Source organism: Bufo bufo, chromosome 6 (genome assembly GCF_905171765.1).
Source record: "Bufo bufo chromosome 6, aBufBuf1.1, whole genome shotgun sequence".
NCBI classification, from domain to species: domain Eukaryota; kingdom Metazoa; phylum Chordata; class Amphibia; order Anura; family Bufonidae; genus Bufo; species Bufo bufo.
The window spans coordinates 54,604,735-54,893,092 of NC_053394.1; the positions used below are offsets into that span (position 1 = coordinate 54,604,735).

At 45.5% G+C, this 288,358-nt stretch overlaps 2 protein-coding genes and 1 long non-coding RNA gene across 3 annotated transcripts in view; all 3 read left to right on the plus strand.

Moving 5' to 3' along the window:
* Nucleotides 1–30,464: 30,464 nt before the first annotated feature.
* LOC121004850 (alpha-2-macroglobulin-like protein 1) lies at nt 30,465–181,564 on the plus strand. The gene is made up of 37 exons (XM_040437241.1): nt 30,465–30,494; nt 30,564–30,667; nt 33,999–34,182; nt 34,331–34,490; nt 34,596–34,648; nt 36,783–36,803; nt 56,583–56,739; nt 57,900–57,984; nt 66,700–66,835; nt 67,744–67,858; nt 69,951–70,057; nt 74,032–74,193; nt 87,567–87,785; nt 89,343–89,415; nt 92,929–93,074; nt 93,941–94,096; nt 107,249–107,413; nt 111,169–111,292; nt 113,963–114,032; nt 125,173–125,398; nt 129,479–129,596; nt 143,573–143,694; nt 146,105–146,156; nt 148,005–148,088; nt 149,119–149,295; nt 149,877–149,952; nt 158,041–158,197; nt 159,349–159,423; nt 160,513–160,675; nt 161,771–161,952; nt 162,708–162,923; nt 166,170–166,294; nt 167,813–167,903; nt 171,215–171,283; nt 173,492–173,594; nt 179,158–179,199; nt 181,396–181,564. Exons 2-37 carry the CDS (start codon nt 30,600–30,602, stop codon nt 181,422–181,424), a joined length of 4,308 nt encoding a protein of 1,435 aa, XP_040293175.1. The 5' UTR covers nt 30,465–30,494; nt 30,564–30,599; the 3' UTR covers nt 181,425–181,564.
* A 79,488-nt stretch (nt 181,565–261,052) lies between these two features.
* On the plus strand, nt 261,053–266,834 carry LOC121004654. Its single transcript, XR_005779801.1, has 3 exons — nt 261,053–261,162; nt 262,807–262,916; nt 266,766–266,834. It is a non-coding gene; the product is annotated as an uncharacterized LOC121004654 (long non-coding RNA).
* Nucleotides 266,835–278,351: 11,517 nt separating this feature from the next.
* Nucleotides 278,352–288,358, plus strand: part of LOC121005493 (alpha-2-macroglobulin-like) — a 70,505-nt gene continuing 60,498 nt past the window's right edge. Inside the window, exons 1-8 of the mRNA XM_040438262.1 lie at nt 278,352–278,414; nt 278,890–279,039; nt 279,163–279,297; nt 279,954–280,050; nt 283,983–284,079; nt 286,151–286,376; nt 286,465–286,591; nt 287,644–287,765. Coding sequence (XP_040294196.1) covers nt 278,352–278,414; nt 278,890–279,039; nt 279,163–279,297; nt 279,954–280,050; nt 283,983–284,079; nt 286,151–286,376; nt 286,465–286,591; nt 287,644–287,765 — 1,017 coding nt within the window. The remainder of the gene's footprint in view (nt 278,415–278,889; nt 279,040–279,162; nt 279,298–279,953; nt 280,051–283,982; nt 284,080–286,150; nt 286,377–286,464; nt 286,592–287,643; nt 287,766–288,358) is intronic.

The following is a 288,358-nucleotide window of genomic DNA, read 5'->3' on the forward strand; positions in this document are numbered from 1 at the left end:
CAAGGCTTGGCAAGACTGAGGTTACATAATAGGTTTCAGGGAGTAATGTCCAGAGAGGACGGTAGCCTAGTAAGCAGGGCTACCGCCTAGGATGTGGCTGGTCACGGGTTCGAATCCCGACAGTACTCCCCCCCTTCCAAGGTGACCTCCGGGCACCGCAGGGGCAGGCTTACCGGGGTGCCGTTGGTGGAACTCTTTTACCAGTCTGGGGGCGTGGACATTTTCTTCTGGCTCCCAAGAGTTGTCCTCAGGAGGGTAACCCTCCCACCCAATTAGGTATTGTAGTCTTCCCCGGTGGATCCTGGAGTCGAGGATCTTTGCGACAACGTATTCTTCTTCACCCTGTACCCTCACGGGTGGTGGAGGGGGCGAGTGGCGGCCTATGAAGGTGTTCTCCACATATGGCTTGAGGAGTGAGCAATGGAAGACAGGGTGCACCCTAACGGAGTCCGGAAGGTCGAGCCGGAACGTGACCTCGTTGATTTGTGCGGTGATCCGAAACGGACCCATGTATCTTTGGGCCAACTTTTTGGAGGGGACCTTCAATCTGAGGTTCCTGGTGGACAGCCACACCTTGTCTCCCACATGGAAGCCCGGGGTGGGTTTGCGACGTCTGTCTGCTCCCTGTTTAAAACGCCTCTGGGTGAGCTGGAGGTTGTCTATAATGTTCTTTTGTGCCTCCTGTAGGGTTGTTAGGCGTTCGGCCACTGCTGGGAGGGTGGTGGCGACGGGCAGGTGGGGAATGTACACCAGGTGCAAGCCTGTGTTAGCAAAGAAGGGGCTGTGCTTGGTTGAGCTATGCTCAGCATTGTTGTAGGCGAACTCGGCCGTGGGGAGATGGTCAAGCCAGTCATCCTGCAGGTGGGAGCTGAAACAGCGTAGGTACTGCTCTAGGGTCTGATTAGTTCTCTCAGTCTGCCCGTTTGACTGAGGGTGGAAAGCGGAGGATAGGTTCACTTTAACCCCGAGCGCCAGGCAGAGGTTCTTCCAGAACTTTGAGGCAAATTGTATGCCTCGGTCGGAGACCACGTCGTCCGGGATCCCATGCAGCCTGAAGACCTCTCTGAGAATTAGATCGGCCGTCTGTTTGGCGGTGGGTATGCCTTTGTAGGGGATGAAATGGGCCATCTTGGTGAGACGGTCGAACACGACCAGGATAGTGTTCATCCCTTTTGAAGGAGGAAGGTCTACCACAAAGTCCATGGAGATCGAGCCCCAGGGGCGGGAGGGAATAGGGAGTGGCTGTAACAGACCCACGGGGGAGGAACGAGGAGTCTTATTGCGGGCACAGACCGCGCACGAGGAGATGTACCTCTTGATGTCCTCCTTGTATGTTGGCCACCAGAAGGAGCGGGAGAGAAGCTCCTGGGTCTTTCTTGTGCCAAAATGGCCGGCCAGCTTGGAGTCATGGTTGAGTTTGAGAACTTCGAGCCGTGCGATTTCTGGTACATATAGTTGTAGGTCCTGATGAAACCAATGACCGTTCTTAAACGTAAGGCTGACATTCCCTGTGGGGTGGGTGAGGAAGGGGTCATTTTCGTATCCTTCTTTGATTGTGCCCAGGAGTTCTTTAGAGTAGGTGGCCCCTACAACCCTTCTCTCGGGTAAGATGTTATTTTGGCCCTTGTTACTCTGTGAGGGCTCGGAAAACATTCTGGAGAGGGCGTCAGCCTTGCCGTTTTTTGATCCAGGGCGATAGGTGATGAGATAGTTGAAGCGGGAAAAGAATAGGTTCCATCTGGCCTGTCTGGCTGAGAGTCTCTTAGCGCTGCGGATGAACTCGAGGTTCTTGTGGTCAGTTAGTACGATTATGGGGTTGGTGGCTCCCTCCAGCAGGTGTCTCCACTCGGAGAAGGCATCCTTGATCGCCAGTAGTTCTTTGTTCCCGATGTCATAGTTCTTCTCGGAGGGGGACATCTGGCGGGAGAAATATGCGCACGGGTGTAATAGCATCCTCTCCCCTGTCCGTTGTGACAAAACTGCCCCCACCGCAGAGTCTGATGCATCCACTTCGACTGTAAATGGGAGCTCAGGGTTCGGGTGGATTAGGATTGGGGCAGAAGTGAAGAGGAGTTTCAACTTGGTGAAGGCCTCCTGGGCCTCGGGTGTCCAGGAGAAGGGGACTGCCTTCTTGGTGAGTTGGGTGATTGGTGCTATGACCTTGGAGAAGTTCCGGATAAACTTCCGATAGAAGTTGGCGAAGCCAATGAATCTTTGTATCTCCTTCTCGTTTTTCGGAACGGGCCAGTTCATCACAGCTTGGACCTTCCCCGGGTCCATACTTAGGCCCTCTGGGGAGATGATGTATCCGAGGAACTGAGTGGTGTTTCGCTCAAACTCGCATTTCTCTAGCTTGATATAGAGAGAGTTCTGTCTGAGTCTCTGCAGTACCCTGCGGACGTGTTCGCGGTGCTACTCGAGGTCTTCAGAGAAGATCAAGATGTCGTCCAGGTAAATGACTACAAACAGATCCAGCATGTCCCTGAGGACGTCGTTAATGAAGTGCTGGAAGGTGGCGGGAGCATTGCAGAGTCCGAAAGGCATGACCAGGTACTCGAAATGACCATAACGTGTCCGGAAGGCGGTCTTCCATTCGTCCCCAGGGCGGATTCGGACGAGGTTGTAGGCCCCTCGAAGGTCGAGTTTGGCGAAGATCTTCGCTTCCCGGAGTCTCTCAAGGAGTTCGGAAATCAGTGGGAGTGGGTACCGGTTTTTTACGGTTATGTCATTAAGCTTTCTGTAGTCTATGCAGGGACGCAGGGAGGAGTCTTTTTTCTCTACGAAGAAAAAGGCGGCTCCCGCGGGGGAGGTGGAGGGCCGGATGAACCCCTTCCTCAGGTCCTCGTCCAGGTACTCTTTCAGAGCCTTGAGTTCAGGCTCTGAGAGGGAGTAGATACTGCCAAAGGGTATTTCGCCCCTGGGCAACAGTTCTATAGGGCAGTCGTAGGGTCGGTGTGGTGGCAGCTTGTCTGCGTTTTTCTTGTCGCAGACATCCTGGAACTCGCGGTATTGAGGGAGTAGCAGATCCTTGACGGATAGTTTTGAGATGGTGGTGTCTTCGGGTGGAAGGACGGGTTTGTGGGAGCAATTTAGCGTACAGAACTCGGATGGGAATCGTATGCAGCGGGTTTCCCAGTCCACCAAGGGGTTGTGGGTGGCCAACCATGGGATGCCCAAGATCACTGGGAACTTCGGGGAGGCGATCAGAGAGAAGTGGATCTTTTCACGGTGATCTGGTTCTATGAGGAGTTGTAGTTCGGTGGTCTCGTGAGTGGCCGGCCCCGAGGAGAGTGGGGATCCGTCGACGGTTTCCAGGTCAACGGGGGCTGCCTTGATTGTCAGTGGAATGTTCTTTTCGCGGGCGAAGGTTAGGTCCATGAAGTTGCCTCCCGCCCCGGAGTCTAACATCGCTGAACAGGGGAGTTGTCGTCAATGTCGATGAGGATGGGGACGATGAAGTGGGATCCATGAGCCGCCGTGTTGTTATTTTCAGGGGCTGCTGGCGGGGTTGGAGTCTGTGGTTGCTCCTTTAGCTCCGTGATGGCAATAGTCTTTCGGATCTTATGAGGACATTTGATGGCAAAATGACCCGGCTCCCCACAGAAGAGGCAGAGGTTTTCGGCCAGCCTTCTCTCCTTCTCAGCTGTGGATAGAGACCTACGTAGAGCGTCGACCTGTATAGGTTCAGTTACTGACTGGGGATCGCGCTGGGCGGTGGAAGAGGAGTAAGTGGGTCTGTGGTCCGAGGACCAGAGTCTTTCTTTCTTCCTCTCGGAGAGTCTTTGATCTATCCGGATGCATAACTGAATGAAGTCATCCAGATCGTCCGGGGCCTCAACTCTGGCGAGTTCGTCCTTTATTAATTCTGACAGGCCTCGCCGGAATTGGCTTCTCTGTGCCGCTGGGTTCCAGGTGGTGTCCGTGACCCAACGGCGAAACTCGGCAGTGTATTCGGCGACGGAGCGTCTCCCTTGCCGCAGACCATGTAGTCGCGCCTCGGCTGTCGCACAGCGGTTGGGGTCATCGAAGACTTGGCTCATGGCGGTGATGAAGTTGTTTAGGTTGTCCAGGAAGTGACTGTTAGTCTCCACGTAAGGTGATGCCCATGCTAATGCTTCATCCGTCAGGAGATTGACCACGAATAGCACCTTCTTTTTCTCGGTGGTGAAGGGGGCCGGGTACATCTGAAAATAGATGCGGCATTGGTTTAGAAACCCCCGATACTGGCGTCTGTCGCCGCTGAATCTTGATGGGAGTGGCATGCGGGTGTCTGCGGGCACGCCGCGGACGTCCAGGAGTTGCCTCTGTAGTTCAATAATCTCCCTCTGTTGGCTTTGGACTACGCCTTGGAGCTGGGCAAATTTCTCCTGATATGTAGTACCAAATTCTTGAAGTTCGGAGACCTGCTTACGCAGAGTGGCCATTGCGGACTCCATAGTGGGGCTGATTATTCTGTAACAATCCTACAGGCTCACCTGAGTCAGAGGACCGCTGGCTGGAGGTAGGAGTGGAGCCCAGTGGCAAGGACCGCAGGCAGGTAGTAGGTAGGGACAAGCAGAAGAGTAGTCGGTAGGCAGGCGGTGGGTCAGGGCAGGCGGCAGTAAGCGTGGTCAGACAATCCGGATGGCAACGGTGGTAGCAGTTCAGTAGGTAGGGACAAGCAGAAGAGTAGTCGGTAGGCAATTCCTGGTCAGCAGTGGACTTTCAGTAGTAGCAGGAGCAGCAGATGAGGAGAAGCTTGATCAAGGCTCAGGAGCTCAATAATCAGCAAGCTAGAGTGCAAGGGGCTGGACTTATATAGGGAAGTACCAGGTGTGGGGAATCAAGGGTGATGAGCAAGGCTTGGCAAGACTGAGGTTACATAATAGGTTTCAGGGAGTAATGTCCAGAGAGGACGGTAGCCTAGTAAGCAGGGCTACCGCCTAGGATGTGGCTGGTCACGGGTTCGAATCCCGACAAGCACACTTTTTGTTCTGGGTTGAAAAACTATTCCCAAATTTGCCATTCTCAAAATTGTGGTGAACGGGAACAATGAGGAAAACATCTAATAAGGGACGCGGACGTGGACATGGTCGTGGTGGTGTTAGTGGACCCTCTGGTGCTGGGAGAGGACGTGGCCGTTCTGCCACAGCCACACGTCCTAGTGTACCAACTACCTCAGGTCCCAGTAGCCGCCAGAATTTACAGCCATATTTGGTGGGACCCAATGCCGTTCTAAGGATGGTAAGGCCTGAGCAGGTACAGGCATTAGTCAATTGGGTGGCCGAAAGTGCATCCAGCACGTTCACATTATCTCCCACTCAGTCTTCTGCAGAAAGCGCACAGATGGCGCATGAAAACCAAGCCCATCAGTCTGTCACATCACCCCCATGCATATCAGGGAAACTGTCTGAGCCTCAAGTTATGCAGCAGTCTCTTATGCTGTTTGAAGACTCTGCTGCCAGGGTTTCCCAAGGTCATCCACCTAGCCCTTCACCAGGGGTGGAAGAGATAGAATGCACTAACGCACAACCACTTATGTTTCCTGATGATGAGGACATGGGAATACCACCTCAGCACGTCTCTGATGATGACGAAACACAGGTGCCAACTGCTGCGTCTTTCTGCAGTGTGCAGACTGAACAGGAGGTCAGGGGTCAAGACTGGGTGGAAGACGATGCAGGGGACGATGAGGTCCTAGACCCCACATGGAATGAAGGTCGTGCCACTGACTTTCAGAGTTCGGAGGAAGAGGCAGTGGTGAGACCGAGCCAACAGCGTAGCAAAAGAGGGAGCAGTGGGCAAAATCAGAACACCCGCCGCCAAGAGACTCCGCCTGCTACTGACCGCCGCCATCTGGGACCGAGCACCCCAAAGGCAGCTTCAAGGAGTTCCCTGGCATGGCACTTCTTCAAACAATGTGCTGACGACAAGACCCGAGTGGTTTGCACGCTGTGCCATCAGAGCCTGAAGCGAGGCATTAACGTTCTGAACCTTAGCACAACCTGCATGACCAGGCACCTGCATGCAAAGCATGAACTGCAGTGGAGTAAACACCTTAAAAACAAGGAAGTCACTCAGGCTCCCCCTGCTGCCTCTTCTGCTGCTGCCGCCTCGGCCTCTTCTGCTGCTGCCGCCGCCTCGGCCTCTTTTGCTGCTGCTGCCGCCGCCTCGGCCTCTTCCTCTGCCTCTGGAGGAACGTTGGCACCTGCCGCCCAGCAAACATGGGATGTACCACCAACACCACCACCTGCGTCACCAAGCATCTCAACCATGTCACACGGCAGCGTTCAGCTCTCCATCTCACAAACATTTGAGAGAAAGCGTAAATTCCCACCTAGCCACCCTCGATCCCTGGCCCTGAATGCCAGCATTTCTAAACTACTGGCCTATGAAATGCTGTCATTTAGGCTGGTGGACACACACAGCTTCAAACAGCTCATGTCACTTGCTGTCCCACAGTATGTTGTTCCCAGCCGCCACTACTTCTCCAAGAGAGCCGTGCCTTCCCTGCACAAACAAGTGTCCGATAAAATCAAGTGTGCACTGCGCAACGCCATCTGTGGCAAGGTCCACCTAACCACAGATACGTGGACCAGTAAGCACGGCCAGGGACGCTATATCTCCCTAACTGCACACTGGGTAAATGTAGTGGCGGCTGGGCCCCAGGCGGAGAGCTGTTTGGCGCACGTCCTTCCGCCGCCAAGGATCGCAGGGCAACATTCTTTGCCTCCTGTCTCCTCCTCCTCCTACTCAGCTTCCTCCTCCTCTTCTTCCACCTGCTCATCCAGTCAGCCACACACCTTCACCACCAACTTCAGCACAGCACAGGGTAAACGTCAGCAGGCCATTCTGAAACTCATATGTTTGGGGGACAGGCCCCACACCGCACAGGAGTTGTGGCGGGGTATAGAACAACAGACCGACGAGTGGTTGCTGCCGGTGAGCCTCAAGCCCGGCCTGGTGGTGTCCGATAATGGGCGAAATCTCGTTGCAGCTCTGGGACTAGCCGGTTTGACGCACATCCCTTGCCTGGCGCATGTGGTGAATTTGGTGGTGCAGAAGTTCATTCGCAACTACCCCGACATGTCAGAGCTGCTGCATAAAGTGCGGGCCGTCTGTTCGCGCTTCCGGCGTTCACACCCTGCCGCTGCTCGCCTGTCTGCGCTACAGCGTAACTTCGGCCTTCCCGCTCACCGCCTCATATGCGACGTACCCACCAGGTGGAACTCCACCTTGCATATGCTGGACAGACTGTGCGAGCAGCAGCAGGCCATAGTGGAGTTTCAACTGCAGCACGCACGGGTCAGTCGCACTGTGGATCAGACACACTTCACCACCAATGACTGGGCCTCCATGCGAGACCTGTGTGCCCTGTTGCGCTGTTTCGAGTACTCCACCAACATGGCCAGTGGCGATGACGCCGTTATCAGCGTTACAATACCACTTCTATGTCTCCTTGAGAAAACACTTAGGGCGATGATGGAAGAGGAGGTGGCCCAGGAGGAAGAGGAGGAAGAGGGGTCATTTTTAGCACTTTCAGGCCAGTCGCTTCAAAGTGACTCAGAGGGAGTTTTTTTGCAACGCCAAAGGCCAGGTACAAATGTGGCCAGACAGGGCCCACTACTGGAGGACGAGGAGGACGAGGATGAGGAGGAGGTGGAGGAGGATGAGGATGAAGCATGTTCACAGCGGGGTGGCACCCAAAGCAGCTCGGGCCCATCACTGGTGCGTGGCTGGGGGGAAACACAGGACGATGACGATACGCCTCCCACAGAGGACAGCTTGTCCTTACCTCTGGGCAGCCTGGCACACATGAGCGACTACATGCTGCAGTGCCTGCGCAACGACAGCAGAGTTGCCCACATTTTAACGTGTGCGAACTACTGGGTTGCCACCCTGCTGGATCCCCGGTACAAAGACAATGTTCCCACCGTACTTCCTACACTGGAGCGTGATAGGAAGATGCGTACAAGCGCACGTTGGTAGACGCGCTACTGAGAGCATTCCCAAATGTCACAGGGGAACAAGTGGAAGACCAAGGCGAAGGCAGAGGAGGAGCAAGAGGTCGCCAACGCAGCTGTGTCACGCCCAGCTCCTCTGAGGGCAGGGTTAGCATGGCAGAGATGTGGAAAAGTTTTGTCACCACGCCACAGCTAACTGCACCACCACCTGATACGGAACGTGTTAGCAGGAGGCAACATTTCACTAACATGGTGGAACAGTACCTGTGCACACCCCTCCACGTACTGACTGATGGTTCGGCCCCATTCAACTTCTGGGTCTCCAAATTGTCCACGTGGCCAGAGCTAGCCTTTTATGCCTTGGAGGTGCTGGCCTGCCCGGCGGCCAGCGTTTTGTCTGAACGTGTATTAAGCACGGCAGGGGGCGTCATTACAGACAAACGCAGCCGCCTGTCTACAGCCAATGTGGACAAGCTGACGTTCATAAAAATGAACCAGGCATGGATCCCACAGGACCTGTCCATCCCTTGTGCAGATTAGATATTAACTACCTCCCCTTAACAATATATTATTCTACTCCAGGGCACTTCCTCATTCAATCCTATTTTTATTTTCATTTTACCATTATATTGCGGGGCAACCCAAAGTTGAATGAACCTCTCCTCTGTCTGGGTGTCGGGGCCTAAATGTGTGACAGTGGCCTGTTCCAGTGGTGGGTGACGTGAAGCCTGATTCTCTGCTATGACATGAAGACTTATTCTGTGCTGACATGAAGCCAGATTCTCTGTTACGCGACCTCTCTCCTCTGCCTGGGTGCCTGGGCCTAAATATGTGACAGTGGCCTGTTCCAGTGGTGGGTGACGTGAAGCCTGATTCTCTGCTATGACATGAAGACTTATTCTGTGCTGACATGAAGCCAGATTCTCTGTTACGCGACCTCTCTCCTCTGCCTGGGTGCCTGGGCCTAAATATGTGACAGTGGCCTGTTCCAGTGGTGGGTGACGTGAAGCCTGATTCTCTGCTATGACATGAAGACAGATTCTGCACTGATATAAGGCCAGATTCTCTGTTACGGGACCACTCTCCTCTGTCTGGGTGCCTGGGCCTAAATGTGTGACAGTGGCCTGTTCCAGTGGTGGGTGACGTGAAGCCTGATTCTCTGCTATGACATGAAGGCTGATTCTGCGCTGACATAAGGCCAGATTCTCTGTTACGGGACCTCTCTCCTCTGCCTGGGTGCCTGGGCCTAAATATGTGACAGTGGCCTGTTCCAGTGGTGGGTGACGTGAAGCCTGATTCTCTGCTATGACATGAAGACAGATTCTGCGCTGACATCAGGCCAGATTCTCTGTTACGGGAACTCTCTCCTCTGCCTGGGTGCCTGGGCCTAAATGTGTGACAGTGGCCTGTTCCAGTGGTGGGTGACGTGAAGCCTGATTCTCTGCTATGACATGAAGACAGATTCTGCGCTGACATAAGGCCAGATTCTCTGTTACGGGACCTCTCTCCTCTGCCTGGGTGCCTGGGCTTAAATGTGTGACAGTGGCCTGTTCCAGTGGTGGGTGACGTGAAGCCTGATTCTCTGCTATGACATGAAGACTGATTCTGCGCTGACATAAGGCCAGATTCCCTGTTACGGGACCTCTCTCCTCTGCCTGGGTGCCTGGGCCTAAATGTGTGACAGTGGCCTGTTCCAGTGGTGGGTGACGTGAAGCCTGATTCTCTGCTATGACATGAAGACTTATTCTGTGCTGACATGAAGCCAGATTCTCTGTTACGCGACCTCTCTCCTCTGCCTGGGTGCCTGGGCCTAAATATGTGACAGTGGCCTGTTCCAGTGGTGGGTGACGTGAAGCCTGATTCTCTGCTATGACATGAAGACAGATTCTGCACTGATATAAGGCCAGATTCTCTGTTACGGGACCACTCTCCTCTGTCTGGGTGCCTGGGCCTAAATGTGTGACAGTGGCCTGTTCCAGTGGTGGGTGACGTGAAGCCTGATTCTCTGCTATGACATGAAGGCTGATTCTGCGCTGACATAAGGCCAGATTCTCTGTTACGGGACCTCTCTCCTCTGCCTGGGTGCCTGGGCCTAAATATGTGACAGTGGCCTGTTCCAGTGGTGGGTGACGTGAAGCCTGATTCTCTGCTATGACATGAAGACAGATTCTGCGCTGACATCAGGCCAGATTCTCTGTTACGGGAACTCTCTCCTCTGCCTGGGTGCCTGGGCCTAAATGTGTGACAGTGGCCTGTTCCAGTGGTGGGTGACGTGAAGCCTGATTCTCTGCTATGACATGAAGACAGATTCTGCGCTGACATAAGGCCAGATTCTCTGTTACGGGACCTCTCTCCTCTGCCTGGGTGCCTGGGCTTAAATGTGTGACAGTGGCCTGTTCCAGTGGTGGGTGACGTGAAGCCTGATTCTCTGCTATGACATGAAGACTGATTCTGCGCTGACATAAGGCCAGATTCCCTGTTACGGGACCTCTCTCCTCTGCCTGGGTGCCTGGGCCTAAATGTGTGACAGTGGCCTGTTCCAGTGGTGGGTGACGTGAAGCCTGATTCTCTGCTATGACATGAAGACTGATTCTGCGCTGACATGAAGCCAGATTCTCTGTTACGGGACCTCTCTCCTCTGCCTGGGTGCCTGGGCCTAAATGTGTGACAGTGGCCTGTTCCAGTGGTGGGTGACGTGAAGCCTGATTCTCTGCTATGACATGAAGACTGATTCTGCGCTGACATAAGGCCAGATTCTCTGTTACGGGACCTCTCTCCTCTGCCTGGGTGCCTGGGCTTAAATGTGTGACAGTGGCCTGTTCCAGTGGTGGGTGACGTGAAGCCTGATTCTCTGCTATGACATGAAGACTGATTCTGCGCTGACATCAGGCCAGATTCTCTGTTACGGGACCTCTCTCCTCTGCCTGGATGCCTGGGCCTAAATGTGTGACAGTGGCCTGTTCCAGTGGTGGGTGACGTGAAGCCTGATTCTCTGCTATGACATGAAGACTGATTCTCTGCTGACATGAAGCCAGATTCTCTGCTATGGCATGAAGAGACTGATTCTGTGCTGACATGAAGCCAGATTCTTTGCTATGGCATGAAGAGACTGATTCTCTGCTGACGTGAAGCCAGATTCTCTGCTATGGGACCTCTGTCCAATTGATATTGGGTCATTTTTTTTTTTTTTTTTAAATTCATTTCCCTATCCACATTTGTTTGCAGGGGATTTACCTACATGTTGCTGCCTTTTGCAGCCCTCTAGCTCTTTCCTGGGCTGTTTTACAGCCTTTTTAGTGCCCAAAAGTTCGGGTCCCCATTGACTTCAATGGGGTTCGGGTTCAGGACGAAGTTCGGTTCGGGTTCGGATCCCGAACCCGAACATTTCCGTGAAGTTCGGCCGAACTTCTCGAACCCGAACATCCAGGTGTTCGCTCAACTCTAGTAGACAGTGGTAAGGTGCAACTCACAACTTTTACTGTTGATGACTTTGGCTGCAGCAGTACAAAATACAGTCTCTTGTTGGTATTAGAGTTAATTCTGCAAGTCCACTGTTTCTAGGCTTTCTTAGGCTTGATTTGAGCTTAGCCGGATATTTTCTGTATCAGTGTAATTTGGTGAGGTGGCCGGAGGCTATGGTATCCTTCACCTGAATATCCCAAAGGTCCTTGATGCCTGATTTGTGGCTTTTTATCCTTTGGATGTATAAGTCTTTTCTTTTGTCCCTTTCTGGACTATATACGCCACCACCCAGAACAAATAATGGTCTCTGTCTTAGGTAAATACAGCGGCATAAAAGGTCTTTTCTGTCCGTTGAATGTATAATGTTTTGGGCCTTGGAGGAAATCAACACCTGTGACGACCACGTGTTTCAACTATTATCATTAGGTTTTTTTTCAAGAGGGGGGATTTCTTTAGCCATGTTTTTAATCCAATTTTATATTTTTAGTTCTTTTAAACATATGTATTTGACCTATATTTGTACTGGTCTTCAGTAAAATTTATATCCATTGACCATCTAATAGACCTCCAGCCAAATACTTACTTGTTCTTTTATGTACGCTGAATGCATAATTTTGGAGGCCTATAGTACACTGGCCTGCTGTAAAATTGATATCCAATAATCATGTAATCTACCTCCAGCCACATACTTACTTGTTCTTTTATGTATGCTGAAAGCATACTTTTTGGGGCCTGTAGTACACCGGCCTGCTGTAAAATTGATATCCAATGACCGTGTAATCTACCTCCAGCCACATACTTATTTGTTATTGTATGTAAAATTAATATCCATTGACCATCTAATAGACCTCAAGCTACATACTTACTTGTTCTTTTCTGTACACTGAATGCATAATATTTGGGGCCTGTAGTACACTGGACTGCTGTAAAATTTATATCCAATGACCATGTAATCTATCTCCAGTCACATACTTACTTGTTCTTTTCTGTCCGCTGAATGCATAGTTTTTGGGGCCTGTAGTCCACTGGCCTGCTGTAAAATTGATATCCAATGACCGTGTAATGTACCTCAAGCTACATACTTACTTGTTCTTTTCTGCGAACTAAATGCATAATTTTTGGGGCCTGTAGTCCACTAGCATGTTGTAAAATTGATATCCAATGTCTGTGTAATCTACCTCCAGCCACATACGTACTTGTTCTTTTCTGTCCGCTGAATGCATAATTTTTGGGGCCTGTAGTCCACTGGCCTGCTGTAAAATTGATGCCCAATGACTGTGTAATCTACCTCCAGCCACATACGTACTTGTTCTTTTCTGTACGGTGAATGAATAATTGTTGCGGCCTTGGAGGAATTCAACACCAGTGACGACCACATGTTATCGAATTTCAACTATTATTATTAGGGTTTTTTTCAATAGGGGGATTTCGTTAGCCATGTTTTTAATTCAATTTTATATTTTTAGTTCTTTTAAACATATGTATTTGACCTGTATTTGTACTGGCCTGCAGTAAAATTTATATCCATTGACCGTGTAATATACCTCCGGCCACATAATCACTTGATCTTTTCTGTACGGTAAATGCCTAATGTTTGGGGCCTGTAGTCCAATGGCCTACAGTAAAAATGTTATCCATTGACAGCATAATGTACCTCGAGCCACATAATCAGAATTTCTTTTATGTCCGGTGAATGCCTAATTTTTAAGGCCCATACTCCCGTGGCCTAAAATAATTTTTTTCTAGGCTCCAACAGGGCACATTTCAAAGAATTTCCCTTTAAGACGCATAAAAATGTCCCATGATTAAGATACATATTTTTTGTTGGAATTTTTGTCATTGATCCCCCTCTAGTATGTCACTGTCTATGTTGTGGGACTATTTGTACACTTTTGCTAAGTATTTGGTGGCTGCAAATATGAGCTGAAGGTATTTCAGGGTTTGCCTGCCATTAAAGTGAACGGGGCCTGCCGCGAAATAGCGGTTCGCGAACATTTGATGTTTGTCCATCACTAATTGTTAGCTGTTGTGTGGTAGAGTGAGAAAATTACAGGCATTTTTGGCATATATTAACTTCTTTTTTATTTACTTATTTGATCTAACAGTATTTCAGACAGAGAAGTAACAGGCCCTGCACAGGGGAGGGGCACAGGCCTAAATGTTTCTGGCACAGGCACAGGTAGCAGCAGAGTAAGTGGGCGTGGCATCAGGGGTCACTTCGAGAGGCCTGACTTCCCAGTGTCAGCTAGCGGTCGTGTCTTAACCAGCAACCCAGCAGTTCTTGAATGGTTGACTCGATCTTCGACTTTATTGCAAGATACATCAGACACCCCCAGCCAAGAGTTAGTGGGTTTGTCAGACACAACCCTTAGTTGGCATGGCCCGGGAGAAGGCCCTGTGCCATCACCTGTCCTCAACCTATCTCTGTCCTTTATTGTTCCCTCAGCCAGAGAAGTACTATATACTGTGGGCTCAGCTCCACTATACAGTTAGGACGAGCTACTAGAGGATAGCAGCTACTGCCCAGCCAAGATCCGGAGGAGACATCCGCCACTTCCTCCGGTAGGCGGGCAAGTAGTGATGAGGAGAGTGTCATGGGAGCTGGTGTTGCAAGCTGTCAAGCTCCTGGCTCAGAGACCGTTGAGGAGGACATCAGTGACGTGCAGATAGTACTCAATGATGATGTAGTCAATCGCAATTGGGAGCCGGGTGACTAAAGGGCTTCATTGTCATCAGGAGAAGAGGGTGGCAGCTTGCACGTGAGGCAGCGGCGGAGACAGCAAGTCCGTAGCGTGGCCAGGAATCATCAGGGTGGCAGCAGTGGGAGGTCGGGAGCCAAACACACTCGAGGTAGACCACCTGCTACGAAGGAGCCTACCAGCATGGAAAGTAGCAGTGCAGGGGTTCAAGGAGGAATCAGTAGCAGGCAATCAGCCCATGGTTTCGGGGGCAAAATGCCATACTCGGCGGTGTGGCAATTTTTTATTAGGCCGCCGGAGGAGTTCAACATGGCCATTTGCCGAATTTGTGGGAAGAAGGTAAAGCTTGGCCAGGATGCCAATGTTTGCACCACGGCCCTGAGTAAACACATGCAGCATCAACATCAAGTGGCCTGGGAGAACCGTGGCTCTGATGTGGTGATCCAGCCTGCCGCAGCAACCTCTGCATCACCCAGGGGCACGTACCCAATTTCATGCAGTCAAGGCTCCACCACCTCAGCCAAAGAGAGCTGTCTGTACTTCCAATCATCTGCTGGTCCTGATGCTCCTTCTCCTCCTCCTCCTACTCCTCGTTAGTCATTCCGTCAGGAATCGATCACCAAATCGATTGCCAAGAGACAACAGTATGCATGCACTCATCCAACGACGCAGACGCTGAACGTGCTCCAGGCCAAGTTGCTGGTGCTGCAGTCCCTCACTTTTCAAGTGGTGGACTCTGCCCCTTTCAGAGAACTTATGGCTTGTGCCGAGCCGAGGTGGAGAGCCCAAAGCCATCATTGCTTTGCCAAAAAGGCAGTACCAGCCCTGCACACATACTGTATGTAGAACAGAAGGTGGGCCAGTCCTTGAGCCCGTCGGTGTCTGCCAAAGTGCACGGCAGCGCTGACATGTGGACCTGCAACTACGGTCAAGTACAATATATGTCCTTTACGGCCCACTGGTAAATGTGGTTCCTGCCCAGCCACACAAGCAACTTGGCCAGGTGACGCCGCTTCCGCCTCCACATTCTCACGCTATTGGTCCTGCGACAATGTCCGCCTCTGTCTCCTCATCCTCCACTGTTTCCTCAGCCTCCACTGCAAGGACAATTCACAGTGCCCCTCCAGCATACCACATGTGCAGGGCACAGCGGTGTCACGCTGTTCTGCACCTAGTTTGCAGAAGAAATCGAATCCTGGCTTTCTCCTCGACAACTGAAAATCGGAACCATGGTGACCGACAACGGGAAGAACATGGTGTCGGCGCTGCCTCAAGGAGGGCTGAGCCATGTGCCCTGCATGGTGCACGTGTTCAATCTGGTTGAAAAGCGGTTCCTGAAGTCTTCACCCCATCTGCAAGATATCCTGAAAATGGCCAGGAAACTTTGCATGCACTTTAGCCACTCATACACCGCAAAGCACACCCTCCTTGAGCTGCAGAGGCAGAACGGCGTCCCCCAACATAGGCTGATATGCGACGTTTCCACCCGTTGGAATTCCACCCTCCATATGTTGGACAGATTATAAGAACAAAGAAAGGCCATAAACGATTTCTTGATGATCAAAGCAGACAGGAGGCCACTTTATTTTTCAGTTGCCAGAACTACGGGATGAACAACGTCATTCCACTAATTCATGTCCTGGAACAGATGCTGCTAAATCTGGCTGGCCAAGGGACAGAAGACGTGGCAACTACATCTCACGGCCACATAAGCCCTGTGAGGGCTGAACTACAGGAGGAGGAGGAGGACAATCGAACACAAGCAATGTCTAAAGAAATGGGTGGTTTTTCTACACAGGTGACAGGAGAGGAGGAACGGGACCAGCCAGAGGAGCTACAGGGCGATGAGGGAGACGAGGCAGAGGACCCAGACACACCGTGGCAGTGTGCAGTGGAGATGGAGGCAGGGAGTCCCTCCGAGTCACTTGCACAATTGGGCCGATGCATGCTCACTTGCTTGCGTAGTGACAGCCAAATTGTCACCATTCAGCAGAGGGATGACTACTGGCTCTCCACCATGTTAGACCCTCACTACAGGTGCAAAATTGGGGCTTTTTTTACACCCTGAGAGGGAGGATAAACTGAACTACTATTGAGACATCCTATGTAGTCAGTTGGCCGCTGCCTATGTGTGCCATTGCCCATCCTCATGCAGGTATGACCGGTGGGGCCCCCTGCACTCAAGTTCCACTGCCGTGGCTGCTTGGGAATGTGGGGGGGCAGGATCAGTACCAGCTCCATCAGCAGCAACTTAAGTCTAGAGTCGCTGATGAGCAGTTTTCTTCACCCGCCTAGTGAAGAAACTACTCACCAGCAGCAGCATCTAGACATAGATCAGAACCTGAACCAGCAGGTTGTGGCATACTTGGAGTGCACCCTGCCAGCCCACATCAATAGATCCCCTGGACTACTGGGCAGCCAAACTTGATTTGTGGCCGCACCTGGCCGAGTTTGTCCTGGACAAGCTTTCCTGCCCTGCCAACAGTGTGGCATCAGAGCGGGTGTATAGTGAGGCGGGGGCTGTAGTTATCCGAAGGACAGCTCAACTTTCCACCCAAAATGTGGAGAAACTGAACTTTGTGAAGATGAATCAGGCGTGGATCAGCCAGGATTTTCAAACACCAGTGCCTGATGCATCAGACTAGATCATCCATGGCGCCACACCAACACTTCGAAAAAAGACACCTGTTTCTTCTGGCTACCTGCTTCAGCTACTATTCTGATGCTGCCACCCGCCTGATGCCACACCTGCTGCCAGGTGCTCCTACTGACAGCCACCATCTTCAGCTAATACTGGTATTGCCTCCCACCTCCCCACTCTGTCACTGGGCCACTCTCTGGTCCCCTCATGCTGCTACCACTTCAACATTATGTCACTGGGCCACTTTGTGGTCTCCTCATGCTGCTGCCACTTCACCACTCTGTAGTCTCCTCATGCTTCTGCCACTTCACCACTCTGTGGTCTTCAAATGCTACTGCCACATCACCACTCTGTGGTCTCCTCATGCTACTGCTACCTCAACTAGGGATTCGTACCGTATTTTGGGGTGTCCGCAAAGCAGCCAATCAACAAGCGTCATACTACTTGCCCCAAGAGGCCATCACAGCCATGCCTACTATTGGCATGGCTGTGATTGGCCAGTGCAGCATGTGACCCAGCCTCTATTTAAGCTGGAGTCACGTAGCGTCGCACGTCACTCTGCTCTGATCAGTGTAGGGAGAGGTTGCAGCTGCTGTTAGGGCGAGATTAGGCAGTGATTAACTCAGCAAAAACACTTAATTCAGTGATCGATCTACAGCTGTGGATCATTGAACTGCTGCTATTTAATTGCTCACTGTTTTTAGGCTGCCCAGAGCGTTTTTATGTCACTTTTTTCTTGGGTGATCGGCGGCCATTTTGTGTCTTTTTGTGCGCCAGCACAAGCTGCCACCAAGTCCATTTAACCATCAATAGTGTGGTTATTTTTTTGCTATATCCTACATCAGGGGCTTGGCTGTGCTTGCTATATTATTGAGGGGTAAAATACAATTGCCAAAATAGCAGTACCCTAAATCTGGTGTTTCAGCTGTGGCTAGCCAATTGTAATACTGTCTGCTGTCTGCCGAAGCACAGTTTTTGTTCTGGGTTGAATACAATTCCCAACTTAGCAATTCCCTAAATAATTTTTTTCTGCTGTATCAGGCCAAGTTTAAATCGATCCATAAAAGGGTATATTAGATTTAAGGTGCGGATAGTGTCATCCTCAATAACTTCACACGCTACCGTGCATTTCCAAGTCTAATTCTGTCCGTAAACGTATACCTGTCACCCAGTGCCTAAATAATAGGCCTAAAATTTATATTCAGCTAAATCTGTGTTTATTGCTGAGGCTGGTCAATTCATTTAGTGTCCGCCAAAGCACAGTTTTTGTTCTGGGTTGAAATACAATTCCCAACTTAGCAATTCCCTAAATCAGTGCTTTCTGCTGTATCAGGCCAACTTTAAATCTATCCATAAAAGGGTATATTAGATTTAAGGTAGGGATAGGGTCATTCTCAATAACTTCACACGCTACCGTGCATTTCCAAGTCTAATTCTGTCCATAAAAGGGATACCTGTCATCCAGGGCCTAAATACTAGGCCTACAATTTATATTCAGCTAAATCTGTCGTTACTGCTGTGCCTGTTTTAGTGTAATACGGTACCTTAATAGATAGCCAGATAGTGTTAGGTGCCTGTAAAAAAAGGCCTGAATTGGAATTCAATACATTGGGCCAAATAATTTTTTTCTTAGTAAGGGACGCGGACATGGTCGTGGTGGTGTTAGTGGACCCTCTGGTGCTGGGAGAGGACGTGGCCGTTCTGCCACAGCGACACGTCCTAGTGAACCAACTACCTCAGGTCCCAGTAGCCACCAGAATTTAGAGCGATATTTGGTGGGGCCCAATGCCGTTCTAAGGATGGTAAGGCCTGAGCAGGTACAGGCATTAGTCAATTGGGTGGCCGACAGTGGATCCAGCACGTTCACATTATCTCCCACCCAGTCTCCTGCAGAAAGCGCACAGATGGCGCCTGAAAACCAAGCCCATCAGTCTGTCACATCACCCCCATGCATATCAGGGAAACTGTCTGAGCCTCAAGTTATGCAGCAGTCTCTTATGCTGTTTGAAGACTCTGCTGGCAGGGTTTCCCAAGGGCATCCACCTAGCCCTTCCCCAGGGGTGGAAGAGATAGAATGCACTAACGCACAACCACTTATGTTTCCTGATGAGGACATGGGAATACCACCTCAGCACGTCTCTGATGATGACGAAACACAGGTGCCAACTGCTGAGTCTTTCTGCAGTGTGCAGACTGAACAGGAGGTCAGGGAGGAAGACTGGGTGGAAGACGATGCAGGGGACGATGAGGTCCTAGACCCCACATGGAATGAAGGTCGTGCCACTGACTTTCAGAATTCGGAGGAAGAGGCAGTGGTGAGACCGAGCCAACAGCGTAGCAAAAGAGGGAGCAGTGGGCAAAAGCAGAACACCCGCCACCAAAAGAGTCCGTCTGCTACTGGCCACCGCCATCTGGGACAGAGCACCCCAAAGGCAGCTTCAAGGAGTTCCCTGGCGTGGCAGTTCTTCAAACAATGTGCTGACGACAAGACCCGAGTGGTTTGCACACTGTGCCATCAGAGCCTGAAGCGAGGCATTAACGTTCAGAACCTTAGCACAACCTGCATGACCAGGCACCTGCATGCAAAGCATGAACTGCAGTGGAGTGAACACCTTAAAAACAATGAACTCACTCAGGCTCCCCCTGCTACCTCTTCTGCTGCTGCCGCCGCCTCGGCCTCTTCCTCCGCCTCTGGAGGAACGTTGGCACCTGCCGCCCAGCAAACAGAGGATGTACCACCAACACCACCACCTCCGTCACCAAGCATCTCAATCATGTCACACGGCAGCGTTCAGCTCTCCATCTCACAAACATCGTAAATTCCCACCTAGCCACCCTCGATCCCTGGCCCTGAATGCCAGCATTTCTAAACTACTGGCCTATGAAATGCTGTCATTCAGGCTGGTGGACACAGACAGCTTCAAACAGCTCATGTTGCTTGCTGTCCCACAGTATGTTGTTCCCAGCCGCCACTACTTCTCCAAGAGAGCCGTGCCTTCCCTGCACAACCAAGTAGCCGATAAAATCAAGTGTGCACTGCGCAACGCCATCTGTGGCAAGGTCCACCTAACCACAGATACGTGGACCAGTAAGCACGGCCAGGGACGCTATATCTCCCTAACTGCACACTGGGTAAATGTAGTGGCGGCTGGGCCTCAGGCGAAGAGCTGTTTGGCGCACGTCCTTCCGCCGCCAAGGATCGCAGGGCAACATTCTTTGCCTCCTGTTGCCTCCTCCTCCTACTCGGCTTCCTCCTCCTCTTCTTCCACCTGCTCATCCAGTCAGCCACACACCTTCACCACCAACTTCAGCACAGCCCGGGGTAAACGTCAGCAGGCCATTCTGAAATTCATATGTTTGGGGGACAGGCCCCACACCGCACAGGAGTTGTGGCGGGGTATAGAACAACAGACCGACGAGTGGTTGCTGCCGGTGAGCCTCAAGCCCGGCCTGGTGGTGTGCGATAATGGGCGAAATCTCGTTGCAGCTCTGGGACTAGCCGGTTTGACGCACATCCATTGGCTGGCGCATGTGCTGAATTTGGTGGTGCAGAAGTTCATTCACAACTACCCCGACATGTCAGAGCTGCTGCATAAAGTGCGGGCCGTCTGTGCGCGCTTCCGGCGTTCACACCCTGCCGCTGCTCGTCTGTCTGCGCTACAGCGTAACTTCGGCCTTCCCGCTCACTGCCTCATATGCGACGTGCCCACCAGGTGGAACTCCACCTTGCACATGCTGGACAGACTGTGCGAGCAGCAGCAGGCCATAGTGGAGTTTCAGCTGCAGCACGCACGGGTCAGTCGAACTGCGGAACAGCACCACTTCACCACCAATGACTGGGCCTCCATGCGAGACCTGTGTGCCCTGTTGCGCTGTTTCGAGTACTCCACCAACATGGCCAGTGGCGATGACGCCGTTATCAGCGTTACAATACCAATTCTATGTCTCCTTGAGAAAACACTTAGGGCGAGGATGGAAGAGGAGGTGGCCCAGGAGGAGGAGGAGGAGGAAGAGGGGTCATTTTTAGCACTTTCAGGCCAGTCTCTTAGAAGTGACTCAGAGGGAGGTTTTTTGCAACAGCAGAGGCCAGGTACAAATGTGGCCAGACAGGGCCCACTACTGGAGGACGAGGAGGACGAGGATGAGGAGGAGGTGGAGGAGGATGAGGATGAAGCATGTTCACAGCGGGGTGGCACCCAAAGCAGCTCGGGCCCATCACTGGTGCGTGGCTGGGGGGAAACGCAGGACGATGATGATACGCCTCCCACAGAGGACAGCTTGTCCTTACCTCTGGGCAGCCTGGCACACATGAGCAACTACATGCTGCAGTGCCTGCGCAACGACAGCAGAGTTGCCCACATTTTAACATGTGCGGACTACTGGGTTGCCACCCTGCTGGATCCCCAGTACAAAGACAATGTGCCCACCTTACTTCCTTCACTGGAACGTGATAGGAAGATGCGCGAGTACAAGCGCACGTTGGTAGACGCGCTACTGAGAGCATTCCCAAATGTCACAGGGGAACAAGTGGAAGCCCAAGGCGAAGGCAGAGGAGGAGAAGAGGTCGCCAACGCAGCTGTGTCACGGCCAGCTCCTCTGAGGGCAGGGTTAGCATGGCAGAGATGTGGAAAAGTTTTGTCACCACGCCACAGCTAACTGCACCACCACCTGATACGGAACGTGTTAGCAGGAGGCAACATTTCACTAACATGGTGGAACAGTACCTGTGCACACCCCTCCACGTACTGACTGATGGTTCGGCCCCATTCAACTTCTGGGTCTCCAAATTGTCCACGTGGCCAGAGCTAGCCTTTTATGCCTTGGAGGTGCTGGCCTGCCCGGCGGCCAGTGTTTTGTCTGAACGTGTATTCAGCACGCCTGTCTACAGCCAACATAAATATGAACCAGGCATGGATCCCACAGGACCTGTCCATCCCTTGTGCAGATTGGACATTAACTACCTCCCCTTAACCATATATTATTGTACTCCAGGGCACTTCCTCATTCAATCCTATTTTTATTTTCATTTTACCATTATATTGCGGGGCAACCCAAAGTTGAATGAACCTCTCCTCTGTCTGGGTGCCGGGGCCTAAAAATATCTGACAGTGGCCTGTTCCAGTGTTGGGTGACGTGAAGCATGATTCTCTGCTATGACATGAAGCCTGAATCTCTGCTATGGGACCTCTCTCCTCTGTCTGGGTGCCGGGGTCAAAATATCTGACAATGGACTGTTCCAGTTTTGGGTGACGTGAAGCATGATTCTCTGCTATGACATGAAGCCTGAATCTCTGCTATGGGACCTCTCTCCTCTGTCTGGGTGCCGGGGTCAAAATATCTGACAATGGACTGTTCCAGTTTTGGGTGACGTGAAGCATGATTCTCTGCTATGACATGAAGCCTGAATCTCTGCTATGGGACCTCTCTCCTCTTTCTGGGTGCCGGGGCCTAAATATCTGACAATGGACTGTTCCAGTTTTGGCTGACGTGAAGCCTGATTCTCAGCTATGACATGAAGACTGATTCTCTGCTGACATGAAGCCTGAATCTCTGCTATGGGACCTCTCTCCTCTGTCTGGGTGCCAGGGCCTAAATATCTGACAATGGACTGTTCCAGTTTTGGCTGACGTGAAGTCTGATTCTCTGCTATGACATGAATACTGATTCTCTGCTGACATGAAGCCTGAATCTCTGTTATGGGACCTCTCTCCTCTGTCTGGGTGCCGGGGCCTAAATATATGACAATGGACTGTTCCAGTTTTGGCTGACGTGAAGCCTGATTCTCTGCTATGACATGAAGACTGATTCTCTGCTGACATGAAGCCTGAATCTCTGTTATGGGACCTCTCTCCTCTGTCTGGGTGCCGGGGCCTAAATATATGACAATGGACTGTTCCAGTTTTGGCTGACGTGAAGCCTGATTCTCTGCTATGACATGAAGACTGATTCTCTGCTGACATGAAGCCTGAATCTCTGTTATGGGACCTCTCTCCTCTGTCTGGGTGCCGGGGCCTAAATATATGACAATGGACTGTTCCAGTTTTGGCTGACGTGAAGCCTGATTCTCTGCTATGACATGAAGACTGATTCACTGCTGACATGAAGCCTGATTCTCTGCTATGGGACCTCTCTCCAATTGATATTGGTTAATTTTTATTTATTTTATTTTTATTTTTATTCATTTCCCTATCCACATTTGTTTGCAGGGGATTTAACTACATTTTGCTGCCTTTTGCAGCCCTCTAGCCCTTTCCTGGGCTGTTTTACAGCCTTTTTAGTGCCGAAAAGTTTGGTTCCCCATTGACTTCAATGGGGTTCGGGTTCGGGACGAAGTTCGGGTCGTGTTCGAATCCCGAACCCGAACATTTCCGGGAAGTTCGGCCGAACTTCTCGAACCCGAACATCCAGGTGTTCGCTCAACTCTAACCTCAACACTATGTCACTGGGCCACTTTGTGGTCTTCTTATGCTACTGCCACATTACCACTCTGTGGTCTCTTCATGCTACTGCTACCTCAACACTATGTCACTGGGCCACTTTGTGGTCTCCTCATGCTGCTGCCACTTCACCACTCTGTGGTCTCCTCATACTGCTGCCACACCACCACTCTGTGGTCTCCTCATGCTGCTGCCACCTCACCACTGTGTCACTGGGCCACTTTTTTGGTCTCCTCATGCTGCTGTCCCTACACCACTCTGTGGATTCCGCATGCTACTGCCACATCACCACTCTGTGGTCTCCTCATGCTACTGCTACCTCAACACTATGTCACTGGGCCACTTTGTGGTCTCCTCATGCTGCTGCCACTTCACCACTCTGTGGTCTCCTCATGCTGCTGACACTTTACCACTCTGTGGTCTCCTCATGCTGCTGCCACATCACCACTCTGTGGTCTCCTCATGCTGCTGTCACATCACCACTCTGTGGTCTCCTCATGCTGCTGCTACCTCAACACTATGTCACTGGGCCACTTTGTGGTCTCCTCGTGCTGCTGCCACTTCGCCACTCTGTGGTCTCCTCATGCTGCTGTCACATCACCACTTTGTGGTCTCCTCATGCTGCTGCTACATCAACATTATGTCACTGTGCAACTTTGTAGTCTCCTCATGCTGCTGCCACATCACCACTCTGTGGTCTCCTCATGCTGCTGCTACCTCAACACTATGTCACTGGGCCACTTTGTGGTCTCCTCATGCTGCTGCCACTTCGCCACTCTGTGGTATCCTTTTGCTGCTGCCACATCACTACTCTGTGATCTCCTCATGCTGCTGCTATCTCAACACTATGTCACTGGGCCACTTTGTGGTCTCCTAATGCTGTTGCCACTTCACCACTTTGTGGTCTCCTCATGCAGCTGCCACATCACCACTGTGTGGTCTCCTCATGCTGCTGCCACCTCACCACTCTTTCATTGGGCCACTCTGTGTACTTCTCATGCTGCCCCTTACCACACACACACACTCATTGACTGGGCCACTATTTTGTCTTTTTGGCCTGGTTGACATCATCATTTATTTGACCCGTCTTCTGATCTGTCAGAAGGAAGGAAAAATGAGACACACAAGGGACCCTGTCTATGTAGCAGCTGTAAGGCCTGTATGACATGGTCCCTATTTTGCATCAGAATTGGCTTATGATATGCTAGCCAAAAGCAGGAGTGGGTACAAAACACAGAAGACATGCAAATATTCCAGTCTCTGTTTTGGGTCCACTCCTGACCGAGTGAAGACAGATGCTCAACAGGCAGGATCCATTTTTTGGGGGTTATGTTCAGAGGAAGGGCAAAATAATCAGTGACTTCAACTCAAACTTACTGCTGACACCCTCTGTGGGCTCTACTTGTATAAGCGTTTAATAGAAGAGGTTCCATGGGCGTCCGCAGGGGGGGCAAGGGGGGGCAAGGGGGGGCAAGGGGGGGCAAGTGCCCCCCCCCCCTGGAAATCTGTGAACTGAGTTCTGCCTCTGCTCTGCAACACTGGCGGATCCAGGGGGGGGCAACGGGGCAATTGCCCCCCCCCCCCGGAGCTGCTCAGAAGTGGGGGGGCGGCAACGGGGCACAGGGAGATGAACACTTCGATTGTTCATCTCTATAGTCATCTGTATCGCCGTCCTCAGGACAGCGATACAGATGACTGTGCTGAGGCAGGGGAGGAAGAGGCGTGTCCCCTTCCCTTCCTCTGATAGGCTGCAGGCACTAGGCCGGCAGCCTATCAGAGGCCGACGCAGGCGGCGCGATGATGTCACCGCGCCACCTGAGCCGTACAGCACGGGACACAGGCCGGAAGAGGCCTGCATCGCATCGTTGCCAAGGAGGTAAGTATAAGTGTTTATTTTTTTTTGTGTACAATACTGGTGGCTACTGGCAAATAATGGGGGTCTCTGGCTACTGGCACATAATGGGGGTCTCTGGCTACTGGCACATAATGGGGGTCTTTGGCTACTGGCACATAATGGGGGTCTCTGGCTACTGGCACATAATGGGGGTCTCTGGCTACTGGCACATAATGGGGGTCTTTGGCTACTGGCACATAATGGGGGGCTCTGGCTACTGGCACATAATGGGGAGCTCTGGCTACTGGCACATAATGGGGGGCTCTGGCTACTGGCACATAATGGGGGCTCTGGCTACTGGCTGGCACAAAATGGGGGTCTCTGGCTACTGGCACATAATGGGGGGCTCTGGCTACTGGCACATAATGGGGGGGCTGTAATTACTGGCACATAATAGGGGAGCTGTCATTACTGGCACATAATGGGGGGCTGTCATTACTGGCACATAATGGGGGCTGTCATTACTGGCACATAATGGGGGCTTCATTATTGGCACATAATGGGGGCTGTCATTACTGGCACATGATAGGGGCTGTCATTACTGGCACATGATGGGGGACTGTTATTACTGGCACATGATGGGGGGGCTTTTATTACTGGCACATGATGGGGGGCTGTTATTACTGGCACATGATGGGGGGGCTGTTATTACTGGCACATGATGGGGGGCTGTTATTACTGGGACATGATGGGGGGCAGTTATTACTGGCACATTATTGGGGGCACTATAGGGGCATCTACTGAGGCCACAAAGAACGGGTGTTTTATATGGGGGGCTCTGTAGAGTAGAATTTTATACTGGGACACATTATGGTGCGTACTATGAGGAAGGGGGGCGAGGAGTACTATGGGGTCATCTACGGGGGGCACTAAGAAGGGGTATTTTATACTTGCAAATTATGGGGGACACTGAGGGCATCTACTGGGGTATTTTATACTGGTACATTATGGGGGGCACTAGGAGGAAGGGGGGAGAGGAGCACTATGGAGGCATTTACTGGGGGCACTATATAGGGGTATTTTATACTGGCACATTATGGGGGCACTATGGGGACATTAGCTGAACTGGGGGCATTACAAGGGAGTATTTTTTGCACTGTCACATTATAAGGAGAATTATTTCTACTGGGGGGCATTATGGTAGACTATATTACTCCCACATGGTATGACCCCCTAGTAGCAGCACCAGCCTCTCCCTGCTCTGCTATTCCTCTGCCCCTTCTTCAAATCCTTATTATGAAATCTTTCTCATTAGGATAAAACACAACATTAGCTCCGCCGAGCCCCCCAGCCAAAGAGTTGAAGTGGTGTCCGAGATCCCCAAGGGCCAAGCCAAGTAATTGTAAGTTTTCATGTGAAATATGTTTATGTTATACACATATAGCCTACACTGTGCCACACAATGTACAGTATACCGCTACACTGTGCCACACAATATACAGTATATCGCTACACTGTGCCACACAATGTACAGTATACCGCTACACTGTGCCACACAATATACAGTATATCGCTACACTGTGCCACACAATGTACAGTATACCTCTACACTGTACCACACAATATACAGTATACCTCTACACTGTGTAGTCTGTTCTATAAGCACCATTGTTTTGTGGCGGCGGACAGAAAATAATCTGGAAGTGCCCTTCCTAGACCAGGCTCTGGATCCGCCAATTGCACAGCTCATGCGTTATTATACTTTGTGATAATGAATATGCCCCTCCCCTTCATTACATTCTCAGAAACAAGCAGAGTATGGATGTCAATAAAATTATGGCCCCCCTCAGGAAAAATTTCTGCTGACGCCTATGAGAGGTTCTGTAGACATCTATGTCGAATCAGCTGACAGCGGTGTAAAAGGAGTGCGCTTCTTGGCGCTAACATCGACCTGTAAGGCTGAGTTCACACTTGAGTTATTTGGTCAGTTTTGGCCCCGTGACTGCCCAAATAAGTGAAGTGTGCATTGATTCTAAGAGCTATCTCACTTTACATATAGCTCCCTAACACGTGTTGGGACTTTTACATACTTTTATTTACAATTGGTCACTAGGACCATAGGTGTCCCTAGATTAACATGTGTTACTAAATATAAAATTTAACATTTATTTTGTGTCCATAAAATAACTAGAACTCTATAGTTAAAAATATCAGCTTTGCCTGCTTGACATATGTAGATAATAACAATGGGTCTGATTATTATGTAAATCCACTAGAGGGCACTCTTCACTAGTAACTGTTAGACTCTCTATCTTTATCTTATAGCATCATCTGTGCTCAAATAGTGCGCTCTGTTATTTCCACAGGGCGCTAGCTGCTAACAGTGATGTCCTTGTGGGATACATTACTTGTGCTAATATATCTACCAGACCCCTATCATGGCTAGGCATACGCTGGCTAAAACACACTGTTAACACTTGCTGCCCCCCGACATGTTTCGCCACTAATAAATTCAGATCAAATTGAATCTTTTTGGAAAATTCAGCGAACTGACTAAATCAAATTTTTGAGAAATTTGCTCATCTCTAATAAGGATCAAACATGAACCAAAGTCCAGAATCCAAGCACAGGTCAGGAATGCAGGAACACAGGCTGTACAGGATGGCTGTGATTGGCTGCACAGGTCACAGCATAATATGGAACAGAAAATTGGCTGTTTAGGGGTAATAGCTGTGGTGGCAACTGTGTAGCATTAATAGTGGTGCCAATAGGGGATTATCAGCAAGGAGTAGCAGTTGCCTGGGTGGCGGCAGCAAAAGCCATATGGTGCAGAACATGTCAGGCAGGTAGACAGTGGCAGTGACATTATGGCAACAGCATTAGCCAAACGGTATGGAATATAATGTTAAGAAGGCAAATTGCGCCAATGGCATGATGGCGTGAAAATCCTCCTGGATCCATACCTTGTTCATCAATGCAGTATATGCACAAAGCACATGACATTAGAAATAAGTGTGGAACTGTGTACATATGTTTCTCTTACAGTAATAAACACAATATTCTGGGTAAAGAGGTATAAGATTTACTACCTTGCAGGCACCTTCTATCCCACTACTGGGGCCAGCAGGATGACACATTCGTTTTTCTAAGGAAGGTGCAAAAAAATGGAGAAAATGGAGATGTCTATGTAGCATATGCTGCAAAGAGTAGCGTCTGAGCGATGTCTTCGGATTACTATTTATATGGGTAGTATCTACACTGCTCACCTCTGGGTCCCCCAGCCATGTGTGATTTTCTCTCTTTTAAGTCACTGGCTCAGTTGTTTTCATAACTCACATAAATTTCCATGGAGAGAGCCATACATATGCCCACCTTTACAATATACAATATACATGCTAAAAAGAGGTGCAGTCTGTTCTCAGCTCCACACATGGAATGAAGTTCCCACCAACAGTAATCCTATCTGAGCTCCACACATTTATACTGGGAGAGGGGGGCATTAAATTCTATAATAAAGGGGTATTGCCATCTGGGATGCTGATGGCATATGTAATGACCCGCAGTGCCATTACCACTTCTTTTGGCGCCTTGCTACCATTTCCTATGTGCTAATAAATAATATCTAATGTGTTATATGTCATCGCCTGATAATGTGCATATTTATTCCTGAAACTGTTGAGTTCAAGTATAATAACCTGGCCCACCAGCAGATGGCGGCAACATTTTGCTTCCTTCCAGCCCTCTGTAGCTAGAGGGAGAAGTTAGTTAGTTAGAAGTGAGTGTCTAGCCACCCTCCTTAGGGAGAGGTTGTGTGCTGGCTAGCAGAGCACTGCCTGCTCTGCTAGGCCCAGAGGTCCTGCCTCTGAAGTCTACATGGTTGCTTGTCCCCTCCTGGGCTTGCATTGCCTCCATCCAAGCTGAGCCGAAGTTTGAGGTACTCTAAAGCCAGGACAAGAAGTTCCTAGGATTACAAGTAAGAGACAGACTACAGACTACAGCTAACATAAGTTCTAGCAAAAGAGGAAGAATTTCCTATTTATCCAGCCAAGCATAGCAGAGCTGAAAGAGCTACCGCATGGCAGAGCTGAGATTGTTGCAGAGAAGTATTTGCCTGCTAAAGTTAAGTCAATACCTGCTGATGACCAAGATATCATTCGGAAGCTGTTTGGATTACCAATTTATGGCAAGTATAAGCAACTGTTCAATGTTACTACAAAGTATGGACTCCATTTATTCCACTTGTTCATCATCCAAGTTCAACTACCCCTTTTGCAGTGCTTCGGACCACATCACGTCTGGGATCCACGGATATCCAGGTAGGAACACCGTGACATGTGTATATAACATCTACAGAGACTGTAGGCCATCCTGCACCACTCTGACAATCCTACCCCTGGGTACCAACATTACCATCTACAAAGGCAGCCTTGAGCTTCCGCTGCTTAAACGCAGCTGGCGTCAGGTTCACTTGCTCTATAAGAGGGACATATTTCATAGAAACCTCCTAAGGGGTGAGGGATACCCCAGACGCTGAACCCGTGGGTCGTTGCACATATCGCTAGGATATGCCATCAATGTCAGATAGGTGCAGGTCCCACCTCTGGGACCCACCCATATCTCCAGAACAGGGACCCCAAAGTGAAGGGAGAACAGCTGCATAGCCACCTTCTGTTAACTGCTCCATTCACTGCTATGGGGTTCCCAAAAATAGCCAAATGTGCTCACTCTTTCACTTCAGGTGCCCAGCAGTGTGATCTGCACCTGACATAAATGACATATACTGTCAATATGACATAAATGTCCCAAAAGGAAATACCCCTTTAAAGGTATAGCATTCTTTACAAGGCCTTGCATTCTGGCGGAATTCCCTGGTGTTCACTGCCTGCCAGCTCCCTCACTGCGCCTGCGCCGAATACTGAACGGCACCACATTTACACTGCAGACAGGGTCGGAGGTAGGAGACCAACGATGCCTGCTCCTGTCAATCTAGTGTACCAGGGCGTGGCCAGAGGTGGGAGAACGGAGCCTCTAGGAGCAGGGGCAACGACCCCCCCCCCCCTGCTCCTAGAGGCTAATTAGCATATTATAAAAGTTTGTTTTTCTCAATAACGGCAGCAGCCAGTGAGATGGCACTAATATAGTTTTGTTCAGCTGACACTAGCACATTGCTAATGTCAGCCAGCTTAATACCCATTTTTCAGGTGACGGAAACCCTTTAAAATGGCCTTACCCAAAGTTATCTGCTTATTGACAGATGCATATCTGAGTATGATGAAAGGTCCACACTGGCACCGTCACACAAGGAATGCAGAAATAATACAGATCAGTTCAGGTATATTTGTTTCCTCTGTCAGCATAGCAGATAAACGGTCATGAACTTGTGTTGCAATGTAAGAGTTAAGCCCAAACTCCGCCAGATAAAATTTCCTCTACTGCACACAAAAACATATTCTGCAAAGCCCAAATGTACTGGTGTTTACATAGTAACATAGTACATAAGGCCGAAAAAAGACATTTGTCCACCCAGTTCGGCCTGTCATCCTGCAAGTTAGACATTCTCACAAAAAGGTCTCTTAATCAAAAATGCGGCTTCTCATCTGGTCCTTATGTCTTTCTATTCTCTCCCTGGAAGTAGCCTCAGCTTCAGAACCGTAAGTTGATTGATATTTTTTACTGGGCTACCTTAGTGAAGGTGGTCATAAATTTATCCACATAATCTTGTTAGTTAAAAGACTGCGAGACAACACGTCCAGTGCACTGTTCTCAGGCTGCTTTCATACATTTGTTTCTGTATACTTTTTTATTTGCAGCTGATCTAAATTCTGTTTAGTTGCCTATTTGCCATGCCATGTCTGTGCATCAGACTCATTGTTAAAAGGCAATCTAACATATAGGCGCATTTATCTAGTTCATCTGCTGCGTCATTTATACTTAATCTGTTCTATCATACATAGAATTACTGTGCATCAGACTTAGGCCTCTTTCACACGACCGTATGGCTTTTTCAGTGTTTTGCGGGCCGTTTTTTCCGGATCCATTTTTTCATTTTTTGTTTCCGCTGTGTTTCCTTTTTGGTTCCGTTTCTCCATTCCGTTTTTCCGTATGGCCAATACAGTATACAGTAATTACATAGAAAAAATTGGGCTGGGCATAACATTTTCAATAGATGGTTCCGCAAAAACGGAATGGATACGGAAGACATACGGATGCATTTCCGTATGTGTTTAGTTTTTTTTGCGGACCCATTGACTTGAATGGAGCCACGGAACGTGATTTGCGGACAATATTAGGACAAGACTCAAAATGTAGCGGAACGGAAATGCGGACATACGGAAACGGAATGCTCACGGAGTACATTCCGTTTTTTTTTTGCGGACCCATTGAAATGAATGGTTCCGTATACGGACCGTATACGGAACACAATAAATGGCCCGTATACGGAACGCAAAAAACGTTCGTGTGAACGAGCCCTTAGTCTCAACAGGCGGGCTAATATATAGACTTAAAATACAAAATACAAATGTGATAGCACTCTGCAACCAGCATTCTGCCCTGCCTCTATGCTGGATGAGGCATTGGTGTACATTTTGGCCAAAGCGTAATAAGCCACTCCCCACGTCAAGGTTGCCTCTATGGAGTGGTCCCTAACACTAGTTCCTACCTGTTCATGGGCCATGACAGCCACACAAAGTCCAGGGAATGCAGGTCAGCATGCACGCCAAGCACACTCTGCTTTTAACCCCGTCCGATGCCATTACAGCTTTCATCGGATCCAGGGATGCAAGCACCAACATGCATGCTGAGCCCACCATATACTTCTCCTGGAGCCAAATGGCTACTGGTAGGTTCTATATAAGCAGACTCAGTTTTATACTGACTTTAAAACCAGCCTCCAGGACAGATCTGTCCTGGAGGCTGGTTTTAAAGTCAGTATAAAACTGAGTCTGCTTATATAGAACCTACCAGTAGCCATTTGGCTCCAGGAGAAGTATATGGTGGGCTCAGCATGCATGTTGGTACTTGCATCCCTGGATCCGATGAAAGCTGTAATGGCACCGGGCGGGGTTAAAAGCAGAGTGTGCTTGGCGTGCATGCTGCACCTGCATTCCCTGGACTTTGTGTGGCTGTCATGGCCCATAAACAGGTAGGAACTAGTGTTAGGGACCACTCCATAGAGGCGACCTTGACGTGGTGAGTGGCTTATTACGCTTTGGCCAAAATGTACACCAATGCCTCATCCAGCATAGAGTCAGGGCAGAATGCTGGTTGCAGAGTGCTATCACATTTGTATTTTGCGTTTGTATATGTATTTCGCCATAGCGATGTGCACCACATACAGGGTTGTGCTGACTCAATCACCCACATTTTTTCTTTGTAATATATAGACTTGTTTATCTAGTTCACCTACTGCCCCTTTAATAATTAATCTGTTCAGTTATACATAGACTTACTGTGCATCAGAATCATCGTAAACAGGTGGTCTAATATATAGGTGTGTTTATCTAGTTCATCTGCTGCGCCGTTTATACGGAATCTGTTCTGTTATACATAGATTTACTGTGCATCAGTCTCTACAAGGGGTCTAATACTGTATAAAAGTACCTAGTCATTAATATGTTTATCTAGTTCACCTGTTTTAGATCACCTGCTGTGTCATTCATACTTAAAGGAAGTCTGTCAGCTAGTTTGAGCCTATAGAGCTGAGGACATGTGCTGCTAGATCGCCGCTAGCACGTCCACAATATACATTTCCCATAGCTCTGAATGCTTTTATTCAATCAAAAAATGATTTTATCTATATGCAAATGAGGCTAGTAAGGAGCCCAAGGGGCTGTTAACAACGTTTCAGGAACCCAGCCACGCCCACTGTGAAGGAGCCCAGCACCGCCCACATCCTCCGAATCTCCTCCTTGCTCCCCTGATGTCACATAGTTGAAGCGCCATAATCTCGCTCGTGCCAGCTATCGCATGCACAGTTCGTTCCCTGAGGCTGATGCCAGCACAGGGAAGGAACACCATGCCGTCACTCACATGGACATACTCGCACATGCGCAAGATAACAGCGTTTAAACTTTGTGACGTTGGGGGAGCAAGGAGGAGATTCGGAGGGTGCTGGGCTCCTTTACAGTGGGCATGGCTGGGCTCCTGAAACGTTGGTAACAGCACCTTGGGCTCCTTACTAGCCTCATTTGCATATATATATAAAATAGTTTTATTTTTTTATTGACTAAAAGCATACTGTCACCCATAATGCAGTGCAGCCAGCCAATCTGCAGATAGCCATCTCCTGTGATGTCACAGCCCTATAAAACCCTCATCCTGCGCTGTCTCCGCCATTGTCCTGTGACCTGAGCATAGAAGAAATAGAAGAATACTGGACAAGGAGCATGCAGGAAGCATGCAGGGAGAGTGCAGGGAGAGTGTGAGGAGTCTGCAGAGAGGATGCAGGGAGGGTATATCGCCATGTGCATCACATTCTAGTGCACCAACAGAGTTGGTCTGTTATTTTAGTGATACAGTTAATGTGCCTCAGTATTAAAGGCAGGTGTGATATATCTCCATTTGCATCACTATGCAGTGCACCAAAATTCATAGTTCCAAGTTCCTTCACACTGAGATTGGGCCACCAAATGGGAAGAATATGATTTGGCAGAGTGGCCTGGGCATACCTGATTTATCAGGATGTTCTTGTTTTCAATTTCGCACATCTTTATTCAAGATACTAACCAATGTTTTGGGTTGTGGCTAGCATCCTTAAACAATCCCTTCTATGCAAAATGTTGATGTCAGCAGGCTGTTACTGAATCTAGAACAGTCTGTGAATATAATTGCTATAAATGCAAAGTGAGCAAAAATATTAAATAAATTGAAAATTGTAAATATAAAGTTTAATCTATAATGTGCATTAAAAAGAAATATATGGCAGAAATAACATTATCATGCAAAGACTAATTGAGTTTTGTGTCTTGATCTTTTTTTGAGGTATTATGCAATTACAATACCTGCTCAGATGGTCTACCCCTCACTGGAGAGAGCATGTGTTACTATCTTGAAACTGAAGGGGGCGCTGCAGCTCAAAATGACGTTAAAGAGAGAACAGAAAAGTATTTTGGTGACAGAGGACACAGTCAACACCCCCACGTATTTTCACTGTTATTCTTTTCAGGTTAGTACAGTATGGAACTGTTCTATTGTATATACTGTAGACATTCATGGGAAATCTATGGACACTGGTGCTAGGTAGGAAACAAAGAGGTAAATGAACCTAAAAATAAAGATTTATAATCTTCCAATAACACTTTTCCTTTGATCAGCTCCCCACCGTAGTGGATGAAGAAGAGGTCTGGTTTTTTCATGTTTCTGCTCATGGAGACAACATTAACGTCAATCAGACCAAGAAGATCTTGCTCATGAAAGGAACTCATTTGACTTTCATTCAGACTAATAAACCCATCTATAAGCCTGGCCAGGCAGGTAGGTAACTATATTCATATTTTAGCTCTCTTAGATGGTATCAGAAATGTTAAGCCAATTACCAAAGCTTATTGCATCACATTCATCACATGTTCATCATTCCAGTGAATTTCCGAATTGTAACCCTGGACACGAATTTCAATTCTAAAAATGACAAGGTGAGATGTTTATTGTTATCTTTTGCGTACATCTTTATGACTGTAAATGCTCACTGCCATATTATGGCTATATTTTGGGCAAAACCATAATATGTCCTCCACAGAGGTTCATTAGCCCTCTACAGTACCTCTATATGCCTCCAAAGCACAAGGATGCATACGGAGGTTTGTTTTTTTTTAAGTTTTTTTTTTAGAACCCAATAAAATTGTAGCCTAATCCATCAGACTCCATAGTTATGAAGACAATGCTTCTAGGGGTCAATTTCTCCACATATACAGAGTCTAACAAAAATTGTACAGATACTACTGAAGGTAGTAATAGTGTTTATACTGCATATGTTGTAGTATATACACTATATGTATGTTTCTAAATAAACTACTATTAACCTGTTAGATATCTGGTGAGTTAACCGAATGTCAGGAGTCCCATGAGTGACCCCATGTGACCTTATTAGGGATTATGCATTACAGGGCTGATTGGTCCAAGGGCTATACCATTCTATATAGGAGTCAACTGCACTGATAAATAAAGATACTGTATATCATCAGAATTTTAAATACGTGTATATTAGAACATTATGTGATTTCTTATTCTGTAAAGTAATTTAAAAAATCTAAGAATTGGAATGCCCATTTAAGATTGAAGGCATCTCATTAGCTATTATCAGTAGATAGGTGACTGAACATTAGTGGTCAGTCTTCACAACTCATTCATGGCCATCTCTCCCCTGAGGGCAAGTAACAAGAACTCCTCAGCCTGACCTTGCACATGAGATCTACACATGATAATCTGCTCTACTCCTTGGAAGCACCACATTGAAAATATCAGAGAAAGAAATATTGCACATCAGGAATTAGTTTTCTTGGATAAGACCACCCTTCAAAATGCAAGGAAGATGTAGTTAGAGCTGAATTTAATATGGATGAAGGGGAGGAAAGGTGCCAGTTGTCCAGCACATGCAGTCCAAAGGCTCAGTGGTTACTACTGTGACCTTTTAGCATTGGAGTCCTGACTTTTCTTAGCATTGTTTCTTACAAGAGGAACCTCAACTTAGAACTTAAATGTTCTCCCCGTACTAGCATAGGTTTTCTTCAGGCTCTACAGTTCCTTCCTGCTACAGTTCTGTCACAAAAATTACTCCCATTGTGAGATTTTCTATTTACATTGGTGGTTCCTCTATATAATAATGTACATGACCATCTATCAAAGTGGTCGCACATGCTGAGTTTCATCCTTCAACTGCCACCAGTCGTATCTACTGTTAGAAACTGTGAGAGTTACAGGGAGAGAGCTGCAGCAGAAAGGACATGTCTCCTGAGCTGTGATAGAAAAAGAGCTGCAGCAGAAAGGGCATACCACCTGACACTCCTTAAGAAAGGACATGCCCACTTAAGATAGGACATGCCAGTCTGAAAAAATCTAGCCGCACAACTGGAACAACTGAAGCAAGAAAAGGGGGTCCATGAGAGGTACAGGGCTGGTTCTAGATTCGTTAGAAAGAGCTTGTCATGTACTATAGGATGTCTGTTATTTATACCAGTCATGGCATAACACCTTTATAAACAAATTATTGCAAATTGAATTGGCTCCCTATAAAATATGCAGAAAATGTGAGATATCTACCAACCCTAGATAAAGGGACCCTCCAATCAACATACCTAGTGCCCTACACTCCTCCCATTCTGCGACTGTTTCTTCATTATGTTCACCCGGTTATTATTTCTCAATCATCCCCATGCAGAATGCTATAGTAGAAAGTCAAGAAACGCAACCCCCTCCCACCCACCCACGCACACCCTCCCACTATTCTACTGCCCATGGATGGACCCAGCACCAAGCCATTGGCACTGGCACATTTGAAGAGAGTGGAGGAGGAATACATGTATTAGCCTTCCCTACAGCGCTCTGCATGGTAAAGTCTCAGACAATGGTGGCCATTTAGAAATGAATTCAACAAGTGACCCCAATGGGGGAATGGAGACACCTGGCATAATAACTATTCATGTGTCATATATAGTCACATGCTAGGTTTGGCTTAGACAGTTGCTGTTTAGTAAATCAGTAAATATGTTGTATATTGAGGAGATGCAATAAGTATGTATTATTGTAACCATGTAATCATTTATTTTACAGTATCCATTGGTGGAACTGATTGTGAGTATTAACTGTTCCTCTTCTACCTCTCAGGCTCTCTGGTATTATATATGCTTTGTATAACTGGTTTTCTACATATCTTGCCAGATACACGTATGTTTATACTGTATTTAGTGGATTTTGAAAAGTTATGCTTTGAATGTTTTCTGCTCTGCCTAGAAATTCATAATTTAGTAGTTTTAAATGGATAGTTTCACCACAACAACCCCTGATTGTATGCACTATCAGGACATTAGGAAGACATAGATGGTGGTCCTCACTCAGGATCCTCCTCTATGCACCAGAATGGAGAACCACCCTGAGGGACCCAACATGTAATGGCTACATCTGCTGCTGGAGACGTGTGTGCTGGCTGCAGCCTCCTCCGACGCCACAAGTTAGATAAACTTCTTCCACTATCATTTCCATTTTTATTTTTTAATAAAAGTGGGTTGTCTTCATGAGATATCCCTTCAAAGGGCATTTACAAAATAAACTACAGATGCTATATGATCATATGGTGAGACCAGATATGAAATATCACAGGCATACAGAAGTAAAAATGTCCTTTCCTAACTCCTTACCTTTCGTCTTAGCTGTACATATCCAGATATATTTGTCGATATGATGAACAGCTTTTCAAAATAACATGATTTTGTGATATTGTATCACAAGGTGCCTGTTCTCTATATGTCTATATGTGGCCACCCACCTCTCAAGGGTCTTGCTACACATCATCCAAAATTGTAATGAATCTATTTAATGAGAAATTGGAGTGCGTTACTAAATTAGGCAAATGCCCATAAACTGGGTGTTGTTTAATGGCTAGGTACAACTTAGAGGTTATAAACAACTTTAATGCAGGGGCGTAGCTGTAGGGGGTGCAGAGGTAGCACTGGCTACCTGGCCCAGGAGCGTGAGGAGGCCCAAAGACCCTTGTGCCACATAAGAAGACACTGGTATAATAGAAAGTGCATGCTGGTCAAGTTACACCTCTGGCTGGAGGGAAGGGGTTAGGTCAAGAATTTGGCATGGTGGGTGCAGTTTTAATTTTTGCCTCAGGCAGCACGAAGGCTATGTGCTTCCCTGCCCCTGGCGATAAAGCACTGAGGGAATTGGGGCCCAAGCTGAACTCTTGCACCAGGGCCCATGAGCCTTTAGCTATGCCCCTGCTGCAATATGTTCATGTGCATGAAACTTAGTTCAATAATGGGTGTAGGATCCACATGCCAGAAATGAGAATTCTAATGTCCAGACACCACAGGAAGTCTTGCGAAGCATCAACAGTAGCTACTGGATGTGCATGTCTGGAGGCTATGGGCACAGAACCACTAGGACATTAGGCTCTGTATATGTAAAGCGACACTGTACTTTGATCAAAGCACTGATATGTTGTAGGGACGAGTGATGGACGAACATTGGCCGGGACGTTTCACGAATGCGCGTTCGCGATCAAATGTTCGCGAACCGCGCGTTCGTGGCGGGCCCCATTGACTTTAATGGCATGCAAACCTGAAAAACCTTCAGGTCATATTTGCAGCCACCAAATATCTACTAGAAATGCACAAGAAATGCACAAATAGTCCCACAACATGGGCAGTGACATACCAGAGGGGGATCATTGGCAAAAAATTCCCACATAAAATATGTATTTTAATCAGGGGCCATTTTTATGCGTCTTAAAGGGAAATTCTCAGAAATGTGCCCTGCTGGAGCCTAGAAATTTTTATTTTAGGCCACGGCAGTACAGGCCCCAAAAATTTGGCCTTCACCTGACAGAAAAGAACCAGGTTCATGTGGACCCTTGGGCAATAAATCCCAGTGGGCCCCCTTGAGCCATTTTTATACATTTACATGTCCCTCTGTGGCTCCCACACAGTATAATGATAACCAGTGGCCCCTATACAGTATAATGACCACTAGTGGCCCTTCACACAGTATAATGACCCCCCCCCCAATGCCCCCAAACACAGTATAATGATCCCCAGTGGCCCCACGCACAGTATAATGACTCCACAGTGGCCCTCCATTCAGAATAATAACCCCCAGTCGCCCCCCCCATTCAGAATAATGACCCCCATTTGCCCCCACACTGGGGGTTATACTGTATGGAGGGGGCACTGGGGGTCATTATACTGTATGGTGGTCACTGGGGGTCATTATATTGAATGGGGGCTCTGGTGGTCATCATACTGAATGGAGGCTCATTGGGATTATATACTAAATGGGGGGGCACTGGGGGTCAATATACTGTGTAAGGGGCCCTCACAGTGTAATGACCTTCCCCCAGTTACCCCCTCACATACCTATCATTGCTGGAGCGCAGGGGAGCTGGCGGTCCTGTGATTCATTAACCACAGCTCCCTGCGCTCCTTCTCTCCTCTGGCCCGCTGCAGCAGTGAGACACACATCATGACGTCACTGAAGGCCGGGCCTGGAGGAGAGAAGGAGCAGTGCAGTGATGTAGCTGGAACTGACTGGGCCCCACAGAAAATTTTTAACGCATATGTTAATGTATATAGTTTTTTTGCAATGGAACTGTATGGTGAACGGATGCCACTGTACGGCATCAGTCTGACGCATCTGTTAACGTATACATTTTTGGTATGCATTAAATGGATGTCAAAAAGGGGATGTGAGCCCAGCCCTAGTGTCAGAATAAGCACCAGTACTCAGCGGAGAAGCGGGGCAGAGAGGGGAGGCTCCATGTACTGACAGAGCGCTACCTGGTCCTGGTGGTCAGGGGTGAGGACTGTGTTTCCCAAGGATCATTTTCTACTGGGAAATACAGGGAACAGTATAATACACTAGAATCTATATACTATAAAGATATTAGCCCTACCCCCGAATAATAATAATACAATTAGGGGGTCATTTATTATATAGAAATACGTCTATATTAGGCGCATTTCTGACACCGATTGTAGCGCATAGGTCCTTAGCACCGCAATCTGTATCCTTTTCCCGCTCATGCCAGGTCTAAAAAAGGTGCTGTGGGCAGGGAAAGGGATACAGTTATGGCCATACAGTGACCTGATAACACCTCTGTACAGTGACCGGATAACACCACCATACAGTGACTGGATAAAAGGGTATAAGAGGGCACAGTACAGGGAATGACTAGGGGCACTGTACATGCTGTGGTAAGATGGCACAATGCAGGGTATAAGGGGGCACAGTAGAGGGTGAGGGGTACAGTACGGGGTGGGTGGCACAGTCACATGACCCTGTGACGTTAGAAGGTCCTTATGGTGAATGCGGTTTAGACGCCACCATAATGAGAGGCAGAGGAGTGAGACAGGGGCCCGGGGAGGGCCCTGGATGTACAGGAGGGGTGAACACAGCAAGTAGGTGGAAGGGGCTCTGAGGGGGATTCATACAAGAAGTACTGGCAGGAGGTCTGTGCAGGGCAGCAACAGGAGATAGGAGGGTGGAACAGGAGCTCTGGATACATGAGGGAGTAAAGGAGACAGAAGGGTATCCATGAGGAGGAGATAGGACAGGATATGGGGGGGCAGGTGTTATGGAGGCAAACTGCTTAATAAAGCAGTAAAACAACTGAATAGCATGAAGCAGCATCCAGCAGCAGTTAAAAGAGTCCCCCCCCCTCCTGTCCCACAGAGAAGAGACAGTCACAGTGCAGACTCACTGACAAACTATGCGTGTCTGAAGCTGGTAAGGTAAACTGCTGCCCTGCTGAATGGAGTGAAGAGGGGGCGTGTCTGAAGCTCTGCAGCAGCTGGCCTCATGTGACTCAGAGGGCCCACCAGAGGGGTACTGCGTAAGTGAAATGCCAGCAATGAGTGCTTCCATCTGTATTGATGGAAGTGCTTATAGCAGCTCAGTGGGCCCCCTCAGGAGCAGTGGGCCCCGGCATTTGCTCGGGTTTGCTGGGTGCTGACACGGGTTCTGGCTGGAGGTACATTAGGCGGTCAATGGATAAAATTCTTACTGTAGGCCACTGGAGTAAAGGCCCCAAAAATTAGACATTCACCCGACAGAAAAGAACTTTTGCTTATGTGGCTGGAGGTACATTAGGCGGTCACTGGCTAAAAATTTTACTGTAGGCCAGTATAGGTCCCAAAAATTAGGCTGGCATGAGGAAATTCAATTACATGTGGTCGTCACAGGTGTTGAGTTCCTCCGAGATCCATGCCTCATTAATTTTTAGAAATGTGAGGTAGTCCACACTGTCGTGAGCTAGGCAAGTGCGCTTATCGGTCATGATCCCCCTGCTGAGCTGAACGTCCTTTCGGACAGGACACTCGACGAGTGGCAAGCCTAGGGGGTTGTTATCTGTGATGGCCATGAAGGGTGTTGCGGCAAGATAATCTTTTTCTGTAAAAGCCCACACGAATGCGAGGAATTCCAATTTGAAGGAACTGTAGTTTTGGTCGTTTCTTTCAGTACCTCTAAGAGATCTACTAGCGTAGGAAATGACTCTTTCCTTACCTTCTTGTACTTGTGACAAGACAGCTCCCAGGCCTTTCTTACTAGCATGTGTGTAAAGATGAAATGGCTGTTGATAATCCGGATATCCTAAGATTGGTGGTTCTGTTAACTTCTTTTTCAGGAGCTGGAAGGCAATTTCTCTTTCAGTGTTCCATTCAACTGGTATTGGAGATTTCTGATATCTTTTAGGCTGTCCTCTCAGAAGTTCTAATATTGGTTCTGCAATTTGGGCAAAATGATGAATGAAACGTGTGTAATATCCGGCGAAACTGAGGAAACTTTTTACTTCCTTCACTGTAGTAGGAGTAGGCCAATTTCAGACGGCAGCTGTCTTCTCTGGATCTGGTTTAACACCTTCAGAGCTGACGATATGCCCTAAGTATTTGACTTCTGGCTTCAGTAGATAACACTTGCATGGTTTGACTTTAATGAGAACTTGAAAAACTTCGGCCAGATGTTTCAAATGATTTTTATAAGACTTGGAGTAGATGATGACATTGTCTTAGTACAACAAGACAGTCTCAAAATTTTTGTGGCCCAGACAATGCTCCATTAATCTCTGAAAAGTTCCAGGCGCATTGCAAAGTCCAAAGGGCATGCAGTTGAACTCAAATAGGCCCATAGAGGTGGTAAATGCAGTCTTTTCACGATCTTCTGGTGCCATTGGTACTTGCCAGTATCCACTGGTTAAATCAAGAGTAGAGAAGTAGGCTGAAGATCCTAAAGCTGTCAAGGATTCCTCTATACGTGGTAAAGGGTAAGCATCTTTGTGAGTAATTTGATTGATTTTTCTGTAGTCCACACAGAATCTGATGTTGCCGTCTTTTTTTCAGACAAGGACTAGTGGTGCAGCCCATGGGCTATGGCTGTCTTTGATGATATTGGAGTCTTTCATCTCTTGAATAATTTGCTTTATGGATTGGTACATAGTAAGTGGCATAGGCCGATAACTTTCCTTGATCGGTGGGTGTGAACCTGTAGGGATGGAATGTTTTATGATATCTACTTCTCCATAGTCTGTAGAATGCTTACTGAAGGCACGGTGATGCTCCTTCACGATTTTCAGTACTCCTTCCACTTGGTGTTCTGGTGTGGAAGCATCTCCCACATGGATTTTTTTCTACCAGGGGGTGTTTAAATTTTGGCCCTGTGGGTGTTGTTTCTTGGGATCTGTAGTCACGCTGATGACATCTTGAAATGTAATTTGGATCAGCTGTGCAATGGGACGGTATTTTGTTAAAGTTACATTGTGAGCACTCAAGTTGAGGAGACGAATAGGCACTTTACCTTCAGAGACGGTTACCAGGCTTCTTGCAGCTCTAACTAGAGGATAGTCTTCCAATACAAATGGTTCTACCAAGTCTTGATAGTCTTGACCTTGAATTCCGACTACAGCTCGGCACCACAAGAAAGTTTCGGTGTTGGGTTTGAGAATCACAGGTTGATTATCTCGGATGCGGACAAGGCAGATTTCTCCTTTTTCATTGGCGAATCTCTGTTGTGCATTTAGTACACGGATGGTTTGTTGGATTACCTTCTTAGAAGCAGAAGAAGCAGTAGGCACTGACTGGTGTAAGGCTTCCAGCATTTCAACATTACAGTTCCTGAGGAGTACTACAATAATGCCTTGTTGGGATAGGATAGTTCCTCCTACTTGAATGGTAGGTTCCCAGTAACCCAATATTGGTACAGGTTTGCCGTTACTGGCTATGAGACTCTGAGCCAGGATTCTGGGGGCTGGGTAAGCTGATTTTGGTCCCAGTATTTTTCAAATGCAGTTTGTTGGATGGTAGTGACTTGGGATCCTGTGTCAACTAGCGCAACAAAAGGAACTCCATTTATTTGAAGTGTCACTTCTGGACGGGATCCTACATATCTTGGCATCCAATAAGGATCCTCTGGACCTATTGATTTACCTCCCGAGGGGTGGTCCTTGACCTCGGGGGTCGCCCGTTTAACTGCCAGCAGGTTGCTTCGGTATGGCCTGGCTTGTGACAGTATGTGCAAATAGGCCGCTTGGGGGTACTAGTGCGGTCAGGTAGGCATCCGCCTGAATTTCTAGAATAAATCTCTTTATAATCAGGAGAGAAGAGTCTTCTGGACACAGGTTTCTCATCTTCCAATAATAATTGTTTTTCCCATTGTTCCAATTTTTTGTGAACTTTCTCCAGACTTTTAGTCAGGAATTGGACTTGCTCAGTAAGGGCAGCAACTGCGTCAGAAATTGGGGCTTGAGTTGCCTGACTGAGGACAGGTAAAGGTTTTACAGGGGTGACCGGCTGTGTTGCTGGCACTACAGCGGATCTAACAGGTTCTGTTGGTGGACTTTTTCCCAGTATGCTGATAGCTAATTCTTTGAAGTCTAAGAAGGCAGCACTTGGGTGCTGGGCGGCTAACATTCTTAGTTGGCTCTTTAAATTGTCTGTATTGACACCTTCAATAAATTGCTCTTTCAGGGTTTATCCTGATTCTCTGCCTCACGGGGGTCTACTTGAACAACAGCTCTAAGGGCTTCCTGCAAAGATAATGCAAAGTCTCTGAGTGACTCACCCAATTGCTGTTTCTTGCTGAAGAACCCCATCTTGACCTCTGACACGGTTCTGGGTTCAAAGGTGGTGTAGAGAGGTTCAAATATCTGCTCCAGTGTCCTCCTTTCTGAGCTTGGCCAGGATTTCACTTCTCTGAGAGCAGCTCCTTCCAATTGCGCAAGGAGAATCTCCATCTGCTGTTCTGGGGATACAGGGTACAATCTGAACACAGCAAGAATTTTCTCTTTAAAGTCCCTTAAAGTATGAACCTCTCCAGAATACCGTGGGAACCAGGGGGCCCCAAAATAATAAGTCATGGTTAAAGGCATTAAACTTGGCGCTGCAGCAGTTGGTATTGCGCTGGGACCGGCTGCGGCTGCCAAAGGGGGTCCGCGGAGGTCAGGTTGCACGTTATCTTCTTGTATAAACATACTGACAATAGGTAGATTACAGTTAAGTAGGTCAATTGTGGCTGTAGATACTTTTTAGGTGGCGTTGCTATGGGTGACCGCTATCTTGCGGTGTATGGCCCTTTAAATACTTGATACCGGCTGAATGCAATACTCAGGCAGCGCTTACTTAACCCTTTAGCTTAGTGGGGCAAATCGGAGTACTCACAGACTGTATGCTCTATTTGGGGGACGGCAGGCAATGCCATCCGCTCTGTTAGCTCGCCCGTATAAGATCTTGCGATACTTTGGGATACACGCACGTCACACTCTCCTCCCGTGCGCGGCGTCTCCCTTTGATGTGGCCACAGGCAGAGGAGGAGGCGCTGCGTTTGCATACAGGGCTGGCCTCTTCAGAACCAACACAGTAAAGGTAGGATGGGCTTGACCAGACAGTTTGCATAAGTGGGAGGCACTACTTTTTCCCGCTCTTCAGGGGGTGTCGCTAACTTGTACACAGTGATGGCACAGTATTTTTTTTCAAACAAGAGCTCTGGCGGCCATCTTAAGTGCATATAAACAGTCTATTCACTGACAGAAAGCAGTTTTAGTGACACACAAATGTCGGATTTTCCCACTTTTAACACTGTGATTTTTATGCTGGGGAATAGTATAGCACCTCCATATACTTTCCAAGCAGTTTAAACAGTTTTGTAGCCCAAAACAGCGCACAATAAGCAAAAGTCTCTCAATAAAGCAAAGGGGCTTAATCACATGCGACAGTCTCTCAAATATGGCGCAAGGGTTAATTTCCTGTTCGTGACGCCAAGAAAAGATATGCAGCTAGCCAGTAGCGCAGGGGCAACACGTGAGGTACGCGGTGGACCGATGAGGGGTTAAGTAATAAAACACAGTTCATCAGTTTACTCCCGGTTAGCAGAAAGCCTCCCTGGGGTGGCAGCACAGTGTTGAGGTGGACAGCACGAAATCCTCTGGCACACGCTCTGTGGTAGGAAAGCATCAGCCAAGATGGTGGTTGAGGTGCCCTTGATGTTAGGGGTGCTTAGGGTGCTTGTTGCGGCTGAGTCCCTTGATGGTTTTTGTCGACTCGCGACGCCAGTACCGTTAATGCTGGTACAACCAAGAGTAGTAATAATGAGGTAGACGGTGGTAAGGTGCAACTCACAACTTTTACTGTGGTTGACTTTGGTTGCAGCAGTTCAGAATACAGTCTCTTGCTGGTATTAATGTTTATCTGCAAATCCACTGTTTCTAGGCTCTCTTAGGCTTGATTTGAGCTTAGCCGGATATTTTCTGTATCAGTGTAATTTGGTGAGCTTGCCGGAGGCTATGGTATCCTTCACCTGAATATTCCAAAGGTCCTTGATGCCTGACTTGTGGCTTTTATCCTTTGGATGTTTAAGTCTTTTCTCTTGTCCCTTTCTGGACTAAACTTTCATCAGAGCAGAAGTGCTAGATCTGCACTCTCTCACTCTCAGCAGCCTGACTAAACAATCAACAACCACTGACCTGTCCCCGTCCTGTCTCACTAAGCCTGAACTAGGTACAGTCAGGTCCATAAATATTGGAACATCGAGACAATTGTAACATTTGTGGCTTTATACACCACCACAATGGATTTGAAATGAAACGAACAAGATGTGCTTTAACTGGAGACTGTCAGCTTTAATTTGAGGGTATTTACATCCAAATCAGGTGAACGGTGAAGGAATTACAACAGTTTGCATATGTGCCTCCCACTTATTAAGGGACCAAAAGTAATGGGACTTAATAATAATCATAAATCGAACTTTCACTTTTTAATACTTAGTTGCAAATCCTTTGCAGTCAATTACAGCCTGAAGTATGGAACGCATAGACATCACCAGACGCTGCGTTTCATCCCTGGTGATGCTCTGGCAGGCCTCTAGTGCAACTGTCTTCAGTTCCTGCTTGTTCTTGGGGCAATTTCCCTTCAGTTTTGTCTTCAGCAAGTGAAATGCATGCTCAATCGGACTCAGGTCAGGTGATTGACTTGGCCATTGCATAACATTCCACTTTTTTCCCTTAAAAAACTCTTTGGTTGCTTTTGCAGTATGCTTTGGGTTATTGTCTACCTGCACTGTGAAGCGCCGTACAATGAGTTCTGAAGCATTTGGCTGAATATGAGCAGATAATATTGCCCGAAACACTTCAGAATTCTTCCTGCTGCTTTTGTCAGCAGTCACATCATCAATAAATACAAGAGAACCAGTTCCATTGGCAGCCATACATGCCTACGCCATGACACTACCACCACCATGCTTCACTGATGAGGTGGTATGCTTAGGATCATGAGCAGTTCCTTTCCTTCTCCATACTCTTCTCTTCCCATCACTCTGGTACAAGTTGATATTGGTCTCATCTGTCCATAGGCTGTTGTTCCAGAACTGTGAAGGCTTTTTTAGATGTCGTTTTGCAAACTCTAATCTCGCCTTCCTGTTTTTGAGGCTTACCAATGGTTTACATCTTGTGGTGAACCCTCTGTATTCACTCTGGTGAACACTTCTCTTGATTGTTGACTTTGACACACTTACACCTACCTCCTGGAGAGTGTTCTTGATCTGGCCAACTGTTGTGAAGGTTGTTTTCTTCACCAGGGAAAGAATTCTTCGGTCATCCACCACAGTTGTTTTCCGTAGTCTTCCGGGTCTTTTCGTGTTGCTGAGCTCACCGGAGCGTTCCTAATTTTTAAGAATGTGCCAATCAGTTGTTTTGGCCACGCCTAATGTTTTTGCTAGCTCTCTGATGGGTTTGTTTTGTTTTTTTCAGCCTAATGATGGCTTGCTTCACTGATAGTGACAGCTCTTTGGATCTCATCTTGAGAGTTGACAGCAACAGATTCCAAATGCAAATAGCACACTTGAAATGAACTCTGGACCTTTTATCTGCTCATTGTAATTGGGATAATGAGGGAATAACACATACCTGGCCATGGAACAGCTGAGAAGCCAATTGTCCCATTACTTTTGGTCCCTTAACACGTGGGAGGCACATATGCAAACTGTTGCAATTCCTACACCATTCACCTGATGTCGATGTAAATACCCTCAAATTAAAGCTGACAGTCTGCAGTTAAAGCACATCTTGTTAGTTTAATTTCAAATTTTAGAATTGTGTCAATGTCCCAATATTTATGGACCTGACTGTATATATAGAACCTAAGTTTTATCCCCATCTAGTGGTGGGATGTATAAATTACACCTAATCTGCCTGGTAACAGGGATTTTGCAGATAAATTAGTACAAAGTCACATAATACAGCATAATACAATTTTTAAGGTACAAAGTGCTTTTAAGCAGTGCCCACACACACGTAGTGGGACGCTGCATAGGTGGTGGACGATGGGGTCACTGACCCAACCTGGGAAGGTGGAAAGCCGAGCGAGGACATCAGTACAGAGTGGGAAGGATCTGCAGCACTGCAACAGGCTGGAAGAGGCAGTGGGGTGGCAAAAGGGAGTAGGCGGGCCACACCAAACAGGCCCGCAACTGTTCCCCTGAGCACCCCCTTGCGTAAATCTCCCTTGCCAAGAGGTAGGTGTTACGCAGTATGGCACTTTTTTTAAGAAAGTGCGGACGACAAAAGAATAGCAGTTTTTAACCTGTGCCACACCAAAATGAGTCAGGGCGTGAACACTAGCAACCTCACCACCACCACCAGCATGATCCGCCACATGGCATCAAAGCACCCTAATAGGTAGGCTGAATGCTTGGGTCCACAATCAGTGTCTGCTGGTCACACCACTGCCTCCTCTTCCACTGTGTTACGTGCTGGCCAATCCCCTGTCCTCCCACCCTGCACCTGGATCTTCACAAGAACCATCAGCTAGCACATCCACTTCTGTGTCCCAGCGCAGTGTACAGATGTCCATACCCCAGGCCTTTGAACGATGGTGCAAATACCCAGCCCTTTTATAATTACTGGCCCTGGAAATGTTGCCATTTAGGCTTGTGGACACTGAGGCCTTCCACAGCCTGATGTCGGCGGCCATCCCGCAGTACTCTGTCCCCACCCGCCACTATTTGTCGAGGTGTGCCGTGCCTGCCTTAAACCAACATGTGTCCCGAAATGTCACACGTGCCCTGACCAATGCAGTTACTGGGAAGGTCCACTTAACCACGGACAAGTGCATTTGGCCACGGATGCTACATTTCCCTGACGGCACACTAGGTGGAAATTGTGGTGGCCGGATGAGAGTCGAACCCTGGGATGGCACAGGTGCTACCGGTGCCGAGGATTGCGGGCCCTAATTCCATCAGGGTTTCCGCCAGCACCAACGCTAGTGGCTCCAACCCCCACTTCTTCTCCTCCGCCTCCTCCTCCACTTACACCTCTGAATTATCTGCGTGCAGCACCAGTCAGCCATCAGCCAGTAGCTGGAAGCAGTGTAGCACTGCAGTGGGGAAGCGTCAACAGGCCGTGATTAAGCTGATAAGCTTAGGGGACAAACAGCACACCGCCGCAGAGCTGTTGCAGGGGATAAGAGACCAGACTGAGCTGTGGCTCTCGCCACTAAATCTACAACCAGGCATGGTTGTGTGTGATAATGGCCGTAACTTGATGGCGGCTTTGGAGCTCGGCAAGCTCACACACACATCCCATGCCTATCCCATGTCTAAAACTTAGTGGTTCAGCGGTTTCTCAAAACCTACCCCAATTTGCCTGAGCTACTGGTGAAGGTGCGCCGCGTGTGTGCACATTTCCGCAATCGACAGCTTCAGCCGGTCTATCAACGCTGCAGCAGCCCTTGAAATTGCCAGCTCACCTGCTGTTGTGCGACGTGAGCATATACGCTGGAACTCCACGTTCCACATGTTGGCCAGGCTTTGTGAACAGCAGAGGGCAGTAGTGGACTACCAGCTGCAAAATGGTCATCGCCTTTCCAGTCAGCTTCCGCTAATCAGAAGCGAGGAGTGGGCATGGATGTCTGACCTCTGTGAGGTTTTAAGAAACTTTAAGGAATCAATACAGAGGGTGAACGGCGATAACGCTATTATCAGCGTAACCATCCCACTTCTGTGTCTACTCAAATGCTTAAGGACAACGCTTTGCATGTGGAAGAGGTGGAAATGAGGGAAGAAGACATTACACAGGGTGATAGCCAGACCACCCTCTGTCCATCTTCTCAGCGCGTATTGGACGATGAAGAGGAGGAGGAGGAGGAGAAGGAGCAGAAGACAGTTGCCTCCGCTACAGAGGGTAGTACCCATGGAAGTTTAATTCCATCTGTTCAGCGTGGGTGGGCAGAAGAGGAGGAAGAGGATGTGGAGATTGAGAGTGATCCTCCTGATGATGACAGCGAAGTCTTGCCTGTTGGTACTCTTGAACACATTGCTGACTTTCCCACGACCGGCGCGATATATGCATTTTAGACAACACGGAATACTGGGTGTTCACCCTTCTCAACCCCCACTACAATGAGAACTTCTCATCTCTCATTCCTCAGGTGGAGAGGACGAGAAAACTGTGCAATACCAGAAGGTCCTTGTTGAAAAATTGCTCCAAAAATTTCCATCTGACAACGCTGGCGGCAGAGTCCGTAGTTCCATGGGCAACCAAGGAGGGGAGACAAGGGGAACACACAGCAGTTCCAACATAGGCAGGGCAACTGTCTCCAAAGCCTGGGACAGTTTAATGACACCCCAACAGCACCCTCACCCTGATGTGCGGCCTACTATGACATGGAGTGAAAATTTTTGGAAGATGGTGAAGGAGTACCGTGTCAGCATCCTCAATGATCCCTCAGTGCCTTACAACTACTGGGTGTCAGCTGGAAACGTGGCACAAACTGGCGCTCTATGCCTTGGAAGTGCTAGACTGCCCTGCCAGCAGCATTTTGTCTGAGCGGGTATTTAGTGCTGCTGGTGGCATTAAAACTAGAGTTGAGCGGACACCTGGATGTTCGGGTTCGGCCAAACTTGAAAAAAAAATTCGGGTTCGGGACCCGAACTTGACCCCGAACCCCATTGAAGTCAATGGGGACCCGAACTTTTGAGCACTAAAATGGCTGTAAAAATGTCATAGAAAGAGCTAGAGGGCTGCAAAAGGCAGAAAAATGTGCTTAAGAGCATGGCAAATGCTCTGCAAACAAATGTGGATAGGGAAATGAATAAAAAAAACATAAAAGACCTTAAAAAAATAAAAATTAGGAATAATGTAGGAGGAAGAGGTTAAGGAGGCGGTGAATGGGTGGATGTGGCTGTGTAGGCTCACCTGGCGGTCTAGGTGGAAGCGGCGGCGAAGGAGGAATAGGTAGCCAACACAGATGTGTGTTATTTTGCATTTTTACATAGGGGTATCCCCCAAAATATTGGGACATATAAAAAAAAAAAGGAATAAGTGCACTTCAGTACAAGGATGGATGGTTGAGGCTGTTCATCTGTCTATTCTGCACAAGGTACAGACAAGTCTTGTGGGATCGAAGCCCGGTTCATTTTAATGAACGTGAGCTTGTCCACGTTGGCTGTGGACAGACGGCTGCGTCTGTCTGTAATGACGCCTCCTGCTAAATACACATTCAGAGAGTACACTGGCTGCAGAGCAGGCCAGCACCTCCAAGGCATACAGGGCAAGCTCTGGCCATGTGGACAATTTGGAGACCAAGAAGTTGAATGGGGCAGAACCATCAGTCAGTACGTGTAGGCGTGTGCACAGGTACTGTTCCACCATGTTGTTCAAATGCTGCCTCCTGCTAACACGCTCCATATCAGCAGTTGGGGCCGGTTGTTGCAGCGAGGTGACAAAGCTTTTCCACATGTCGGCCATGCAAACCCTGCCTTCTGAGGTGCTGGCGCTGACACAGCTGCGTTGGCGACCTCTTCCTCCTCCCCTGCCTTCGCCTTGTGCTTCCACTTTTCCCCCGGGGTCAGTCGGGAATGATGTCAGGAGCGCGTCTACCAGTGAGGGAATTAAGGACGGCACATTGTCTTTGTAACGGGGATCCAGCAGGGTGGCCACCCAGTAGTCAGCACACGTTAAAATGTGGGCAACTCTGCAGTCGTTGCGCAGGCACTGCAGCATGTAGTCGCTCATGTGTGCCAGGCTGCCCAGAGGTAATGACAAGCTGTCCTCTGTGGGAGGCGTATCGTCTGTGTCCTCCATATCCCCCCAGCCACACACCAGTGATGGGCCCGAGCTGCGTTGGGTGCCACCCCGCTGTGAACATGCTTCATCCCCATCCTCCTCCTCCTCCTCCAGTAGTGGGCCCTGGCTGGCCAAATTTGTACCTGGCCTCTGCTGTTGCAAAAATCCTCTTTCTGAGCCACTTCTAAAAGACTGGCCTGAAAGTGTTAGAGATGACCCCTCTTCCTCCTCCTCGTCCTGGGCCACATCCTCGCCCCAAGTGTTTTCTCAAGGAGACATAGAAGTGGTATTGTAACGCTGATAACGGCGTCATCGCCACTGGCCATGTTGGTGGAGTACTCGAAACAGTGCAACAGGGCACACAGGTCTCGCATGGAGGCCCAGTCATTGGTGGTGAAGTGGTGCTGTTCCGCAGTGCGACTCACCCGTGCATGCTGCAGCTGAAACTCCACTATGGCCTGCTGCTGCTCGCACAGTCTCTCCAGCATGTGCAAGGTGGAGTTCCACCTGGTGGGCACGTCGCATATAAGTCGGTAAGTGGGAAGGCCGAAGTTACGCTGTAGCGCAGACAGCCGAGCGGCGGCAGGATGAGAACACTGGAAGCGCGCACAGACGGCCCGCACTTTATGCAGCAGCTCTGACATGTCGGGGTAGTTGTGAATGAATTTATGCACCACCCAATTCAGCACATGCGCCAGGCAAGGGATGTGCGTCAAACCGGCTAGTCCCAGAGCTGCAATGAGATTTCGCTCATTATCGCACACCACCAGGCCGGGCTTAAGGCTCACTGGCAGCAACCACTCGTCGGTCTGTTGTTCTATACCCCGCCACAACTCCTGCGCGGTGTAGGGCCTGTCCCCCCAAACACATCAGTTTCAGAATGGCCTGCTGACGTTTACCCCTGGCTGTGCTGAAGTTGGTGGTGAAGGTCTGTCGCTGACCAGATGAGGAGGTGGTAGAAGAGGAGGAGGAAGCCGAGTAGGAAGAGGAGGCAACAGGAGGCAAAGAATGATGCCCTGCAATCCTTGGTGGCGGAATGACGTGCGCCAAACAGCTCTCCGCTTGGGGCCCAGCAGCCACTACATTTACCCAGTGTGCAGTTAGGGAGATATAGCGTCCCTGGCCGTGCTTACTGGTCCACGTATCTGTGGTTAGGGGGACCTTGCCACAGATAGCGTTGCGCAGTGCACACTTGATTTTATCCGATACTTGGTTGTGCAGGGAGGGCACGGCTCTCCTGGAGAAGTAGTGGCGACTGGGAACGACGTACTGTGAGACAGCAAGCGACATGAGCTGTTTGAAGCTGTCCGTCTCCACCAGCCTGAATGACAGCATTTCAGGCCTAAATGTGACACTCACTTATGCACGTCTAATCACAGATGTGCAATATATGAAACAGATGTATTTTTTTCACCCCAGTAAGCAGAAAGCCGTATTTCTGGCCTAAATGTGACACTCACTTATGCACGTGTGAGATTGTGAAACAGCTATTTCTGCATAATGTCTTTACTTAAACTGTCATTTGGCATTCTGGGCGCTAGAGGCCACTGTTTTGCAGCTACAGCAGCACACTCTGAGATTTAAATATGCAAAACAGATGATGACTCATGCTGCTGCCTGTGAGTGAACCAGGAAGTGTGTTGATCTGGCATGGTGGAAGGATTGTGCTGTGAGGGACTGAATCCGATTCCATCCTGGCTTGCAGATGTCTGGCAGTTAATGGACACTCAGAAGAAGGAGAGTAGCTGTAATATCCTTTCTGTATCAAGCTCTTTTGAAAGAGAGGTTGTCCCAGGAAGACCAGTCCAATGTGTGGACAGAAGGCCTCACTATCAAGCAAGGCCGCATGGTTGCTGAGAAGTTAGTGGCCATCTCTGGTAGGCTGCATCCTCGGGCCCAGAACGGACACAGGTCAGTACACCTGGTTACTGATTGCAATATATTGTGTGGCGCCTGAAGTTACAGAGACTAGCCTAGGCCTAGCATTAGTTAGTCAGTAAGGATTTATATCGTTTTTGCTAGGCTGTACTGTACTGGATTGCAGCGCAGTTATTGACTTGCAGGCTCTGCTGCGTTTGCCACCGGCTAGGGGTGTCCTCTGTAGCGGCACAGCACGACTTGCAGGCTCTGCTGTGTCCGTCATCGGCTAGGCCTGTCCATTGGGCAGGGACATTTACTGTGGGTCCGGGATATAGCGTTTCTATGCATGTTTGTATTGCTTTGGTGATGCTTATGTTATTACTTGTCGTTTAAGTAAAGTTTTCTGTTCTTGCATATTAAGCTGGTGTCAGTGTCGCTTTCCTTGTCTGTGACTTCGCTGTACACACGTCTAATCCCAGATGTGCAGTATATCAGAGTTTTTTCACCCCAGTAAGCACAAAGCCATATTTATGGCCTAAATGTGACACTCACTTATGCACGTCTAATCCCAGATGCGCACTATATGAAACAGTTTTTGTTTTTCACCCCAGTAAGCACAAAGCCGTATTTCTGGCCAAAATGTGACACTCACTTATGCACTTCTAATCCCAGATGTGCAGTATATCAGAGGGTTTTTTCACCCCAGTAAGCAAAAAGCTGTATTTCTGGCCTAAATGTGACACTCACTTATGCACGTCTAATCCTAGATGTGCACTATATGGAACAGATGGTTTTTTTTCACCCCAGTATGCCCCAGTATGAGAAAGCCGTATTTGTGGCCTAAATTTCACAGTCACTTATGCATGTCTAATCCCAGATGTGCAGTATTTTAGAGGGTTTTTTCACCCCAGTAAGCAAAAAGCTGTATTTCTGGCCTAAATGTGACACTCACTTATGCACGTCTAATCCTAGATGTGCACTATATGAAACCATGGGCGTAGGAATCGGGGGGGACAGATCCCCCCCAGGAAATAATGCGGGGTGGGGCAGGTATGGTGAAATCCCCCCCAGCGGCAGCGGGGCAATGTGTGCGACGGCTGCGGGACACTGAGATGAGCGCTTCCATTGTGGAAGCGCTCATCTCCATAGTAATCTGTTTGTATCGCCGTCCTCAGGACAACGATGCAAACAGAAGGCTGTGCGGAGGAGCAGGGGAGTGGTGTCCCTTTCCTTGCCGCCCGGCTCATCGCGCCGCCTGGGCCATACACCGTGGGACACAGGCCGGAAGAGGCCTGCAACGGCATTGCTCCAAAGAGGTAAATATAAGTGTGAATTTTTTTTTAAATATATACAATACTTAGTTTTACTGGAACATGATTGGGGGGGCCGGGCCCTGTTATTACTGGCACATAATGGGGGGGTGGCCCTGCTATTACTGGCACATAATGGGGGGGGCCCTGTTATTACTGACACATAATGGGGGGGGCTGTTATTACTGGCACATGATGGGGGGGTCCTGTTATTACTGGAACATAATGGGGGGGCCCTGTTATTACTGGCACATGATTGGGGGGGCTGTTATTACTGGCACATGATTGGGGGGGCTGTTATTACTGGCACATGATTGGGGGGCTGTTATTACTAGCACATGATTGGGGGGCTGTTATTACTGGCACATGATTGGGGGGGGGCTGTTATTACTGGCACATGATTGGGGGGGGCTGTTATTACTGGCACATGATTGGGGGGGCTGTTATTACTGGCACATGATTGGGGGGGCTGTTATTACTGGCTGATGAGAGGAGCTGGGGGGCTGATGAGAGGCGCTGGGGGGGCTGATGAGAGGCACTGGGGGGCTGATGAGAGGCATGGGGCTCTTATCTGAGGTCTGATTGGGGTTCATTCATATTGGGGTCTGAGCTGAGGTGTGATCTGAGGTCTTATTAATATTGGGGATCTTATTGGCGCTGTTAGCTGAGGTCTGATTAACATTGGGGGTCTGATTGGGGGTCTGACCTGAGGTGTAATGAAAAATATTTTTTTCTTATTGTGCCCACTTCCAGCCCGGAGCCCAGCTGCCCAGAGCACTGATCTGGAGCAGCTTGGAGAAAAAGGCCTCACAGTCTCCCACACTCCTTCTGCCCGGCCAAGCCAGCCAGCACCCCTGAGGCCAAGCCAGCCAGCACCCCTGAGTCTTCAGAACTGTAAGTAAATTATATATAAGGGGAGATTATTGTTTCGGCGGGAAGGGGGGGAGGGGGGTGCCAGAGAAAGTACCCGGAATAACTGAAATATATGCCAAATGTTTGGTTAATTTCTGTGACTTGATAAACAAAGAACTGTTACTTTTGCATATTTTTTTGTTGTGAGATTTTTCACACACACACACACTTAAAATTTAACGATATAAACAACTCGCAGTTTACTGAATAAGAATATACCCGGCGAGCAAAAATGCTGTCCCCCCCAGATTTTTGGGGGTTCCTACACCCATGTATGAAACAGATGGGTTTTTTTTCACCCCAGTAAGCAAAAAGCTGTATTTCTGGCCTAAATGTGACACTCACTTATGCACGTCTAATCCCAGATGTGCACTATATGAAACATATGGGTTTTTTTTTAACCCCAGTAAGCAAAAAGCTGTATTTCTGGCCTAAATGTGACACTCACTTATGCACGTCTAATCCTAGATGTGCACTATATGAAAAAAAGTTTTTTTGTAACCCCAGTAAGCAAAAAGCTGTATTTCTGGACTTGCAGACATGCAGATATTCTGTGCTGGTGCACTATCGTTGCATAAAATGGCTGCCGATTATGTATTGATATTGACAAACTGAAGTAAAAAAAAGTTCGTTTTCAGCAGTAGTTGGCTCAGGGCAGGCTTAAAAAAATTGTGCACTGCACCCACAAAACACATTTGCTGTAGAGTAAAAAAGCAGTTCTTCATAAGATTTCTCCCTGATCTCTCCCTCACAGCAGCTGCAGTCTATCCCTACACTAATCCGAGCAGAGTGACGGGCGGCGCTACGTGACTCCATCTTAAATAGAACCTGGGTCACATGCTGCAGTTGGCCAACCACAGCCATGCCAATAGTAGGCATGGCTGTGATGGCCTTTTGGGGCAAGTAGTATGACGCTTGTTGATTGGCTGCTGTGCAGCCTTTCAAAAAGCGCCAAGAAAGCGCCGAACACCGAACCCGAACACAAACTTTTACGTAAATGTTCGGGTCCGGGTGCCGAAAAACCTAAAGTTTGGTACGAACCCGAACTTTACAGTTCGGGTTCGCTCAACTCTACTCTTCATCACTATTTATCTAAGTAAGGCACTGGAATTAATGAGAAACCTGAAAAATGAGCTCACTTTACCTTCTATGAAGTACAGCACACTAACATGCCTTAATACTGTACATGGCTTTATTCATTCAAAATGTGACCATTTACTACAGGATCCAAATAATAATCGGATTGGGCAATGGTTGGATGTCTCCCCATACCAAGGGATTGCAGATTTAACTTTTCCTTTGGCAAATGAGCTACCACTAGGAGAATACACCATAAATGTACCCAACAGACACACAACTACATTTCATGTATCTGAATATGGTAAGTATCTGCTTAATTTGTGTAGAGTGTAGTTTTTACTTTCATTGAATAGAGAATGGTGTAACTAGCTAATTTCTAAATCATTTCATTTAAAAAACAATGTCTGTATCCACCTGAGAAAAATGCTGTAAAGTCATAGCCACCTAAATTGGAGTCCACTGCCCTTTGTCAGGCAAAATCTGTCCCTAGTAGAGACATAGTAGACAGTTAAAAGAAAGTGAGGCATGTCAGAGCTGGCTGAGATCTTGAGTCTGATTAAATAACTACGTCTACACTGCTTCTGAACATCATAGGAGGGTCCTGCATTTCTGTAAGTGTGATTTTACCCTCCTTATCTGTTCTATGAGCTCCCGGAGCTAAAAAAAAAAGAAAAAAAAACATCAGTCAGAAGTAAGGGAAAGAACGTCATAGCGGTACAGTGCTGGAAGATTTCACAGAAGGGAGAAACCCTCTGCTTCTGAGAGAAATGCATCTTGCTATGCAGCTGCAGAGGGCAATAATTAACCAGATCATGCAGTATAAAGGTTCAGATGAATTATAGTTACAGCAAAGTTATCACAGATTGTATGTCTTGTAATGTGTTGTGCACCTGTGTAATGATCACTTGGTTAGGATGGATTTTTAGAGTACATGCTATTTATCAGCACAGCTAAAAGTGTTATCCCATGAACTGCTTTCCAGTATATTTTTCACTCTTTTTAACTTCTTTATGACGTCACTGCAGCTCTAGCATCCTCACTTTCTGTGGGTGGCAGCAGCTCCTCCCATGCAACCACCAATTACCTGCAACCACCAATTACCTGCATCTCTCAGGAGTGCTTTTGCAGTCAGCTCCTAATAACCTCTTCTCCTCTCTTTATGCCCTGTGTAAAAAATAGTCCCTCACACACAGCCCCAGTGAGTCTACTAATTAATAGCATTATGGTACATAACCCCCCCTTCCACCCCCAATTTCCTTCTCCTCTGTTAATAGAGATATATAGTTATATATATCTATGTAATTAGATTAGAAGTAGACATTTTGGGGTGGGAAGGAGGTGGGGTGAAGACTCACAGAGCCAAGTTGCAGTTCCATTGATCATTATGCCTCTTTGTAATTTGGATATGTTTGACTTTGCATGTAAATTATATGCAATGATGCTCCATTTTTTTCCTTTTAGTTCTTAAAAGATTCAGTGTTAAGACTGACTTTCCAGGCAGTGTATCTCTGATGGATACATCCTTTAACGTGAAAGCATGTGGAAGGTAGTTGTCCAATGTTCATATATTATTGTAGCTATATTGGAAATATAGTTAAAAAAAAAAAAAAGGCACACAGGTCGGCACTAACAATGCAAATAAAATATAAAAAACAGCCTTTAGTACGTTGCCTTTCTTTTGGTGCGTCGCGAGTTCCAGTAGTGAAGTGGGTAATGTTCACATCTATAGATGCGTTTTCTTTAAATGGACCGCGCTGCTCCAGGACAAAGCTGAAAAATCCTCCCTTCCAGATCTCACAGGGATTTCATGGACATGGGTAAGCAGTCAGTTCACTCGGATTCACCTTTCCTCTAGGGAACCTTTTGAGAAATCAAGGTGCCGCCAATAGTGAAGTACAATCACAAAAGTTCCAACTGCAAGGTTTTATTATACTCACAAGATGGATATGGTAACAAGCAGTATACACAAATCATTCACCCGACCCAGGTTTCGCTTTAGGAAGCTTCGTCTACCCCTGACGAAGCTTCCTAAAGCGAAACCCGGGTCGGGTGAATGATTTGTGTATACTGCTTGTTACCATATCCATCTTGTGAGTATAATAAAACCTTGCAGTTGGAACTTTTGTGATTGTACTTCACTATTGGCGGCACCTTGATTTCTCAAAAGGTTCCCTAGAGGAAAGGTGAATCCGAGTGAACTGACTGCTTACCCATGTCCATGAAATCCCTGTGAGATCTGGAAGGGAGGATTTTTCAGCTTTGTCCTGGAGCAGCGCGGTCCATTTAAAGAAAACACAGGTCGGCACTACTCACTTGTCCGTAAGGAGAAGCCTTGAGAAAGTGTTGAGAGATGCGAAACAGCCGTAGGCCGCATGTTGGCTGTTCTATCCATCCCTATGTGCACTGTATGTGATGGAATGAATAAAAGACAAGCCTTTATCGGATAATGCCACTGGATTTCTTCTCTTTGTTATTACTTATATCTGAATTATAGCTCCAAAAGTTGGTGTACATAGAAGAGAGGGGGCCCCTATTATGATGCCAGGTTTTGCTCTTCCAGGACAGAGGGCTATATCAAACACGATATAAATAAGGGTGCGTTCATCTGAAAACCAAGTGGAGATTCTGCATGGTAATAAACAGTTGTCATAAGGCCCCTTTACACTGCTCAATAGAGCAGATGAATGTCAGGAAGAAGGCCATCCTTCCTGTCAATTGCTTGCCCGTCAGTGCAGGAGACTGCTATAGTCAGTGGAGGAGACTGCTACAGTATGAGGAGGTATGATCTCTAATGCCATCTTTCCTCCTCATACAGAATCATTTTTTGCCGGCAGCAGAGTGGGTTTAGAAAGTACAATCTGCTGCCGGCAAACTATGATGAGGTGTCTGCACCAATGATCCTACTACATGATGAATGAGCATTTCGCTTATTCATCAGGTAATTGGCAGCACTTTATATCAGCAGATTATCGCTAAATAGTGTTCTAACACAGTTTTATGGGGTTTTTTCCACATCGTTTGCTATGCGATAAAACTGACCTGTTACTTTCATTCTCTGGGTCAGTACAATTACAATGATGCAACATAGGTAAAGTTTTTCTTGTGTTTAAATTCTGATTTTTTTTTTTTTACTTTTGTACGGATCTGTGTGAGGACTCATTTTTGGTGGGGTGATCTGTACTTTCTGGTGTTTATAACTTTTTCACCAATTTTTATTAAAAAAAAATTGTGGGAGGTGAAGCGACTAAAAACCGGTAAATTGTTTGTTTGTTTTTTTTCCATCTCACTGTTTGTCGTATGGGATAAATATTTTTATATTTTAATAGTATGGGCATTTTTTGTATTTTTTTTTATTGTTTATGTATTTAAATTTTTATTTCGGGCAAAACCTTATTTTTTTCTTTTTTCTTTTTTTTTTTTACACTTTTTATTAGTTCACATAAGGGACTATTAAAGGGTTTCTATCACTTGGTATGACATAATTAGCTGTCAGACACTAGCGATCTGCTAGTGTCTGCTCTGGCCAACCATCCTACTATAATCACTTGTGGGGCAGCGGTTTTGCTAAAAAACTAACTTTTATAAATATGCTAATGAGCCTCTAGGTGCTATGTGGGCGTCATTAGCACCTAGAGGCTCCGTCTACCTTCATACACAGCCGCCGCCCAGCGCGTCCCTCCAGCCCGCCCATGTCCTCCTCCATGTGACGCAGCGGATGAGTTCTCGCGCATGCGCCGTGCGCGGCTGTATTCGGCGCATTTGAGATCTCAGCTCGGAGCGGTCAGACATTCAATGCGCATGCGCCGAATACAGCCGCGCATGCGCATTGAATGTCTGACCGCTCCGAGCTGAGATCTCAAATGCGCCGAATACAGCCGCGCACGGCGCATGCGCGAGAACTCATCCGCTGCGTCACACGGAGGAGGACATGGGCGGGCTGGAGGGACGCGCTGGGCGGCGGCTGTGTATGAAGGTAGACGGAGCCTCTAGGTGCTAATGACGCCCACATAGCACCTAGAGGCTCATTAGCATATTTATAAAAGTTAGTTTTTTAGCAAAACCGCTGCCCCACAAGTGATTATAGTAGGATGGTTGGCCAGAGCAGACACTAGCAGATCGCTAGTGTCTGACAGCTAATTATGTCATACCAAGTGATAGAAACCCTTTAAATAGTTTTTATTTTTAATATTGCTTTTCTCATAGACCCCAATGCATTAGGGGTTAAGGAATTGTTGCAGAGGAACCTGTAGAGGACACTGCAAATATGTAATATGCTCTTCACATTAAAAAGACAATAAAACTATAAATTATTTATGGGGAAAAAAATCTTACTGACACCAAGATATGCAGATGGCCATATGAAAAAAATTAAAGGGGTTTTGTAACTTCAACAAGTGGAATTTATTATGTAGAGGAAGTTAATACAAGGCACTTACTAATATATTGTGATTCTCCATATTGCCGTCTTTGCTGTCTGGATCCGTTTTTCAATCAAATTATACACTGCTCATTTCCATGGTTACGACCACCCTGTAATCCATCAGTGGTGGTCGTACTTGCATACTATAGGAAAAAATGCATTTTTTTCTGGTGACCAGGACCAGCTCACATAGGCTACTACTTTTTTTACAGTATGCAAGCACGGCCACCGCTGATAGACTCCCCTGCTTAACGGAAACGGGACGGATCCGTTATGCAGCCCATAGACTTCTAATATGATGGAATGAATAACCTCTAAAGGCATTCTGTTATGCATTCCGTCATAAAATTGCGTTATGGTCCGTAGTAACGGAATCCATAATGCAATTCTGCTTTTACCAGTGAACGAATTTGCAAACGAATTTCATAAGCGGAAATTCGCTCATCTCTAGTCATAACCATGGAAATGAGCAGTGTATAATGTGATGGAAAATTAATACAGCCAGCAAAGGAGGCAATATGGAGAATAACAATACATTAGTAAGTGCCTTGTATTAAATGTCTCTACATAATAAATGCTATTTGCTGAAGTGACAAACCCCCTTTAAGCTAAAATAACAAATGGATTGAAAGGTTGAATAAAAAAAAAAGTATAAAAATAGATATCAAGCTATGTCTTATGGTTGCATAAAAAATCCAAACAATATCTCAATAATTGATGAATGCATGCACATTGTGTTTATGAGACTACTAGCTGAAGGACCCGACTTCGCTCGGGTATATTTAATCTATTTAATTTAATGTTTGTGTGTGTCGTTAAAAGATATCAACACTATCCACTATAACAGTGACATCTACAGCACCCCGCCCCCAAAACAGTGACCTCCACAGCTCCCCACCCCTTAACACTGACCCCCACAGTGCCCTGTCTCCTTAAAATGGGACCTCCACAGCAGCCCACCCCTTTAACTTTGACTATTAAAGCAGCCTGCCTCTTTAACAGAGAGTTCCACAGCACCCCACCCCCTTGACAGTGACCTCCACAGGGGCCCGCCCCTTTAACAGAGACCTCCACAGTGACTGCCCCTTTAACAGTGACTGCCACCATACCCCGCTCCCTTAACAGTGACCTCACAGTACCCCGCTGCCCCTTTAATAGTGGCCTCCACAGTCCTCTCCTCCCTTACCAGTGACCTCCACAGCGGCCTGCCCCCTTAACAGTAACATCCACAGTGCCCTCCCCTTTAACAGTGACCTCCACAGCGGCCGCCCCTTTATTAGTGAACTCCACAATACCCCGTCTCGTTAACATTGATTTCCACAATAACCCGCCCCTTTAACAGTGACCTCCACAGAGCTCCGTTCCCTTAAAATGTGACTTCCACAACACCCCACCCCCTTAACAGTGACCTCTACAGCACTCGCCCCTTAACACTGACCTCCATAGCGGACCGTCCCCTTAACTGTGACCACCACCGTTCCCTGCCCTTTAACAGTGACCTCCACAGCATCCCGCCCCCTTAACAGTAACCTCCACAGCGGCCACCCCTTTATTAGTGACCTCCACAGTCCCCCATCTCCTTAACAGTGATATCCATAACACCCCGCCCCCTTAACAGTGGCCTCTACAGCAATCTGCCCCTTAACACTGACCTCCATAGCGGACCATCCCCTTAACTGTGACCTTGACAGCAGCCTGCCCCTAGGGTGGCCAGAGGTTCAGTTTTAGGCCGGACAGTCCGGCTTTCAGACTCCCTGTCTTCCGTCCGGCACAGGGCCTGGACGGACGCAGGGATGTCCTTTTGAGCAGATCACTCTCAGACAGCAGCACTGTTGGATCGGGGGCATGGCTTAGCGGGACCTGGGGGCGGGGTTTTTAAGTCCATCTTTTGAGGGTGGCCTGAATGGCCACCCTACCTGCCCCCTGAACTGTGACCTCCACAGCACTCCACTCCCTTAACAGTGTCATTCACAACCCCCTGCCCCTTTAAAGCTGACCTACAACAGTGAAGAAAAATGGCTGGGTTGTTATGGAAACCTGGTGTAAAACTGTGTGTATGTGGAGACTAAGGACCTGCGAGCTTCTATTGGCTGATAAGGGACATGTGACCATGTGTATGTGCAGCGAACGGGGGTTGTGGCCGGGGGTCCTTTAAAGTGAAAGTTTTTGTTGTGATGCTAGTTGCATTAAAGCAATAGGGGTGAAGGGCCACTTTTTAATGATGGTGGTTGGTACCCAGGGTAGGAAAGCCAGAGTGGTGTAGGGGGGCCTAATGTCCCTTAGTGGTGTAGCACTTGTCACAGTGCTCCTACCTGGATATCCGGGAAGCCCAAGCGTGGCCATCCGCTGCATAAAAAGGAGTAGTTAGTTGGTTGGTGGGATGAAGAAATAAATTGAGTCCAGACCTTGTGATGAACTTGATAACAGCTTTACTTGAATTAACTTTCATCAGGCAACAATCTTCCAACTTTATCTTGGTCACCAGCATGCTTTGGCGTAAATTCTGGCAGGCATAATCACTCGGCTCTGCTACATCAGTTACTCTCAGGCTCTGCTGTGCTGTCAGGATTAAATAGGAACTTTTCCTTTGCTGTATGCTGCAACTTAACTTTGTCATCTGGTCTGTCTCTAGCTTTCTTTATCCAGGGAGCTTTTTTCCTACTGGCTTCTTAGGCTTCAGGCTTTGGCCTCTGTGTCCAGCAGAACTGAAGGTGCTCTGCTGGCTGGAACACAGCCTTACCCCAGCAGGGGGAAGCTAGACATGACCTCTCCCCTAGAAGGGGTAAGCTAGACTGTCCCTGTAGCTCTTCCATTGTTGCCGCCATCTGCTGGTGAACCAGGCACATTACATATAATATAAATAGTTGCATAGAAAAGAACATGCACATTATACAGGACCTGGGAATCAATGCATAGGATGACTTCATATTAACCATAAGAGATGGTTGAGAGGTGTAAAAGGTACTAATGCACCTCTGGGGAGTTACATATGGCAGTTGGGATATGAAGAGAAAGACCTGCAGGCTTCTATTGACTAATGTAGGTCATATGATGTGACATATTTGCATTTTTTTGGAATATCTCAGGAACGATATGTGCTAGAGAGCTGAGACCTGGCCTCCAGGACACCTGATGTACCTGTGTGCCAAATTTCGTGATTGTAAATGCGACGGTGCGGATTCCTTTAGCGGACATACACACACACATACACTCAGCTTTATACATTAGATTTGTACTGTATGCAACCATCATATGCATTATGTAGATTTATGCATTTTTTTCTTTATACACTTTATAGTTATTTGTGTTTTTGATCTGCGTGTTATAGTAGTTTATGAGAGGCAATCAATAACTCATAATTTACAGCATAAGGCTACATTCACACGACTGTATAAATAAGTCCGCATCCGGTCTGCAATTCATTTCACTGGGGCCGCAAAAGATGTAGACAGCACACAGTGTGCTGTCCGCATTCGTAGTTCTGTTCCGCAGCCCCGTAAAAAAGGATAGAGCATGTCCTATTCTTAGGAAACAAAGAGAGGATTTGCACCAACAAGAAATGCTACTGACTAAACAGGGGAGTCATACATGCAGGTATTAAAAGCTGAGACTTCCGCCAATATGTTCCAGTCAGGAAGATATCAGAGCCCATCACTGCACCACGTCACGGTCACTCAGCACGGCAGAGGGTCCTAGCCGCTGCTCTAACTATGGTGTGAACACGGTCTGGGGGTGTTGTAATTCAGCTCACAGCCAAGCTTCCACACAAAGGCCCAGCATGAATACTGTGGCAGTGCAATGTGAATGAGGCCAGGCTGTGAGCCACACCTATACCAGACCATGTGATGGAGGTTACCAGGTGCAACAGAGTGTCCAAACACACCCAAATCTAACAAGACAAAAACACAGAAATGAAGTGGCAATTCTGGAGGAGCTGCTCAGCCCCTGACACTGTGGCGTGTCTATTTAATGGAGGAGCAGCCCCACCGCATGTGGACCGCAATAATCGACTAACCCCAGCAAAATATGCATACAATGGAGGACGTCGACGCGGTCCACATGCACCACAAGAGCAAACTACACAGAATGTAGTAAATAAACATAGGAAACAAAGAGAGGATTTGCACCAACAAGAAATGCTACTGACTAAACAGGGGAGTCATACATGCAGGTATTAAAAGCTGAGACTTCCGCCAATATGTTCCAGTCAGGAAGATATCAGAGCCCATCACTGCACCACGTCACGGTCACTCAGCACGGCAGAGGGTCCTAGCCGCTGCTCTAACTATGGTGTGAACACGGTCTGGGGGTGTTGTAATTCAGCTCACAGCCAAGCTTCCACACAAAGGCCCAGCATGAATACTGTGGCAGTGCAATGTGAATGAGGCCAGGCTGTGAGCATAAAAAGGAGTAGTTAGTTGGTTGGTGGGATGAAGAAATAAATTGAGTCCAGACCTTGTGATGAACTTGATAACAGCTTTACTTGAATTAACTTTCATCAGGCAACAATCTTCCAACTTTATCTTGGTCACCAGCATGCTTTGGCGTAAATTCTGGCAGGCATAATCACTCGGCTCTGCTACATCAGTTACTCTCCGGCTCTGCTGTGCTGTCAGGATTAAATAGGAACTTTTCCTTTGCTGTATGCTGCAACTTAACTTTGTCATCTGGTCTGTCTCTAGCTTTCTTTATCCAGGGAGCTTTTTTCCTACTGGCTTCTTAGGCTTCAGGCTTTGGCCTCTGTGTCCAGCAGAACTGAAGGTGCTCTGCTGGCTGGAACACAGCCTTACCCCAGCAGGGGGAAGCTAGACATGACCTCTCCCCTAGAAGGGGTAAGCTAGACTGTCCCTGTAGCTCTTCCATTGTTGCCGCCATCTGCTGGTGAACCAGGCACATTACATATAATATAAATAGTTGCATAGAAAAGAACATGCACATTATACAGGACCTGGGAATCAATGCATAGGATGACTTCATATTAACCATAAGAGATGGTTGAGAGGTGTAAAAGGTACTAATGCACCTCTGGGGAGTTACATATGGCAGTTGGGATATGAAGAGAAAGACCTGCAGGCTTCTATTGACTAATGTAGGTCATATGATGTGACATATTTGCATTTTTTTGGAATATCTCAGGAACGATATGTGCTAGAGAGCTGAGACCTGGCCTCCAGGACACCTGATGTACCTGTGTGCCAAATTTCGTGATTGTAAATGCGACGGTGCGGATTCCTTTAGCGGACATACACACACACATACACTCAGCTTTATACATTAGATTTGTACTGTATGCAACCATCATATGCATTATGTAGATTTATGCATTTTTTTCTTTATACACTTTATAGTTATTTGTGTTTTTGATCTGCGTGTTATAGTAGTTTATGAGAGGCAATCAATAACTCATAATTTACAGCATAAGGCTACATTCACACGACTGTATAAATAAGTCCGCATCCGGTCTGCAATTCATTTCACTGGGGCCGCAAAAGATGTAGACAGCACACAGTGTGCTGTCCGCATTCGTAGTTCTGTTCCGCAGCCCCGTAAAAAAGGATAGAGCATGTCCTATTCTTGTCCGCAATTCTATGGTAGCGGCGGCCATATGCGGTCCGCAAATTGCAGAATGCATACGGGCATGTATCTCTGTTTTGCAGATCCACAAAACACTACGGTCTTGTGATTGTAGCCTAAAGAAGTCTGATGAGACAGTTTTATTGCCATTTTTGCATTATAAGAGTCTTTGACTGTTGAGGGCACTCGACTCCTTTCACATTATGGTACATCACAGCTGAGCCAGCGACATACTTAATATTCTTCATGTTATCCTCTGTATTTCAGTTATTCGTATGGAAAGCCAGTTTCAGGTTCTTTTTCGGTCATTGTCTGTAAAAGAGGCATAGAAGCATTATATATGAATCTCCATGACGAAGACATTAAAGATGTGAGCAATTGCCAACAGATAATAGGAGTGCATGTAAGTTGGAATAAAAATTAAAATAATCTAACCTCACTGGCAGAGAAACATTTTAATACTTTTATTATGCATTCAACACTCAGACGCCTCCCAAAGTTTTGTAGACCACCACAGGGTGAAGAGAAGATTGAAAAAGTAGGCTAAGCAAGTGTTCTACTCTCTCTTTTAACATCTATGGGAGTTAGAATAGTAATGTGAGTGCAAGTGAATGGGCCCTCTGTTCTCCCAATAGCGGGGACCCCAACTATCAAAATATACGACATTAAGATTCCAGCAAAGTCCACTCCAGTATTTGAGCATCCCTTATTCATCTCCAAACAAATCTCAACTTTAACTTGTTACTCCCTCTGTTAGGCCTCCTGCACACGACCGTTTTTTCCCCCCCGTTTACTGGACGTTTTTTGCGTTCCGTATACAGAACCATTCATTTCAATGGTTCCCGCAAAAAAAGGAATGTACTCCGTATGCATTCCGTTTCCGTTTTTCCGTTCCGTTTAAAGATAGAACATGTCCTATTATTGCCCGCAAATCATGTTCCGTGGCTCCATTTAAGTCAATGGGTCCGCAAAAAAAAAAAAACACATACGGAAATGCATCCGTATGTCTTCCGTTTCCGTTCCGTTTTTTGCTGAACCATCTATTGAAAATGTTATGCCCAGCCCAATTTTATCTATGTAATTACTGTATACTGTATATGCCATACGGAAAAACGGAACGGAAAAACAGAACAGAAACGGAAACACAACGGAAACAAAAAACGGAACAACGGATCCGTGAAAAACGGACCGCAAAACACTGAAAAAGCCATACGGTCGTGTGCAATAGGCCTTAAAAAGGACTATTACCCTTCCATTTTGGCCTGTGCCTTTTTGCACCCTTTTCTTAATATTTGTTTGTTTCCTTGCCAGCCGGATGCCAAAGGGTGTTTATCAAGAGAGATTGACCTTACTTCTTTGAATATCTCAAAACTAAGTCCACATGAGCTTTTACATGTCAGGATTTCACTGACAGATGACGTTTCAGGTGAGTTGTGCTGTGTATAAGCAATTGCTGTCCTTGAAATATCATGGAGAACACCAACTTCAGGCAATAAACACCTTCAGGGCAATTTTGTATCTATGATTACATTTTACTCATTTGGGGCTAAACATAATTGCTTCAGGTGGTCTTTATAAAAAAAAAAAATTCGGTCAAATTTTAGATACTGGGATTGAAAAAAAATCAGTCTTGCTCCTTATAGTTGTCTTAGGGCTCATTCAGACGGCCGTATGCTGCCCTCAAAAATACTGAATGCTATCCGTTTTTTTGCGGATCCGCAAAAAAAACGGAAAGCATTCAGTATTTTTGCGGACCCATAGACTTCAATGGGGCCATGTCCCGATTTTCACGGCTAAGTATAGGACATGTTTCATTTGTTTTGCGGAACCCTGGAATAGAAAAGGGCCTCATAGAAGTGAATGGGTCAGCATCTAATCCGCAAAAAAATGGATCCGCATTTTTGCAGATAGCTTACGGCCGTCTGAATGAGTCCTTGCAGTCAGATACAGGTTTGTGTGAAGAAAGATGCAGTGACGTGCACAGAGACATGAAAATACACAGTTCTTGGCCAAGGCAGCCAATCACTGAGTTAGACCACTGAGGACATCAATTGGCTGCAGCAGTCACATGCCGTATACCGACACATCACTGCTGCAATTTGTACAGGCATTTGGAGTGTTAGTTCAGTAACAGTTATCTCAAAAATCCCCTTTAAAGCAGCGCAAAGGTAGAATTAATTTGATTATTTTTAATTTTTTTATGTGTTTCTATAGTTTGTGTTCTTTTATTGTTGAAGGGAATTTCTGTAGACTATTGCTGTCTCCAGGCAGAGGCAAACTATCCCCAAAGAACAGAGAATGCTAAAATAAGAGCCTTCTCTATGTGTTTTGGGTTGCTATCCTGCCTTATGGACTCCAGTAAGACTATAGAGTTGTAATCTGTCATTAAATCCTCTGCCTTCTAATGTTAATGAGATGACTCTGTTGACTCAGTCCTAGGCTATAGTGTAAAGCCAAAAAATAAGCTGCAGAAAACAGACTATGGTCTATGCTCTAGTGGTTACTGCAAAAACAATAAGATTTTCCATTAGTCCCTATAATTGATTTAAATTCAGAGAAGAAACAAGAAACATATTGAGGCTAAGAAATATTAGGTGAAAATGACTGAATTGCAGTATAAATATTTAATATGCAGGAAATTCTCGTTACTAATATTTGCAAGCATTGTTGTATGAAGCTCATCATAATTTACCTTATCTTGCATTTTTTGTTTTGTTTATTTGGAAACATTGAGGTAACATCACACAGCACTAAACCAAATATAAAGCAACTTGCAAGCAACCCCTTGAAAGGAATCTGTCAGCTCCAAAACATCCTCCAAGCTAGAGCAAGAGGTGTACAGCGTAAGTGACGCCGAGTTTGTTTATGTCATTTTTATCTTCATACTCCCTTGCATTCTGACTCTGTGCTCTGACAAAACAACATTAAAATGCACTAAGAGGACTCCCAGGCTCACGCACATAATGGAGAAGACTCATAGAGGAGGAGTCCTCCCAATGCATTTTACTGCTGGTTTGTTGGAGCACAGGGTTGGAATGCAAGGGTGTATGAAGATAAAAATTACATTGCAAGACCCACAGCAATTCCAAAAACAATGCCGGCACATAAACGAGTCCAGCAGGAAGGTTGTTTGCTATGGCAGATTTTGACCAGATCTACTGCAGAATATCCACTGTGGACGCTTCAATGTATCTGCACCCTTGCTTTTTTTTTGTTACCCATTCTCTGCAGGTTAGGAGATGACACCTCTGATAAACATGTGCCTTATTTATCATACCATTATTCATCCAGCTTCTTAATCTTTACTTTAAAAAAAAAAAATAATTAAAGAAAGAAAAAAAACACACACTGCTCATATTGGTTCTGTAAATGAGTATTACAATGTATAGCTGTCAATTTCATCATTGGGGTGCAATAAAAGTGCAAGTACTATAAGTCGATTATGAATTACATGATGCCCTGCTCAAATTTCTATCTTATTTTAATAATCCTAATTTGCTCTATGCTTCCATTAACAGGCCACACTGAAAAAACTGAAGGTTTTGCCTTAATTGCAGCTAATCTACAAATGAAGTTTGAGGATATTCCTCAGTTCTACCAAAAAGGAATTCCATTCACTGCCAAGGTGATGAGATAAGTATAGGCGGGACTGTTTATTGTTTTTTTTTTGTTTTTTTTTTAAAGAGGGCCCTGGACAAAAAACTAATTAAGGTTTTTTATACAAAATTGGGATGCACTATAAGGCATCATGCACGAGACACGGAGTCTGTGCTGCCATGCGATACCTTGTTGGATACCATATATACAGTACAGACCAAAAGTTTGGACACACCTTCCCATTCAAAGAGTTTTCTTTATTTTCATGACTATGAAGGCATCAAAACTATGAATTAACACATGTGGAATTATATACATAACAAACAAGTGTGAAACAACTGAAAATATGTCATATTCTAGGTTCTTCAAAGTAGCCACCTTTTGCTTTGATTACTGCTTTGCACACTCTTGGCATTCTCTTGATGAGCTTCAAGAGGTAGTCCCCTGAAATGGTCTTCCAACAGTCTTGAAGGAGTTCCAAGAGATGCTTAGCACTTGTTGGCCCTTTTGCCTTCACTCTGCGGTCCAGCTCACCCCAAACCATCTCGATTGGGTTCAGGTCCGGTGACTGTGGAGGCCAGGTCATCTGGCGCAGCACCCCATCACTCTCCTTCATGGTCAAATAGCCCTTACTTTCAAAGTTTTCCCAATTTTTCGGCTGACTGACTGACCTTCATTTCTTAAAGTAATGATGGCCACTCGTTTTTTTATTTACTTAGCTGCTTTTTTCTTGCCATAATACAAATTCTAACAGTCTATTCAGTAGGACTATCAGCTGTGTATCCACCTGACTTCTCCTCAACGCCACTGATGGTCCCAACCCCATTTATAAGGCAAGAAATCCCACTTATTAAACCTGACAGGGCACATCTGTGAAAGTGAAAACCATTTCAGGGGACTACCTCTTGAAGCTCATCAAGAGAATGCCAAGAGTGTGCAAAGCAGTAATCAAAGCAAAAGGTGGCTACTTTGAAGAACCTAGAATATGACATATTTTCAGTTGTTTCACACTTGTTTGTTATGTATATAATTCCACATGTGTTAATTCATAGTTTTGATGCCGTCAGTGTTAATCTACAATTTTCATAGTCATGAAAATAAAGAGAACTCTTTGAATGAGAAGGTGTGTCCAAACTTTTGGTCTGTACTGTACATACAGCACTATTCTCTGCTAGGAGCCTGGCTTTTTTTTTTTTTTTTAATTGACAATTTTTATTGTTTTTATATTTATCATAGCATATTACAGGCTTTAAATCAGAATACAACGATATTACAAGTGACATAAAAGCAGGCTATATATGTAGTCGAGAGAATCATCACAAGTTTTTGTAACAGACGGGCAATATAGCCCAACATTGACAGGCATTAGTTACTGATAAGCTTGAATAGATTTCTGTTCAAATAGAATGACACGGATCCAAAGGCCCCTTTCCAGTGAGGAGGTAAAATGGACATAGGGGTAAGAATAGGTGTAGATGTGGGATACATGGGGCTACCACTTTCTGCTCGAGAGAGTACGGGCAGGCGACCCTTAACAAATATGAGCATATGTATATAATTTAGTTACGTAAATCCTCTATATTCTTTCCATGGGGACCAAATTTTTAAAAACTTGGGCCTAGAGTGTGATTCCCAATGTGAAATTTCCTCCAATCTGTATATCTGGTCTACTTGATTGATCCAATGATCAATACTGGGGATGTCTGAAGAGAGCCAATGTGTGGGCAAGAGTAATCTGGCTGCTGCTATTAGGAGTAAAAATAGAGAAGTTTTATGTGATCCCACTTTCTCCATCCGAAAGGAGACAAGAGCTGTTTCAGGCGTACATGGGAGAGATGTCTGACATATCTTATTGCAAAGTTGGAGAATATTTTGCCACCAGGGCTCAATTAGGTCGCAAGACCACCAGAAGTGCATAAATGTGCCTTTCAATGTATGACATCTCCAACAAACATCAGACGCTGTTGAACTTAGGAGCCTGGCTTTAAAGAGAGAAAACTCCATACATTAAGGCCTAGTTCACACTAACGTTTTTTGTGTGTTCAGTGTACGGTCCGTATACGGAACCATTCATTTCAATGGTTCCGCAAAAAAAACGGAATGTACTCCGTATGCATTCTGTTTTCGTATTTCCGTTTTTCCGTTCTGTTGAAAGATAGAACATGTCCTATTATTGCCCGCAAATCACTCTCCGTGGCTCTATTCAAGTCAATGGGTCCGCCAAAAAAACGCAACACATACGGAAATGCATCCAGATTTCTTCCGTATCCGTTCCGTTTTTGCGGAACCATCTATTGAAAATTTTATGCCTAGCCCAATTTTTTCTATGTAATTACTGTATACTGTATATGCCATACGGAAAAGCGGAACAGAAACGGAACTCAAAAACGGAATAATGGATCCGTGAAAAACGGACCGCTAAAAGCTATACGTTCGTGTGAACTTGGCCTAAGGCTTCCAATGAATCACGCCACCATTTTTTCATGTCAGATTTGCACCTAACAAAAAGATCTGTATGAGATCGTATGAAATCCTAGACATACAGTACAAGTTTCATGAATTTTTTTATACATCTTCTTACTTCAAAGGCTGAATATGTAACCGCAAATACCTGAATACTTTTCAAATAACACCAGGATTCATTTAATTTAGATTTAATAGTAAATAGTTAATGGAGGCATTCAAGATTTTTTCTATGGTAATAAAGGGGTTCACAGTTAAATACTTAATTGTTTAGGGTAGTGGAGGGGTTTCATGTTAAGATTTGATTCCTTGAGGTCTAGAAAGGCAAATGAGTTCATACTCCAATCATAAAGTGGTCTAGGGCAGTGAAATGGTTAATGATTCAATCCCTAATGGTCTAGGGCGGTGAAGGAGAAAACCGCAAAACCCCTGGTGGTCTAGGACAGTGAAGGAGATGACTGTAATATCCCTAGGGGTCTAGGCCAGTGAAGGAGACAACTGTAAGATTCCTGGTGGTCTAGAACAGTGAAGGAGACAACTGCAACATCCCTAGTGGTCTAAGGCAGTGAAGGAGATGACTGTAAAATCCCTGGTGGTCTAGGGCAGTGAAGGAGATACTGTCATTATAAAATGTCTTGTGATATAGGGATTAAATGCTTGATTTTTAGTGGCTATTCAGCAACAGGTCTGACTCTGCACCTCATGTATTAAAGGGAACCTGTCACCGGGATTTTGGGTTCAGGGCTGAGGACATGGGTTGCTAGATGGCCGCTAGCACATCCGCAATACCCAGTCCCTATAGCTCTGTGTGCTTTTATTGTGTAAAAAAAAAACAACGATTTGATACATATGCAAATTAACCTGAGATGAGTCCTGTACATGAGATGAGTCAGGGACAGGACTCATCTCAGGGTAATTTGCATATGTATCAAATCTTTTTTTTACACAATAAAAGCACACAGAGCTATGGGGACTGGGTATTGCGGATGTGCTAGCGGCCATCTAGCAACCCATGTCCTCAGCTCTATACACAAAATCCCGTTGACAGGTTCCCTTTAATCTTACAGATTAGTTCATGGCAAGGGACAGAAAGGGATGCGAGGTACTGATTTAGTAGCCGCACAGTTTACTCTATTGTCAGAGATAGCATATATACATAATATACATGGATGGTCCCTCCAACAACTGGAAGTGACAGTGAAATGGGTTAATGGGGTGTTTCATTCCTTTACTGTCTGGTAAATTGCTAACAATAAAATGAAGCCTCCTAAATGGGCTTTTAGGGGAATATTAACTATTTAGGTATGTCTTATATAAGGAACAATCCAGGGACCATAAGATGGATAAACGGGAACCAGCGGGCAGGTCCGGAGTGGCCGAAAGCAGACAAGTATGACTTTTTCATTAGGTCATACATGCTACGGAGCATAACTAAATAGTAAACATTCCCAGAAAACCCCTTTAAGGCAAGCCATCCCAAAAATTCTAATTTGGAAGATGGAGAAACTATTAGTAGAATATGTGTCTGTTCTTCTACAGCTGAAAGTCTTAGAAAAACGGCAGCCCAAGGCGAATGAAACGGTCTACTTGGTATTGGGGTTCGAAGAGGAAGATTTGAACATGACATCGGTTACAAATGAAGATGGAATTGCAGTTTTCTCTGTGGACACCTCAACGTGGGATGACATGGTGTCCGTGCGAGTAAGTCCTCCTATGCACTATGTGTACAACTCCATACAGAAACTTTCACGAATTGCGTTATCTTCTTGGTGTGCTACGGTATAAGCTAACAGAACGTTCTTTTTGTGCAGGACTCCATTCCTTTCTAGATGGGTTATGGGTTGACTTCCAAAACCCTGGTTTGCTATACAGTATTTTAGGACCTGTAGGTTATTCCTGCAGAGGTTATCTCTTACTCATTATACTTGACTGGACTGCCTATGGCCTTCCTATATAATATGTATTCCCTCGGGAGCTAGGAAGTCTGCCTTTGTCATGGAACAAGCTGTATCTCTGTGACAGCTAAGAGTAAAAAGTACCTGTCACAAATTAAGAAGAATATGCAGTGTCCCCTCTCCCTATCAGAAGCGTACGTGATAGATCTTTACCCATTTAGCCTCATGCACACAAATGTGTATTTTAGCTGCCTGAATACTGTGGATGCTGGTTGTGTGCATCCCGCCATTTTCTTTCTCCCTTCTGTAGAAATGTCATACTCTTGTCCACAAAAAGGCTGCACAGACAGACATACACACAGCACACAATGCTACGGCGCTGCCCCTCCCATAGCTGCCAACTATCCTGAATTTGCCGGGACTGTCCGTTGATTTTTATGTTCCTCTGTATATCCTTGTTTTGTGTTGAAGATATAGGGGGTCATTTATTATCCTGAAATACACCTATATATTAGGCGTGTTTCAGGTGCCGATTGCGCTGAAAACTGCAACTTTTCCTCGCTCACACCAGGTCTAAAAAAAAGGGCGCGTGGCTTGTGCTTGGAAGGGGACGGGCTGACAGGCCCATCGGATTCATCATTTTCTACGCCTGTTCTAGGCGTAGAAAATAGTCTAAATGTAAGACAGCAAGGAAGCTGGCTTACATTTAAACTGGAGGCCGGCGCCTCTTCATAACTTCGGCGGATCCACCAACTAGATATAGGGGTTATTAAAATGCCTGTCTTAATAAATGACCCCCATAATGTGTTTTTTCCCCAATTCCACACCATTTTGATTTTTTTCCCCCACTACATTGTATGCCATATTAAATGGTGGCATTAGAAAGTACAACTTGTCCCTCAAAAAATAAGCCCTCCTATGGATAAGTGAACGGAAAAATAGTTTTGGCTCAAAGAATATAGGGAAGAAAAATGAAAATGAAAAAAAAAACACGAAAAAAAACTTCCGGTATTCAAGGGGTTGGGCTTCCAGTTAGTGACTGAAACTTTGCCCGCCTACAGCTGCTAATAGTCGCACAAATTTCAAAAGTAATGCCTAGGTTAGCCCCCACATTTGGGAAGCCATTGCCCACAGAGGATAGGGTGGATTTCCACTGCTTTCAGTATTCAAAGCTCTCTTTATTAAATCAGTAATTTATGTTATAGATCGGCACTTCAATATTGGAATCACTCTGAGAGACAATTTATTCATAAGCTGGGTACATACGAACACATACTGGTAAACATATATATAAACTAAAAACGTGCTTAAAAACTAAAAACTAAAAGCTAAAAATAGGCACTAAATCCTCAAGAGTCGTAATAAGAGGGACACAATTATTAATCAGTAAATTAAAACAGATCCCAAAATATCCCTGCAGTTCATTCAATATTCAGGAAATATCTTGCATGATGGCAGTTCATATCTTAGGTATCTCTCAATTTATATGGTCATCAGCGGTATCTCCCACATCAAGGTATTACCACAACTTTATGTTGACAGGTATCACCTGTTTATGCTGCTTAATGTCTGGTTATTGTGCACACAAATTTTGTCTTTTTGCTTTTATTTTAACGCTGGGTAGACAATAATGCGTCCTTCTATTAAATAGGAGTTAGTTGTACATTAGTTATATCCACTGAGAATATAGGGATCCCTTATCACGTATTGTGGATTGTGGATTATGTTTTTATTGCTAGTCATACGTATATATGTATACAAAGAAACATTAAGGTGATATCTCACACACCCCTTTTTTTGCACCCTTGTACCAGAATATATACTTATAAGGAGAAAAATAGGGTTATCACTCTAATATTGTGGTATATATATAAGAAGAACGATATACTGGACTTTTGGATAAAACTCCTTTGCCTAGAGTGAACACCAGAATGGGTTCCATTCCAAGTTTTACTATGATCCCAATATCCCATGAATCCATATCATATTTAAAGCTGCCATGGACGACATAGGGGCTTGACCACTGAGGAAGGAGCAGTGCAAATGTACTGAAACGCGTTTGGTATTTTATTGCCCCCTATGTATGGACGTCAGAAGATGGATCTCTCTATCCATAATCAAATCTCAACATATGGAGCGCTCCAAGACTGTCCTGATTTGAAGCTGAAAGACGGACTTCTGGCTTCCACATACCACACGGCACGCTGACTGTGCTTCCCTTAAACACACAAGGTGCCTCTTTTAAAAACACAAGCAGAGTCTATCACATACAGGTGGGGAGACTCGGAGGTAAGATCGCAGTGCCCAAAGACCACGTGGGACGCCGCGGCAGGGACTAGACCTCAATCCCTGAACAACAGAACCGTGAGTAAGGACATCAAATTCTTCTGGGATTCGTGTCCCCCTCCTATTCCTTGGTTGAACTTGATGGACGTTTGTCTTTTTTCAACCGTATTAACTATGCAACTATGTAAATTAACTCGTGCGCATACTGTAGGGCAGCAAACAGTATAGCCATTTTAATCTTTGAACAGATTATTGAAGTGGCATAGTAACCATTAACCTTTGAATGGACACATATTTGAATTCTATATGTGAGTATACATGGGAATAATCCACAATACGTGATAAGGGATCCCTATATTCTCAGTGGATATAACTAATGTACAACTGACTCCTATTTAATAGAAGGACGCATTATTGTCTACCCAGCGTTAAAATAAAAACAAAAAGACAACATTTGTGTGCACAATAACCGGACATTAAGCAGCATAAACAGGTGATACCTGTCAACATAAAGTTGTGGCAATACCTTGATGTGGGAGCTACCGCTGATGACCATATAAATTGAGAGATACCTAAGATATGAACTATCATCATGCAAGATATTTCCTGAATATTGAATGAACTGCAGGGATATTTTGGGATCTGTTTTAATTTACTGATTAATAATTGTGTCCCTCTTATTACGACTCTTGCGGATTTAGTGGCTATTTTTAGCTTTTAGTTTTTAAAGCATGTTTTAAGTTTTTATATATGTTTACCAGTATGTGTTTGTATGTACCCAGCTTATGAATAAATTGTCTCTCAGAGTGAATCAAATAGTGGACGGCCGATCTCTTCCATTTTTCATTAAAATTTTATGTAGTGATAGGTTGAGTCACTGAGATCAGTGCGCCCATTCCATACAGTATACAGGTGAGCCACCCTACTGTGATATATTGTAACTTGTGTTATAGGCTTAAAGGGGTTGTCCGAGTTATGAAAAAAAAAGATATAGCACTGTAAATCTGATGTCCAGTGATATATAACTAAGTTAAGCAAGTTTTAGGCAAAAAAAATATCTATTTCCTAATTTCCCTGGTTCTCTTCTGGCCCTTTGTTTACTTGCAATAAAAACAATCTCTGCCCCTCCCCCTGCTCTGCTAAGGGAGTGGATACAAGAGCTGCCCTGAGTGACATGTCTGCCTGCTGGGAGACTCTGCAGCATGTTGTATGTGTAGGACTACAAGTCCCAGCTGTATAATGACACTGCTAAGGGAGTGAATACAAGTTCTGCCCTGAGTGACCTGTCTGCCTGCTGGGAGAATCAGCAGCATGTTATATGTGTAGAACTACAAGTCCTAGCTGTACAATGACACTGCTAATACACACAGGATCTTCCCCCTACCTGCAATGCTCTGCAGAACTTCTCTTTCAGCTCCTGTGCCCAGCATTTGTCTCCTCACTGCCTGCAGCTACACAGTAAACACTTCAGCCCTAAGTTTGTGCAGCTGAAGGGGTTAAGAATCCTGGGAGAGAGCAATAAGCAGCAGCCGGTGTTCTAACAAAAATCCTTACTTCGTGAAAAGACCTTACCCCTCGTGGCTTCCGGGGGTCTGTGCCTCAGCGCAAGCGCACTACCACAGCACGAGTAAGTTAAAATTACATGGAGCGCTGTCATGGTCTTACCTGCTTGCTGCTCTCCTTCGTTTGACATGTGCTGGCGGCCATCTTGGTTTCTGGGTTTCTTGTAGCCTTCCACCCTGCGGCTCCTCCTTCCCCTGGGAGGAGCTGGATGCCTAGCTCATATATATAGGAGGTCTGTGGCTTCAGTTCCTTGCTTGGTCCTCTTGTGTTCACATGCTTCTAAGACTGCTGCTGCTTCTGGTTCCTGATCCTGGCTTCGTCTGACTACCCTGCTGGTTCCTGATCCTGGCTTCGTCTGACTACCCTGCTGGTTCCTGATCCTGGCTTCGTCTGACTACCCTGCTGGTTCCTGATCCTGGCTTCGTCTGACTACCCTTCTGGTTCCTGACCTCTGGCTTCGCAAAGACTCTGCTCGGTTTCACCATCCGTTTGGACTTTTGCTTTACAGCTTTATTTTCAATAAAGCCTTCTTATTTTCACTTATCTCTTGTTGTACGTCTGGTTCATGGTTCCGTGACATTAGGACCAAGCCATGAATTCTGACGGTACAGGGCCATCCTCGCTACCCACGCTGGTTGCCAGACTTGATCAGCAGGATCACCTGTTGGGTCGGTTCGCTGTGGCGTTGCAAACCCTGCTTGAACGCACGGCTCATTTCGCTCCCGTTGCCGATGGGTCGGTTGTCGCTCCTGGGCTCGCTCCTACTGCCGCTCCGGTTGTTGCGCCAGAGTCTACCCCGACACCTGTTGTTGCGCCTGCGGTGTTTCGGGGTATGACCGGTTCTGCCCCTCTTCCACAGCGCTTTGGGGGAGAGCCAACTCAGTGCCGAGGTTTCCTTAACCAGGTAGGCATTTATTTCGAGTTGCTGCCACATGTCTTTCCTACTGAGAGATCAAAGGTTGGCTTCTTGATCTCGCTGCTCTCGGACAAGGCCTTGGCCTGGGCCAGCCCTTTATGGGAGAACAACAATCCGGTGGTTGCCGAGTTTTCCGGTTTTGTTGCTTCTCTTCGGAAGGTATTCGATGTGCCGGCTCGTGCCGCCTCTGCTGCGAAGCTCCTTATGTCCATCAGACAGGGTTCACGATCCGTAGCTGAATACGCCATTGAGTTTCGTACCCTGGCAGCAGAGGTGGGCTGGAATAATGAGGCTCTGGTCGCTGCTTTCTCTCATGGTCTCTCGGATGCCTTGAAGGATGAGGTTGCAGCTAAGGACCTACCAGTTGAGCTCGAGTCTCTTATTTCTTTCCTGATTTTGATTGACACCAGACTCAGGGAGAGACCTTCCTTTAAGGAGAACCTGCGGAGGTCTTCTAACAGATTGGTGCCTACTTTTGCTGTCCCACCCGTGCCTCCCTCTCCTCCCACGCCTCCTGGGGATGACTTGTCTGGGGGTGAACCCATGCAGCTGGGGTTTGCTCGCCTGTCCGAGGGGGAGAGGGCACTCCGGAGACGCGAGGGCCGATGCATGTACTGTGGTCTCGGTGGGCATTTTCGGTTGGCATGTCCGAACCGTCCGGGAAACGCTCGTACCCTGAGATCCTGTCGGGGGCAGATCTTGGGTGGAGTCTCCTCGTCCCCGGTTTCCCGTGTTGACAAACCACTGATCACTGTTGTCCTCTCCTGGGTCGGGGGCTCGGTGACGACCCAGGCGTTGGTGGACTCTGGTGCTGGTGGTTTGTTCATTGATAGTGTGTTCGCTGCCGCCAATTCCATTCCTCTGCAGGCTCGAGGTTCCCCACTGGCTCTTGAGGCGATAGACGGCAGACCCCTTCTGCCGCCACACGTGACTCATGAGACCCTTCCAGTGGGGATAGCCATTGGTGCCGATCACAGAGAGTCGGTCTGCCTCCAGGTTATTTCGTCTCCACACTACTCGGTGGTCTTGGGGTACCCCTGGCTCCAGAAGCATAATCCGACTTTCGATTGGAGATCGGTCGAGATCCTCTCGTGGTCACCGCAGTGTGGGGCTAGTTGCATCCATGGGTCTGTCAAGTTGCTGTGTACTTCCTCAGACTCTCTGTTGCCTCCTGAATACGAGGAGTACCGGGATGTATTCGATAAGGTGCGCGCGGTTGCCCTACCTCCGCACCGCCCATACGATTGTGCCATAGAGTTACAATCTGGTGCCGTTCCTCCTCGTGGCAAAGTCTATCCACTGTCGGTAGCGGAGAATGAGGCCATGGAGGAGTACGTGAGGGAGGCGCTTTCACGCGGACACATTCGCAAATCTTCGTCCCCGGCAGGGGCTGGATTTTTCTTTGTGAAAAAGAAGGGCGGTGAGTTGAGGCCTTGCATCGATTACAGGGGTCTCAATCGCATCACGATCAAGAACGCTTACCCGATACCCTTGATTTCCGAGCTGTTCGATCGCCTTAAAGGGGCCACGGTCTTTACCAAACTCGACCTGAGGGCGGCATATAACCTGGTAAGGATCAAGGCGGGCGATGAGTGGAAGACCGCGTTTAACACCAGGACCGGTCATTACGAATCCTTGGTTATGCCCTTTGGGTTGTGCAATGCGCCCGCAGTCTTTCAGGAATTCATCAACGATGTTTTCCGTGACCTGTTGCAGCAGTGTGTGGTAGTCTATTTGGATGACATCTTGGTATATTCTGAATCCATGGAGGCCCACATTCTGGATGTCAGACGAGTGTTGCAACGGTTACGAGAGAACAAGCTGTTCGGTAAGCTTGAGAAATGCGAATTTCACCGATCCCAGGTAACCTTCTTAGGTTACATCATTTCCGCTGAGGGGTTCTCCATGGATCCTGAGAAGGTTTCGGCTGTCTTACAGTGGCCCCAGCCCAGTGGTCTTCGTTCCCTGCAGCGCTTTTTGGGCTTCGCCAATTATTATCGGAAGTTCATCAGGGACTTTTCCATGCTGGCCAAGCCTCTCACAGATCTGACCAGGAAGGGCAGTAATTCCCAGGTCTGGCCGCTCGAGGCCATCCGAGCTTTTGAGGCCCTAAAGTCCGCCTTTGTGTCGGCTCCGATTCTGTCGCATCCCAACCCTGGGTTGCCCTTTGTCCTCGAGGTGGACGCGTCTGAGACGGGAGTAGGCGCCCTTCTGTCTCAGCGTAGAACACCAGAGGGTCCTCTGCTTCCTTGTGGGTTTTACTCCCGGAAACTGTCTTCCGCGGAGTGCAACTATCAGATTGGTGACAGGGAGTTATTGGCCATCGTGCAGGCCCTTAAAGAATGGAGGCACTTGCTCGAGGGTTCGGTGGTTCCGGTTCTCATCCTGACGGACCACAAGAATCTGACCTACCTTTCTGAGGCCAAGAGATTGACACCACGTCAGGCCAGATGGGCTCTGTTCTTGTCACGTTTTAATTACGTGGTCTCCTACCTACCCGGTTCCAAGAACATCAGGGCAGATGCCTTATCACGGCAGTACTCCGAGCTGTCCAGGGAGGAGTCGATTCCGACTTCGGTCATACCTCCGAATCAGATCCTGGCCGCCATTCGCACCAGCCTGACCTCTCCCCTGGGTGAGCAGATTTTGGCGGCTCAATCTGGTGCTCCCTCTGGGAGACCCAACGGCAGATGTTTTGTGCCTGAGGAGTTGCGCACTCGGTTGTTGCGAACCTACCATAACTCCAAGACCGCGAGGCATCCTGGAAAGAATCAGCTGTCCTGGGCTGTTTCACGTCTGTTCTGGTGGCCTTCCCTACGTTCCGACATCGCCGCATATGTAGCGGCATGCTCCGTTTGTGCCCAGAGTAAGTCCCCTCGGCACCTTCCGTTGGGCCTTCTGCAACCCATAGCCACCGGGGAGCGCCCATGGTCACACCTGGGGATGGATTTCATTGTGGACCTCCCTGCATCCCGAGGCCATACGGTCATTCTCATGATTGTGGATCGGTTTTCCAAAATGTGCCACTGTGTTCCTCTCAAGAAGTTACCCTCTGCACAAGAGTTGGCCACGATTTTTGCCAGGGAGGTCTTCCGGTTGCACGGTTTGCCTAAGGAGATTGTGTCGGATCGGGGGAGTCAGTTTGTGTCCAGGTTCTGGCGCGCCTTTTGCTCCCAGTTGGGGATTCATCTCTCCTTCTCCTCGGCCTACCACCCTCAGTCCAATGGGGCCGCAGAACGATCCAATCAGGCCTTGGAGCAATTCCTTCGTTGCTATGTCTCCGATCACCAAGACAATTGGGTTGACCTCCTGCCTTGGGCTGAGTTTGCCAGGAACACGGCGGTGAACTCTTCCTCTGGGACGTCTCCCTTCATGGCCAATTATGGGTTCCAACCTGCCGTGTTACCGGAGGTATTCTCTCCCCAGGATATTCCGGCTGTGGAGGATCACCTTTCCGTCCTACGTGCTTCTTGGGTACAGATCCAGAAGTCCCTTGAGGTCTCTGCGCAGCGCCAGAGACTCCAGGCTGATCGCAGACGAGCGCCTGCTCCTTCCTACCAGGTCGGAGACCGTGTATGGTTGTCCACCCGCAACCTCAACCTTCGAGTGCCCACTCCCAAGCTGGCGCCTCGCTTTGTTGGTCCCTTCCGAGTGCTTCGCAGGGTAAACCCGGTAGCCTATGCCCTTGCGCTTCCTCCTGGCATGCGGATCTCCAACGTGTTTCATGTCTCCCTGTTGAAGCCACTGGTGTGTAATCGTTTCACTTCCTCGGTTCCTCGGCCTCGTCCGGTCCAAGTGGGCAATCGTGAGGAATATGAGGTGAGCAATAGTGATGTCGCGAACATAAAATTTTCAGTTCGCGAACAGCGAACGCGAACTTCCGCAAATGTTCGCGAACTGGCGAACCGGGCGAACCGCCATAGACTTCAATAGACAGGCGAATTTTAAAACCCACAGGGACTCTTTCTGGCCACAATAGTGATGAGAAAGTTGTTTCAAGGGGTCTAACACCTGGACTGTGGCATGCCGGAGGGGGATCTATGGCAAAACTCCCATGGAAAATTACGTAGTGGACGCAGAGTCGGGTTTTAATCCATAAAGGGCATAAATCAACTAACATTCCTAAATTGTTTGGAATAACGTGCTTTAAAACATCCAGTGTGTGTATACGATCAGGTATGATGTTGTATCGATCAGGTAGTGTAAGGGTTACGCCCGCATCACAGACATTGACAGACCAAACTCCCCTTTTAATGCACCGCAAACAGTTCATTTGCACAACCGCAAACTCCCCATTTGCACAAGGTTGGATACCAAGCTAGCCACGTCCCGGTGATGTCATTGAAGGTTTCTTCCTCCACCCAGCCACGTACAACACCAAGGGTCCCCGAAAGGTCAATTGAATTGATTTTTCGAACGGGGAGATGGTTAAAAAAACGCTGGCTCCCTCCCCTTTGTTTTTATCCACGGTGACTGCGTCTGCGCCGTGCAATTTACTGTCACACCCGATATGAGTGGTATTTTCTGTAGTACTATTCTCATCAGTTTAATCCCTCTAACGTCCCCGACTCCCCAATCTGGGGGCCATTTATTAAACAGATTTTTCGGACGGGGAGATGGTTAAAAAAACGCTGGCTCCCTCCACTCTGTTTTAATCCACGGTGACTGCGTCTGCGCCGTGCAATTTACTGTCACACCCGATATGAGTGGTATTTTCTGTAGTACTATTCTCATCAGTTTAATCCCTCTAACGTCCCCAATCTGGGTGCCATTTATTGAATAGATTTTTCGAACGGGGAGATGGTATCAGTGGTTGGCACTGGCAGTGGGCACACTACAGTCAGTAGAAGCGGGCCTGACACACACTGGCAGCAGGCAAGCAACTGAAATTACACTAAAGTGTAAAAATTAAATGCCTTATTTATCGGCAAGCTACTGTGCCACCCGGTATGAGTGGTTGGCACTGGCAGTGGGCACACTACAGTCAGTGGAAGAGGGCCTGACACACTGACTGGCAGCAGGCAAGCAACTGAATTTAGACTACTGTCTAAAAATTAAATGCCTTATTTATCGGCAAGCTACTGTGCCACCCGGTATCAGTGGTTGGCACTGGCAGTGGGCACACTACAGTCAGTGGAAGCGGGCCTGACACACACTGGCAGCAGGCAAGCAACTGAAATTACACTAAAGTGTAAAAATTAAATGCCTTATTTATCGGCAAGCTACTGTGCCACCCGGTATCAGTGGTTGGCACTGGCAGTGGGCACACTACAGTCAGTGGAAGAGGGCCTGACACACACTGGCAGCAGGCAAGCAACTGAATTTAGACTACTGTCTAAAAATTAAATGCCTTATTTATCGGCAAGCTACTGTGCCACCCGGTATCAGTGGTTGGCACTGGCAGTGGGCACACTACAGTCAGTGGAAGCGGGCCTGACACACACTGGCAGCAGGCAAGCAACTGAATTTAGACTACTGTCTAAAAATTAAATGCCTTATTTATCGGCAAGCTACTGTGCCACCCGGTATCAGTGGTTGGCACTGGCAGTGGGCACACTACAGTCAGTTGAAGTCGGCCTGACACACACTGGCAGGCAACTAACCTTAGATTAAAGTGTAAAAATTAAGTGCCTATTTTTTAAGCAAAGTCCTGTGCCACTCGGGATGACAGGGGTGGGCACTGGCAGTGGGCACACTACAGTCAGTTGAAGTCGGCCTGACACACACTGGCAGGCAACTAACCTTAGATTAAAGTGTAAAAATGAAGTGCCTATTTTTTAAGCAAAGTCCTGTGCCACTCGGGATGACAGGGGTGGGCACTGGCAGTGGGCACACTACAGTCAGTTGAAGTCGGCCTGACACACACTGGCAGGCAACTAACCTTAGATTAAAGTGTAAAAATGAAGTGCCTATTTTTTAAGCAAAGTCCTGTGCCACTCGGTATGACAGGGGTGGGCACTGGCAGTGGGCACACTACAGTCAGTGGAAGTCAGCCTGACACACACTGGCAGGCAACTAACCTTAGATTAAAGTGTAAAAATTAAGTGCCTTTTTTTAAGCAAAGTCCTGTGCCACACGGAATGACAGGGGTGAGCACTGGCAGTGGGCACACTACAGTCTGTGGGCCTGCAGCTCCTCACACACAGGCAGGCCAGGCAACTGCAATATGTATATAAAGGAAAAAAAAAAAGCAGACTAATGTTGCAGCCCTAAAAAGGGCTTTTTGGGGTGCTGTCAGGACGCTGTCCTTACAGCAGAGATCAGATGAGTCTTTCAGGACTGCAGTGGACACTGAATTCACTAGCCTAGCTATCGATTTCCCAATTAAATCAGCAGCAGTTACAGTCTCCCTCCTCTCACTAAGACTGCAGCTTCAGAATGAATCTAAAATGGATGCTGTGCAGGAGGTGGGAGGGTCTGGGAGGGAGGGTATGCTGCTGATTGGCTGGAATGTGTCTGCTGACTGTGAGGTACAGGGTCAAAGTTTGCTCAATGATGATGTATAGGGGGCGGACCGAACATCGCATGTGTTCGCCCGGCAGAGGCGAACGCGAACAAGCTATGTTCGCCGGGAACTGTTCGCCGTCGGATAGTTCGGGCCATCTCTAGTGAGCAATATCCTGGACTCACGCCTGGTCCGCGGTCGGTTGCAGTTTTTGGTCCATTGGCGTGGTTATGGTCCAGAGGAGCGTTCCTGGGTTCCCTCCGCAGATGTCCATGCTCCTGCCTTGCTCCGAGCCTTCCACGCACGCTTCCCTCAGAAACCGTTTTGTGCTCCGCGGAGGAGGGGCCCTTGAGGGGGAGGTACTGTCATGGTCTTACCTGCTTGCTGCTCTCCTTCGTTTGACATGTGCTGGCGGCCATCTTGGTTTCTGGGTTTCTTGTAGCCTTCCACCCTGCGCCTCCTCCTTCCCCTGGGAGGAGCTGGATGCCTAGCTCATATATATAGGAGGTCTGTGGCTTCAGTTCCTTGCTTGGTCCTCTTGTGTTCACATGCTTCTAAGACTGCTGCTGCTTCTGGTTCCTGATCCTGGCTTCGTCTGACTACCCTGCTGGTTCCTGATCCTGGCTTCGTCTGACTACCCTGCTGGTTCCTGATCCTGGCTTCGTCTGACTACCCTGCTGGTTCCTGATCCTGGCTTCGTCTGACTACCCTTCTGGTTCCTGACCTCTGGCTTCGCAAAGACTCTGCTCGGTTTCACCATCCGTTTGGACTTTTGCTTTACAGCTTTATTTTCAATAAAGCCTTCTTATTTTCACTTATCTCTTGTTGTACGTCTGGTTCATGGTTCCGTGACAAGCGCTGACTCACAGACACCGCGCCTGTGCCGTCAGGGGTAAGGAGATCTGACGGTCTTTTCTCCTTACCCTCACACTGCGCACGCGCGGATTGTGAAATCTCTTTACCCTCACAAGGGTTAGGGTTTAGAGTTAGGGTTATGCCCCCCAATATGCTGCATCCACCACCCACCCCCCGGATCTCACAATCCGCGCTTGCGCAGTGTTGAGGGTAAGGAGAAAAGACCGTCAGATCTCCTTACCCCTGGCGGCGCACGCGCGGTGTCCATGAGTCAGTGCTTTGTGTAATTTTATCTTACCCGTGCCGTGGTAGTGCGCTTGCGCTGAGGCTCACACCCCCGGAAGTTGAGGCGCACACACCTGGAAGTCACGAGGGGTAAGGTCTTTTCACTAAGTCATCAAATACAGGGGCGGAGGGGGGCTGAGGAGAACTGTAGAAGGGACAGTGGTAAGTCCTTATACTCTCACTGTTGTAGTAACCTATGCTTTGTACCACTCTTTCCAGATGTCCCACCCTTGTAATAACCTATATAATCCACTGCAGCAGTACTCCAATCCACCCATCACATTTGCAAAAATCGGTAACCAGAGAGAAGCCTGCATCAAAATTGCACAGCAGTAAATTCGTGTACATGAGATATTGAAATATAAAATATAGGCAATGCCTATCTGTTCTCATACATGGGGAAATAATGATTATCTACATGGTTATCTGAAACAATACTTTTCTATGGCTCTTACATTTTTATGTGGGCTTTTTTTTAAGAATCTGATGCTCCATTTATGTATGGATATAGCAGGGTTAACACAAATGCTTTATGAGACGTGTTATTTAAAATAAATGCAACTAAATGCGTTAAGCAATTGCTTTTCAATGGCTTTTGTTTCAAGATAAACCGATGAGTTAAGAAATTTGAGTTAAGATTCTGTGTGTTACCCCTGCTGTAGCACTCCATCTCCAATCATCTCAGTATCACCCCTACAGTAACCAGTCTATCTCCATCCCTTGGTCCAGGTCCGTTCTCTCCTTTTGTGTACTGACAGATAAATACTTTTTCTATCAAAGTACTTAATAACTAATAAAATCATTGCAAACTCCCTTCTCCTCTGTCCAGGGAACTTTGTCACTAGAAGATGACGAAGAAAATATTTCCATAATTACTCGTGCTTTTGTTTGGCTGCATCCTCTCTACTCTGAAAGCAACAGTTACTTGAAGGTAGAAGCTAATACCACTGGCTTGTCTTGTGACTCTCATGAGTATCTGACTGTGGAGTACTTTATCAACACATCAGAGCTGGATCCTGCAGATAGCCAACTCCATTTCTTCTACCTTGTGAGTATTTAGGGGTCAACACTGCAAAACATTGACCAGTGAATTCACCCTGCTCCAAAACCTTAAAGGATAGACCTTTGGGGTCATTTTTTATTAATCCATTTTACGCATTTTGGCCTAAAAATTATTTTTCTTATTAGAAATTTTCACAATTTTTTTCCCTACAGGACTAAATTTCAGCCTTCACGTTGTTCTGCGAGCTATATATAGCCCTTTTTTCTGAAGTCCTGGCAGCTCATAAACTCTCACTGAAGCTATATTCGTATCAGTTTGATGAAAATTGTAAGTATAATGAGTGTTTATGAGCTGTCAGAGATAAAGGTTATACATCCAGCCGTCAGAACAGCAACACAACGGGACTCAATGTAAGACTAAAAACAAGATGCTTTGAAACTAGATTTGTCCCTGGAAGACAAAAACAGCTGAAAATATTTAAAAAAAGACCAATTAATCTTTATTAAAACTAATTATAACAATTTTTAGTTTCTTATATAGCTTTCACTTTAAGTGCATTTTCAGTCCAGCAGACTTTCTGCTATACTGAATCCTCTCAGAGAACTGCTCTGACATCTGGATGTGTAGCCCTTATCTCTGAACTGCTCCTATATGCTGGTTATAGCTCAGTTCTTATCAAACTGGTAAGAATCAAGTTATGAGTGATTATGAGCTGCCAGAAGTTCAGAGATAAGGGTTATACTTCCAGGCATCAGAGCAGGGCTCTGGCGGGATACACTGTGAGGTAGAGAGCCCGCTGGTCTGCAAATGCATAGAAAATGAATGCTGTACAGGAAAAACTTTTAAAAACTTTTAATAAAGACCAAATGAAAAAAAGCCCAAAATGAGAAAAATGCACTAATAATATTAATTTAAAAAATGCCCTCAAAGATGTTTATAGCATTTAATGGAGAGGTGATGACTTGTGTTCAGTCACACTCTAGAAAAATAAATGGGAGCTACAGACTTCACCACTGAGGGCCTCATATCCATATCTTTATTTTATGTCACCAGTGGCACAGCTATAGTGGATGCAGAGTTAGCACGGGGGGCCCTGGTACTTGAGTCAGCCCAAAGGCCCACCTGCCTAATAAGGAGACCCCAGTGTTACAGATGGCACATGGGTAGTAGTGCCCAGGAATTTCAAATTATCATTGGATCTAGAAGTGGGTTGTCTGGTTTCATGATATTGATGACCTGTCCTCGGGATAGGTCATCTTAGGTTGGTGGGTCCAACTCCCATCACCCCTGTAGACAAAGCACTGCTTCCTCTTCAATGTTTACCTGAACGCTTCTACAGGGTAATTATGGCTTTTTATCCATTCACTTGAATGGGAGAGGAAACTATCATTGTCATCCATATCATAAAACCATAAGTACAACACATGACCATTGCAGTAAGTGGTCACAGCGTGAACAGAGAGTGGCAATCCTCTAGTATGAAAAGTAAAATTAAGGAGAAAAACAAAGTACCACTACAAAGTTACTTCCTTGATCCTTTTCTGTCCAGTGCTTCACCCTAAATGCAATAAGTTTGATTTTCTTTTATCTGTGCTTCCACAGTACGTGTCTAGAGGCGTCATTTTATTAAATGGCGAATATGATTTGGATATTACAGAACAGTCCCTGGGCTCTGGTGAGTACCCTACCTCCCATTCTGAATGGATTGTGTTAAACAGAATGGGGTTATCAAACCTACTTGTTACCAAGAGTAACACAGATGATCACCAGATGGTGCTGCATCCTAGTGATTAAGATGTATAGCTTTTATATAGAATATTCATTTGCTCACATTTACTAATGTGTGGGCCTAGATTTTGGCTTAAATAGCAGAAAAAGATAGCAAACTTTGGCAAGTTAGGTTTACAGAAACTATCTGAATTATTACATTTGACCTTTTAGCAGCATACATATAGGAAATACATATAAAACCCTTTTTTGAAGTGGAACTCTGCTAAATGGGATCTCATCACCACTGTAGCAATGACTCATAAAAGGGTTATCTGAATCTCACTTCAGCAAATCACATTTATCAGCTAGATAAAGATAATACAAGACACTAAGTAATATATTGTGATCGTCTATTGACTCCTTTGCTGGCTTGATACATTTTTCCATCGCATTATACACTGCTCGTTTCCCTACAATCCAGCAGTGGGGGTCACACTTTCACACTATAGGAGAAAGCATTGACTTCTCCAGTGGATGGGATTGCACACATGGGCAGCAGTTCCAGTCCTGACCACCTTGTATCTGTGCTGCAGCAGGTGTAATAATTCCTGAATATGAGCCAAGTATAATGCTATAGAAAAATCAATCAAGCCAGCAAAGAAGGCAATATGGACAATCACAATACATTAGTAAGCGCCTTGTATTAACTTTGTCTACATGATAAATGCCACTTGCTGAAGTGAGACAACCCTTCTAACAAGTTTATGGAGAGGTGTTAAGGATAGGGCTGCACATTCAGGTTTCCTGGTGCCATTTTGGAAGCCAAAACCAGGAGTGAATACTAAAATGAGGAGACAATGTTTCTGTCCTTTATATTTTCTCTGCTTTTAAGATGCACTCAGGTGGCAGCAGCATGAGGACACCACAGAGAGGCCCAATGACAGAGTGCGGAGGTGGCAGCAGCATGAGGAGACCACAAAGTGGTGAGGTGGCAGCAGCATGAGTAAACCACAGAGTGGCCAGTGACATAGTGGTGAGGTGGCAGCAGCATGAGGAGACCACAGAGTGGCCCAGTGACATAGTGGTGAGATGGCAGCAGCATGAAGAGACCACAGAGTGGTGAGGTGGCAGCAGCATGAGGAGACCACAGAGTGGCCCAGTGACATAGTGGTGAGGTGGCAGCAGCATGAAGAGACCAGAGAGTGGTGAGGTGGCAGCAGCATGAGGAGACCACAGAGTGGCCCAGTGACATAGTGGTGAGCTGGCAGCAGCATGAGGAGACCAGAGTGGTGAGATGGGAGCCATGAGCAGACCACAGAGTAGCCTCTAGTAGCTCGTCCCCGATGAAAAGTGGAGCCGAGCCAACGGCATATAATACTTCTCGCGCTGAGGGAACAGAAAATGACAGAGGCAGGTTGAGGACAGTTGGGGGCACAGGGTCTGCTCCCAGGCCATGCCAACTAAGCGTCGAGTCAGAGGAACCCACCGACTCTTGGCTGGGAGTGTCTGATGTCACTTGCGACGAAGACCAAGTCAACTATTCAAGCACAGCTGGGTTGCTGGTCACGACACGACCGCTAGATGACACTGGGAGCTCAGGACTCTTGCTGCGATTCCTGCTGCCACCACCCCTTCTTCTGCTGTGACAGAAACATTTTGGCCACTGCCTGTTCCCTTTGAAAGGCCTGTAACTTGTCTGCATGACATACTGTATAATAAAAGAATTTAAAATTAAAATAATACCCCCCAAAAAAGGCTGTAGTACAATGTATCTTCACCGCAGAACGACAATTAAGACATAGTAAGATATATTTTTTCCTATTAATACACACACAAAAAAAAAGCCATCACAATTCAACGCAGAATGGCTAATAGGACGTACATATATTTCCTATTAATACAATCCGTAAATGGCTGTAGTACAATGTAACTTCACTGCAGAATGGCAATTAAGACATATTCTTTTTCCTATTAATAAACCCCCAAATAAAAGTATAACAATCAAAATTCACCGCAGAACAGGTGAGAGAATACACCCTGTAAATGGCTGTAGTGCAATGTAACTTCACCACAGGACAGCAATTAACACGTATTTTGTTTCCTATTAATAAACCCCCCCAAAAAAATATAACAATCAAAATTCACCACAGAACGGCTAATAAGACGTATTATTATTATTATTACACCCTATAAATGGCTGTAGTACAATGTAACTTCACCGCTGAACGGGAATTAAGACATATTTTTTCTTATTTTTTTTCCCTATTAACACACCCGCCCAAAAAATGTAAAACAATGTAAAATCACTGCAGAACGGCTAATAGGATGTACATATACTTCCTATTAATACACCCCCTAAATGTCTGTATAGCAATGTAACTTCACTGCAGAACGGCTAATAAGACGTACGTATTTCCTATTAATACACCCTGTAAATGGCTGTATCACACAACACTTGCAGCTCAATAACAAGCAAGGTTAGCTGGAATTACTGAGCTATCATATAGTGCAAACAACATAAAAGCAGCAGTATAACACCAATTTGGATCCCCAATTAGTGCAGCAAGGTGTAGCAGAATCATTCCTATTGCACCCTGATCTCCTTTTATAGTGTGGATGATGCCTCCCTATCCTTTCCCTAAACCTTGAATAATCTTTCCCTGAACTTCTAAATCTATTTTTCAGCACAATGAAGTCTTTCCTACCACTGTCCCTAGCGCCTGCTTACGTCTCTCCCTGCACTAAGCACACTGGAAAATGGCAGAATCCAAGATGGCTGAGGCTATTTATAGGGCTGTGACATTACAGGGCTGGCTGGCTGCTGATTGGCTGCATGCATGGCATTGTGGGTGATCCATCATTCCAAGAGTTCTTTGCTCCATGTCCTAACATGTGCAGCAGCCATTTTAGGAAAACATGTAATTCTTTACCACGAAGCGTAAGGAAATTCGACTTTGTTGTAAATCAAATTTTTCCTAAAATTCGGATTGAATTCCACTTCGTCAACTTCGATTCGTTCATCTCTACTTGACGCTCCAAAGTTATATTGAGAATTTAAAAGAGTTTTCCAAGATTTTACTACTGAACTATCCAGCTGTTTTAAAAGGCACCGGTGCTCGGAGTACATTGTATAGCGGCTGTGCTTGGTATAACAGCTCAGCCCCATTAACTTCAATGGAGCTGAGCTGTGCCTAGGCCATGTGACAGAGGAACGTGATGTCACATGGCTTACACTAATCCGAGAGAAGTCCACAGCTGATCAATGGGGGTCCCAGGCGTTGGACCACTACCGATCAGATACTTATGGCCTATCGAGAAGATAGATTATCATTGAAAATGTATTGGAAAACCCTTTCAATTTGTTTCCTATGGTGAGAGAGAGAATTTAGATTGTAACCCGCAATGGCGAGAGTGTGAAATAGGTTGGTGCTATCCGGATAAATCAGTAAATATTGTTTTATAATTTTTTTATCTCCAGTTCTTCATGGGAGTTTTAATCAGAGGATCCCATTAGGTCCTGAGTTTTATCCTGACTTCATTTTCGTTGTTTATACAATATTGAAAAATGGGGATATTCCAACATATACGAAACAGTTTAACACACCCCTATGCCTGAAGAATAAGGTGAGGCCACTAGCTGACTATAGATATTATTATTACTAGTATTATTTCTAATATGCAAGCAGGGGCACAGCAATGAGGGGGGGGGGGGGGCAGAGGTGGCAGTTGTCCATAGGTTGTTTCTGGTCTGGCAGCTCAACCCTTATTTAAATGACTGGGGCTAAACTGCAATACCAGACACGATGCATAAAGTGGTGTTCTGCAAAAAAAATTATGCTGAGGCTCATTATAAATTGGGTCCTCCACTACATGATCATCTCTTAAAGTCTAAGGATACAACCACACTGTCAGGTTTCTGCAGGTTGTTTTGGAAGCCAAAAAACAGGAGTTACCATGTCTAATGAAGAGATATGAGTGGTCTCGAAAGCAGTGGCGTACATAGAGAAGTAAGGGCCCCATCGCAAGGATTAAACCAGGCCCCCACACAGGACAGAAGGGTTTCTGCCTAAACCCTTTTCAATGGCCCTTGGGACATTTTCCCACTGCCTCATTTGCTAATAGTTGTTCCTTTAGAGGGTAGAGTCCTGACCAAGTTTTCACCTCCAGTAGAAGAGGAGATGATCCCAACTAAGACTGGGCCCCCTTTTGCCCTGGACCCCATAGCAGTCGCATGGTCTGCCGCTATGGTAGTTACGCCCCTGCTCGAAAGATTGCAGCCTTGTCGTCATCTTTTCAGTTAGCTATTATAAGTTATCCACCATTATCTTTCAAAAACCAGGAGTGAAATTAAAAAGAGAAGTTGCACCTGTCCTTTATGCTTTCTCTTTTTTGTGATCCATTCCTGATTTTGGCTTTCAAAACTGCAGAAAAAAACGCCAAGCATGAGGCCATAGCCTAATGAATTTGTACAAGATGTTGTTTCTTCACAGATCCAGCTTAAGTTCTCCAAAGATGAAGTCCATCCAGGAGAAAAAGTCAGTCTAGAGGTTCAAGCAGATTCTGGATCATTTTGTTCTGTGCGTTCATTGGATAAAAGACATGCACTACGTGGGAAAGATGACACATTAGGGGGCGCCAAGTATTGGGTGAGGTTAATTTACCAATGTATTCTCATACATGTTGTGGCTGGTCTGTACAAAGCCTTAGAAGAAAATATATTATGAAGTTATATAAAATATCAGCCCCTTATGTACTGGTTGGAAATGTTGGCTCCATGTGGTAGCAACAGGAACAGTTTTAGACAAAGTATGGGCCTGGGCAAAACTAAAAGAGGGTCCCCAAATATGAAATATAGTATACAGTCATATATACTATACTAGTATACTATAGTTACTATCACAAGAGAAAGACCCATATTAACCAATAAAATCACAACACAAGGTCCAGATGATGGTGTCACACTATGACCATACTATCCTGACTTAATAGTGACTAAATGATGCCTCCATACAGTTGCTGAACTAAAATATACTATACTGAATAAAACTATACAAGGACCAGTATTACCACTAGAGATGAGCGAATTTTTCAAAGATTCGATTCGGCCGTTTCGAAGAATTTTTCGAAAAAATTTGGTTTGCATTAAAAAATGTCTATTTTCTGGCTGCAGAGAGGCTTTATAGTGGTGTAGAACACTGCCTTGCAGTAACACGCATAGGGAGTCTGCTGTGGTAGTGAAATAATACTGTGAGTCAGTATGACATGCAGATGACAGGCGTTCTTAGAATCACTGCACCCTTCACTTATTTGGGCAGTCATGGGGCCAAAACTGACCAAATAACTCAAGTATGAACTCAGCCTTACAGGTCAATGTAAGCGCCAAGAAGAAGTGCACTCCTTTTACACCATCATCAGCTGATTTCACATAGATGTCTACAGAACCTGTTCTATTAAACGCTTATACAAGTAGAGCCCCCTGACAGAGTGGAGAGGTTGTCAGCAGTAAGTTTGTGTTGAGGTCACTGATTATTTTGCTCTTGCTCTGATCCGTCAGAACAATAACCCCCAAAAAACGGATCTGTTGAGCATCCACCTTCACTCGGTCAGCATTTGGTCAGTAATCCATCAGTATTGCTAATGCCAGAAAAAACAGGAGTGGATCCAAAACAGAGATGACACGTGAATGGAATATTTGCATGTCTTCTGTGTTTTGCACCCACTTCGGCTTTTGGCTACTGTAACGGATCTCCTGGAACCCCGACCGGGTACCTCCGTCGATAGATGCTCCTAGTGCTTTCCGAGGAGTCCAAACACTCCACTTGACACCGTACGCACTGCAGACCCCACGAACCGCCGAAGCTTGGTTGAGGTCTCACCGTCTCCTACCCACCCTGGACCTAAGACAAGGCTCCAGTGGGTGAACCTCTCCTAAAACCAGAGAGCAGGAACAGCTCTTAAAAGAGCTAGTAGTTATAGCCAGGGGAGTATAGCAAATCTCCCAGCGTATAGCAATCCCCCAGTGTCGATCAGTTACCCAAACACCAGCCTCAACATGATGAAGGATAAAACAGGCACACTTTATTGAGGGCTAACCGCCCGTATTTATGCAGGTCCCCATCTGGTGGACACGCCCCTAGGGGACCAGAAGGAAGACTGTGACACAGGACAGATACGTAGCAACTCAGGATACACAGACACAACACATCCCCACAATGCATCATGGTTTCCTCCTCTCTGCCCTGGAGACACCCGAGGAGCAATTCAATTATCTCTCAGGACAAAGGGAAATCGCCAATACACATGTGGAGAAAACAGGACAGAAATCACCACCCAAACACACAATGTCACACCCCCACAGCAAACACAGACATTTAACATATTCCCAGATAGCTCAAGTCTGAGTGCATATCATTAGATGAATGGCACTCAGAATACACGAATACAATACAATTAGCTATCTGGGTACCCTCACATAACATAAAATACAAGATTAAAGCTGTGCGGCCGGTCTGTCTTCTCCTTTAAAGTTAGTATGGGCCATAATCCTGAGGCAAGAGGCTGGTAAACAGGCCTCTCCAAAACCCAGTGGCGAGGTTGGTTTCGCCACAGCTACCAAATCACAAGCCAATTCTGATGGGACCATACAGGCCTTACAGCTGCAACACAGACAGGATCCATTGTGCATCTCATTTTTCCTTCCTTCTGATAGATCAGAAGAAGGGTCAAATAAATGATGATGTTAGCCAGGCCAAAAGGCAAATTAGGGGCCCAGTCAGGAAGTGGGGAGTGTGGGAACAGCATGATAAGTCCACAGAGTGGCCCTATTACATAGTGGTGAGGTGGCAGCATCAGGAGGAGACCGCAGAGTAGCACAATGACAGTGTGGAGGTGGCAGCAGCATCAGGAGGCCACAGAGTAGCACAATGACAGAGTGTGGAGGTGGCGGCAGCAGCAGCATCAGGAAGAGGCCACAGAGTGGCACAATGTCAGTGTGAAGGTGGCAGCAGCAGAATCAGGACTCCACAAAGTGGCACGAGAAGTCCACAGAGTGGCCCTATGATAGTGGTGAGGTGGCAGCATCAGGAGGAGGCCACAGAGTAGCACAATGACAGTGTGGAGGTGGCAGCAGCAGTATCAGGAGGCCACAGAGCGGCACAATGACAGAGTGTGGAGGTGGCGCCAGCAGCATTAGGAGGAGGCCACAGAGTGGCACAATGACAGTGTGGAGGTGGCGGCAGCATCAGGAGGCCACAGAGTGGCACAATACCAGAGCGTGGAGGTGGCAGCAGCAGCATCAGGATGAGGCCACAGGGTGGCACAATGATGAGCAGGGAGGTGGCAGCAGCATCAGGAAGAGGCCACAGGGTGGCACAATTACAGTGTGGAGGTGGCAGCAGCATCATCAGGAGGAGGCCACAGGGTGGCACAATAATGAGCGTGGAGGTGGCAGCAGCAGAATCAGGAAGAGGCCACAGGGTGGCACAATTACAGTGTCGAGGTTGCAGCAGCAGCATCAGGAGGAGGCCACAGGGTGGCACAATGATAAGCGTGGAGGTGGCAGCAGCAGCATCAGGATGAGGCCACAGGGTGGCACAATGATGAGCGTGGAGGTGGCAGCAGCATCAGGAAGAGGCCACAGGGTGGCACAATTACAGTGTGGAGGTGGCAGCAGCAGCATCAGGAGGAGGCCACAGGGTGGCACAATAATGAGCGTGGAGGTGGCAGCAGCAGAATCAGGAAGAGGCCACAGGGTGGCACAATTACAGTGTGGAGGTGGCAGCAGCAGCATCAGGAGGAGGCCACAGAGTGGCACAATGACAGTGTGGAGGTGGCGGCAGCAAAAGGAAGCCACAGAGTGGCACACAATGACAGAGTGTGGAGGTGGAAGCAGCAGCAGCATCAGGAGGAGGCCACATAGTGGCACAATGACAGTGTTGAAGTGACAGCAGAATCAGGAGACCACAGAGTGGCAAGGTGGCATACTGTGGAGTTGACAGCAGCATCAGGAGATCACATAGTGGCAAGATGACAGGTAGCAGCAGCATCAGGAGACCACAGAGTGACCCTGTGACAGTGGGGAGGTGGCAGCAGCATCAGGAGACCACAGAGTGACCCGGTGACAGAGTGGAGAGAAGGGTGGCAATACGAGTACCAGATGAAGATGGTGGGTGAAAGAAGGAGCACTTGGCATCAGATGTGTGGCATCAGGCGGGTGGCAGCATCAGAATAGTAGCTAAGGCAGGTAGCCAAAAGAAACCGGTCTCTTTTATCAAAGTGTTGGTGTGGCACCACGGATGATCTAGTCTGATGCTTCAGGCATTGGTGGGTGGAAATCCTGGCTGATCCATGCCTGATTCATCTAGACATAGGTCAGTTTTTCTTGGGGTAACTATGGGCCCCGTCACACTAAACACCCACTCTAATGCCACACTACTGGCCGGGCAGGACAGCTTTTCCAGGGCAAACTCTGCTAGTTGCGGCCACAAATCCAGTTTGGCTGCATACTTGCCCAGTAGTCCAGCAGATCTTCAATGTGGGTTGGCAGGGTACTGTCCAATTATGCCACCACCTGCTGGTTCAGGTCCTGCTCCAGGTCTAGCTGCTGCTACTGCTGGTGGGTAGTTTCTTCAGGAGGCATGTGAAGAAAGTTGCTCATCAGTGACTCTAGACTCAAGTTGCTGCTGATAAGCAGGAACAGCTCCTACCCCCCACCCTGCCACAGCAGCCATGGCAGAGGAACGTGAGCGCAGAGAGCCCCCCCCCCCGGTCAGACCTGCGAGAGGATGGATGATGGCGCAGATAGGCAGCTGCCAACTGACTACATAGAATGTCTCTATAGTAGTTCAGTTTGTCCTCTCTCAGCGGGTGTAAAAAAGGCCCCCATTTTGGACCTGTAGCGAGGGTCCAACAAGGTGGAGAGCCAGAAGTCATTCCTCTCCGAATGGTGACAATTTGGCTGTCAAGCAAGTGAGCATGCATCGAGCCATTTGTGCAAGTGCCTCGGAGGGACTCCCTGCCTCTATCTCCACTGCATACTGCCACGGTGTGTCTGGGTCCTCTGCCTCATCTTCCTCATCGCCCTGTAGCTCCTCTGGCTACTCCTGCTCCTCCTCTCCTATCACTTGTGTAGAAAAAAAACACACATTTTGCTACACATTGCTTGTGCTGCAATGTCCTCCTCCTCCAGTTCAGCCCCCACAGGGCTCATGTGGCAGTGAGATCTATGCACCACGTCTCCAGTAGTGATGAGCGGCAGGGGTAATATTCGAATTCGCAATATTTTGCGAACATTTGGGCAAATATTCAACATATATTCGCGAAATTCAAGAATTTGTGATTATTTTCTTGATTGTGAAAATCGGCAATGTAATATGCGCGTATTGCGCGCGCAATACAGGCGTGGGTCATATTTGCTACATTTTTCAAGCTGCTAGAAGTTACCTGAGACTGGAGAAAATGGTTGGCATGGAAGAACATCACAATAGCTTTATAGAAAGAGTGCTCCAATATATTTGCGATTGTGCAAATCGGCAATTAATGATGCGCATATTTTTGAGCAATATGTGCATCTTCACATTTTGGCAGGTCTGACTACATATTACTGATTGGTGCACTAAGTATTGTTGTGAACTTGTGACATCACAGCAGTATGTCTGTAGCATGTATGTATGGACAGCAGAACCATCACACTACCTAACACCCTGCACTGGAACCTATCAGCTACACTATATCACGATCTAACCTACACTAACTATCTGTATTATATATAAGCTAACTAACTAATCTAATGGAATTAAACAGTAAAGCACAGAGCACAGCAATAACACTGCTGTCTCTCTCAGAACTCCATAAAACTACAGAAAATGGCTGCTGGGGAGGTTCTTAAATAGTAAGGGGTAGGCAACTTTCCTATTGGTTGCTAGGGATGTTGCTAAGCTCAGACAAAGACATTGCAGCCTTCTCATTGGCCCACAAGCAAGAAGGGAGGTTACTGATGAAAAAAAATCTAAAATATTTGCGAATACGAATATGTAGCACTATATTCTAAATCTTTTGCAAATTTTCGAAGTGGTGATATTCGCGATCCGAATATCCGCGCCCAACACTAGTCTCCAGTCCCCTGACCAGCCAGATTTACCAGCATCTGTTCCAGGACATGAAGCAGTGGAATGACGTTGTTCATCCCGTAGTCCTGGCGACTGACAAATAACATGGCCTCCTCAAAGAGCCTGAGCAAACGGCAGCTGTCACGCAAGAGCTGCCACTGGCTGACATCGAAGTTACACAGAGGAGTACTCCTGTCCGCTTGGATCATCAAGAAATAGTTTATGGCCTTTCTCTGTTCGTATAGTCAGTCCAACATATGGAGGGTGTAATTCCAATGGGTGGAAACTTCGCATATTAACCTATGTTGGGGGACGCCGTTCTGCCGCTGCAGCTCAAGGAGGGTGTGCTTTTCGGTGTACGAGTGGCTGAAGTGCATGCAAAGTTTCCTGGCCATTTTTGGGATGTCTTGCAGATGGGTGGAAGACTTCTGGAACCGCTTGACAACCAGATTGAACACGTGTGCCATGCAGGGTGCATGGCTCAGCCCTCCGTGATTCAGCACCAACATAATGTTCTTCCTGTTGTTGGTCACCATGGTTCCGATTTTGAGTTGTTGCGGAGAAAGCCGGAATTTGATTCCTTGATGAAGGACTCCTTTCGCCCAGGCAAACGAGGTGCAGAACAGCATGACACCGCCGTGCCCTGCACATGTGGTATGCTGGAGGGGCACTGTGAATTGTAACTGCAGTGGAGGCTGAGGACACGGTGGAGGATGAGGAGGCAGAGGCGGACATTGTCGCTCGTCCAACAGCGTGGCAACGTGGAAGCAGAAGCGGCATCACCTGACCATGTTGCTGGTGTGCCTGTGCAGGAACCACATTCACCCAGTGGGTCGTAAAGGACATGTACTGTCCCTGACCGTAGTTAGATCTCCACACGTCGGCACTGCCGTGCACTTTGGAAGACACCGACAGGCTCAAGGACTGGCCCACCTTCTGTTCTACCTATTTGTGCAGGGCTGGTACTGCCTTTTTGGCAAAGAAATGATAGCTTGGGACTCTCCACCTCGGCTCGGAACAAGCCATCAGTTCTCTGAAAGGTGCAGAGTCCACCACTTGGAAAGGGAGGGACTGCAGCACAAGCAACTTGGCCAGGAGCACATTCAACTTCTGCGCTGTTGGATGAGTGCATCCATACTGTTGTCTCTTGGCAATCGCTTCGGTGATCGATTGCTGACGGAATGCATGACGAGGAGTAGGTGGATGAGGAGCATCAGGGCCTGCAGATGATGGGAAGGACAGACAGCTCCCTTCTGCTGAGGTGGTGGAGCCTTGACTGCCAGAAACTGGGTGCATGCTAGTGGGTGATGCAACGGTTGCTGCGGCAGGCTCGACCACCACATTGAAGCCACGGTTCTCCCAGGACACTTTATAGCGACGCTGCATATGTTTGCTGCAGGGCCATAGTGCCAACATTGTCACCCCGGCCACGATTCACCCTCTTCCCACAGATTCTACATATGGCCACGTTTACCTCCACCGGCGGCTTAAAAAAATTAACTGCCACACCGCCGAGTAGGTGCTTTTACCCCCAACACTACGCACTGACTAACTGCTACCACTGATGCCTCCTTGAGCCCCTGCACTGCTACTTCCCAGCTAGGTAGGCTCCTGCGAGGTGGGTGGTCTACCCCAGGCACGTTTGGCTACCGACCTCCCACTGCTGCCACCCTGTTGACTCCCGGCCACGCTAGTGACATGCTGCCACCCTCTTCTCCCATCGATGATGAAGCCCCAAATTCACGCGGCTCTCAAGTGCGATCAGCTACATCATCATCAACGAGTACTTTCCGCTAGTGTTGAGCGCGAATATTCGTATTACGAAATTTTTTCGTGAATATCGGCACTTTGAGAATTCGCAAATATTTAGAACATAGTGCTATATATTCGGAATGACGAATATTCGTTTTGTTTTTTAACACAGTACACAGTACACAGTAGGTGATCATCCCTCCCTTCTTCTAGCTTGTGGGCCAATGAGAAGGCTTTGTCACAGCGTAGCAACATCCCTAGCAACCAATAGAAAAGTTGCCTACCCCTTCACTATATATTAAGACACTCCCCAGCAGCCATTTTGTGGAGTTTCATTTGAGAGAGAGAGAGGAGCTTGAATACTGTGCTGTGCTTTTTCAAATTATATTCCAAATTGCATATAAATAATCCTGATAGTTAGTGTTAGATAGTAATAGGGAATTGTGTAGCTGAATGGCTGATAGGGTCCAGTGCAGGGTATAGTGTAGGTTATTTCAACAATCAGTATTATGTTGTCAGACCTGATTAAAGTTGAAGTTGTATGTACTGCGCTAAAATATTCAAATCAATAGTGGCGTTTTGAGCGATCTCGAATACTTTGAAAAACTGTATCTGCATATAAAGCTATTGTTATGACATGCATGGAATTTTAATCTAAAACAGTGCTGTAATGTAAAATTACTTACCGTGATCAGTAGTTCTTCCTCACTATCTCGAAAGTTGCTGCCAACCATCACTTATGTAGCTAATAGTGTGTGCGTGGGTGCGTGCGTACGCGCGCGCATAATAGCGCAATCGAAAAGAATATCACGAAATCACAAATATTTGGCCAATATTCGCCTAAATATTCGTGATATATCGCGAATTCGAATATTGCCCCTGCCGCTTATCACTACTGTCTGCACGTCACTGATGTCCTCCTCAACGATCTCTGGGTCAGGAGCCTCACCACTCACAACACCAGTTCCCGCGCCATTTTCCTCATCACTAAGCGGTGGATGTCTGCTCCACATCTTGGCTACCCAGTAGCTGCTGACTGTCCTCTAGTAGCTTGTCCTAGCTGTATAGTGGGGCTGAGCTCACAGCATATAATACTTCTCTGGCTAAAGGAACAGAAAAGAACAGAGGCAGGTTGAGGACAGGTGAGGACACAGGGCCTGCTCCTGGGCCATGCCAACTAAGGGTTGTGTCTGACGAACCCACCGACTCTTGGCTGGGGGTGTCTGATGTCACTTGGGACGAAGTGGATGACCGAGTCAACCATTCAAGAACCGCCGGGTTGCTGGTCAAGACACGACCACTAGATGACACCGGGTGTTCAGACCTCTCGCTGCAACTCCTGCTGCCACGCCCCCTTACTCTGCTGCGACTTGTGCCTGCACCAGAAACATTTAGGCCTCTGCCATTCCCCTGTGCAGGGCCTGGCACTTCTCTGTCTGACATATCGTTAGATCAGATAAATAAATAAAAAGGAAATTAAAACATCCCAAAAAAGTCTGTATTTTCTCACTTCACCACACAATGGCAAAAAAGGGCTTTAGAACATAACTGCACCGCTGAACGGCAAATATATATATTTTTCCACTTATACACTCCACAAAAAGCTTTAGAACATATAACTGCACCGCTGAACAGCAAATATATTTTTCTTTTGCTACTAATACACGACAAAAAGAGCTTTAGTACATATTCCTGCACCGCTGAATGGCAAATATTTTTTTATTTTTTTCCACTTATACACTCCACAAAAGGATTTAGAACATATAACTGCACCGCTGAACGGCAAATATATTTTTCTTTTGCCACTAATACACAACAAAAAGGGCTTAAGAACATATAACTGCACTGCTGAACGGCAAATAGGTCCTTATTTTTTTCCACTTATACACAACATAAAAGGCTTTAGAATATAAAACTGTACCGCTGAACGGCAAATATATTTTTCTTTTTTCCACTTATACACTCCACAAAAAGCTTTAGAACATATAACTGCACCGCTGAACAGCAAATATATTTTTCTTTTGCCACTAATACACAACAAAAAGGGCTTTAGAACATATAACTGCACTGCTGAATTGCAAATATGCCCTTATTTTTTTCCACTTATACATGACTCAAAAGGCTTTAGAATATAATTGCACCGCTGAAATGCAAATGTGTTTTTCTTTTTTCCACTTATGCACTCCACAAAAGGTTTTAGTACATGTAACTGCACCACTGAACGGCGAATATATTTTTCTTTTGCCACTAATACAGGACAAAAAGGGCTTTAGAACATATTCCTGCACTGCTGAACGGCAAATATATTTTTCTTTTGCCACTAATACACGACAAAAAGAGCTTTAGTACATATTCCTGCACCGCTGAATGGCAATTTTCTTTTTTTTTTTCCACTTATACACTCCACAAAAGGATTTCGAACATATAACTGCACCGCCGAACGGCAAATATATTTTTCTTTTGCCACTAATACACAACAAAAAGGGCTTAAGAACATATAACTGCACTGCTGAACGGCAAATAGGACCTTATTTTTTTTCCACTTATACACAACATAAAAGGCTTTAGAATATAAAACTGTACCGCTGAACGGCAAATATATTTTTCTTTTTTCCACTTATACACTCCACAAAAGGCTTTAGAACATATAACTGCACCGCTGAACGGCAAATATACAGTATTTTTCTTTTGCCACTAATACACGACAAAAAGGGCTTTAGAACATATAACTGCACCGCTGAACGGCAAATATAATATTTTTTTGTGCCACTAATACAGGGCAAAAAGGGTTGTAATTTACGCACTTCACCACACAACGGCTAATAAGTCCTTTTTTCCCACTAATACAAGCCAAAAAATGCTTTAGAACCTATAACCTATAATTTCCTTGTAATAAACCCTGTTAATGGCTGTATCAAACAGCATTTGCACCCCAATAACAAGAACAGTTTGCTGGAATTACAGAGCTGTATAATGGCAATTTGGATCCCCAGTCAGTGCAGCAAGGTGGAATTGGATTGTTCCTATTACCCAGGCTGTAACCTCCCCTACTGGACCCTGTTCTACATAAATTCTGTGGAATGATTCCTCCCTATCCTTTCCCTACACCTTGAATAATCTTTCCCTGAACTTGTAAATCGTTTTGTTCGCACAATGTATTTTCTAGCACTGTCCGTAGCACCTGCTGACTTCTCTCCCTGCACTAAGTACACTGGAAAATGGCAGAATGCAAAATGGCTGAGGCTATTTATAGGGCTGTGACATCACAGGGCTGGCTGCTGACTGACTGCATGCATGGCATTGTGGGTGATCCCACGTTCCCAGAGTTCCTTGCTCCATGTCCTCACACGTGCAGAAGCCATTTTAGGAAAAAATGTGATTCGTTACCACGAAGCGTGAGGAAATTCTCCTTCGGTGCAAATCAAATTTTTCCTGAAATTTTTTCGAATTCCACTTCGTCAACTTCGATTCGCTCATCTCTAATTACCACCATACATTGACGATATAGTGGTACATAGGTACCAGTTCTACACAAGAGCTCATCAGACCACACTAATGGCGTGTATTTCTCATCTGGCCAAGGTCATCTTCAATATTTGTTCCAGCTGGAGTTTGCAATGTTTGCTACTGAGACATCTTTGGCTCCTGTATCAGCGCCCCACGTACCTACATTTTCCCAACCCACACAAACTCCCCATCTAGCTGCTACCCCAAATTCTGTGCCTGTTGTCCACTCTGCTCTGCTCTTTTGCTGTACCTGCAGTTTTGAGAAGTGCCCCCAAGAACTGTGCTTCAAAAATAATAATGTTATAACTATAGTTAGCACCCCCCCAACAGACATCCTTCTTGAAAACAATAGTGTCAGACAATGGCCTCAAACATTGTGCCCCAGACAGTAAAGAGTCACTATACTTTCAGACAATTTCATATTATTTAATAAAGAGTGGTGTAAATAGCAAATTTATAAATCACTTCATTAAAAAAATCTGCCTGCATCCAGCTGAAAAAAGCTGTAAAGTCATGGCCACTAGAGGTCTCATTTCCACCCAAGTTGCAGTTCATTGTCTCTTATAAGTCAAGATCCGTCCCTATTGACAGAAACACAGAAGATGGCTCACAGGAAATGGGGGCTAGCAAAGATCCTTAGTCTGATACCAACAGTCTGAAAACAACTGCTTCTACACAAATTTAGAAGATTATAGGCACCTCCTATGTTTCTGTAAGTGTGATTTCCCCCTCCTTATCTGTCCTGTGAGATTTGGAGCTGAAAATAAACATAGTTGGAAGTAGGGGGTTTAGGACTTCAGTACATTACTGCCCGATTTTAACAAAAGGGAGACACCCCTGCTTGTGAGAGAAATGCATGTAGCTGTAGAGCTGAAACAGGAAATGATATAGCTGAAAGAGACATTATTTTGGTAAAGTAACTTAATATTTTTTTTTTAACTGCATTAAGGCGGCTAGCTGTGACCTAACCAGAACCCATACCTCTACATATAACTAGAGCTTCAATTTACCTTGCAATCCATTTGTCTAGCTCCTGTGTGAGAGAGTGTCATGGCGCCTGATCTTCCCTCACAAAACTACAAAGACTACAATCCCCACAATCCCCAGCTTTTTTTGTTGTGAGTGTTGATGTTTACTGATTGGCTGCCTGATGTACAGTCCAGTAACGTCCCCTCTACTCAGTAATCTCCAGCAACTAACACGCCCTTTGTTTCACAAGAAATTTAGCTAGAGAATTGATAGCAACACACTGAGCATGCTCGACCTGACAAAGGCTCTGAACTACAGGTCGATGTCATGGTCATTTATAAGGAAACGCAGCGGGTAGCAGAGGAAGAAAACGACTTTTATAACTACTGAACAGTAGATATGTGAAATGTACATTATATTAGGTAATTATTGATGTTGAATTAGTCTGAAACATAAGTTATATTTATTGTAACCGGAATACCATTTTAAGGAATCCCAAAAAGAGCAGTTTCTTCCCAGTTATGATTGTACAAAGAAGTACAGCCATTATGCATTTTTTTAAGCTCAGGTAAGCTTTAATTGTGCCACACTTGATAATAGTGCACCCCAGAGCAAAACTGCCATTTTTTGTACCCCATACACTAAAATGAACCCCCTTTGTTCTCCACAAAAAAAAAAATGCCAGCTTTTGCACTCACACAGTAATAGTGTGCATGGCCCCCCTTCAACAATACAGATTGCTCCCAATGCTGCCTCTGTTAAACAGTCTACTGTCCATGCCACAGTGTCTCAAACACTACCCATTCCCACATCTCTCTCTCCCTGACACTTTCCCACATGGCCCTCATTTCACATGCACTGCTCCCCATGTTGTCTATTGCAAACACTGCTCTCATGACTCCCTCTCCTATAGACTGTTCCCAGTGACCACTCTGCTACATAAACTGGTCCCCATGTCCATTCTCTCATACCAAGACTACTTCATGTTTCCTCATTGCACTGATAGGAGATGAGTGCAGGGATAGGAAAGAGAGGACTGTGCAGCTATAACGGAACAGCCACACAGTTTTCTCTATGACTGGGGAGAGCTTTACCATTAGGGAAGAGGGAGTTTTGAAGCTGTGTGACCAAGCTGCTAAACAGCTTAAAGGGAACAATGTAGGTGGGGCCCCTTTTGAAGGTGGGGCCCCAGAAATTTGCCAAGTTTCTGCCAACACCAGACCAGAATATGGTGTTTCATATTTCTAGTTAAAGGTCCATGGAGTAAGATTTACCCTATTTATTAAAAGGCCAATCTTGAAATATATGCTCAATATTTTGTAAAAGTGGAAAGAGCTGTGTAAAAAAATTACAAAATAAGCATGCACCAAAATTTGTGCAATTTTTCTGCCAGAAAACTGATGCAAGTCACGTTATAGATGTATAAATCTACCTTATGGGTTATTACATTTTTTTTTCTGAAAGCTTCAAATACTATCAGAGAAACTTTCAGTGAACAAGCGAGGCATTCCTTATTCAATTGAAGATTTCGAAAAATATCCTTGTTTGAAAAACAATGAGGACCCAGAGGCCGGAATGCAAGAGGCAGAGTGGTACCATGGTGATGCTGATGTGTATATGATGCTCAAGGTACTATGAAAACTCCTTATTTATCTACAGACTATACCTCGAAACAACCTGTTGATAACTGACCGTAACCCATCTACATAATCCATCTTCAGTGAATACTTCTAACACTATATTCAATGCTTACAGTACAAGTTCTGGTTTCCTTAAAGGCTATGGACACCTTCAGAGGCAATTTTTTTCTCTTTGAGCTAAATGTTTCATTTTTTCAATTGGTCTTTGTTAAAATTTTCGGCAGTTTTTGTACTACATGATTCAATTTCAGCCTAGCTGCAGAGTATCTTAGTTTCAGTTTTGCATCATGTTGCTGTTCTGAGGGCTATGTAGAGCCCTTATGTCTGTACTCCTGGCAGCTCATAAACACTCACTGAAGTTTTATTCTTATGAGTTTAATAATAATTTAGCTATAATGAGTGTTTATGAGCTGTCAGGAGTTCAGATATTAAGGTTATGCATCCAGCCATCGAAACAGCACCATGACACGACTCAGTGTAAAACTCAAACTAAAATGTTCTTTAGTTACGCTGAAATTTAAACCTGTAGGAGAAAACCTGTAATAAAGACCAATTAAAAAAGAAGTTTTAGCTCAAAAGTACAAAAAAATGCCTCCAAAGGTATTCATAGCCTTTAAAGTGAATGTTAATTTTTTATCATCTTATCACTGACCAACATTCTGTGTTGAATAATAATTTCTCAACATATCTTTACAGTAGTCAGTGCTCTGTGTTTATAATACAAAATTACCAATTCCCTGCATAAACATAGATTATTAAAATAACATGCTGGCTACCTACAGCCACTACAAGATGTAGAAGAGAAGTTAACTATACCCTATTTCAGTGGTGCCCAACCATCTGAGGGCCGCACTAGACATGGTATAAATTTTGTGGGCCAGAACCAGGTAGCTTTGCCACGAAAGAAATGCAAACACTGTGAGGCTTACTAAAATACATAATACATAGGCCTTCAAATCTGCGTTGGAGGCTGGGTTTGGAGCCTCTGTTGCAGATTCTGTCGAAAGACCAGATAAAAAAGCCTCATATGCAGCACTTTTGTGTCCGGTAAAAAGACAGGATCCCGAACGGAAACTGAACAGATCCCATCATAGTCGGTGGAGTCTGTTCAGCTTCTTCTCTGTGGGGTGACAGGAGGAGGGGGGAGCAGGGTCACTAGTGAGGTGACAGGAGGAGGGGGAAGCAGGGTCACTAGTGGGGTGACAGGAGGAGGGGGGAGCAGGGTCACTAGTGGAGTGACAGGAGGAAGGGGAAGCAGGGTCACTAGTGGAGTGACAGGAGGAGGGGGAGCAGGGTCACTAGTGAGGTGACAGGAGGAGGGGGAGCAGGGTCACTAGTGGGGTGACAGGAGGAGAGGGAAGCAGGGTAACTAGTGGGGTGACAGGAGGAGGGAGAAGCAGGGTCACTAGTGGGGTGACAGGAGGAGAGAGGAGCAGGGTCACTAGTGGGGTGACAGGAGGAGGGGGAAGCAGGGTCACTAGTGGGGTGACAGGAGGAGAGAGGAGCAGGGTCACTAGTGAGGTGACAGGAGGAGGGGGGAGCAGGGTCACTAGTGGGGTGACAGGAGGAGGGGGAGCAGGGTCACTAGTGGAGTGACAGGAGGAGGTGGGAGCAGGGTCACTAGTGAGGTGACAGGAGGAGGGGGAAGCAGGGTAACTAGTGAGGTGAAAGGAGGAGGGGGAGCAGGGTCACTAGTGAGGTGACAGGAGGAAGGGGAAGCAGGGTAACTAGTGAGGTGAAAGGAGGAGGGGGAGCAGGGTCACTAGTGGGGTGACAGGAGGAGGGGGAGCAGGGTCACTAGTGAGGTGGCAAGAGGAAGGGGAGGCAGGGTCACTAGTGAGGTGACAGGAGGAGGGGGAGCAGGGTCACTAGTGGGGTGACAGGAGTAGGGGAAAGCAGGGTCACTAGTGAGGTGAAAGAAGGAGGGGGAGCAGGGTCGCTAGTGGGGTGACAGGAGGAGGGGGGAGCAGGGTCACTAGTGGGGTGACAGGAGGAGAGAGGAGCAGGGTCACTAGTGGAGTGACAGGAGGAGGGGGAAGCAGGGTCACTAGTGGGGTGACAGGAGGAGAGAGGAGCAGAGTCGCTAGTGGGGTGACAGGAGGAGGGGGAGCAGGGTCACTAGTGAGGTGACAGGAGGAGGGGGAAGCAGGGTCACTACTGAGGTGAAAAGAGGAAGGGGAAGCAGGGTCACTAGTGAGGTGACAGGAGGAGGGGGAAGCAGGGTCACTAGTGAGGTAAAAAGAGGAAGGGGAAGCAGGGTCACTAGTGAGGTGACAGGAGGAGGGGGAGCAGGGTCACTAGTGAGGTGACAGGAGTAGGGGGAAGCAGGGTCACTAGTGAGGTGACAGAAAGAGTTGGAGCAGGGTCACTAGTGGGGTGACAGGAGGAGGGGAGCAGGGTCACCGGGGACCAGTCACATGAGTCCACGGCTCCTTACCTCTCCAGCGGCCCTGTCATGTTTCCCAAGGTCCTCGGGCAGCGTGCCCCGCTCTTACAATAGCCACCCCCGGAGCCGGCCCCTCCTCCTTCCAGCTCCCGCCAGCTTCCCTTGCTGCAGGACACTATGGCTCCGGCGCGTGCCTATACCAACCCATAACAAAGCTCCTTGCTGTAAGGAGCTTTGCTAGTGGTTATTTCAGGCACAGGCAGCATCGCTGCTCTGGCTGTGCCGTTCACAGCGCTCACTTTTTCCAGGTAGTTGCACGGGCGGCATGACACAGCTTCCCGCGGGCCGTAGGTTGGGCATCATTGGGCATCACTGCATGTGTTACATTTGGATTGAGCTGTGTACTTTACGATATGGCTTGTAAAGGGTGAAATCCGCATCGAAAATCTGTGGCATTTCTGCGATAAAATTTCACTGTTGGGGCATGTCAACTTTTGATAGATATGCTCCAGATGTGCAGATCCGCAGTGTTTTACAGTAACAGCAAAGTGGATGAGATGCTGGCCAACAGCCTATTGGTCACGCCCTTACTATTAGATTAAGTGGGCTGATTCAGCACCTCTGTAGCCCACACATTCTGAAACCCCATTATAACCCAACATCACAATTCTGCAATAGAAAGGGCATGCCATGGATTTATTGGTGCTGTGGTTTCATGACAAAAACTCACAAGCTGAGCCACTGTAATGTATTAGACACATTTGTGACTAATATTAAAGGGGATGTACGGGCTACAGATATTGATGGCCTATCCTCAGGATAAGTCATCAATATCAGATTGTAAGGGGTCCAGCACTCAGCAATCAGCTGTTTTAGTGAACAAAACTATACAGAATATGGAGCAGATGCAGAAGGCTGTGCACACTGTGTAGTTTCCGGTGCCGATGTACTCAAGCTAAGCTTCCATTCCTTGAATGAGAGTTGAACTACAGTACCTCGGCAAAACCACTACACAGTATATAGTCTGCTTCCAGTTCTGTACACTGTATAGTTTCTGGTGCCGCGGCTGTCTGACACAGCCCGCTGTCATACTCTCAACGATCTGATATTGATGAATTATCATGAAGATAGGCCATCAATATCTGTAGCCCAAAGAACCTCTTGGAATCTTTATAGGAACAGAATCAAAGCCAGGTAACAATCTCTCGTCTCTCGATAGTTGTTTCTGTAATTGGTTGTAACACAGATTTCCCAGAAATAGACATAGCTAGGAAACGGCTGAATGATATTTTTAAAATTTGCCAGCAAAAGTATGACTCTGGAAGGAGGAATCATCATATATCCTTTATCATTCACAGCAAAGCAACCTGAAGATTTTCACAAATGCTAAGATAAGAAAACCAGTGATGTGCATTGCTCCGTCCATCTTAAGACGCATGTCAGAGAAAACACATAAGAGAGTAGAATTGCAGACTTCTTCCAGTATGTATATCTCCTGATTGTATGTCCATGTGCCATAAGGTCCTCTGCTTGCAGGGGTTGTTATTTTGTATGTAAAGCGTTTTATTTTCTTGCCTTTCTCAGATTCCATCTCTGTTTATTTGCACTATCTCCATTACATAACTAAATCTTGAGATCATTTGTCACCCAACCAAAGTAGTTAACAGGGTGGGATAGTAGGGAAAGCACAAGGGGTATGTATATTGTACCTCTACCATCTGCCGTGACCCCTGAGGAGCCAGAGTAGAAGATAGTAGTGGTAGTGGCCCTGCTGATGATGCATCATGGTTTACTCCCTCAGGGCATCTTTCTCTGGGGGGTGCAGTGAAGGAGGGGTACCCTGTGTTCTCTCGGGACACTTCCTGTAGCTGTGAGCTCCATGCTTGATGGTGGTTCGGGGGTGCCCATGGTGTTATTGCCCAAGTAGGTACTAGGCAGGGCACATGTAGGAGATTTAATGAACAGCATGTGGTGTTAAGAGAGTCAGAAACCAGACCAGATTAAATTTAACAAGGTCAGTCTCTCCTGTGTGACTGACTTCCTGCGAACTACAGGATTATCATCATCATTTATCAATTCCCTCCTTTCAGCTTTTAAACATTCGTTCCCTTCACCCAGCTCCACCCTCCTCGTTACTTTCTATGCCCCCTATAAATAGAGTGCAGTTGAAGATATAATTTCTCCCCAGTCTAAGAGACCAGGACTGCAGAGATATGAGTCCTGCATTCATTAGCTGCAGAGTGATAAAACTGCCCACAGGGGAACAGGTAAACCCACTGACGAGGGGCGGCTGAGCATGGTGGGCCCCTAGTCCCCCAACCTCTGCACAAGTGGCACATAGCACAGTACACAAATTGCACTTGTAGATAGGTAGCATACAGCATGTCAACCAACCTATATTCATATTATAAAACTAAGTTTATTATAATGGATGCATTGGGTGGCTGAGGTGACGTATATGTATAGTGCAGACCAGCCAGTAACCTCGTTCATCTTGGATATGCCTTCTCAAAGTTGCTGCAGGGACTCCCATAATCAACCATGTGCAGGCAGATAATATTTGCTTGTAACTTTACAACGGTCCCCCAGAAGGAATTTTACTGGTGGGCCCTAAGCAGCCCAGTCCGATACTGGTGTGAACACTATCTGTGTCTGCTGTCTGTAGAGCTACAACATTTAGCTTCACAATGCTGTCCTCTGCATCCTGCTTGTGAGAGCTGTCAGGGAAAAACCTATCACAAGAAGGAGGCTTGTGATAAAGGCTGAAGCTGCATCCCATGGGAAACATTGCACCTCTGCAGTGTGAGTTAGGGGACAGCAGTTCTAGGTGATTGTTCCTTCATTTGCTGCCCTTACATACGAGCAGAGCAAGGGCAGCACTTCATTTGTCTGTAGCAAACCAGAGGCAGTGGAGAATGTATAGGAACCATATCTGAGGGGAACATATGAGAGAGGAAGAATGAATGCAGGAACCCCATAAATAGTATATCAACTAATAGAAATACTGTAAAACATGCCTCTACATGATTTGTTAATAATAGCCTTTACTGCACTGCAAAGGCAAGAAAAATGCTGGAAGGCTTCTTTAATTCTAGCAGTCCAAGTTGTCTACTACTGTCTGTTGTAGGTGTATTGCGCCTTTCCTTGAATCTCCAAATTAAAATATATATATTTGTACTGTGTTAGGCTACTTTCACACTGGCGTTTCTGGGTCCGCTTGTGAGATCCATTTCAGGCTCTCACAAGCGGCCCAAAGCGGATCAGTTCAGCTCTAATGCATTAATTTGGCTGCGTTTGGTCTCCGTTGCGTTTTTTAGACAGTCACTAAAACGCAGCTTGCAGCGTTTTGGTGACCATCTGACGATGCGGAGCCAAACGGATCCGTCCTGACTTACAATGTAAGTCAATGGGGAAGGATCTGTTTTTCACTGACACAATATGCAATTGAAAACTGATCCGTCCCCCATTGACTTTTAATGTAAGTTAAGACGGATACTTTTTTTAAAAATGAATAATGCAAACGGATCCATTATGGACGGATACAAGCGTTTGCATTATTGGTGCGGATCCGTCTGTGCAGATACAAGACGGATCCGCACCAAATGCGAGTGTGAAAGTAGCCTTAGCTAGTAAATAGCAGATAAGTAAAATGTAAATAAAATAAAAAATAATGTCCTTCTACATCAAGGAATGGACAATAAAATTTTCACACTCCTTTTCTATAATTGCTAAAACAATTTACTGCTACAACTATGTTTCCTCCTCCACTCATATTGATCTGCTTTACATCAATTGTCTCCTCTACCTCATTCTTTGGTGTCTTTCCTATCTACTTTGGTGTATAAATATGTGAATGTTCAGATACTGTCTTAAAAGACACCTGACAAAGAGGCCTAAGGAGTCTCAAAAGCTTGCAGTTGTGTCGTCTTTTCAGTTAGCCATTAAAACAGGAATGGCCGACCTGTGGCTCTCCAGCTGTTGCAAAACTACAACTATCAGTCTACAGAAGGGCATGGTGGGAATTGTAGTTTTACAACAGCTGGAGAGCCGCAGGTTGGCCAGCCCTGCATTAAAAGGTATCAACTACTGAGGAAGCTCTATTTTTATTTGTTCTTATCTTCTATTTCTTCTCAAAATATTAAAAAAATAAAGAAAAGACAAAGAAGCCTTTGAAAAGGACACTTTTCTCAGACACATGGCTATTCGACTTGGTTTCTGTCGGGTAAGGAGGATTTTTCTATATATTCTGTACATTAAAGTGAATTTAGTGATGTGTCCAGTAAGTAAACCATAGAAGTCACTACAATACGTGTACTTAATGAATTCATTACAGTGCATCAGGGTATTTAAATACTCTCATGGATATCATGATACACTAATGTTGTAGTGACACTTGCCCACATTCACCAATTTGTAAGAAACGCTTCTGCTCTTTATGTTTTCTATAATCAGTGTTGACTCTAATTATCAGCATTAGATGGCATTCATATGGGAAGTATGGAGGATCAGTGGTTAGCACTGTTGCTGTGCGAAGTTGGGGTCCTTGATTTCTACTTGACCAAAGGAAACATCAGCATCGAGTCTGTATATCGATGTAGATTCCCTTCCGCACATCAGAAGTATACATTGGTAGATTGGTGCTATATAAATGAACAATAATCTAGATGTTTAAAAGGGATGTTCACTTAGGATTCGTTCACATCTCCGTTCTGCCTGATCCAGCAGGTTGTTCCAGCATTTCGCCAGAAAGAGGTCGGATCCCTGCTGGATCCCATTATAGTCTAAGGGGTCCAGCAGTGAATGGTAACATCCGGCAATGTCAGATCTGATATCCCCCAGCAGGCTGTTCTCTGCCGAAACAGCCTGCAGTATCAAGCAGAATGGAAATGTGAATGTAGGCTTACTGGAACCAGGGATTCTTTGATGTGACGCCTGTAATGTTACGTTTTAGTGATGTGTCGCCTGACTGTCAGGAAAATCTGTGTACATGGAATTTCTTATTAATAAAAAACGTTCCGGTAATTCGGTTTGGTGTCCCTGAATGCTGATCAATGTCACTATTTTTTAGGAGTCCGAGTTCAGTTTGACTACTACAGAGCTCCAGGTCCCCTTCTTCCTTTCATGCAGTCATTATGTTAATTGATAAAATTCTGTTACGAGGAATTTAGGAGCTTACCATCATTGACTTCAGTAGGAAATAAGACTTTAGTTTTACAATGCTGGTGCAGTGGAACCTCTAAATCCTAATCTAGGTATCATGGGCTAAACCAGGGCATGGATTTACGGTATGACCACTCGGTCAACTTACCCAATGCAGTTTTGAAAGCCAAAATTCGGAGTGGTTCATAAAAAGGATAGAAAGTATAAAGGACGGATACGACTTCTCTTTTTTAATTCACTTTTTTAATTTACCCTATGCCTCTCAAAGGAGGGATACACTTTCCCATAGTAATTGTCCAGGTTACACTCATTCGTACTGGTCTTGGATTGACAGCAGCGATGTATCAGTAACAAACATAGTCCAGTAACAGACAAATATTGGCAAATGGCAACATAAAGTCAGCAGAAGTATTGGGGGTGATGAGAAGAAAAAATTCAAAGCAAGTTGGGGTGGGAGCCATAGAATCACAAGCGTCAGAAATCCTAGGGCTGAGAGGGTAACAAAGTCTTGAACAAGCCAGAGTCAAAGCCATGGAACAAAAGGTTTCAGCGATCCAAGAATTACAATTAACAGATCAAAGGGAAGTCCAAGAATCAGCAACAAAGAGGCAGTCAGGAAAACAGGTGGGCTCAAAAGAGAGAGAGACTAGCAATAACCCCATAATCAGGTAAAGTTTGCAGACCAGGAAGAGGTTTTAAACTTGCCGACCAAGATATCATCTTCGGGTGCCAACTCCCTTGGTATCCCGACACTGCAGTGAAGCAGAGCCAGAACATAGTCTGGTGCAGACAGGCATAGGAGAAGAGCCAGCCTGGATCCTGAATGGATGAATTACAATTAAACTATTTAAAGACTGCTTCCATAATTTTTTTGGCCCATAGCAAAAAAGTGTAGCATAGGGTATTATCATAGAACTAATGCAAAGTCTATTGTGTATGTATGTGTGTAAACCTATTTTAGTTGATGTGTCATACATGGCCCATCTGCTATTTTGAATCATACTTTCCCTTTGATGTGGTTCTCCTAATGTAGCCTGCACTTCCCATTATGCTTCTCGCTCTTTGGAGGCAGAAACATTTTGGCATTATCACACTGCACTTGGTCTGCTATTATCAGCAATTGATGCATCTCAGTGACATGTAACTTCTGTCCTTTAGTTAGAAATGTCCATGACTCACACTATAGAGTCTCCGGTGTATTCCTATGAGATACAGAAGCACCATGTGCAGAGACTTGGTATATTCCTATGTAATGTTGCTTCAGTTTGTCTTTCCTGCCTCTGTTCATCCCTGCAGGAGACAGGGATGAACAGAATCTCCAATGTATTCTCATAGAATACACTGGAGATTCTGCACATGTGGCATACAAATATAATAGAGACCTATTATATAACTGCACTTGTCTTAGGGCTCATGCACACGACCGTGTGCCCTCCGAGACATACGGTCCGTGAGCGGCATTGATCGTGCGCACGGGACCGCACAGCATCATAGATTACTATGATGCTGTGCGCGTCGGGCCGCCAGCGGGGCTATTGTCCCGCACTGATAAGATCACATGAGTGCAGGACAATGGCCCCGCGGGCGGCCTGATGCGCACAGCATCATAGTAACCTATGATGCTGTGCGTTCCCGTGCACACGATCAATGCCGCTCACGGACCGTATGTCTCAAAGGGCATACGGTCGTGTGCAAGGGCCCTTACTGTGAATTTAAAGCTTTCAGAATAGAATAAGCAGGCTAAGTGAATACATTTATTTGCTAGATGTGATCAAAAATATCAAATCACGTACAGAGCAGTAAAGGTAAACAACAATTAATCGCCTGGCCTGCAACACAATGGGGAAGCTCCTGTCGCCACACTACCTAACATAGCACATACCCAACGCCCCGTGGTAATACAAATAAAAGATGGTGACCTGCAACATCCTACCTGGATGATGTTCTCATTAGAGTTGAGTTCTTTCAGCCCTCCTCCGACGGATGTCCAGTGTACAGTATACATGTCCAGTGAGTTAACCATTCTGGTCGTCTGACACAGAACAATGGCTTTGTATGCGTTAACTAACAATCTCTAATTCACTACATTACAAGGAATATAAAAGGTAATACAATAATTAAAGGGGGAAACAAACTTCTTTTTTTTTTTTTTTTTTTTTTTTTTTTTTTTTTTTTCACTTCAGACTTCAACCTCCTAGGGTGTACACTTATACGCTCATGTTCCGTTTACCAGCCCATTAGCGTCTCTAAGCAGGTTTCGCATCATTAGTGTAGTTATTTTTTCTTACTTTATTCTTCTCTTACCCCAATATGTGAAAATCCTTTATTATTATATCTTTTTTTTTTTTTTTTTTTTTTTTTTTTTTTTTTTTTTTTGGGGTTTAAGGTATTACTCCTTCCTTTTTTTTTTTTTTTTTTGTTAGTGATCTCAGGTAGGATGATTCTTCACTTCCTTTACCTTATCCCCATTCCTCCCTCCCCCCCCCCCCATCACCCCCCCCTCCCCCCTATCTCACCAAAAACAATCCAGAATACTTTCTCCTGATGCCTACTTCTCTGTTTCGCTTTATCTTTAGGTCTCAGCCCTTAATTTTTCGGCATAACTCCAGGATCTCTTAAACATCCTCCAGTTTTCCCACTTTTTATCTTGGACTATATCATTGCCTTCCACTCCTACTCTCAATTCTTCCATTCTGTAAGTTTCTTCCACGGAGTCTATCCACTCCCAAATGTGGGGGCAGTCTACTTCCTGCCAATTTCTCGGTATTATTCTTTTGGCAGCATTTAATAGATGTGGGACCAGGGTTTTTTTATATTTTTTGATTTTTTCCCCACCCCCATGAAACAATACTACCCACGGGTCTAGCTTAATTTTTTCTTTTATGATCTCTTCTATGCATCCCAATATTTTTTTCCAGAATTCTTCCACCTTAGGGCATTTCCACCACAGGTGTGCCATAGTTCCTAGGGATCCGCATCCCCTCCAACACTCTCCCGTTTGTCCTTCTTTGAATTTAGATAGTTTATCTGGGGTCATGTACCATCCAGTCATACATTTATAGCTCATCTCAGCTGTACGGCTGTCTACTGCCGATGAATGGACCAGTGTCAGCATTTTTTCTATTGTGATCCTATCTCGCTTTGATCCAAGTTCCCTCTCCCATTTTTTAACAAAAGGAGGGATCATCCGCTCGTCCACCTTTAACAGGATCTTATATAATTTTGAGATCGTTCCCTTAACCTTTTCCGATGTGCATAATTTTTCTAGATCGGTTAGCTGCTCCCCTGACCTCAGTGGATGCGGCAGTCTTTGTATAAAGTGGGCTAGCTGATGGTATCTCCATTCGTCAATTTCCAAAAAACAATTTTTCCCCTTTAATTCTTGTAGTGTTATAATGTGCCCATCTTTTATTACCTCCCTTAATTGAGTGGTGTCATTTTTTATCCAATTTCCACCAATCTGTGTTTTGCCCGGTGCAAAATAATCATTATTTTTTAGTGCCAGTAATGGTGAGTTAAATTCCTTTTCTATTTTTTTATATTTAATACCCCAAATTTTTAGTGCATTTTTAGTTATCTCGTGAGAATTCTTATCTAGTATCCTATATTGAGGTGGGTTCCATATAATCTTGTCCAAGCTGGCTTTTGCCATTTCGTTTTCGATATTAACCCATCTTTTTTCCTTACTGGCCCTAGCCCATTCCACCACCCTCGACATAACCACTGCCTCATAGTATGTTTTAATGTCTGGTACTGCTAGTCCCCCCCTACTTTTGGGTTGTCTTAGGATTTGGAGAGATACTCTATGTTTCTTATTCCTCCATATGAAGTTCATAATCTGTTTTTTAAGAGCTGAGAATAGTGTTCCGGGTAGACTTATGGGTATCATCTGGAACTTATATGTAATCTTTGGTAGGATTACCATTTTGCAAAAGTTTATTCGTCCTATCCAGGGTATTGGTCTATTTTTTATCCTCCCAATTTCCTCCCTAATTTCATTTAGCAAAGGAATATAATTTTTCTCATACATTTTTTTTATTGATGGGATAAGGAGAATACCAAGGTACTTAAGTGCTTTTACCCAGGAGAAGCAGTATTTCTGTTTCAAGTCCCTTTCCTCTCGTCCGTTGACGTTGATACTCAGGATCTCAGTTTTAGCTACATTAATTTTAAAATTTGATAATTCTCCATATGACGTGCATAAGTCTAATAATTTTGGGATTGATGTTTTAGGGTCTGACAAATAGAAGAGGACGTCATCAGCAAATGCTGAGAGTTTATGTTCGTCCTCCCCTATTTTGACTCCTCTTATGTCGGGGCACTTACGTATCCTGGCCAATAATGGCTCCAGGGAGAGCACAAACAGGAGTGGAGACAGGGGGCATCCCTGTCTAGTTCCGTTTTTCATTAGCAATTCTTGGGATAGGCTTCCATTTATTTTTATTTTTGCCCTTGGTTCCTGATACAAGGTTGTTATCCACTTCCTCATCCTTTGGCCAAACCCCATTTCATCCAGGGTACGCAGCATGAATCCCCAGTCTACTCTGTCAAATGCCTTCTCCGCATCTATCGACAAGAGCAGACTGGGGATTCCAGTTATTTTCATTTTTTGCATTATTAATACCGCTCTGACTCCATTATCCCTCCCCTCTCTTCCCTGGATGAATCCCGTCTGGTCTGGGTGTACCAACTTTACCATTTCCTGTTTTACTCTCTCGGCCAAGACCTTTGCAAATAGTTTTACATCTGTATTTAACAAAGATATTGGTCGATACCCTGAGCAGTCCCCTTTATCCTTCCCCTCCTTGGGGATAACTGTTATGCTAGCCTCTAAGGCCTCCCGGCTAAAAAAGAAATCTTCACCCAGCCCATTAAAATATTGGCACAATTTTGGTAGGAGGATCTCCTTACACTTTTTATAATACAGGTTGGTGAAACCGTCGGGTCCCGGACTTTTACCTGATGCTGTACTCGCTAATGCAGAATTAATCTCTTTTTCCGATATTGGTCTATCCATTATCTCCGATTCGCTTCTATTTATTTTTGGCAGTCCTGCTTCCCTTAGGAAATTTACCGTTTTCTTTATTTTTTCTCCCTCCTGTCCTTTCCTTTGTTCCACCGCATACAGTCTCTCATAATATAGCCTAAAGGTCTCCGCGATTTCCTTTGTTGTATGTAAAATCTCTCCTTTTTCGTTTTTGATTTTGTCTATGTAGTTTTTTGATTTCTTTTTCTGCACCATTCTTGCTAGATGTTTATTGGTTTTATTCCCCCACCTATATCTTTCCCTTGCGATTAAATTAAATTCCTTTCGGGTTTCTTGATTCATAATATCTTTCAGTTCATTACGTTTATTAACCAGTTTTAAATATAGATCCCGTTGTTTCTCTATCTTTTTATGTTCTTGTTCTAAGAGGAAAATTTCTTCTATTAATTCTTCTTTTTTCCTATTTTTTTCTTTTATTTTCCTTGCCCCTTCCGAGATCAAAGTTCCTCTTATCACTGCCTTATGGGCATCCCACACTGTTGCCACCGATACTTCCTTCGTCTCGTTTAACTTAAAATACTCTTCCAACTCTTTTTTTACTCTTATTAAACTGGTTTCCTCTATCAGCAGATGTTCGTCTAGCCTCCAATTTTGTTTAGGCTTCGGATTTCCTGATATATCTATTATAATACTAACCGGTGCATGGTCCGAAATCGTCGTGGTTTCTATTTTTGCTTCCACCACGATATCTAGGGTTCTGTGATCTACCAATATGTGGTCGATCCTAGAATAGGTCCCATGCACCGGGGAGTAGAAAGTGTAGTCTCGTTTGTCCGGGTTAAGGACTCTCCAAGCGTCTATCAGTTGACTCCTAAATAAGGCGTCCCTAAGCTTTCTTAACTGTACGCCCCGCACGCTCGACGTCTGGGATGTCCTATCTATTTTTGGGTCCATACTTAGGTTGAAATCTCCTCCTATGATTACACTTCCCCTCCTGAAGTCTATCAATTTCCCTAGTATCCCCAAGAGAAATTTTGTCGGTGAGTCATTTGGGGCATAGACATTTACCAGAGTACATTCTAATCCTTCCAATTTTCCTCTAAGGAAAAGGAATCTCCCCTCTGGATCTGTCAGTCTATCGGTTAGTTCGAACCGTACCCTTTTTGAGATCCCGATTGCTATCCCTCTTGCTCTTTTGGATATTGAATCCCCGTAGTACCAAATGGGGAACTCTGGGGCATATAGTCTAATATTTGATCCTAGGGTAATATGGGTTTCCTGTAAAAAGGATATATCTGCTTTATATCCCTTCAATTCCTTAAGGACCTTATGCCTCTTGGTCGGGCTATTGAGACCTTTCACATTATAAGATATACATTTGATTTGTGGCATCTTTTAATCTTCCCCTTCTTTCTGGTTATTTTGGTGAGATAGGTCCCTCCCCCCCCTTCCCTCCCTCTCCTCCCATGCCCCTCCACCCTCCCTCCTCCCCCCCATCTCCTCCAGTCCCCTCCCCACTCCCCCCCCCCTCCCCCTCCCTCCCCATTCGGCCAGTTTTTGGCCTCTGGGCCATCCTCCATGTCTGGCCCAGTTTCCTCTAGGTGGGGTCCTGGGGTTGCCTCTCCTCCGCTCCACTCATTGTGCGGGGGGGAGGGGGGATAGGTAGATCCCCCAACGCACCCAACACCACCAACAAGGGTCAAGACAGTAAAAAAACCGGATCCTCCCAGAAAGGAAAAAGAAAGGACTAAATCATCATAACCTGACTCATCTATATTTCTTTCCCTTTCCTTCCCTTTCCTCCTTCCCCTCTCCCCTTCTCCCTACTCCCTTATCTCCTACTCTTCTATTCCCATCCTGGTAGGTCGGGTATCTGAATATCTAGTTTTTTACAGAATTCTTCTAAATCTTCCGGAAATCTCAGTGTTGTCGATCTTCCGTCTTTTGTGCCAATCAGGCATGCAGGATGGCGCGCACGTGCATGTGCACGTGAGGACGCGCGCTCGTAGGTGGGGAGGTTGAAGCGCTGGGAGCCTGAGGGGGGATGAGGACGGACCGCATCCAATGAGGGAGAGGGGCTGGCAGCTCCCCGTCTGTTAGCCGCACGCCGCACGCCGCACATCGATCGCGGCGTTTGCAATCAGCTGCCCAGGTACAACAGCGGCGTAGAGGGGGACGGCTCCCTGCACGGACCGAACGAGTTCAAACAGCACAAACGACGTCAAGTCAAAGATGCCAGGAAGCAGGTCAGTGCAGAGGAATACAGCAGGTGAGAGACGGAGAGAGTGCTGCCGGCGGTCTGTATCCTAAGGAATGTGGTAAAAACAGCAAGGCCCTCCCGCCACCACCGGAGTCAAGGTCGGATTCTCCTTTTATGTGTGTATTATTTGTATTATTTGTGTCCTCTCTCGGTCTACCCTACTGAGCATTGGGAGGAGGAAGGAGAGGTAAGACTGAGGATTTTTAAGGGCCCCTAAGGGGAAAGGATCAACTATGAAGAAAGGGTTAATGCGGTAGAGATCTGGAGGAAAGAGAAGGGAAAAAAAAAAAAAAAACCTGTGATGTTACATGATTGTTACTAATGACACTGGGAAAGTGAATAATACACAAAATACCTACTGATTCAACGATAAGCATAAAGTAATATCCTGGCGCCGTGACAATGAGTGATTGATCTAAATAAGGGGTATCGTTAAAGCCGGTCTAAGGGGACTAGACTAACCCTTAAGCTTAAACGCAGAGACATTTTTTACTTGAATATAGAAGCATCTCACACCGTATAGATAAGTGACCCAAAGGGGGAGGGAAGAAGAAAGAAAAAAAAAAAAAAAAAAAAAATAATAATAATTTTTTGGATAAAATAAGGAAACACCACAGACATCCCCCCCCACCCTAGGAAGTACCATACTAGGCCTGGTTGGACCGGGGCCGACAGCGGCTAAAAGAACCGGCAAATAGAGGGGTGAGGAGGAGAGTGGACCGAGTGGTAGGAGGTCTGAATTAGAATAGACCATATAAGCTCTCTCTCCTGATTCTCTTCGGAAGGGACCCCGTGGAAGGTATGAGAGGAGACCCCTAAAAAACGGGGGAAATTTGCTGGAAAAATCAGAAGAGGGACACAGCAGCAAAGTTGGAAAAGGAAGGAGAAGGAAAAAAAAAAAAAAAAATAAGGAGGTCACATGACTGCTGCCAATGTATTGGGGAACGTAAATAACGCACAAAATACCTTCTAATCCAATGATAAGCATAAAGTAATAACCTGCTGCCATAGCAAGAGTGATTGACTCATATAAAGGGGTACTGTAAAAGCCGCTCTAGGGAGACTGTACTAGTCCTCAACCTAAATCGCTAATTTTCCAAGAGGAGGAAGGTTAGTAGAGAGGACCCTTATAAAGCGGAGGAAATCTTCTGAAGGAATCAGAGGAGAAGACACCCCCCTCCCGCCCGGATATAATGCTCATATACCACAGGGTCTACAAAGGGATTTTCTATCAGTGTGAGAAATATATGATAAGATCCTAAGATCCTAAATCCTTCGAGAACTCGCCCAGGATTTCTAGGGCCAGGAAGACAAATACATAAACAAAGGCATCTGGGACTATTCCCCCTAGAACGGAGGGGAACGTATATATGCCGGACCTGTGGGGTACCATTACTTAGAGTATCCACATGACAAGGGAGGCTCTGAAAAAATTGGAAAACTAGGGAACTCACAAAAAAAAAAAAAAAAAGGGAACAGACACCCCACCGAGTACTTCCCCCCTTGCCTTTTGGAAGATAGGGGGGGCTAGGTAGAGAGTAAAGAGGAAACCGGGGGAGGCAGTCGAAGGTCAAGCTGGGGAAAAGAATTAGAAAAAGGGAAAATATGAGCAGAATGACGAGTAGGTCTACAAGGGGGGGACCCCCGACAACCCCGAGTAATACATCAACAACAAGCTCTATAAGATCTTTCATGACTAAAGGGGTAAGTCCGCAAACACAAGGAGCCCCGGGAGGGACAAAGCAACAGCAATCTAATAAAGACCAAAAGTCTGTAAATAAAAAACCCCAGGGGGAAAACATCAGCGAAACATCAATAGAGTCAAGAGAAGAAGGTAATATAGAGCATAGATCGGAGAGCAATGGGAATAAGGGACACCGATCAGATGCACAGCCCCCCCATAACGGAGAAATTGTAGAGATGCTACAAAGGATGGAAATGGCGATTAAGGAGGAAATCAAAGGGGAAATACGGAATCTGCGTACAGACTTGGGACATTTCATGTCCAGAATTGAAACAATAGAAGGACGAATAGAGACGACCGAACAAGAAGTAAAAGGGTTAAAGCATCAAATGGACCAGACACAACGACAACAGAGACTTATCCTCTATAAAATAGAAGATCAGGAAAATAGAAACCGCAGACAAAATCTAAGGATAAGATCGATCCCAGAGGAAAGGGGAGAAGATCTCAGGAAAAAAATGCAGATGATATTCAATCCCTTCCTGGAAAAACCAATAGAAGAACCCATAAGGATAGAAAGGGTTCATAGAGTGGGGAATCCACAAAGAGTGAACGCAGAGCGAACAAGAGATGTGATAATTAGATTCCGACTCTATGAGGATAAAGAAATAGTGTGGAAGAAACTGCGAGGTCAATCCCCGATAGTGCTTGATGGGAGAGAGTTACAGATATTCTCTGACCTATCCGCCGAGACCCTGGCAAGGAGACGAGTACTGAAGCCACTTCTAAAGCAGATGATAGACTCAAATATTAAATATACTTGGGGAAACAAACTTCTATCTCAGCACTCCTGCTACATCAGAAGAGATGATCTTCACTCTATGTATGGGGAACATATAGAGGAGCAAAGAAGGCAGACATTGTTAGGGAGGGGTCAGAGAGCTGCCAAGAGGGATTTCATGGATAATATCTGTAGTTAACTGGAAGCCCTCTATCCAGAAAAGAAGATCTTCCTGTGTACAGAGCATGCTCTCGACAGGTCAGATTGGTATCACATAATGAGGTAACCATAATCAAAGCGTTCAAATATTACACAACTAGAATATTGCTGGTTTGTTGGCATTATATGTAAAAAAAACATTGCTGGAGTGCTTCTAAAGGCTCAGTGATACTGTATTTCTAAATGTCGCATGTTCTCAATATAAGGTCCCGGTTATATGTATACATTTTCACACCAATCTGAACATGGTATATTTTTTTTTTTTTTGTAGCCCAGAAGGACGCGCTGTATTAAACTTGACGACTCCACATAGTATCACTACCTGGGAAACTGATGCATTCTGCGTGGGCAAGTCTGGTTTTGCAGAAATCAGTGGTGTGGGACTTACCATCTTCCAGCCTTACTTCATTGATCTGGTTTTACCTTACTCTGTGGTACAAGGAGAGAAGTTCATCATTACTGCCTCCGTCTTCAGCCACTTAAAATCCTGCAATATGGTACGGAAGATCAGCTGGTCATGTTGCTTTAAAAAATAGAAATAAATGCAAAAAGTAAACAGTAGATAAACCTACACCCTCTGTTTGAATGGTTTTCTGCATGGTTCTAAAAACAAATCCTTTTAGACACCTTGCAAAAACATGGGGTTAGCCTTCTCCTGCTTGTTCCATATAACCTAGTGGATAACTGGGGCTGTAGATGCAAGAGGGACAGAACTAATCACACTGTTTTATTGAAGACAAAATAGTGGGGGAAGGCTCCGGCTAACATCCAGAGACGCTTATGGTCTGAGGTTTTTTAGAAGAAAGAAAGTGGAAATTGCTTAGGAAAATATCTTCATAGTTTTTGTTTCAAAATGACAAAGTATCAAAGGAGAGGAGGATGTTCAAGTAGTTTTTTTTTCTGATGATCTATCCTCTGGATAGGTCATCAGTATCTAATAGGTGAGGGTCTGACACCCGGGACATCCACCAATCAGCTTTTTGAGAAGTCAGCTGCCGTCTCATAGCTTAGCCTAGGCCATGTGACATCACGTTCATCAGTCAAGTAGCCTAAGTGCAACTCAGCCTCATTTAAGTGAGCCGAGCTGCAATACCAAGCACAGCTTCTATACCATATACAGTGCTGTCCTAGGTAAGCTGCTCACAGGAGCACAGGTCCACGGACCGTAGGAGGATGCACCTAATTTATGGCAAGGTGTGCACCTCATCATAAATGAGGAAGCGCAGATGATATCCAGACAGACACGGAAAGCGCCAGTCTTGATAAATCTCCCCCATAGTGTCCAATGTCTAATGTGCCTATCTGAGGTTGTCACACGTGCCCACCACTGGATCCTCTTGTTTAGTATGATTCCTGCTACTGTGCAGCTAGCCAAAAAGAATCAGTGAACTACAAGCAAATCATCACTAGCAGCGAAAGTGAACAAAAACACCAGTAAGCACCATAAGAAGTATGTAACAGCAACACATGCTTCTCCCTTGTAATAACAATTCTGGAGCATCTATTCCTATGACTGTATGTTGCCATTTCATGATGACTGAATTGCTCACAGTTTGCAATCAAGGTCCATATGGGTGTTTCAAGCTGGGGGTGTGTTCCTACACAGTCTGACACTATCCAATCAGAGCTGTCACTGTCACATTGCGCATGGACACACCCCCAACTGGTAACACCCACCTGGACTTTCATTCCAAACTCCTAGTAATTCAATTATAACCTTGAGCAGGAATAATAAAGGAATGGCACAACATAGATTCAGAAGAAAAGAGTATCCAGAATTGGTATTACATGGGAAATGAAAGTAGTTCCCAAAACAGACATGTCAGGAGAGGCAACAGAGAAGTGTCTTAATTAATCATAGGACAACCCCTTTAAGTACAAATGTCCATGAACTTAATTATTAGTTTTAGAGATGAGCGAATAGAATCCCACAAAGTGGAATTCGATCCGAATTTCAAGATAAATTTGATTCGCCTAGAAGCCGAATTTCCCCGTGCTTCGTGCTAGCGAATCGATTTAACCTGAAATAGTATAAAAAACAAAAAAATTCAAACTTACTTCCTCCATTTGCTCGCGACGGGCCGCCAGCCTCCATCTTGCTTGAAGATCTTGGCCGAAATCCTGTGCGGTGCGAGATTACATCATCACGCCGGCCGACGTGATTACGTTATACATCACCACACCAGCCGGCGTGATGAGGCAATCCCGCGACCCACAGGATTTCGAGAGCTTCAAGCAAGATGGCGGTGGCCGGCCCATCACGAGCAAATGGAGGCGGCAAGTTTGATTTTGTAAGTTTGAATTATTGTTAATTTTAGACTCAGATGCCGCGATCATGTATGAACACGGCATCTGAGGGGTACAATGATGGGGACGGCGCTATCGCAGCTCCTTGTCATTGCACCCGCTACTTACAAAAAAATGCGATTCGTGACGAAGTAATTTGTCACGAAACAAATTTTTGGGTAAAATTCAGCGAAGCAGCCGAATCGAATTTTCAATAAATTCTCTCATCTCTAATTATTTTACACAGAAATTGTAACCCCTTGTCTACAAGGTCCACTCGCCTGTTTTCCCTCTGTAGTCGATGACTCAATGTCAGCTCCTTTTTATTGTAATATTTTTGCATTACATCTTATGTATGGAAACTCTTTTAAATATATACTGTGTTATGGATTGAATAGAGCTTTAAAATAATAATCATATGCAGTGTCAGGGTCTGGGATAGTCCCAACACTACACTGAGTCCCCTAAACCCTGTTGAGGTGTTGCTGGTCTCCAGAAAGGATGGTAAGGTGTGCTGCACCCCAATGAGAAAGAAGTCTAGAGAGTCGGGATCAGGTCAGGGTTCTGTGCTGAGGAAAGGTCTGAGCTATCTGTCCGTTTCTCTCAGAAGGATAGTGCCCTGGCCAAAGGGCTGGTGGCCCAGGGTCTGTCGTTCAGTCGTCCAGCTGACCCCCTGGTCACAGGGCTGGTGACCCAGGGTCTGTGGCAGAGTAAACCCATCTCAGTATCTTCAGTATCTTCTTCACTTCACTCATGCGGTCTAGCAGAGCCTCTCCTACTAAACACTGGTCTCTATCTGCAGATAAGTAAGGGCTCTGACTGCTCTTCTTATATACAGTTTGTAACTTCACTAGAACATTCTAGTACACTAGAGCAGGAGGCTGGAGTAGAGCCGAGTAGAGCTGAGGCGTACGGCCTAAACAGAAACAATGTTGCAATGTCAGTTTGTCATAGACTTGTGTAGAGTTTTTAATACAAGTCTATGGGAATGACTAAGGAGTATTTCCAAACATAAACAAGTCTTCAGACATAAAGAACAGAGCTAAATCAGACAGTCAAAAGTTCAATGTGTCTGTTTTTCCCCCAAAAAAACTGTGCATTGTCTTTCATAATAACTTCTCAGTGCATAGGTAGAAAGTCACTCAGTATTAGTTGCCTTTGCATTAACCCTTTCCAAGTGCAGATATAGCACATTAAAAGGGTTGTCCACTATTTTAGTATTGATGACCTGTCCTCAGAATAGGTCATCAATATCTGATTAGCAGGGGTCTGACTCCCTACACCTCCACCAATCAGCTGTTAGAAGAGAAAGCAGCACTCGTACAAGAGCTGCTTTCTCTTCACTGTTTACCTGCTCGCCGCCAACATTGCAGCAGTGAGCAGGTGTAATAACATCTCAGCTGTCCCTTTCACTTCTATGGTACAGCTCTTTCCTGTTCAAGTAAATAGGACGTAGGTCCTCAATATGTCATCAATATTATCAAAGCGGACAACCCCTTGTTAATGCACTAAACCCCTTAAATGCACTATATATGCACTTCTTTGTGGAAAGGGTTAATGCACAGCCAGCTAAGGCTACTTTCACATTAGCGTTTTCAATTCCGCTCGTAGGATCTCAATAGCGGAAGAAAATGCTTCCGTTTTGTCCCCATTCATTGTCATTGGGGACAAAACTGAACTGTACAAAATGGAATGCATCAAAATGCATTCTGTTCCATTTGGTTGTGCTCCAATCGCGGACAGAATAACGCTGCAAACAGTGTTTTTCTGTCCGCGATGTGGTGTGGAGCAAGATGGATCAATCCTGACACACAATGTAAGTCAATGGGGACGGATCCATTTTCTCTGACACAATAGAAAACGGATCCGTCCCCCATTGACTTTCAATGGTGTTCATTACGGATCCGTCATGGCTATAGAAGACATAATACAACCGGATCAGTTCATGACGGATGCATGCGGTTGTATTATGGTAACGGAAGCGTTTTTGCAGATCCATGATGGATCCGCAAAAAACGCTGATGTGAAAGTAGCCCAATACTGATATGTACATCAGTATTAAAAAAGGAGACAACCCCATTAACATTGCAAATGAACAGAATATATAACAATAAACACATAAAAGGAAGTTCAACAATATAAAACAGTATAACTGTAAACACCTGCATAAATCACAGACTAAGTTTACCTTTCAATGTGCACTAAATCATTGAGCTTATGGCTTAGCATAATAGCAATAGGACATATGTAATGTGTAAAGATCAAAACTCTCTGTTTTTCACATGAAACAGGTATTTGTGTCTCTTTCTGACATGAATTTCCCAACAATCGAGAACAAGGAGCAGTCGCGGTGTATCTGTGATGATCTTGGTGCCAGCTTTACATGGAACGTGTCTGCTTTAAAACCAGGTACACGCAAGCCGACATATGTTTAGTTTGTGAGTAATTATTTGTCATGGCAGTTATTATTAATTAGATTTATTTGATCGATTCATTTTAAACCATTGTAAGGATGAGCGAATTTCTCAAAAATTTGATTCGGTTGGTTCGACAAATTCTCCGCAAAGATTTGATTCGATCTGAATTTATTTGTGACGAATCGCTTTAAAAAACAGCTATTTCCTGGCTGCAGAGAGCCTGTATAGTGGTGTAGAACACTGTGTCTTGCAGTAACACACATAGGGAGTCTGCTGTGGTAGTGAAACAATACTGTGAGTCCGTATGACACGCAGATGACAGGCGTCACTCTTAGAATCACTTCACACTTCACTCATTTGGTCAATTACGGTGCCAAAACTGACAAAATAACTCAAGTATGAACTCAGCCTTACAGGTCAATGTTAGCGCCAGGTATAAAGACCAAGACAGAGGCTATGGCGTGAAAGAGTGTTTTACACCGTCATCAGCTGATTCCACACGGATGTCTACAGAACCTGTTCTATTAAACACTTATACAAGTAGAGCCCCCCGACAGAGTGGAGAGGATGTCAGCAGTAAGTTTGTGTTGGTGCCAATACCAGTACCAGCTGAAGATGACTGGCAGTAAAAGTACCTGGCATCAGGTGTGGCATCAGGCGGGTGGCAGCATCAGAATAGTAGCTGAAGAAGGTAGCCAGAAGAAACAGGCCTCTTTTGTCAAAGTGTAGATGTGTCACCATGGATGATCTAGTCTGATGCATTAGACACTGGTGTTTGAAATTCCTGGCTGATCCACATCTAATTCATCTTCACAAAGGTCAGTTTCTTCACATTTTGGATCGGCGAGTTCTCCTTGGGGTAACTATGGCCCCCGCAGCACTAAACACCCTAATGCCACACCGCTGGCCAGGCGGGAAAGCTTGCCAGGCAGGAAAGCTTGTTGCGGCCACAAATCGAGTTTGGCATCCCAGTAGTCCAGGGATCTTCGATGTGGGGTGGCAGGGTGCACTCCAAGTATGCCACAACCTGCTGGTTCAGGTTCTGCTGCTGCTGGTGAGAAGTTTCTTCAGGAGGCAGGTGAAGAAAACTGCTCATCAGCGACTCTAGACTAAAGTTGCTGCTGATGGAGCTGGTACTGTGTACCCCCCAGCAGCCATGGCAGTGGAACGTGAGCGCAGAGGGCCAGGATGGGCAATGGCGCACATAGGCAGCGGCCAACTGACTACATAGGATGTCTCAATTGTAGTTCAGTTTGTCCTCCCTCTCAGCTGGTGTAAAAAAGGGCCCCATTTTCAACCAGTAGCGAGGGTCTAACATGGTGGAGAACCAGTAGTCATCCCTCTGTCGAATGGTGACAATTTGGCTGTTATTATGCAAGCGAGCATGCATCGGGCCATTTGCGCATGTGACTCGGAGGGACTCCCTGTCTCCATCTCCACTGCATACTGCCACGGTGTGTCTAGGTCCTCTGCCTCGTCTTCCTCATCGCCTTGTGGCTCCTCTGACTGGTCCTGCTCTTCCTCTCCTGTCATCTGTGTAGAAAAACCACCCATTTCTCTACACAGTGCTTGTGCTCGAATTTCCTCCTCCTCCTCCTCCTCCTCTAGTTCAGCCCTCACAGGGCTCATGTGGACATGAGATATAGTCGCCACGTCTCCTGTCCCCTGGCCAGCAAAATTTAGCAGCATCTGTTCAAGGACATGAATCAGTGGAATGACGTTCATCCCGTAGTACTGGCAACTGACAAATAAAGTGGCCTCCTCAAAGGGTCCGATCAAACAGCAGGTACCTCTGTCCGCCTGTATCATCAAGAAATCATTTATGTCCTTTCAGGGGCGTACATAGAAATCACTGGGCCCCATGGCAAGAATCTGAATTGGGCCCCCTTGTGAGTGACCCATAGCACCCCTTAGAGTACATGCACATCTACTGCAGAGGTTCCAGCAGAAGCCTCCATTGCAGATTCTGGCAAAACAATCTTGAATGACCTCATCATTCTGAATGGGATCAGGCAGGTGCCAGCAGTTTTTGGCATATGCTGGATCTGGCGATTCTGGAATTCTGCTGGTGGCTAGAACAGAATACCAAAATCTGATGGCAAGTGATTACCTGGCCTTACCCAATGAACTGTGCTGCTGCTGCTTTTTATATAGTGTGTCATCCTTCCCCCAAGGACTGTACCTGCTGCTGCTTCACCTCCTATCCAATGCTGACTTACTGTTTGTGCGTCTGGCAGAGCACGGTCAGGGCCTGGGGCAGATCTTCACCGAGCTGGACTAGAGATGCTGCTGGATCTGATCAGTCAGGTCACAGTGCGACGAGTGCCGGCAGAGGAACAGGACAGGGAGATTTTACAAAGTGCAGACACAGAAAACTAAAGGATTTTTTCCAGTCACAACTGATATTTCTCTGACTGCTGCAGAATCTCTTAATACACACCCAGCTGCTGCAGAACCTCCTAATACACATCTCAGTTGCTGTCGAACCTCCTAATACACAGCTTAGCTGCTGCAGAACCTCCTAATACACACCTCAGCTGCTGCAGAACCTCCTAATACACACCTCAGCTGCTGCAGAACCTCCTAATACACATCTCAGCTGCTGCAGTACCTCCTAATACACATCTCAGTTGCTGCACAACATCATAGTACACACCTCAGCTGCTGCAGAACATCATAGTACACACTTCAGCTGCTGCAGAACATCATCATACACACCTCAACTGCTGCAGAACCTCATAGTACACACCTCATCTTCTGCAGAACCTCATAGTACACAACTCAGCTTCTTTAGAACCTCCTAATACACACCTCAGTTGCTGCAGAACCACCTAATACACACCTCAGCTGCTGGAGAACCTCCTAGTACACACCTCAGCTGCTGCAGAACATCATAATACACACTTTAGCTGCTGCAGAACCTCATAGTACACACCTTAGCTGCTGCAGAACCTCATAATACACCTCAGCTGCTGCAGAACCTCCTAATACACACCTCAGCTGCTGCAGAACCTCCTTACACACCTCAGCTGCTGCAGAACCTCCTAATACACACCTCAGCTGCTGCAGAACATCATAATCTGATGCTAGAACATATAAGGCTTTGATCACATCTGTGTTGGGGCATCATTCACAGATCAGATCATAAATGCTGGACACAATTTTATAGCCTGGCAGATGGAACCATCAGATCTCATCATGGTCAGCAGGATCCGTCTGGTGTTGTCGTCCATGAAGTACCAGATCCGGAACTGCAGTGGTTTTTGTTGATTTGCTCCTATGACGGCAGAACAGCGAACGTCACCAGCACAGATTTGAACAACCCCTAATACACACCTCAGAAGCTGTAGAACATCACAATTACTACAAGTCTCATCATCAACAGATTGTTATTATTGGAAACTAGGGAGCAACACAGGGAGAGGTAAAATGGAGAGAACTAAAACTCCCAGCATGTCCCTGCTGTTACTATCGGATACAAGTGGATAATACACAGAGAGAGTATAAGGCCGGGTTCACATCACTGTTTAGTTTTCCGTACGTCTGATCGGTCAAAAGAACAGAAAAATAAAGAAAAAACGGGTCCTGTATTTCAAGCATCAGTTCTGCACATTTGGCATCTGTTCATGATATTTGATTAGTTAATTTAGATGGAATAAAATCCTGCAAACTAAATGGTGATGTGAACCCAGCCTAAGAAGAGAGAACTACAACTCCCAGCATGTCCAGATTATTATAGGGCATCATCCAGTTGTACTAGGGGAGAACATTAAAAGGAAATAACTATAACCCCCAGCATGGCCAGACTTTATATGCAGCATCAGTATATATTACAGAGAGGAGGTACAAGAGGAGAGTATTACAACTCCCAGCATGTCCAGATTATTATAGGACATCATCTAGTTGTATTAGGTGATAGTGTTGAGCGCGAATATTCGAATATCAAATTTTTTTTGCGAATATCGGCATTTCGCTAATTCGCGAATATTTTGAATATAGCACTATAAATTCGCTATTTCGAATATTCTTTTTTTTTTTTTTTTATTGTTTATATTTTTTTCTTTCCCACTTCCAAAAAGTAGTTCCTCCTGTCCTGAGGATTCCTGGCTTCCTGGCTGCTCCAGTCAGTGCCCGTTGCCGCCGCTTCCGACTTCCGTGCTCATGGAGGGTCCCCATCACTGTGGGAAAGCCTCCATACTAGAATGTACTGTCGGATGTGAGAATTAAGTTGAAATCGCAATTCGATTATTATAACTTGAATTAATCAAATTGCGATTTCAACTTTAATTCTAGTAAGCAGACCCATTAGAAACACAGCTCTAAGTTGAAATCGCAATTCGATTATTATAACTTGAAGTAATCGCATTGCGATTTTAACTTAGACCTGGTTTACTATGGTTGGCTTGGTAGAATTAGCGAAGATGACGAATATGACGAATGTATTCGTCATATTCCTCAAAACGAAGATAACGAAGTATTCTCCATCTTCGTTTTAGCTCCATATTCGTCAACTTCGCTAATTCTAGCCATCAAATACGAAAGTTGACTATAGAGACAGCTGTGTTTAATTCGCTATGCGATTATATTGCTTTGCTTTTTTTTTTAATAAATAGAATAATTAGAATAATTATCAAGTATTATAATTATTTTATTTCTTTTAAAAAAAGCAAAGTAATATTATCGCATAGCGAATTAAAAACTTAGCTGTCTCTAGTCAACTTTCCTATTTGATTGCTAGAATTAGCGAAGTTGACGAATATGGAGCTAAAACAAAGATGGAGAATACTTTGTTATCTTCGTTTTGAGGAATATGACGAATACATTCGTCATATTCGTCATCTTCGCTAATTCGAGATATCAAACCAATAGGAAAGTTACCTTAAGTTAAAATCGCAATACGCGATTATTTAAATCGCATATTAATCGCGATAACTAGAATAATGACGAATATTCGATTTCAACGAATATGAGACGAATATTCAAGCAAATATTCACGAATTTCGTCGAAATCGAATATGGCACCTCCCGCTCATCACTATTAGGCGATACAAAAAACGAAGTTCTCGGGCAGCACAGCAACAATGATGTGTGGACGGAGTGCCAGCGGATGTAAAGGCGATCCACCAACTATAAAATAATAAAAAATTAGCTCCACGGCACTTCCAAAAAAATATGCAGTTTATTTACCAGTTAGCTAACTGGTGAATAAACTGCATATTTTTTTGGAAGTGCCGTGGAGCTAATCTTTTATTGTATTAGGTGATAGCTTTAAAGGGAACCTGTCACCGGGATTTTGTGTATAGAGCTGAGGACATGAGTTGCTAGATGGCCGCTAGCACATCCGCAATACCCAGTCCCCATAGCTCTGTGTGCTTTTATTGTGTAAAAAAAAACGATTTGATACATATACAAATTAACCTGAGATGAGTCCTGTACGTGAGATGAGTCAGGGACAGGACTCATCTCAGGGTAATTTGCATATGTATCAAATCGTTTTTTTTTACACAATAAAAGCACACAGAGCTATGGGGACTGGGTATTGCAGATGTGCTGGCGGCCATCTAGCAAACCATGTCCTCAGCTCTATACACAAAATCCCGGTGACAGGTTCCCTTTAAAAGGAAATAACTATAACCCCCAGCATGGCCAGACTTATTATAGGGCATCACTATACATTACAGAGAGGAGGTATAAAAGGAGAGAACTACAACTCCCAGCATTACCAAACTGTACTAGGGCAAAAGTTGAAATTACATGGAGAGGGATACAATAGGCCAGAAGAACTAAAACTCCCAGAATTACCAGACTGTACTAGGGCATATGTTTAAATTACATTGAGAGGGATGTAATAGGACAGAACTACAACTCCCAGCTTTTCTAGGATGTTATGGGTTATCTCAAGACATCACTCACCTCTCCTCCAGGCTCCAGACAGAAACTCCACCCCCTCACAGCACAAGTCCTTTCACAAGTCCTCTGCACTGGTCACATGATGATATCACCAAAGGTCCTTTAGACTTCTGCTGCTCTGCTATTCCTTGGCTTCCTGCACTGGTCACATGGTTGATGACATCACCAAAGGTCCTTCTCCACTTCTTACAATCTCAGGTAGCTATACAAGTGTAATTAGTGGGCAGGGCCTATCCTCCACTGCCGGTCCCCTTCCCCCAGGGGCCCCATAGCAGCTGTGTGGTCTGCCTCTATTGCAGGAACGCCACTGTGTCCTTTCTCTGTTCATATAATCAGTCCAACATATGGAGGGTGGAAATGTCGCATATCAGCCTATGTTGCGGAATGCCATTCTGCCGCAGCAGCTCAAGTAGGGTGTGCTTTGCAGTGTACGAGTGGCTGAAGTGCATGTCAAGTTTCCTGGCCATTTTCAGGATGTCTTGCAGATGGGTGGAAGACTTCAGGAACCGCTTTACAAACAGATTGAACACATGCGTGTCACTACCAGAGCTTTGGGACGTTCTCACAGCTCTGTTTCTCCACCCCTGTGATGATGTCACTACTAGAGCTGGGAGGAGTTCTCACTGCTCTGTTTACTTTTGGTTTCCTTCCTCCCAGCTGTTCCTCATGCGTTTGATTTCCCTCTCTTTATATCACCCCTCCTCCTATTGTAGGGCGTGGATTATAGTTCTCATTTCAGTTGTAGCTCTTGCTTTAGTATCTTCACTTGTAGCTATCAGTTCACTGGACCTGTGTTCTGCTGCAGCAAGCACTCCGGATATTGCCAGCTGTCCTTGGATCCGTCTTCTCTGCGGCTGCAACACCTTCAGCTAAGTGTACAGACATTGTTGTGTTCCTGATTATTTTCTGACTGGATCTGAGGTGGCCACGGTTCCCTCCATATACTGAGTAGGGCACCGGTGGCCGTGCCCCTTCCACTATTGTAGGGGTTACAGTGGTCATCAGTCTTAGGCACGTGGGCATGCCTCGTTCCGCCATTTGGATCCGGGCATGTGCTGTAGCAGCATAGGGAGAGCTTTGAGGGTCGGACAGGGGTCACCCTTTGGGTACGGTCAGTAGCTCTTTTACTGTGTATTCTATTGTTTCTCACATACAGCCGTGACATTATAATCCACCAAAACCGTCCTTTTTTGACATGGATCCGCTTTCTGGCCTGGTTGACCGCATGCAGGGTCTTTCTTTGGAAGTAGCGGATCTCCGTCAATCTATGACTCAGCTTCAAGCATTGGGCTCTGCTCCGGCTCATGGAGTCTGTTGCGAGCCAAAGGTCTCACTTCCGGAAACGTTCTCCGGGGGCAGTGAGAATTTTGTTCGCTTCAGAGAGGCATGCAAACTCCATTTTTGCTTGTGTCCCCACTTCTCTGGTAATCAGGAGCAGAGGGTGAGGATTGTCATCTCCCTGCTCAGGGGTAATGCTCAGACTTGGGCTTTTTCGCTGCCATCAAGGGATCCCTCCCTTCGATCCGTGGAAAGATTTTTTGTGGCCCTGGGGCAGATTTATGATGACCCGGATCGTGTTGCTCTGGCCGAATCTAACTTACGTGTTTTATGCCAGAACAAATTGTCTGCGGAGCTTTATTGTTCTGAATTTCGGAGATGGGCAGCTGATTCGGGTTGGAATGATGCTGCACTCCGGAGTCAGTTCTGTCATGGTCTCTCAGAGAGATTGAAAGATGCGTTTGCTTTCCATGAGAGACCAACGTCCTTAGAGTCTGCCATGTCATTGGCGGTACGCCTTGACAGGCGTCTAAGAGAAAGAAACGAGACCTCTCTGTCCAGCCATTGTCAGTCTAGGGGCAGTGGTGCGGACTCATTCAGTGTGCAGGGGCCTCATCCTGTCTCGCTCCCCTCTTAGGAGGAGCCCATGCAGCTAGGTCGACTTGCCCCTGATAAAAGAGGATTTAGTCCTCAGAGTATGGTGTGTTTTTGTTGTGGGGGCATAGGTCATTTGGCAAATGTTTGTCCGTCTAGGAGATTCTTGAACTGTACTAAGAGCGATAATAAGAGAAAAACCTCAAAAGGTAAATCATCAAGTTCTGCTTCATCTGCTACTTTGGGCAAAGTTGATGTAGGAATTGATGCTTTTCCTCTGACCTGCAGTTCCCGTTTTCTCCTGTCTGCCAGGGTGGCGCTAGAGAGCAAAGTCATTTCTTGTGAGATTTTTGTCGATAGTGGAGCGGCCGTCAATCTTATTGACACTCAATTTGTAGCCATGCATGGTTTTCAGGTTTGCACATTAGAAAAGGATATACCTGTTTTTGCTATTGACTCTGCTCCACTCTCACAGAGATCTCTGAAGGGCATTGTTCACAATATCCGGCTAGCTGTAGGTGACACTCATGTGGAGGATATATCTTGTTTTGTCCTTAACGGATTGCCTCCTCTAGTTTTGGGGTTACCCTGGCTCACTAGACATAACCCCACTATTGATTGGCAAGGAAGGCAAATAAATGAGTGGAGTGACTTTTGTAGAGAGAATTGTCTCACAGCGACTTTTGCAGAGGTGTCTACTAAAACTGTGCCATCATTTCTCTCTGATTTCTCGAACGTGTTTTCCGAGAGCGGTGTTCAGGAGCTACCTCCTCACCGGGAGTTTGACTGTCCCATTAACCTCATTCCCGGCGCCAAGCTGCCAAAAGCACGCCTCTACAATTTCTCACAACCGGAAAGAATCGCAATGCGAACTTATATCTCCGAGAGTCTCGAGAAGGGGCATATTCGTCCCTCAAAGTCACCTGTGGCCGCGGGTTTTTTTTTTGTTAAAAAAAAAAGATGGCTCTCTGAGACCTTGCCTAGATATTAGGGAGCTGAACCGTATCACGATTCGCGATCCCTATCTCCTTCCTCTGATCCCGGACCTCTTCAACCAAATTGTTGGGGCCAAGGTGTTTTCCAAATTGGATTTGAGAGGCGCGTACAACCTGGTCAGGGTCAGAGAGGGGGATGAATGGAAAACGGCCTTTAATACCCCTAACGGGCATTTCGAGAATCTCGTTATGCCTTTCGGCCTGATGAATGCTCCGGCCGTCTTTCAGCATTTTGTTAATAGTATTTTCTACCATTTAATGGGGAAATTTGTATTGGTGTATCTTGATGATATTTTGATTTTTTCCCCTGATGTTCAGACCCATCAGGATCATCTTTTTCAGGTTCTGCAGATTCTGCGGGAAAATAAATTGTACGCCAAGCTGGAGAAATGTCTTTTTATGGTATCGGAGATTCAATTTCTGGGTTTTCTCCTCTCTGCTTCTGGTTTTCGCATGGATCCGGAGAAGGTCCGTGCTGTACTTGAGTGGGAGCTTCCTGAGAATCAGAAGGCATTGATGCGCTTTCTGGGTTTTGCGAACTATTACAGAAAGTTCATTTTGAATTATTCCTCTGTTGTCAAACCCCTCACTGACATGACAAAAAAGGGGGCGGATTTTTCCTCTTGGTCGGAGGAGGCGCTTGCAGCCTTTTCTAAGATTAAAGAGAGTTTTGCGTCTGCTCCCGTCTTGGTGCATCCCGATGTTTCCTTACCTTTTATTGTTGATGTGGATGCTTCCGAGGTGGGTGTGGGTGCGGTTTTGTCCCAGGGCCCTTCTCCTGCCAAATGGCGACCCTGTGCCTTTTTCTCTAAAAAACTCTCCCCGGCAGAGAGAAACTATGATGTGGGAGATAGGGAGTTGTTGGCCATCAAGTTGGCTTTCGAGGAATGGCGCCATTGGTTGGAGGGGGCCAGGCACCCTATCACCGTTTTTACCGACCATAAGAATCTGGCATACTTGAAGTCGGCCAGGCGTATGAATCCGAGACAGGCCAGATGGTCTCTGTTCTTCTCCAGATTCAATTTTGTTGTTACATTCCGACCTGGGATAAAAAATGTGAAGGCTGATGCTCTCTCTCGCTGTTTTCCGGGAGGAGGAAACTCTGAGGACCCGGGTCCCATTTTGGCGGAGGGGGTAGTTGTTTCTGCTTTATATTCCGATTTGGAGGCCGAGGTCCAGGCTGCCCAGACTGAGGCACCTGCCCGTTGTCCTTCTGGGAAGTTGTTCGTGCCTCCTGAGCTACGTCACAAACTCTTTAAGGAGCATCATGATACGGTTCTTGCTGGTCACCCCGGGAGTAGAGCCACGGTAGATCTCATTGCTCAGAGATTTTGGTGGCCGGCTCTTCGTAAGTCGGTGGAGGGTTTTGTGGCTGCTTGTGAGACGTGCGCTCGCGATAAGGTCCCACGTTCACGGCCTTCAGGTTCCCTTCTCCCGTTACCCATATCTTCCCGTCCTTGGACACACCTGTCCATGGACTTTATCACGGATCTTCCTCGTTCCTCGGGGAAGTCGGTGATCCTGGTGGTGGTGGACCGTTTTAGCAAGATGGCTCATTTCGTACCTTTCCCTAGTTTACCCAATGCTAAAACGTTGGCGCAAGCTTTTGTCGACCATATTGTTAAATTGCACGGCATTCCCTCTGATATTGTTTCCGATAGAGGCACGCAGTTTGTGTCCAGGTTCTGGAAGGCTTTCTGTTCTCGCCTGGGGGTTCGGCTGTCCTTCTCTTCTGCTTTTCACCCGCAGTCGAATGGTCAGACTGAGCGTCTCAATCAGAATCTGGAGACATATTTGCGCTGTTTTGTGGCAGAGAACCAGGAGGATTGGTGTTCATTTCTCCCTCTTGCTGAGTTTGCTCTGAACAACCGTCGTCAGGAATCTTCTGATAAGTCACCATTCTTTGGTGCATATGGGTTCCATCCGCAGTTTGGGACATTCTCGGGAGGGGCTCTTTCTGGTTTACCTGAGGAGGAGAGATTTTCCTCGTCTTTGTCTACCATTTGGCAAAAGATTCAGAGTAATCTTAAAAAGATGAGTGAGAGGTATAGGCGTGTGGCTGATAAGAGACGTGTGCCTGGTCCGGACCTGAATGTGGGTGATCTGGTGTGGTTGTTTACAAGAAACATTAAACTGAAGGTTCCCTCCTGGAAATTGGGTCCCAAGTTTATTGGGCCTTATAAAATCTTGTCAGTCATCAATCCTGTTGCCTTCCGTCTTGATCTTCCACGGGTTTGGAAGATACATAATGTATTTCACAGATCTCTCTTAAAACCATATGTCCAGCCCACGGTACCCTCCTCTTTGCCTCCTCCTCCGATTTTGGTTGATGGCAATCTGGAGTTTGAGGTTTCCATAATTGTGGACTCTCGCATTGTCCGCGGTTCTCTTCAGTACCTCGTTCATTGGAAGGGTTATGGTCCTGAGGAGAGGATGTGGGTTCCGGTGTCGGACATTAAAGCCACTCGCCTCATCAGGGCATTTCATAGGGCTCATCCTGAGAAGGTGGGTCCTGGGTGTCCTGAGTCCACCCGTAGAGGCGGGGGTACTGTCACTACCAGAGCTTTGGGACGTTCTCACAGCTCTGTTTCTCCACCCCTGTGATGATGTCACTACTAGAGCTGGGAGGAGTTCTCACTGCTCTGTTTACTTTTGGTTTCCTTCCTCCCAGCTGTTCCTCATGCGTTTGATTTCCCTCTCTTTATATCACCCCTCCTCCTATTGTAGGGCGTGGATTATAGTTCTCATTTCAGTTGTAGCTCTTGCTTTAGTATCTTCACTTGTAGCTATCAGTTCACTGGACCTGTGTTCTGCTGCAGCAAGCACTCTGGATATTGCCAGCTGTCCTTGGATCCGTCTTCTCTGCGGCTGCAACACCTTCAGCTAAGTGTACAGACATTGTTGTGTTCCTGATTATTTTCTGACTGGATCTGAGGTGGCCACGGTTCCCTCCATATACTGAGTAGGGCACCGGTGGCCGTGCCCCTTCCACTATTGTAGGGGTTACAGTGGTCATCAGTCTTAGGCACGTGGGCATGCCTCGTTCCGCCATTTGGATCCGGGCATGTGCTGTAGCAGCATAGGGAGAGCTTTGAGGGTCGGACAGGGGTCACCCTTCATCCTCCCTAGTTTGGGTCCGGTCAGTAGCTCTTTTACTGTGTATTCTATTGTTGCTCACATACAGCCGTGACAATGCGCCATGCATGGGTCATGGCTCAGCCCTCCTTGATGCAGCGCCGACACCATGTTCTTCCCGTTGTCGGTCACGATGGTTCTGATTTTGAATTGTCGAGGAGAAAGACAGGATTTGATTTCTTGATGAAGGACCCAGAGCAGTTCCACCCCTGTGTGACTCCGTTCATCCAGGCAAGGAGAATGCTAAAAAGATTCAACAGGAATGGAGAGATTTTACAACAGCTCCACCAAGTATACTGGATCCATTTGTATATTGAATATAGTGCTATATATTTGTTTTTTAGAATATTCGCCATTTTGTTCCATCTAAAGTCATGATTCCTCCCTGCTTAAGTTACTTGTGGGCCAATTACTCATTGTCCCACAAGCAAGAAGCAGGGAGGAATCATGTGTTCAGATGGAAAAAATTATGAATATACGATATAATGAATATATAGCACTATATTCTAAATATTCGCGAATTCTCAAAGTGGCGATATTCGAGATAAAAATTCGCTTTTCGAATATTCGTGCTCAACACTAGCAGTCACGCCCTCAACCACAACACAATGTGCAGTTTGTGAGTGTATTACAGATCACCTCATCAATACAATGCACAGGAATGTGCAGTGTGTGAGTATATCATAGCCAACCCACTGCTTTCCCATAGGGAAGCATTGGGAGGCTATTGCAAATGCGTGGCTTCATGGAGATGCTTTGAATCAATGCATTTCTATGAGGATTGTTTAGCCTGAATGCCAGTGTTGCACGTTGTGCAACACTGGACTAGGAAGCACCTCTAGTGTCCGTCTGATGAGTGGCCACTAGAGGTGTTCCTTGGCAGTAATGTAAATACTGCCTTTTTTTCATTAAAAAAGCTTGCAGAGACATGCTATAGACACCAGAACTACTACGTTTAGCTGTTGTGGTTCTGGTGACTATAGTGTCCCTTAATATAGAGAAGAAAAAAAGAATCAGCACAAAAGTATCAAATAAAATGGCTGTATCATTATTCTAAAAATTAAAAAAGCACAACTTCTGACATAAATACATAGTATTTAGCAGATTACTTATTTTTGTTTACAATGTGCAGATAGTACTGTACTACTAACCCCTCCATCCACTCCTCCCTCCCCCTTCTCCATCCCACCTTCTCCAACCACCCAGCACCCTTACTCACATAAAAGACATAATATATATATATATATATATATATATATATATATATATATATATACAGTACAGACCAAAAGTTTGGACACACCTTCTCATTCAAAGAGTTTTCTTTATTTTCATGACTATGAAGGCATCAAAACTATGAATTAACACATGTGGAATTATATACATAACAAACAAGTGTGAAACAACTGAAAATATGTCATATTCTAGGTTCTTCAAAGTAGCCACCTTTTGCTTTGATTACTGCTTTGCACACTCTTGGCATTCTCTTGATGAGCTTCAAGAGGTAGTCCCCTGAAATGGTCTTCCAACAGTCTTGAAGGAGTTTCTAGAGATGTTTAGCACTTGTTGGCCCTTTTGCCTTCACTCTGCGGTCCAGCTCACCCCAAACCATCTCGATTGGGTTCAGGTCCGGTGACTGTGGAGGCCAGGTCATCTGGCACTGCACCCCATCACTCTCCTTTATGGTCAAATAGCCCTTACTTTCAAAGTTTTCCCAATTTTTCGGCTGACTGACTGACCTTCATTTCTTAAAGTAATGATGGCCACTCCTTTTTCTTTACTTAGCTGCTTTTTTCTTGCCATAATACAAATTCTAACAGTCTATTCAGTAGGACTATCAGCTGTGTATCCACCTGACTTCTCCTCAACGCAACTGATGGTCCCAACCCCATTTATAAGGCAAGAAATCCCACTTACTAAACCTGACAGGGCACACCTGTGAAGTGAAAAACTTCTTCGTTTCTTTTATATATATATATATATATATATATATATATATACAGTATATATCCGCTTGCTGTTTTTACATCTGAACCATTTGTTCTTCAATTGTAAGGAAATGTTAAGGTCCATGTGACCAGTACTTCTCTAAAGCTTGAAGGTGGCTGCACAGACCAGCTCCAAACTGCCAGAAAGGATCAAAAAGAAGACAGCATTGAGAAAACCATCATAGTAAAGGTAAGTAGTATATAAGATATCCCAGAGTCTCGTGAATATCTTGTGTATTTTTCCATTATTTCCCCCAAAGAAGTCAATATACAAGGGTGGGGGGGCATACAAAATGTATACAGGAGGAGATTTTTAAAACTTTCTAAAAATATTTCATTTTTGAAAGGAACAACAAAAATGTATAATCAAACAATATTAAAAGACAGAGAATGCTAAAAGGATTTAACAGGAATGGAGAGATTTTACAACAGCTCCGCCAAGTAGACTGGATTCGTTTGTAATGCACCAGAAAATGTTACTACTGATGAAAATGATATGTTAGAGGAACTGGAAAGTACTCAAAGCCCTAAAAAGTGAGCTTCTAAAGTGTTGGACATTTCCCGTAGATCTTTGGCTTGTCTAACGCTTAGGGCTAAAAATGTATTGGCCAAGATTAATTCATGGATTATTAGTGGATGATCCAAATCAGCATTTACAATTTTTTGAGGCAATTTTGAATGATGAAACAAGGTGATGGCATTATTGTAAAAAAATAATTCGGTCTGATGATGCCAACTCCAAACTTTCAGGTGCTGTTAATAGGCACAGCTGTGTTTATTACCAGACAGAAACCCCCTCTGCAACAATTGAAGAACAATTAAATCAACCTGTGTTACAGTTTGGGCAGGACTTTCATGGAAAGGGGTAATTGGACCCATCTTTTACTCTGCAACGGTTAACTCAGTCCTGTACCTTAACATGCCCCAGAAAAATGTAATTGCAGTTGGCGTGTGAAAATCAAGGCTTCTATTTTCAGCAAGATGGAGGATCTCCTCACTATGCTTTAGAGTTGCGTAATTTTCTTGACAAAAAAATTACCCAATACTGTAGGTGGATAGGTAGAAGAGGCCTGGTTGAATGGCAACCTCGATCACCAGACTTTATCCCAACAAACTTTTTTTCTATTGAAGAGTTATGAAAGATAAGGTATATTCAAGGCAGGGGCGGACTGGGAACTTAAAGTGGCCCTGGAATAAAATACTAAAAGTAGCCCAGTTTTTGTAGTCGGGTCCAAATTAATGGAAGGCAGGGCCAGCAATACCATATTGTGGCAGATTATACCGCCCCAACAGAGCCAAATACCACAGTCCATCATAAACTACTGCCGCCAGCAGCACAAAATACATAAACTTCCAAAAACTTCCACTGGCCGGCCGTGAGGAGGGCTCAGGCGGACCCCTGGGCATTGGCCCACCGGGATATTTCCCTGTAAGGTCTATGGCCAATCCACCCCTTATTCAAGGTTCATAACAGGATTCAGTATGCCAAGAAATTAATGCCAATGAAGAACTTTGGGCCAAAATGTGCTTGAGTGTAAAAACTAAATTACAGCAATGTGTAAATAGTAAGGGGCGGCCAATTTGAGCAGTTTTTCGCAGTTTGGGGTTAAAAGTCCAAAACAACTTTATTTTTCTCCAAACAGTCCATGGCAGCCAAAGGTGAACATTCACTTTGGGATTCAGTTCACAGGAACTCAAACGGAAAATCAAATACATTGCCTGACTGGGCTCTAACTATACAGAAGTTTGCCTCACCTAGGTACTTGTACAAACACAGAGAGATCAGGCGTCACACAGCCAATAGGTCAATCAGCTTTCAGGCACTGACCCTGAATGAACTTTTCAGCCCTGTATTTCTCCACACAGTAATGACCACAGCATTTTAGTCCTAATTAAGTTGTCACCAACCTTGTCCTCTCCTAGGCATCTCAGATGTATGAATGGTGCGCAGGAAAAATCGTAGCCAATTATTATTATTTATTATTAAAGCGCCATTCATTCTATGGTGCTGTACATATGATAAGGGCTACACGATATAATAAAAACAAGTACAGTATGCATGAACAAGACAAGCTACAAACTGGTACAGAAGGAGAGTGCACCCTGCCCACAAAGGCTTACAATCTACGAGCTAATATGAAGATATCAAAAATGTCAAATAACTTATTATTTGAAGTGGTAAACACCTAGCACTCAATAACCAAAGCTGCAACCATTTTTAACCATTAACACAAAGTAAATTCTGGGATGGTACGATTTGTCTACCACAATGTTGTAAACCTGCCCACAGATGCAGTAATGGAATTTTAGTTTTTGCAATATCCCCTAGATACTTAGTAGCTCAGTGGTTAGCCAAGGTCAACATCTGCATGGAGTTTGTATGTTCTCCGCCGGGGTTTCCTCCGGGCTCCTCCCACACTCCAAAGACATACTGATAGCGAACTTAGATTGTGAGCCCCATTGCGGACAATAAGCGATAATAATGTCTGTAAGCGGAATATGTCAGTGCTATATAAGTGCATAAGATAAAATAAATGTGTATGTTAATTCATGGCATCAATACATTGTTTTTACCATTTTATTTTATTTTTTCTAACCAGCCTTCTGGAATTTTAGAAGAAAATACTCAGACATTTCTCCTCTGCCCATCAGGTAGCAAATCATTGAGATTTTGTTGCAATATCTGCATGTGTTACATGAACTTGTCACGGATTGTGTTGCAGATTTTACAGGCATTTCACCAATTACAAAAAAAAATTTAAAACGCGTTCCACTGATGACCTCAAAAACCAAGAAAAAAAAGTTTGGGATCTCAGAATACAGCAAAAGCAAATAATCGTAAAAAAGAGCAAAAAGGTGTTTTTATTGTGCAAAAGTAGTACACAAGGACAACAACTGTATATAAATGTTGTATCACCATAAGGGCACTGACCTGCAGTAACAGAGCAAGATGTAAAAATTAAACTCCACCAGCAAACCCCCACCCACCAAAAAAATATTGCAGAATTAGTTTTTGTTTTTCATCCCTTTCCCCCAAAAAAGTTTTTAAATGCTATATTTTATGTACTCTAAAATGTTGTTATAAAAAATATAACTCTTCCAGTCAAAAACAAGCGCACTTATGGATATATTGATAGAAAGATTAAATGTTAGAAGTCTCGAAAAGATGGGATGAAATAAAACGAATAAAATCACATGATGAAGGCCAGAACTGGCTACAGCATAAGGCCTCATGCACACGACAGTATTTTTTCGCGGTCCGCAAAACAGGGTTCCGTTGTTCCGTGATACGTTTCCGTTTTTGTTTCCGTGTGTCTTCCTTGATTTTTGGAGGATCACCAGACATGAAAAGTGAAAAAAAAAATCTAAGTCAAGTTTGCCTTGCAAATGATAGAAAAAAAACGGACGCAGACGCGGATGACAATCTTGTGTGCCTCCGTGTTTTTTCACGGACCCATTGACTTGAATGGGTCCGCGAACCGTTGTCCGTGAAAAAAATAGGACAGCTCATATTTTTTCGACGGACTGGAAACACGGATCATGGACGCGGATGACAAACGGTGCATTATCCGAGTTTTCAACAGACCTATTGAAAGTCAATGGGTCTGCAGAAAATCATGGAAACGGAACAACGGACACGGAACACAACAACGGTCGTATGCATGAGGCCTAATGGGGTTAATGAGAAAAACGGAGCCACAACCACCATAATGATAGATTAAGAACTGAAAGGGCATCTGACATTGACCGGCACTGCAACACTATAATGCAAGAATCTTATCAGCAGCCAACTCCCACCACATTCACCTGTACCTGGAATTAATTAATCGTTATTTTAGACTAAAGAAGACTTTTATTAGTGAGTGCCGCAATATTTTTTCTATATTTACTGTCAGCAGATTGGTATCTATGAAACCTAACCTGTTGCATGTGCGCATGGCAGCTGAAGGCATCTGTGTTGGTCCCATGTTCATATGTGCCCGCATTGCTGATAAAAATGAGGTTTCGATATATGCAATTGAGCTTCTAGCAGGGGCGTTGCCATTACAACTAGAGGCTCTGCTCTCTCTGCCACTGCCGCTCCCTCTCCACTTTGATTGACAGGCACAGATGAACATGGGACCAACACAGATGCCATCAGCTGACGACCGCACATGTAACAGGTCATCCAGAGTCATAGGTACAAATCTGCTGACAGATGCCCTTTAATCAGCAAAAATGTAAGACTAAATAAATTTTAGATAAATGGGTGACATTCACTTCTCAGTTTGCTCAAAACTTCTGAAATCTTATGTGAAATTCGTGCCATGTTCTTGCTTGACCTAGATTTGGAAAAATTGTCAGGCATGAAGGTCAATATTATATTGCATTTTAACACTAAAAAGATCTAAAATTTAAAACAATGATATAATAGGAATAAAGAATAAGTTATCAGGACAGTCTATTAGTCCTCTCACAGTCTACACTGGTGTCATCTCGTGATATTCCCTGTTCTTCTAGGAGACAGTGTGAGGAGAACGGTTATGTTGGACGTTCCAGAGAAGGTGGTGCCAGGCTCAGAACAAGCCCTTATCTCTGTTTTAGGTGAGAATTTTCTGTACTGTAAGCATAGGCGTGCGCACCCTAAAGTACAAACACTGCGGGCACGTGTGTATGTATGTATATATATATATATAACCTTTAGGCCATTAGCCCTCATTATCAGCCCTTATGCCTCATTAGCCCCCATTATGCCTCTCATTAGCCCCATTATGCCTCATTAGCCCCCATTATACCCCATTAGCCCCCATCAACAGCCCTTATGTCGTATTAGCCCCCATCATCAGCCCTTATGCCTAATTAGCCCCCATCACCAGCTCTTATGCCTCATTAGCCCCCATTATCAGCCCGTATACCTCATTAGCCCCCATTATCAGCCCTTATGCCTCATTAGTCCCCATTATGCCTCTCATTAGCCCCCATATGCCTCATTAGCCCCTATATGCCTCATTAGCCCCCATATGCCTCATTGGCCCCCATTATGCCTCTCATTAGGCCCCATTATGCCTCTTATTAGCCTCCATTATGCCTCTCATTAGCCCCCATTATGCCCCCCAGCAGCCTCATTTAAAAAAAAAATTAAAAACCACTTACCTCTCTGCTCCTGGACGCCACCGCTCCTTACCGCCCGCGATTTTCCTCCTCCTGATGTTGGCTCTCGGCTGCGCGCTCAGAACTGGCGGGCAGCGTGACATCACAAAGCGCCTCACGCTGTGCGCAGCCCTGCACAGCCGACAGCCGAGGACCAGGAAGCGATAAGTACAGAGCATTCACTGCTTCCTGGTCCTCCGGTACTAATGAGCGCTTCCAAAATGGAAGCACTTCATTAGTATTCACCAGCCAGCAGGCTTGATTAGGGTGCGCACACCTATGACTGTAAGCATAGTAAGTCAGCAAATAGCCACACATATTGGACATACAGTATATAGAGCTCTCCAGGGTTATTCCTAGCTGTAAACTATCTTAATGTCTTGTAAACTTTAGCACATACCAATCAAATCTTGCCTAAATGATTGCACAATATTTCTAGGAAGTCAGTGGGTTCACCATGGTTTTTCCTATGCTGTTTCGGCAGGTAACTTAATGGGAAGCTCCATATCTAACATTGGTGAGACCCTGACTCTTCCGTTTGGATCTGGTGAGCAGAATTTGGTGGATTTCATTCCAATTTCTTACATTGTAAAATATTTGGAGACCACCAAGAACCTAACACCTAAAATAAAAGTGAGATCTACTACCTATCTAACCAAAGGTGAGTTATATGGATATTTGTGAGAGAAACAAATGTCTGATGAATCAACAATTTGGCAATATGATGGATAATTTTCCTAACGAATTCTGACCATCCCTCTAGTATGGTGACAAATTTGGAATTGTAATGGAGGTTGGAGAGTCCTACAACTCTGGTGTGACCCCAGTAACCTGCTTCTCTCATCACGCATGTCACACCTGTCGGAAATAGCTCACCATTTTGTGACTTGGTCTCATATTTTTAACCTTAAAGAGAATCCATGATCTGGTTCATGCTGCCTGAACCACGGGCATCATGAATTCCCGACAGAGTTTCTCAGGATATAGAGCTATGTTTTACACTGGAATACTGCTGTGTTTCAGAGAAGAGATACTTTTATGATAGCATTTACTCATTTTGGGCTAAAAATTTTTTTTTTTATAATTGGTCTTTATTTAAAAAAAAATGCTTAACCTTTCCAGTCAGTTTGCAAGCTGTGACTGGTTTCTTTGAATCCCATCACCTCACTGCTCATGTTTAACTTATGTTTGGTTTTACCTCATGTGCAGATTTTCTGACTTCTAATCTATTTTGTTATACAGGTTATCTTAGACAGCTGATGTTTAAAAAGGCCGATGGCTCTTACAGTGTTTACCATGGCCTCCCCGGTAGCACCTGGTAGGTACTAAAGCCAGATATTGGATTACAAGCCTTCCACAAATGACATTTGTGACTTGGTGGGTTTGTATTCAGGCCACTATTTCACTTAAAGGGGTCATCCAGGACTAGAAAAGCATGGCTGCTTTTTTCCAGAATCAGCACCATATGCGTTAGCCTGAATGAGAAGAGCTGCAATACCACACACAAACTGTGGACAGGTGTAGTACTGTTTTTAAAAGAAAGCAGCCATGTTTTTCTAATCCTGGACAACCTACTTACCTATATTTGAAATTTCTGTGCTATACTGTATGTAACGGATTACTATATAAACAAAGTCATGTCAATGCTGTTCTTTTTTTTTAACTTTTTTGAATGTTCATACTAAATGAGTTGTAGGGTTAGAATAAGCAAGCCAGTGAACTATAACCCTCAATCTGGGAGTTGTAGTTTTAAAACACTTGGAGAGCTACACTTTGGATAAAACTAGAAAATCTATTTTTTTTAATTAATGTTTTTTGATGAGAACCTTTCCTATTTCTACAACTATGTTATCTTCTAAATTCTGGCCTTTTACAATATATTACTACATGTCCTAACCTTTACAAACATTATTTAATATATAGATGTGTCCTTTTTTAACTTGTGTGCTCATTCACATGACCATATTAATTTTTGCGTATACGCAAAATAAGAATACTAACCATGTGCGTTCTGCATTTTGCAGATCGGAATGTCCTTCTCCATGATAGAAATGTCTCTTCTTGTCCTCAAATATTTTTTGCGGGGCCACAAAACAGAAGTATGGATGCGGACAGCACACAATGTGCTGTCCGCATCTTTTGCAGCCCCATTGAAATAAATGGGTCTGTTTATAGCTAAAACAGCTTCCACTCTTCTGGGAAGGCTTTCTACAAGATTTTGGATTGTGTTTGTGGGAATTTTTGCCCATTAATCCAGAAGAGCATTTGTGAGGTCAGACACTGATGTTGAAGGAGAGAGCCTGACCAGCAATCTCCATTCTAGTTCATCCAAAAGGTGTACAATGGGGTTTGGGTCAGTCAATTTATATAGTTACATAGTTAATACAGTTGAAAAAAGACGTAAGTCCATCAAGTTCAACCAAGGGATAGGTGGGGGAGCGAGAAGGAAATGAGACTCTAGATTTCTACACATTTTCATAAGCATTAATGTCATTTACTTTCAAGAATTCATCTAAACCCTTTTTAAAATTGTCCACTGTTCCTACTGTGACCACATCCTGAGGAAGTCTATTCCACAGGTTTTACAGTTCTTACAGTAAGGCCCCTTTCACACGGGCGATAATTCCGCGCGGGTGCAATGCGAGAGGTGAACACATTGTACCCGCACTGAATCCGGACCTATTCACTTTAATGGGGCTGTTCAGATGAGCTGTGATTTTCACGCATCATGTTCTATATTCTGCGTTTTTCACGCAACGTAGGCCCCATAGAAATTAATGGTGATGCGTGAAAATCGCAAGCATCCGCAAGCAAGTGCAGATGCGGTGCGATTTTCACGCATGGTTGCTAGGAGATGATAGGGATGAAAGCAACCCCGAACCCCTTTAAAGTGTATTCCCTGTATTATTTTCCCTTATAACATGGTTATAAGGGAAAATAATAGCATACTTAATACAGAAGGCTTAGTAAAATGTAGATTGAGGTGTTAAAAAATAAATAAAAAAATTAACTTACCTTATCCACTTGATCGCGCAACCGGCATCCTCTTCTTTCTTCTTTTTTCAGGACCTGCAAAAGGACGTGGTGAGCGCGATTATGTCACCAAAGGTCCTTTTGCAGGTCCTGAAAGAAGAGGATGCCGGCTGCGCGATCAATTGGATAAGGTAAGTTAATTTTATTAATTTTTTTAACACCTCAATCTACATTTTACTAAGCATTCTGTATTAAGAATGCTATTATTTTCCCTTATAACCGTGTTATAAGGGAAAATAATAAAATATACAGAACACCTAACCCAAACCTGAACTTCAGTGAAGAAGTCCGGTTTCGGGTCTGGGTACCACAGTCAGTTTTTTATCACGCGCGTGCAAAACGCATTGCACCCACGCGATAAAAACTGAACATCGGAACGCAATCGCAGTCAAAACTGACTGCATTTGCGTACCTACTTTCACGATTTTCCCTGATCGCAGACGCAACGCATCCAGACCTAATCAGGACACGCTCGTCTGCAAGGGGCCTAAAGAAATTTTGACGTTCCTGGAGACTGAACTTTTTCTTCTCCAGTCGGAGGCAGTGCCCCCTTGTCTTTTGAGGGCATTTTACATGGAACAGTTTTTCACTGTATTTTTTGTATGGCCCATTTATATATTTGTATAAGTTAATCATGTCTCCCCTTAGACGTCTCTTCTCAAGACTAAATAAATGTAATTCTTTTAATTTTTCTTCATAACTAAGACCCTCCATGCCCTTAATCAGTTTAGTTGCTCTCCTCTGTACTTTTTCCAGCTGCAGAGCGTCCTTTCTATGGACTGGTGCCCAGAACTGAACTGCATGTTCCAGATGAGGCCGCACAAATGCGTTTGCTGAACAGCAAATATATTTTTCTTTTGCCACTAATACATAAAAAAAAGGGCTTTAGAACATATAACTGCACCGTTGAACAGCAAATATATTTTTCTTTTGCCACTAATACACGACAAAAAGGGCTTTAGAACATATAACTGCACTGCTGAACGGCAAAACTTTTTCTTTTCCCACTAATACACGACAAAAAGGGCTTTAGAACATATAACTGCTCTGCTATAAAAGCAAATATTTTAGTGGCACAGAAAAAGTGTTTTTGTTTGGTGAAGTGATAAAATTACAGCACTTTTTGGTGTGTATTAGTGGGGGGAAAAATTGGCTTATTAGCCGTTGTGTGGTGAAGTGAGAAAATTACAGATTTTTTTGGGGTGTTTTAATTTCCTTTTTATTTATTTATCTGGTCTAACAGTATGTCAGACAGAGAAGTGCCAGGCCCTGCACAGGAGAGTGGCAGAGGCCTAAATGTTTCTGGTGCAGGCACAGGTCACAGCAGAGTAAGGGGGCGTGGCAGCAGGAGTCGCAGCGAGAGGCCTGAGCTCCCGGTGTCATCTAGCGGTCATGTCTTGACCAGCAACCCAGCGGTTCTTGAATGATTGATTCGGTCATCCACTTCATCCCAAGTGACATCAGACACCCCCAGCCAAGAGTTGGTTGGTTCGTCAGACACATCCCATAGTTGGCATGGCCCGGGAGCAAGCCCTGTGCCCTCACCTGTCCTCAACCTGCCTGTGTCCTTTTCTGTTCCCTCATCCAGAGAAGTATTATATGCTGTGTGTTCAGCCCCACTATACAGCGAAGACAAGCTACTAGAGGACAGTCATCAGCTACTGGCCAGCCAAGATGTGGAGGAGACATCCGCCGCTTCCTCCGCTAGGCGGGCAAGTAGTGATGAGGAGAGTGGCGTGGGAGCTGATGTTGGAAGCAGTGAGGCTCCTGACCCAGAGATCGTTGAGGAGGACATCAGTGATGTGCAGACAGTACTCGATGATGATAATGTAGCTGATCGCACTTGTGAGCCAGGTGAATTAGGGGCTTCATCATCATTGGGAGAAGAGGGTGGCAGCTTGCCCGTGAGGCAGCGGCAGAGCCAGCAAGTCACTAGTGTGGCTGTGAGTCAGCAGGGTTGCAGCAGTGGGAGGTCGGTAGCCAAATGTGCCTGGGGTAGACCACCCGCTTTTCAAAAGCCTACCTTCCCGTAAATTAGTAGTGCATGGGTTCATGGAGACAGCGGCGATAGCAGTCAGTCAGTGCGTAGTGTTGGGAGTAAAATCACCTACTCGGTGGTGTGGCAGTTTTTTGTTAAGCTATCGTGAAGGTGAACATGGCCATATGTAGAATCTGTGGGCAGAAGGTGAAGCGTGGCCAGAGTGCCAATGTTGGCACCATGGCCCTGCATTAACATATGCAGCGTCACCATAAAGTGGCCTGGGAAAACCGTGGCTCCTATGTGGTGCTCCAGCCTGCCGCAGCAATCGCTGCATCACCCAGTGGCACGCACCCGGTTTCAGGCAGTCAAGGCTCCACCACCTCAGCCGAAGGGAGCTGTGTGTCCTTACCATCATCTGATGGTCCTGATGCTCCTGCTCCTCCTACTCCTCATCAGTCATTCCGTCGGCAATCGATCATCGAAGCGATTGCCAAGACACAACAGTATGCGTACACTCATCCAATGGCGCAGAAGCTGAATGTGCTCCTGTCCAAGTTGCTGGTGCTGCAGTCCCTCCCTTTCCAAGTGGTAAACTTTGCACCTTTCAGAGAACTTATGGCTTGTGCCGAGCTGAGGTGGAGAGTCCCAAGCCGTCATTTATTTGCCAAAAAGGCAGTACAAGCCCTGCACAAACATGTAGAACAGAAGGCGGGCCAGTCCTTAAGCCTGTCCGTGTCTGCCAAAGTGCAAGGCAGCACCGACGTGTGGAGCTGTAACTACAGTCAGGGACAATACATGTCTTTTACGGGCCACTGGGTGAATGTGGTTCCTGCACAGCCACACTAGCAACTTGGCCAGGTGACGCCGCTTCCGCCTCCATGTTGTCACACCATTAGTCCTGCGACAATGTCCACCTCTGCCTTTTCAGCCTCATCCTCTACCCTGTCTTCAGCCTCCACTGCAGGCACAATTCACAGTGCCCCTACAGCATACCACATGTGCAGGGCACGGCAGTGTCAGGCTGTTCTGCACCTCGTTTGCCTTGGCAAACGGAGTCACAGAGGGGAGGAACTGCTCCATGTCCTTCATCAAGAAATCGAACTGTATTTGTGACCTCAACTAGCAGAGTTTGCCCTGGAAAATCTGTCCTGCCCGGCCAGTAGTGTGGCATCAGAGCGGGTGTTTAGTGTGGCGGGGGCTATAGTTACCCCAAGAAGAACTCGCCTGTCCACCCAAAATGTGGAGAAACTGACCTTTGTCAAGATGAATCAGGCATGGATCAGCCAGGATTTCCACCCACCAATGCCTGATGCATCAGACTAGATCATCCATGGTGCCATACCAACACTTTGACAAAAGAGACCGGTTTCTTCTGGCTACCTGCCTCAGCTACTATTCTGATGCTGCCACTCGTCTGATGCCACACATCTGATGCCGAGTGCTCCTTCTTTCACCCATCATCTTCAGCTGGTATTTGTATTGCCACCATTGTGCTTGGTAATGTAAGGCTTTCATGCAGCTGCTCGGCCATGGAAACTCATGTCATGAAGCTCCCGGCAAAGCACAATTTTTGTGCTGATGTTAATACCAGAGGAGGTCTAAACTGTGCACTTATGGAGTCAGCAGAGCGCTGGTGACCTTTATTCATTACTAGACATTAAGCCCGTTACAATAACAAGCGCTAGAACAGTAGTGCATAAACGTTAGTAGGAACAGTCTATATTAAATGGCAACGGAACTTGACCACACTGACTGGTGGCACTGACTGATAGTTGAGATGGCTGGCACTGATTGGTGGTTGATACACTGCTGGCACTGTGACTGGTGGGTGTGGCTGTACGACTGGCACTGACTGCTGGTGCTGAGACTGCTGGTAGCGACTGGTAGGTCAGACTGCTGACAGGGGCTCCTCTCTATATGGCTGATAGTGCTGTGACTGACAAACAGAAATGGCGGCTGGGACTGAGGAACAGAAATGGTGGCGCTCCGACCTGCTTGTCGTGTCCTGATTGGTTGGCGTGCTGGTGTGAGCGGTGCGGGGGCATGTTATTATTAGGGTTATTCCTGCAGTATAGAAATCTTTTGCTAGAGGTAGTTGTGCAGTGTGTGTGTGTGTGTGTGTGTGTGTGTGTGTGTGTGTGTCTGTTCTGGCACAGTTTTTATTATTCGTTTTTTTACAATGTTCACCTGACAGTAGATAATGTGATATTTTTATAGAGCAATTTGAGCAATTGTCTTAGGTAGGGTCTCATTTTTTGCTGGAAGAGATGATGGTTTGATTGGTACCATTTTGGGGCACATATGAATTTCTGATCGCTTGGTATTACACTTTTTGTGATGTAATGTGATAAAAAAAAATTTTTTTTACGGTGTTCACCAGATGGGTTGGATCACATGCTATTTTTATAGAGCATGTCGTTACAGACATGACGATACATAATATGTGCAATTTTTTAACTTTATTTTATTCAATAAAAGCATGTTTGAAAAAAAAATCATGTTTTTGTGTCTCCATTTTCTGAAAGCCATATTATTTTTTTATACGATTGGCTTATGTAGGGGCTCATTTTTTTGTGGGATGAGGTCACGGTTGGATCGGCGCTAATGTTGGATACATATAACTTTTTTGATCACTTTTTATGTCATTTTTTGGAAAGTACGGTGGGCTAAATTGCAATTCCATCATAGTTTTTCTTTTTTTTTTTATGGTGTTTACCATGCATTAAAAGTAACATGATCCTTTTATAGTTCAGGTCCTTACGGATGTGGCGATACCAAACATGTTTAGTGTTTTTTATTTTTTTATTTTTAACCAGTTATCGGTGGATATAGGAAGTTTTATTTTATATTTTTTCCTTTTTTTAAATTTTTTGGATCCAAACCCACTTGGTTCTTGAAGATCCAGTGGGTCTGATGGCTTATAATACACTGCAGTGCACTATATAGTGTACTGCTGTGTATTGAACTCACACTATGAGAAGGTATCCGGTTGCAATGGTAACCGTGCAGCGTCCCGATGGGGGAGGGAGCTCCCTCCCTCAGTTTACACTTCAAGTATCGGCCGCTGCCACAGCAGAGCAGAGGCCCGATCGTCTCCATACAGCGGTCCCTAAGGACCATGGTATGGAAGGGGTTAAACGGCCGACATCGGTGCCAGTACCGATGTTGGCCATTTCAAGCAAAGTGTTAGCTGTACATTACAGCTAACACTCTACCCTGCTGCCGAGCTGCAATCCTGAAAGGGGGGGTGCTGCGCGCTCTGCCTTCTTGAAAGGGGGAGCGGGGGTACTGCGCGCTCTGCATCTTGAAAAGGTTGGGGGCACTAACCCTTCAAGCATCAGGCCGCTGCCAAGGCAGAGCAGCGGCCCGATGGTTAACCCCTTCCAGACAGCGGTCCCTAAAGACCGCGGCATGGAAGGGGTTAGACAGTTATTTGAATCAGAGTGTCAGCGCCGTGTTCTGATTGGTCGGCGCGATGCTGTGGGCAGTGCGGCTGCGTGTGGAGCGCTGTGTCCTGATTGGCTGCCCAGCTGTGCATGCCCAGTGCAAAACTGGTGACACACACACGGGCACAGTGCACTCCCACTGCGCTTTAATTATATAGGATGCGTCTCAGCAGTAGTCAGTCCCGCTAAGTAACTTTACGTGGTCTGCCACTCATTTTATACACCTGTGACAATGGGGCTGAATGAAAAGCCTGAATTCAATGATAAAGTGTGTCCTAATATTTTTCTCCATACATCTGTGGCCATCTAGTGGTGATGAATTGGTTTTCTAGCATGTCACAATAATGTATTGAATTTGTCCTGTTAAATACTAGAGATTCAAATTAATTTATTAGATTTAATAGATTCAAATTTGTTCTCATGAATGGGGCTGAGCTCCAATACCAGAGACATCCCTTGAACAACAGTGGTACTGTTTCTAGGGGAAAAGCCAGATTCTCTACTCTAATCCACGGCAATTTAAAATTTAACATAAAACCATTTTATTTATGACTTGGTAGCTGTATAAGGGCAGGTTCACATCAGCGTTATGGATTCCGTTTTTGTTTTCAAAATAGCGGAATCCAGGCCTTTTGCTTTCCGTCATAATAGAAGTCTATGGGAATCATAACGGATCCGTCGGGTTTCCGTTATGCAGAATGGAAAAAAAAAGTCCTGTCAACAGGACTTTGTTTTCCGTCTTGCATAATGGGAACCAGACGGATCCGTTATGATTCCCATAGACTTCTATTATGACAGATCAAAACGTAATGTCTCTTAAAGGGTTACGTTTGACTTCCGTCTTACGGATTCCGTTAATTTCCATTATAACCATGATATAACGGAAAACAAAAAAGGAATCCATAACGGTGATGTGAACCCGCCCTACGACTGTCTCCTATTTCAGGCTCACCGCCTTCACAGTGAGGTCCTTCAGTCACGCTAAAGACCTTATCTACATCCAGGAGAAGCATATTGACGATGCTGTGAGATGGCTCAGTAGTTTGCAGTTACCCAGTGGATGCTTTCAAGAAGTTGGAGAAATCTTTAACAACTACTTAATGGTACCTACAACTGTTTTATATATATAAAAAAAAAATGCTTGTTTATGCAGGTATTATAATCACTGATTATGTGTTGTGATATTATAAAATATGCAATTTTACAAGAAGAAGTAGAAGCCCACGTTCTGCTCTACATAACACCTAGATCTTATATTTTTTTTACTCGGTTTTAGAAGGCCAATATATTATAGTTTTAATATTTTTGGGATATCATAAAATAAGTATATTCTGACTGAAGGGATGCAAATAAATTATCTTGGGATCTTTTCACACTTTGTCTTCCAAAAGGCACCACACTTGTCTATAGGGTATGTGTGGTACGGCAGATTACCCCATTCAATTACGCAGAACTATAATTTGAGTGAAACTGCAATTCCAGACACAACCCATGGGTGGAAAGGCTGTTGGCTCTAATTGATAGAGAGGGCACATTATTGGAGGACTTTATTAGCTCATCTTGGACATAGAAGTTAATTAGTTGCTGAAATCAGAAAACTGTGTTAATAAGTTGAGCATCTTTGATGATACCTTTTTGACACATGGGGGGTCATTTACTAAGGATCGGAGTATTCACGTGTCTTAGTAAAAACCACATCGGAGGAAGAGCTGACCAGTTTAAGAGGTGCAAATGAGCCTCTAGGAGCAACAGGGGCGTTGCCTTAACACCTAGAGGCTCTGCTCTCTCTGCAACTGCTGCGCCCTCTCCACTTTGATTGACAGGGTCAGGCATAATGATGATTTCACTGTATGGCCTTGTCAAAGTGCAGACTGTGCGGAAGTTGCAGAGAGACCAGAGCATCTAGGTGTAACAGCAACACCCCCGTTGCCGTTACATCATTTTTCTCAGTAATGCGGGCACATAGGAACATGGGACCAACACAGACGTCTTCAGCTGCCAAGCGCACATGTAACAGGTCAGCCAGTGTCATAGGTACAAATCTGCTGACAGATGCCCTTTAAATGAATCGGGCTGTGGAGCTTCTCCCTACAGTCAGCCTCCACCCGCCCACTTTTTGCAAATGTGGCAAGGGTGTCAGAAAAAGCAAAAACTGCAGATTTTGCTGGAAAACAGCACTTGTGACAAGACTTTTCTACTTCAGTTTGTAGAGCTTTGGTCAATAATCCCCATGGTGCTTCTTTTTTTTTTGCAGAGAGAGGCCGATAACAATGTGACGCTTACAGCATACGTAACAATAGCTCTGCTGGAACATGGCCAGGTGTACAATGTAAGTACTGTATCCGTATTTCATTTTAGACAATTTTTTATTGTGTCCTAAACCATAGGAGGTTATCCCATGATTTATGTAAAAAATTTAAATCAGACATCATATAGTACATGACAGTCTCTTTCTAGCAAACCAGCCTGTACCTCACATGGATCCAGAGATCTCCCCATTCATTTCTCCAATTGCTCTGCTAGTTTTACTTCAAGCTGGCAGCTAAGGGAACATGGCCTTCATGTCTCCATATCACAGCTTAGGGTGTGTCCTTTCAGCTCTCTCCCTATAAGGGCTCGTTCACACGACCGTATTGGCTTTTTCAGTGTTTTGCGGTCTGTTTTTCACGGATCCGTTGTTCCATTTTTTGTTTCCGTTTCTGTTCCGTTTTACCGTATGGCATATACAGTATACAGTAATTACATAGAAAAAATTGGGCTGGGCATAACATTTTTAATAGATGGTTCCGCAAAAACAGAATAGATACGAAGACATACGGATGCATTTCCGTATGTGTTCCATTTGTTTTGCGGACCCATTGACTTGAAAGGAGCCACGGAACATGACTTGCGGGCAATAATAGGACATGTTCTATCTTTCAACGTAACAGAAAAACGGAAATAAGGAAATGGAATGCATTCCGTTTTTTTGGCGGAACCATGAATGGTTCCGTATACGGACCATATACGGAACGCAAAAAACTTTTGTGTGAACGAGCCCTAACTGTCACAGCTTCCAACAGTAGATATGGCTGGTGGCAGCGAGGTAGACAGAGAAATAAGGAGAACAAACAGCAGGTGGCGCTACACTAAATTTTGAATTACATTCAAATACAAATGTAACTCATCTTGTTCATTCTAATTGTACTTGTTTTTGTATTATGCATTTATAACCTTTTCATCTGTACAATGACCTGGAATACAAAATAAGTTTTATAATAATTCCTAAAATTCTAGTGGAGATAATAAAGGAATGATGCAACATAGAAGTCATAAGAATAGATGCTACAGAATTGTTATTACATGGGGAATATAATTATCTAGTAAGACATTTTAGGAGGGGTGACAGGTCCTCTTTAAAGATTTGGAATGTTTTTAGGTTTCGGTTGTTGAGAATGCACTGAGATGTCTAAAGGACGCAGTCGAGGATGTGAGAACTACCTACACTCAGGCTCTCCTCGCCTACGTATTCACTTTGTCGAATGACGGTGATCTGAGAAAACGTTTTCTGGAGATCCTGGACAAGGCTGCTATAAGGAAAGGTAATGGTATTGTGTGCCAGCCTGACCATATACTGTAATCAGGGGCGTAGCTAGAAATGCATGGGCCCCATAGCAAAAAAATGTATGCCCCCCCCCCCCCGTGCCATCCACAGATCCCCCTCCCCTAAACAGTGCCATCCGCAGATCTCCCCCCTAAACAGTGCCATCCACAGATCTCCCCCCTAAACAGTGCCATCCACAGATCCCCCTCCCCTAAACAGTGCCATCCACAGATCCCCCTAAACAGTGCCATCCACAGATCCCCCCCCTCATAACAGTGCCATCCACAGATCCCCCCCCTCATAACAGTGCCATCCACAGATCCCCCCCCTCATAACAGTGCCATCCACAGATCCCCCCCTCATAACAGTGCCATCCACAGATCTCCCCCCTAAACAGTGCCATCCACAGATCCCCCTAAACAGTGCCATCCACAGATCCCCCTCCCCGACGCTCACAGCAGTATATTTATAAACTAATCAGTAACTACTTTAACTTTAATCATTGCTCATTGCTGAGCTCTTTACTTGGATTATTTGGATATCTTACTTTGTCTTAGCTCCGGTAATAGCAGGCAGTGCGGGGGGCGGCGCTCACTCACTGACGTCACGCGCCTGCTCCTCCCACTAGGTGTGAGCGGCGTGGCCCTGTATATACTAACCCCCAGGCAAGCGTCCCTGTCACCATGGGAACGCCTGGGGGTTAGAATATAGAATTGGTTCTTCTGAGTTACTCAGTGGCCTGGCTGGAGCCTCCGCAGCCACTGTGTCGGCCCGGCCCTGCGTGCGCCCTGCTCCAGTCCTGACTCCTCCCCAGCCAGGCCCGAGCCGCGGACCGCCCGCGCCCCGCCCACTACACTAGTCTAGTGTAGTGGGCGGGCGGTCCGCGGCTCGGGCCTGGCTGCCTGTGTGTAGTGTGTATGTATGTAAATAAATAAATAAAATAAATCAACAGAAGGCGGCCCGGACGTGCCCCCAGTGGCGTAGGGCCCCATAGCCACTGCTATGGTTGCTATGGCGATCCCTACGCCACTGTAATTATAGTATGTATTATATGGCTGGTGTCCTATGGTTTGTTTTTTCTTCCTTTTCATAGATGGGAGCAAGCACTGGGCAGCAGATGAAAGAGATAATGGAGACGTCGAGATTTCCTCCTATGTTCTCCTTGCAAAACTCTCGGATGAAGCAGCTTCGCAAAAAGATGTCGAGGAGGCTTCTCCTGTAGTCAACTGGATTATCAAGCGGCAGAGTAGACGGGGCGGTTTCTATGCCACTCAGGTTGAACCAAGAAGACATTCATTGCAATATTTAAAGGCTATGGAAACCGTCGAGGCAATTTTTTTTAAGATTGCATTTTACTCATTGTAGGCTAAAAATCATTTTTCAATTGGTCTTTTTTTTTAAAGTTTCAGCAGTTTTTATGATACATGCGGTTTAAAATCAGTCTATTTGCAGACATTCCTCCCTGAGTCCCGTCAGCCGATGGCTCATGTGAAACCTTATCTCTGATCTCCTGACCTCAAAAACACACATTTAGGTTTGGTTTCACACCAGCGTTCTATTTTCCCTTTTACCCATTCGTTCAAAAGGGATTAAGACTGAAAATAATGCACTTTAATGCCGGAATTCAAAATGGAACACTTCCATTTTTAATCAGTCATTCTATAGCAAAAGATAACTGTTCGGTCTGGTTTCCGTTATCTCGGACGGAAAAAAGTCCTGTCAACAGAACTTTTTTTCCGTCTAAGAAATCGGAAACCGGAGATCAGAGATAAGGCTTCATATGAGCCGTCGGCTGATGGAACTTAGGAGGGGCAGTTTGCAAATAGACTGATTTTTAACTGGATGTACTATAAAAACTGCTCAAATTTTTTAAACAAGGCCAACTGAAAAAAAAATTTTTTGCCCAAAACGAGTAAAATGCAATCCTAAAACTTGAAGGTGCCCATAGCCTTTAACCTTTATAATATAAATTAGTATTATATAGTATGTAGTAGGTCTAGTGGTTACTATAGATGTTCTCTGTATTCCAGGATACAGCGGTGGCTCTTCAAGCATTGACTAAATATGCAAAAGCAACTTACATAGAAAATCCAGATGTAATTGTGTCGGTCAAGTCACTGTCTGGGTTCCATAGGCAGTTCCATGTGGATAAATCGAACAGCCTCCTCACCCAAAGAGAGATATTACCAGACATACCTGGAGAGTATACGCTGACAGCTACAGGGACAGGCTGTGCATATATACAGGTAAGCAAAAGGCACTGGCCTTAAAGGGGTTTTCCAAGATCTACCAGCAACCCACCTTGATTCATATCTTGCCTGCAAAAGAAAGTAAGTTTACTAGATACTGTCTCAAAGTTCAATGGATCGGCCTCTCTGGAACCCCGTCATATGATGCTCCCCTTTGGAAAATCCTACATTGGTCGATATTGTGTCCTTTATCAGGTGTTTGGTCTGTGAATGGGGATGTCACTTCCAGCCCAGGAAGAGTTTAGCTATAATGAGTGTTTATGAGGTCAGGAGATCAGAGATAATGCTTCACATGAGCCATCAGTTGATGGGACTGAGAAGTGATACTCTGCAAACAAAACAATTTGTAACCACTGTAACTTAAAAACAGCTAAAATTGTTAATAATGAAGTTGAAAAAAATTATTTTTAGTTTAAAATGAGTAAAATGCAATCATAGAAAACATTGCCCTGAAGGTGCCCATATCCTCTGTCAGCAGATTTGTACCTATGACACTGGCTGACCTGTTACATGTGCGCTTGCCAGCTGACGGCATCTGTGTTGGTTCCATGTTCATATGTGCCCGCATTGCTGAGAAAAATTATGTTTTGATATATGCAAATGAGCCTCTACGAGCAACGGGGGCGTTACCATTACACCTAGAGGCTCTGCTCTCTCTGACACTGCCGAGTCCTCTGCACTTTGATTGACGGCCTTGCATTGTAAACGTCATCCCTAGAGATGAGCAAAATTCGATTCGGACAGTTCGCCAAATTTCCCCAAAAAATAGATTCGATCCCTATTTATTTATGATGAATCGCTTTAAAAAACGGCTATTTCCTGGCTGCAGAGAGCCTGTATAGTGGTGTAGAACACTGTGCCTTGCAGTAACACGCATAGGGAGTCTGCTGTGGTAGTAAAACAATACTGTGAGTCCGTATGACATGCAGATGACAGGCGTCGCTCTTAGAATCACTGCACACTTCACTTATTTGGGAAGTCACGGGGCCAAAACTGACCAAATAACTCAAATGTGAACTCAGCCTTACAGTTCGATGTTAGCGTCAAGAAGAAGCGCACTCCTTTTACACCATTGTCAGCTGATTCCACATAGATGTCTACAGAACCTGTTCTATTAAACGCTTATACAAGTAGAGCCCCCCGACAGAGTGGTGAGATGGCAACAGCATGAGTCGCCAGCACAGTGGTGCAGTCACAGAGTTGGCCATGCGTATCGTCCTCTTGATAAAAAATTCCCACACAGCTGAGTATGGCATTTTACTCCCCCCACTCCGTGCTGACTGCCTGCTACTGCTGCCTCCGTGACCCCGTGCACCGCTACTTCTTTCCGGACAGGTAGGCTCCTGCGTAGCAGACGGTCTACCCCGGGCACATTTGGCTACAGATCACACACTGCTGCCACCTTGCTGGCTTAGCCGCTGCCTCACGCGCAAGCTGCCACCCTCTTCTCCTGATGAAACCCACTCTTCACCTGGCTTCCACGTGTGATCGGCCACATCATCGTCCGCACGTCACTGATGTCACCCTCACCAGTCTCAGGGCCAGGTGCCTGACCGCTCGCATCAGCTCCCACGCGACTCTCATTGCCTCTACTTGCCCTCCTACCGGAGGAAGAAGCGGATCTCTCCTCCTCACCTTTCTGTCAGATATACTGTACTGTAGCTTCAACTGCAAGGGTAAAAGAGCAATAGTATCAGGCTGCATTTTTGCACCAACTCCGCAACTACTGACTGAGGCATCGAATTAAGTGTAAAGGAATTTGACCACCCTAAAAGTGTGTAGAGAAGTGTTCTGCTTCGGCGAACGGTGGCCTTGGCCGCTAACCCTTTTCGGTTCATCTGTTCTTGGCCTTTATGGTGTGATCACCGCTAGTATCTTTTTTTATTTTTTTTCTTAAGCCCGAGGAGCGTGCTTTCTTCACCTATGCAGCATGCCAGACCGCAAGTACTTATATATAAACTAAATACACCCCAAAACTGTTTGTATCAGAATGTGATTTCACCCCAGAATCAAAGATGAATGGATGTAGTTCTATATCAACTAAATACACCCCAAAACTGTTTGTATCAGAATGTGATTTCACCCCAGAATCAAAGTTGAATGGAAGTACTTATATATCAACTAAATACACCTCAAACTGGTTGTATCAGACTGCACTTTCACCCCAGAAGCAAGGATGAATGGACGTAGTTCTATATATGAAATAAACACACCCCAAAACTGTTTGTATCAGGCAGCAAATTCGCCCCTAAAGCAAGGATAAATGGATGTACTTTTTTATATTTTAAATAAATACACCCCAAAACTGGTTGTATCAGAACACACATTCAACCCAATAACAGATGCTAGGATTACTGCGATTACTGTTTAAAACAACCTAAAATTTCTAGTAATAGATCACTTTTAGTAACCCCAATTAGTGCAGCAATATAATAGCTCCTATTACGCAGGCTTTACACTCCCCTATTGGTCCCTCCTCTCTCCCTATAGTGTGGATGATCCCTCCCTATAATTTCCCTACACTATGAATAGTCTTTCCCTGAAACCGTTCAATCGTGTTTTTTTTTTAATAAAGTTTTTCCTAAACACTGTCCCTAGTGCCTGTCACGTCTCTCCCTGCACTAAGCACGCTGGAAAATGGCAGAGACCAATATGGCTGAGGCTATATATAGGGCTGTGACATCACAGGGCTGGCTGTATGCATGGCATTGTGGGTGATCCCTCGTTCCCGGGCTTCTTACTTTCACTTTGTAACACGTGCAGCAGCCATTTTAGAAAAAATGTGATTCGTTAACACGAAGCGCGAGGAAATTCAACTTCGGGACAAATCAAATTTTTCCTGAAATTCTGATCGAATTCTATTTCGTCAACTTCGATTCGCTCATCTCTAGTCATCACACCTGGCCCTGTCAAAGTGCAGAGGGCACAGCAGTTGCAGAGAGAGCAGAGCCTCTAAGTGTAATGGCAACGCCCCTGTTGCTCCTAGAGGCTCATTTGCATATATTAAAACATCATTTTTCTCAGCCATGTGGGCACATATGAGCGATTTAACCCCCCTTCCTAACCAAAGTGACAGTGCTTGATCTGCCAGGTAAGTGCTGATCAGTTCTTTATTGCAGGCTGATCCACAAGTTTCCTCCTGAAACTGGAAAACCCCTTTAAAGGCACTGATATATTTGTTACAAATCTCTATATTTGTGTCATGCTTTAATACCAAATTCTGATTTACCCATCTGCATACAGGCACATCTAAAGTATCACACCCCTCTCCCCAAATCTGATGCTTTCTTCACCCTCACGACCAGTACTCAACCATCACTCTGCACTCAGGAAGCAAATACTAGAATGGACATACTCCTGGAGGCCAGGTAAGGAAGAGCTCTGTAAAACAGAAGAGGACCTTTTTTAAAAAAAAAAAAAAAAAAAGTGGAACTGTCAGGGTGAACTAAGCCCTTTAAACCTAAAACATCAAGCTAAATATCTAGAAAAGTAAAAACTACTGTCATCTATGGATGCAATGAACATATGTTAAAAAAAAAGACTGTATTGGGGAATTTCAAGAATTCCTTCTTTTCTGACATCGTGTGCATCAGAAACCTGGCATAAGTAATGATAAATGTGTTGGACCGCTTAGGCCCTGCACACGTCCAAGAAAAGTGGCGAGTGTGGCAGAAAAGGGACAATAAGTCACAAATCATTGCCCAAGACGATGGGCAGCTGTCTGATTAAATTACAACTGTGTAATACTCAAAGGGCTTGTGCACTTTGGAGGGGGGGGGGGGGGGATCCCCTGGCTCCCGGCTCCTTCTTGCCTTGGCTGCTCCCTTTTGTTTGCAGGATGTCAACTTATGTTTTGCCAATGGCGGTCCTGCTTCCCTTGCGTCACTTGACAATTTGACATGACGCAAGGGGTGCAAATCACCTCAGCAGCCAGGGATTGGTTGCAGAAGCATTAAAGTGAAAGTTGACACCCTTCAAGTGCAGTGGAGCAGCCAGAGAGAGAAAGAGAAGGAGTTCTGGGCATAATAATAATCATGAAAAAAGTCATAAAAGTAGTAAGGGTTCATGCACATGGCCATATTAGGGATCTGTCCAATAGGCATCTACTGTACCTCTGTAGGCCTCGGATTTTATGCAGAGAAATACAAACGTTCATTTCTGTCGGACTCCACAAGCAGTCTTCATCACACTCCATAAGTACAATTATTTGTTGTACACACAGAAATTTCATGTCAATGAAAACTTAAAGGGCATCTGTCAGCAGATTTGTACCTATGACACTGGCTGACCTGTTACATGTGCGCTTGGCAGCTGAAGGCATCTGTGTTGGTCCCATGTTCATATGTGTCCGCATTGCTGAGAAAAATTATGTTTTATTATATGCAAATGAGCCTCTAGGAGCAACGGGGGCGTTGCCATTACACCTGAGGCTCTGCTCTCTCTGCAACTGCCGTGCCCTCTGCACTTTAATTGACGGGACCAGGCAGTGTAAATGTTGTCACACTTAGCCCTGTCAATCAAAGTGAGGTTGCAGAGAGAGCAGAGCCTCTAGGTGTAGCGACAACGCCCCCGTTGCTCCTAGAGGCTCATTTGCATATATTAAAACATCATTTTTCTCAGCAATGCGGGCACATATGAACATGGGACCAACACAGACGCCTTCAACTGCCAACAGGTCAGCCAGCTTCATAGGCACAAATCTGCTGACAGGTGCCCTTTAAACACATGCACCCCTTATACAGTGTCCATCATTGCCTATATCGCAGTGAACAGATGCTGTGCAGCCCCATGTAAGGTCATACAGACCTGTGCAAACCGTTCAGCCATGTGTACGAGCCCTCACTACCATTAATAACCTGTTTTCACCCTGCATTCTCTTGTTGCAGTTATTCAGGTGAAAGGACGGCAACCAATGCAGTAATAATAGAGGTAGAGGTTTTGTCTGGGTTTATTCCTAATAAAAAGAGTGTGAAAAAGGTAAGGGACGGATAACCACGCAAATAACTACAAACTTACTTTTGAATGCTATAGAATTGAAGATCATTTATTTCTAAGGCGACCCGCACACAATGTAAGGACTGGACATGATGTGACCCCTGCAGCGGCATCCGCATGTGGCTCTCCGCTTTTTGTTAGGCCGCACCTGTACTTGCCAGGCTGCGCTTGTACAGAGAGCTCTCTGGATCAGGCATTGTTGGATGTTACCGCAAAGCCCTACGGTCCCCTATTAACTATAATGGGATCCGGCGGTGATCCTGCTGCTACCAGGCAAATATGGCGGGATTCGGCTGGGCAAACACCACCGCACACAATGAGTTCTTCTGTGTGCTTCCTGGTCCATGTGACTGTGCCGCAAAGGATAGGACATGTCCTATCTTTGACCGCATCGGGCGGATCACAGACCTGTTAAAGTAAATGGGTCAACATCGCAATGTGGGGAACCATAGGCGTGCGCAGCCTATTGCATTAGGGTGTGCACCCTAAAGCACAAACACACACGCCGCGCGCGTGTATATGTATGTATATATATATATATTATATCCACAGATCCTCCATAACAGTGCGTCAATTTTTATTGTACTAACCTAATACTTTAAAGACAAGCTTTCAAGAGTTTTCCTTTCTTCCTCGGTACGCTTGCATATTAAGGGTGGGTTCGCATCTGCGTTATGCCATTCTGTTATAGGTTCCGTTTTAAACTGAATATAACGGAATGGCCAGATGGAATGCAAAACGGAAACCTTTAAGAGGCATTCTGTTTTGCTCTGTCCTAATAGAAGTTTATGAGAAAGCAGAACAGATCCGTCTGGGTCCTGTCGACAGGACTTTGTTTTCCGTCTTGCATAACGGGAACCAGATGGATCCGTTTTGATTCCCATAGACTTCTCTTAGGACGGAGAGCAAACGGAATGCCTCTTGCAGAGTCCGCACTGTACAAGAGAGAGATAGCTGTGGCTGTGAAGGGAAAAGTTCCAGAGCACACAATGACCGCCCCAGAGCCTTTCTGCTGCCTGGCCAACCATATGCTGCCACAGCGCCAGCCCAGCCTGCAGGACATCAGAAAGGCCTGGGGTCCACATTACAGCACCACTACATTTACATTTATTTATCAAAAAGCATCATACATAACTAAAAAACAAACATTTTTTACTGTCCCTTTAAGCAAAAGCCAGAATATAATAATAGACAAAAAAATAAAACAATTTACTTACAAAAGAAGCTATTCAGTCGTCTGCTGTGCCATCCTCTGCTTGCTTCCGCAGATTCTTTCCCCTCCTTTCTGTCTCTCCTCAGTGTGCAGGCGCACAGTTATGGGGGATCTGTGGATGACACTGTTATGGGGGATCTGTGGATGACACTGTTATGGGGGCATCTGTGGATGACGCACTGTTATGGGCATCAGTGGATGACACTATTATGGGGGATCTGTGGATGACACTGTTATGGGGGATCTGTGGATGATACTGTTATGGGGTCATCTGTGGATGACACTGTTATGGGCATCTGTGGACGACACTGTTATGGGGGCATCTGTGGACAACACTGTTATGGGGGCATCTGTGGATGACACTATTATGGGGGCATCTGTGGATGGCACTGTTATGGGGGCATCTGTGGATAACACTATTATGGGGGCATCTGTGGATGACACTGTTATGGGGGCATCTGTGGATGACACTGTTATGGGGGCATCTGTGGATGACACTGTTATGGGGGCATCTGTGGATGACACTGTTATGGGGGCATCTGTGGATGACGCACTGTTATGGGGGCATCTGTGGATGATGCACGGTTATGGGGGCATCTGTGGATGATGCACGGTTATGGGGGCATCTGTGGATGATGCACGGTTATGGGGGCATCTGTGGATGACGCACTGTTAAGGGGATATCGGTGGATGGCAGTGTCATGGGGGCATCTGTGGATGACACACTGTTATTAACAGTGCATAATCCACAGATCACCCCCATAACAGTGTCAAACACAGATCCCCCATAACAGTGTCATATTCCACACAGATGCCCCCATAACAGTGTCATCCACAGACCACAGATATCCCCTTAACAGTCTATTAAGAGGATATATGTGGATGGCACTGTTATGGGGGTATCTGTGTGGAATCTGACACAGATGCAGGGGGATCTGTGGTCTGTGGGTGACACTGTTATGTGGGGCCGGGGGGGGGGGATCTGTGGATGACACATATATAGCAGCATCTTGTGCTATATATGTGTCATCATCCACAGATCTCCCCCCCCATAACAGTGTCCCTGACATTGACCCCCAACAGGGGGTGGAGGCCACCAGGGTCTTATGTAAAGTGTTGTAAACTTGTACTACTTACTAGGAGACTCCAGCTAGTATTCCACAATCACTGGGCACTGGGCAGGCTCTCAAACATTCAAACAAGGCCGGCGGCAGAGTAACGTGACGTCACTCACTCCATCACGCCGCACGCGCCTGCTCCTCCCACTTTATTAATGAAGCAGGCGGAGCAGGTGCGTGACGTCGGAGTGAGTGACGTTACGCGGCCGGCCGCTGGGACACGCAGCATGGGAGCACGGTAGCAGTCTGAAGATGTCATTGTGGCTGTGCGGGACAGCCGGGGCTCAAGCGGCAGTGCAGGAGGCTGAGCACGGAGGTGTGATTAGGGTGTGCCCAGCACACCCCGTGCGCACGCCTATGTGGGAAACATGCGGCTGGTGTCTGTGTTTTGCATGTCCGCAGTTTGCAGTCCACAAAATGGACACAGCCATGTGAATGCTCCCTAAATCATAGAAATAGGGATTTTTAAAGGTCCTCTATATTACCTCCAGCATCAGCATCTTGCCACCACCCTGACTCGCAACACACCAATTCAATGGAAAATTAATGTCATGCTTAGACTTAAAGGGTATTCCAGGTTTTTTGTTGTTAATGGCCTATCAGGCAGGCTATCAATATCTGATCGGTGGGGTCCAAGAACCCGAACACCCACCGATCAGATGTTTCAGAGTAGCCCTGGCACTAGAAGTCAGCGCTGGAACTATACAGCTCCATCCACTGGACAGGACTGGTTACTGGTTACGTGATCTGACTGAGTTCTGTCATTTCTTCATAAATATGTAGGAACTCTGCACCCGTAAAACTAGAGCAAGTTGTTGGAATTTATTTAATATTTGTTCTGTTGGTTTATTACTTATATAGTGATCTAATTGCATCTTTTTTTAGGTATAAAAAGTTCTATTCAAAGACATACAATATAAATTATCTCTCAACCGTGCATTTCATTCCCTCTATTCCTTTAGTTAAAAGTCAATCCTATTGTGGAAAGAACAGAGGTCACGCCTGATAAAGTTATCATTTACTTGCAGAAGGTAATACGCCTTTATATTTATATTTTAGTTTTTTCTTTCTCTAGCCAACCAGTGGGTATATATTTCATAAAATGTCTTTCTGCTCTATCTACTCTTTAATTTCTAATGGGAATGTGCAATCAGGAAAAAATGACCTTTCCCATTTTTATCACTAAATTCGGAAATGTTGCAGTTTTCACTCATAATACGCTGACATTTCCTTTTCTGCGGAGATCACTTCTGGACAGTTATCTACTTATCATTATAGGCAGGGTTACAACGTAAGGCAACACCTACATGGGTAACACGGGATCCACCATTCACAATAGGTGGCGTCACAGCTAACCACCTCCCCCTCCCTGCGCAATGACCCCTGCACAGGTCACAGGTTCTTTGGCCCACGTGGCTGCTGTAAAGCAAATTTCTGAATGCTGTTAACAGCATCTCAAGCAAAATGGAAGCCCCATAGTCATGTACAGAACAGATTATATAAAATCTACAGTCAAAATATAAAAAAAAAAGATTAGAAGTACTTGGTTTTTATTTAGTGAAAATATCAATCTATTTAGACTATTGTTTTACAGCTTAAAAACCGTAGGCTCTGAGTTCTCCTAGCATCACAGGGACGCTCATATTCTTACCATCATATCATCAATATATACCTATAGGTAGTTGTATTAATCGCCATATAATATTTGCAGGTCATGCTCTGAGGCACACACCGTTATTAATAGTTTTCTAAATGTATTCCCACCAAATACCTATGTGAAGTTAAAGGGGTATTCCCATCTTGGACACTGGAGGCTTGTCACTAGGATATGGCCCCAATGTCCCACCTCTGAGACCCGCTCCTATACTTAGAACAGAACCGGCAAAGTCCCGAGGGAGCACAGCGCATGTACGGTCGCCCTCTATTCACTCCTATGGGAGCGCAGAGAATAGCCAAGTGGCGCGCTCAGCTATTTTCAGAAGCCCCAATGAAATGAAATGAATGGGAAGTGTACTGCACAAGCGTGGCCACGGCTCCATTCGCTTCTGTAGGGCAGAAGGTAATAGCGGAACCGGAGCTAGGCTATTTTCGGCGCTCCCATAGGAATGAATGGAGGGTGACTGCGCATGTGCGGTGCTCCCTCTGGGACTTTGATGGCTCTGTTATAAGTATAGGAGTGGGTCTCAGAGGTGGGACCCACACCTATAGGACATTGGGGGCATATCCTAGCGAAATGCCCCCAATGTCCAAGATGGGAATGGACAAAAAATGGACATATGTCTTACCTACACCCATGGTTGGTAGGACATTGGACCACAATCTAAACCCCTGCTGTGCTGCCCCCATATTGTACATCTCCCCTTATTATTCGGAACACTCATTATTAGTATTGAGTGAATCGAAGCATCTGAAGCGAAATCAGATCAGAAGTTTAGGAAAAGTTTGATTCGCTGCAAAACCGTATGTGACTGAAAATGAAAAAAATTATACTCGCCTCATCCTCTTGATCATGGAGAGGCCGTCCGCTTTCGTCTTCATTGAAGCCAAAGGACTTGCAGCGAGCTTGCTGATGTCATCATGTTATCACTCTGGCTGCAAGTGGTGACAGACCGAATTTTTCTAAACTCCTCACTAGACATTATCATTTTCACCTCCTTCAGTAAGATTATTATTCGAACTGGACAGAGCTATTAAACCAGTATCATAAGTTAATTTGCACTAGACAGTCATAATAGGGGTCAGGTCCTGAGTCAGTTAATAGATACCCTACCCTGGAAGTCGTACCTGTAACTTATGTCCATTATCAAAAAGGGGGTTTTCAGGATCTTCATATTGATGGCCTATCCTCAAGATAGGTCATCAATATGAGATCAACGGGGATCCGACACCCAACACCCCCTCAAATCAGCCTTCCTAAGAGGCTGCGGTGTACGTGAGTGCTTAGTCTAATTCCTAGGCCGTGTGACATCACATTCATCGGTCACATGGCCTAAGCGCAAGCGCAAGTGAATGGGGCTAAGCTGCAATACCAAGCACAAACAATATCAAATGGATGGCACTGTTCTTGGTAAGCTGTGAGAAGGCCGCGGCGGACATCAGAGCTCCAATGAATGCTGTGACTTCCTCAAATAGCTGATTGGCGGGGGTGCTGGGAATCACACACCCACCAATCCTGAGGATGGGACATCAATATGAAAATCCCGGAGAACCCCTTTAAGCTTTTTTGTGTTTTTCTACAGCTCACCAATGAAGCTGTGACTTTAAGATTCTCCATCACACAAGACTTACATGTGGACAATCTGCAAGCTGCAAAAGTGAAGATTTATGACTATTATGTTCCAGGTGTGTAATAGCCTGTATTAGAAATATGTATTTTAATATTTTCCCCCTCTGATGCGTTATACATTAATTAAAGGTATCACCTATTCACAGAATATGGAATAAACAAAGTATATGGTCGTTGGCGGTTTAAAAACTGGGATTACTACTGATCATGAGAAAGGGGGTCCTTGAGTCTCCTGTGTGCAAATGCGTGACCACCGCTACATTCACTTTGATGGGGCTGCTGGAGATAGACACATGCTGTACTCGGCACTCCTACAGGGGTGAATGGAGCATCGGTGTCCTTGAGCCCAAAAATAACCTAGATCTTAAGGGCAAACACCCCGTCCTGAGCAGACCTGCAAAGGAAAGCATACTTACCTGCTTTCTGGCTCCTTCACTCTATGGCCTCAGCTGGTCCATTGAACTGCCTTGATGTAAATGTCTTGTTTGACGCCACTACAGCCAATAGCTGGCCGCAGTGGAGCCCTGCTCCCCTTGAGTCACTTGAATATTCAGTGGCAAGTTTCTTCACAACCCCTTTAAGAAACACTAAGCCTAAAACTGTAAACATAGGAAAAGTTTTGTCAGACTTCAAGGTTTTCCTTTGATATAAACTTGTAGAAATCTTACAGATAACACAGTGGTTAATTTTTGGCTAGCAGTGGTAGAGCTTAGTGTTCATTGCACACTGAGCGGTGGCAGAAGGCTGCTTCTGCAGCCCGCCATCTTACAGCCTGACATATGATTTTGAGAAGGAGGCACACATACAAAAGAATGTATATATTTATATACATTTATATTATATATTACAATTTATATATTTATATACATTTATATTTTATATATTTAAGAATTTATATACAAGTCTGATTACATAATAATATAGGAAAAGATACATAAGGGAGAGAATAATATAGCAAGAAATGACTTCCTTTAAAAAAACATATACTGTATTTTTACCCTACAAGACGCATCTCCCCATAAGACACACCTGCCCATAAAATGCACCTAGGTTTCAGAGAAGGAAAGTAAGAAAATAAATTTTCATTATCCCCAGATCAGACCCCTAATATTAGTTAGACCCCCATTCAGATCTCAGATGAATAAGACCCAAGTTAGTACTCAATTCAGGCTCCCGAGTCCGAATGTTGATAAGACCCAAAATCAGACCTCCAATCAGACCTCAGATCAGAACCCCATTGTTAATAAGACCAGAAATTAGACCTCAGATCAGACTCCCAATGTTAAGATCCTCAGATCAGACCCCCAATGTTTATAAGACCCAAAAACAGATCTCAAATCAGACAAATAAAAATAAATCAACTTATCTCTCCTGTTCTGGACGCTGCTCCTGAGATCCTGTGTTCTTCCTGCCACACTGTGCTGTGACTCGACGTTGCACAGCTCAAGGTCACAGAGTGCACCGATGTCCTCACAGCATGCGGAGTCCTAAAAGGAGAAGACCAGGAAACTGTGAATACAGACAGGGCCGTCTTTTCGAATGGGCACGCTGGGCAGTTGCCCGGGGGCCCCACTTGCCTGGGGGCCCGCCTGCCCAGTGAACCCACCAGCCAACTTCCCAACCGTCATTTAGCAGCGTTGCCGCCAGGGCCGTCTTTACCAAGGGGCAAAAGGGGCAGCTGCCCTGGGCCCAGTTGCTCCTGGGGGGGCCCAAGGCAGCTGCCTCTTGAGCCCTGCTAGCTACTGCCCCGGGTGTCAGGCTGTCGGCTACACAGGCATCATGATCGTACTGTGTTAATGATCTTAATTCTAGGACCTTAATGAGTTTTAATCTAGGACCTTAATGACATCATTACCATGTGACCAGTAACCTAGCAATTACTGGTCACATGGCTATGAAGTCATCACAGGTCCTATCAGGAGTGTTGCAGAAGTTAACTGTGGAGCTTTTCTGTGTAAAGATTACATCAGAAAAAGGTGACATGGGGTTGTTATTTTAATATACTGTAAACTACTGTATAGTGGGGTGCTGTGTACTGTGTGGGGGGCTGTATACTGTGTGGGGGCCTGTATACTGTGTGGTGGGCTGTATATTGTGTGGTGGGCTATATATTGTGTAATGGGCTGTATATTGTGTGGTGGGCTGTATACTGTGTGTGTGGGGGGGGGGGTGGCCTGTATACTGTGTGGGGGGCCTGTATAGTGTGGGGGGCCTGTATAGTGTGGGGGGCCTGTATAGTGTGTGTGGGGGGCCTGTATAGTGTGGGGGGCCTGTATAGTGTGGGGGGGGGGGCTGTATAGTGGGGGGAGTGCTATACTGCTGTACTGTATAGTGTGGGGGGCTGTATACTGTGGGTGCGGTATAGTGTAGAGTGCTGTACTGTATAGTGTGGGGGGCTGTATCGTGTATAGTTTGGGGTGCTGTATACAGTGAGGTGCTGTATAGTGTGGGGGTCTATACTGCTCTACTATATACTGTGGGGTACTGTATAGTGTAGGGTGCTATACTGCATACTGTGTGGTGCTGTATACTATAGGGTGCTATACTGCATACTGTGTGGTGCTGTATACTATAGGGTGCTATACTGCATACTGTGTGGTGCTGTATACTATAGGGTGCTATACTGCATACTGTGTGGTGCTGTATACTATAGGGTGCTATACTGCATACTGTGTGGTGCTGTATACTATAGGGTGCTATACTGCATACTGTGTGGTGCTGTATACTATAGGGTGCTATACTGCATACTGTGTGGTGCTGTATACTATAGGGTGCTATACTGCATACTGTGTGGTGCTGTATACTATAGGGTGCTATACTGCATACTGTGTGGTGCTGTATACTATAGGGTGCTATACTGCATACTGTGTGGTGCTGTATACTATAGGGTGCTATACTGCATACTGTGTGGTGCTGTATACTATAGGGTGCTATACTGCATACTGTGTGGTGCTGTATACTATAGGGTGCTATACTGCATACTGTGTGGTGCTGTATACTATAGGGTGCTATACTGCATACTTGGGGGTTTACATCCACTTTAATCATACAACTAAAAAAACGAAATAAATATAGATATATATATATAAATGTACACACACTCTGGTGCTGGTGGGTAATGCTGGTGTGGGTACTGCTGGTGCTGGTGGGTATTAATGTTGGAGTGGCGTGTGTACTGCCTGGGTACTCTACATTGTGACATCACAAAAAAAAAAATGTTTGGGTTTACATCCACTTTAAGTTATTAGTGCCCCTCAAGTTTTGACTGTAATATCTTATGTGTCCCCCTTATATAGCAATCTTAGAGTTGCCACTCGTTCGAGGAAGTGTAAAAAAGGTGAGGAAAAATAAAGTTTATTACGTGTTGGTGAAAATAACCTTTAGTGCAGAAATGAAACGTAATGTTTTGAGTGGAGCACAGAAGAGGAAAAAGGCTGCAGAGGAGAAAGAGAAAATGTGCAAACTTCCAAAACTAACATCTTGGCTCAATCCAGGTGCAACGTCAGCCAGTAGTTCTGCTCCTCCAGATGTAGCATCCACATCTACATGCACTCCAATTCCAGCAGAAATACCAATGGTATCATTACCTGATCCTACTGCTGGGGAAAATCCACAAGAGGAAATGCCCAATAAATATCGCCTTATTGATAATTTGCATTTTTATTCTAGTGCGTGATTGTGTAGACAGGGCCCCAGTGCACTGTATTGCCCGGGGGCCTATAATGCTCTTAAGATGGCACTGAATACAGAGTCAGAACACAGCGCTACATTCACCACTTCCTGGTACTCCTGTACTAATGAGTGCTGGCACACTGACATTTTCCCCCACTTTGGGGGATGGAGGAAAGTGCGTCTTATAGGGCAAAAGATATGGTATATACAGGTTCTTCTAAAAAAATTAGCATATTGTGATAAAGTTCATTATTTTCTGTAATGTACTGATAAACATTAGACTTTCATATATTTTAGATTCATTACACACAACTGAAGTAGTTCAAGCCTTTTCTTGTTTTAATATTGATGATTTTGGCATACAGCTCATGAAAACCCCAAATTCCTATCTCAAAAAATTAGCATATTTCATCCGACCAATAAAAGAAAAGTGTTTTTAATACCAAAAAAAGTCAACCTTCAAATAATTAAGTTCAGTTATGCACTCAATACTTGGTCGGGAATCCTTTTGCAGAAATGACTGCTTCAATGCGGAGTGGCATGGAGGCAATCATGTGGCACTGCTGAGGTGTTATGGAGGCCCAGGATGCTTCGATAGCGGCCTTAAGCTCATCCAGAGTGTTGGGTCTTGCGTCTCTCAACTTTATCTTCCCAATATCCCACAGATTCTTTATGGGGTTCAGGTCAGGAGAGTTGGCAGGCCAATTGAGCACAGTAATACCATGGTCAGTAAACCATTTACCAGTGGTTTTGGCACTGTGAGCAGGTGCCAGGTCGTGCTGAAAAATGAAATCTTCATCTCCATAAAGCTTTTCAGCAGATGGAAGCATGAAGTGCTCCAAAATCTCCTGATAGCTAGCTGCATTGACCCTGCCCTTGATAAAACACAGTGGACCAACATCAGCAGCTGACATGGCACCCCAGACCATCACTGACTGTGGGTACTTGACACTGGACTTCAGGCATTTTGGCATTTCCCTCTCCCCAGTCTTCCTCCAGACTCTGGCACCTTGATTTCCGAATGACATGCAAAATTTGCTTTCATCCGAAAAAAGTACTTTGGACCACTGAGCAACAGTCCAGTGCTGCTTCTCTGTAGCCCAGGTCAGGCGCTTCTGCCGCTGTTTCTGGTTCAAAAGTGGCTTGACCTGGGGAATGCGGCACCTGTAGCCCATTTCCAGCACACGCCTGTACACGGTGGCTCTGGATGTTTCTACTCCAGACTCAGTCCACTGCTTCCGCAGGTCCCCCAAGGTCTGGAATCGGTCCTTCTCCACAATCTTCCTCAGGGTCCGGTCACCTCTTCTCGTTGTGCAGCGTTTTCTGCCACACTTTTTCCTTCCCACAGACTTCCCACTGAGGTGCCTTGATACAGCACTCTGGGAACAGCCTATTCGTTCAGAAATTTCTTTCTGTGTCTTACCCTCTTGCTTGAGGGTGTCAATGATGGCCTTCTGGACAGCAGTCAGGTCGGCAGTCTTACCCATGATTGCGGTTTTGAGTAATGAACCAGGCTGGGAGTTTTTAAAAGCCTCAGGAATCTTTTGCAGGTGTTTAGAGTAAATTAGTTGATTCAGATGATTAGGTTAATAGCTCGTTTAGAAAACCTTTTCATGATATGCTAATTTTTTTAGATAGGAATTTGGGGTTTTCATGAGCTGTATGCCGAAATCATCAAAATTAAAACAAGAAAAGGCTTGAACTACTTCAGTTGTGTGTAATGAATCTAAAATATATGAAAGTCTAATGTTTATCAGTACATTACAGAAAATAATTAACTTTATCACAATATGCTAATTTTTTGAGAAAAACCTGTATATATTCCATGTTTAGTTTAGATAATTGCAAGAAACACATTTTATACTAGTGCATTAACATTTAATTAGCTTGTAATTTATTTGTTTACCTGCTTGTCATTAATTCTTTTTCTGTTTCTTCCAATTCTAGATGAGCACGCAGTGACTGAATATAATTCCCCCTGCAGTACAGGTATTGAATACTGCCGTATGGGTGTCTATAGTCAATTCCTTAATACCTAATCTACAGTATGTTTCTTTGCCAGTGAAAGGCCATTGTGGGTTGGATGTGTTGTAAAGTTAGATCAGTGGAGTACACAGAACTCATGGGGCCCCATGGAAAAACTTTGTATAGGCCCCCCTGCCACCCTCAGTTTCCAAGTGTCAATGGCTCCCAGGCAATGCAGGATGCAAAGCACAACGCCCCAGAATTCTGATGAATTTACATTTCTTTATTAAGCGGAAGAAATTTTAATTAAAAGGTAAATTGTAATAAAAAAGTCACACCTGGCCTGGAATGGGTGCTTTATAAATATAGCGCTCATTCTGAAAACCATATTTCCAAATGCATTTACACCAGAAATATAGCATAAATACGGATGTAGCAGGGTTAATACACATGCTTTATGAGACATGTTATGTAAACTAAATGCGTTAAGCAATTGCTATTCAATTGCTTTTGTTTCAAGATAACGTGATGAGTTAAGAAATTTGAGTTAAGAGTGTGTGTGTTACCTCTGCTACATCTGTACATTGATAAATCTCCTGCTTCCTTTAATTACAAGCTGGATGCCTGCAGCCACCACTAGGGGGAGCTCACTGCAGATGAATTTACACAGTTACTGTAATCACTGAGCTCCCCCTAGTGGTGGCTGCAGGAAAATGTAGTGTTTTTAAATCGGGAAGAGAAAGAAGAAAGATTATTGCACTGGGACCCCTCTCCCCTTGGCCCCTTGATAGTTGCATGGTCTGCCTTCATTAAAGGTACGCCACTGTTTCTTATCAATTTAATAGTGACTGGAATCCAAATCCAATGCAAGGTTTAATCTGAGAATTACTCCCCCTCCCTATTGAGAACACATGCATGTCCAGCTGAGGTAAGCATGCATGTGCATGTGCAGCGACCCCCTGAGGAGCCAGTGTAGAGGATAGGAGTAGTATGTGGCTCTGTTGAATTGTGGTGTCATGGTGTACTCCCTCAGGCCGTTGCTCCCTGGGGATCAGTGTAATGGAATTATAAAACTGAAGAAGGAGGACAGAGTTAAACATAACAAAGTCTTTTTTACTAAGTGTGAGGTAGAACTTCAAATATATTCAACATAACTGGAATTTTCTCTGGCACCAGAAATCTGGAGGCAGGTTGGATGGCTGCAGTTAAGCACTGAGGTTGTACTGGCCTAGTAACGTTTGAGATGATGGGTGTTTTAGCCATAGTCCCTCACCTTTTAGCAGTGTCTGTAGATGCTGGTTAGAGCTGTTCACTCTGCGATCAAGATTCTCAAGACTTTTCTTGAGGCAGAAGCATATATGATAACTATAGAGAATCTGTAACAAAAACTCAGCAAGGTGCCTCCTCTCCTCTCCGAGGCGACACAGGAATTCCCCCTCTTGGCAGGAAGCAGAACCAGCCCACTTCTACCAAAATTGGAGGAACAGAAACTACCAAAATGCCAACCTTTTGCCATCCAGTCCATACTGGTCACTATGACTAGAAGTAAAACAATGAAACAGATTATGCACAACAATACAATTTGTAGTACCACCAGGCCACATGGAGTTTCAGAAGAATAGCTGTCATTCAAACAAGCCTTCGGCCTACAGCTATTCAAAGTGTACTGTATGTCAACCCCTATTTTCTTTTCAGTATAGTAAAACAGGGTTCAGATAATTAGCTAGTAATCATACTGTCTCTTCTTAATTACACTCTCTTACCAGTGGAGTAAAAAAGTATCCAAACATAGTAGAGTCAGGACCTCTTCTAAGCTGTGTCCAAGGCATTTCACTCAGCCAGTCTACTCGAAACGTATGAGGGGCAAACACTCTGAAACAGACATCTGCAGATGGATATATGGCTTGGCAATTTTTCCCTTGTCGTGTAAAAAGTGAAGCATTGCTGCAAAGAGAGCCAATTCCAACAGAAGGCGCTAGCGAGACAGTTCTCTACCTATTTGCATATTATTTTCCCATAGAGCACTGCCTTACACAGTTGCTCTCCTTAAGGATAGCAAGTACCTCCCGTATGCTTGTACACATTTTAAAAATGTTATATGTGCCATTAGTTTTGGTGTTTACACAGCGATACCGAAATCCACTACTAGGCAGGTGTAGCCTCTACTTAACTGATCCTTTTTATGTGTTCTATTTTCTGAATTTGTATTTTTCTTCACAGGGTTACATTTATCTCAAGACAACAGTTAAGAAGCTCCTTTGGGATTTCTATGAAATTGTCAGACAGTATCACAATAAATCACAAATTGTTCCTTTATTGAAATGTGTCTTATCTCATAGAGGGAATGTAACACCTTTATTAAACCAGATGCTGAAATATATCTTTTGTATTTTGTTTTTATTTATAAAATTTGTTTTATTGTATTTCCAGTATAGGGTACTTTCACACTTGCGTTTTTCTTTTCCGGTACTGAGTTCCATCCTATGGGCTCTATACTGGAAAAGAACTGATCAGTTTCATCCCCATGCATTCTGAATGGAGAGAAATCTGTTCAGGATGCATCAGGAGGTCTTCAGTTCAGTCACTGAACGGCGTTTTGGACGGAGGAAATACCGTAGCATGCTACGGTATTCTCTCCGTCAAAGATTCCGGATCAGTTGCCGGATTGAAATGTATTAGTGCCGGATCCGGCATTAAAAAAAATTGAAATGGATCAGTTTCTCCGTATTACAAACGGAGAGACGGATCCGTTCTTGCAATGCATTTGTGAGACGGATCCGCATCAGGATCCGTCTACAAATGCTGTCAGTTTGCATGCAGTTTGCCTGATCCGGCAAGCTGTTGCAGCAATGGAACTGCTTGCCAGATCACTCTGCCGCAAGTGTGAAAGTAGCCATATTATTTTGGGGACAGCTATTTTGCCTGGGCTGCTCCTCTGCCCTGTAAATCGTAGTTCAGAGATCTGCTTTACAGCATCCACGTGCATTTTGGAAGAGGACTCATTGGGGGTCATTTATCAAAACTGGCGTTCTACACCAGTCTTTGATACCCCCTCCGCTGCAAGAGGATATGCCATATTTATGATGAGGTGCAGGCCTTGTCATAAATTAGGCGCATGATCCACCAGTCTGTGCACCTAGACTGGTGGAGTTGATTTAATCGTCATTTATGCCAGTAAAGTGGTGTAAATGATAATGAATTAGCTGATGGCCCCACCACTCCCCAGTGTCGAAGGAAGTGTAAAAACACAACATGCGGTGCACAAGCATTGGGGACGTGCAACTTTTTTACGCCAAAAACTGCCATAATAAATGACCCCTATTGAGTTTTATAGGATAGTGTAGTGGTCATGTTCTGTATCCTGTGCAGAGATGAGAGGATATGTGACCAAAACCTATTTTCACTTGTGGATCCTATGTTATCTGCCTTCAGCTTTGGTAACTGAGGTGATCACTTTTATTACAATACTGCCTGTGATGATAATGAGATGACTGCTGAAAGTGTATCTACAGAACAGCAAGTGTCAACCTATTGTGAAGTGTAAAAAAAAAAAATTTTATATATAGATAAAAGCATGGAAAATTAGAAAAAAAAATATCATCTAAAATGTGTAAACAATTGCCTACATTCCCTACTGTGAGTGCAACTAGATTCACAGAGAGATTGCCATGACCAGGCATCCTCACAGCTTTGATAGCTAGCCCTGAAATCTCGCGCAGTGAAGATTTCATTTGGTCGTTCGTACTCTGAGATCTACACTGTACATGCACCGATAGTACTGCCATCAACACATCAGGAATGTCACTGAGAGAGGTGGCAACTGGGAGAGGTGATGGCGAAGCTGTGCTCCAAGGGGCTAGGCCAGCCCTCAGTGCTCTGAACACTTTATTTGCGTATCATTGAACGTAATAATTACTCTGCAATTACCCTGTGATACCGATTGCAGAGAAAAATGCAACCTGATCAACCCTGACAGACAATAAGTCTTGTTAAACATTGACGACAGATGCTGTTTAAATATACAATAAGTGACTACTTTATAAATCATTATATTACAAGGTTTATATTAGATTTTTACTATTACTATATTTATTACATTACTTATTACATCACTTTTATATTAACTACGTACTAGTTGGTAATATAAGATATGGAGGGATATCACCTGTTATTTTATATCGATTGTTCCTCTACCTATTGTGTTTGTTTTGCAAGCCTCTTCACAGTATATTCCCAGTATCTGTGGCTGAATATTATTGACATCATTATTCGTTTTTTATCCTAATTACTAGTGTTGAGCGAAGTTACGGGAAATTTGATTCGGCTGCTTCGCCGGATTTTACAAAAGAATTTGCTTTGTGACAAATTACATTTTCCCTAAAATTCAGATTGTGAACTTCGACTCTCTCAACACTTCTAATTACCTAAAAGAACTTGTAGGGATTCCACCTTTCGATGCTACAAATGATTGAATTGATGAAGGAATGTCCCTGAGGCTACTGGCAGACAGTTTCCTCTATACATTTGTGGTTCACAGTAATGGAAACAATCACATGTACGGGGTTACAGCAACATGTTATTCGAAACAATGCCATTGGCAAAAAGTAGCTGAAGACTTTCAAAAATGAAGAAAGCTTTAGACGTTCTATTAGACGTCAGAAGAAGGTAGAATAGACAATAAAGCCCTTAAGAATTAGATGTAAAGATTGGCACCTGACTGCATTGTCACATGGATGATCCTCCTCACTGCCAGAGTCACATGTGGTTTACATAAGGTCTTCTCATTAAGAAATATACTTTTTACCACTGTGTTATAATTGTATTGTTTTATCTCAGTAGGTTCAAAATTCAGTGCTCATTAATTTCTTAACAGATCTTTAAAACAGTTGGACGTACAATTTTTCTAATACAGACAACGGCAAAATGGACCCTGGTGCAACAGTTTAGCTTGGGACTTCAACACCTTTAACTGTATGTCAAAACTGAAATCATATAAAAATGAGGATTCTCTGAACCTACTTGAGGTTTGCCTGCTGCGTCTTGAGAACTGAGAATAGCAGACACACTTAGCCGCAGGTACCATTCTGGAACCTTATGCTGATGGATTGGAGATGTTTTGGGCAAGATAACGTGCACTTCAACATCTATAAAAGGGGCCTTTAGATGTCTGATGAAACAGTTGGGTTTTGGCACCTTAAAAGGGTTGTCTCACTTCAGCAAATGGCATTTATCATATAAACAAAGTTAATACAAGACACTTACTAATGTATTGTGATTGTCCATATTGCCTCCTTTGCTGGCTGGATTCATTTTTCCATCACCTTATACATTGCTCATATTCAGGGTGTCACAGGACGCCGAGGCACTCGCTCTCCTCAGCGCCGTCGGCGTCCCTTTGCTGTACAGGAGAGAGGACGCGCACAGCGTCCCTGTCTCCTAGGTAACAGGGGGCGGGACGGACTGGCCGCGCGCGTCTCCTCCACGCAGACGGCGTCCTCAGTTCCCCCAGTAACCAGGGAAAGTCTGAGCACCGAGCTGGACACTCGGTGCTCGGCTGTTCTCCCTGGTGCAGCTCATGTGGAGCTGGCCACGTCACATGACCTCAGCCTGCCAGTATTTAACAGGCAGCCTGCTGGCCACAGGTTGCCTGTTAATTAGGTATCTGGCGTTTGTTTGGTTTCCTGCATACTTACCTGATCCTGTGTTTCCTGACGATTCTCTGCCTGCTCCTCCTGTACTGCGCATCTCTCCTGGTATTCTGACCCCGGCTTCCACCTGACGATTCTTTGCGGACTCCTGTTGTACTTCGTTTCTCTTCTGGTATTTGATCTCGGCTTCTCCTGACTATTCTCTGCTTATTACTTGGTACTGTGTAGCTCTCTTGGTATTGACCCGGTCCGTTCACGTTCCGTTATTTGTCTTGTCTGTCCTTCCCGCACGTATCCTAAGTTAGGGACTGCCGTCCAGTTGTCCCCTGTCATCAGGACTCGTGTGGCAAGTAGGTAGGGCCAGGGGTGAGGGTGGAGCGCAGTGGTCACTATCCTTTCCTCTGTGTGTGTGTGTGTACGTGACCGTTACAGATTAACAGGCCCAATAACCACTGTATTTTGAATCCTCTGGTGACCCTGACTGACCATGTCTCTAACCTTACGCAGATGGTGCAGGAGCTAGGGGAGAAACTCCATTCTTTTGACCTAGGACAAGGTTCTTCCATTACTCAGGCCTCCAGTCCACATTTAAACCCCCAGATTAAGCTCCCAGAACCTTTTTCTGGAGACCGGAAAAAGTTTCTTTCCTTTAAGGAAAATTGCAAACTTTATCTCCGATTGCGCCCGGTGTCTTCTGGCCCCCGAGAGTCAACGCGTGAGCATTGTCATTTCCCAACTACAGGGTGATCCCCAGGACTGGGCATTATCTTTACCTGCTGGCGCCAGTTGTTTAACCACCTCAGCCCCCAGTGCTTAAACACCCTGAAAGACCAGGCCACTTTTTACACTTCTGACCTACACTACTTTCACCGTTTATTGCTCGGTCATGCAACTTACCACCCAAATGAATTTTACCTCCTTTTCTTCTCACTAATAGAGCTTTCATTTGGTGGTATTTCATTGCTGCTGACATTTTTACTTTTTTTGTTATTAATCGAAATTTAACGATTTTTTTTGCAAAAAAATGACATTTTTCACTTTCAGTTGTAAAATTTTGCAAAAAAAACGAGATCCATATATAAATTTTGCTCTAAATTTATTGTTCTACATGTCTTTGATAAAAAAAAAATGTTTGGGTAAAAAAAAAATGGTTTGGGTAAAAGTTATAGCGTTTACAAACTATGGTACAAAAATGTGAATTTCCGCTTTTTGAAGCAGCTCTGACTTTCTGAGCACCTGTCATGTTTCCTGAGGTTCTACAATGCCCAGACAGTACAAACACCCCACAAATGACCCCATTTCGGAAAGTAGACACCCTAAGGTATTCGCTGATGGGCATAGTGAGTTCATAGAACTTTTTATTTTTTGTCACAAGTTAGCGGAAAATGATGATTTTTTTTTTATTATTTTTTTTTCTTACAAAGTCTCATATTCCACTAACTTGTGACAAAAAATAAAAAGTTCTATGAACTCACTATGCCCATCACGAAATACCTTGGGGTCTCTTCTTTCCAAAATGGGGTCACTTGTGGGGTAGTTATACTGCCCTGGCATTCTAGGGGCCCAAATGTGTGGTAAGGAGTTTGAAATCAAATTCTGTAAAAAATGACCAGTGAAATCCGAAAGGTGCTCTTTGAAATATGGGCCCCTTTGCCCATCTAGGCTGCAAAAAAGTGTCACACATCTGGTATCTCTGTATTCAGGAGAAGTTGAGGAATGTGTTTTGGGGTGTCTTTTTACATATACCCATGCTGGGTGAGATAAATATCTTGGTCAAATGCCAACTTTGTATAAAAAAATGGGAAAAGTTGTCTTTTGCCAAGATATTTCTCTCACCCAGCATGGGTATATGTAAAATGACACCCCAAAACACATTCCCCAACTTCTCCTGAGTACGGAGATACCAGATGTGTGACACTTTTTTGCAGCCTAGGTGGGCAAAGGGGCCCATATTCCAAAGAGCACCATTCGGATTTCACAGGTCATTTTTTACAGAATTTGATTTCAAACTCCTTACCACACATTTGGGCCCCTAGAATGCCAGGGCAGTATAACTACCCCACAAGTGACCCCATTTTGGAAAGAAGACACCCCAAGGTATTCGCTGATGGGCATAGTGAGTTCATGGAAGTTTTTATTTTTTGTCACAAGTTAGTGGAATATGAGACTTTGTAAGAAAAAATAAAATAAAAAAAAAATCATCATTTTCCACTAACTTGTGACAAAAAATAAAAAATTCTAGGAACTCGCCATGCCCCTCACGGAATACCTTGGGGTGTCTTCTTTCCAAAATGGGGTCACTTGTGTGGTAGTTATACTGCCCTGGCATTTTCCAGGGGCCCTAATGTGTGGTAAGTAGGTAAATGACCTGTGAAATCCGAAAGGTGCTCTTTGGAATGTGGGCCCCTTTGCCCACCTAGGCTGCAAAAAAGTGCCACACATGTGGTATCTCCGTACTCGGGAGAAGTTGGGGAATGTGTTTTGGGGTATCATTTTACATATACCCATGCTGGGTGAGAGAAATATCTTGGCAAAAGACAACTTTTCCTTTTTTTTTATACAAAGTTGGCATTTGACCAAGATATTTATCTCACCCAGCATGGGTATATGTAAAAAGACACCCCAAAACACATTCCTCAACTTCTCCTGAATACAGAGATACCAGATGTGTGACACTTTTTTGCAGCCTAGGTGGGCAAAGGGGCCCATATTCCAAAGAGCACCTTTCGGATTTCACTGGTCATTTTTTACAGAATTTGATTTCAAACTCCTTACCACACATTTGGGCCCCTAGAATGCCAGGGCAGTATAACTACCCCACAAGTGACCCCATTTTGGAAAGAAGACACCCCAAGGTATTCGCTGATGGGCATAGTGAGTTCATGGAAGTTTTTATTTTTTGTCACAAGTTAGTGGAATATGAGACTTTGTAAGAAAAAAATAAAGAAAAAAAAAATCATCATTTTCCACTAACTTGTGACAAAAAATAAAAAATTCTAGGAACTCGCCATGCCCCTCACGGAATACCTTGGGGTGTCTTATTTCCAAAATGGGGTCACTTGTGGGGTAATTATACTGCCCTGGCATTTTCCAGGGGCCCTAATGTGTGGTAAGTAGGTAAATGACCTGTGAAATCCGAAAGGTGCTCTTTGGAATGTGGGCCCCTTTGCCCACCTAGGCTGCAAAAAAGTGCCACACATGTGGTATCTCCGTACTCGGGAGAAGTTGGGGAATGTGTTTTGGGGTGTCATTTTACATATACCCATGCTGGGTGAGATAAATATCTTGGTCAAATGCCAACTTTGTATAAAAAAATGGGAAAAGTTGTCTTTTGCCAAGATATTTCTCTCACCCAGCATGGGTATATGTAAAATGACACCCCAAAACACATTCCCCAACTTCTCCTGAGTACGGCGATACCAGATGTGTGACACTTTTTTGCAGCCTAAATGCGCAAAGGGGCCCACATTCCTTTTATGAGGGCATTTTTAGACATTTGGATCCCAGACTTCTTCTCACGCTTTAGGGCCCCTAGAATGCCAGGGCAGTATAAATACCCCACATGTGACCCCATTTTGGAAAGAAGACACCCCAAGGTATTCAATGAGGGGCATGGCGAGTTCATAGAAAATTTTTTTTTTTGGCACAAGTTAGCGGAAATTGATTTTATTTATTTTTTTCTCACAAAGTCTCCCTTTCCGCTAACTTGGGACAAAAATTTCAATCTTTCATGGACTCAATATGCCCCTCACGGAATACCTGGGGGTGTCTTCTTTCCGAAATGGGGTCACATGTGGGGTATTTATACTGCCCTGGCATTCTAGGGGCCCTAAAGCGTGAGAAGAAGTCTGGAATATAAATGTCTAAAAATTTTTACGCATTTGGATTCCGTGAGGGGTATGGTGAGTTCATGTGAGATTTAATTTTTTGACACAAGTTAGTGGAATATGAGACTTTGTAATAAAAAAAAAATAATTTCCGCTAACTTGGGCCAAAAAAATGTCTGAATGGAGCCTTACAGAGGGTGATCAATGACAGGGGGGGTGATCAATGACAGGGGGGGTGATCAATGACAGGGGGGGTGATCAATGAAAGGGGGTGATCAATGACAGGGGGGTGATCAATGACAGGGGGGTGATCAGGGAGTCTATATGGGGTGATCACCACAGTCATTGATCATGCCCCTGTAAGGCTCAATTCAGACGTCCGTGTGCGTTTTGCGGATCCGATCCATCTATCAGTGGATCCGTAAAAATCATGCGGACGTCTGAATGGAGCTTTACAGGGGGGTGATCAATGACAGGGGTGTAATCAATGACAGGGGGGTGATCAGGGAGTCTATATGGGGTGATCAGGGGTGATCAAGGGTGAATAAGGGGTTAATAAGTGACGGGGGGGGGTGTAGTGTAGTGTGGTGCTTGGTGCAACATATTACTGAGCTACCTGTGTCCTCTGGTGGTCGATCCAAACAAAGGGGACCACCAGAGGACAAGGTAGCAGGTATATTAGACGCTGTTATCATAACAGCGTCTAATATACCTGTTAGGGGTTAAAAAAATCACATCTCCAGCCTGTCAGCGAACGATCGCCGCTGGCAGGCTGGAGATCCACTCTCTTACCTTCCGTTCCTGTGAGCGCGCGCGCCTGTGTGCGCGCGTTCACAGGAAATCTCGGCCATCGCGAGAGGACGCGCCGGCGCGTCCACTCGGAATGAATCAACCACCTCCAGGACGCGTCTGTGCGTACAGCGGTCCGGAGGTGGTTCACATTAGTGGAGGGGGTTTTTCAGGCCCTGGGTACCCTCTATGATGAACCAGACAGGGCTCTGGTAGCCGAGACGGCTCTAAAGGCACTGGTTCAGGGCAATCTACCTGCGGAGGAGTATTGCACCCAATTCAGAAGGTGGTGTGTCCCCTCAGGATGGAACGAACCAGCCCTTAAGAGTCAGTTTAGGTTAGGTCTGTCTGATAACTTAAAGGATCTTCTAGTCAGTTATCAACTTCCAGAGACCCTAGAGGAGATGATGACCCTTGTTTTCCGACTTGACCGACGGGTTAGAGAGAGACGTCAGGAACGACAGTTCTCTTCTCAGATGGTGGTCCAGCCTGAGGCCTATCCCAGAGACAACGCTGAGGTCTCTACCGAAGAACCCATGCAGGTGGGCATGACTTGAGGGAATCTTCGCCGCAGATGTGGAGTGTGCTTCTACTGCGGAGATCCAGACCATTGGAACAACCAGTGTCCTAAGGAGGTCCTCTCCGTCAAGTCTCCTAAGGCAAGGCAAGCTAAAGACCAGGTACTCCCTGATTTTACTAAATGTAAACTTTTGGTACCCATAACAATATTTCTGGGGGTTAATAAATGGCCGGGTAAGACCTTTATTGATTCTGGCTCAGCGTCCAGCTTTATTGACTCTGAGTACGCTGTTAAACTGGGTATTCCAATGTTTGGTCTACCTACACCTATCCATGTCATGGCTATTGACGCTACTCCCCTGATTGGTGGTACGGTGAGGTCATGTACCTCAGAGGTTTCTCTAACCGTGGGTGTGTGCCACTCTGAGAGATGTTCCCTTTTAGTCCTGGAGAACTTACCGGTTGAGGTGGTACTAGGGTTTCCCTGGCTCCGATTACACAACCCCACTATAGATTGGTTTAAGGGGGAGTTGGTGAAATGGGGACCTAGTCTGAGACATTACCCACAGTCATTAGGGAATATTCTGATGTGTTCTCTTCACCTACCCCGGAGGTTCTACCACCCCATAGACCTTATGATTAGAGTTGAGCGAACACCTGGATGTTCGGGTTCGAGAAGTTAGGCCGAACTTCCCGGAAATGTTCGGGTTCGGGATCCGAACCCGATCCGAACTTCGTCCCGAACCCGAACCCTATTGAAGTCAATGGGGACCCGAACTTTTGGGCACTAAAAAGGCTGTAAAACAGCCCAGGAAAGAGCTAGAGGGCTGCAAAAGGCAGCAACATGTAGGTAAATCCCCTGCAAACAAATGTGGATAGGGAAATGAATTAAAATAAAAATTAAAAAAATTAAAATGAACCAATATCAATTGGACAGAGGTCCCATAGCAGAGAATCTGGCTTCACGTCAGCAGAGAATCAGTCTCTTCATGCCATAGCAGAGAATATGGCTTCATGTCAGCACAGAATCTGTTTTCATGTCATAGCAGAGAATCAGGCTTCACGTCACCCACCACTGGAACAGGCCACTGTCACATATTTAGGCCCCGGCACCCAGACAGAGGAGAGAGGTCCGTAACAGAGAATCTGGCCTTATGTCAGCGCAGAATCTGTATTCATGTCATAGCAGAGAATCAGGCTTCACGTCACCCACCACTGGAACAGGCCACTGTCACACATTTAGGCCCCGGCACCCAGACAGAGGAGAGCGGTCCCGTAACAGAGAATCTGGCTTCACGTCAGCGCAGAATCTGTATTCATGTCATAGCAGAGAATCAGGCTTCACGTCACCCACCACTGGAACAGGCCACTGTCACACATTTAGGCCCCGGCACCCAGACAGAGGAGAGCGGGCCCGTAACAGAGAATCTGGCCTTATGTCAGCGCAGAATCTGTCTTCATGTCATAGCAGAGAATCAGGCTTCACGTCACCCACCACTGGAACAGGCCACTGTCACACATTTAGGCCCAGGCACCCAGGCAGAGGAGAGAGGTCCCGTAACAGAGAATCTGGCCTTATGTCAGCGCAGAATCTGTATTCATGTCATAGCAGAGAATCAGGCTTCACGTCACCCACCACTGGAACAGGCCACTGTCACACATTTAGGCCCAGGCACCCAGACAGAGGAGAGCGGTCCCGTAACAGAGAATCTGGCCTTATGTCAGCGCAGAATCTGTCTTCATGTCATAGCAGAGAATCAGGCTTCACGTCACCCACCACTGGAACAGGCCACTGTCACACATTTAGGCCCCGGCACCCAGACAGAGGAGAGCGGTCCCGTAACAGAGAATCTGGCCTTATGTCAGCGCAGAATCTGTCTTCATGTCATAGCAGAGAATCAGGCTTCACGTCACCCACCACTGGAACAGGCCACTGTCACACATTTAGGCCCCGGCACCCAGACAGAGGAGAGCGGTCCCGTAACAGAGAATCTGGCCTTATGTCAGCGCAGAATCTGTCTTCATGTCATAGCAGAGAATCAGGCATCACGTCACCCACCACTGGAACAGGCCACTGTCACACATTTAGGCCCAGGCACCCAGGCAGAGGAGAGAGGTCCCGTAACAGAGAATCTGGCTTTATGTCAGCGCAGAATCTGTATTCATGTCATAGCAGAGAATCAGGCTTCACGTCACCCACCACTGGAACAGGCCACTGTCACACGTTTAGGCCCCGGCACCCAGACAGAGGAGAGCGGTCCCGTAACAGAGAATCTGGCCTTATGTCAGCGCAGAATCTGTCTTCATGTCATAGCAGAGAATCAGGCTTCACGTCACCCACCACTGGAACAGGCCACTGTCACACATTTAGGCCCAGGCACCCAGGCAGAGGAGAGAGGTCCCGTAACAGAGAATCTGGCCTTATGTCAGCGCAGAATCTGTATTCATGTCATAGCAGAGAATCAGGCTTCACGTCACCCACCACTGGAACAGGCCACTGTCACACATTTAGGCCCCGGCACCCAGACAGAGGAGAGCGGTCCCGTAACAGAGAATCTGGCCTTATGTCAGCGCAGAATCTGTCTTCATGTCATAGCAGAGAATCAGGCTTCACGTCACCCACCACTGGAACAGGCCACTGTCACACATTTAGGCCCCGGCACCCAGACAGAGGAGAGCGGTCCCGTAACAGAGAATCTGGCCTTATGTCAGCGCAGAATCTGTATTCATGTCATAGCAGAGAATCAGGCTTCACGTCACCCACCACTGGAACAGGCCACTGTCACACATTTAGGCCCCGGCACCCAGACAGAGGAGAGTGGTCCCGTAACAGAGAATCTGGCCTTATGTCAGCGCAGAATCTGTCTTCATGTCATAGCAGAGAATCAGGCTTCACGTCACCCACCACTGGAACAGGCCACTGTCACACATTTAGGCCCCGGCACCCAGACAGAGGAGAGCGGTCCCGTAACAGAGAATCTGGCCTTATGTCAGCGCAGAATCTGTATTCATGTCATAGCAGAGAATCAGGCTTCACGTCACCCACCACTGGAACAGGCCACTGTCACACATTTAGGCCCCGGCACCCAGACAGAGGAGAGCGGTCCCGTAACAGAGAATCTGGCCTTATGTCAGCGCAGAATCTGTATTCATGTCATAGCAGAGAATCAGGCATCACGTCACCCACCACTGGAACAGGCCACTGTCACACATTTAGGCCCAGGCACCCAGGCAGAGGAGAGAGGTCCCGTAACAGAGAATCTGGCCTTATGTCAGCGCAGAATCTGTCTTCATGTCATAGCAGAGAATCAGGCTTCACGTCACCCACCACTGGAACAGGCCACTGTCACACATTTAGGCCCAGGCACCCAGGCAGAGGAGAGAGGTCCCGTAACAGAGAATCTGGCCTTATGTCAGCGCAGAATCTGTATTCATGTCATAGCAGAGAATCAGGCTTCACGTCACCCACCACTGGAACAGGCCACTGTCACACATTTAGGCCCCGGCACCCAGACAGAGGAGAGCGGTCCCGTAACAGAGAATCTGGCCTTATGTCAGCGCAGAATCTGTCTTCATGTCATAGCAGAGAATCAGGCTTCACGTCACCCACCACTGGAACAGGCCACTGTCACACATTTAGGCCACGGCACCCAGGCAGAGGAGAGAGGTCCCGTAACAGAGAATCTGGCCTTATGTCAGCGCAGAATCTGTATTCATGTCATAGCAGAGAATCAGGCTTCACGTCACCCACCACTGGAACAGGCCACTGTCACACATTTAGGCCCCGGCACCCAGACAGAGGAGAGCGGTCCCGTAACAGAGAATCTGGCATTATGTCAGCGCAGAATCTGTCTTCATGTCATAGCAGAGAATCAGGCTTCACGTCACCCACCACTGGAACAGGCCACTGTCACACATTTAGGCCCAGGCACCCAGGCAGAGGAGAGAGGTCCCGTAACAGAGAATCTGGCCTTATGTCAGCGCAGAATCTGTATTCATGTCATAGCAGAGAATCAGGCTTCACGTCACCCACCACTGGAACAGGCCACTGTCACACATTTAGGCCCCGGCACCCAGACAGAGGAGAGCGGTCCCGTAACAGAGAATCTGGCCTTATGTCAGCGCAGAATCTGTCTTCATGTCATAGCAGAGAATCAGGCTTCACGTCACCCACCACTGGAACAGGCCACTGTCACACATTTAGGCCCCGGCACCCAGACAGAGGAGAGCGGTCCCGTAACAGAGAATCTGGCCTTATGTCAGCGCAGAATCTGTATTCATGTCATAGCAGAGAATCAGGCTTCACGTCACCCACCACTGGAACAGGCCACTGTCACACATTTAGGCCCCGGCACCCAGACAGAGGAGAGCGGTCCCGTAACAGAGAATCTGGCCTTATGTCAGCGCAGAATCTGTCTTCATGTCATAGCAGAGAATCAGGCATCACGTCACCCACCACTGGAACAGGCCACTGTCACACATTTAGGCCCAGGCACCCAGGCAGAGGAGAGAGGTCCCGTAACAGAGAATCTGGCCTTATGTCAGCGCAGAATCTGTATTCATGTCATAGCAGAGAATCAGGCTTCACGTCACCCACCACTGGAACAAGCCACTGTCACACTGCAGCGTACTCAAGTTGTGTGTAATAGTGTTCCTGGGTGTAGTAGTGCAATATACACTAACCTGGTACGGCTGACTCTCTGCATAGGCAGGTGATGGTAGAAATTGTTCGTGACGCCAGTGCCAAGTAAACGGTGGCACGCCGTTTGCGGAAAGCAGGAATAAATTGAGGAACACGTGGTATTAAAGCAGAACTCCAACTTTAGTAGTTTTCAGGCAGAGACAATATTGGAATCGCAGTTCCTCAGCATGCAGTCGATTATGTAATACGGTTGATGCAGGCAATTACAGCTTGAGCAAGGTTATTACAGAGTGTTAAACACAGGACTTGCAGTACAGGAGCTTGCACTCTATTTCTGTCTGATCCTGGAATATAGCAAATCTTCTCCAAGGCCCATTAACCTAGTTCTGGCTTTATATCCTTGGCTGTAGCTTTATAAAGTACCTCCTCTGTTATTCTGAGTACCTCTTGCTTCTCTGCACTTTGCCTCTGTCTCTCTCATCTTCCTCAGGCTCTTTCCTTCAAGTATTCCTGTTTCTGCATAAGGGAATTCAGGAGGAGAACCTTCCCCTGATAGCAGGCTTCAGGCCTGGACTTGTCTCAGACATTGTCTAATCTCCCACTGTAGATTACAGACACTAGACTCCGTCTGACTTCTACTTCCCTGACTGGGCCTTATATAAACTAGGGCTCCCTAGCTCCCTCTAATGACTAGAAGCTGGAATAACACCCCTAGCAGGCCTGTACATGCAAGTTTCAAGTAACAGGGAAATACATGCATTACATTACATGACATTTTATAAAGATAACATATACCAACTTCCCCATAATTAAGGAGGGACGACAGCACACCAAGTGACACTTTGGTAGTGACGGGTATTACAGTCCCCGTACACTACAACACATTTAGGCCCAGGCACCCAGGCAGAGGAGAGAGGTCCCGTAACAGAGAATCTGGCCTTATGTCAGCGCAGAATCTGTATTCATGTCATAGCAGAGAATCAGGCTTCACGTCACCCACCACTGGAACAGGCCACTGTCACACATTTAGGCCCAGGCACCCAGGCAGAGGAGAGAGGTCCCGTAACAGAGAATCTGGCCTTATGTCAGCGCAGAATCTGTATTCATGTCATAGCAGAGAATCAGGCTTCACGTCACCCACCACTGGAACAGGCCACTGTCACACATTTTGGCCCCGGCACCCAGACAGAGGAGAACGGTCCCGTAACAGAGAATCTGGCCTTATGTCAGCGCATAATCTGTCTTCATGTCATAGCAGAGAATCAGGCTTCACGTCACCCACCACTGGAACAGGCCACTGTCACACATTTAGGCCCAGGCACCCAGGCAGAGGAGAGAGGTCCCGTAACAGAGAATCTGGCCTTATGTCAGCGCAGAATCTGTATTCATGTCATAGCAGAGAATCAGGCTTCACATCACCCACCACTGGAACAGGCCACTGTCACACATTTAGACCCCGGCACCCAGACAGAGGAGAGGTTCATTCAACTTTGGGTTGCCCCGCAATATAATGGTAAAATGAAATTAAAAATAGTATTGAATGAGGAAGTGCCCTGGAGTAGAATAATATATTGTTAAGGGGAGGTAGTTAATATCTAATCTGCACAAGGGATGGACAGGTCCTGTGGGATCCATGCCTGGTTCATTTTTATGAACGTCAGCTTGTCCACATTGGCTGTAGACAGGCGGCTGCGTTTGTCTGTAATGACGCCCCCTGCCGTGCTGAATACACGTTCAGACAAAACGCTGGCCGCCGGGCAGGCCAGCACCTCCAAGGCATAAAAGGCTAGCTCTGGCCACGTGGACAATTTGGAGACCCAGAAGTTGAATGGGGCCGAACCATCAGTCAGTACGTGGAGGGGTGTGCACAGGTACTGTTCCACCATGTTAGTGAAATGTTGCCTCCTGCTAACACGTTCCGTATCAGGTGGTGGTGCAGTTAGCTGTGGCGTGGTGACAAAACTTTTCCACATCTCTGCCATGCTAACCCTGCCCTCAGAGGAGCTGGCCGTGACACAGCTGCGTTGGCGACCTCTTGCTCCTCCTCTGCCTTCGCCTTGGGCTTCCACTGGTTCCCCTGTTACATTTGGGAATGCTCTCAGTAGCGCGTCTACCAACGTGCGCTTGTACTCGCGCATCTTCCTATCACGCTCCAGTGTAGGAAGTAAGGTGGGCACATTGTCTTTGTACCGGGGATCCAGCAGGGTGGCAACCCAGTATTCCGCACACGTTAAAATGTGGGCAACTCTGCTGTCGTTGCGCAGGCACTGCAGCATGTAGTCGCTCATGTGTGCCAGGCTGCCCAGAGGTAAGGACAAGCTGTCCTCTGTGGGAGGCGTATCGTCATCGTCCTGTGTTTCCCCCCAGCCACGCACCAGTGATGGGCCCGAGCTGCTTTGGGTGCCACCCCGCTGTGAACATGCTTCATCCTCATCCTCCTCCACCTCCTCCTCATCCTCGTCCTCCTCGTCCTCCAGTAGTGGGCCCTGTCTGGCCACATTTGTACCTGGCCTCTGGTGTTGCAAAAAACCTCCCTCTGAGTCACTTTGAAGAGACTGGCCTGAAAGTGCCAAAAATGACCCCTCTTCCTCCTCTTCCTCCTGGGCCACCTCCTCTTCCATCATCGCCCTAAGTGTTTTCTCAAGGAGACATAGAAGTGGTATTGTAATGCTGATAACGGCGTCATCGCCACTGGCCATGTTGGTGGAGTACTCGAAACAGCGCAACAGGGCACACAGGTCTCGCATGGAGGCCCAGTCATTGGTCGTGAAGTGTGTCTGATCCGCAGTGCGACTGACCCGTGCGTGCTGCAGCTGAAACTCCACTATGGCCTGCTGCTGCTCGCACAGTCTGTCCAGCATATGCAAGGTGGAGTTCCACCTGGTGGGCACGTCGCATATGAGGCGGTGAGCGGGAAGGCCGAAGTTACGCTGTAGCGCAGACAGGCGAGCAGCGGCAGGGTGTGAACGCCGGAAGCGCGAACAGACGGCCCGCACTTTATGCAGCAGCTCTGACATGTCGGGGTAGTTGCGAATGAACTTCTGCACCACCAAATTCAGCACATGCGCCAGGCAAGGGATGTGCGTCAAACCGGCTAGTCCCAGAGCTGCAACGAGATTTCGCCCATTATCACACACCACCAGGCCGGGCTTGAGGCTCACCGGCAGCAACCACTCGTCGGTCTGTTGTTCTATACCCCGCCACAACTCCTGTGCGGTGTGGGGCCTGTCCCCCAAACATATGAGTTTCAGAATGGCCTGCTGACGTTTACCCCGTGCTGTGCTGAAGTTGGTGGTGAAGGTGTGTGGCTGACTGGATGAGCAGGTGGAAGAAGAGGAGGAGGAAGCTGAGTAGGAGGAGGAGGAGACAGGAGGCAAAGAATGTTGCCCTGCGATCCTTGGCGGCGGAAGGACGTGCGCCAAACAGCTCTCCGCCTGGGGCCCAGCCGCCACTACATTTACCCAGTGTGCAGTTAGGGAGATATAGCGTCCCTGGCCGTGCTTACTGGTCCACGTATCTGTGGTTAGGTGGACCTTGCCACAGATGGCGTTGCGCAGTGCACACTTGATTTTATCGGACACTTGTTTGAGCAGGGAAGGCACGGCTCTCTTGGAGAAGTAGTGGTGGCTGGGAACAACATACTGTGGGACAGCAAGTGACATGAGCTGTTTGAAGCTGTGTGTGTCCACCAGCCTAAATGACAGCATTTCATAGGCCAGTAGTTTAGAAATGCTGGCATTCAGGGCCAGGGATCGAGGGTGGCTAGGTGGGAATTTACGCTTTCTCTCAAATGTTTGTGAGATGGAGAGCTGAACGCTGCCGTGTGACATGGTTGAGATGCTTGGTGACGCAGGTGGTGGTGTTGGTGGTACATCCCATGTTTGCTGGGCGGCAGGTGCCAACGTTCCTGCAGAGGAAGAGGCCGAGGCGGCGGCAGCAGCAGCAGAAGAGGCCGAGGCGGCAGCAGAAGAAGAGGTAGCAGGGGGAGCCTGAGTGACTTCCTTGTTTTTAAGGTGTTTACTCCACTGCAGTTCATGCTTTGCATGCAGGTGCCTGGTCATGCAGGTTGTGCTAAGGTTCAGAACGTTAATGCCTCGCTTCAGGCTCTGATGGCACAGCGTGCAAACCACTCGGGTCTTGTCGTCAGCACATTGTTTGAAGAAGTGCCATGCCAGGGAACTCCTTGAAGCTGCCTTTGGGGTGCTCGGTCCCAGATGGCGGCGGTCTTTTGCTACGCTGTTGGCTCGGTCTCACCACTGCCTCTTCCTCCGAACTGTGAAAGTCAGTGGCACGACCTTCATTCCATGTGGGGTCTAGGACCTCATCATCCCCTGCATCGTCTTCCACCCAGTCTTGATCCCTGACCTCCTGTTCAGTCTGCACACTGCAGAAAGACGCAGCAGTTGGCACCTGTGTTTCGTCATCATCAGAGACGTGCTGAGGTGGTATTCCCATGTCCTCATCATCAGGAGAAATAAGTGGTTGTGCGTTAGTGCATTCTATCTCTTCCACCCCTGGGGAAGGGCTAGGTGGATGCCCTTGGGAAACCCTGGCAGCAGAGTCTTCAAACAGCATAAGAGACTGCTGCATAACTTGAGGCTCAGACAGTTTCCCTGATATGCATGGGGGTGATGTGACAGACCGATGGGCTTGGTTTGCATGCGCCATCTGTGCGCTTTCTGCAGAAGACTGGGTGGGAGATAATGTGAACGTGCTGGATCCACTGTCGGCCACCCAATTGACTAATGCCTGTACCTGCTCAGGCCTTACCATCCTTAGAACGGCATTGGGCCCCACCAAATATCGCTGTAAATTCTGCTGGCTACTGGGACCTGAGGTAGTTGGTTCACTAGGACGTGTGGCTGTGGCAGAACGGCCACGTCCTCTCCCAGCACCAGAGGGTCCACTAACACCACCACGACCATGTCCACGTCCGCGTCCGCGTCCCTTATTAGATGTTTTCCTCATTGTTCCCGTTCACCACAATTTTGAGAATGGCAAATTTGGGAATGCTTTTTCAACCCAGAACAAAAAGTCTGCTTTGACGGTCACTACAAATAACTTGACCAGCTAAAACTGTGCAGATTTGGTTGAATAGAGATGTGAGACCTGTTTTTTTTTGCGCTGTGTGACAGTTATAGGTTTAATCACAGAATGACACTTCTATCAGCACGCTAGCGTGTGTCTTAGGTTTTTCTGAATGACACTATCAATAACTTCAATGTAAGATTTTCTTTTTGGGATAGATTTCAAGTAGGCCTGAAATACCACAAACTAGTTATTTTCAGAATGGCAAATTTGGGATTCCTTTTTAACCCAGAACAAAAAGTCTGCTTTGACGGTCACTACAAATAACTTGACCAGCTAAAACTGTGCAGATTTGGTTGAATAGAGATGTGAGACCTGTTTTTTTTTGCGCTGTGTGACAGTTATAGGTTTAATCACAGAATGACACTTCTATCAGCACGCTAGCGTGTGTCTTAGGTTTTTCTGAATGACACCATCAATAACTTCAATGTAAGATTTTCTTTTTGGGATAGATTTCAAGTAGGCCTGAAATACCACAAACTAGTTATTTTCAGAATGGCAAATTTGGGAATGCTTTTTCAACCCAGAACAAAAAGTCTGCTTTGACGGTCACTACAAATAACTTGACCAGCTAAAACTGTGCAGATTTGGTTGAATAGAAATGTCAGGTCTATTTTTTAGGCGCTGGGTGACAGGCTCAACTTGCCCTTGATGTAATATATGGCCAAAAAATAACCACACTGTTGATGGTTAAATGCACTTGGGTGACACAGGCTCAACCTGCAGCTGATGTAGTATATGGCCAAAAAATAATCAGACTGTTGATGGTTAAATGCACTTGGGTGAAACAGGCTCAGCCTGCAGCTGATGTAGTATATGGCCAAAAAATAACCAGACTGTTGATGGTTAAATGCACTTCGGTGACACAGGCTAAGCCTGCAGCTGATGTAGGATATAGCACAAAATAACCACACTATCGATGGTTAAATACACTTGGTGATAGCTCGTGCTGGCGCACCACAAGTCACAAAATGGCCGCCGATCACCCCAGAAAAAAAGTGATCTAAAAACGCTCTGGGCAGCCTCAAAAAAGTGAGCAAGTCAATAATAGCACTTCAATGATCCACAGCTGCAGATCGATCACAGAATGAAGTCTTTTGGAGGAGTTAATCTGCCTAATCTCGCCCTAACGTCGCAGCTGCAACCTCTCCCTATGCTTGAATCAGCAGAGTGACGTGCAGCGCTATGTGACCCAAGCTTATATAGAGGCTGGGTCACATGCTGCACTGGCCAATCACAGCCATGCCAATAGTAGGCAAGGCTGTGATGGCCTCTTGGGGCAAGTAGTATGACGCTTGTTGATTGGCTGCTTTGCAGCCTTTCAAAAAGCGCCAAGAAAGCGCCGAACACCAAACCCGAACCCGGACTTTTACGAAAATGTTCGGGTTCGGGTCCGTGTCACGGACACCCCAAAATTCGGTACGAACCCGAACTATACAGTTCGGGTTCGCTCATCCCTACTTATGATTGCACCATAGAGTTAGTAGAAGGTGTCAAGTTTCCTAAGGGGCGAATTTATAATCTTTCTAAGCCCGAACGCAAAGCCATGGAAGATTATATTAAGGAGAGCCTCGGTAAAGGGCACATTAGACCTTCTGTCTCTCCTATGGGAGCGGGGTTTTTCTTCGTTAAGAAAAAGGATGGTGGTCTTAGGCCTTGTATCGATTACCGGAGATTAAATCAGATCACTGTCCAGAATAGATACTCTCTCCCATTGATTCCGGATTTACTTAACCAGGTTCTGGGGGCAACCTGGTTTTCCAAGATTGACCTGAAAGGGGCATACAATCTTATCCGAATCAAGGAGGGAGACGAATGGAAGACGGCGTTCAATACTCCGGCGGGACACTTTGAATATCAGGTTATGCCTTTTGGATTCAGCAATGCCCCAGCTGTGTTCCAAAACTTTATGAACGATATTCTTAGGGAGTTCTTAGGTAAAATTTGTTATTGTCTATCTTGACGACATTTTGATATTCTCTTCTGATTTCAAATCTCATGTGTTTCCTGTTAGACAAGTATTAGAGGTGTTGAGGGAGAACCAGTTATCCGCTAAACAAGAAAAATGTGTCTTTGGTGTACAAGAGATACTGTTTCTAGGGCATGTCCTGACTCCTCACGCCTTCAAGATGGATCCTGGTAAGGTACTAGCAATTAAGGAATGGGTAAGGCCTTCATCCTTAAAGGCCTTACAATGGTTCTTGGGTTTCGCCAATTACTACCGTAAATTCATTAAGAATTTTTCTGTAATTGCTAAACCGTTGACCGACCTCACTAAGAAAGGGGTGGATTTGGATAATTGGTCTACTGACGCCATTTCTTCATTTGAAACACTAAAAAAGGCATTCAGTAGAGCTCCCATTCTGATCCAGCCTGATCAGGAGAGACCTTTTATTGTGGAGGTGGATGCGTCCGAGCACGGCGCAGGAGCAGTTCTTTCACAAGGTCCTGCTAGCCTTACTAACCTGAGACCGTGTGCCTTCTTTTCCAGGAAATGTAATCCCACTGAGAGAAACTACGACATAGCAAATAGAGAATTGCTGGCCATTAAATGGGCATTTGAGGAGTAGAGGCATTTTCTGGAGGGGGGAAGGCATTGTGTAATTGTTGTCACTGACCATAAAAACCTAATGTTTCTTGAGTCTGCTAAGAGGTTGAATCCCCGTCAAGCCAGATGGGCTCTGTTTTTTACTCGTTTTGATTTCTCCATTACGTTCAGGCCGGGAAGTAAAAATGTGAAGGCAGACGCACTATCTCGGAGCTTCCATGCTTTTCAACCTACAGAGGCACCCCCTGAATCCATTCTACCAGCAAATATCTTCATAGCAGCCCTAACCCAGGATATCTCGGCTCTCATTAAGGCTGAACAACATCTGGCACCGGTATCCACCCCAACAGATAAGTTGTTTGTTCCCATACAATTTCGTCTCCAGCTGCTGGGTGAGTGTCACGATTCTGTCTTTTGCGGACATCCGGGTGTTGAGGGCACTAAGGATCTGGTTTCGAGATCTTATTGGTGGCCCACTCTAATTAGGGATGTCAAGTCCTACGTGTCAGCCTGTGAGGTTTGTGCTAGGTCCAAGACACCTAGGACTCGCCCTGCTGGTAACCTACGACCCCTACCCATTCCCAGTAGACCCTGGTCCCATATCTCGATGGACTTTATTACTGATCTACCGCCGACGGAGGGTAAGACTGTGGTTTGGGTAGTGGTCGATAGGTTTAGCAAGATGGCCCATTTCATTCCCCTGTCTAAACTCCGGAATGCCAAAACCCTGGCGTCTATTTTTGTGAAAGAAATTGTTCGGTTACATGGTATCCCGGAAAATATTGTGTCTGACAGAGGTGTGCAGTTTGTGTCCAAATTTTGGAGGGCTTTCTGTCAAAAATGTCAAATTTCATTGTCTTTTTCCTCCGCCTACCACCCTGAGAGTAATGGGCAGACTGAACGCCTTAATCAGTCTGTGGAACAATTCTTGAGGTTGTATGTTGCTGATGACCAGCAATTATGGGTTAAATACCTTCCATTGGCTTAATTTGCTTTGAATAACAGTGTTAATTCTTCTGCTGGGGTTTCACCTTTCTTTTGTAACCATGGTTTCCATCCCCGTTTTCATTCTGGGTCATCCGTCTCCTCCTCTAACCCTGAGGCGGATAGGCTCTCCTCTAAACTGTGCACAGTTTGGGCCTGGGTTCGATCGAACCTAGAAAGGGCTCAAAGTTCTCAGAAACTCCAGGCCGATAGGAGACATTCCAAGGGGGTGAATTTTCAGGTTCGGGATAAGGTATGGTTGTCCTCCAAGAATCTCTCTCTCAAGGTAGCTTCTAGAAAATTTGCTCCTCGTTTTTTGGACCGTATAAGATCACGGAGGTGATTAATCCGGTATTGTTTAGGTTGGAGCTGCCCGAGTCGTTCCACATTCATAATGTGTTTCATAAATCTCTACTTAAAAAATATTTTGAACCTGTTGTACCATCGAAAGACTCGGCTCCGCTGGTGTTTGTTAATGATGCTGTCGAGTATGTGGTGTCTAAGATAGTGGATGTCAGGAGAGTGCGTAATTCCTTACAGTACCTCATTCACTGGAAGGGGTATGGACCCGAATAGAGTTCTTGGGTACCTGCTAGGGAGGTTCATGCTCCTAGACTGGTTCGAAAATTTCATTTAGAACATCCTGAAAGGCCGTCGCCTGAAGATTTGGGTCCGGTGGCCCCACATAAGAGGACGGGTACTGTCACGGGACGCCGAGGCGCTCGCTCTCCTCAGCGCCGTCAGCGTCCCTTTGCTGTACAGGAGAGAAGACGTGCACAGCGTCCTCGTCTCCTAGGTAACAGGGAGCGAGACGGACCGGCCTCGCACATCTCCTCCGTACAGCCGGCATCCTCAGTTCCCCCAGTAACCAGGGGAAGTCTGAGCACCGAGCTGGACACTCGGTGCTCGGCTGTTCTCCCTGGTGCAGGTCATGTGGCGCTGGCCACGTCACATGACCTCAGCCTGCCAGTATTTAACAGGCAGCCTGCTGGCCACAGGTTGCCTGTTAATTAGGTATCTGGCGTTTGTTTGGTTTCCTGCATACTTACCTGATCCTGTGTTCCCTGATGATTCTCTGCCTGCTCCTTCTGTACTGCGCATTTCTCCTGGTATTGTGACCCCCGGCTTCCACCTGACGATTCTTTGCGGACTCCTGTTGTACTTCGTCTCTCTCCTGGTATTTGATCTCGGCTTCTCCTGACTATTCTCTGCTTATTCCTTGGTACTGCGTAGCTCTCTTGGTATTGACCCGGTCCGTTCACGTTCCGTTATTTGTCTTGTCTGTCCTTCCCGCACGTATCCTAAGTTAGGGACTGCTGTCCAGTTGTCCCCTGTCATCAGGACTCGTGTGGCAAGTAGGCAGGGACAGGGGGGAGAGTGGGGCGCAGTGGTCACTATCCTCCCCCCTGTGTGTGTGTACGTGACCGTTACACAGGTGTTATTGTCACCGATGCAGCGCATATACAAGGTGGCCAGGATGGGAGATGCTGCACATGTATGCCTATGTGCGCTCCCATGGTCCAAACCACCAGAGACACCAGCTATTTTTCCTATAGTGTGCAAGCACGGCCACCACTGCTCGATTGCAGGGCGCTCATAACCATGGATACAAGCAGTGTATAATGTGATGAAAAAATTAATCAAGCCAGCAAAGGAGGCAATATGGATAATAACAATACATTAGTAAGTGCCTTGTATTAACTTTCTCTACATAATAAATTCCATTTGAATTTGCTGAAGTAAGACAACCCCTTTAAGGAGACATATTACAGACATGACCAAGAAAACATATGGAAAAGCTTTGGAATTTAAGAAAGACATTCAATTTAGCTACCATTTTTAGCCAGAGGCAGTAAGTGTGAGAAGGCATTAGTGATGAGCTGCAGGGGTCATATTAAAATTCGCGAATTCGAATATTCTTTATATTCTACATTTTTTTTACTCGAAAAATCGGCAAGGTAATGATCGTGTAATATGCAAATATTATGCAATTAATACAGGAGTGGGTCAAAAACGAATATATAGCACTATATTCAATATAGTGCTATATATTCATTTTTTGAATATACGTAATTTTTTTCCATCTGAAGTTATGATTCCTCCCTGCTTAAGTTGCTTGTCAAGCACCTCCAGCCACATAATTACTTGATGTTTTCTGTCCGGTAAATGCCTAATGTTTGGGGCCTGTACTCCACTGGCCTGCAGTAAAATTGATATCCATTGACCGGCAAATATACCTCTAGCCACATAATCACTTGATGTTTTCTGTACGGTAAATGCTTAATGTTTGGGGCCTGTACTCCACTGGCCTGCAGTGAAATTGATATCCAATGACCGTCTAATATACCTCCAGCCACATAATTTTGTGATATTTTCTATCCGGTGAATGCCCAAAGTTTGAGGCCTGTACACTACTGGCCTGCAGTAAAATTGATATCCATTAACCATCTAATATACCTTTATCCACATAATCACTTGTTCTTTTCTGTACAGTAACAGCATAATGTTTGGGGCCTATAGTCCACTGGCCTGCAGTAAAATTGATATCCATTGACTGTCTAATATACCTCCAGCCACATAATCACTTGTTCTGTTCTGTACAGTGGATGCCTAATTTTTGGGGCCTATAATCTAACTGGCCAACAGTAAAATTGTTATACGGTGACCGCCTAATGTACCTCCAGCCACATAATCACTTGTTCTTTTCTGTACGGTGAATGCCTAATGTTTGGGGCCTGTACGCCACTGGCCTGCAGTAAAATTGATATCCAATGACCGTCTAATATACCTCCAGCCACATAATCACTTGATGTTTTCTGTCCGGTGAATGCCTAATGTTTGGGGCCTATACTCCACTGGCCTGCAGTAAAATTGATATCCATTGACCGTCTTATATACCTCCAGCCACATAATCACTTGTTCTTTTCTGTACGGTGAATGCATAATTTTTGGGGCCTGTACTCCACTGGCCTGCAGTAAAATTGCTATCCAATGACCAATCTAATATACTTCCAGCCACATAATCACTTGATGTTTTCTGTCCGGTGAATGCCTAATGTTTGGGGCCTATACTCCACTGGCCTGCAGTAAAATTGATATCCAATGACCGTCTAATATACCTCCAGCCACATAGTAACTTGATCTTTTCTGTACAGTGAATGCATAATTTTTGGGGCCTGTACTTCACTGGTCTGCAGTAAAATTGTTATCCAATGACCATCTAATATACATCCAGCCACATAATCACTTGATCTTTTCTGTACGGTGAATGCCTAATTGTTGGGGCCTCGGAGGAATTCAATATCTGTGACGACCACATGTTATCGAATTTCACGTATTATCCTTTGGTGTTTATTCAAGAGGGGGGATTTCGTTAGCCATGTTTTTAAACCAATTTTATTTTTTTAGTTCTTTTAAACATATGTATTTGTACTGGCCTGCAGTAAAATTGATATCCTATGACCGTCTAATATACCTCCAGCCACATCATCACTTGATGTTTTCTGTCCGGTAAATGCCTAATGTTTGGGGCTTATACTCCACTGGCCAACAGTAAAATTGTTATCCAATGACCATCTAATATACCTCCAGCCACATAATTACTTGATCTTTTCTGTACGGTTAATGCCTAATGTTTGGGGCCTGTACTCCAGTGGGCTACATTAAAATTTTTAGCCATTGACCGCATAATGTACCTCAAGCCACATAATCACAATTTCTTTTATGTCAGGAGATCATTTTTAGGGCCTGTACTCCGTTGGCCTAAAATTAAAATTTTCTAGGCTCCAGCAGGGCACATTTTTGAGAATTTCCCATAAAAATGGCCCCTGATTAAAAAACATTTCTTGTGGGAATTTTTGTCATACATCCCCATCTAATATCGAAAACACGATAATGCTGCGGGTGCTCGTCTCCAGGAGGGGTGGTAAAAAGCCCCCCAAAAAAGCTACTGATAGATGTCAAGAAAAATAAAAAAAATGGAGACAGCACATCCAAAATGTGGAATTTTGGATGTGCTGTCTCCATTTTTTTTATTTTTATTTTTCTTGACATCCCCATCTAATATGTCACTGTCTATGTTGTGAGACTATTTGTGCACTTCTAGTAAGTATTTGGTGGCTGCAAATATGACCTGAAGGTTTTTCATGATCGCCTGCCATTAAAGTGAATGGGGCCCGCCGCAAACTTGCGGTTCGCGAATCGTCCATCACTAGTAAGGGACACACCCGAGCTACATAGAGAGACGGGCAGCCTCCAAGGTGCAAGTTTCGAAGTAATGTATGTAGAGCTGGAAGCAGCAACCCAGTGGAGACACAACTTAATTGACGGCCAACTTGTGAGATGGAGCTTGAGAGTGCACCCAGCTGAGTAGGTAAGCAAAAGCTTGTAATCTAAAGAAAGAAACCTGAGCAGCAGCAGGTCCTAAAGTAAGTGCTGGGAAACCCAAATGAAGAAAATAATTTGTAAATGTTTTTTTCACTTTTCAGATGTTGTTGTAGGATGCCTCTAATCCAGAAATTGAAGAATTGAATTTTTTTTTGTTTTAGTTAGTTTTTACGAATTTGTTGTAATATTGCAATGTTAGGCCTAGTTGGGAGCAGAACTTCAAAATGTTGCACTCTATAAACAAATATAAACACCTAGAGATATGAGCAGTCAAAAATGCAATTACGTTTCCCCATAAAACTATGTTATAAATAATAACTGCACAAATTTGCATTTATTTCAACTATGATTTATTAATAATAATAATTTTGAAAAGCAGGATAAAGGTCCATTCACGCATCCATAGTGTATTGCGGATCCGCAATACACCGGTCGGCAGCCCCATAGAACTGCCTATTCTTGTCCGCAATTGCGGACAAGAATAGAAAATGTTCTATTTTTTTCGGGAGCCGCGGACCAGAAAAAAAAAGTATCTTTTCAGAAGAGTCTTACAGAGTTAACAACACTAAGAGAAATACTAGAGTTTATCCTATTTACCATTCCATGAGCACCTAGGATACACCACACTGTATGTATATCTGTACAAGAACTTTTTGAATATGGTATCTGAGCTGAAGGCAGCATGGTATAGAGAAGTAGGAGCGGAGCAGTTGATATATCGTTTTATGGGAAAAGATAGTTATTATTATTATTATTATTATGCCATTTATTCCATGGTGCTGTACATACACTGGCGTAGCTATAGGGGTCGCAGCGGTCGCTATTGCGACTGGGCCCCTAAGTCAGGAGGGCCCACGGGGCCCCCTCAAGCTAGGAGAGCCACAGCGGCAGTTCCGATCAGAGTCCCAGCAGTGTAATGCTGGGGCTCCGATCGGTTACCATGGCAGCCAGGATGTTACTGAAGTCCTGGCTGCCATGGCCAGTTACTCTACAGCATACTTACATGCGCTGTGGCCGCCGAGCGCTCCTCCTTCTTGTAACTCGTCACAGGTCTGTGCGGCGCATTGCTATAAGCATAAGCAATGCACCGCACAGACCTGTGAGGGACTCCGATCGGAACTGCCGCTGCCACCAATGATTGGGGGGGGTAGACACTGCCCACCAATGATTTTAATACGGGGGAGGGTGCACTGCCCACCAATGATTTTAATACGAGGGGGGGTCCGCACTGCCCACCAATGATTTTAATACAGGGGAGGGAGGGTCCGCACTGCTCACCAATAATTTTAATACAGGGGAGGGGGGCGCACTGCCCACCAATGATTTTAATACAGGGGAGGGGAGTAGGGTGCACTGCCAACCAATGATTTTAATATGAGGGGGGGAGGGTGCACTGCCCACCAATGATTTTAATACCGGGGAGGGCACACTGGGGGCTGATGGAGAGGGTACTGGGAGCTGATGGAGAGGCACTAGGGGCTGATGGAGAGACACTGGGGGCTGGTTAGAGGGACTGGGAACTGGTGAGAGGCACTGGGGGCTGATGGAGAGGCACTGGGGGCTGATGGAGAGGCACTGGGGCTGATGGAGAGGCACTGGGGGCTGATGGAGAGGCACTGGGGGCTGGTGAGAGGCACTGGGGGCTGGTGAGAGGCTACTGGGGGCTGCTATAAAGCTACGGGGGGCTGCTATAATGCTACTGGGGGCTGCTATAATGATACTGGGGTCTGCTATAATGATACTGGGGGCTGCTATAAGGCTACTGGGGGCTGCTATGAGGCATGGGGCTCTTATCTGAGGTCTGATTGGGGTTCAATCATATTGGGGTCTGAGCTGAGGTGTTATCTGAGGTCTTATTGGGGTCTTATTAACATTGGGGATCTTATTGGGGCTGTTAGCTGAGGTCTGATTAACATTGGGGGTCTGATTGGTGGTCTGACCTAAGGTGTAATGAAAAATATTTTTTTTTCCAGAGCAGCTTGGAGAAAAAAGGCCTCAGTCTCCCACACTCCTTCTGCCCGGCCAAGCCTGCCAGCACCCCTGAGGCCAAGCCAAGCCTGCAAAGCACCCCTAAAGGCCAAGCCTGCAAAGCACCCCTGAGGCCAAGCCTGTCAGCACCCCTGAGGCCAAGCCAGCCAGCACCCCTGAGGCCAAGCCAGCCAGCACCCCTGAGGCCAAGCCAGCAAGCATCCCTGAGGCCAAGCCTGCAAAGCATCCCTGACGCCAAGCCAGCCAGCACCCCTGAGGCCAAGCCTGCAAAGCACCCCTGAGAACAAGCCTGCAAAGCACCTCTGAGTCCAAGCCTGCAAAGCACCCCTAAAGGCCAAGCCTGCAAAGCACCCCTAAAGGCCAAGCCTGCAAAGCACCCCTAAAGGCCAAGCCTGCAAAGCACCCCTAAAGGCCAAGACTGCAAAGCACCCCTAAAGGCCAAGCCTGCAAAGACCCCTAAAGGCCCAGCCTGCAAAGCACCCCTAAAGGCCAAGCCTGCAAAGCACCCCTAAAGGCCAAGCCTGCAAAGCACCCCTAAAGGCTAAGCCTGCAAAGCACCCCTAAAGGCTAAGCCAGCCAGCACCCCTGAGTCTTCAGAACTGTAAGTAACTTATATATAAGGGGAGCTTATAATATGAAAGAGACGAATTATGTCAGAGCAGCTCTTCACCTACACGTGTATCAGCACTAGATATATACCCCTTACTCTCCCTAATACCCAAACTACACAAGATACATATCCCTACCTTCTGTCTAATACACATACACACCCCACGATATGTTCTTTCACCTTCTTGTGTTACAGACTCCTGTACAATTTAACAATCTTCTTTAATACACAGATATTTAGATTCATACATTTCCTACACTGGCACAAATGCGTTGCCAGTGACCAACTGTCTGTGCTCAGTCCTACGTGTAACTTTCGCAAGTGCATGAGGAGCTGCGGATGTAGCGGCGAGGTCCGAGAGGTATGTGGGAGTGGGAGATCCGGGAGGGGGGGCCTATAAAAATTTTTTGCTATGGGGCCCAGTCATTTCTAGCTACACCCCTGTGTACATATGATAAGGGGTACACATACATAATAAAATAAAAATAACAAGTACAATAAGCATGGACAAGACAAGTTAAAAACTGGTACAGAAGAGAGGACCCTGCTTGTGAGGGCTTACAATCTACAAGGTATAGGGGAAGGACACAGTAGGTGAGGATAAAGCTAGTCATGGGGTATAGCTGATGGGTCACTGGTTGTAGGCTTGTCTGAAGAGTTGGGTTTCAGGTTTATTTTAAAGGTTTCTACGGTAGGCGAAAGTCTGATATGTTGCAGTAGAGCAGGGATCAGCAACCTCCGGCACTCCAGCTGTTCTGAAACTACAACTCCCAGAATCCTCCTTTCACTTTTATAGTAGTTATAGAAACAGCTGAGCATGTTTGCATGCTGGGAGTTGTAGTTTTGTAGCGGTCAGAGGAGGGAGAGACCGCAACGCAGGATTCACGTACAGTACAGCGGACAAGGAGACTGAAGGTAAACCGGCTTTATTAAAGAACCAGATGTAACTGCCGTAAAATCGGATTAACGGTATAAACAGGTTTACACAGAATACATGAACAAGAGTTAGAATAAATGCATTCCACAGTATACATATCAGAGTCCAGGCTACACTCAGCTAATATGCTCCTATCTAGCCCTGCTACCCAGGGGATGCTTCTACAGCGCACTGACTAAGTCCCTGACTCTATAACCTATCAAAGCTTGGCACCGGTGCCACTCACAGTTCTGCAGATTCTCCTTGATACCATAAGATGCAGTCTGGCTCCAGGTCCGGTCGCTTGCTTGTCTGTCTTTCTCTCTCTGGTTACAGCAGATGCAGATCTTCTTCAGCTCTGGCAGGAAGGATCCGGCTTGTACTGGTCTCTGACACACGGTCCCACTCCTCTGTAACACACTGTGCAGTCTCTTTCTCTGGGTCACAGCTGCAGCACTTCAGTTCAGAGTCTATCTTGGCCTGTCTCCAGCACAGCCATCTTCTCAGGACTCCATCAGTCAGGCTCCATGTCCCATCACTAGCCTTTACTTGGCTCCTAACATGGCAGCCATCCTCTCATAGCTCTCAGGGCACTCCCACCTCTAGCCAGGACTCAAACCCCGGGAACTTCTGGCTCCTCCTACCTCTTGTGTATCTCAGAAACAGTTCAGCTTCCTCTTTCTCAGAGCCACAGTGGCCTCTAGTGGCTGAAATAAGTCATTACAGTCTATTTAGCACAATATCGCAGATATCTGTGAAAAACAGTATTCTAGGGGCTGACCCTTACAGTTTCACAGCGGCTAGAGTGCCGAAAGTTGCTAATCCCTGCAGTAGAGAGTACGGGGTCTGCACAGGACAAATCTTGGAGGTAATTGTGGGAGGAGGGGATAAGGGGAGTGAGATTGGGGAAAAATTATAAATTCTGTTTTATCCATGTTAAGTTTTGGAAAGCATAAGAAGAAAAGGAGGCTATTGAGCAGGGATCAGCAACCTCCGGCACTCCAGATGTTCTGAAACTACAACTCCCAGAGTCCTCCTTTCACTTTTGTAGGAGTTATACAAACAACTGAGCATGTTTGCATGCTGGAAGTTGTAGTTTTACAGCGGCTAGAGTGCCGAAGGTTGCTAATCTCTGCTATAGAGGATAGGCATTGTGGGATTCTGGATAGTAGAGTGGTGATATCTGCACCAGAGAGGTAAATATGCATGTCATCAACATAGCAGTGATACTGAAAGGCATGAGACTGTATGAGTTGTCCCAGGCTGAAGGTGTAGATTGAGAAGAGCAGGGGTCCTAGGTCAGAGCCTTAAGGGACACCGACAAAGAATAGACGATGCAAGGAGGTGCTGTGTGGAGTGGTTAACTGTGTCAAAGGCAGAGGATAGGTTAAAGGGTTTAAGAAGATTGTGCAGCGTACTCAAGTTGTGCGTAGTAGGTGTTTCTGAGTGTAGTAGTGCAATATACACTAACCTGGTACAGCTGACTCTCTGCAAGGGCAGGTATAGAATTAGAAATAGTTCGTGACGCCAGTGCCAAGTAAACGGTGGCACGCCGTTTGCGGAAAGCAGAAATAAATTGAGGAAACGTGGAATTAAAACAGAACTTGAACTTTAGTAGTTTTAAGCAGAGACAATCTTGGAAACGCAGTTCCTCAGCATACAGTCGATTTTGCAATTCGGTCGATGCAGGCAATTCAGTACAGCAGGGTAATTACAGAGTGTTAAACACAGGACTTGCAGCACAGGAGCTTGCACTCTAATTCTGTCTGATCCTGGAATGTAGCAATTCTTCACCAAGGCCCATTAACCTAAGTCTGGCTTTATATCCTTGATTATGGCTCTTATAAGTACCTCCTCTGTTTCTCTCAGTACCTCTGGCTCCTCTGATCTTTGCCTCTGTCTCTCCCAGCTTCTGAATGGTTCCTCAGGCTCTTAGGCTAAGATATTCCTGCTTCTGCATGTGGGAATTCAGGAGGGAATCTTCTCCTGAACAGCAGGCTTCAGGCCTGGACTTGTCTCAGACATTGTCTAATCTCCAACTGTAGATTACAGACACTAGACTCCGTCTGCCTTGCACTTCCCTGTCTGGGCCTTATATAAACTAGGGCTCCCTAGCTCCCTCTATGGACTAGAAGTAGGAATGACACCCCTAGCAGGCCTGTACATGCAAGTTTCAGTAAGGGAAATACATACATTACATGACATTTTATAAAACTGACATATACCAACTTTCCATAATTAAGGAGGGACGACAGCACACCAAGTGACCTTTGGTAGTGACGGGTATTACAGTTCCCGTACACTACAATTGTGTCTGATGAAAGTTTATCAAAGTAAAGCTGCTATTCAACTTCATCACAAGATCTGGACTCCTCAACTATTCCCCCCTATTTGTCTGCTTCGGAGCCAACACCTGGGGTCCAGCCATATCCAGGTAGGAGCATCGTGACATTAAGGGACATTTTAGGCCACCCTATACCACTCGGCCATTTCTACACCTGGGTACCACCACCAATTACAAAAGGGGCCCTGGCCATTGCCGCTGCAATGCATAATGTTAAGAGAGCCCAAACTGAGGGAGGGCCCATAACTCAAATGTGCCTCACCAAATGGTGCCTTCAGTAATGGGTGGCTTAGCTTCGGGCTTCATAGTAGTGCAATATGCTACATACAGGTACTGCATAATTTGGAGGCATGTTGTAGGCAATACTCTTTCCTACTACAGACTCCTTTTAAGGGGACACTTACTTTTTCACATGGTTAAAGTGGCATTCCCACTTTTTCACAGTGTTACATATCGATATCATCTTTCGCAGGGCTAAAAAATATTAATTATGTCAAAGAACCTTCCAAGCTTCTGTGTAAAGAATACACATGTGAACAATACTGGAAACGTTTCAGACAGGAACCTAATGCCAATGTACATAGATACAATTCCAAGACTGCAAATAATAGAAAATAAGAGGAACTTGACCTGAGACCAACACCCTGGAGGCATCTTTAACCTACTTCTGTGCTTTGTCCTATACTTTTCCGCAATTTGTTATGGCATTGATTTATAACTTCTAAAGTGACACTGATGCTAAACAATGAATTTTGAAATGTTTAAAGGGACATTTCATTCAGAATATGTGACAGAATTTTCCTAGGATATGTCATCACTTGCTAGCCATCAGGTCTGATCTCAGGGATATTTGCTGATTACAAGAACAAAGGGACTAAGCTTCCAGTGAGATTTTCTCTGAAGGGCATCATTTCTGTACAGGCCCACGTAAAGAACAGCATCTTTTCATGTGAAGTCGCATCTGCCGTACAGCCCTTGAATGACCGTGGAGTGGTACTGGCAAAGAAGATTTCAGAAGGAGCCGCAGAGCTCCACAACCCTCTCTGTCTTGCAATCGGTCTATCGGAATGCCTCTTTAAAGGGAGCCTGTCAGTAAGGTCATGCTGCCTAACTACTGCTACAGGTCCCACATTTCTAATAAACTATGTTATGGACTGGCTCCGACATGTCTTCTTGGTAGATCTCCTCCACCTCCCCCCTGTCTAGTGCACTACTCCATTAAAGGGAATCTGCCATCCCAATTTTGGACCATTTTCCACAGTAATACACGAGTAGTAATGCAGATAGGGCATCCAGATCAGTATTTTTTGTTTCCCTACTGCCACCTTTTCCCCTGCTGTCAGGGCTCAGAGCTGGGTTGAAATACATTGTCAGGACCGCCATTCATGCACACCAGTCCTCTCCATTATGTAAGCACCGAATTCCTGACTGTGTATTTCAGTGCAACTTTGAGCGCTGACCGTGGGTTGGAGGAAAATACAAAATTTGGATCTGGACTCCTTATCTGTAGTATTACGCATGTTTTATTATAGATAATAGCTTAAAATTGGGGTGACAGATTCCCTTTAACATTGAATCAATTGTATGTAAAATCCACAATCTTTTCTTATACTTTTCACATATGAAGAATATTGGATCCGTGAACAGCAGTCTGATAATGGTTTCCTGGTAACAACACTTGATCTTTCTTTCTAAAACATTGTTTCACTGTTGTTGTGACAGTAAATGGGGTTAAATTCATTTTCTCTATAGAGAATGGGGATGATATGCAACACCAGACACAGCCACGTGGACAGATGTGGGACTGTTTCTAGAAAAAAAGAAGATCCCATTTCCCTAATTCTAAACGATCCTTTTAACCAACCCAAAATATATTTCAATAAACCAGATACTTCAATTAACAGGTCCAGTTGACATTTACCTTTCATTCTGAATAGAAGTTTGTGAGCTGTCCTGTCGTTCCGATTCAGTCAATATCTACGGGCGGTTCCCGCCAAGTAAAAATTTAATTGCTGCGTTAAAAGGTCAATGTCCCAGTGACCCTGACAAACTGGTTTTACAGACTGTTGACAGAGAGACAAAGTCAAATAATCGCTTGAAAAAAAAACTGACGTGAAAATGTACAATTGTGTTAGGGTCTATTTCCATGAGTTGTTTTCTTGCATTTTCTGGGGGGTTTTTTGTTTGTTTTTTTACAAGCATCAATATTTACTTACAGTAAATGGTTAAGAATTAAATTAACATATTTACAGCTGGGTTGGCAAAGAGCTAAGAACCGAGGAGCAACAGACAAAGGCCTAAGAATGACCACATTGAGGTACCCTGGGTCTACCAGAGTAATAGATACTGAGGGACTTTCCTACAGTTATACAGAACAATTATTAAACCTAGGCCCACAAGGGCTTCCTCTGGTCATACTGTAGGTCCACTCAGCCATTTTGGATTAAAGTAGTATCCTTAAAAGGGATTGTACCATGAAAAATATTAAACTTTTTTCAAACCAGCACCTGGATCTGAGGCCTTTTGTAATTGCAAGTAATTAAAAATTTAGTATAGCCTCTGAGTTATTCAAATAAATCTATCTGTATAGCGCCACCTGCTGTTTTCTCTTTTTCAAAATTCTTTGTCCAGCTCACTAAGACGGAAGCACATGCCAAGATCCATCCTTCAACTGCCACCAGCTGCAGTAAAATGGACACACCCTCTGAGAAAGAACACAACCCATGAGCTTCAAGATTGAAATAAATCTAGTAGAACAATTGGAGCAATGAATAGGGAGATCTCTGGACCCATGTGAGGTGCAGGAATGGTTTTAAATATGTTGTGATTGAGGATATTCATTTTTTACATTATTCATGGAATAACCCCTTTAATACACAAAATTACAGGCATTCTCATTCCTAACGATCCAGCAGCCCTCCTATTATTTGTACTCACAGGCTCTCTCCAACTGAGGTTGTGGGACCTAGTCAAAATTCCTACTCTTAGCACCCTGTATGGTCATTCCTAACATCCGTGAGTGTCTACTGAATGGTTTTAAGAGATATTTCACCTGCAAAAATGGAAGAACTTATGGCAGTCTCTTAGGCTCTCAGTGTAATGACACTGGTTGTGCACAAGACTGCATAACTGGACTCAATCTATAATAGTCAACTTCCCCAGGTCCTAGCTGTGGCTCAGCTGTCCTAGTTGTCCATCAGGACTTACAGTAGGGCTCAACTGCACAACAACGGACAGTTGCAAAAACCACATATATTAAGCATGTATCAATACTGGCATAAAACATGAGACTAAAACAAACTCACCAGTGGATGACAGGAACTGAATGCTGTGGGTCATGGATGGAGGAGATGATTGATCAATTGAGTGAATGTCAGCTGTATAGCATACAGGTACTTAGAGGATGAATGACAGTGAATACAGATGGAGATATACTGACTCATCCTATCTGAATTCAACTCAGCAATGTACAGCCAGGACAATACAACAGCTCAGCAACAAACTAATCCCAGGCAGGCCAAACACACTAAACTCTTTGGAACTATAGATTTCAAAATACACAGAAACGCACAAGACTATGTGGAAATACAGATTCAATAATATATACTAAACTAGAACAAGATCAGAATAATAGAAATTGGGTGAAAATGTACATGGCAAAGAATATATATACAGTATATATGACAAGTGAGCCAGAGTGGAATGAGGCCTAAATATAAATAATCTCAACAGTCGGTACTCCACCCTAATCAGCTAGGCAAAGCTGATTCAGATGCAAGTCCGTTGCATGTCAACTGCCCAAACACAGTTAGTAACTACTGTAGATGAACTTGAAGCCAAAGGAAGACACATGTTGCCTGTAAAAGTCAGATACATATTTTATTGTCTGGTGGCGACTTTTTTCACACATTTTTCTTATCACACAATATTCTCTCCTCTCTTCTATTCTGTTTCCTTTTGGGAGATCCAACCCATGGTGTGCTACTTTTTGCCATATCTCTTCGGTTCTGTTGTTCTTCACATGGAGCTGGCTTTCTTTGATTGTCTACCCAGTTTTTTCCTTACACCAACAATCCTCCACTTAATCTGTATTATATTTAAAAAAAATGATAGTTTTTGACATATCTTATCCTATAAAATCATAGATTTGGAGGAAAATGGAGTCCTTAGTTTTGCATCAATATCCAGTAAAATAATCATTTATGAAGGTCCCTGTAATTTTGAAATGTCATGTCTAAGCAGCTCTTTCTTATTTTCTGTGATGTTATGTCCATGGGTGGTAGGGGAGTGTCTATGTAACTAGCTGGGGGTTGTTAGAGGTGGTATTTAGTGATGAGCGGCAGGGGCAATATTCAAATTTGCAATATTTTGCGAATATTTGGTAGAATATTGATCATATATTTGAGAATTTGCGAATTCGAGATTATTTTCTTGATCGCGAAAAATCGGCAATGTAATATTCGTGTAATGCGCTCGAAATACAGGCGTGGGTCACTTTTGCTAAATTTTTCAAGCTGCTAGAAGTTTCCTGAGACAGGAGAAAATGGTTGGCACGGCAGAACATTACAATAGCTTTATATGCAGATAGAGTGCTCCAATATATTCGCGATTGCAAAATCGGCACCAATGATGCCAATATTTTGGTGCAACACCAATCTATAGGGGTCGCAGCAGTCGCAATTGCAACCGGGCCCCTAAGTCAGGTACGGCCTACAGGGCCCCCCAGGAGAGATGGAGTAAAGCGGGCCCCGCAAGTGTTTTTTTATTAAGTGCGGCAGGCCCTCCCTATATTTTGTGTGGCTTTGCTGCGCTTACTTGTCAAGTGTTTTGCCAAATAAGCTGTGCCCAGCTCGTGCCATCTGAGATACACAACGCCCTTTAAATTATTATGTGGATTCTACTGGGTACTGAAATGCCATAATGTGGACATAAAATGCTGTTTGGGTACGCTGCAGGGTTCAAAAGGGAAAAGCACCTTTTGGATCTTGCAGCGCAGATTTTGATGGATGGGTTTATGGGTGCCATGTTGCTATTAGAGACCAAAACATCCATTTTTTGAGAACCACACATTTATTTTTCTCTTGACTAAGCAAGATAAAGAAATGGCAGCAATTCTATCACTGTTTTGGGGTTTTGCTATTGCAGAGTACACCGTGCAGGAAAAATGACATGCTATCTTTATTCTACTGGTCAATACGATTACAGAGATAGCAATTTTATATAGGTTTTTTGCACACTTTGGTTTTGTGTCGCAATTTTATGAAAGCCATATATTTTTTGGGCAATGGTCTTTTGTGAGAGCTAATTTTTTGCATGATGAGATGACGTTTTCATTGGTACTATTTTGGGGTACATATGACTTTTTAATCACTTGATATTGCACTTTTTGTGAGATGAGGAGACCAAAAAACACCTGTTCTGGCATTGGTTTTATTTTATTTACTGCTTTCATCTGACGGGGTAGTTCATTACAGACGCAGCGATACCTAATATGTCTTTTTTTTTGTAATTTTACACAATAAAAGCTTTTTTTTTTTTTATCCTGTTCTTGTGTTGCCATTTTCTGACAAAGATATTTTTTTTATTTTTCTGCCGATCAGTTTTCACTGGTGCCATTTTTGTTGTTTGCTATTACACGTTTTGTGAAGCAAGGTAACAAAAAATTGCTATTTTGGCATATTTATTTTTTTATGGCGTTCACCTGATGGGGTAAATCATATGATATTTTTATAGAGCCGGTCGTTACAGAAGCAGCAATACCTAATATGTCTATTTTTCTCTCTTTTTTTCATTGTACATGGCTTTAAGAGGGAAAAATGTGCTGCTGTTTTTTTTTACAAAAAAATGATTAAAAAAAACACTTTTTACAGTTTTTTATTTCACTTTTTCTATTTGTCCCGCTGTGGGAAATCAACTTTTCAGGATTTCATCCCTGTTTAATTGCAGTACAATGCATACTGTATTATACTGCACTACATGCTTTATTGTACTGAACTAAATTGTTAGTATTACACTGACAGTTCGCCTATGAGACACAGCCTGGGTGCTGGGCTTCATAGGCCTCCGTAGCTGGCAGGCCCCAAGGCCTGCGGTTGCCATAACAGCCATCAGCTCGCCGCCATCACAGCGCAGGGAGCCGATGGGGTCAGAGGAGGAGCCCCCTCCCTCTGCAAACCCCATAGACACAGTGGTCAGCAGCGGACCGTGGCATCTGAGGGGTTAATCTACCGGCATCAGCCTTTTCAGAGATGGCCGGTGGATACAGCAGGGACCCCTGGCGCTGATCGAGTGGGCCCAGTGTCGGGAAGCGTTAAACTGCAGGACAAGAATTCTTGTCCTAATGTGTTAAGGACCTGCTGTTTAGGACGAGTATTCTCGTCCTGCATCTTCAACAGGTTAAAGGGAACTTGACAACATAAAAATGGGAATTAATCTGCAGGCAGCATGTTATGGAACAGGAGGAGATGAGCAGATTGATATAGAGTTTATGGAAAAAGATTCAGTAAAACCTGTAATATATACATTTATATGCCTGCTCATTCTGGGCTTTGAAGTCAAGGAGGCGGTCCTATCAGAGATTGACAGCCTGCCCTCTATGACTGTGTATACATAGATAGCTGTCAATCACTGATGGCACCGCCTCCTGGACTTCAAAAGCTCAAAATGAGCAGGAATTTAAATGAATGAAATACAAGTTTTACTGAATCGTTTCACACAAAATTGTATATTAATCTGCTCAGCTCCTCCTGCTCTGTAACATGCTGCCTGCAGATTAATTAGCATTTTTATGTTGTAAGGTTCCCTTTAACCCCTTCAGGACCCTGCCATATTTCCCCTTAAGGACCAGGCCATTTTTTGCAAATCTGACATGTGTCACTTTATGTGGTGATAACTTTAAAACGGTTTTTCTTACCCAAGACATTCTAAAATTGTTTTCTCGTCACATATTGTACTTCATGACGGTGGTAAATTTGTGTCAAATATTTCATTTTTATTTATAAAAAAAATACCAAATTTACAAACAAATTTGAAAAATTCACAATTTTCAAAATATGAATTTCTCTGCTTTTAAAACAGATAGTGATACCTATAAAAAATAGTTATTACTTTACATTTCCCATATGTCTTTTTTTTAAATTTAAATAAATCTTTATTACAACTTTCCAATTCATACAAAGTTTTCCACAAAACATCTTATTCTTACATAGTTACATAGTAGTTGCATTATAAGTATTTCCCCACCTCCCCACCCATTATATGTCGTTTGCCACCAAAAAAAAAAAATATTATCGCCGTCCTCCCTCCATTGTCCCTCTCCCCCACCAACCCTCAGTTTTTATTTATTTAGCCACCTCCGCCACGTCCTGGCAAATCTATGTTTTTTCTTCAACCCGGTCAAGCAAAACTCCTCACTGGCTAACGACATCCTTGTGCGGTTCTCCCATTCTTAAACTGTAGGGGCCTCACTGCCCCCCCAGTGCCCAACTATGCATTTCCTGGCATGGAGCAGTAGTTTGGTTGCAATTTCCCTATATTGAGGACCTTCCACCCCATCCAGCACCCCTAAGATACATTCCTCAAAATGCCTGGGCACTATAAACTGATGGTATTCCTCAATTTTTTCAATTATCTTTGCCCAGTAGTTCTGGATTTTTATGCATGTCCATAATATATGAATATCGTCTGCCCCTATCTCTCCGCACTTTTGTCAAGTAAAGACTTTGGTACTATAGTACTTCATTAGCTTTTTAGGAGAGTAGTAGAGACGATAGAATAATTCAATTTAATATATTGTATGAGAGAAATTCCTTGAAACCTTAGTCTTTGCCTGTATAGCTGAATCCCAAAAGTCTTCCCGGACAGGTTCCAGAGTACCCTGCCATTTATGGATCAGGATATCAACTGCTCTATTATTGTTCTTTTGGTGCGACAACCATTGGTATAATCTTGAGATCAGTTTCTTACCAGGTCTTAAATCGGTAATATTCTCCAGGGGTTGTGGCAAAGTGGCTATTTGTGTGCCTTTCCCAATCGTCTTATACAGTGCATGTTGTAATTGTAAGTAATAGAACCTCAACCCTACATTCTTGAGTTGGTACTTCCTTTGCAACTCTCCATAGGGTACCACATCCCCCTCCTCCCATACCTGTCCCAGTTTGTATATTCCATATTTCCACCAGATCTTCTGATCAAGTGCCTCTAATTCTGTGAGACTAATATTGTCCCATAATATGGTGTCTGCATAAGGCCCAGTTTGGGACCATAGTGCTTTTACCATCTCCCAACTCTTGGCCATCAGCAGGATCAAGGATCTATATTTACCTCCCTGTTGGGCCAGAACCCCCGTTTCCATAATTTGAAAGATATTACATTTCTCCAGTCTTTTATTTGTCCCTGCTATAAAATTTTTGTAACTTTGCGTATTACTCCATATTATCATATTTTTTATAATCCCTGCCCTAATATAGAGCTCCAAGTCTGGTACGGATAGTCCACCCTCCCTCTCCTGAATATTCAATATCTGTGCCTTTATCCTCGGTTTCTTTCCTCACCATATTAAATCGGTCAATAAGCTAACTATTATTTTAAAGTGTTTTTTGGGGATTGTCACTCGTGTATTCCACAGAATGTAATTCAGAGCGGGTAGTACGCACATCTTAACCAGTGAAATACGACCTGCCATCGACATGTGCAGCCTTTTCCATACCTCTATTTTCTTCTTAATTTCCTGGATTTTCGGAGTAACATTTAATCTAACATAGTCATTGGGGTCCGGGGTGATCTGAATTCCCAAATATTTAACGGGTTCGTTCTTCGTCCTGATTTCCAACTGCCCCGGTCTAAAGTCGTTCAGAGGGTCAATCGGGATACATGCCGATTTAGACCAGTTTATACTAAGTCCCGCATATTTACCAAATTGCTCAAATACCTGAAATATCCTATCCAGTGACCCATGTGAGCCCACAAATAACATAATATCGTCCGCATACAAAGCAATTTTTTCCTCGTGGTTATGATATCTGAACCCCACAATTTCCGGAGCCTGTCTAATCATGTCTGCAAGCGGTTCGATAGCTATAGCAAAGAGCAGAGGGGAGAGGGGGCATCCCTGTCTAACCCCTCTGCCAATTGGTATGCCATCTGAGTGTTCTCCATTTACTATCAGCCTTGCAGAAATTTTCGTATACAGTAGTTTTACCCATGTAACAAAGCAATCCCCAAATCCCATTTTCTTCATTGTGTTGAACAGGAAGGGCCATTCTATCGTGTCGAAAGCCTTTGAGGAGTCTATAGTTACAATCAACCGTTCTCCGCGATTTGTGGGTTCAAACTGGGTATTCACAAAATATCTCATGATATTCTCTGTGGTGGTTTTGCCCAACATGAATCCCGACTGATCCTCATGAACAAGCACCGAGATAACTCTCCTGAGTCTACTTGCCAAAGTCTTAGCTAATATTTTATTATCTGTGGTAATCAGTGAGATAGGGCGATACGAATCCATCAGGGCCGGGTCCTTACCTGGCTTTAGGATAAGTGTGATCAAGGCTTCCCGCATAGAGTCTGGCAGTTTTCCAACCTGTTTCGCTGACTCCCAAACTGTAAGCAGTTTCGGAATTAGTATTTCTTTGTGTTGCACGTACACCTCAAATGGGATGCCATCCATGCCTGGAGCCTTGTTCTTTGTTATCCCATTTAGCATCTCATACACTTCTAACGGGGTCAGGGGAGCTTCCAGGGACTTACGTTGATCTATTGTTAACCTCGAAATAGGGATTTCATCCAAAAACTGTTGTATTTGCTCTGAATTTTTATTTATCTTACTTCTATATATATCAGCGAAATATTTTTGGAGTAACTCTATTTTGGCTGTTTGCTCAGTATTTTTATGTTATGTTTCATCCATTATACAATGGATATACTTATTCTTTTTTGTTTGGGTTGCTACCAAGGCCGCTAATTTTTTACCAGGGATATGTGCATGGATATAATTATCCCTTACGTAATTTTCTTTTTGTTGTTCTGCCAATAGGAGCAATTCATCCTTTAGTTCCGAGGCATTCTCTATCCAGGAAGTATAGTTTTGATCTGTGGGATTTGCAATTTAATTATTTTCATTTTTTTCTGCCTCACCTTCTAGTGTTGTTATTTTCTCCCTTATTCCTTTCTTATATAGCACAGTATACTTTGTAATAATCCCTCTAATAAAGGCCTTGGCAGCCTCCCATATTATATTAACTGTCGTTGATCCATCATTTATCTCAAAAAACTCTTATCTCTCGCAAGATCTTATCATGTGTATCCATCATATTCATCCATCCTATACTTATGTTCATCCCTCTTTCTTTCTTTTTTTTTTTGTTTTGATATTTATATTAATTGGATTGTGATCCGAAACTCCCCGTTGCCCTTATTTCACCCCCACAATTTCCAGTGAGCTTTTCTCATTTGTGAACTCTAAATCTATCCGTGATAGAGTCTTGTGAGTCTTTGAAAAACACGAATATTTCCGTGAATTAGGGTGCATAACCCTCCAAATGTCAATCCAGCCCATCTCTGTAGTGAAAGTATCTAATTTGGATCCCATACAGGGATCTTGCTTATTCCCCAATTTATATTTATCTATTCTTGCATCCATAACATTGTTGAAATCTCCAGCCACCAACAGTAATTTATCCCCTGCCTTAAGTGCTATATCATAAATTTTTAATAGGACGTCAATTTTAAAGGGTGGGGGTATATACACAATTACTATTAACCACGCCCTACCTTCCAGTATACAGTCCAACAGGACGTAGCAACCCTCCCTATCTGTAGTTACTTTCACAATTTTTATATCTATGTCCCGATGTATTAATATGCTTACCCCTCTCACGTATGCTCCTTCGTCAAGTGTGTTTCCTGCAAGCAAACTATTGCGGGGAGAGATCTATGTATTACATCAAAGACCGCCGCTCTCTTGGAGCCCCTACTCAGCCCCCTTATATTCCAAGAGATAATTCTCATGTTTTTTTGTTGCTAATCCTATCCATTCCCAGAGTATGGAGGGTCCCCAATATTGTAAAAGGGTCGGGAATACTGAGACAGGAGAGGGAGGAGGATGGCACCACGGGGATAGATGGGGGGGGGGGCGCGGGATTGGAAGGAGAGGAGGAAGGAGAGAGGAAGAAAAAAAAAAAGGAGGGGGGCAACCGACGAACCTCCCCATCCCTCACAAATGATCCAGGAAACCTTGGTCCTGGTTCTCTAACCTAGCATTCCCCTTTACGGCTCCCCGTACAACCCAACCCGCCTCTCAGCCTTTTATCTTTTCCTTAACCCATTCTCCCGCCGCCTCTGCTGTCTCAAAAAACCACGGTTTACTTTCCCATTCGATTCTCAGCTTGGCCGGGAACATCATTGAGTATTTAACGTTCTTTGACCGCAGTATTTTTTTCACATCCATAAACCGGCTTCTTTCAATTACCGTTTCTTTTGCATAATCAGGAAATATCATAAGTGTTGTACCGCATAGTCCAATCTCTCTTTCCTTCTTGCGCTTCGGCAATATCTCCTTCCTGTCCCTGACCGAGAGCAGATTCAGGATCATTACCCTCGGTCTAGTACCTGGAGGAGGTATCTTTGCCGGCACTCTGTAAGCACTCTCCACAAAATTTTTATATTCAGAGACATCCTGACTAGGGATGAGCGAACCCGAACTGTACAGTTCGGGTTCGTACCAAATTTTGGGGTGTCCGTGACACGGACCCGAACCCGAACATTTTCGTAAAAGTCAGTGTTCGGGTTCGGTGTTCGGCGCTTTCTTGGCGCTTTTTGAAAGGCTGCAAAGCAGCCAATCAACAAGCGTCATACTACTTGCCCCAGAGGCCATCACAGCCTTGCCTACTATTGGCATGGCTGTGATTGGCCAGTGCAGCATGTGACCCAGCCTTTATATAAGCTTGGGTCACGTAGCGCTGCACGTCACTCTGCTGATTCAAGCATAGGGAGAGGTTGCTGCTGCGACGTTAGGGCGAGATTAGGCAGATTAACTCCTCCAAAAGACTTCATTCTGTGATCGATCTGCAGCTGTGGATCATTGAAGTGCTAATATCGACTTGCTCACTTTTTTGAGGCTGCCCAGAGCGTTTTTAGATCACTTTTTTCTGGGGTGATCGGGGGCCATTTTATGGCTTGTGGTGCGCCAGCACGAGCTATCACCAAGTGTATTTAACCATCAATAGTGTGGTTATTTTTTGCTATATCCTACATCAGCTGCAGGCTGAGCCTGTGTCACCGAAGTGCATTTAACCATCAACAGTCTGGTTATTTTTTGGCCATATACTACATCAGGGGCAAGTTGAGCCTGTCACCCAGCACCTAAAAAAATAGACCTGACATTTCTATTCAACCAAATTTGTACTGTTTTAGCTGGTCAAGTTATTTGTAGTGACCGTAAAAGCACACTTTTTGTTCTGGGTTGAAAAACTATTCCCAAATTTGCCATTCTCAAAATTGTGGTGAACGGGAACAATGAGGAAAACATCTAATAAGGGACGCGGACATGGTCATTGTCACATATTTAGGCCCCGGCACCCAGACAGAGGAGAGAGGTCCCGTAACAGAGAATATGGCTTCATGTCAGCAGAGAATCAGTCTTCATGTCATAGCAGAGAATCAGGCTTCACGTCACCCACCACTGGAACAGGCCACTGTCACATATTTAGGCCCCGGCACCCAGACAGAGGAGAGAGGTCCCGTAACAGAGAATCTGGCTTCATGTCAGCACAGAATCAGTCTTCATGTCATAGCAGAGAATCAGGCTTCACGTCACCCACCACTGGAACAGGCCACTGTCACATATTTAGGCCCAGGCACCCAGACAGAGGAGAGAGGTCCCGTAACAGAGAATCTGGCTTCATGTCAGCAGAGAATCAGTCTTCATGTCATAGCAGAGAATCAGGCTTCACGTCACCCACCACTGGAACAGGCCACTGTCACACATTTAGGCCCAGGCACCCAGGCAGAGGAGAGAGGTCCCGTAACAGAGAATCTGGCTTCATGTCAGCACAGAATCAGTCTTCATGTTATAGCAGAGAATCAGGCTTCACGTCACCCACCACTGGAACAGGCCATTGTCACATATTTAGGCCCCGGCACCCAGACAGAGGAGAGGTTCATTCAACTTTGGGTTGCCCCGCAATATAATGGTAAAATGAAAATAAAAATAGGATTGAATGAGGTAGTGCCCTGGAGTACAATAATATATTGTTAAGGGGAGGTAGTTAATGTCTAATCTGCACAAGGGATGGACAGGTCCTGTGGGATCCATGCCTGGTTCATTTTTATGAACGTCAGCTTGTCCACATTGGCTGTAGACAGGCGGCTACGTTTGTCTGTAATGACGCCCCCTGCCGTGCTGAATACACGTTCAGACAAAACGCTGGCCGCCGGGCAGGCCAGCACCTCCAAGGCATAAAAGGCTAGCTCTGGCTACGTGGACAATTTGGAGACCCAGAAGTTGAATGGGGCCGAACCATCAGTCAGTACGTGGAGGGGTGTGCACAGGTACTGTTCCACCATGTTATTGAAATGTTGCCTCCTGCTAACACGTTCCGTATCAGGTGGTGGTGCAATTAGCTGTGGCGTGGTGACAAAACTTTTCCACATCTCTGCCATGCTAACCCTGCCCTCAGAGGAGCTGGCCGTGACACAGCTACGTTGGCGACCTCTTGCTCCTCCTCTGCCTTCGCCTTGGGCTTCCACTGGTTCCCCTGTGACATTTGGGAATGCTCTCAGTAGCGCGTCTACCAACATGCGCTTGTACTCGCGCATCTTCCTATCACTCTCCAGTGTAGGAAGTAAGGTGGGCACATTGTCTTTGTACCGGGGATCCAGCAGGGTGGCAACCCAGTAGTCCGCACATGTTAAAATGTGGGCAACTCTGCTGTCGTTGCGCAGGCACTGCAGCATGTAATCGCTCATGTGTGCCAGGCTACCCAGAGGTAAGGACAAGCTGTCCTCTGTGGGAGGCATATCGTCATCGTCCTGTGTTTCCCCCCAGCCATGCACCAGTGATGGGCCTGAGCTGCGTTGGGTGCCAGCCCGCTGTGAACCTGCTTCATCCTCATCCTCCTCCACCTCCACCTCTTCCTCATCCTCATCCTCCTCGTCCTCCAGTAGTGGGCCCTGTCTGGCCACATTTGTACCTGGCCTCTGCTGTTGCAAAAAACCTCCCTCTGAGTCACTTCGAAGAGACTGACCTGAAAGTGCATGACCCCTCTTCCTCCTCTTCCTCCTGGGCCACCTCCTCTTCCATCATCGCCCTAAGTGTTTTCTCAAGGAGACATAGAAGTGGTATTGTAACGCTGATAACGGCGTCATCGCCACTGGCCATGTTGGTGGAGTACTCGAAACAGCGCAACAGGGCACACAGGTCTCGCATAGAGGCCCAGTCATTGGTGGTGAAGTGGGGCTGATCCGCAGTGCGACTGACCCGTGCGTGCTGCAGCTGAAACTCCACTATGGCCTGCTGCTGCTCGCACAGTCTGTCCAGCATGTGCAAGGTGGAGTTCCACCTGGTGGGCACGTCGCATATGAGGTGGTGAGCGGGAAGGCCGAAGTTACGCTGTAGCGCAGACAGGTGAGCAGCGGCAGGGTGTGAACGCCGGAGCGCGAACAGACGGCCCGCACTTTATGCAGCAGCTCTGACATGTCGGGGTAGTTGTGAATGAACTTCTGCACCACCAAATTCAGCACATGCGCCAGGCAAGGGATGTGCGTCAAACCGGCTAGTACCAGAGCTGCAACGAGATTTCGCCCATTATCGCACACCACCAGGCCAGGCTTGAGGCTCACCGGCAGCAACCACTCATCGGTCTGTTGTTCTATACCCCGCCACAACTCCTGTGCGGTGTGGGGCCTGTCCCCCAAACATATGAGTTTCAGAACGGCCTGCTGACGTTTACCCCGGGCTGTGCTGAAGTTGGTGGTGAAGGTGTGTGGCTGACTGGATGAGCAGGTGGAAGAAGAGGAGGAGGAAGCTGAGTAGGAGGAGGAGGAGACAGGAGGCAAAGAATGTTGCCCTGCAATCCTTGGCGGCGGAAGGACGTGCGCCAAACAGCTCTCCGCCTGGGGCCCAGCCGCCACTACATTTACCCAGTGTGCAGTTAGGGAGATATAGCGTCCCTGGCCGTGCTTACTGGTCCACGTATCTGTGGTTAGGTGGACCTTGCCACAGAAGGCGTTGCGCAGTGCACACTTGATTTTATCGGATACTTGGTTGTGCAGGGAAGGCACGGCTCTCTTGGAGAAGTAGTGCCGGCTGGGAACAACATACTGTGGGACAGCAAGCGACATGAGCCGTTTGAAGCTGTCTGTGTCCACCAGCCTAAATGACAGCATTTCATAGGCCAGTAGTTTAGAAATGCTGGCATTCAGGGACAGGGATCGAGGGTGGCTAGGTGGGAATTTACGCTTTCTCTCAAATGTTTGTGAGATGGAGAGCTGAACGCTGCCGTGTGACATGGTTGAGATGCTTGGTGACGCAGGTGGTGGTGTTGGTGGTACATCCCATGTTTGCTGGGCGGCAAGTGCCAACGTCCCTCCAGAGGCGGAGGAAGAGGCCGAGGCGGCAGCAGCAGAAGAGGCCGAGGTGGCTGCAGCAGAAGAGGTAGCAGGGGGAGCCTGAGTGACTTCCTTGTTTTTAAGGTGTTTACTCCACTGCAGTTCATGCTTTGCATGCAGGTGCCTGGTCATGTAGGTTGTGCTAAGGTTCAGAACGTTAATGCCTCACTTCAGGCTCTGATGGCACAGCGTGCAAACCACTCGGGTCTTGTCGTCAGCACAATGTTTGAAGAAGTGCCATGCCAGGGAACTCCTTGAAGCTGCCTTTGGGGTGCTCGGTCCCAGATGGCGGCGGTCAGTAGCAGGCGTAGTCTCTTGGCGGCGGGTGTTCTGATTTTGCCCACTGCTCCCTCTTTTGCAACGCTGTTGGCTCGGTCTCACCACTGCCTTTTCCTCTGAACTGTGAAAGTCAGTGGCACGACCTTCATTCCATGTTGGGTCTAGGACCTCATCGTCCCCTGCATCGTCTTCCACCCAGTCTTGATCCCTGACCTCCTGTTCAGTCTGCACACTGCAGAAAGACGCAGCAGTTGGCACCTGTGTTTCGTCATCATCAGAGACGTGCTGAGGTGGTATTCCCATGTCCTCATCATCAGGAAACATAAGTGGTTGTGCGTTAGTGCATTCTATCTCTTCCACCCCTGGGAAGGGCTAGGTGGATGCCCTTGGGAAACCCTGGCAGCAGAGTCTTCAAACAGCATAAGAGACTGCTGCATAGCTTGAGGCTCAGACAGTTTCCCTGATATGCATGGGGGTGATGTGACAGACTGATGGGCTTGGTTTTCATGCGCCATCTGTGCGCTTTCTGCAGAAGACTGGGTGGGAGATAATGTGAACGTGCTGGATGCACTGTCGGCCACCCAATTGACTAATGCCTGTACCTGCTCAGGCCTTACCATCCTTAGAACGGCATTGGGCCCCACCAAATATGGCTGTAAATTCTGGCGGCTACTGGGACCTGAGGTAGTTGGTACACTTGGACGTGTGGCTGTGGCAGAACGGCCACGTCCTCTCCCAGCACCAGAGGGTCCACTAACACCACCACGACCATGTCCGCGTCCCTTACTAGATGTTTTCCTCATTGTTACCGTTCACCACAATAAGAAAAATATTATTCGGGCCAATGTATTGAATTAAAATTCAGGCCTTTTTTTACAGACACCTAACACTATCTGGCTATCTATTTAGGTACCGTATTACACTAATACAGGCACACCAGTAAATACAGATTTAGCTGAATATAAATGTGAGGCCTATTTTTTAGGCGCTGCGTGACAGGTATACGTTTAATCACAGAATTAGACTTGTATCTGCACTGTAGCGTGTGTGTTAAGTTTTTCAGAATGACCCTATCAGCACCTTGAATCTAATATACCCTTTTAGGGATAGATTTAAAGTAGGTCTGATACAGCAGAAACCACTAATTTTGAGAATTGCAAATTTGGGAATTGTTTTTCAACCCAGAACAAAAACTGTGCTTTGACGGTCACAAAAAATAACTGGACCAGCTAAAACAGTACAGATTTGGATGAATATAAATGTCAGGCCTATTTTTTAGGCGCTGGGTGACAGGCTCAACTTGCCCCTGATGTAGTATATGTGTCACAGCCACTATCTCTGGCTGTGACCTTCCGTTCTTGCTTGTTTGGCGCTCCTCGCTGAAGTTCTGTTCCTCTGTATTTGTGGTTCTGTATGGGTTAACTCCCCTGTATTCCTATTAGGAGTTAATCCTCTGTCTGCTCCATGGGTGTGGTCTCTCTGCTGCACCCATGGAACCTGTATATAAGGCTGAGGTTTCCTCAGTTCTGGGTCAGCTCTCCTGGTGTGTGTTGTCTTGTCCTGCTCCTGCTTTGTACTCTCTCTCCCATGCTGCTGACCCATGGGATCCCTGTCTGTCTGTCTGTCTGTGAGTTTCCCTACTTGTTCATTTGCGTCCTTTTTCCTGTCTTTCTGTTCTGCCAGTTGTGTTTTAGTTACTTTGTGTTTATTCTGATGTCTGTGTTCAGCAAGCCTTTGCAGCTGAGTGGCATGACAAGGCCATGCAGTTTACTACTGGTGGAGCAAGTCCTTCTCTGCTCATTGCCACTCCTGCTTCCTTGCATGAACTCCTGCTTGTGTTATTATTTGCCCTGTTTTGTATTTACCTGTCTGTTACGTTTGCCTATGTGCCATCGGTACCTTCTGGTACCTGTTGTCCATTCGCTCCTGCTGTCACTGTCTAGGTCACGCTCCAGAGTGGACCCTGGCAACTTTCTGCGGCTAAGTCTAACCCTACCATCTAGGGCTCTAGTGAAAACCAGGAGTTGCTTAGTTACGCCCCTCTGGAGTATTACTAGACAGTGGCGCAGTGGGGGTTTTCTCCCACTGTGCTGACGGTACATAGAGCTCATGTTTTATCTGTGTTGCTTTCCCTGTTTTGTTTGTGCAATAAACTCTTGTGTCTGTACCTGATTTCCGTTTGTTTATTGCATGACGACGCGGTGGTCTCTCCTGGGACCTCCAACTGGTGACAGAATGAACAAGTGAACTTTCAGAGTTTTTTTTGTTCTGTTTTCTGCTTATCTGTGGTGTGTGTGCATTCTGTATTTCTCTCTTTATGCTACCTGTAGGTATTGGATTTGGTTGCCTTGGTGTACTGGCTGCGGTGTTCTCCGTGTATGCTGGTTGCCAGGGGTGACGTCCGGTTTAACCTTTTGAGCTTGCAGTTCTGCCTACGGCCGTGTTTTCCTTTATCGGCGCAGGTATCTGCTTCTGGTCCTGGCCTCCGGAAGGGGGTGTCAGCATGTCTGACCAATCAGTTCTTGGCAGACATGCCATTCTCTGGAGGGAGAGTGGAGGGGGAGGTGTTAGCACACTGCAGTTCACCATGACTTTTGTGGCCGTGTAGGCTGGCTGCATTACTCTTGGCGTACTGGCTGCGTTTACCGTGTAGGCTGGTTGCTAGGGGCTGCGTGCTGGCTGCGGTCGTCTTATGTGTTCTGCGTGTGTACCTCTGTACCCCTTTGATTCCGAATTTCTTTGTATTCCAGTCTGGTTCCTGTTTCGGTCCCTGGCCTCCGGAAGGGGGTGTCAGCATGTCTGACCGATCAGTTCTTGGCAGACATGCCATTCTCTGGAGGGAGAGTGGAGGGGGAGGTGTTAGCACACTGCAGTTCACCATGACTTTTGTGGCCGTGTAGGCTGGCTGCATTCCTCTTGGCGTGCTCGCTGCATTCCTCTTGGCGTACTGGCTGCATTTACCGTGTAGGCTGGTTGCTAGGGGCTGCGTGCTGGCTGCGGTTGTCTTATGTGTTCTGCTTGTGTACCTCTGTACCCCTTTGATTCTGATTTTCATTTCCTGTCTGGTTCCTGTTCCTGGTCCCAATCCTCCGGAAGGGGGTGTCTGCATGTCTGGCCAATTAGTTCTTGGCAGACATGTCATTCTCCAGAGGGAGAGTGGAGGGGGAGGTAACTTCTTGGTGCGGTTCACTTGACGTGTATGCCGTGTTTGCTGGCTATCTTCCCCTGGCGTACTGGCTGCGGACCCTCCGTGTAGGCTGGTTTTCAGGGGTTGGGCTGGTTGCGGTCGTCGTATGTGTTCCTGCCCTTGTACCTCGTCACCCCTTTGATTTCTGTCCCCTTGCCTGGTTCTGTTTGGTTTGTTGCCCCACTTCTTCCCCTCTCTGTTTGGGAGGAGAGGGGGGGGCTTTGAGGGGTGGGAGTGTCACAGCCACTATCTCTGGCTGTGACCTTCCGTTCTTGCTTGTTTGGCCCTCCTCGCTGAAGTTCTGTTCCTCTGTATTTGTGGTTCTGTATGCGTTAACTCCCCTGTATTCCTATTAGGAGTTTATCCTCTGTCTGCTCCATGGGTGTGGTCTCTCTGCTGCACCCATGGAACCTGTATATAAGGCTGAGGTTTCCTCAGTTCTGGGTCAGCTCTCCTGGTGTGTGTTGTCTTGTCCTGCTCCTGCTTTGTACTCTCTCTCCCATGCTGCTGACCCATGGGATCCGTGTCTGTCTGTCTGTGCTCTGTGAGTTTCCCTACTTGTTCATTTGCGTCCTTTTTCCTGTCTTTCTGTTCTGCCAGTTGTGTTTTAGTTACTTTGCCTTTATTCTGATGTCTGTGTTCAGCAAGCCTTTGCAGCTGAGTGGCATGACAAGGCCATGCAGTTTACTACTGGTGGAGCAAGTCCTTCTCTGCTCATTGCCACTCCTGCTTCCTTGCATGAACTCCTGCTTGTGTTATTATTTGCCCTGTTTTGTATTTACCTGTCTGTTATGTTTGCCTATGTGCCGTCGGTACCTTCTGGTACCTGTTGTCCATTCGCTCCTGCTGTCACTGTCTAGGTCACGCTCCAGAGTGGACCCTGGCAACTTTCTGCGGCTAAGTCTAACCCTACCATCTAGGGCTCTAGTGAAAACCAGGAGTTGCTTAGTTACGCCCCTCTGGAGTATTACTAGACAGTGGCGCAGTGGGGGTTTTCTCCCACTGTGCTGACGGTACATAGAGCTCATGTTTTATCTGTGTTGCTTTCCCTGTTTTGTTTGTGCAATAAACTCTTGTGTCTGTACCTGATTTCCGGTTGTTTATTGCATGACGACGCGGTGGTCTCTCCTGGGACCTCCAACTCGTGACAATATGGCCAAAAAATAACCACACTATTGATGGTTAAATGCACTTGATGAAAGCTTGACCCTGATGTAGGATATAGCAAAAAATAACCACACTATTGATGGTTAAATGCACTTGGGTGACACAGGCTCAGCTTGCACCTGATGTAGTATATGGCCAAAAAATAACCACACTATTGATGGTTAAATGCACTTGATGAAAGCTTGACCCTGATGTAGGATATAGCAAAAAATAACCACACTATTGATGGTTAAATGCACTTGGTGGTAGCTTGTGCTGGCGCTCCACAAGCCACAAAATGGCCGCCGATCACCCCAGAAAAAAGTGACTGAAAAATGCTCTGGGCAGCCTAAAAACACTGAGCAATTGAATAGAAGCAGTTCAATGATCCACAGCTGTAGATCGATCACTGAATGAAGTCTTTTGGAGGAGTTAATCTGCCTAATCTCGCCCTAACGTTGCAGCTGCAACCTCTCCCTATGCTTGTATCAGCAGAGTGACGTGCAGCGCTACATGACCCAAGCTTATATAGAGGCTGGGTCACATGCTGCACTGGCCAATCACAGCCATGCCAATAGTAGGCATGGCTGTGATGGCCTCTTGGGGCAAGTAGTATGACGCTTGTTGATTGGCTGCTTTGCAGCCTTTCAAAAAGCGCCAAGAAAGCGCCGAACACCGAACCTGAACCCGGACTTTTACGAAATACAGTAGAACTATACAGTTCGGGTTCACTCATCCCTAGTTATTAGGATTAGTTTCTGTTTACTCTCAGTCACTAGTCACCATATTTCCTTATGTGGGTGGTTTGCCCTCAGATGCTTGCGTACTATATCAATTTCAGTTTCCACACCATCTCCACCATGGACAATTAGATCTCAGGGCAAACTAGCAATATCTCCTTTATAGCAACCGACTAGTGAAGTTGGAATTCAGGCCGCTCCGGCATTTTTAATGCCTGCAGATGAGAATTTTTCACTAGGGGTGCTGTTGATGGTACAAACAATCCCTGTTCCAATCCATCATTATGCTTTTCCCGGCCAGACGACCTCTGGACCCACTGCCCACCCTCTATTAATCTTTATGGCCCAATTCTCAGCCTCCGTCGTGGTCTAGCACCCGGATGCTGGCTTGAGTTTTGGGGAGGGGGGGGCCACACAGATTCCACCAGTATTGTTGTTATTTAGAGCCTGCTGTTCTCACCCCATTTGTCCCTCCAACCCACACTCCCCATTTTTAAAAAAAAAATTTTAGTCCAGTTTAGATTTACACGATTCCAATGCGGATATGTCGGGGTGTCGGAGTGACCAAGTCGCACCCCCCTGCCCAGAGTTCCAGGGAAGAGAAGGGAATAATCCTCCAACCAAACCCCCACTTTCACAACAGCATCCTTTACGCTTACCAGGATGGACCCCTCAGGTTCTTACCGCCCCCACCAATGGAGTATTAGCCTTCCAGCAGTAGGATCTCAGCATTGGGGAGTTAATAGACGGCCAGCAAGAGGAGAACCGGGCAGCGGGGCAAGCGGTATCCAGACATCTTCAGGCGGCATCAGCTGACATCATAGCCGACGCCATTGCAGGAGCGGGTGTAAGGCAGCTTCCAGGAGCCAGAGTGGAGCAGGAGCAAGAAGCCAGAGTAGGGCCAGTTCCCGATGGCATTCCCGGCAGCCTCAAGGCAGAAATCGCGGCGGCATCGGAGCTTCAATCAAGGCTGTAACGCATAGGGCCGGGAGCAGGGGGGTGCGCACGTCATCAGTGTGCCTCCGCACGCATGCTCCACCTGTGGAACAGGCGTGTCCATGCACCTCTCTTTGCTCTGACATTTCCCATATGTCTACTTCATGTCTGGATCATTTTGTAAATTATATTTTCTTTTTTTGGGACGTTAGAAGGCTTAGAAGTTTAGAAGCAAATCTTAAAGTTTTTAAGAAAATTTCAAAACCCCCTTTTTAAGGACCAGTTCAGGTCTGAAGTCACTTTGTGGGACTTACATAATAGAAACCACCCATAAATGGCCCCATGTTAGAAACTACACCCCTCAAGGTATTCAAAACTGATTTTACAAACTTTGTTAACCATTTAGGTGTTACGCAAGAATTAAAGGAAAATGTAGATGAAATTGCAGAATTTCACTTTTTTGGCAGATTTTCCATTTTAATCCATTTTTTCCAGTACCAAAGAAAGGGTTAACAGCCAAACAAAACTCAATATTTATTACCCTGATTCTGTAGTTTGCAGAAAAACCCCATATGTGGTCGTAAACTGCTGTACAGGCACACGGCAGGGTGCTGAAGGAAAGAAGTGCTATATGGTTTTTGGAGGGAAGATTTCAATGGGATAATTTTAAGTTGCCATGTCCCATTTGAAGCCCCCCTGATGTACCCCTAGAGTAGAAACTCCAAAAAAGTGACCCCATTTTGGAAACAATGGGATAAGGTGGCAGTTTTGTTGGTGCTATTTTAGGGTACATATGATTTTTGATTGCTCTATGTTACACTTTTTGTGAGGTAAGGTAACAAAAAATAGCTGTTTTGGCACTTTTTATTTTTTGTTTTTTTACAGTGTTCATCTGACATATTAGATCATGTGTTATTTGTATAAAGCAGGTTGTTACAGACGCAATAATACCAAATATGACAACTTTTTTGTTGTTGTTTGTTTCAGTTTTACATAATAAAGCATTTTTGAAAGAAAATTCTGAAAGCCATATTTTTTTTGTTTTTTGGGTGACTGTTTTATGTAGGGGCTCATATATTTTTTTTGTATGAGATGACAGTTTGATTGGTACTATTTTAGGGTGCGTATGACTTTTTGATCGCTTGGAATTACACTTTTTTTTTACGGTGTTCACCTGAGGGGTTAGGTCATATGATATTTTAATATACCTGGTTGTTACGAACACGGCGATACCTAATATGTCAACTTTTTAATTTTTTTCACTTTTAACACAATAAAAGCATTTTTGAAAATGAAAAAAAATCATGTTTTAGTGTCTCCATACTCTGAGAGCCATAGTTTTTTTTCATTTTTTGCCCGATTGTTTTATGTAGGGGCTTATTTTTTGAGGTATGAGGTGACAGTTTTATTGGTACTATTTTGGGGGGCATATGCCTTTTTGATCGCTTGGTGTTGCACTTTTTGTGATGTAAGGTGACAAAAAAAAATTGTTTTAGCACAGTTTTTATTAAATTTTTTCTACGGCATTCAGGTGAGGGGGTGTATCATGTGATATTTTTACAGAGCTAGTCGTTCCGGAAACAGCAATACCCAATATGTCAGTTTTTCTTTTTTTTATTTTTTTTTACAATTTTATGTGTTTATTTTGGAAAAGGGGCTTTTTTTTTACTTGAAACGTAATTTTTTTTATTATGAAAAACACTTAAACAAAATTTTTTTTTTACTTTTTTTTTTTTTTGTCCCACTCTGGGACTTCAACTTCTGGGGGTCTGATCCCCTCTGCAATGCATTACAATACAACCTGTATTGTAATGCATTGGCTGTCAGCTTTTATGCCTAAGGGCTGGATCTGCATTCTCACAGATGCGGAGGGCACGCGTACCCTCCGCAAAACCTCTGCATGCCGCGGTCAGCTTTGATCGTGGCATACAAAGGGTTAATATGCTGATATCTGTGTTTTCACCGATGCCGGCGTATGCAGCAGGGGCCCGGCTGTCAGTGACTGCCGGGTCCCTGCCGCTGATTGGGCGGGCGCAGCTCCTGCACCCGCCAGATCAGCCCGCCGTACATGTAATGCGCTGGTCTTTAAGTCATGTCCACCAGTGCTGTACATGTACAGCGAGGGTCCTTAAGGGGTTAAGGGACTTGCAATTCTCTGGTCACTTATACCATAGACTGCAATAGAATACTATTGTCGTCTACGGGATCACCAAAGATCATACTTTTATCACCAGTGCATCCCTCACTCTGGAGGACCCAGCACTTACTGTACATGTATTTGATTAACAGCCCCAGTTATATTGATGCATATTTTTTCCTATGGAGGTAAGTCAACAATATCAGATATCTGGAGGTCCAACACCCAGCACCTCCACCGATCAACTGTTTCGGGTAGTTCCTGAGGATAGGCAATCAATAAGTACCAGAAAAGTCCTTTAAGGATGAACAGGGATGGTCTCAGTAGTGGGACACCCTTATATCTACACATCATCAATATACCTAACTATAGAGGGTTATGCAAAGTAAATGATCCTATTATCAGACAGAAATTAACCACATACGGTGCACATACAATGAATCATCCATAATGTTATTGTTATTGTCATTGTAACTATTAATGGTCAGGAGCCAGATATTCATCCTGATCCACCATTGTTACTACTTACACTTCCAGAGTGATGTATATCATCATACAATGTGTCACTGTGCTGGCTGCCATGTAAGAGTATCTCCAGGGGATTTTGGAATGGCTAATGGAAAGAGGGAAGTACTGTATGTTCGCAAATAGTCTGCATTTCCTGGTAAAGGGTATAAAAATCAGGGTGAGCAGATAAAGGAGGGAACTCACATAGTACCATACAAGAAGGTGCTGAGCACATAGCCGACATAGAATAGGGTCTACAGTGCGAGGAATGGAGCATCCCGTCATCATGAGAAGACTAATGCTGATTATCCTGACCCTTGGTGTGGTATCGGGACAGGACATTTATCTGTAAGACATTCATTTATTTGTACCATCATTTAATGGAGAATCACATTGTCATATTCTGATAATCCTGTATTTAATTAAATTTTGTTTTAATTTTGTGTGATGCAAATTTATCATTGCTAATCTAGGTGGGGGGGGGGGACATGATACTTTACATTATTAGACATAATTACCGTAATTCCTTTATGTTACATTATAATGTTTTATATTATTTTAGCATACATTAGTATAGAATAAAGTAATTTTTGCTTAATTGTATTTTAACCCCTTAAGGACTCAGCCCTATTTCACCTTAAGGACCAGGCCATTTTTTGCAAATCTGACCAGTGTCACTTTAAGGCCTCTTTCACGCGGGCGTTGCGGGAAAAGGTGCGGGTGCGTTGCGGGAACATGCGCGATTTTTCCACGCGAGTGCAAAACATTGTAATGCGTTTTGCACTCGCGTGAGAAAAATCGTGCATGTTTGGTACCCAAACCCGAACTTCTTCACAGAAGTTAAAAAAAAAACCTCCAGCCCTATTTTTAACCCCTCCAGCCCTATTTTACTATGCATTCTGTATTCAGAATGCTATTATTTTCCCTTATAAACATGTTATAAGGGAAAATAATAATGATCGGGTCTCCATCCTAATCGTCTCCTAGCAACCGTGCGTGAAAATCGCACCGCATCCACACTTGTTTGCGGATGCTTGTGATTTTCACGCAACCCCATTCATTTCTATGGGGCCTGCGTTATGTGAAAAACGCACAAAAAGGAGCATGCTGCGGTTTTCACGCAACGCACAAGTGATGCGTGAAAATCACCGCTCGTGTGCACAGCCCTATAGAAATGAATGGGTCCGGATTCAGTGCGGGTGCAATGCGTTCAACTCACGCATCACATCCGCGCGGAATACTCGCCCGTGTGAAAGGGGCCTAAGTGCTGATAACTTTAAAACGCTTTGACTTATCCAGGGGGCTGGATATCACAGGCTCTTCACCGGAAGGCAGCGCAGATGCCTCAGGAAGGCATCGTGCTGCCTTCCATGCCATCGGGTCCGCCCCACAGCCCCATGGGGACCCGATGGCACCACCGCCGCACCAGGTAAAAGCCGCAAACCGCAGGTCTAAAATTGACATTTAGCCGAGGTGCCTGCTCAATGATTTGATGATCGGTGATTGGAACAACACATGACGTACCGGTACGTCATGTGTCCTTAAGGGGTAAAGGTTTTCTTTGGGTGTAAAAAAAATAAATAAAAATCTGGCCCAAAATATGTGTCAAATTAAAATAGAAATGCTCGCCTGTTAAAGGGCCTGTGTCCACTTTTCTAGTTATCCTCTATCCACAGGATCGGGGATAACTAAGTGATCCGTTAGGGTCTGAACACTAGAGCCCTCACTGATCCCCCTTCTTGACTGAGTGGCAGGTCGAGCTTATGCTCTGCATCTCCTTCCATTCTCTATGGGGTCGCCGGAGATGGCGGAGTACAGCGCTGGCTAATTCCAGTGGTCACAAAGAGAATAAATGGACTAGCAGGGCGTATGTGTAGCCTGTCACACCATAAAAAGGGGAAACAGGACCCGTTCCTGGGATCAGTTGGGGTTGCAGAATCAGACCCCACTATTCATATAGTTATGCCCCATGGTGTGGAGAGGATAACTTGAAAACCAGCACAACCCCTTTAAATCCTCCACCACTCCACCACCAGTATCTCTTTACATGGCAGCAGTGATGCTTATAAATATGGAATATCGTCACTGCTGCCATGTAAAACATACCTGTCAATACTGGAGAATATGACGCACTGTGCAGAATTTTTAGATCATAAGTCCAACCGCCTTTGCAGGTCACAACCTATAACAAAGCCCAAGCAAAGGTGCTAGTGGAGCAATGTGAGCAAAGGGTACAAACGGAGGGTCATAACTGAAGCAGAGGCATTAGGGTCACCTGAGGCAGGGTAATAGTGGGGATCCTGGAGCAGGGGTAACTGGAGAAGAGGCAATATTAGTGCTGCATTTAGAGTGGGGGAATCTGGAGCTGGGGCATTTATGGGGGTGCACCTAAAACAGAGGCATTAGGGTCACCTGAGGCAGGGTAATAATGGTGATCCTGGAGCAGAGGTATTAGGGGGGCAACTGGAGAAGAGGCAATATTAGGGGTGCATTTAGAGTAGGGGCATTGAGGGGGGGCATCTGGAGCTGGGGCACTTATGAGGGTGCACCTAAAGCAGAGGCATTGAGGGGGACCTAGGGCAGAGTCCCCCCAATGCCACTCTGAACTCTGCAGAGAGCAGCACACATTCATAGATCTGTGTCTGCTATAAACAAATCCCCTATTTCCCCCTTACAGTCTCCTACAGCTCACTACTATCACACACCTGAGAAATCAGCCCAGCACCGCAGAGGAGTCCTTCTCTCCAGCAGCCACAGTTTCCTGACAGCAGGAAAGGCAGGAGGAGGCAGACACCTTCTCTCCTCCTTCACAGCCAGCAGCCCCAGAACAGAAGTCTAGAAGATACTGCAGGGCCTCCTGTACAATGTACACCAGTAGGAAGCTGCATCACTGTGCGATACTGCCACCTAGTGGTTACAATAATTATCTCTGACTTTCCTGAGAAACAAGAGATATAATTACTCCTCCACCTTATCCTCGGGTGCAGGAGACTGGGGGCCCACCGAGGAATCCCCCGCCTCACCGATCGGCCAGTCCGAGCCTGTGCCTGCTGTATTATATAGCCGGCATCCGCTGGGTATGGAGCAGGCTCAATGCAGCAGCCCGCTCTATACAGTCCCTCACACATTATCACGTACATGTACGTCATAATGCATGAAGGTGTTAAAGATGCTATCCCACAAAAAAAACGTTTAAAGGGGTTGTCTCACTTCAGTAAATAGCATTTATCATGTAGGCAAAGTTAATACAAGCCACTTACTAATGTATTGTGATTCTCCATATTGCCTCCTTTGCTGGCTGGATTCATTTTTCCATCACATTATACACTGCTCGTTTCCAGGGGTTATATCCACCACTGCAGTGCAGATATGAGGTTTTCCTACAGTGTGCAAGCAAGACCAATGCTGCTGGATTACAGGTTGGTCATAACCTCTGGATACGAACAATATATAATGGGATGGGAAAACAAATCCATCCAGCAAGGGAGGCAATATGGACAATCACAATACATTAGTAAGTGCCTGGTATTAACTTTCTCTAAATGATAAAAGCCATTTGCTGAAGGGAGATGACCCCTTTAACACCTATTCACAGGACAGATGGATGATTAATATATGATCACTGCTGGGACCTCAACCAATCATTAGAAAAGGGGTCCAGGACCTTCTGTTCCCGCTAACTGCAGCGAGTAGATGTTTGGATGGAGGGTGGTCATGCTGGTGGCCTGAAGCACCCGAGCGCTGTAATCAGCTGCCTCTATCATCCAAACAGACATTGAATGGAGCAACAGGGCATATGTGTGACCACCGCCCAAAATTTGCTGTAATGGAGTCCTATTTGCCACATGTAATTCAAACGAGGGTATAACATGGAATATACCTTGTCTTGTTTGTGGCAAGTATGGCTCCATAATAAAACAAAAAATTTAATATATTCTTATTAGTGTTTGTCGAGCACCAAAGTGCTTGGGTGCTCAAGTAGAACACTTTGGGATGCTCGGGTGCTCTACTGAGCACCAGAGCACAATGGAAGTCGGTGTGAGAATCCGAGCATTAAACCAGGCACCTCCTGCTCTGAAGAGGGGAGGGTGTCTGGTTCATAGTAAAAGGACAGAAATTGATGGAAACACCACTGAAATGGTTCGGGAACAGCATGGGGAGGATGTCTGGATGCATCTTGAAATCCCAGGTCACTGCTGGGAACGATGTTGTCCGAGTAGTACGCCACTTTTACAGACTGACAATAATAAGCACCAAACCGAAGATAAAATCGATTTTAGAGGAAAAATTGTTAGGAAACATTCTTTCTGGTATATTTACTTGTATATAAAGTGCAAGTGCTGCCAAAAATTACAAGGAAGAGGCACTCCGATACAACCTGTATATCACATAAAGGAGGGCCTCATTCACATTCTGGTACAATTGTTCAGGTAGTGGGACTCCTACACTCATGCCTATGCACTAGAGGAAAGGGCTTCCAAAAATTACAAGGAACTAGCACTCCAATACACCCTTTATTACACATAAAGGAGGGCATCATACACACCCCTGAAAAATTATGATTGCTGGCCTGCTGGTGACCCTCAAAAACATTAGGAGCGAGGGCCTACTGCTGATCTGACCATCTAAAACATTAGGGATGAGGGTCTGCTGCCGAGCTGACCATCTAAAAAATGTGGTGGCGAGGGCCTGCTCCCGAGCTGACCATCTAAAACATTAGGGATGAGGGCCTGCTGCCGAGCTGACCATCTAAAAAATGTGGTAGCGAGGGCCTACTGCTGATCTGACCATCTAAAACATTAGGGATGAGGGCCTGCTGCCGAGCTGACCATCTAAAAAAATTTGTGGCCGAGGGCCTGCTGCCGAGCTGACCATCTAAAACATTATGGGCGAGAGCCTGCTGCAGAGCTGACCATCTAAAAAATATTGTGGGTGAGGGCCTGCTGCCGAGCCGAGCTTTCCTCTGGTGGAGTAGAGAAGTCAGGGGCAATCCAGGCCTTGTTCATTTTTATAAGAGTCAACCGGTCAGCATTTTCAGTTGACAGGCGCATGCGCTTATCAGTTATTATGCCCCCAGCAGCACTAAATACCTGCTCTGACAAAACGCTTGCGGCAGGGCAGGCCAGAACCTCCCAGGCATAGAGCGCCAGTTTGTGCCACGTGTCCAGCTTGGACATCCAATAGTTGTAAGGCACACAGGGATCACTGAGGACACTGACACGGTCTGCTACGTACTCCTTAACCATCTTCCAAAACTTTTCCCTCCTTGTGACACTAGGCCGTGCATTAGGTTAAGGGTGCTTGCGGGGTGTCATAAAACTGTCCCAGGCCTTGGAGAGTGTTGCCCTGCCTTTGTTGGAACTGCTGTGTGTTCCTCTCGTCTCCCCTCCTCGATTGGCCAAGGAACTACGTACTCTGCAGCCAGCGTTGTCAGCTGGAAATTTTTGGAGCAATTTTTCCACAAGGACCTTATGGTATTGCACCATTTTGCTCGTCCTCTCCACCACAGGAATGAGAGATGAGAAGTTCTCTTTGCAGCGGGGATCGAGACGGATGAACAACCAATAATTGGCCAAAATGCGTACAACGCGAGGGTCACGGGAAAGGCAGCCTAACATAAAGTCAGCCATGTGTGCCAGAGTCCCAACAGACAAGACTACGCTGTCCTCATCAGGAGGATGACTCTCAATCTCCTCATCCTCTTCCTCCTCTTCTACCCATCCACGCTGAACAGATGGAATAAAACTTCCATGGGTACTACCCTCTGTAGCGGAGGCAACCGTTTCCTGCTCCTCCTCCTCATCATCATCCAATTTGCGCTGAGAAGACGAACTGAGGGTTGTCTGGCTATCACCCTGTGTACTTTCTTCCCCATTTCCACTTCTTGAACATGCAAAGCGTCCGCCTTAATTGTGAGCAGCGAGCGTTTGAGTAGACATAAAAGTGGGATGGTTACGCTGATAATATCGTTATCGCCGCTCACCATCTGTGTTGATTCCTCTAAGTTGCGTAAAACCTCACAGAGGTCAGACATCCATGCCCACTCGTCGCTTGTGAAGAGCGGAAGCTAACTGGAAAGGCAACGACAATGTTGCAGCTGGTATTCCACTACTGCCCTCTTCTGCTCACAAAGCCTGGCCAACATGTAGAACGCCGAGTTCCAGCGCGTGCTCACGTCGCACAACAGTCGGTGAGCTGTCAATTGCAATTGCTGCTGCAGCGTTGCCAGACTGGCGGAAGCTGTCGATGACTTGCGGAAATGGGCACACACGCGGCATACCTTCACCAGTAGCTCAGGCAAATTGGGGTAGGTTTTGAGAAACCGCTGAACCACTAGGTTGAACACGTGGGCTAGGCATGGTATGTGTCTGAGCTTGCCAAGCTCCAAAGCCGCCACCAAGTTACAGCTATTATCAGACACAACCATGCCTGCTTCTAGGTTGAGTGGCGAGAGCCACAGCTCAGTCTGGTCCCTTATTGCCTGCCACAGCTCTGTGGCGGTGTGCTGTTCGTCACCTAAGCAGATCAGTTTCAGCACGGCCTGTTGCCGCTTCCCCACTGCAGTGCTGCACTGCTTCCAGCTACTGACTGATGTCTGACTTGTGCTGCAAGATGATTAATCAGAGGTGGAAGTGGAGGAGGAGGAAGAGGGGGGGGTTGCAGCCACTAACGTAGATGGTGGCGGAAACTCTGATGGAAGTAGGGCCCGCAATCCTTGGCGTCAGTAGCACCTGTGCCATCCCAGGGTACGACTCGCTCCGGGCCTCAACAACGTTAACCCAGTGTGTCGTCAGAGAAATGTAGCGTCCCTGGCCAAAAGCACTTGTCCATGTGTCAGTCGTTAAGTGGACCTTCCCAATAACTGCGCTGATCAGGGCACAGGTGATGTTATGAGACACATGCTGGTGTAAGGCTGGAACTGCACACAGTGCAAAATATTGTCGGCGCGGGACAGCCGCTGCCATCAGGCTGCGGAAAGCCTCAGTGTCCACAATCCTAAATGGCAACATTTCCAGGGCCAGCAATTTGGAAAGGTGCGCATTTAGTGCTATGGTCTGTGGGTGGCTGGGTATTTGCTCTTTCGTTCAAAGGCCTGGGGTATAGACATCTGTACGCTGCGCTGGGACATAGAAATGGATGTGCTAGATGATGGTGCTAGTCCAGGTGCATGGTAGTAGGCATCCGGGCCTGCATCTTGGACAGTGGATTGGCCAGCACGTAACATAACACCGGGGAAGAGGAGGCAGTGGTGTGTCCCGCAGACACTTGTTGTGGACCCAGGCGTTCGGCCCACCTATTAAGGTGCTTTGATGCCATGTGGCGGATTATGCTGGTGGTGGTGAGGTTGCTATTTTTCACGCCCCTGCTCATTTTAGTACGGCACAGGTTGCAAATGACAATTCTTTTATCGTCCGCACTTTCCTCAAAAAAGTGCCAGACTGCGGAACACCTACCCCTTGGCAAGGGAAATTTCCGCAATGGGGTGCTCCGGGGAACAGTTGCGGGCCTGTTTGGTGTGGCCCGCCTTCTTCCTTTTGCCACCCCACTGCCTCTTCTAGCATGTTGCAGTGCTGCGGATCCCTCCCCCTCTGTACTGCTGTCTTCGCTCGGCTTGCCACCTTCCCAGGTTGGGTCAGGGACTTCAACGACCATCACCAGCTCTTCCACTTCCTCACTCTGGTCATCCTCCAGACTTGTTGATCTAACAACAACCTCAGTTATTGACAACTGTGTCTCATCCTCATCATCAACCTCTTGAGACACTATTTGCCATTGACTTATTGGCAACTGTGTCTCATCATCATCATCCACCTCATGAAGCACTAATTGCCGTTCCCCACCGTCATCTTCTTCTGACTGTGGATGCTCCAGAGTTTGGGAATCAGGGCACAAGATCTCTTCATGTCCCTCTTCAAGCGGGCTTGGCGGGAGGCCCAAATTAAGGAATGGCGCTGAAAAGAGCTCCTCGGAATATCCGAGTGTGGGATCACTTGTTTGCCAAGACTCTCCATGGTGGGTGGAATGAGTATCAGGGTGAGGATTCTGTTGACCAGACTCTTGGCTACTGAGATCGGACTTTGTGGAAGACAGGGTGGTGCTTAACCGACTGGAAGCATTATCTCCTGCAATCCAACCGACTACCTGGTCGCACTGGTGTGACTTCAAGAGTGGTGTCCTGCGCTGCCCTGCAAACTGGGACATGAAGCTAGGTATCGTGGATGAGTGCGTTTCTTGTGCTCTGGCAGTAGGCACAGTTTCACCGCGCCCAGGGCCACGGCCTCTGCATGCACCATCAGCAGTGTGGCCACTTCCCCGTCAATTACTCCTCGCATTGCGCATATTGAATGGTATATATGCTTGCAAGTATGTCACACGTACAGTAGCGCAGGTTTTGTAAATATATGTGCAAATAAATTACACAGAATGTCACAGATATTTTTAGGATGCGCACACGTTATACAGGAGGTATAGCGCAAGTAATGTCGCTGTCGCCAGCGGCTAATAAAAAATTACACTGAATTAATGTCACTGATATTTCGGACGCGCAAACGTTATACAGGAGGAATAGCGCAGGTAATGTAACTGTCCACAGCAGACACCGTCTAAAGAAAAAGTACACTGGATGTCACAGATATTTTTAGGCTGAACACCTGTTACACAGGAGATGTAGCGCAGATTATGTCGCTGTCACCAGCAGCAAAAAAATTTGACTGAATGTCACTGATATTTCGGATACCCAAACGTTACAGGATACAGGAGATGTAGCGCAGGTAATGTAACTGTCTGCAGCGGACACTATCTATGGAAATAGTACACTGGAGGTCACAGATATTTTTAGGCTGCGCACACATTAGTCAGGAGATGTAGCGCAGATAATGTCGCTGTCTGCAGCGGCCAAACAATTGCAAGCTATTTAGCGCAGGTTGCCGAGTCCTTAAAAGAACTTTTGGGTCTCTAACAAGTTTTAGCAATTTAGTGCAGGTTGCCATTTTCTACGTCTGTTTCAGGCATAGAAAAAGTTCTAACTGTAAGACAGCACGGAAGCTGTCTTACATTTTGAACTAGCAAAGGATCCGCCGACTACATAACTCTGGCGGATCCAACACCAGCTTAGGGGTTTATTAAGACCAGTGTCTAAAACACCGGTCTCAATAAATGTGCCCCTTAACATTTAAAATGTTGAGAAAAATAGATAACATTAAATGTAATTAGTAATTTATAATGAATGTATAATTAATGGTATAACATAATTTTATATCTTTTAAAGCTGATTTTAGTTAAATTGTATAATTATTATAATTGTTATTGTTACATAATATACTCCATTTAGTAGAAAGAATAATGATAGCGGCACTCACCCAGATGTTGCAAAAACTTCTTTATTCGTACACTTCAGATAAAAGTAGACAGCGGGCTGGGGCGGACCATTGCGTGTATGTGCTGAGTGATCAGCTTGCGACGGCCGTTTCGCTCACTTGCGCTTCCTCTGGCCTCTGACCTAGTCGCGCTACCCATACACTCATTTTAAGGCATCTCTGTTGCCTTGGCAACCCTTGACGCTAAAAACAAATGTCTCGCTTAAATCACAAAACGAGGTAGGGTAATACACTATAAACAACCCTGACACTACCTAGTCTACTTTTTATATATAGAATCGCGTGTTTTATTTTTTATAAACGTACACTTAGGTCATTGCGATCATTTAGTCCCGATGGATCCATCGCAGAGGTGCGGATAATCCACTCCGCCTCCTTTTGCATAAGGAGGCGGTCTCTATCTCCACCTGTTCCAGGGCTGCAAATTTTAGGCATTTTGTGTTATAATCGTGCTTATTGCGAATATGCTCAATGAGCTTGGGACACCCTTTTCCTGACCTGACTGAATTGATGTGTTCCCTGAACCTCTCATACATAGGGCGGATAGTCTTCCCTATGTAGAAAGATCCACAGGAACATAATACCAGATAAACTACGTATTTTGTCCTGCATGTGGTAAATTGTTTTACCCTGTGTCTAATGCCTGCGAAAAAAAGGTATTTGCCCTGTAGAGCATATGGGCAAAAAGAGCAATCCCCACATGTATAACTCCCTATTGGTATGCGTTCAGTGAGCCAATTTTTTGTTTTATTTTCCTTCAACCTACTCCTCACTAGTTTGTCTTTGATCGTATGACACTTTTTGAAAGTAATGAGGGGTTTGTTACATGTTAAATCCTGGAGCCCCTCTTCAGTCTGTAGTGTTTTTTCTCGAACTGCTTTTTTTCTTTTTCTTCAGTAACTCACTTTGTGTAAACTGACCTGCTGTAACGGTCGCGTACACACACACACAGGGGGGAGGGAAGTGACCACTGCGCTCCACCCTTACCCCTGGTCCTGCCTACTTGCCTCGCGAGTCCTAATGACAAGGAACAACTGGACGGCAATCCCTAGCTTGGAATAAGTGCAGGGATGACAGACAGACAAACAACAGAACGTGAACGGACCGAGTCAATACCAGGAAAGCTACAAAGTACAAATGGAGCAAGCAGAGGATCGTCAGGAGGAGGCCAGGGTCAGAATACCAGGAGAGCAGCAAAGTACACAAGGAGCAGGCAGAGGATAGTCAGGAATTCAGCAGGAGGTAAGTACGCCAGGAAAGACAAAGTCACAGGTGGAACCTAAAATAACAGGCAACCTGTGGCCTACAGGCTGCCTGTATTTATAGTGGGGAGTGAGGGTCATGTGACGTGGCCAGCGTCACATGACCGACAGACCAACCAGTCGAGCACCGAGTGATCAGCTCGGTGCTCAAGGCAGACTTAGGAGCAGGGGGCCTCCCATCTAGCAAAGCCGCCCTGGGAACGAGGTCAAACACAGTTCCTCGCTCCCGAAGCTAAGCAGCAGGTCTGCGGCTAATGGGAGACCGAGTGCACCTTCGGAACCCCGTTACACCTGCTCTTTTTATTGCTGTATCTAAATCAGTTTCTGGGTATCCTCTATGTAAGAGTCTCTCCTTTAGATCCTGAGCCTGCGATGTATACCCTGCTTCTGTGCTGTTGATACGTTTTAGGCGTATAAATTGTCCATACGGGACTGCTTGTTTTACACTACGTGGATGATAGCTGTCATAGTGGAGTAATGAATTTGTGGCAGATGGCTTATGGAAACCGGTGGTGACTATAGTGTCCTCATCTATTGTGACTCGTACATCAAGGAAGTCTAATGTCGTGCCTCCAAAGTTTACTGTAAATTTCATATTCATCTCATTCTGGTTATTTAGGTAATGGACAAATTCTTCACACAACTGTTTCGAGCCTTGCCAGATCATAAAGACGTCATCCACGTAGCGTAAAAATAGTTTTATGTGTTGCAGGTATGGATTGGCGGTGGAACAAACATAGCGGTCCTCAAAGACTGCCAAATACAAATTGGCGAACGTGCAAGACACGGGTGTGCCCATGGCCGTGCCATAGATCTGCCTGTTACATAATATTTAATCACACTATTCATATTATCACTTATAAAAACAAAAAGAATTTGAATATGAACTTATCTCTGAATAATTTTAAATGTGAGTTGCAGCAATAAAAAATAAATTAAATAGAGAGACTGTTACAAATATTTTCAAGGATACAGTGTGTACACTTCAATAATCCTTTTAATCTTCTACCAGGAAATACTTGATGGCAGCGCCCGCCGTTCTGCCCTATCCCTCCAATCAGACTGTATGTGTCTACGTCATTTCCCCTGATGTTGATGTTACACTCAAGACGTCTTTAACAGCTCAGACAGCTTCCACTAATTTCATTACCCAAATCAATAAAGGAGATGGGCAGCTGTATTGCAACACCTTCCAGGTAATACATTGTAATGTATCTCTGTGGAGCATAAAAATTCAATTTTATATTGTGGTATCCTTATCGCTTTTGCTAAGATCTTTTGCTCAGTGATATATGTACATCTCGACATCTGAATCCCAAATCAAGGGACATTTAAAACTTCAACCCGAATGTGTCACCATAAATTTTATCTGCCAGTTAAAACCAGAGAGCGACATGTATCCTTTTTTCTGATCAGTTTTCTGATTGTAGATTGTACACAAAATTAGAGAAGTGTGCTTTTGCTGTACATGAGGCGCAATTCTTGGGCTACCTGCTGTCATCTTCAGGTTTTCGAATGGATCCAGAAAAAGTCTGTGATTTATTGGACTGGGATCGACCCGAAAATCTGAAGGTTCTTATGCGGTTTTTGGGGTTCACCAACTATTACCGAAAATGTATTCAGAACTATTCAACAGTGGTTAAACCCTTAACTAACATGACTAAGAAAGTGACGGATGTCTCAGTGTGGTCTGATTCGGCGTTGTGAGCCTTTTCTGCAGTTAAGGAGTGCTTCGCTTCTGCCCCTATATTGGTGCAGCCAGATGTATCACAACCTTTCATTGTGGAAGTTGACGCGACAGAGGAGGGGGTAGGAGCAGTCTTATCACAGGGCCCATCACCTGGTAAATGCCCATGTGCATTTTTCTTTAAAAAGATTTCTGCCGCAGAGAGAAATTACGATGTGTGTAACGGGTGGAAATTTGCAACTGGGGAGTTTACTTGACACATAGGGCATTGTAACACCCTGGCCAATAAAACTGTTTTAACCTTTGTAAAAACCCTTTCAAGGGTCTTATCTGCCCCCAAGTGTCCGAGTTGAGGGGGAACTGGGCCACCATATTTCCCAGGGCATGGCATCTCCAGCAGATGATATCTCTTAGGGAAGGTCTTGGCGTTGGCTCTGGTATGCTCTTGGCCTTAGAACGTCCTTCCCGAGAAGTTTTTAGTCACTTCCTTTGACCTTCAGAGTCATTCTAGTATGGGGAGGTCAGGGACCCCGAGTCAGCTATGGTGTTCTCCACTGTATAATATCTCTCTTGACTCTCCTAAAACCCCATTGATGCACCCTTTGAGCCCAGACTATGACGGTCACCCCCAGACATGCCAAAATCTCTGCTTTTAGTTTGGGGTATTCCCATGCATCCTGAAGTGATAAGTTCTAATAAGCCTTCTAGGCTCAGCTGGTATTCTCTCACACTTATGGACCCGCTCAAAGACTGTGAGGAAGCCTTCTACATTGTCCTGTGTGGTAATTTTTTGCATGGCTTCTCGTACCGTCCTCCGTGCTCGCTGGCAGTCCTTATTGCTGTGGGAAGCTGGGGTCTAATTGACCCAGATGGCTTCTGACATTATGGCCATTTGCTTTATGAGGAGCTGGTTAGTCTCCTGTTGTGCTCGTACAGACTCTGCAAGAGCTTGCTGCTGTTGGGTACTGGCCTGCACGAGGTGCTTCACAAGATCCTCCATTTTAACCGCCCTGTCTTTTATTCTAATTGCAGCCTTAAGCCAGGACATCCAGTGACAAAAATTTTCTTTCAAAAGGTCAGTTCAGTAACTTAGGCTACTGGACCTTTAAATGTCCAACACAAACAATTCGGCTTCTGGCCCTTTAACTTGCTGTTGCTCCTCGCAACAATTGCTTTGCCCGCATACTCCACCAGATCTGCCCCAATCGTATCTTTCAGATAAGACCACAGCAGAAGCCTTTTAGTGGTGAAAGCAAAGCAAAGGTTGTCTTTTATTCTTGACAAAACAATAAGGCAGTTGTCACGACCATGTTCATGGTCGTGACTCCCCCGCATGCAGTTGCCTGCGGTTTGGTCTGTTGTCAACCACATGGTGAGGACTGCTGGTATGTTTCTTCACATGTGGTTGCCGCTGGCAACATGTTTGTGTTCGCAGTATAGCAGCCTGAGCTTTTGCTAGGCAGCTTGCCGTGAAGGGCATGCGGTAGTACAGGACAACCTCCCCTTGTATGTGTGCACTTTCCTTGTTTGTTGTGCATGAGGTTGTTGTATGTCTGTATTGCGAGTCTTTCCTTCACTTGCGGTTGTCCGTGGCAACGTCTGCTTTTGTGTACACGTGGTGGCAGTGTCTCGGCCTTCTGGCTGTTCCCCAGGACATGGTTGCCACGCATGTCGTTGCCGGCGTTAACAGCTGCAGTGTGATTATTGTGTGTGTATCCCCCTTTAAGTGGTTTCACTCCCTGGTTGGTGTTGGAAGGGTTAATTCCCTCTCCAGTGTGTGTCTGTGTGGGTGTGGCCATTTTGGGCTATAAAGCCTCTGTGGAGACCTGAAGCTGAGGGGAACTCCAGCCTTGTAGTAAGCTGGAGGTATCCTCCTGGTCTCTAATACCATCTGCCAGTGAGGGCCACCCTTGTGGTCATAAATTTATGTCACAATGTTATTTTATGTTTGTGTGGTGTTTAATATTATGGCAGCTATGGATCTGGGTTCCTGTGTGTTTATGTGTGTGTGCTGTGTCCTTTATCTAGGGTGTGGACATCAGCAGTTGAGCACGGGATCCAGTAAGTGTGTCTGTGGCAGGTAGGGGTGGAAGTCGTTTTCACTCTCCTGCCATATCCTTAGGCTGTTTATGTTTCTTTTCCCTTACAGCTTGGCCAGTTTAGACTCCTGTCCATCCATATCCAGGAGGAACAGGTTGTCTTACCCAGCTCTTAGCTCAGGGATCTGTCCAGGGCTAGTAGGGAAGCCAGGTTCCTTAGTATGAGCCCTCCTACCATCAAGGTCGGCAGATACAGCTAGGAGTCAGGGTCAGATTAGGGATGCGCTAGGAGGTGACCTGCTTCCTAAATCTGTTGTCCTGGTCAAGCAGCTTTATGTTACCTTAACATCACACGGATTAGAGTTAACCCCACTCTAATCCGTGACAGCAGTAAACGGCAGAGACCGGCTTGCCCCAGCCAGCATTAAAGAAACAATAAAGTACCGTATCTATAGCACAACACAGGTATGGTTTTGCACAGTACCGTAACGCCATGGGGTGTAAGTGGACCTCGCTTTGTCCTCAGTCTTTCAGGCACTGCAACTCCAGCTCAGACTCTGATCCCACACAGCCCTCCACAGAGCTGCACTGTCAGAGAGGTAATCACCCCCACCTGACACTGCTGGCAGTTTTTTTTGTAGGCCAGTCAAGACCCCGCCTGGAACAAGGGGAGTAGTCACTCTCCGAGCCCTATGACTACTCCCAGTAAGAGCCATCCCGGATCAGCTATTCACAGCAATACAAAATAAACAAAATGTCAACCAGCTACTGCTGCTGACACACCTGAACTACTGGCTCCTACTTCACCGGGGCCAGGAACCTTGGTGACACATATCTACCTTCAACGATGGTCCCTTGTGCCTTCCTACAATATATATATATATTATATATATATATATATATATACACACACACAGTACAGACCAAAAGTTTGGACACACCTTCTCATTCAAAGAGTTTTCTTTATTTTCATGACTATGAAAATTGTAGATTCACACTGAAGGCATCAAAACTATGAATTAACACATGTGGAATTATATACATAACAAACAAGTGTGAAACAACTGAAAATATGTTATATTCTAGGTTCTTCAAAGTAGCCACCTTTGCTTTGATTACTGCTTTGCACACTCTTGGCATTCTCTTGATGAGCTTCAAGAGGTAGTCCCCTGAAATGGTTTTCACTTCACAGGTGGGCCCTGTCAGGTTTAATAAGTGGGATTTCTTGCCTTATAAATGGGGTTGGGACCATCAGTTGCGTTGAGGAGAAGTGAGGTGGATACACAGCTGATAGTCCTACTGAATAGACTGTTAGAATTTGTATTATGGCAAGAAAAAAGCAGCTAAGTAAATAAAAACGAGTGGCCATCATTACTTTAAGAAATGAAGGTCAGTCAGTCAGCCGAAAAATTGTGAAAACTTTGAAAGTAAGGGCTATTTGACTATGAAAGTGATGGGGTGCTGCGCCAGATGACCTGGCCTCCACAGTCACTGGACCTGAACCCAATCGAGATGGTTTGGGGTGAGCTGGACCGCAGAGTGAAGGAAAAAGGACCAACAAGTGCTAAGCATCTCTGGGAACTCCTTCAAGACTGTTGGAAGACCATTTCAGGGGACTACCTCTTGAAGTTCATCAAGAGAATGCCAAGAGTGTGCAAAGCAGTAATCAAAGCAAAAGGTGGCTACTTTGAAGAACCTAGAATATGACATATTTTCAGTTGTTTCACACTTGTTTGTTATGTATATAATTCCACATGTGTTAATTCATAGTTTTGATGCCTTCATAGTCATGAAAATAAAGAAAACTCTTTGAATGAGAAGGTGTGTCCAAACTTTTGGTCTGTACTGTATATATATATATATATATATATATATATATAGTCACATAGGTGTCACTTTTCAGCTTGTGCTGTATACTATGGGAGCAGGGCCAGCAGTCAATTCATACAGGATCACTCCATTGTTTCTTTCTTCTCTTTTCTCCTCCTTCCTCTAATATGTGATCTCTGTACACATCACGGAGCATGCCCACAACACTCATAGGAAGCAATGAGGCAGATTTATTGAAAATGGCATTTCATATGCCAGTCTTAATAAGAGGTGCGCTGGGGCAAGAAGTCGCAAAGGTATTAAAGGGCAAAGGACTCTTAATAAATGGCAGTTTGTGAGCTAAAAAAAGACAAATCTATTTAGTAAATTATAGCAATCATCGTGGGCTATGGTAGGCCATGCTCACTAGGTCTTCGCACTTTTTCAAAAGCGGCGAGAACAGTGTACAATTCACACAAAAAAGCTACAAAAAAAGCTACACTTTCTGTGCAAAATGCCTCCTGTGCAAAAATTTGTGACATTTACACGGACGACCTTTTCAGAAATTTCCCCCATTCAGTAGTTTTCTTATGTTGAGGTGTCTGCTGTCAAGTAGATAGGAGATAGATAGATAATAGATAGATAGATAGATAGATAGATAGATAATAGATAGATAGATAGATAGATAGATAGATATTAGATAAATATGAGATAGAACTTAGGCAAGATTTAACTATGTAGGAATTAAGGGGGATATTATCAAACTGGTGTAAAGTAGAATTGGCTTTGTTGCCCATAGAAACCAATCAGATTCCAACTTTCATTTTCCAAAGGAGCTGTCAAAAATTAAAGGTGGAAACTAAATTGGTTGTTATGAGCAACTAAACCAGTTCTACTTTACACCCGTTTGATAATATCCCCCTATATATTTCCTTATACAATGAATTATTCTCCTTCTTAGGTTCCATCACCCACAAATGGTGAAGATGAGATAGCCACTGTTGCTATAGACATTACAATTGGTGACCAGAAGCAGTCGGAGCAAAAATCTGTGATAATCAGCCCGATCAGAAATGGAATATTCACTCAGACAGATAGAGCCATTTACCAACCTGGAGACAAAAGTAAGAGCGGTTCCTAAGAAAATAAAAGATCAAAAGAAACAGCGCCACTATTTTCTATGGGTTGTGTCTGGTATTGCAGAGGGAAGCTGTAATAGCACACACAGCCCAGCCACACTGGCGCTATTCCTAGAGTAACATCTGCGTTGTTCTCTTCTTATATCAAATAACACCTTTAAATTTCTATAAACACCTCAAACCTTTTATTCCCTACAGTGATCATGAATGCAGTGGATTTTAATGAGAACCTCATTGCCAAAAATGAACCGGTGAGAAAATAACCACTGTCAGACATCTGCAACCTGGGATTCTGCAGCCATTGTGAAGCTACAATAGCAAAAACAAAACATAGTATAAGAGCAGAATGAATTCTGTAACCACGGAGACACATAGGTCTGCCTAAGAGCTGTGTACAGAAGTAGATTTTCAATTATAATAAAAATGGCTGTAAATGTGCACATAGGTTTAAATCATTCATGCTGACTGCTAACCATAGCTTGGTTTTTATTTTACAGTTCACATTGGTTACCCTTCAGGTAAGTTATTACATACTAATACTGTCCATTTCTACTTCATATTTCACGGACCCAGCTGTTTGTCAGTCTGCAGGATTTCCTGCATGTAGCAGAGCAGAGTGGGAGGATCCTGCTGCAGCCAGTTGTCTTACAGCCAGACACAGGATAGTGGGAAGGAAAAAAAAGAGACCTGGTAGACTTCCTGGGGCACATAGAGATTTCTTTACGAGATGTGTCTACCCTTACCTTAGCTCAATTTCTCATGAAATACAGTATTGCGACATGTTAGAAAAACCCGCAGTACACATCACAACCACTGGGTGGTCACAGATAGACAAATACATCAAAGACATCTCATGACAGAATATCACAAATTCATATGTTTCGGAAAAGGTGGCCATCTTGTGCCACACAGCTTGGTAATGTGTTGAGCCGGTATTAAGGAAGAACTTAGTAACTGCAATATGAGGTACAATACAATTTACAGAAAAGGACAATATTGAAGGGGTTTTCCAGGCTCCTGATATTGAAGACCTAGCCACAGGATAACTAATTAATATCCCATCAGTAAATGTCTGACACCCTGCGCCCCCATGTTCAGCTGTCTTCTGCAGCCTCCTGCACCAAAACTAGCTCTTCAATGGAGCTGTGCTTACTGTTCCATTCAAAGTGCTAGTTTGGGCACCGCGTTTGTACTGTTTCACACAGCAGACACCCGGTGCTGATGCCCGCGATCGACAATAATGCTGATCGCAGACATTTAACCTGTGGTCAATTGTGACCATAGCATCTGAAGCGGCTTTCCCTGGGGGAACTGCACACCCGGGGCGCGAATGGCTCCCTTGTAATAATAATAAAAATAAAAAAAACAATGGAAAAAAGTAAGGATCAAAGGCATCACAGCATCCAAAAATGCCAGTACTATTAAAATATAAATGCATTTATCCCATTCGGTAAATTAAGTGACGGGAAAAAAATCCAAATGGCCAATTTGCCCTTTTTGGTGCTTTCCTCCCCCAAAAATTTAATAAAAACTGATCAAAAAGGCTTATACACTCTAAAATGGGGTCACTGAAAACTACATATTGCCCCCATATAGCTCCGCAGATGGAAATACAAAAAAGTTGAGGGTCAGAATATAATAATAATCTTTTTCAAAGTTTTTCTTTTTTTATAAGTATAAAAACACAAGAAAAACTATACAAATGGTATTACTGTAATCATACTGATCCAGAAATAAAGGGAACAGGTCATTTTAACCGCATAGGGATCACAGTAAAAACAAAACCCATAGAATGCCTCATTCACACGTCAGTGTTTTGCTCTGTGATTTCCACCAGTGATTGTGAGCCAAAACCAGGATTGGAGCCTCCACAGACATAAGGTATAAGGGAAAGATCTGCTCCCGTTCAGTGTTTAGAGCCGCACCTGGTTTTGGCTCACAATCACTGATGGAAATCACTGACCGAACACTGACGTGTGAATAAGGCATAACTCTGGTGGAATTGTGTTTTTTTTTCCAATTTCTCCCCATTCGGAATTGTTTTTTAGCTTTACACTATGTCGTATGCAATATTAACTGGCACCATTAGAAAGTGCAACTTGTCTCGCAAAAAACAAAACAAAAAAACAACAACATGCATATGGCTATGTGAATGGAAAAATAAAAAAGTTATGGCTCTGGCAAGCAGTGAGTAAGAAACGCTAGGATATGTCCCCATTGTCTGATAGGTGCGGGTCCCACTGCCGGGACCCGTAGCTATATCTAGAACGGAGCAGGGAAGGTGGTGGCCAAAGGGTGCAGGTCCGGCCACCACCAAGCACTCTCCAGCGGTGGGACCCAAACCTATCAGACAATGGGGGCATATCCTAGCGATATGCCTCGTTTTGTCTGAGATGGGAATACCCCTTTAAGGAAAGAACTGTTTGTATTCTTTGTGTGTGTTTATTTTTTTTTCTTGTAGATTAATTCATAGTCTGTCTTTGTAAGCACATGTTAACAAAAAATGGTGAAGACAGGGGCATAGCTACAAGGGGTACAGAGGTAGCAGTCACACCTGAGACCCAGTGCCTAAAGTAGACACCAGTATTAGAAATAGCACGATAGGTGGGGGGGCAGAAAAATGTAACGTTATGCCTCAATGAACTGATGTCATAGAGTATATCCTAATTATTTATTATTATCTAGCAGGTTTATTTAGCCTCTGTGTATGGTCTGTTAAAGGGGTTATCCTACGAAAAATAAAAATCATACATAATTTAGTGTATGACAATTCATTATATTATGTTTACCGTTAGGATGACCAAAATAACATTATAAAACAGTGGCAGAATGTTCAACCGAAGAGCGGCATATTGGAAATATCCTATAATCTGTCCCCCGACATACGTGTCGGTGAATATACAATCACGGTTAATAAAGGTGACTCGAAGTCGAATCTGGTCATCACTGTGGAACAGTATGGTAAGTCCAATGTTGAGGATGATGATGATGATTCTTCTTATTATTACTATTTTATCACTTTTAGCCACACAGCACACATGTTTATGTAATTTCGGCACCAGGGTTACGGACCCTTGTAATGTCCTTCTTTGACAAACATACATAGGACAGCATATTCAACGGATCCTCTTTAAGTAAAAAGTGATTGTTGGGAATGATGGTCTATATGACACAGCGCCAATAACTGTACATAGAAATTTAAGTCCACATTGTAAAAATAAAGCAAAAAATCAAAAATGAGTAGAAACATAAATGATCACAACAGGAAAACGAAAAACTGAATTTAAATTTCAAGAGAATAGTAAATCAATGTCTGCTTCTTGTACAGTCTTACCCAAGTTTGAAGTCAAGATAGACGCACCAGATGAAGTAACCATTCACGAGAGAAGCCTTTCTATCAACATATTGGGCACGTAAGTCCAGTATCTGCATCTGATTGCAGTAGTATGTCCTCCTGACTGTAGGGACTGGAGACGTCCTTCAAAAAATGATCCAAATAATTCCCATGTATAAGGGTACGACAACACAGCGCGGTAGTGTGTGGTCACGCTGTGGTTAGGGGACGCATGCATCTGCACGTAGTTACCGCATGATTTTAGGGTGCGTTTTTTTATCTGCAATCCTTTAGTAGTTTGAACTGTTGCAGATTTTGCTGGTTCTTCAGCCTTCTGATCAGTGGCGCACATAGAGAAGTAAGGGCCCCATAGCAAGGATCAAACCAAGCCCCCACACAGGACAGAAGGGTTTCCTCCTAAACCCTTTTCAGTGACCCTTGGGCCATTTTTTCCACTGCTTCATTTGCTAAAAGTTGTTCTTTTAGAGCAGGGGTGCACAACCTTTTCTGGTTGGGGACCACATTGTCAACCTGAACCGATTCCAAGGGCCGAAAATAAACTTTAAAGGGGTATTACCAAGCGAAATACTATATTTATGGCATATTGAACATACAGTATATATATATATATAAAGACGTATGTGTGCGTGTGTATGTTCCGCGAAAACTCAAAAACGCAGCCATCCATTTCAACAAAACGTGGTATACACATCCCTTGCTACCTGGAAAGAAATCTTGTGGGGGTCTCAGCTCTCTAGGACGTCCCGTTACCGAGATATTCCCAAAAAATTACCTGCATTAGCCAATACAAGCCTGCAAGCTTTCACTTAAATCCTAACTGCCATACACACATGTCCCTTATCAGCCAATAGAAGATCGCAGGTTCTTCTCCAGGTTGCCATAACAACTGATCACAGGTTTTAGCAGTTCGCAGGTCCTGAAATATTCAGTCATATGACGTATGATGGCACAACTACACTGCTACATGCATGGGGGGCAGGGGCCACTATTAAATGGATGAGCGCTGTGGAGTTCACTGTTAAAGGGATGGGCACCGTGGAGTTCACTGTTAAAGGGGTGGGCACCGTGGAGTTCACTGTTAAAGGGGTGGGCACCGTGGAGTTCACTGTTAAAGGGGTGGGCACCGTGGAGTTCACTGTTAAAGGGGTGGGCACCGTGGAGTTCACTGTTAAAGGGGTGGGCACCGTGGAGGTCACTGTTAAAGGGGTGGGCACCGTGGAGGTCACTGTTGAAGGGGCAGTCACTGTTACAGGGGAGGTCACTGTGAAAGTCACTGTTAAAGAGGCGGTCACTGTGAATGTCACTGTTAAAGGTGCGGTCACTGTGAAAGTCACTGTTAAAGGGGCGGTCACTGTGAAAATCATAGTTAAAGGGGTGGTCACTGTGAAAGTCACTGTTAAAGGGGTGGTCGCTGTGAAAGTCACTGTTAAAGGGGCGGTCACCATTAAAGGTGCGGCCATTGTGAAAGTCACTGTTATTTAATATAAAATTGCAATGAATAAATACCCGAGCAACGCCGGGTCATCAGCTAGTAAATTATAAATGTCAAGTTACACTTCTAGTACTCCCATCTAATGGGACAATACATGAAAGATTCATGTGAGCAGCCACAAGACATAGAGATACATGTCTGCTACCAGATGGTTGGGGGCCGCATAGAATGGTATTGAGGACCGCATGTGGCCCCCGGGCCACAGGTTGTGCACCCCTGCTTCAGAGGGTAGAGTCCTGACCAAGTTTTCACCTCCAGTTGAAGAGGAGATAATCCCAACTACGACTGGGCCCCCTCTTGCCCTGGGCCCCATAGCAGTCGCCTGGTCTGCAGCTATAATAGTTACACTCCTGCCTCTGATTAACTTAGAATGTGGTAGAGTATATTAAACATATTCCGCAAGTGACTGTTCAACTGTAGCCGGAGCAGTCAGAAGCTACAAGCAGCAGGACGCGTTTTACGCACTGTCGACCTCAAGTGCAACAGGTTCAGACATCACAACTTTGAAACCACTAGGTCAGTCTCAGAAACTTATATCCCCATTGACTTCTATTGGGAAATGAGATGCTGCGGTTCCCAACTGCATCACGACCGCTCCGTGTGGTCGTAGCCTAATATTTATATCATGGAAAATATCTTAGAACTGTTGTATCCTCCTAGATATACATATGGACAGCCGGTGAGAGGTCACATAACTGGAAAGATGTGTCGTAATGCTCTATTCAGTGCAGATCACATCTGCAAGCCTATTGATGGGCAGGTAAGGATCAAGTCATGACCTAGGATATGACTGATCGATGGATGGATGGATGGATCGATCGATACGTCTTTCTAATGAAATAAAGCTGATTCACTCAGTAATTTACCTCTTCTGCTGTCTGTAGACGGATGTAAATGGACGCTTTACCGCACAAGAAGACACCGACCTCTTCAAGTTTAAGCACAATGGGTACATGAACAATGTGGACGTGGAGGCTTCACTTGAGGAGGATGGAACCGGTAACAATGATTTTTAAATGAAATTAGTATTTATTATGGGCACGTATACGGGGGTGGCAAAATCTTCGGATTTCTTTTTATGGACGGAGGGCAGCACGGTAATCTCAACAGAAACCCCATGTACTCTGGATTAGACAATAGAGCCTCATTGACCTCTTCCTTACTCTCAAATTCTGCCTAGTCTAACGGTATAACATTTCAATGAACACGTTTTCATATTTCTATAGTGTTTTAATGCTTTACCACTTTTGCACAACAAAATCATCCTTAAAAAATACGAAATTGTCTAAAAGAATTTTAGAAAAAAAGATTTCTTTAAATCCTGTCAACTGGCTGCTCATGTACAGCTCTTATCTCTGACCTCTAGACTTTATAAACACTCATTATGGCTAAATTCTTATCAAACTGATAAGAATATACTTAAATAAGTGTTTATGAGGTCAAGAGGTCAAGGATCAAAGGTACATATGAGCCATCAGATGAGGGGATTCAAAAACAAAGTCACAAGTAAACAGACAGTTTTTTTTAATGCTTGTGTCCCAGAAACAGCTGAACATTTTTAATAAAGACCAACTGAAAGAATTATTTTTTTAGTCCACAATGAGTAAAATGCCAACATAAAAAAATGCCCCTGAAGGTGTACATAGCCTTTAAGGCCAGAATCAACCACACTTTTTTATAATTTCTGATAAATTTTATTTTGGATTATTCTCATTATTTTTTTATTTTATTTGTTACATATTCGTTTTTTGGCATTGTTAAAGTCCTATAGAATAGCCTATGGGCAGTCAAGCAAGAAAAAGCCATCCCAGCAGGTTGTCAATTTATTAATGTCTAGGAGGAATAATAGAGGGATAGCACATTTCCGATTTATGCTGCAGAATTATTTCATGGGGAATACAAGTATTTACTAAAATAGACATGTCAGGACCTCTTTATATGGCATCGGGCATATTTGGTACTATTAAGTATTAAATAAGCCCATGGGATATTCCATTCAATATAAACTGAAAAGGTACTATTGTATATACATATATATCAACATTTTCTATTTTATAAAAATAAAATAATCAATAAAATACAAACTAGAAAATTAGGCTACTTTCACACCTGCGTTCGGGTGTCCGCTCGTGCGCTCCGTTTGAAGGGGCTCACGAGCGGTCCTGAACGCAGCCGTCCAGCCCTGATGCATTCTCAATGGAAGCGGATCCACTGAGAATGCATCCGCCTGCCAGCGCTCAGCCTCCGCTCCGCTCAGTGAGCGGACACCTGAACGCTGCTTGCAGCGTTCGGGTGTCCGCCTGGCCGTGCGGAGGCGAGCGGATCCGTCCAGACTTACAATGGAAGTCAATGGGGACGGATCCGCTTGAAGATGACACCATATGGCTCAATCTTCAAGCGGATCCGTTCCCCATTGACTTTCAATGTAAAGTCTGGACGGATCCGCTTAGGCTACTTTCAGACTTAGAAAATTTTCTAAGTAATAATGCAGACGGATCCGTTCTGAACGGATGCAAACGTCTGCATTATCGGAGCGGATCCGTCTGATGAAACATCAGACGGATCCGCTCCGAACGCTAGTGTGAAAGTAGCCCAACCCTCATCCTTGACATTGTGAAACATCCTTTTTCTACTTCCCTGCAGGAGTGCAAAGAAAAGCTGCAAAATCCATTGTTATCACCGACATTCTTGCCAAGGTAGAATTCATGGAGTCCAGAGCTGCCTTTAAGTTAGGAATTGACTACAGAGGTCAGGTAAGTTATGATATGGCACTCGTGGAACAGACATTTTGGTACTGAATAGAGATGAGCGAATCAATTGGAAATTAATCTAAGGCTACTTTCACACCTGCGTTCGGGTGTCCGCTCGTGCGCTCCGTTTGAAGGGGCTCACGAGCGGTCCCGAACGCATCCGTCTGGCCCCAATGCATTCTCAGTGGAGGCGGATCCACTGAGAATGCATCTGTCTGGCGGCGTTCAGCCTCCGCTCCGCTCAGTGAGCGGACACCTGAACGCTGCTTGCAGCGTTCGGGTGTCCGCCTGGCCGTGCGGAGGCGAGCGGATCCGTCCAGACTTATAATGTAAGGTCAATGGGGACGGATCCGCTTGAAGATGACACCATATGGCTCAATCTTCAAGCGGATCCGTCCCCCATTGACTTTCAATGTAAAGTCTGAACGGATCCGCTCAGGCTACTTTCTGACTTAGAAAATTTTCTAAGTTTTAATGCAGACGGATCCATTCTGAACGGATGCGAACATCTGCATTATCGGAGCGGATCCGTCTGATGAAACATCAGACGGATCCGCTCCGAACGCTAGTGTGAAAGTAGCCTAAGGCTACTTTCACACCTGCGTTTAGGTCGGATCCGTCTGGTATCTGCACGGATCTGCACCTATATGCAAACGCTTAGATCCGTTCAGAACGGATCTGTTTGCATTACCATGAACAAAAAAAAAATATATATATTTTTTTTTTGTTCATGATAATGCAAACAGATCCGTTTTGACTTACACTGAAAGTCAATGGGGGACGGATCAGTTTGAAAATTGAGCCATACTGTGTCAACTTTGAACGGATCCGTCCCCATTGACTTACATTGTAAGTCTGGACGGATCCGTTTGCCTCCGCACGGCCAGGCGGACACCCGAACGCTGCAAGCTGCGTTCAGGGGTCCGCCTACTGAGCGGAGCTGAGGACAAACGGTGCCAAACTGATGCATTCTGAGCGGATCCGCATCCACTCAGAATGCATTAGGGCTGGACGGATCAGTTCGGGGCCGCTTGTGAGAGCCTTCAAACGGAGCTCACAAGCGGAGCCCCGAACGCTAGTGTGAAAGTAGCCTAATTTGATACAATTTTCCCAAAAATTCTACTTCCGGATAAATTTTAAGTTCTGGAGATTCAATTCGGATAAATCAGGACCTTGGTAGAGGCCTTACCCATAATGCCATGGAGTGACAAGATAGACTTGTCTATTAGGAACTATGTAAGGTCCCAAACAGAGAGGCCATTGTGAGCTCAGCCACTGATATGATAGGACGCGTCTGTCATAGACACAGCTATTAGGCCCAGGACAGCCAGTTTAAGGTCTTACAGGAACAATGTTAGGGATGGGAAAGATATATGTAGGTAGGTAGATTGAATTGCTTGATAGATTTTAGCATTAGGGAGAAGATACTGTGAGTCTGTTATAGAGCTGAAGCTGTTCAGCTATATACAGACTGTGTTGCACTGCACATAATACTTCAACGAGACATTGGGAGTCATTTATTAAGACTGGCGTTTTACACGCCGGTCTTAAAACCCCTTGCGCTGGCGGTGGATGCGCCTAAGTTATGTGCAGGCACCAACCTCTACATAACTTAGGCGTATCCACCACCTGTCTAAATCTACAGCATCTCCCTAAAACAGGCGTAGAAAATAAATGAGACGGGCCCTCTCCCGCCCATGCCACGCCCCCTTTTTTAGACCTTGCGTGAGCGGGGGAAAGTCGCAGATTGAGGCACAAAAAACCTTTGTGCCACAATCTGCAACAGATAAGCCAAAAAGTATATCTATTAGTTTTTTCCAAAATATTTTAGTAAGCTTCTACAGTTAACAAATGTGCTACAGTTCATTATCCAGGGTCACTGGCGGAATATCTTTTTGCCACTGAGATTACACAATTGTCCCATTTTTTCCAAAAGCCTCGACAGTTAATAAGTGTGCGAAAAGCATATTTTGCAGCGTCACTAACAGAGTATATTTTGCCACAAAGATTGCATAATTTCAAGTTTTTTCCAAAAACCTGGTGCAAATTTTGTACCGTTAACAAGTTCACAAATAAACATATTTCACTGTATCATCAGCAGCGTGTATTTTGACATAGACTTTGCACAGTTGCACCTTTTCTTCCTAAAGCCTGTTGCAACTTTTCCACAGTTAAAAGGCATACAATACTTGTTTTTCCCAGCATCACTGGCAGCAGTATATTTAATGCAGATGTTATGGAATTGCACTTTTTTTCCCAAAGAACCTGTTGCAAATTTTCTATAGTTAAGGGTATATTCACTCAACTGTGCTGCTCCCATGCCCATGTTGCAGATAGAACAGAGAAGGGCTCACGTGTGTTTCCATGGGCTTCCGGGTCCGTGCTCAGTGCCGCAAAAGATAGGACAAGTCCTATCTTTCACCATATCTTGCAGATCGTGGACCTATTCAAAGCAATGAGTCTGTACCATGATGCAGCATTCAGATGGCTGTTGCCCAAATTTTGTGGACCAGCAGTTGGCAGTCTGCAATACGGGCATGGCAGCAGCATTGTCATGTAAATGTAGCCTAATAAGTGCACAATATGCGTATTTTGCTACAACACCAAAATGGCTGAAGAAGTTGTCCAATTGCATAGTCTGACACTATCCTATCAAGGCTGCGAGTGGCAGACCATGCTAGAATACGCTCCCAACCGGTAACACCTAGATGGTCCTTAATTGAAGACTGCTGGCAATTCATTCATAAACTTCTAACAAGAATTAGAGATGAACGAAGTTTTAAAAAATTTGATTTGACAGCTTTGCCGAAGTTTACCAAGAAATTTGATTAGTCACAAATCACTATAAATCAGGTATAGCCATTCTGCCTTAGGTTACGGCCACACAGAGCAGCCGTGCTGCGGGAGCGTTGCGGCCATGCTGCTGTGAAGATGCACGCGGCCAATTAGCCCACTTTTGCCTTCCTTTTAATAATGAAGACCACACTGTATAGTCAGTATTCATTGTTAACGGCCATGCAGCACCTTTAAACAGGGGCTGTTCCTGGTATGGGGGTTGGCTGGTTAGGTGGGGACACAATATGCTGGCATACCCACTTCTCCAACCCCAGCACTCTCCTGCCCTACAGGTGGGAGCCCTTCTTCTGCCATCTGCTTTTCCTCCTTTTCCAGATCATCTAATATCGATGAGAATATGTAATCAGGGACATCCTGTTTCTCTTCTGTCTGCATCTCACTGACTTTTCTAGGAAGTAAAGACAGCAAATGATGAGGATGGTCATCATTAAGACCTGGCCCCCCTAAGGGGTGTAGACAGGATGGTATTGGTTGGCACACTGGCACTGAAATATTAAAGGCATCCATCATATTGGTATTGAATTATTTTATTAATCATTTTCAGTTCCACTGTCCCTAGCGCATGAGTGCTTACCATATCTCTCCCTATGCTCCGCTCACAGGACAATGGTGGAGACCACGCGGGATGATTTTATAGGGCTGTGACATCACCAGGGATGGAGACCTGAGGGTTGGCTGGCTGCACGGTATTATGGGTGATCTCGCATTGTAACACGTGCAGTTGCCATTTTAGGAAAACTTGATTTGCATTTGGATTAGTTGTGAAGTTTTCCTAAACTTCGGACCGAATTTTGCTTCGAATGCTTCGCGTCGCTCAGCACTTGCAGGAATAATAGAGAAATGGCACAACATAGAGTCCTAAAAAACATGCTCCAGAATTGTTACTAAGTAGTTACTAGAAGAGACATGTCAGAGGAGGTGACAAGTCCTCTTTTAGGACTATAAGAATCCTCACAAACCTTAAAAAACTGATCATTCTGGTGTTTCTTCTTATAGATGGTGCTAAGAGGGCCAGATGGACTTCCAATGGTAGGGGAGGATATTGAGCTGTATGTTGATGAGGAGAGAAGAAATGAAATCTACACAACTGATAAATATGGGATGGCAAGATTTACCTTAGAGGCCACCACCTTAAGTAATAAAGTGATTAATCTTCGGGTAAGTAACACTAAGAATAAATCAATATGAGGAGATGGCTTTCAAAACTAGTTCAAAAAGTTGACATGACACCACTGAAAACTTTGCTAGGGAAGAAGATGTTTGTCATATCATGTCAGTCATTTTTAACCGCTTAGCGACTAATGATCATACATGTACTGAATATCATTGGTGGCTAAGGAATGAATGGAGCTGGAGATAATTCCAATCTTGGTCGCATAGCCCCTCAGACTTCATGGTTAATAACAACTGTGGCAACTTGAGAATGCATTCCCTCTGTCCTACAATTTCCACCACTGTGACATAATGGCATGGTGCCAATCAGTTTGTATGTCAGCCAGGGCCTTCTGAGAGGTAGGGCGTAACAGAATACCAGTCAAAACTGCTAATCACTGCAATACGTAAGCATTGCTGTGAATAGTACAAGTGATCACAGGTTCAACTCCCCTAAGAGGAATAAAAAAAAATCGTTTTTTCAAATGTTTAAAAAAATACCAATATATGAAAATTCCACCCCCCTTTCCCATTTCTCGTATAAAAAAAATAAACATAAGGTAATTGGTAAAACCACATCTGAAAGTGTCAGTAATATTATAATATCACATTATTTATGGGTGTCAGAATGCACAAAGCAACTTACAAAAAAAAAGATATTTCTTTTTTTTAAGTAGTAAAACAGGGCTCCTAAAGCCGAGGAGAGCGCATGCACAGCTATTTCCGGAATTCCCATAGAAGTGGGAATGGAGAGCGCACATGCAAGTGCAGCCACCTCTGCATTCAACTCTTTGGGAGTTCCAGAAATGTCCTCAGCTATCTTCAGCATCCCATAGAAGTGAACGGAGGGTGACCACCCTTTCATTGTGCGCCTTCCTTCGCTTTGACTTTATTTACATTTGGTCATAGACTACTAGTCGCCAGATTTCACATTTGCCCTAAATAATTGTAAAACTTCACTTTTATTATTCTTATTTTAAAATACTCTGGAAACTTCTTTAAAACTTCCAGTTCAGAAGCACTTTGATGTAATTACTGTTGCAGCATTGTTGCTTTTGTGGCTGCAACAATATATCTATTAGGCTACTTTTACACTTGCATTGTTAATTCCGGTATTGAGATCCGGCAGAGGATCTCAATACCGGAATTAAACGGATCCGTTTTGATTTTACACGTAAGGATGCATCCGTTCCGTTAGGGCGCGGTTGTGTGAAATCAAAATGGGAAAACAAAACGGATCTAAATACATTGAAAGTGACGGATCTGTTTTTTTAGGCTCCTAAAAAATCGCAACCCCCACCATTGTCTTACATTGTTTTCAGTGCCAGATCCGTTTTTTTTTTCTGTTTTTATGACTGGACATAAAACCGCAGCTTGCAGCAATTTTGTGTACCGATCATAAAACGGAATGCTGCCGGAACAGAAGACATCCTGATGCATCCTGAACTGATCTCTTTCCATTCAAAATGCATGAGGACTAAACGGAAACGTTATTTTCTGGTATTGAGATCCTCTGCTGGATATCAAAACCGGAAACAACGCAAGTGTGAAAGTAGCCTCAGATAGCCGCGCTGGAAGTTTTAAAGATGTTCCCAGAGTATTTTAAAATAAGAATAATAAAAGTGAAGTTTTACAATTATTTAGGGAAATTGTGAAATCTGGCGACTAGTAGTCTATGACTAAATGTAAATAAAGTGGTCGTGGTAAATACGCTACACATTAACCTGGGTCTTTAGTGCTATATTCCTTCACTTTGGGGGGCCCTGTTCTAGACATAAGTGGGGGTCTTGCACCTATCTGACATTGGTGGCATATCTTAGCGATATGCCACCAATGTGTGAGATGAGCCAACCCCTTTAAGGGATAGGGGGTAATAAAACCTGTAGTTAATCTCTCACTTTGTCTGTTTTTCGTTGCCACCATTTCTAACAAGAAAGGTATCATAATACGCATTAATCCGCAGGATCAACCCTATAGACACGCATGTCTGGTTTAATTGGGTTGGGCCTGCTGACCAGAGCTCCTTAAGTATACACTATATATTAGTTTATGAGATCATCTACAAATAGTGTCTATTTCTGATGTATAACATGGAAAACCCAATGATTTCAATGAGAACTATGTAATGCTTTATTTCTCCACTGGTGGCGCTGTGTCACTCCTAAGATTATAATAGATTTTTAGGGGATGCCTTGTGATGAGCTTATTTTGTAGGGATTCTTCTAAAAAAAAAATCATACATTGCATATTGTATACATCAATAAAAAAATATTTCTTTGTCTACCCCATTAGGCACAGTACCTACCTAGACAGCCACGGACAGCCCCTGTGGACTCTGAAGTGCAGCCAGTGTATGAAGATGGTTATGCATCACTGATCCCCTCTCACACAATCTCTGTAAGCCAAGTGAAAATCAGAAATGAACCTTTTGTCTTGCCCTGTAATGAGAGAGTGAACCTCTGGGCAGACTACGTCCTGGACCCTTCAGAGCACACGAAAGAGACTATAGACTTTCATTACCTGGTAAGTGATATCCCCAACCCCGAGGTGCACCAAGTACATGAGTTTACAAGATTAATACAAGGCCTCATGCACACAAATGTATATTTTTTTATCCTTTACCCTTTTAGCTAACCCATTGGAGGGGAGATGGAGGTGGAGAAAAAAATATATTTTTATTCCATTCAGACCATATTTTGGACCAATGTTCGATCCTGTTCTGTGATTGAAATGTAATTTTTTCATAACTCTTTACCTTATTAATCAAGTTAGTCCAATTAGTAACACTAGGTGGGGCACTAGCCATCCAACCTCGTGCAATTATCACCTGAGCAAGTAGATGTAGTTTAGAAAAATACATTTAACCTTGCCAGTTGGACAAGTGAGACACGTTAAATCATTAAGGATAGCCACCTTAATATCAAAATGAAGCAAAACCCCAAACTTATATTTAATACATTCATAAACTTCCTGCCAAAATTATCTAATGTATCTACAAGGCCAGGATAAGTGAATAAAATCGGCAGATTCCCGATCCCCACGAGCAGAACCTCAGATTTCATATTGGCGACTTCTTTTTGCAGTGTCGTTACTATAGAGTCCACCTCCTGAGTCCTCATTATTTATATATAATCAATTACAAGTTACTGACTGATCCCCTATCGGACCTGAGGTCATTACTGGCTGATCTAAAGGGGGCGTCAGTATTCATAGATTTCGAACTCTCTCCCTGGGCGTTTTTTACAGCGGTTCTAGTTTTTGCTGTTGGAGACTTCAGAAACATATCCATTCTTTGAGGCCCCTCCTCTGCCCTTTTACCAGGGCAGCCTTTGAAGGATAGTAAGTCCCCAGACTTTCTGCTGTTCTTAGGGGCCATTTAAATATAAGAGCAAACAAAAATAAAAAAAATAATAGGAGCAAAAAGGTGTGATATAGAAGGGAGATGCGATTATAGACAGATTTTGGTTTCCCAAAGCAAAGCCCTGTCGCGTCTCCAACTACAGCACTAAAGTTGACATTAATTATGCTATTATTTATAAGGCAGAACAGAACAGCAGTTCAGTCAATTGTTGTAATCCAGTCCATTCAGAGGATAAAACAGATCACACAACCGTATTTTGCAGTCCGAAAATCGCGGATCTGCAAAATATGGATGCCGTCCGTGTTGCAGCCACATTGTTAGCAGACCGATTGACTTCACTGGGTCCATGGTCATTTTGCAGTCAAGTATAGGACCTGCCCCATCTTTTTTCAGAGCGACATATGGATGCAGAAAGCACATGGGTTATCAGTGTGCTTTCCGCATCCATTTGTCCATTCCGTAAAAAGATAGAATCTGTCCGCAAAATGCGAACCAGGGACCCATTGAAGCCAATGAGTCCACAAAAAAGGCATACGGCACACTAACCGATTCCATATTTTGCGGATCTGCAATTTGTGAACCGCAAAACAGATAGTCGTGTGCATGAGGCCTTATTATTATTTTATTATTAAAGGGGTTGTGCAGGCCATACATATTGATGACCTATCAGGACAGGCCATAAATATCTGATCGGTAAGGGTCCGACACCCAGGATCCCCCGCGGATCAGTTATTTGAAGAGGAGGCGGCGCTGTATGCAGGCTCCACTTCCCCTTCATTTCACCGGATATCATCTTGCAAGTTTCGGCAGTTCAGTGTAATGACAAGTACTTGCTCCATTCACTTGAATGGAGCAAGTACTTGTAATCACACTATGCCACCACTACAGGCGAGACGATGGGTAGAGTAGTGAAGAAGGAGCCTTCGCATAGAGCGCCACCTCCTCTTCAAACAGCTGATTGGTGGGGGTATTGGGTGTTGGACCCCTACCGATCAGATATTGATGACCTATCCTGCTGATAGGTCATCAATATGTATGGCCTGCACAACCCCTTTAAGCCAGTCATAGACATTAGATTCATCTGTGCTAATGTGAGTTGGAATTCAACATGTCCGATCCTTCTGTTGTCAAGGGATATACTGTATGCTACCACCAGAGGTGTCATCTTGTGTTCATAGTTTTCTTACCTAAGTTTTTATTGTGTTTCTCACAGATCATTGCATTTGGGAGAATTGTTTCAAGCTCAAGTATAAGACACACAATCTCTCCAGATGGAGGTATTTATAGGCCATTGTACAATGCATTATATGGTCTTGTCTTTTTACTATTGCAATGGAATCATAAAACAATATATCATTTTATTTTGATATATTTTAATTAAGATTTTTGTTTCTCAATAGTTTAGTCTCTTTTCCAATAAGCGGTTTATGGTATTAATGCTCAGACTAAAGCCTCATTCACACGTCAGTGTTCGGGCAGTGATTTCCATTAGGCCCCGGCACCCAGACAGAGGAGAGGTTCATTCAACTTTGGGTTGCCCCGCAATATAATGGTAAAAATGAAAATAAAAATAGTATTGAATGAGGAAGTGCCCTGGAGTAGAATAATATATTGTTAAGGGGAGGTAGTTAATATCTAATCTGCACAAGGGATGGACAGGTCCTGTGGGATCCATGCCTGGTTCATTTTTATGAACGTCAGCTTGTCCACATTGGCTGTAGACAGGCGGCTGCGTTTGTCTGTAATGACGCCCCCTGCCGTGCTGAATACACGTTCAGACAAAACGCTGGCCGCCGGGCAGGCCAGCACCTCCAAGGGATAAAATGCTAGCTCTGGCCACGTGGACAATTTGGAGACCCAGAAGTTAAATGGGGCCGAACCATCAGTCAGTACGTGGAGGGGTGTGCACAGGTACTGTTCCACCATGTTAGTGAAATGTTGCCTCCTGCTAACACGTTCCGTATCAGGTGGTGGTGCAGTTAGCTGTGGCAAGGTGACAAAACTTTTCCACATATCTGCCATGCTTACCCTGCCCTCAGAGGAGCTGGCCGTGACACAGCTGCGTTGGCGACCTCTTGCTCCTCCTCTGCCTTCGCCTTGGGCTTCCACTGGTTCCCCTGTGACATTTGGGAATGCTCTCAGTAGCGCGTCTACCAACGTGCGCTTGTACTCGCGCATCTTCCTATCACGCTCCAGTGTAGGAAGTAAGGTGGGCACATTGTCTTTGTACCGGGGATCCAGCAGGGTGGCAACCCAGTAGTCCGCCCACGTTAAAATGTGGGCAACTCTGCTGTCGTTGCGCAGGCACTGCAGCATGTAGTCGCTCATGTGTGCCAGGCTGCCCAGAGGTAAGGACAAGCTGTCCTCTGTGGGAGGCTTATCATCATTGTTCTGTGTTTCCCCCCAGCCACGCACCAGTGATGGGCCCGAGCTGCTTTGGGTGCCACCCCGCTGTGAACATGCTTCATCCTCATCCTCCTCCACCTCCTCCTCATCCTCGTCCTCCTCGTCCTCCAGTAGTGGGCCCTGTCTGGCCACATTTGTACCTGGCCTCTGGTGTTGCAAAAAACCTCCCTCTGAGTCACTTCGAAGAGACTGGCCTGAAAGTGCTAAAAATGACCCCTCTTCCTCCTGGGCCACCTCCTCTTCCATCATCGCCCTAAGTGTTTTCTCAAGGAGACATAGAAGTGGTATTGTAACGCTGATAACGGCGTCATCGCCACTGGCCATGTTGGTGGAGTACTCGAAACAGCGCAACAGGGCACACAGGTCTCGCATGGAGGCCCAGTCATTGGTGGTGAAGTGGGTCTGATCCGCAGTGCGACTGACCCGTGCGTGCTGCAGCTGAAACTCCACTATGGCCTGCTGCTGCTCGCACAGTCTGTCCCATATGCAAGGTGGCGTTCCACCTGGTGGGCACGTCGCATATGAGGCGGTGAGCGGGAAGGCCGAAGTTACGCTGTAGCGCAGACAGGCGAGCAGCGGCAGGGTGTGAACGCCGGAAGCGCGAACAGACGGCCCGCACTTTATGCAGCAGCTCTGACATGTCGGGGTAGTTGCGAATGAACTTCTGCACCACCAAATTCAGCACATGCGCCAGGCAAGGGATGTGCGTCAAACCGGCTAGTCCCAGAGCTGCAACGAGATTTAGCCCATTATCGCACACCACCAGGCCGGGCTTGAGGCTCACCGGCAGCAACCACTCGTCGGTCTGTTGTTCTATACCCCTCCACAACTCCTGTGCGGTGTGGGGCCTGTCCCCCAAACATATGAGTTTCAGAACGGCCTGCTGACGTTTACCCCGGGCTGTGCTGAAGTTGGTGGTGAAGGTGTGTGGCTGACTGGATGAGCAGGTGGAAGAAGAGGAGGAGGAAGCTGAGTAGGAGGAGGAGGAGGAGACAGGAGGCAAAGAATGTTGCCCTGCGATCCTTGGCGGCGGAAGGACGTGCGCCAAACAGCTCTCCGCCTGGGGCCCAGCCGCCACTACATTTACCCAGTGTGCAGTTAGGGAGATATAGCGTCCCTGGCCGTGCTTACTGGTCCACGTATCTGTGGTTAGGTGGACCTTGCCACAGATGGCGTTGCGCAGTGCACACTTTATTTTATGGGACACTTGGTTGTGCAGGGAAGGCACGGCTCTCTTGGAGAAGTAGTGCCGGCTGGGAACAACATACTGTGGGACAGCAAGCGACATGAGCTGTTTGAAGCTGTGTGTGTCCACCAGCCTAAATGACAGCATTTCATAGGCCAGTAGTTTAGAAATGCTGGCATTCAGGGCCAGGGATCGAGGGTGGCTAGGTGGGAATTTACGCTTTCTCTCAAATGTTTGTGAGATGGAGAGCTGAACGCTGCCGTGTGACATGGTTGAGATGCTTGGTGACGCAGGTAGTGGTGTTGGTGGTACATCCCATGTTTGCTGGGCGGCAGGTGCCAACGTTCCTCCAGAGGCGGAGGAAGAGGCGGAGGCAGCAGCAGAAGAGGCCGAGGCGGCGGCAGCAGCAGAAGAGGCCGAGGCAGCAGCAGCAGAAGAGGTAGCAGGGGGAGCCTGAGTGACTTCCTTGTTTTTAAGGTGTTTACTCCACTGCAGTTCATGCTTTGCATGCAGGTGCCTGGTCATGCAGGTTGTGCTAAGGTTCAGAACGTTAATGCCTCGCTTCAGGCTCTGATGGCACAGCGTGCAAACCACTCGGGTCTTGTCGTCAGCACATTGTTTGAAGAAGTGCCATGCCAGGGAACTCCTTGAAGCTGCCTTTGGGGTGCTCGTCCCAGATGGCGGCGGTCAGTAGCAGGCGGAGTCTCTTGGCGGCGGGTGTTCTGATTTTGCCCACTGCTCCCTCTTTTGCTACGCTGTTGGCTCGGTCTCACCACTGCCTCTTCCTCCGAACTGTGAAAGTCAGTGGCACGACCTTTATTCCATGTGGGGTCTAGGACCTCATCGTCCCCTGCATCGTCTTCCACCCAGTCTTGATCCCTGACCTCCTGTTCAGTCTGCACACTGCAGAAAGACGCAGCAGTTAGCACCTGTGTTTCGTCATCATCAGAGACGTGCTGAGGTGGTATTCCCATGTCCTCATCATCAGGAAAAATAAGTGGTTGTGCGTTAGTGCATTCTATCTCTTCCACCCCTGGGGAAGGGCTAGGTGGATGCCCTTGGGAAACCCTGGCAGCAGAGTCTTCAAACAGCATAAGAGACTGCTGCATAACTTGAGGCTCAGACAGTTTCCCTGATATGCATGGGGGTGATGTGACAGACCGATGGGCTTGGTTTTCATGCGCCATCTGTGCGCTTTCTGCAGAAGACTTGGTGGGAGATAATGTGAACGTGCTGGATCCACTGTCGGTTACCCATTTGACTAATGCCTGTACCTGCTCAGGCCTTACCATCCTTAAAACGGCATTGGGCCCCACCAAATATCGCTGTAAATTCTGCTGGCTACTGGGACCTCAGGTAGTTGGTTCACTAGGACGTGTGGCTGTGGCAGAACGGCCACGTCCTCTCCCAGCACCAGAGGGTCCACTAACACCACCACGACCATGTCCACGTCCGCGTCCCTTATTAGATGTTTTCCTCATTGTTCCCGTTCACCACAATTTTGAGAATGTCAAATTTGGGAATAGTTTTTCAACCCAGAACAAAAACTGTGCTTTTACGGTCACTACAAATAACTTGACCAGCTAAAACAGTACAGATTTGGTTGAATAGAAATGTGAGGCCTATTTTTTTTTGCGCTGTGTGACAGGTATACGTTTAATCACAGAATTAGACTTGTATCTGCACGGTAGCGTGTGTGTTAAGTTTTTCTGAATGACACTATCAGCACCTTGAATCTAAGATATCCTTTTTGGGATAGATTTCAAGTAGGCCTGATATAGCAGAAACTACTTATTTTGAGAATGTCAAATTTGGGAATAGTTTTTCAACCCAGAACAAAAACTGTGCTTTTACGGTCACTACAAATAACTTGACCAGCTAAAACAGTACGGATTTGGTTGAATAGAAATGTCAGGTCTATTTTTTAGGCGCTGGGTGACAGGCTCAACTTGCCCCTGATGTAGTATATGGCCAAAAAAGAACCACACTATTGATGGTTAAATGCACTTGGGTGACACAGGCTCAGCCTGCACCTGATGTAGTATATGGCCAAAAATTAACCACACTGTTGATGGTTAAATGCACTTTGGTGACACAGGCTCAGCCTGCACCTGATGTAGTATATGGCCAAAAAATAACCAGACTGTTGATGGTTAAATTCACTTCGGTGACACAGGCTCAGCCTGCAGCTGATGTAGGATATAGCAAAAAATAACCACACTATTGATGGTTAAAAGCACTTGGTGGTAGCTTGTGCTGGCGCACCACAAGCCACAAAATGGCCGCCGATCACCCCAGAAAAAAGTGATATAAAAACGCTCTGGGCAGCCTAAAAAAAGTGAGCAAGTCGATATTAGCACTTCAATGATCCACAGCTGGAGATCGATCACAGAATGAAGTCTTTTGGAGGCCAGCTCCACAGACATAATATATAATGGAAAGATCTGCACCTGTTCTGTGTTTAGGGCCGCACATGGTTTTGGCTCACAATCACTGATGGAAATCACTGACCGAACACTGACTGTGTGAATGAGGCATAATTCCCTTAAATCAGGATGTGTTTTGTAATACCAAACACATGCCACTGATAAGAAAGGGACAGTTTTTAGTTAAAAGGGTTCTCCGGGATTTTTATGTTGAGGATCAATATCAATAAGGTCCAACTCCCGGCACCCCCCATGATCAGCTGTATGAATAGGAACAGCGCTCCGTGAACATTTAGGCCTCTTCCTAGGCCTTGTGACATCACTTTCATCAGTCACGTTGCCTAGGTATAGCTCAGCCCCACTCGAGTGAATAGGGCTGAGCTAATATACCAAGCACAGCGGCTATACAATATACGGAGCTATGCTTGATGAGCTGCGAGGAGGTCTCAGCACTCACCAGAGCTCCGGTGAACTCTCTCAAAAGGCGTCAATGCCTTAGGGCAATGATGGTGGACCTTTTTAGAGATTGAGTTCCTAAACTGCAACCCAAAACCCACTTATTTATCTCAAAGTGCCAACATGGCAATTTAACCTGAATACTACAGTCCAATATAGTGTATCTTCCATGTACTTTATCAATTAGCTATAATATCCTAGTGCGCCCTGCGCTGGTGAATGGCAGGAAAAGTCTAAGGCGTATTGGTACACCATAGACTTTTTCCAGGGTGCAGGTGCCCAAAGAGAGGGCTCTGAGTGCTGCCTCTGGCACCCATGCCATAGGTGCGCCACCAATGCCTTAGGGCATAGGTTCTCAACCTTTGCTATTCTGTATGTACTCTATGGGGAGCCCCTGTTAGTCTCTGCTGCCTCTTAATGTGTAACACAGTAGGATCAAAGCTTTGAGGTGCAGTTCATTTCAGTAGTGGGTACCAAGCTTAGAAACATTAAGGTGTCTAGATCTTTTGGAGACCAACCTGGTCAGCTTTCATTTTGCTGGAGTGTAGTTTACGACTTCAAATGGAAAGTAATTTATCCCAAGAAAAATTCTGAAGGGCGAACAATAAGTGATCCTAATCCTGACAATATGACAATAACATTTGCGTTGGCCAGAGCCAAATAAAAACAATGGTAGCATTTTAGAGAAAGTAAATAACTGTTATATATGTGATCATCTCTACAGTATATGGTATCATGATCCATGATCTAATGATTTTCCTTAGGGCTGTTGCTTAAACAGTGGCACAATCTCAAACCTGTTAATTTTTTTATTTCAATCAGGACTAAGGAGCTTCTTTCCCATTCCTATCATGGTCAATTCTGACATGTCCCCAGCTGCCACCATCTTAATTTACGCTGGCCTTGAATATGGTAATCTGATTGCTGACAGCCTTAAAATTCCAGTCACTAGCTGCTTCCCCAACACTGTAAGTGGGATATATATATATTTTCTCTTTTGCCACAATTGGAAATTTAGGGTGGTCAGGCAAGAGGAAAAATGTGAAAAAAAGGGCAACATGCTTAAAAAAAAGTAAACACTATAATTATACTCACCATACTATTCCATCATTAATCCCATTCTACAGCCGCTGTATACTTCCTGGCTCTTCATAAGTCAGGAAATGTGAATGCTTAGTCAGTCAGGGACCCCTATTGACTGGTTGAGCGGTATCATTTTTGTGTCGAGAGGGACAGAGGAGTTGAGAACAGAAGCAGCAAAGTGTTCTCATGTGTTCTCAGTGTGTATTTTAAGCCTAAGGCATCATGCACACAAGCGTATTATTATCCAAGATGCAGGTTGGACTGGTCCACCAGAGTAGCAGAGGGTCTTCTGGTGAGCCTAGTCTTTGAAACCATAGTGGGCTCCAAAGGTCCAGGAGAAAAATCCTTTGGAGCTAATCACTTGTCACTAGGGTCTATTTCTTTGATTCAAAACCTGTTAGACTTTATTGATGAAGGCTGGGCCCTAAGAATAATTTCCTCTGGTGGGCCCAAGGAACCGCATGTCAAGATGTACAGAGCTGTTATACTTGTCCATTAATCTTTATGGGGCCATGACGTCTAAGGAGCTTCCATATGCCTCCAATTTCGTACATCGCCATACTGAAACTCATAAGGTGACACTAGGGCCTTTTCATGTGCATTAACCTCATATACCACTTCTTTGTCACACGGATAGTTGTTGATGAAATATGGGGTGTTATTTGGTGGGGCAATAATACTGTAGGTTTGCTTTAGCTTTACTTGTTCCTCTGTAATCAAAGTATAATGGAGGCACCAGTGAGTATCACAATATAGTGACATTGACAGTTTAAAAATGTGCACTTTACACTTCCATGGATATACTACTTTTTAACACCAAGGAATTTTCTAGTGACCCCATTTTTCCCACCTAGACTTTCAGAGGCTCTCCATGAATCAGCACTCTGTATCTCAGCTTCCTTGACTTTTATGATTGCGATGTTAAAGAATGTTTAGGTACCCCTCCTTAAGGATTCATATTTCTCCAGCCATACTGTTGGGTAGTATGTATTGTATGCTTCTTGATTACCTGCGTATTGTAACTGAGGTGACCACTTTGGCTACTTAAAGGTTTCCCTTAAATTTTCGGAGGAGCAAAGTCTTCCTGGGTCTATGGTGAATCTCCATATCAGCGCTCACCCAAACTCCATGTGCAGTGTCCGAGCAGTGGATAAGAGTGGCAAGCTCCTGAAATCAGAAGAGAGACGCTCGGAGGACAATGTATGTTCTACCATGCAATTTATGTTGTTTTATTACCATTAGGTTTTATAATATGATACCCGGCCACAATTATGAATTTAACCTTGAATTGACTTTGTGTTTATGGTCCTATTTCTGGCTTAGGTGAATCAATTCTTAAAAGAATGGGATACAGAAGGTTACCCTATAGAGATTGAAGAGCTTCAGGAGTGTCCACTCGGTTCTTCTCCTGTTTTTGTAGAAGCTTCAGAACAGCCTGATATATTCAGTCTTTTTGAGGTATTAACTCATTATTATTTATCATTATCAATGAAGAGTACACATTGTTGACGCATGGGGGCGGACTGAGACCCAATTGGCCCCCAGCAATCAAGGTCATTGGTCCTATATTTATATTTACAAAGACACTACAACTAGTATGCAGTGATGCTACATCCATAGCTATGTTACATGGTTGAATATTGGGTCATCGTCACTGCACCCTACAACCATTGGACAAGCCACATGGCATGAAGTCACTATGGCTGCAATATCACTGTAGGCTAGAGCCCATGGTACTAGAATGTGGACAGTAATTATTTTACAGAACTTTTTTCCCTAATTTTTAAATGGGTCACAGCTTCGACTTCCCTTCATAAAATTATAGTACTAACTAATACAGTTCTAGATATCTGCTTTTGGGGAGGGGTGGAACTCACTGCATAAAGATTTATACATTTCCATAGAGCTCAGTCCAAGTAGTATAACTGTGTATACAAAAGTTCTGAACCCTTGAATTTGGGAACCCCTAATTGCAAGGACAGTCAATTGGATGCTGTTTAAGTATATCAATTATCTTGTAACATTATAGCTGATGTTACCTGTATGTCTATCCTATCCACTGATCCATGATCTGTGCTGCTCTATATCAGTTATACCCTTCTCATGTCTTACAGCATTGTGGGATCAAAACCTTAACCAACTTCGCAATACGGAAGCCGCTGGAGTGTGAATTGCAGGGCCCAGAAATATTACAGAATTTCGCTAAATCAAGTGAGATGCTCTCGTACAATTCAAACTACCAACTATCAAAATGATTGAAATTTAATGCAATTTCTTTCAAGCAAAAACGAGAGCCGGTGTAATTTACAGTATATATACTGGGCAAATCAGAGTTAATAACGAAACTATTTTAAAGGACTCTTCCAGAATTTGAAACAAGGGTCTTCACAGACCATGGGCAATAGTGTCACTGTTTATGGAAAACAATTTCTGGGAACCCCTTTCACACAGATTTACAGATTGCAGTACCTGGACTAGTTACACATTGTAATATATACCTTGTTAAAATGCTGCTGCCGAGATTGTTTTAAGAGCTGTGCCTGGAAAGTTTATATTTTTCATGATAGGATTGCATTATGGGAAATATTGTTCTCTATTAGGGGCATAGTTATAGAGGGCGGAGAGGTAGTCAGTTTGTTACCGAAGAAGACACTATTGTTATAAATGTCACATTAGGTGGGGCCCTGATTTTGCAAGTTAAAGGGGTTTCACACAATTAACATTTATCATCTATCCACATGATATGTGAAAAATGTGATCCTGGTGGGGTCCACCGCTGGGGTCATAACCAATTGCTAACATAGGGTCCTAAGGCCTACAATCCTTCTTACTACAGGACTACATGTAATAGAGTAGTAATTGAGCTTCTGCCCTGCACCTCCATTTAGTGTCTATAGATCCAGCATGTGCCCTGCACCTCCATTCAGTGTCTATGGATCCAGCATGTGCCCTGCACCTCTATTCAATGTCTATGAGTTGAGCATGCTGAGCATGTGCCCTGCACCTCTATTTAGTCTCTATGGGTCAAGCATGTGCCCTGCACCTCCATTCAATGTCTATGGGTTGAGCATGTTGAGCATGTGCCATGCACCTCCATTCAGTGTCTATAGGTCCAGCATGTCAAGCATGTGCCCCGCACCTCCATTTAATGTCTATGAGTTGAGCATGTGCCCTGAATCTCCATTCAGTCTCTATGGGTTAAGCATGTGACCTGCACCTCCATTCAGAGTCTATAGGTCAAGCATGTTGAGCATGTACCCTGTACGTCCATTCAGTGTCTATAGGTTGAGCATGTTCCCTGTACCTCCATTCAGAGTCTATAGGTTGAGCATGTTGAGCATGTACCCTGTACGTCCATTCAGTGTCTATAGGTTGAGCATGTTCCCTGTACCTCCATTCAGTATCTATAGGTTGAGCATGTTGAGCATGTGCCCTGTACCTCCATTCAGTGTCTATAGGTTGAGCATGTTCCCTGTACCTCCATTCAGTGTCTATAGGTTGAGCATGTTGAGCATGTGACCTGTACCTCCATTCAGTATCTATAGGTAGAGCATGTGACCCGCACCTTCATTCGATGTCTATGTGTTGAGCATTTTCCCTGTACCTCCATTCAGTGTCTATAGGTTAAGCATGTGCCCTGTACCTCCATTCAGTGTCTATAGGTTGAGCATGTGACCTGCACCTCCATTCAGTGTCTATAGGTTGAGCATGTTGAGCATGTACCCTGTACCTCCATTCAGTGTCTATAGGTTAAGCATGTGCCCTGTACCTCCATTCAGTGTCTATAGGTTGAGCATGTGACCTGCACCTCCATTCAGTGTCTATAGGTTGAGCATGTTGAGCATGTACCCTGTACCTCCATTCAGTGTCTATAGGTTGAGCATGTTGAGCTTCTGCCCTGCACCTCCATTCAGTGTCTATAGATCCAGCATGTGCCCTGCACCTCCATTCAGTGTCTATGGATCCAGCATGTGCCCTGCACCTCTATTCAATGTCTATGAGTTGAGCATGCTGAGCATGTGCCCTGCACCTCTATTTAGTCTCTATGGGTCGAGCATGTGCCCTGCACCTCCATTCAATGTCTATGGGTTGAGCATGTTGAGCATGTGCCATGCACCTCCATTCAGTGTCTATAGGTCCAGCATGTCAAGCATGTGCCCCGCACCTCCATTTAATGTCTATGAGTTGAGCATGTGCCCTGAATCTCCATTCAGTCTCTATGGGTTAAGCATGTGACCTGCACCTCCATTCAGAGTCTATAGGTCAAGCATGTTGAGCATGTACCCTGTACGTCCATTCAGTGTCTATAGGTTGAGCATGTTCCCTGTACCTCCATTCAGAGTCTATAGGTTGAGCATGTTGAGCATGTACCCTGTACGTCCATTCAGTGTCTATAGGTTGAGCATGTTCCCTGTACCTCCATTCAGTATCTATAGGTTGAGCATGTTGAGCATGTGCCCTGTACCTCCATTCAGTGTCTATAGGTTGAGCATGTTCCCTGTACCTCCATTCAGTGTCTATAGGTTGAGCATGTTGAGCATGTGACCTGTACCTCCATTCAGTATCTATAGGTAGAGCATGTGACCCGCACCTTCATTCGATGTCTATGTGTTGAGCATTTTCCCTGTACCTCCATTCAGTGTCTATAGGTTAAGCATGTGCCCTGTACCTCCATTCAGTGTCTATAGGTTGAGCATGTGACCTGCACCTCCATTCAGTGTCTATAGGTTGAGCATGTTGAGCATGTACCCTGTACCTCCATTCAGTGTCTATAGGTTAAGCATGTGCCCTGTACCTCCATTCAGTGTCTATAGGTTGAGCATGTGACCTGCACCTCCATTCAGTGTCTATAGGTTGAGCATGTTGAGCATGTACCCTGTACCTCCATTCAGTGTCTATAGGTTGAGCATGTTGAGCTTCTGCCCTGCACCTCCATTCAGTGTCTATGGATCCAGCATGTGCCCTGCACCTCCATTCAGTGTCTATGGATCCAGCATGTGTCCTGCACCTCTATTCAATGTCTATGGGTTGAGCATGCTGAGCATGTGCCCTGCACCTCTATTTAGTCTCTATGGGTCAAGCATGTGCCCTGCACCTCCATTCAGTGTCTATGGGTTGAGCATGTTGAGCATGTGCCATGCACCTCCATTCAGTGTCTATAGGTCCAGCATGTCAAGCATGTGCCCCGCACCTCCATTTAATGTCTATGAGTTGAGCATGTGCCCTGAATCTCCATTCAGTCTCTATGGGTTAAGCATGTGACCTGCACCTCCATTCAGAGTCTATAGGTCAAGCATGTTGAGCATGTACCCTGTACCTCCATTCAGTGTCTATAGGTTGAGCATGTTGAGCATGTGCCCTGTACCTCCATTCAGTGTCTATAGGTTGAGCATGTTGAGCATGTGCCCTGCACCTCCATTCAGTGTCTATATGTTGAGCATGTTGAGCATGTACCCTGTACCTCCATTCAGTATCTATAGGTTGAGCATGTTGAGCATGTTGAGCATTTGCCCTGTACCTCCATTCAGTGTCTATAGGTTGAGCATGTTGAGCATGTGCCCTGCACCTCCATTCAGTGTCTATAGGTTGAGCATGTTGAGCATGTGACCTGTACCTCCATTCAGTATCTATAGGTAGAGCATGTGACCCGCACCTTCATTCGATGTCTATGTGTTGAGCATGTGCCCTGTACCTCCATTCAGTGTCTATAGGTTAAGCATGTGCCCTGTACCTCCATTCAGTGTCTATAGGTTGAGCATGTTTAGCATGTGACCTGCACCTCCTTTCAGTGTCTATAGGTAGAGCATGTGACCTGCACCTCCATTCAGTGTCTATAGGTAGAGCATGTGACCTGCACCTCCATTCAATGTCTATTAGTCTCACAGAAACAGCCATTGATAGGTGATACATGTCAATTGTGTGACCACTTATTTAAACCTCTGGCCTCTATTCATTTTTTCAGCCAATAATGAACTAAATACTTCAATTACTGACCTCAAAAATTTTGAGCCACGCATGGCCATGTTGGTTTTGTGATTGTTTGCAAACATCACTCAACAGCTGTACAGTTATATAACGGCACAGAATATAGTAAATTTACTCATCGCTTTTTTTTATTTCTCTCTTTTCAAATTTTAATACAGAAATGGTATTTCCTGGAGTCAAAAAAGATGCACCACCGCAAGAAAACGTGCGCAGAAGATCCCCAACTACCTGGATAATGAACTTGATGCTAATAGGGTAACTTTATTTAGAGCATTTAATGGTAAGGCACTTTGGGGGTTATTTATGATGCTGAAATACGCCTATATTAGGCATATTTCAGGCGCAGATTGTTGCAGCTAGTTGTGCCACTATCTGTCACTTCTCCCCGCTCATGCCAGGTCTAAAAAAGTTGGACTGGTGTGGGCAGGGAAGGGGATTTTCTACGCCTGTTTCAGGTGTAGAAAATGGTCTAAATGTAAGACACCTTGGAAGTTGTCTTACATTTAGAACTGGCGGAGGATCTGCCGAAGTTATGTAGATGCTGATGCCAGCTTAGGGGTTTATTAAGACCGGCGTCTAAAATACCGGTCTTAATAAATGTGCCCCTTTGTTCTTTGGTACAATGTACAGCACATGTAAATCCCCGGATTTAAATAAAATTGACAGATTTACTAATCCTAAAACCGGTGTAACCTTAGCCAGGCTGTCTAGAACTGCACCAGATTTATCACAGGGGCTCAGGCTGGATGAGAAATGTGGTACAGGGGTAGACACCTTTCTCTGACTCTATGCGAACTATTAGCCGGCTTAGTTTGAGAATGAATTTTACACCAGAGTCAGTGCAATTTTGGTGCCAAGTGGTTCATATTAGACCACACCTCCTGTCCAGTGAAGCCACTCCCTCTTTCTGTAAGACCCACCACCTTGGAAGGCTACACCTGTCTCCCACCCAGCTAGTTACATAGACCCTCTGCTATCACCTGCCGCAGCAAAGATGGAAAAACCACACCAAAACAACCTGGACCCCCATGCGGACACCGATGCAAGGTGGCTCCAGGCAAGGCTGCTAATATCTTTAGGTTCACCCCTCCGGGAAACCAATGGGACCCCCTTTCGGAGGTAACACACACAAAGGGAGACGTCTTGCACACATGCAGGGACAAACACCAACAACATCCCAGACATGCAACCACAAACAAGACGTACAACAAACCTACAACTCAAACCCACACCATAAACGACACACCAGGAGGGGAAGGAAGACAAGGAGGGGAAGGAAGACAAGGAGGGGAAGGAAGACAAGGAGGAAACACTCAGTATGATATCACAGATGACATTGCTAATAACCTTGATGTCAAACTTGGATGGCCCTCAGATCTCATCCATGCACAGAGCAAGCATCTCACATGCAAGGCAGACAAACCAAAACTGATCTCAGTCTCCAAGCCAGAGTATATAAGGAGACCTGAAACCACACCCAACTCACCAATTTGCTCCAGCCAGAGTATTAACCCCACACACACACCACACAGCAGGGAGACACTACTTAAAGGGGATTTGCACACACAAGCAAAAGGCAACAGGTTGCCGCAGACAACAGCATGTGTGGCCAGCAAGTCACAGCACACACAGCAAAACACGTGACACTGCCACAACATGCCAAAACAGCAACATGTTGCCACCGGCAACAGCAAGCGTGGCAACAGTGTCACGGCGTGCACCATAGGCCGTGACACATGAACAGCCCAGAACAGGAAATAGCAGCAATAAGGATAAAATAAATACCTTACAAAATTACAGCTACCTTCATAAATGATTATTCTAAAGGATATATCAACATATTTAAGAAGGTCCCTCAATATAGGTTCTCGGTTGTGTTGGGGAAAAGTCTAGAGAACCCCTTGACCATTAAGGTGAAACTCATAACTAAGTCATAAAACGCTGTTACCCTATTATTCTGCCTTGTGTTTCAAGAGCACCTGTATATAAAGATAACTCAGGACCTACAAGAGACCTCTGCGGTAGGCACATCTTACATGGTACTACAATAAGAGCTAAGTCAGTATCCACTGTAACTATCCATAGGGCCCCATATACTGTACGGTATTAGGTTTATTTTTTTTTATTAGAGCCTATGAGTGACATATGCCACTGAATGCATATACTGTATAGCAGCATACACTGAAGGGTGCTCTCAGATAATATGTCAGGAAATACTCCTACTATATACTTTCAATGTTAGGCTCAGATATGATGTGAACCAAAACCAAGTGAGATATAATTATTTTTTTATTACAAATATCTTTTCATTGTCACTTCTGTACAGATCCACTGGTGAACTGGACTATCCAGTCAAAACTCCAGACACCATCACCCAGTGGAATGTAGAGGCCTTCTGCACATCAACCATTGGTCTTGGCTTTTCACCCCAAACTTATCTTCAAGTGTTTAAACCATTCTCTCTGGAGATGATCACACCATACTCAGTTAAACAAGGGGAGACTTTCGTGCTGAAGGCAAATGTCCTCAACTCCATGAGGAGGTGTATGAAGGTGAGAATGTGAAATACTAATAGATCACGATAATGGTCCATGTGTATCCCAACGTGATGATGTCAGATTTCTGATTCTTATATTATAGGTCCAGGCAACTTTGTACCAGTCAAAAGACTTTCAAGTGGAACCATGTGAAGGTTGCTTGTACAATGCCTGCCTCTGCAGTAAGCCAACCTACACCTTTACCTGGAACATCATATCCTTAACTCTGGGTAAGAAGCCTGGACACTGCAGGGAAAATGCAGTATTACATGGTCTCCACTGAAATAAATGAAATAGAAAATTGCGGCACACGGCTCTTAATTTGCAGTTCAAGGCATTTTATTCATGACACATCACACAGAATTCACGATCCAGTAATTTCTCAGAAGCGCAATTGATTATAGGTATTAGATTACGTGACCGGACGTTTCGGCCTGTGAAGGCCTTCTTCAGCGGTCTATTATCTTACAGTGGCTTCAATGTGGCTCCGGCGCTGGATCACAACGACTGACAAGTCCTTGATGGCACTGGCAACTACGGTGTGCGGTGTTCTACTTTTATAACATTCCACTTAAATGAATAGAAGACTGTGTGAAACATAAGTGTGTCAGTCTGCCAGGGCTTACTGTACAGCTCCAAACACTGGCTAATAGAGATTATCATGTAGGTGGTCTTCTCTATGACTTCCATATGACCCAAAGATCTTGACTTCTTGACGCAATCCCTATAAAGTAACATTTCAGGAGAGGAATTAAAGAGGCAACTCTATCCACTCAACTGCATTCTCATAGTGGAAGCATTTTTTTCTCTTATATTTATCAGAAATAATCTACAGTTTTTTTCTGCACAGACATAAAATATCAATAGAGCAAGAACTTTAAGAGAAATGCACACTTTCTTCTATATTGGTTGTCTACACCACTAAAGGAAACTTAGGAGCTTACTACAAAGACAGTGTTCATTAAGTGCTACGAGCTCCCTCTAGTGGTGGCTGCCTGACAACAATTTTATGTTACATAGCTCCATGGATATATGGTTCAGGTGGAGGGGACAAGCAGCCCAACTACACACCTGCTTTCAGGCTTAGACCCCTTTGGCACTGGCCTACACCAGCTCACATGAACACACCATGGCAGTAACATGTGAACAGATTTTAAAAAAGCTTTGATGTTTTTTCTCCATGTGCTTACCAGAAGGTCATAGTAAATTAGATAGTAAATTAGATTAAATTAGATGAATGAAAAATGTAATAAATATGCAAGTCATTTATGTTCCTGCACAGGCTCTATTAATATCAGCGTTAGTATAGAGGCATTGAGCACTAACGATCTATGTGATGGACAGAAGCCTATGGTGCCTAAAAGAGTACAGTCAGACATTGTGCAGAGGCGCCTTATAATTGAGGTAAGTACTCAGAACTGAAATGTATATTTTTAAACATTAGATCAGACTGATATATTATCTGTAATTGTGGTTTCATCCAGTGCTTTAAGTGGGCCAAAAGAGGTGCCGGTACTCTATTAGGCGCCGGTGCTCCCCCCCCTGCACATCAGACCCCCCCATCACACACATATATATTAGTTCCTCTATGTACCAGTACAGTACCCCCCCCCCCCCACCGCACATTCGTTCCTCTCTGTACCAGTACCCCCCCTGCACATCAGACCCCCCCCCCCCCCCTCATCACACACATTAATTCCTCTCTGTACCAGTACCCCCCTGCCAGGGGGGGGGGGGGGTACTGGTACAGAGAGGAACTAATGTGTGTGGGGGGAGGGGGGGTGCCTGTCACTCACCAGTACTCTTCAGAAGTTGGATTCCAAAGCAAAGTCGATGTTCTTTGCTGCACCGTCCGACTCCTGACTCCAAGGAGGACCAGTCACTGGTCGCCGCACTGATCGCTCCTCACAGGCGCGCGGGAAGGAGTTGACGTCACCTAACGTGAGATCAACTCCCTGCCTGCGCCAGCCTGAGCTGTACTCTGCAACGACCCGCCC

Excerpts from the sequence above, each read along its gene's own strand:
- LOC121004850 (XM_040437241.1), top strand. The coding sequence starts at position 30,600 with ATGCGGCTTCTCATCTGGTCCTTATGTCTTTCTATTCTCTCCCTGGAA. Across the intron at positions 125,399-129,478 it reads ACTTAAAATCCTGCAATATG|GTATTTGTGTCTCTTTCTGA; the intron begins GTACGGAAGATC and ends CACATGAAACAG. Across the intron at positions 179,200-181,395 it reads TAATTCCCCCTGCAGTACAG|GGTTACATTTATCTCAAGAC; the intron begins GTATTGAATACT and ends TTTTCTTCACAG.